General features: G+C 43.1%; 1 protein-coding gene across 8 annotated transcripts; it reads right to left on the reverse strand.

The window, feature by feature from the left end:
- Positions 1-95,635: 95,635 nt before the first annotated feature.
- LOC141173694 (ras-related and estrogen-regulated growth inhibitor-like) lies at positions 95,636-214,365 on the reverse strand. Of its 8 annotated transcripts, XM_073658038.1 has the most exons (7): positions 214,030-214,365; positions 191,458-191,583; positions 148,973-149,029; positions 139,963-140,074; positions 131,698-131,837; positions 125,791-125,864; positions 95,636-98,226 (listed from the first exon to the last, which is right to left on the reverse strand). In XM_073658038.1, the coding sequence occupies exons 4-7, from the start codon at positions 139,974-139,976 to the stop codon at positions 97,744-97,746; spliced, it is 711 nt and encodes a 236-aa protein (XP_073514139.1). In that variant the 5' UTR covers positions 139,977-140,074; positions 148,973-149,029; positions 191,458-191,583; positions 214,030-214,365; the 3' UTR covers positions 95,636-97,743. The 8 variants fall into 8 exon arrangements, with proteins under 8 accessions (XP_073514139.1, XP_073514137.1, XP_073514138.1 ...); XM_073658036.1 differs by lacking the exon at positions 191,458-191,583 and having other exon boundaries at positions 214,030-214,104; XM_073658037.1 differs by lacking the exons at positions 191,458-191,583; positions 214,030-214,365 and adding an exon at positions 149,370-149,678.
- Between the last annotated feature and the right edge of the window lie 17,021 nt (positions 214,366-231,386).

Below are 231,386 nucleotides of genomic sequence, written 5' to 3' on the forward strand. Positions count from 1 at the left end.
CATTTCTCGGGCCTACACCAGACTATTTTCAACAGATATATTTGTGTCTGAATAATCAGGGAGACACTATTTATTTTTTTTTACAGAAAAAATGCAAAAAGCAGGATAATAGAGATTTTTTACCGTGGAACAGCAAAAGCACACTTCTGTCTCTCTGGCCTACACCAGACTATTTTCAACAGATATATTTGTGTCTGAAAAATCAGGGAGACAATTATTATTTTTATACAGCAAAAAATGCCCAAAACAGGATAATAGAGATGTTTTACTGTGGAACATCAAAACCACAGTAATAATTTACTGGTGTATACCAGGCTTTTTAAAATATATATATATTTGCGGCTGAACACTGAGCGACACACTCAAACTGTTTTTTTTAGATGCAAATGGCCCAAAAGTGGATAATACAGAGGTTTGTACCGTGGAACTGCAAAACCACACTTGTATTTCTCGGGCCTACACCAGACTATTTTCAACAGATATATTTGTGTCTGAAAAATCAGGGAGACACTATTTTTTTTTTTTTTACACCAAAAAATGCAAAAAGCAGGATAATAGAATTTTTTTACCGTGGAACAGCAAAAGCACACTTCTGTCTCTCTGGCCTACACCAGACTATTTTAAACAGATATATTTGTGTCTGAAAAATCAGTGAGACACTATTTTTTGTTTTTTACAGCAAAAAATGCAAAAAGCAGGATAATAGAGATTTTTTACCGTGGAAAAGCAAAAGCACACTTCTGTCTCTCTGGCCTACACCAGACTATTTTCAACAGATATATTTGTGTCTGAAAAATCAGGGAGACACTATTATTATTTTTATACAGCAAAAAATGCCAAAAACAGGATAATAGAGATGTTTTACCGTGGAACATCAAAACCACAGTAATAATTTACTGGTGTATACCAGGCTTTTTAAAATATATATATACTTGCGGCTGAACAGTGAGCGACACACTCAAACTGTTTTTTTTTAGATACAAATGGCCCAAAAGTGGATAATACAGAGGTTTCTACCGTGGAACTGCAAAACCACACTTGTATTTCTCGGGCCTACACCAGACTATTTTCAACAGATATATTTGTGTCTGAAAAATCAGGGAGACACTATTTTTTTTTTTTTTTTACAGCAAAAAATGCAAAAAGCAGGATAATAGAGATTTTTTACCGTGAAACAGCAAAAGCACACCTCTGTCTCTCTGGCCTACACCAGTCTATTTTCAACAGATATATTTGTGTCTGAAAAATCAGGGAGACACTATTTTTTGTTTTTTACATCAAAAAATGCAAAAAGCAGGATAATAGAGATTTTTTACCGTGGAACAGCAAAAGCACACTTCTGTCTCTCTGGCCTACACCAGACTATTTTCAACAGATATATTTGTGTCTGAAAAATCAGGGAAACACTATTATTATTTTTATACAGCAAAAAATGCCAAAAACAGGATAATAGAGATGTTTTACCGTGGAACATCAAAACCACAGTAATAATTTACTGGTGTATACCAGGCTTTTTAAAATATATATATATTTGCGGCTGAACAGTGAGCGACACAATCAAACTGTTTTTTTTAGATACAAATGGCCCAAAAGTGGATAATACAGAGGTTTGTACCGTGGAACTGCAAAACCACACTTGTATTTCTCTGGCCTACACCAGACTATTTTCAACAGATATATTTGTGTCTGAAAAATCAGGGAGACACTATTTTTTTTTTTTTTACAGCAAAAAATGCAAAAAGCAGGATAATAGAGATTTTTTACCGTGGAACAGCAAAAGCACACTTCTGTCTCTCTGGCCTACACCAGACTATTTTCAACAGATATATTTGTGTCTGAAAAATCAGGGAAACACTATTATTATTTTTATACAGCAAAAAATGCCAAAAACAGGATAATAGAGATGTTTTACCGTGGAACTTCAAAACCACAGTAATAATTTACTGGTGTATACCAGGCTTTTTAAAATATATATATATTTGCGGCTGAACAGTGAGCGACACACTCAAACTGTTTTTTTTTAGATACAAATGGCCCAAAAGTGTATAATACAGAGGTTTGTACCGTGGAACTGCAAAACCACACTTGTATTTCTCGGGCCTACACCAGACTATTTTCAACAGATATATTTGTGTCTGAAAAATCAGGGAGACACTATTTTTTTTTTTTTTTTTACAGCAAAAAATGCAAAAAGCAGGATAATAGAGATTTTTTACTGTGAAACAGCAAAAGCACACCTCTGTCTCTCTGGCCTACACCAGACTATTTTCAACAGATATATTTGTGTCTGAAAAATCAGGGAGACACTATTTTTTGTTTTTTTACAGCAAAAAATGCAAAAAGCAGGATAATAGAGATTTTTTACCGTGGAACAGCAAAAGCACACTTGCATTTCTCGGGCCTACACCAGACTATTTTCAACAGATATATTTGTGTCTGAATAATCAGGGAGACACTATTTATTTTTTTTTACAGAAAAAATGCAAAAAGCAGGATAATAGAGATTTTTTTACCGTGGAACAGCAAAAGCACACTTCTGTCTCTCTGGCCTACACCAGACTATTTTCAACAGATATATTTGTGTCTGAAAAATCAGGGAGACACTATTTTTTGTTTTTTACAGCAAAAAATGCAAAAAGCAGGATAATAGAGATTTTTTACCGTGGAACAGCAAAAGCACACTTCTGTCTCTCTGGCCTACACCAGACTATTTTGAACAGATATATTTGTGTCTGAAAAATCAGGGAAACACTATTATTATTTTTATACAGCAAAAAATGCCAAAAACAGGATAATAAAGATGTTTTACCGTGGAACATCAAAACCACAGTAATAATTTACTGGTGTATACCAGGCTTTTTAAAATATATATATATTTGCGGCTGAACAGTGAGCGACACACTCAAACTGTTTTTTTTAGATACAAATGGCCCAAAAGTGGATAATACAGAGGTTTGTACCGTGGAAGTGCAAAACCACACTTGTATTTCTCGGGCCTACACCAGACTATTTTCAACAGATATATTTGTGTCTGAAAAATCAGGGAGACACTATTTTTTTTTTTTACAGCAAAAAATGCAAAAAGCAGGATAATAGAGATTTTTTACCGTGGAACAGCAAAAGCACACTTCTGTCTCTCTGGCCTACACCAGACTATTTTCAACAGATATATTTGTGTCTGAAAAATCAGGGAGACACTATTATTATTTTTATACAGCAAAAAATGCCAAAAACAGGATAATAGAGATGTTTTACCGTGGAACATCAAAACCACAGTAATAATTTACTAGTGTATACCAGGCTTTTTAAAATATATATATATTTGCGGCTGAACAGTGAGCGACACACTCAAACTGTTTTTTTTAGATACAAATGGCCCAAAAGTGGATAATACAGAGGTTTGTACCGTGGAACTGCAAAACCACACTTGTATTTCTTGGGCCTACACCAGACTATTTTCAACAGATATATTTGTGTCTGAAAAATCAGGAAGACACTATTTTTTTTTTTTACAGCAAAAAATGCAAAAAGCAGGATAATAGAAATTTTTTACCGTGGAACAGCAAAAGCACACTTCTGTCTCTCTGGCCTACACCAGACTATTTTCAACAGATATATTTGTGTCTGAAAAATCATGGAGACACTATTATTATTTTTATACAGCAAAAAATGCCAAAAACTGGATAATAGAGATGTTTTACCGTGGAACATCAAAACCACAGTAATAATTTACTGGTGTATACCAGGCTTTTTAAAATATATATATATTTGCGGCTGAACAGTGAGCGACACACTCAAACTGTTTTTTTTAGATACAAATGGCCCAAAAGTTGATAATACAGAGGTTTGTACCGTGGAAGTGCAAAACCACACTTGTATTTCTCGGGCCTACACCAGACTATTTTCAACAGATATATTTGTGTCTGAAAAATCAGGGAGACACTATTTTTTATTTTTACAGCAAAAAATGCAAAAAGCAGGATAATAGAAATTTTTTACCGTGGAACAGCAAAAGCACACTTCTGTCTCTCTGGCCTACACCAGACTATTTTCAACAGATATATTTGTGTCTGAAAAATCAGGGAGGCACTATTATTATTTTTATACAGCAAAAAATGCCAAAAACAGGATAATAGAGATGTTTTACCGTGGAACATCAAAACCACAGTAATAATTTACTGGTGTATACCAGGCTTTTTAAAATATATATATATTTGCGGCTGAACAGTGAGCGACACACTCAAACTGTTTTTTTTAGATACAAATGGCCCAAAAGTGGATAATACAGAGGTTTGTACCGTGGAACTGCAAAACCACACTTGTATTTCTCAGGCCTACACCAGACTATTTTCAACAGATATATTTGTGTCTGAAAAATCAGGGAGACACTATTTTTTTTTTTTTACTGCAAAAAATGCAAAAAGCAGGATAATAGAGATTTTTTACCGTTGAACAGTAAAAGCACACTTCTGTCTCTCTGGCCTACACCAGACTATTTTCAACAGATATATTTGTGTCTGAAAAATCAGGGAGACACTATTTTTTGTTTTTTACAGCAAAAAATGCAAAAAGCAGGATAATAGAGATTTTTTACCGTGGAACAGCAAAAGCACACTTCTGTCTCTCTGGCCTACACCAGACTATTTTCAACAGATATATTTGTGTCTGAAAAATCAGGGAGACACTATTATTATTTTTATACAGCAAAAAATGCCAAAAACTGGATAATAGAGATGTTTTACCGTGGAATATCAAAACCAGAGTAATAATTTACTGGTGTATACCAGGCTTTTTAAAATATATATATATATTTGCGGCTGCACAGTGAGCGACACACTCAAACTGTTTTTTTTAGATACAAATGGCCCAAAAGTGGATAATACAGAGGTTTGTACCGTGGAACTGCAAAACCACACTTGTATTTCTCGGGCCTACACCAGACTATTTTCAACAGATATATTTGTGTCTGAAAAATCAGGGAGACACTATTTTTTTTTTTTTTTACAGCAAAAAATGCAAAAAGCAGGATAATAGAAATTTTTTACCGTGGAACAGCAAAAGCATACTTCTGTCTCTCTGGCCTACACCAGACTATTTTCAACAGATATATTTGTGTCTGAAAAATCAGGGAGACACTATTATTATTTTTATACAGCAAAAAATGCCAAAAACAGGATAATAGAGATGTTTTACCGTGGAACATCAAAACCACAGTAATAATTTACTGGTGTATACCAGGCTTTTTAAAATATATATATATTTGCGGCTGAACAGTGAGCGACACACTCAAACTGTTTTTTTTAGATACAAATGGCCCAAAAGTGGATAATACAGAGGTTTGTACCGTGGAACTGCAAAACCACACTTGTATTTCTCGGGCCTACACCAGACTATTTTCAACAGATATATTTGTGTCTGAAAAATCAGGGAGACTTTTTTTTTTTTTTTTACAGCAAAAAATGCAAAAAGCAGGATAATAGAAATTTTTTACCGTGGAACAGCAAAAGCACACTTCTGTCTCTCTGGCCTACACCAGACTATTTTCAACAGATATATTTGTGTCTGAAAAATCATGGAGACACTATTATTATTTTTATACAGCAAAAAATGCCAAAAACTGGATAATAGAGATGTTTTACCGTGGAACATCAAAACCACAGTAATAATTTACTGGTGTATACCAGACTTTTTAAAATATATATATATTTGCGGCTGAACAGTGAGCGACACACTCAAACTGTTTTTTTTAGATACAAATGGCCCAAAAGTGGATAATACAGAGGTTTGTACCGTGGAACTGCAAAACCACACTTGTATTTCTCGGGCCTACACCAGACTATTTTCAACAGATATATTTGTGTCTGAAAAATCAGGGAGACACTATTTTTTTTTTTTTTTACAGCAAAAAATGCAAAAAGCTGGATAATAGAGATTTTTTACCGTGGAACAGCAAAAGCACACTTCTGTCTCTCTGGCCTACACCAGACTATTTTCAACAGATATATTTGTGTCTGAAAAATCAGGGAGACACTATTTTTTGTTTTTTACAGCAAAAAATGCAAAAAGCAGGATAATAGAGATTTTTTACCGTGGAACAGCAAAAGCACACTTCTGTCTCTCTGGCCTACACCAGACTATTTTCAACAGATATATTTGTGTCTGAAAAATCAGGGAAACACTATTATTATTTTTATACAGCAAAAAATGCCAAAAACAGGATAATAAAGATGTTTTACCGTGGAACATCAAAACCACAGTAATAATTTACTGGTGTATACCAGGCTTTTTAAAATATATATATATTTGCGGCTGAACAGTGAGCGACACACTCAAACTGTTTTTTTTAGATACAAATGGCCCAAAAGTGGATAATACAGAGGTTTGTACCGTGGAAGTGCAAAACCACACTTGTATTTCTCGGGCCTACACCAGACTATTTTCAACAGATATATTTGTGTCTGAAAAATCAGGGAGACACTATTTTTTTTTTTTTACAGCAAAAAATGCAAAAAGCAGGATAATAGAGATTTTTTACCGTGGAACAGCAAAAGCACACTTCTGTCTCTCTGGCCTACACCAGACTATTTTCAACAGATATATTTGTGTCTGAAAAATCAGGGAGACACTATTATTATTTTTATACAGCAAAAAATGCCAAAAACAGGATAATAGAGATGTTTTACCGTGGAACATCAAAACCACAGTAATAATTTACTAGTGTATACCAGGCTTTTTAAAATATATATATATTTGCGGCTGAACAGTGAGCGACACACTCAAACTGTTTTTTTTAGATACAAATGGCCCAAAAGTGGATAATACAGAGGTTTGTACCGTGGAACTGCAAAACCACACTTGTATTTCTCGGGCCTACACCAGACTATTTTCAACAGATATATTTGTGTCTGAAAAATCAGGGAGACACTATTTTTTTTTTTACAGCAAAAAATGCAAAAAGCAGGATAATAGAAATTTTTTACCGTGGAACAGCAAAAGCACACTTCTGTCTCTCTGGCCTACACCAGACTATTTTCAACAGATATATTTGTGTCTGAAAAATCAGGGAGACACTATTATTATTTTTATACAGCAAAAAATGCCAAAAACAGGATAATAGAGATGTTTTACCGTGGAACATCAAAACCACAGTAATAATTTACTGGTGTATACCAGGCTTTTTAAAATATATATATATTTGCGGCTGAACAGTGAGAGACACACTCAAACTGTTTTTTTTAGATACAAATGGCCCAAAAGTGGATAATACAGAGGTTTGTACCATGGAACTGCAAAACCACACTTGTATTTCTCGGGCCTACACCAGACTATTTTCAACAGATATATTTGTGTCTGAAAAATCAGGGAGACACTATTTTTTTTTTTTTTACAGCAAAAAATGCAAAAAGCAGGATAATAGAATTTTTTTACCGTAGAACAGCAAAAGCACACTTCTGTCTCTCTGGCCTACACCAGACTATTTTCAACAGATATATTTGTGTCTGAAAAATCATGGAGACACTATTATTATTTTTATACAGCAAAAAATGCCAAAAACTGGATAATAGAGATGTTTTACCGTGGAACATCAAAACCACAGTAATAATTTACTGGTGTATACCAGGCTTTTTAAAATATATATATATTTGCGGCTGAACAGTGAGCGACACACTCAAACTGTTTTCTTTAGATACAAATGGCCCAAAAGTTGATAATACAGAGGTTTGTACCGTGGAAGTGCAAAACCACACTTGTATTTCTCGGGCCTACACCAGACTATTTTCAACAGATATATTTGTGTCTGAAAAATCAGGGAGACACTATTTTTTATTTTTACAGCAAAAAATGCAAAAAGCAGGATAATAGAAATTTTTTACCGTGGAACAGCAAAAGAACACTTCTGTCTCTCTGGCCTACACCAGACTATTTTCAACAGATATATTTGTGTCTGAAAAATCAGGGAGACACTATTATTATTTTTATACAGCAAAAAATGCCAAAAACAGGATAATAGAGATGTTTAACCGTGGAACATCAAAACCACAGTAATAATTTACTGGTGTATACCAGACTTTTTAAAATATATATATATTTGCGGCTGAACAGTGAGCGACACACTCAAACTGTTTTTTTTAGATACAAATGGCCCAAAAGTGGATAATACAGAGGTTTGTACCGTGGAACTGCAAAACCACACTTGTATTTCTCGGGCCTACACCAGACTATTTTCAACAGATATATTTGTGTCTGAAAAATCAGGGAGACACTATTTTTTTTTTTTTTACAGCAAAAAATGTAAAAAGCAGGATAATAGAGATTTTTTACCGTGGAACAGCAAAAGCACACTTCTGTCTCTCTGGCCTACACCAGACTATTTTCAACAGATATATTTGTGTCTGAAAAATCAGGGAGACACTATTATTATTTTTATACAGCAAAAAATGCCAAAAACAGGATAATAGAGATGTTTTACCGTGGAACATCAAAACCACAGTAATAATTTACTGGTGTATACCAGGCTTTTTAAAATATATATATATTTGCGGCTGAACAGTGAGCGACACACTCAAACTGTTTTTTTTAGATACAAATGGCCCAAAAGTGGATAATACAGAGGTTTGTACCGTGGAACTGCAAAACCACACTTGTATTTCTCAGGCCTACACCAGACTATTTTCAACAGATATATTTGTGTCTGAAAAATCAGGGAGACACTATTTTTTTTTTTTTACTGCAAAAAATGCAAAAAGCAGGATAATAGAGATTTTTTACCGTTGAACAGTAAAAGCACACTTCTGTCTCTCTGGCCTACACCAGACTATTTTCAACAGATATATTTGTGTCTGAAAAATCAGGGAGACACTATTTTTTGTTTTTTACAGCAAAAAATGCAAAAAGCAGGATAATAGAGATTTTTTACCGTGGAACAGCAAAAGCACACTTCTGTCTCTCTGGCCTACACCAGACTATTTTCAACAGATATATTTGTGTCTGAAAAATCAGGGAGACACTATTTTTTGTTTTTTACAGCAAAAAATGCAAAAAGCAGGATAATAGAGATGTTTTACCGTGCAACAGCAAAAGCACACTTCTGTCTCTCTGGCCTACACCAGACTATTTTCAACAGATATATTTGTGTCTGAAAAATCAGGGAGACACTATTTTTTTTTTTTTTACAGCAAAAAATGCAAAAAGCAGGATAATAGAATTTTTTTACCGTAGAACAGCAAAAGCACACTTCTGTCTCTCTGGCCTACACCAGACTATTTTCAACAGATATATTTGTGTCTGAAAAATCATGGAGACACTATTATTATTTTTATACAGCAAAAAATGCCAAAAACTGGATAATAGAGATGTTTTACCGTGGAACATCAAAACCACAGTAATAATTTACTGGTGTATACCAGGCTTTTTAAAATATATATATATTTGCGGCTGAACAGTGAGCGACACACTCAAACTGTTTTCTTTAGATACAAATGGCCCAAAAGTTGATAATACAGAGGTTTGTACCGTGGAAGTGCAAAACCACACTTGTATTTCTCGGGCCTACACCAGACTATTTTCAACAGATATATTTGTGTCTGAAAAATCAGGGAGACACTATTTTTTATTTTTACAGCAAAAAATGCAAAAAGCAGGATAATAGAAATTTTTTACCGTGGAACAGCAAAAGAACACTTCTGTCTCTCTGGCCTACACCAGACTATTTTCAACAGATATATTTGTGTCTGAAAAATCAGGGAGACACTATTATTATTTTTATACAGCAAAAAATGCCAAAAACAGGATAATAGAGATGTTTAACCGTGGAACATCAAAACCACAGTAATAATTTACTGGTGTATACCAGACTTTTTAAAATATATATATATTTGCGGCTGAACAGTGAGCGACACACTCAAACTGTTTTTTTTAGATACAAATGGCCCAAAAGTGGATAATACAGAGGTTTGTACCGTGGAACTGCAAAACCACACTTGTATTTCTCGGGCCTACACCAGACTATTTTCAACAGATATATTTGTGTCTGAAAAATCAGGGAGACACTATTTTTTTTTTTTTTACAGCAAAAAATGTAAAAAGCAGGATAATAGAGATTTTTTACCGTGGAACAGCAAAAGCACACTTCTGTCTCTCTGGCCTACACCAGACTATTTTCAACAGATATATTTGTGTCTGAAAAATCAGGGAGACACTATTATTATTTTTATACAGCAAAAAATGCCAAAAACAGGATAATAGAGATGTTTTACCGTGGAACATCAAAACCACAGTAATAATTTACTGGTGTATACCAGGCTTTTTAAAATATATATATATTTGCGGCTGAACAGTGAGCGACACACTCAAACTGTTTTTTTTAGATACAAATGGCCCAAAAGTGGATAATACAGAGGTTTGTACCGTGGAACTGCAAAACCACACTTGTATTTCTCAGGCCTACACCAGACTATTTTCAACAGATATATTTGTGTCTGAAAAATCAGGGAGACACTATTTTTTTTTTTTTACTGCAAAAAATGCAAAAAGCAGGATAATAGAGATATTTTACCGTTGAACAGTAAAAGCACACTTCTGTCTCTCTGGCCTACACCAGACTATTTTCAACAGATATATTTGTGTCTGAAAAATCAGGGAGACACTATTTTTTGTTTTTTACAGCAAAAAATGCAAAAAGCAGGATAATAGAGATTTTTTACCGTGGAACAGCAAAAGCACACTTCTGTCTCTCTGGCCTACACCAGACTATTTTCAACAGATATATTTGTGTCTGAAAAATCAGGGAGACACTATTTTTTGTTTTTTACAGCAAAAAATGCAAAAAGCAGGATAATAGAGATGTTTTACCGTGCAACAGCAAAAGCACACTTCTGTCTCTCTGGCCTACACCAGACTATTTTCAACAGATATATTTGTGTCTGAAAAATCAGGGAAACACTATTATTATTTTTATACAGCAAAAAATGCCAAAAACAGGATAATAAAGATGTTTTACCGTGGAACATCAAAACCACAGTAATAATTTACTGGTGTATACCAGGCTTTTTAAAATATATATATATATTTGCGGCTGAACAGTGAGCGACACACTCAAACTGTTTTTTTTAGATACAAATGGCCCAAAAGTGGATAATACAGAGGTTTGTACCGTGGAACTGCAAAACCACACTTGTATTTCTCGGGCCTACACCAGACTATTTTCAACAGATATATTTGTGTCTGAAAAATCAGGGAAACACTATTATTATTTTTATACAGCAAAAAATGCCAAAAACAGGATAATAGAGATGTTTTACCGTGGAACATCAAAACCACAGTAATAATTTACTGGTGTATACCAGGCTTTTTAAAATATATATATATTTGCGGCTGAACAGTGAGCGACACCCTCAAACTGTTTTTTTTTAGATACAAATGGCCCAAAAGTGGATAATACAGAGGTTTGTACCGTGGAACTGCAAAACCACACTTGTATTTCTCGGGCCTACACCAGACTATTTTCAACAGATATATTTGTGTCTGAAAAATCAGGGAGACACTATTTTTTTTTTTTTTTACAGAAAAAAATGCAAAAAGCAGGATAATAGAGATTTTTTACCGTGGAACAGCAAAAGCACACCTCTGTCTCTCTGGCCTACACCAGACTATTTTCAAAACATATATTTGTGTCTGAAAAATCAGGGAGACACTATTTTTTGTTTTTTACAGCAAAAAATGCAAAAAGCAGGAAAATAGAGATTTTTTACCGTGGCACAGCAAAAGCACACTTCTGTCTCTCTGGCCTACACCAGACTATTTTCAACAGATATATTTGTGTCTGAAAAATCAGGGAAACACTATTATTATTTTTATACAGCAAAAAATGCCAAAAACAGGATAATAGAGATGTTTTACCGTGGAACATCAAAACCACAGTAATAATTTACTGGTGTATAACAGGCTTTTTAAAATATATATATATTTGCGGCTGAACAGTGAGCGACACACTTAAACTGTTTTTTTTAGATACAAATGGCCCAAAAGTGGATAATACAGAGGTTTGTACCGTGGAACTGCAAAACCACACTTGTATTTCTCGGCCTACACCAGACTATTTTCAACAGATATATTTGTGTCTGAAAAATCAGGGAGACACTATTTTTTTTTTTTTTTTACAGCAAAAAATGCAAAAAGCAGGATAATAGAGATTTTTTACCGTGGAACAGCAAAAGCACACTTCTGTCTCTCTGGCCTACACCAGACTATTTTCAACAGATATATTTGTGTCTGAAAAATCAGGTAGACACTATTTTTTGTTTTTTACAGCAAAAAATGCAAAAAGCAGGATAATAGAGATTTTTTACCGTGGAACAGCAAAAGCACACTTCTGTCTCTCTGGCCTACACCAGACTATTTTCAACATATATATTTGTGTCTGAAAAATCAGGGAAACACTATTATTATTTTTATACAGCAAAAAATGCCAAAAACTGGATAATAGAGATGTTTTACCGTGGAACATCAAAACCACAGTAATAATTTACTGGTGTATACCAGACTTTTTAAAATATATATATATTTGCGGCTGAACAGTGAGCGACACACTCAAACTGTTTTTTTTAGATACAAATGGCCCAAAAGTGGATAATACAGAGGTTTGTACCGTGGAACTGCAAAACCACACTTGTATTTCTCGGGCCTACACCAGACTATTTTCAACAGATATATTTGTGTCTGAAAAATCAGGGAGACACTATTTTTTGTTTTTTTTACAGCAAAAAATGCAAAAAGCTGGATAATAGAGATTTTTTACCGTGGAACAGCAAAAGCACACTTCTGTCTCTCTGGCCTACACCAGACTATTTTCAACAGATATATTTGTGTCTGAAAAATCAGGGAGACACTATTTTTTGTTTTTTACAGCAAAAAATGCAAAAAGCAGGATAATAGAGATTTTTTACCGTGGAACAGCAAAAGCACACTTCTGTCTCTCTGGCCTACACCAGACTATTTTCAACAGATATATTTGTGTCTGAAAAATCAGGGAGACACTATTATTATTTTTATACAGCAAAAAATGCCAAAAACAGGATAATAGAGATGTTTTACCGTGGAACATCAAAACCACAGTAATAATTTACTGGTGTATACCAGGCTTTTTAAAATATATATATATTTGCGGCTGAACAGTGAGCGACACACTCAAACTGTTTTTTTTAGATACAAATGGCCCAAAAGTGGATAATACAGAGGTTTGTACCATGGAACTGCAAAACCACACTTGTATTTCTCGGGCCTACACCAGACTATTTTCAACAGATATATTTGTGTCTGAAAAATCAGGGAGACACTATTTTTTTTTTTTTTACAGCAAAAAATGCAAAAAGCAGGATAATAGAATTTTTTTACCGTAGAACAGCAAAAGCACACTTCTGTCTCTCTGGCCTACAACAGACTATTTTCAACAGATATATTTGTGTCTGAAAAATCATGGAGACACTATTATTATTTTTATACAGCAAAAAATGCCAAAAACTGGATAATAGAGATGTTTTACCGTGGAACATCAAAACCACAGTAATAATTTACTGGTGTATACCAGGCTTTTTAAAATATATATATATTTGCGGCTGAACAGTGAGCGACACACTCAAACTGTTTTCTTTAGATACAAATGGCCCAAAAGTTGATAATACAGAGGTTTGTACCGTGGAAGTGCAAAACCACACTTGTATTTCTCGGGCCTACACCAGACTATTTTCAACAGATATATTTGTGTCTGAAAAATCAGGGAGACACTATTTTTTATTTTTACAGCAAAAAATGCAAAAAGCAGGATAATAGAAATTTTTTACCGTGGAACAGCAAAAGCACACTTCTGTCTCTCTGGCCTACACCAGACTATTTTCAACAGATATATTTGTGTCTGAAAAATCAGGGAGACACTATTATTATTTTTATACAGCAAAAAATGCCAAAAACAGGATAATAGAGATGTTTAACCGTGGAACATCAAAACCACAGTAATAATTTACTGGTGTATACCAGACTTTTTAAAATATATATATATTTGCGGCTGAACAGTGAGCGACACACTCAAACTGTTTTTTTTAGATACAAATGGCCCAAAAGTGGATAATACAGAGGTTTGTACCGTGGAACTGCAAAACCACACTTGTATTTCTCGGGCCTACACCAGACTATTTTCAACAGATATATTTGTGTCTGAAAAATCAGGGAGACACTATTTTTTTTTTTTTTACAGCAAAAAATGTAAAAAGCAGGACAAAAGAGATTTTTTACCGTGGAACAGCAAAAGCACACTTCTGTCTCTCTGGCCTACACCAGACTATTTTCAACAGATATATTTGTGTCTGAAAAATCAGGGAGACACTATTATTATTTTTATACAGCAAAAAATGCCAAAAACTGGATAATAGAGATTTTTTACCGTGGAACATCAAAACCACAGTAATAATTTACTGGTGTATACCAGACTTTTTAAAATATATATATATTTGCGGCTGAACAGTGAGCGACACACTCAAACTGTTTTTTTTAGATACAAATGGCCCAAAAGTGGATAATACAGAAGTTTGTACCGTGGAACTGCAAAACCACACTTGTATTTCTCGGGCCTACACCAGACTATTTTCAACAGATATATTTGTGTCTGAAAAATCAGGGAGACACTATTTTTTTTTTTTTTTACAGCAAAAAATGCAAAAAGCTGGATAACAGAGATTTTTTACCGTGGAACAGCAAAAGCACACTTCTGTCTCTCTGGCCTACACCAGACTATTTTCAACAGATATATTTGTGTCTGAAAAATCAGGGAGACACTATTTTTTGTTTTTTACAGCAAAAAATGCAAAAAGCAGGATAATAGAGATTTTTTACCGTGGAACAGCAAAAGCACACTTCTGTCTCTCTGGCCTACACCAGACTATTTTCAACAGATATATTTGTGTCTGAAAAATCAGGGAAACACTATTATTATTTTTATACAGCAAAAAATGCCAAAAACAGGATAATAAAGATGTTTTACCGTGGAACATCAAAACCACAGTAATAATTTACTGGTGTATACCAGGCTTTTTAAAATATATATATATTTGCGGCTGAACAGTGAGCGACACACTCAAACTGTTTTTTTTAGATACAAATGGCCCAAAAGTGGATAATACAGAGGTTTGTACCGTGGAAGTGCAAAACCACACTTGTATTTCTCGGGCCTACACCAGACTATTTTCAACAGATATATTTGTGTCTGAAAAATCAGGGAGACACTATTTTTTTTTTTTTACAGCAAAAAATGCAAAAAGCAGGATAATAGAGATTTTTTACCGTGGAACAGCAAAAGCACACTTCTGTCTCTCTGGCCTACACCAGACTATTTTCAACAGATATATTTGTGTCTGAAAAATCAGGGAGACACTATTATTATTTTTATACAGCAAAAAATGCCAAAAACAGGATAATAGAGATGTTTTACCGTGGAACATCAAAACCACAGTAATAATTTACTAGTGTATACCAGGCTTTTTAAAATATATATATATTTGCGGCTGAACAGTGAGCGACACACTCAAACTGTTTTTTTTAGATACAAATGGCCCAAAAGTGGATAATACAGAGGTTTGTACCATGGAACTGCAAAACCACACTTGTATTTCTCGGGCCTACACCAGACTATTTTCAACAGATATATTTGTGTCTGAAAAATCAGGGAGACACTATTTTTTTTTTTTTTACAGCAAAAAATGCAAAAAGCAGGATAATAGAATTTTTTTACCGTAGAACAGCAAAAGCACACTTCTGTCTCTCTGGCGTACACCAGACTATTTTCAACAGATATATTTGTGTCTGAAAAATCATGGAGACACTATTATTATTTTTATACAGCAAAAAATGCCAAAAACTGGATAATAGAGATGTTTTACCGTGGAACATCAAAACCACAGTAATAATTTACTGGTGTATACCAGGCTTTTTAAAATATATATATATTTGCGGCTGAACAGTGAGCGACACACTCAAACTGTTTTCTTTAGATACAAATGGCCCAAAAGTTGATAATACAGAGGTTTGTACCGTGGAAGTGCAAAACCACACTTGTATTTCTCGGGCCTACACCAGACTATTTTCAACAGATATATTTGTGTCTGAAAAATCAGGGAGACACTATTTTTTATTTTTACAGCAAAAAATGCAAAAAGCAGGATAATAGAAATTTTTTACCGTGGAACAGCAAAAGCACACTTCTGTCTCTCTGGCCTACACCAGACTATTTTCAACAGATATATTTGTGTCTGAAAAATCAGGGAGACACTATTATTATTTTTATACAGCAAAAAATGCCAAAAACAGGATAATAGAGATGTTTAACCGTGGAACATCAAAACCACAGTAATAATTTACTGGTGTATACCAGACTTTTTAAAATATATATATATTTGCGGCTGAACAGTGAGCGACACACTCAAACTGTTTTTTTTAGATACAAATGGCCCAAAAGTGGATAATACAGAGGTTTGTACCGTGGAACTGCAAAACCACACTTGTATTTCTCGGGCCTACACCAGACTATTTTCAACAGATATATTTGTGTCTGAAAAATCAGGGAGACACTATTTTTTTTTTTTTTACAGCAAAAAATGTAAAAAGCAGGATAATAGAGATTTTTTACCGTGGAACAGCAAAAGCACACTTCTGTCTCTCTGGCCTACACCAGACTATTTTCAACAGATATATTTGTGTCTGAAAAATCAGGGAGACACTATTATTATTTTTATACAGCAAAAAATGCCAAAAACAGGATAATAGAGATGTTTTACCGTGGAACATCAAAACCACAGTAATAATTTACTGGTGTATACCAGGCTTTTTAAAATATATATATATTTGCGGCTGAACAGTGAGCGACACACTCAAACTGTTTTTTTTAGATACAAATGGCCCAAAAGTGGATAATACAGAGGTTTGTACCGTGGAACTGCAAAACCACACTTGTATTTCTCAGGCCTACACCAGACTATTTTCAACAGATATATTTGTGTCTGAAAAATCAGGGAGACACTATTTTTTTTTTTTTACTGCAAAAAATGCAAAAAGCAGGATAATAGAGATTTTTTACCGTTGAACAGTAAAAGCACACTTCTGTCTCTCTGGCCTACACCAGACTATTTTCAACAGATATATTTGTGTCTGAAAAATCAGGGAGACACTATTTTTTGTTTTTTACAGCAAAAAATGCAAAAAGCAGGATAATAGAGATGTTTTACCGTGGAACAGCAAAAGCACACTTCTGTCTCTCTGGCCTACACCAGACTATTTTCAACAGATATATTTGTGTCTGAAAAATCAGGGAAACACTATTATTATTTTTATACAGCAAAAAATGCCAAAAACAGGATAATAAAGATGTTTTACCGTGGAACATCAAAACCACAGTAATAATTTACTGGTGTATACCAGGCTTTTTAAAATATATATATATTTGCGGCTGAACAGTGAGCGACACACTCAAACTGTTTTTTTTAGATACAAATGGCCCAAAAGTGGATAATACAGAGGTTTGTACCGTGGAACTGCAAAACCACACTTGTATTTCTCGGGCCTACACCAGACTATTTTCAACAGATATATTTGTGTCTGAAAAATCAGGGAGACACTATTTTTTTTTTTTTTACAGCAAAAAATGCAAAAAGCAGGATAATAGAGATTTTTTACGGTGGAACAGCAAAAGCACATTTCTGTCTCTCTGGCCTACACCAGACTATTTTCAACAGATATATTTGTGTCTGAAAAATCAGGGAGACACTATTTTTTGTTTTTTACAGCAAAAAATGCAAAAAGCAGGATAATAGAGATTTTTTACCGTGGAACAGCAAAAGCACACTTCTGTCTCTCTGGCCTACACCAGACTATTTTCAACAGATATATTTGTGTCTGAAAAATCAGGGAAACACTATTATTATTTTTATACAGCAAAAAATGCCAAAAACAGGATAATAGAGATGTTTTACCGTGGAACATCAAAACCACAGTAACAATTTACTGGTGTATACCAGGCTTTTTAAAATATATATATATTTGCGGCTGAACACTGAGCGACACACTCAAACTGTTTTTTTTAGATACAAATGGCCCAAAAGTGGATAATACAGAGGTTTGTACCGTGGAACTGCAAAACCACACTTGTATTTCTCGGGCCTACACCAGACTATTTTCAACAGATATATTTGTGTCTGAAAAATCAGGGAGACACTATTTTTTTTTTTTTACAGCAAAAAATGCAAAAAGCAGGATAATAGAGATTTTTTACCGTGGAAAAGCAAAAGCACACTTCTGTCTCTCTGGCCTACACCAGACTATTTTCAACAGATATATTTGTGTCTGAAAAATCAGGGAAACACTATTATTATTTTTATACAGCAAAAAATGCCAAAAACAGGATAATAGAGATGTTTTACCGTGGAACATCAAAACCACAGTAATAATTTACTGGTGTATACCAGGCTTTTTAAAATATATATATATTTGCGGCTGAACAGTGAGCGACACACTCAAACTGTTTTTTTTTAGATACAAATGGCCCAAAAGTGGATAATACAGAGGTTTGTACCGTGGAACTGCAAAACCACACTTGTATTTCTCGGGCCTACACCAGACTATTTTCAACAGATATATTTGTGTCTGAAAAATCAGGGAGACACTATTTTTTTTTTTTTTTACAGAAAAAAATGCAAAAAGCAGGATAATAGAGATTTTTTACCGTGGAACAGCAAAAGCACACCTCTGTCTCTCTGGCCTACACCAGACTATTTTCAAAACATATATTTGTGTCTGAAAAATCAGGGAGACACTATTTTTTGTTTTTTACAGCAAAAAATGCAAAAAGCAGGAAAATAGAGATTTTTTACCGTGGAACAGCAAAAGCACACTTCTGTCTCTCTGGCCTACACCAGACTATTTTCAACAGATATATTTGTGTCTGAAAAATCAGGGAAACACTATTATTATTTTTATACAGCAAAAAATGCCAAAAACAGGATAATAGAGATGTTTTACCGTGGAACATCAAAACCACAGTAATAATTTACTGGTGTATAACAGGCTTTTTAAAATATATATATATTTGCGGCTGAACAGTGAGCGACACACTTAAACTGTTTTTTTTAGATACAAATGGCCCAAAAGTGGATAATACAGAGGTTTGTACCGTGGAACTGCAAAACCACACTTGTATTTCTCGGCCTACACCAGACTATTTTCAACAGATATATTTGTGTCTGAAAAATCAGGGAGACGCTATTTTTTTTTTTTTTTTACAGCAAAAAATGCAAAAAGCAGGATAATAGAGATTTTTTACCGTGGAACAGCAAAAGCACACTTCTGTCTCTCTGGCCTACACCAGACTATTTTCAACAGATATATTTGTGTCTGAAAAATCAGGTAGACACTATTTTTTGTTTTTTACAGCAAAAAATGCAAAAAGCAGGATAATAGAGATTTTTTACCGTGGAACAGCAAAAGCACACTTCTGTCTCTCTGGCCTACACCAGACTATTTTCAACATATATATTTGTGTCTGAAAAATCAGGGAAACACTATTATTATTTTTATACAGCAAAAAATGCCAAAAACTGGATAATAGAGATGTTTTACCGTGGAACATCAAAACCACAGTAATAATTTACTGGTGTATACCAGACTTTTTAAAATATATATATATTTGCGGCTGAACAGTGAGCGACACACTCAAACTGTTTTTTTTAGATACAAATGGCCCAAAAGTGGATAATACAGAGGTTTGTACCGTGGAACTGCAAAACCACACTTGTATTTCTCGGGCCTACACCAGACTATTTTCAACAGATATATTTGTGTCTGAAAAATCAGGGAGACACTATTTTTTGTTTTTTTTACAGCAAAAAATGCAAAAAGCTGGATAATAGAGATTTTTTACCGTGGAACAGCAAAAGCACACTTCTGTCTCTCTGGCCTACACCAGACTATTTTCAACAGATATATTTGTGTCTGAAAAATCAGGGAGACACTATTTTTTGTTTTTTACAGCAAAAAATGCAAAAAGCAGGATAATAGAGATTTTTTACCGTGGAACAGCAAAAGCACACTTCTGTCTCTCTGGCCTACACCAGACTATTTTCAACAGATATATTTGTGTCTGAAAAATCAGGGAGACACTATTATTATTTTTATACAGCAAAAAATGCCAAAAACAGGATAATAGAGATGTTTTACCGTGGAACATCAAAACCACAGTAATAATTTACTGGTGTATACCAGGCTTTTTAAAATATATATATATTTGCGGCTGAACAGTGAGCGACACACTCAAACTGTTTTTTTTAGATACAAATGGCCCAAAAGTGGATAATACAGAGGTTTGTACCATGGAACTGCAAAACCACACTTGTATTTCTCGGGCCTACACCAGACTATTTTCAACAGATATATTTGTGTCTGAAAAATCAGGGAGACACTATTTTTTTTTTTTTTACAGCAAAAAATGCAAAAAGCAGGATAATAGAATTTTTTTACCGTAGAACAGCAAAAGCACACTTCTGTCTCTCTGGCCTACAACAGACTATTTTCAACAGATATATTTGTGTCTGAAAAATCATGGAGACACTATTATTATTTTTATACAGCAAAAAATGCCAAAAACTGGATAATAGAGATGTTTTACCGTGGAACATCAAAACCACAGTAATAATTTACTGGTGTATACCAGGCTTTTTAAAATATATATATATTTGCGGCTGAACAGTGAGCGACACACTCAAACTGTTTTCTTTAGATACAAATGGCCCAAAAGTTGATAATACAGAGGTTTGTACCGTGGAAGTGCAAAACCACACTTGTATTTCTCGGGCCTACACCAGACTATTTTCAACAGATATATTTGTGTCTGAAAAATCAGGGAGACACTATTTTTTATTTTTACAGCAAAAAATGCAAAAAGCAGGATAATAGAAATTTTTTACCGTGGAACAGCAAAAGCACACTTCTGTCTCTCTGGCCTACACCAGACTATTTTCAACAGATATATTTGTGTCTGAAAAATCAGGGAGACACTATTATTATTTTTATACAGCAAAAAATGCCAAAAACAGGATAATAGAGATGTTTAACCGTGGAACATCAAAACCACAGTAATAATTTACTGGTGTATACCAGACTTTTTAAAATATATATATATTTGCGGCTGAACAGTGAGCGACACACTCAAACTGTTTTTTTTAGATACAAATGGCCCAAAAGTGGATAATACAGAGGTTTGTACCGTGGAACTGCAAAACCACACTTGTATTTCTCGGGCCTACACCAGACTATTTTCAACAGATATATTTGTGTCTGAAAAATCAGGGAGACACTATTTTTTTTTTTTTTACAGCAAAAAATGTAAAAAGCAGGATAAAAGAGATTTTTTACCGTGGAACAGCAAAAGCACACTTCTGTCTCTCTGGCCTACACCAGACTATTTTCAACAGATATATTTGTGTCTGAAAAATCAGGGAGACACTATTATTATTTTTATACAGCAAAAAATGCCAAAAACTGGATAATAGAGATTTTTTACCGTGGAACATCAAAACCACAGTAATAATTTACTGGTGTATACCAGACTTTTTAAAATATATATATATTTGCGGCTGAACAGTGAGCGACACACTCAAACTGTTTTTTTTAGATACAAATGGCCCAAAAGTGGATAATACAGAAGTTTGTACCGTGGAACTGCAAAACCACACTTGTATTTCTCGGGCCTACACCAGACTATTTTCAACAGATATATTTGTGTCTGAAAAATCAGGGAGACACTATTTTTTTTTTTTTTTACAGCAAAAAATGCAAAAAGCTGGATAACAGAGATTTTTTACCGTGGAACAGCAAAAGCACACTTCTGTCTCTCTGGCCTACACCAGACTATTTTCAACAGATATATTTGTGTCTGAAAAATCAGGGAGACACTATTTTTTGTTTTTTACAGCAAAAAATGCAAAAAGCAGGATAATAGAGATTTTTTACCGTGGAACAGCAAAAGCACACTTCTGTCTCTCTGGCCTACACCAGACTATTTTCAACAGATATATTTGTGTCTGAAAAATCAGGGAAACACTATTATTATTTTTATACAGCAAAAAATGCCAAAAACAGGATAATAAAGATGTTTTACCGTGGAACATCAAAACCACAGTAATAATTTACTGGTGTATACCAGGCTTTTTAAAATATATATATATTTGCGGCTGAACAGTGAGCGACACACTCAAACTGTTTTTTTTAGATACAAATGGCCCAAAAGTGGATAATACAGAGGTTTGTACCGTGGAAGTGCAAAACCACACTTGTATTTCTCGGGCCTACACCAGACTATTTTCAACAGATATATTTGTGTCTGAAAAATCAGGGAGACACTATTTTTTTTTTTTTACAGCAAAAAATGCAAAAAGCAGGATAATGGAGATTTTTTACCGTGGAACAGCAAAAGCACACTTCTGTCTCTCTGGCCTACACCAGACTATTTTCAACAGATATATTTGTGTCTGAAAAATCAGGGAGACACTATTATTATTTTTATACAGCAAAAAATGCCAAAAACAGGATAATAGAGATGTTTTACCGTGGAACATCAAAACCACAGTAATAATTTACTAGTGTATACCAGGCTTTTTAAAATATATATATATTTGCGGCTGAACAGTGAGCGACACACTCAAACTGTTTTTTTTAGATACAAATGGCCCAAAAGTGGATAATACAGAGGTTTGTACCATGGAACTGCAAAACCACACTTGTATTTCTCGGGCCTACACCAGACTATTTTCAACAGATATATTTGTGTCTGAAAAATCAGGGAGACACTATTTTTTTTTTTTTTACAGCAAAAAATGCAAAAAGCAGGATAATAGAATTTTTTTACCGTAGAACAGCAAAAGCACACTTCTGTCTCTCTGGCGTACACCAGACTATTTTCAACAGATATATTTGTGTCTGAAAAATCATGGAGACACTATTATTATTTTTATACAGCAAAAAATGCCAAAAACTGGATAATAGAGATGTTTTACCGTGGAACATCAAAACCACAGTAATAATTTACTGGTGTATACCAGGCTTTTTAAAATATATATATATTTGCGGCTGAACAGTGAGCGACACACTCAAACTGTTTTCTTTAGATACAAATGGCCCAAAAGTTGATAATACAGAGGTTTGTACCGTGGAAGTGCAAAACCACACTTGTATTTCTCGGGCCTACACCAGACTATTTTCAACAGATATATTTGTGTCTGAAAAATCAGGGAGATACTATTTTTTATTTTTACAGCAAAAAATGCAAAAAGCAGGATAATAGAAATTTTTTACCGTGGAACAGCAAAAGCACACTTCTGTCTCTCTGGCCTACACCAGACTATTTTCAACAGATATATTTGTGTCTGAAAAATCAGGGAGACACTATTATTATTTTTATACAGCAAAAAATGCCAAAAACAGGATAATAGAGATGTTTAACCGTGGAACATCAAAACCACAGTAATAATTTACTGGTGTATACCAGACTTTTTAAAATATATATATATTTGCGGCTGAACAGTGAGCGACACACTCAAACTGTTTTTTTTAGATACAAATGGCCCAAAAGTGGATAATACAGAGGTTTGTACCGTGGAACTGCAAAACCACACTTGTATTTCTCGGGCCTACACCAGACTATTTTCAACAGATATATTTGTGTCTGAAAAATCAGGGAGACACTATTTTTTTTTTTTTTACAGCAAAAAATGTAAAAAGCAGGATAATAGAGATTTTTTACCGTGGAACAGCAAAAGCACACTTCTGTCTCTCTGGCCTACACCAGACTATTTTCAACAGATATATTTGTGTCTGAAAAATCAGGGAGACACTATTATTATTTTTATACAGCAAAAAATGCCAAAAACAGGATAATAGAGATGTTTTACCGTGGAACATCAAAACCACAGTAATAATTTACTGGTGTATACCAGGCTTTTTAAAATATATATATATTTGCGGCTGAACAGTGAGCGACACACTCAAACTGTTTTTTTTAGATACAAATGGCCCAAAAGTGGATAATACAGAGGTTTGTACCGTGGAACTGCAAAACCACACTTGTATTTCTCAGGCCTACACCAGACTATTTTCAACAGATATATTTGTGTCTGAAAAATCAGGGAGACACTATTTTTTTTTTTTTACTGCAAAAAATGCAAAAAGCAGGATAATAGAGATTTTTTACCGTTGAACAGTAAAAGCACACTTCTGTCTCTCTGGCCTACACCAGACTATTTTCAACAGATATATTTGTGTCTGAAAAATCAGGGAGACACTATTTTTTGTTTTTTACAGCAAAAAATGCAAAAAGCAGGATAATAGAGATGTTTTACCGTGGAACAGCAAAAGCACACTTCTGTCTCTCTGGCCTACACCAGACTATTTTCAACAGATATATTTGTGTCTGAAAAATCAGGGAAACACTATTATTATTTTTATACAGCAAAAAATGCCAAAAACAGGATAATAAAGATGTTTTACCGTGGAACATCAAAACCACAGTAATAATTTACTGGTGTATACCAGGCTTTTTAAAATATATATATATTTGCGGCTGAACAGTGAGCGACACACTCAAACTGTTTTTTTTAGATACAAATGGCCCAAAAGTGGATAATACAGAGGTTTGTACCGTGGAACTGCAAAACCACACTTGTATTTCTCGGGCCTACACCAGACTATTTTCAACAGATATATTTGTGTCTGAAAAATCAGGGAGACACTATTTTTTTTTTTTTTACAGCAAAAAATGCAAAAAGCAGGATAATAGAGATTTTTTACGGTGGAACAGCAAAAGCACATTTCTGTCTCTCTGGCCTACACCAGACTATTTTCAACAGATATATTTGTGTCTGAAAAATCAGGGAGACACTATTTTTTGTTTTTTACAGCAAAAAATGCAAAAAGCAGGATAATAGAGATTTTTTACCGTGGAACAGCAAAAGCACACTTCTGTCTCTCTGGCCTACACCAGACTATTTTCAACAGATATATTTGTGTCTGAAAAATCAGGGAAACACTATTATTATTTTTATACAGCAAAAAATGCCAAAAACAGGATAATAGAGATGTTTTACCGTGGAACATCAAAACCACAGTAACAATTTACTGGTGTATACCAGGCTTTTTAAAATATATATATATTTGCGGCTGAACACTGAGCGACACACTCAAACTGTTTTTTTTAGATACAAATGGCCCAAAAGTGGATAATACAGAGGTTTGTACCGTGGAACTGCAAAACCACACTTGTATTTCTCGGGCCTACACCAGACTATTTTCAACAGATATATTTGTGTCTGAAAAATCAGGGAGACACTATTTTTTTTTTTTTTACAGCAAAAAATGCAAAAAGCAGGATAATAGAGATTTTTTACGGTGGAACAGCAAAAGCACATTTCTGTCTCTCTGGCCTACACCAGACTATTTTCAACAGATATATTTGTGTCTGAAAAATCAGGGAGACACTATTTTTTGTTTTTTACAGCAAAAAATGCAAAAAGCAGGATAATAGAGATTTTTTACCGTGGAACAGCAAAAGCACACTTCTGTCTCTCTGGCCTACACCAGACTATTTTCAACAGATATATTTGTGTCTGAAAAATCAGGGAAACACTATTATTATTTTTATACAGCAAAAAATGCCAAAAACAGGATAATAGAGATGTTTTACCGTGGAACATCAAAACCACAGTAACAATTTACTGGTGTATACCAGGCTTTTTAAAATATATATATATTTGCGGCTGAACACTGAGCGACACACTCAAACTGTTTTTTTTAGATACAAATGGCCCAAAAGTGGATAATACAGAGGTTTGTACCGTGGAACTGCAAAACCACACTTGTATTTCTCGGGCCTACACCAGACTATTTTCAACAGATATATTTGTGTCTGAAAAATCAGGGAGACACTATTTTTTTTTTTTTTACAGCAAAAAATGCAAAAAGCAGGATAATAGAGATTTTTTACCGTGGAACAGCAAAAGCACACTTCTGTCTCTCTGGCCTACACCAGACTATTTTCAACAGATATATTTGTGTCTGAAAAATCAGGGAGACACTATTATTATTTTTATACAGCAAAAAATGACAAAAACAGGATAATAGAGATGTTTTACCGTGGAACATCAAAACCACAGTAATAATTTACTGGTGGATACCAGGCTTTTTAAAATATATATATATTTGCGGCTGAACAGTGAGCGACACACTCAAACTGTTTTTTTTAGATACAAATGGCCCAAAAGTGGATAATACAGAGGTTTGTACCGTGGAACTGCAAAACCACACTTGTATTTCTCGGGCCTACACCAGACTATTTTCAACAGATATATTTGTGTCTGAAAAATCAGGGAGACACTATTTTTTTTTTTTTTACAGCAAAAAATGTAAAAAGCAGGATAAAAGAGATTTTTTACCGTGGAACAGCAAAAGCACACTTCTGTCTCTCTGGCCTACACCAGACTATTTTCAACAGATATATTTGTGTCTGAAAAATCAGGGAGACACTATTATTATTTTTATACAGCAAAAAATGCCAAAAACTGGATAATAGAGATTTTTTACCGTGGAACATCAAAACCACAGTAATAATTTACTGGTGTATACCAGACTTTTTAAAATATATATATATTTGCGGCTGAACAGTGAGCGACACACTCAAACTGTTTTTTTTAGATACAAATGGCCCAAAAGTGGATAATACAGAAGTTTGTACCGTGGAACTGCAAAACCACACTTGTATTTCTCGGGCCTACACCAGACTATTTTCAACAGATATATTTGTGTCTGAAAAATCAGGGAGACACTATTTTTTTTTTTTTTTACAGCAAAAAATGCAAAAAGCTGGATAACAGAGATTTTTTACCGTGGAACAGCAAAAGCACACTTCTGTCTCTCTGGCCTACACCAGACTATTTTCAACAGATATATTTGTGTCTGAAAAATCAGGGAGACACTATTTTTTGTTTTTTACAGCAAAAAATGCAAAAAGCAGGATAATAGAGATTTTTTACCGTGGAACAGCAAAAGCACACTTCTGTCTCTCTGGCCTACACCAGACTATTTTCAACAGATATATTTGTGTCTGAAAAATCAGGGAAACACTATTATTATTTTTATACAGCAAAAAATGCCAAAAACAGGATAATAAAGATGTTTTACCGTGGAACATCAAAACCACAGTAATAATTTACTGGTGTATACCAGGCTTTTTAAAATATATATATATTTGCGGCTGAACAGTGAGCGACACACTCAAACTGTTTTTTTTAGATACAAATGGCCCAAAAGTGGATAATACAGAGGTTTGTACCGTGGAAGTGCAAAACCACACTTGTATTTCTCGGGCCTACACCAGACTATTTTCAACAGATATATTTGTGTCTGAAAAATCAGGGAGACACTATTTTTTTTTTTTTACAGCAAAAAATGCAAAAAGCAGGATAATGGAGATTTTTTACCGTGGAACAGCAAAAGCACACTTCTGTCTCTCTGGCCTACACCAGACTATTTTCAACAGATATATTTGTGTCTGAAAAATCAGGGAGACACTATTATTATTTTTATACAGCAAAAAATGCCAAAAACAGGATAATAGAGATGTTTTACCGTGGAACATCAAAACCACAGTAATAATTTACTAGTGTATACCAGGCTTTTTAAAATATATATATATTTGCGGCTGAACAGTGAGCGACACACTCAAACTGTTTTTTTTAGATACAAATGGCCCAAAAGTGGATAATACAGAGGTTTGTACCATGGAACTGCAAAACCACACTTGTATTTCTCGGGCCTACACCAGACTATTTTCAACAGATATATTTGTGTCTGAAAAATCAGGGAGACACTATTTTTTTTTTTTTTACAGCAAAAAATGCAAAAAGCAGGATAATAGAATTTTTTTACCGTAGAACAGCAAAAGCACACTTCTGTCTCTCTGGCGTACACCAGACTATTTTCAACAGATATATTTGTGTCTGAAAAATCATGGAGACACTATTATTATTTTTATACAGCAAAAAATGCCAAAAACTGGATAATAGAGATGTTTTACCGTGGAACATCAAAACCACAGTAATAATTTACTGGTGTATACCAGGCTTTTTAAAATATATATATATTTGCGGCTGAACAGTGAGCGACACACTCAAACTGTTTTCTTTAGATACAAATGGCCCAAAAGTTGATAATACAGAGGTTTGTACCGTGGAAGTGCAAAACCACACTTGTATTTCTCGGGCCTACACCAGACTATTTTCAACAGATATATTTGTGTCTGAAAAATCAGGGAGACACTATTTTTTATTTTTACAGCAAAAAATGCAAAAAGCAGGATAATAGAAATTTTTTACCGTGGAACAGCAAAAGCACACTTCTGTCTCTCTGGCCTACACCAGACTATTTTCAACAGATATATTTGTGTCTGAAAAATCAGGGAGACACTATTATTATTTTTATACAGCAAAAAATGCCAAAAACAGGATAATAGAGATGTTTAACCGTGGAACATCAAAACCACAGTAATAATTTACTGGTGTATACCAGACTTTTTAAAATATATATATATTTGCGGCTGAACAGTGAGCGACACACTCAAACTGTTTTTTTTAGATACAAATGGCCCAAAAGTGGATAATACAGAGGTTTGTACCGTGGAACTGCAAAACCACACTTGTATTTCTCGGGCCTACACCAGACTATTTTCAACAGATATATTTGTGTCTGAAAAATCAGGGAGACACTATTTTTTTTTTTTTTACAGCAAAAAATGTAAAAAGCAGGATAATAGAGATTTTTTACCGTGGAACAGCAAAAGCACACTTCTGTCTCTCTGGCCTACACCAGACTATTTTCAACAGATATATTTGTGTCTGAAAAATCAGGGAGACACTATTATTATTTTTATACAGCAAAAAATGCCAAAAACAGGATAATAGAGATGTTTTACCGTGGAACATCAAAACCACAGTAATAATTTACTGGTGTATACCAGGCTTTTTAAAATATATATATATTTGCGGCTGAACAGTGAGCGACACACTCAAACTGTTTTTTTTAGATACAAATGGCCCAAAAGTGGATAATACAGAGGTTTGTACCGTGGAACTGCAAAACCACACTTGTATTTCTCAGGCCTACACCAGACTATTTTCAACAGATATATTTGTGTCTGAAAAATCAGGGAGACACTATTTTTTTTTTTTTACTGCAAAAAATGCAAAAAGCAGGATAATAGAGATTTTTTACCGTTGAACAGTAAAAGCACACTTCTGTCTCTCTGGCCTACACCAGACTATTTTCAACAGATATATTTGTGTCTGAAAAATCAGGGAGACACTATTTTTTGTTTTTTACAGCAAAAAATGCAAAAAGCAGGATAATAGAGATGTTTTACCGTGGAACAGCAAAAGCACACTTCTGTCTCTCTGGCCTACACCAGACTATTTTCAACAGATATATTTGTGTCTGAAAAATCAGGGAAACACTATTATTATTTTTATACAGCAAAAAATGCCAAAAACAGGATAATAAAGATGTTTTACCGTGGAACATCAAAACCACAGTAATAATTTACTGGTGTATACCAGGCTTTTTAAAATATATATATATTTGCGGCTGAACAGTGAGCGACACACTCAAACTGTTTTTTTTAGATACAAATGGCCCAAAAGTGGATAATACAGAGGTTTGTACCGTGGAACTGCAAAACCACACTTGTATTTCTCGGGCCTACACCAGACTATTTTCAACAGATATATTTGTGTCTGAAAAATCAGGGAGACACTATTTTTTTTTTTTTTACAGCAAAAAATGCAAAAAGCAGGATAATAGAGATTTTTTACGGTGGAACAGCAAAAGCACATTTCTGTCTCTCTGGCCTACACCAGACTATTTTCAACAGATATATTTGTGTCTGAAAAATCAGGGAGACACTATTTTTTGTTTTTTACAGCAAAAAATGCAAAAAGCAGGATAATAGAGATTTTTTACCGTGGAACAGCAAAAGCACACTTCTGTCTCTCTGGCCTACACCAGACTATTTTCAACAGATATATTTGTGTCTGAAAAATCAGGGAAACACTATTATTATTTTTATACAGCAAAAAATGCCAAAAACAGGATAATAGAGATGTTTTACCGTGGAACATCAAAACCACAGTAACAATTTACTGGTGTATACCAGGCTTTTTAAAATATATATATATTTGCGGCTGAACACTGAGCGACACACTCAAACTGTTTTTTTTAGATACAAATGGCCCAAAAGTGGATAATACAGAGGTTTGTACCGTGGAACTGCAAAACCACACTTGTATTTCTCGGGCCTACACCAGACTATTTTCAACAGATATATTTGTGTCTGAAAAATCAGGGAGACACTATTTTTTTTTTTTTTACAGCAAAAAATGCAAAAAGCAGGATAATAGAGATTTTTTACGGTGGAACAGCAAAAGCACATTTCTGTCTCTCTGGCCTACACCAGACTATTTTCAACAGATATATTTGTGTCTGAAAAATCAGGGAGACACTATTTTTTGTTTTTTACAGCAAAAAATGCAAAAAGCAGGATAATAGAGATTTTTTACCGTGGAACAGCAAAAGCACACTTCTGTCTCTCTGGCCTACACCAGACTATTTTCAACAGATATATTTGTGTCTGAAAAATCAGGGAAACACTATTATTATTTTTATACAGCAAAAAATGCCAAAAACAGGATAATAGAGATGTTTTACCGTGGAACATCAAAACCACAGTAACAATTTACTGGTGTATACCAGGCTTTTTAAAATATATATATATTTGCGGCTGAACACTGAGCGACACACTCAAACTGTTTTTTTTAGATACAAATGGCCCAAAAGTGGATAATACAGAGGTTTGTACCGTGGAACTGCAAAACCACACTTGTATTTCTCGGGCCTACACCAGACTATTTTCAACAGATATATTTGTGTCTGAAAAATCAGGGAGACACTATTTTTTTTTTTTTTACAGCAAAAAATGCAAAAAGCAGGATAATAGAGATTTTTTACCGTGGAACAGCAAAAGCACACTTCTGTCTCTCTGGCCTACACCAGACTATTTTCAACAGATATATTTGTGTCTGAAAAATCAGGGAGACACTATTATTATTTTTATACAGCAAAAAATGACAAAAACAGGATAATAGAGATGTTTTACCGTGGAACATCAAAACCACAGTAATAATTTACTGGTGGATACCAGGCTTTTTAAAATATATATATATTTGCGGCTGAACAGTGAGCGACACACTCAAACTGTTTTTTTTTAGATACAAATGGCCCAAAAGTGGATAATACAGAGGTTTGTACCGTGGAACTGCAAAACCACACTTGTATTTCTCAGGCCTACACCAGACTATTTTCAACAGATATATTTGTGTCTGAAAAATCAGGGAGACACTATTTTTTTTTTTTTTACAGCAAAAAATGCAAAAAGCAGGATAATAGAGATTTTTTACCGTGGAACAGCAAAAGCACACTTCTGTCTCTCTGGCCTACACCAGACTATTTTCAACAGATATATTTGTGTCTGAAAAATCAGGGAGACACTATTTTTTGTTTTTTACAGCAAAAAATGCAAAAAGCAGGATAATAGAGATTTTTTACCGTGGAACAGCAAAAGCACACTTCTGTCTCTCTGGCCTACACCAGACTATTTTCAACAGATATATTTGTGTCTGAAAAATCAGGGAGACACTATTTTTTGTTTTTTACAGCAAAAAATGCAAAAAGCAGGATAATAGAGATGTTTTACCGTGCAACAGCAAAAGCACACTTCTGTCTCTCTGGCCTACACCAGACTATTTTCAACAGATATATTTGTGTCTGAAAAATCAGGGAAACACTATTATTATTTTTATACAGCAAAAAATGCCAAAAACAGGATAATAAAGATGTTTTACCGTGGAACATCAAAACCACAGTAATAATTTACTGGTGTATACCAGGCTTTTTAAAATATATATATATTTGCGGCTGAACAGTGAGCGACACACTCAAACTGTTTTTTTTAGATACAAATGGCCCAAAAGTGGATAATACAGAGGTTTGTACCGTGGAACTGCAAAACCACACTTGTATTTCTCGGGCCTACACCAGACTATTTTCAACAGATATATTTGTGTCTGAAAAATCAGGGAGACACTATTTTTTTTTTTTTACAGCAAAAAATGCAAAAAGCAGGATAATAGAGATTTTTTACCGTGGAAAAGCAAAAGCACACTTCTGTCTCTCTGGCCTACACCAGACTATTTTCAACAGATATATTTGTGTCTGAAAAATCAGGGAAACACTATTATTATTTTTATACAGCAAAAAATGCCAAAAACAGGATAATAGAGATGTTTTACCGTGGAACATCAAAACCACAGTAATAATTTACTGGTGTATACCAGGCTTTTTAAAATATATATATATTTGCGGCTGAACAGTGAGCGACACACTCAAACTGTTTTTTTTTAGATACAAATGGCCCAAAAGTGGATAATACAGAGGTTTGTACCGTGGAACTGCAAAACCACACTTGTATTTCTCGGGCCTACACCAGACTATTTTCAACAGATATATTTGTGTCTGAAAAATCAGGGAGACACTATTTTTTTTTTTTTTTACAGAAAAAAATGCAAAAAGCAGGATAATAGAGATTTTTTACCGTGGAACAGCAAAAGCACACCTCTGTCTCTCTGGCCTACACCAGACTATTTTCAACACATATATTTGTGTCTGAAAAATCAGGGAGACACTATTTTTTGTTTTTTACAGCAAAAAATGCAAAAAGCAGGAAAATAGAGATTTTTTACCGTGGAACAGCAAAAGCACACTTCTGTCTCTCTGGCCTACACCAGACTATTTTCAACAGATATATTTGTGTCTGAAAAATCAGGGAAACACTATTATTATTTTTATACAGCAAAAAATGCCAAAAACAGGATAATAGAGATGTTTTACCGTGGAACATCAAAACCACAGTAATAATTTACTGGTGTATAACAGGCTTTTTAAAATATATATATATTTGCGGCTGAACAGTGAGCGACACACTCAAACTGTTTTTTTTAGATACAAATGGCCCAAAAGTGGATAATACAGAGGTTTGTACCGTGGAACTGCAAAACCACACTTGTATTTCTCGGCCTACACCAGACTATTTTCAACAGATATATTTGTGTCTGAAAAATCAGGGAGACACTATTTTTTTTTTTTTTTTACAGCAAAAAATGCAAAAAGCAGGATAATAGAGATTTTTTACCGTGGAACAGCAAAAGCACACTTCTGTCTCTCTGGCCTACACCAGACTATTTTCAACAGATATATTTGTGTCTGAAAAATCAGGTAGACACTATTTTTTGTTTTTTACAGCAAAAAATGCAAAAAGCAGGATAATAGAGATTTTTTACCGTGGAACAGCAAAAGCACACTTCTGTCTCTCTGGCCTACACCAGACTATTTTCAACATATATATTTGTGTCTGAAAAATCAGGGAAACACTATTATTATTTTTATACAGCAAAAAATGCCAAAAACTGGATAATAGAGATGTTTTACCGTGGAACATCAAAACCACAGTAATAATTTACTGGTGTATACCAGACTTTTTAAAATATATATATATTTGCGGCTGAACAGTGAGCGACACACTCAAACTGTTTTTTTTAGATACAAATGGCCCAAAAGTGGATAATACAGAGGTTTGTACCGTGGAACTGCAAAACCACACTTGTATTTCTCGGGCCTACACCAGACTATTTTCAACAGATATATTTGTGTCTGAAAAATCAGGGAGACACTATTTTTTGTTTTTTTTACAGCAAAAAATGCAAAAAGCTGGATAATAGAGATTTTTTACCGTGGAACAGCAAAAGCACACTTCTGTCTCTCTGGCCTACACCAGACTATTTTCAACAGATATATTTGTGTCTGAAAAATCAGGGAGACACTATTTTTTGTTTTTTACAGCAAAAAATGCAAAAAGCAGGATAATAGAGATTTTTTACCGTGGAACAGCAAAAGCACACTTCTGTCTCTCTGGCCTACACCAGACTATTTTCAACAGATATATTTGTGTCTGAAAAATCAGGGAAACACTATTATTATTTTTATACAGCAAAAAATGCCAAAAACAGGATAATAAAGATGTTTTACCGTGGAACATCAAAACCACAGTAATAATTTACTGGTGTATACCAGGCTTTTTAAAATATATATATATTTGCGGCTGAACAGTGAGCGACACACTCAAACTGTTTTTTTTAGATACAAATGGCCCAAAAGTGGATAATACAGAGGTTTGTACCGTGGAAGTGCAAAACCACACTTGTATTTCTCGGGCCTACACCAGACTATTTTCAACAGATATATTTGTGTCTGAAAAATCAGGGAGACACTATTTTTTTTTTTTTACAGCAAAAAATGCAAAAAGCAGGATAATAGAGATTTTTTACCGTGGAACAGCAAAAGCACACTTCTGTCTCTCTGGCCTACACCAGACTATTTTCAACAGATATATTTGTGTCTTAAAAATCAGGGAGACACTATTATTATTTTTATACAGCAAAAAATGCCAAAAACAGGATAATAGAGATGTTTTACCGTGGAACATCAAAACCACAGTAATAATTTACTGGTGTATACCAGGCTTTTTAAAATATATATATATTTGCGGCTGAACAGTGAGCGACACACTCAAACTGTTTTTTTTAGATACAAATGGCCCAAAAGTGGATAATACAGAGGTTTGTACCATGGAACTGCAAAACCACACTTGTATTTCTCGGGCCTACACCAGACTATTTTCAACAGATATATTTGTGTCTGAAAAATCAGGGAGACACTATTTTTTTTTTTTTTACAGCAAAAAATGCAAAAAGCAGGATAATAGAATTTTTTTACCGTAGAACAGCAAAAGCACACTTCTGTCTCTCTGGCCTACAACAGACTATTTTCAACAGATATATTTGTGTCTGAAAAATCATGGAGACACTATTATTATTTTTATACAGCAAAAAATGCCAAAAACTGGATAATAGAGATGTTTTACCGTGGAACATCAAAACCACAGTAATAATTTACTGGTGTATACCAGGCTTTTTAAAATATATATATATTTGCGGCTGAACAGTGAGCGACACACTCAAACTGTTTTCTTTAGATACAAATGGCCCAAAAGTTGATAATACAGAGGTTTGTACCGTGGAAGTGCAAAACCACACTTGTATTTCTCGGGCCTACACCAGACTATTTTCAACAGATATATTTGTGTCTGAAAAATCAGGGAGACACTATTTTTTATTTTTACAGCAAAAAATGCAAAAAGCAGGATAATAGAAATTTTTTACCGTGGAACAGCAAAAGCACACTTCTGTCTCTCTGGCCTACACCAGACTATTTTCAACAGATATATTTGTGTCTGAAAAATCAGGGAGACACTATTATTATTTTTATACAGCAAAAAATGCCAAAAACAGGATAATAGAGATGTTTAACCGTGGAACATCAAAACCACAGTAATAATTTACTGGTGTATACCAGACTTTTTAAAATATATATATATTTGCGGCTGAACAGTGAGCGACACACTCAAACTGTTTTTTTTAGATACAAATGGCCCAAAAGTGGATAATACAGAGGTTTGTACCGTGGAACTGCAAAAACACACTTGTATTTCTCGGGCCTACACCAGACTATTTTCAACAGATATATTTGTGTCTGAAAAATCAGGGAGACACTATTTTTTTTTTTTTTACAGCAAAAAATGTAAAAAGCAGGATAAAAGAGATTTTTTACCGTGGAACAGCAAAAGCACACTTCTGTCTCTCTGGCCTACACCAGACTATTTTCAACAGATATATTTGTGTCTGAAAAATCAGGGAGACACTATTATTATTTTTATACAGCAAAAAATGCCAAAAACAGGATAATAGAGATGTTTTACCGTGGAACATCAAAACCACAGTAATAATTTACTGGTGTATACCAGGCTTTTTAAAATATATATATATTTGCGGCTGAACAGTGAGCGACACACTCAAACTGTTTTTTTTAGATACAAATGGCCCAAAAGTGGATAATACAGAGGTTTGTACCGTGGAACTGCAAAACCACACTTGTATTTCTCAGGCCTACACCAGACTATTTTCAACAGATATATTTGTGTCTGAAAAATCAGGGAGACACTATTTTTTTTTTTTTACTGCAAAAAATGCAAAAAGCAGGATAATAGAGATTTTTTACCGTTGAACAGTAAAAGCACACTTCTGTCTCTCTGGCCTACACCAGACTATTTTCAACAGATATATTTGTGTCTGAAAAATCAGGGAGACACTATTTTTTGTTTTTTACAGCAAAAAATGCAAAAAGCAGGATAATAGAGATGTTTTACCGTGGAACAGCAAAAGCACACTTCTGTCTCTCTGGCCTACACCAGACTATTTTCAACAGATATATTTGTGTCTGAAAAATCAGGGAAACACTATTATTATTTTTATACAGCAAAAAATGCCAAAAACAGGATAATAAAGATGTTTTACCGTGGAACATCAAAGCCACAGTAATAATTTACTGGTGTATACCAGGCTTTTTAAAATATATATATATTTGCGGCTGAACAGTGAGCGACACACTCAAACTGTTTTTTTTAGATACAAATGGCCCAAAAGTGGATAATACAGAGGTTTGTACCGTGGAACTGCAAAACCACACTTGTATTTCTCGGGCCTACACCAGACTATTTTCAACAGATATATTTGTGTCTGAAAAATCAGGGAGACACTATTTTTTTTCTTTTTACAGCAAAAAATGCAAAAAGCTGGATAATAGAGATTTTTTACGGTGGAACAGCAAAAGCACATTTCTGTCTCTCTGGCCTACACCAGACTATTTTCAACAGATATATTTGTGTCTGAAAAATCAGGGAGACACTATTTTTTGTTTTTTACAGCAAAAAATGCAAAAAGCAGGATAATAGAGATTTTTTACCGTGGAACAGCAAAAGCACACTTCTGTCTCTCTGGCCTACACCAGACTATTTTCAACAGATATATTTGTGTCTGAAAAATCAGGGAAACACTATTATTATTTTTATACAGCAAAAAATGCCAAAAACAGGATAATAGAGATGTTTTACCGTGGAACATCAAAACCACAGTAACAATTTACTGGTGTATACCAGGCTTTTTAAAATATATATATATTTGCGGCTGAACACTGAGCGACACACTCAAACTGTTTTTTTTAGATACAAATGGCCCAAAAGTGGATAATACAGAGGTTTGTACCGTGGAACTGCAAAACCACACTTGTATTTCTCGGGCCTACACCAGACTATTTTCAACAGATATATTTGTGTCTGAAAAATCAGGGAGACACTATTTTTTTTTTTTTTACAGCAAAAAATGCAAAAAGCAGGATAATAGAGATTTTTTACCGTGGAACAGCAAAAGCACACTTCTGTCTCTCTGGCCTACACCAGACTATTTTCAACAGATATATTTGTGTCTGAAAAATCAGGGAGACACTATTATTTTTATACAGCAAAAAATGACAAAAACAGGATAATAGAGATGTTTTACCGTGGAACATCAAAACCACAGTAATAATTTACTGGTGGATACCAGGCTTTTTAAAATATATATATATTTGCGGCTGAACAGTGAGCGACACACTCAAACTGTTTTTTTTTAGATACAAATGGCCCAAAAGTGGATAATACAGAGGTTTGTACCGTGGAACTGCAAAACCACACTTGTATTTCTCAGGCCTACACCAGACTATTTTCAACAGATATATTTGTGTCTGAAAAATCAGGGAGACACTATTTTTTTTTTTTTTACAGCAAAAAATGCAAAAAGCAGGATAATAGAGATTTTTTACCGTGGAACAGCAAAAGCACACTTCTGTCTCTCTGGCCTACACCAGACGATTTTCAACAGATATATTTGTGTCTGAAAAATCAGGGAGACACTATTTTTTGTTTTTTACAGCAAAAAATGCAAAAAGCAGGATAATAGAGATTTTTTACCGTGGAACAGCAAAAGCACACTTCTGTCTCTCTGGCCTACACCAGACTATTTTCAACAGATATATTTGTGTCTGAAAAATCAGGGAGACACTATTTTTTGTTTTTTACAGCAAAAAATGCAAAAAGCAGGATAATAGAGATGTTTTACCGTGCAACAGCAAAAGCACACTTCTGTCTCTCTGGCCTACACCAGACTATTTTCAACAGATATATTTGTGTCTGAAAAATCAGGGAAACACTATTATTATTTTTATACAGCAAAAAATGCCAAAAACAGGATAATAAAGATGTTTTACCGTGGAACATCAAAACCACAGTAATAATTTACTGGTGTATACCAGGCTTTTTAAAATATATATATATTTGCGGCTGAACAGTGAGCGACACACTCAAACTGTTTTTTTTAGATACAAATGGCCCAAAAGTGGATAATACAGAGGTTTGTACCGTGGAACTGCAAAACCACACTTGTATTTCTCGGGCCTACACCAGACTATTTTCAACAGATATATTTGTGTCTGAAAAATCAGGGAGACACTATTTTTTTTTTTTTACAGCAAAAAATGCAAAAAGCAGGATAATAGAGATTTTTTACCGTGGAACAGCAAAAGCACACTTCTGTCTCTCTGGCCTACACCAGACTATTTTCAACAGATATATTTGTGTCTGAAAAATCAGGGAGACACTATTTTTTGTTTTTTACAGCAAAAAATGCAAAAAACAGGATAATAGAGATTTTTTACCGTGGAACAGCAAAAGCACACTTCTGTCTCTCTGGCCTACACCAGACTATTTTCAACAGATATATTTGTGTCTGAAAAATCAGGGAGACACTATTTTTTGTTTTTTACAGCAAAAAATGCAAAAAGCAGGATAATAGAGATTTTTTACCGTGGAACAGCAAAAGCACACTTCTGTCTCTCTGGCCTACACCAGACTATTTTCAACAGATATATTTGTGTCTGAAAAATCAGGGAAACACTATTATTATTTTTATACAGCAAAAAATGCCAAAATCAGGATAATAGAGATGTTTTACCGTGGAACATCAAAACCACAGTAATAATTTACTGGTGTATACCAGGCTTTTTAAAATATATATATATTTGCGGCTGAACAGTGAGCGACACACTCAAACTGTTTTTTTTAGATACAAATGGCCCAAAAGTGGATAATACAGAGGTTTGTACCGTGGAACTGCAAAACCACACTTGTATTTCTCGGGCCTACACCAGACTATTTTCAACAGATATATTTGTGTCTGAAAAATCATGGAGACACTATTATTATTTTTATACAGCAAAAAATGCCAAAAACAGGATAATAGAGATGTTTTACCGTGGAACATCAAAACCACAGTAATAATTTACTGGTGTATACCAGGCTTTTTAAAATATATATATATTTGCGGCTGAACAGTGAGCGACACACTCAAACTGTTTTTTTTAGATACAAATGGCCCAAAAGTGGATAATACAGAGGTTTGTACCGTGGAACTGCAAAACCACACTTGTATTTCTCGGCCTACACCAGACTATTTTCAACAGATATATTTGTGTCTGAAAAATCAGGGAGACACTATTTTTTTTTTTTTTTTACAGCAAAAAATGCAAAAAGCAGGATAATAGAGATTTTTTACCGTGGAACAGCAAAAGCACACTTCTGTCTCTCTGGCCTACACCAGACTATTTTCAACAGATATATTTGTGTCTGAAAAATCAGGTAGACACTATTTTTTGTTTTTTACAACAAAAAATGCAAAAAGCAGGATAATAGAGATTTTTTACCGTGGAACAGCAAAAGCACACTTCTGTCTCTCTGGCCTACACCAGACTATTTTCAACATATATATTTGTGTCTGAAAAATCAGGGAAACACTATTATTATTTTTATACAGCAAAAAATGCCAAAAACAGGATAATAGAGATGTTTTACCGTGGAACATCAAAACCACAGTAATAATTTACTGGTGTATACCAGGCTTTTTAAAATATATATATATTTGCGGCTGAACAGTGAGCGACACACTCAAACTGTTTTTTTTAGATACAAATGGCCCAAAAGTGGATAATACAGAGGTTTGTACCGTGGAACTGCAAAACCACACTTGTATTTCTCGGGCCTACACCAGACTATTTTCAACAGATATATTTGTGTCTGAAAAATCAGGGAGACACTATTTTTTTTTTTTTTACAGCAAAAAATGCAAAAAGCAGGATAATAGAGATTTTTTACCGTGGAACAGCAAAAGCACACTTCTGTCTCTCTGGCCTACACCAGACTATTTTCAACAGATATATTTGTGTCTGAAAAATCAGGGAGACACTATTATTTTTATACAGCAAAAAATGACAAAAACAGGATAATAGAGATGTTTTACCGTGGAACATCAAAACCACAGTAATAATTTACTGGTGGATACCAGGCTTTTTAAAATATATATATATTTGCGGCTGAACAGTGAGCGACACACTCAAACTGTTTTTTTTTAGATACAAATGGCCCAAAAGTGGATAATACAGAGGTTTGTACCGTGGAACTGCAAAACCACACTTGTATTTCTCAGGCCTACACCAGACTATTTTCAACAGATATATTTGTGTCTGAAAAATCAGGGAGACACTATTTTTTTTTTTTTTACAGCAAAAAATGCAAAAAGCAGGATAATAGAGATTTTTTACCGTGGAACAGCAAAAGCACACTTCTGTCTCTCTGGCCTACACCAGACTATTTTCAACAGATATATTTGTGTCTGAAAAATCAGGGAGACACTATTTTTTATTTTTTACAGCAAAAAATGCAAAAAGCAGGATAATAGAGATTTTTTACCGTGGAACAGCAAAAGCACACTTCTGTCTCTCTGGCCTACACCAGACTATTTTCAACAGATATATTTGTGTCTGAAAAATCAGGGAGACACTATTTTTTGTTTTTTACAGCAAAAAATGCAAAAAGCAGGATAATAGAGATGTTTTACTGTGCAACAGCAAAAGCACACTTCTGTCTCTCTGGCCTACACCAGACTATTTTCAACAGATATATTTGTGTCTGAAAAATCAGGGAAACACTATTATTATTTTTATACAGCAAAAAATGCCAAAAACAGGATAATAAAGATGTTTTACCGTGGAACATCAAAACCACAGTAATAATTTACTGGTGTATACCAGGCTTTTTAAAATATATATATATTTGCGGCTGAACAGTGAGCGACACACTCAAACTGTTTTTTTTAGATACAAATGGCCCAAAAGTGGATAATACAGAGGTTTGTACCGTGGAACTGCAAAACCACACTTGTATTTCTCGGGCCTACACCAGACTATTTTCAACAGATATATTTGTGTCTGAAAAATCAGGGAGACACTATTTTTTTTTTTTTACAGCAAAAAATGCAAAAAGCAGGATAATAGAGATTTTTTACCGTGGAACAGCAAAAGCACACTTCTGTCTCTCTGGCCTACACCAGACTATTTTCAACAGATATATTTGTGTCTGAAAAATCAGGGAGACACTATTTTTTGTTTTTTACAGCAAAAAATGCAAAAAGCAGGATAATAGAGATTTTTTACCGTGGAACAGCAAAAGCACACTTCTGTCTCTCTGGCCTACACCAGACTATTTTCAACAGATATATTTGTGTCTGAAAAATCAGGGAGACACTATTTTTTGTTTTTTACAGCAAAAAATGCAAAAAGCAGGATAATAGAGATTTTTTACCGTGGAACAGCAAAAGCACACTTCTGTCTCTCTGGCCTACACCAGACTATTTTCAACAGATATATTTGTGTCTGAAAAATCAGGGAAACACTATTATTATTTTTATACAGCAAAAAATGCCAAAATCAGGATAATAGAGATGTTTTACCGTGGAACATCAAAACCACAGTAATAATTTACTGGTGTATACCAGGCTTTTTAAAATATATATATATTTGCGGCTGAACTGTGAGCGACACACTCAAACTGTTTTTTTTAGATACAAATGGCCCAAAAGTGGATAATACAGAGGTTTGTACCGTGGAACTGCAAAACCACACTTGTATTTCTCGGGCCTACACCAGACTATTTTCAACAGATATATTTGTGTCTGAAAAATCATGGAGACACTATTATTATTTTTATACAGCAAAAAATGCCAAAAACAGGATAATAGAGATGTTTTACCGTGGAACATCAAAACCACAGTAATAATTTACTGGTGTATACCAGGCTTTTTAAAATATATATATATTTGCGGCTGAACAGTGAGCGACACACTCAAACTGTTTTTTTTAGATACAAATGGCCCAAAAGTGGATAATACAGAGGTTTGTACCGTGGAACTGCAAAACCACACTTGTATTTCTCGGCCTACACCAGACTATTTTCAACAGATATATTTGTGTCTGAAAAATCAGGGAGACACTATTTTTTTTTTTTTTTTACAGCAAAAAATGCAAAAAGCAGGATAATAGAGATTTTTTACCGTGGAACAGCAAAAGCACACTTCTGTCTCTCTGGCCTACACCAGACTATTTTCAACAGATATATTTGTGTCTGAAAAATCAGGTAGACACTATTTTTTGTTTTTTACAACAAAAAATGCAAAAAGCAGGATAATAGAGATTTTTTACCGTGGAACAGCAAAAGCACACTTCTGTCTCTCTGGCCTACACCAGACTATTTTCAACATATATATTTGTGTCTGAAAAATCAGGGAAACACTATTATTATTTTTATACAGCAAAAAATGCCAAAAACAGGATAATAGAGATGTTTTACCGTGGAACATCAAAACCACAGTAATAATTTACTGGTGTATACCAGGCTTTTTAAAATATATATATATTTGCGGCTGAACAGTGAGCGACACACTCAAACTGTTTTTTTTAGATACAAATGGCCCAAAAGTGGATAATACAGAGGTTTGTACCGTGGAACTGCAAAACCACACTTGTATTTCTCGGGCCTACACCAGACTATTTTCAACAGATATATTTGTGTCTGAAAAATCAGGGAGACACTATTATTATTTTTATACAGCAAAAAATGCCAAAAACAGGATAATAGAGATGTTTTACCGTGGAACATCAAAACCACAGTAATAATTTACTGGTGTATACCAGGCTTTTTAAAATATATATATACTTGCGGCTGAACAGTGAGCGACACACTCAAACTGTTTTTTTTAGATACAAATGGCCCAAAAGTGGATAATACAGAGGTTTGTACCGTGGAACTGCAAAACCACACTTGTATTTCTCGGGCCTACACCAGACTATTTTCAACAGATATATTTGTGTCTGAAAAATCAGGGAGACACTATTTTTTTTTTTTTTACAGCAAAAAATGCAAAAAGCAGGATAATAGAGATTTTTTACTGTGGAACAGCAAAAGCACACTTCTGTCTCTCTGGCCTACACCAGACTATTTTCAACAGATATATTTGTGTCTGAAAAATCAGGTAGACACTATTTTTTGTTTTTTACAGTAAAAAATGCAAAAAGCAGGATAATAGAGATTTTTTACCGTGGAACAGCAAAAGCACACTTCTGTCTCTCTGGCCTACACCAGACTATTTTCAACAGATATATTTGTGTCTGAAAAATCATGGAGACACTGTTATTATTTTTATACAGCAAAAAATGCCAAAAACTGGATAATAGAGATGTTTTACCGTGGAACATCAAAACCACAGTAATAATTTACTGGTGTATACCAGACTTTTTAAAATATATATATATTTGCGGCTGAACAGTGAGCGACACACTCAAACTGTTTTTTTTAGATACAAATGGCCCAAAAGTGGATAATACAGAGGTTTGTACCGTGGAACTGCAAAACCACACTTGTATTTCTCGGGCCTACACCAGACTATTTTCAACAGATATATTTGTGTCTGAAAAATCAGGGAGACACTATTTTTTTTTTTTTTTTTACAGCAAAAAATGCAAAAAGCTGGATAATAGAGATTTTTTACCGTGGAACAGCAAAAGCACACTTCTGTCTCTCTGGCCTACACCAGACTATTTTCAACAGATATATTTGTGTCTGAAAAATCAGGGAGGCACTATTTTTTGTTTTTTACAGCAAAAAATGCAAAAAGCAGGATAATAGAGATTTTTTACCGTGGAACAGCAAAAGCACACTTCTGTCTCTCTGGCCTACACCAGACTATTTTCAACAGATATATTTGTGTCTGAAAAATCAGGGAAACACTATTATTATTTTTATACAGCAAAAAATGCCAAAAACAGGATAATAAAGATGTTTTACCGTGGAACATCAAAACTACAGTAATAATTTACTGGTGTATACCAGGCTTTTTAAAATATATATATATTTGCGGCTGAACAGTGAGCGACACACTCAAACTGTTTTTTTTTAGATACAATTGGCCCAAAAGTGGATAATACAGAGGTTTGTACCGTGGAAGTGCAAAACCACACTTGTATTTCTCGGGCCTACACCAGACTATTTTCAACAGATATATTTGTGTCTGAAAAATCAGGGAGACACTATTTTTTTTTTTTTTACAGCAAAAAATGCAAAAAGCAGGATAATAGAGATTTTTTACCGTGGAACAGCAAAAGCACACTTCTGTCTCTCTGGCCTACACCAGACTATTTTCAACAGATATATTTGTGTCTGAAAAATCAGGGAGACACTATTATTATTTTTATACAGCAAAAAATGCCAAAAACAGGATAATAGAGATGTTTTACCGTGGAACATCAAAACCACAGTAATAATTTACTGGTGTATACCAGGCTTTTTAAAATATATATATATTTGCGGCTGAACAGTGAGCGACACACTCAAACTGTTTTTTTTAGATACAAATGGCCCAAAAGTGGATAATACAGAGGTTTGTACCGTGGAAGTGCAAAACCACACTTGTATTTCTCGGGCCTACACCAGACTATTTTCAACAGATATATTTGTGTCTGAAAAATCAGGGAGACACTATTTTTTTTTTTTTACAGCAAAAAATGCAAAAAGCAGGATAATAGAAATTTTTTACCATGGAACAGCAAAAGCACACTTCTGTCTCTCTGGCCTACACCAGACTATTTTCAACAGATATATTTGTGTCTGAAAAATCAGGGAGACACTATTTTTTGTTTTTTACAGCAAAAAATGCAAAAAGCAGGATAATAGAGATTTTTTACTGTGGAACAGCAAAAGCACACTTCTGTCTCTCTGGCCTACACCAGACTATTTTCAACAGATATATTTGTGTCTGAAAAATCAGGGAGACACTATTTTTTGTTTTTTACAGCAAAAAATGCAAAAAGCAGGATAATAGAGATGTTTTACCGTGGAACAGCAAAAGCACACTTCTGTCTCTCTGGCCTACACCAGACTATTTTCAACAGATATATTTGTGTCTGAAAAATCAGGGAAACACTATTATTATTTTTATACAGCAAAAAATGCCAAAAACAGGATAATAGAGATGTTTTACCGTGGAACATCAAAACCACAGTAATAATTTACTGGTGTATACCAGGCTTTTTAAAATATATATATATTTGCGGCTGAACAGTGAGCGACACACTCAAACTGTTTTTTTTAGATACAAATGGCCCAAAAGTGGATAATACAGAGGTTTGTACCGTGGAACTGCAAAACCACACTTGTATTTCTCGGGCCTACACCAGACTATTTTCAACAGATATATTTGTGTCTGAAAAATCAGGGAGACACTATTTTTTTTTTTTTACAGCAAAAAATGCAAAAAGCAGGATAATAGAGATTTTTTACCGTGGAACAGCAAAAGCACACTTCTGTCTCTCTGGCCTACACCAGACTATTTTCAACAGATATATTTGTGTCTGAAAAATCAGGGAGACACTATTTTTTGTTTTTTTACAGCAAAAAATGCAAAAAGCAGGATAATAGAGATTTTTTACCGTGGAACAGCAAAAGCACACTTCTGTCTCTCTGGCCTACACCAGACTATTTTCAACAGATATATTTGTGTCTGAAAAATCAGGGAAACACTATTATTATTTTTATACAGCAAAAAATGCCAAAAACAGGATAATAGAGATGTTTTACCATGGAACATCAAAACCACAGTAATAATTTATTGGTGTATACCAGGCTTTTTAAAATATATATATATTTGCGGCTGAACAGTGAGCGACACACTCAAACTGTTTTTTTTAGATACAAATGGCCCAAAAGTGGATAATACAGACGTTTGTACCGTGGAAGTGCAAAACCACACTTGTATTTCTCGGGCCTACACCAGACTATTTTCAACAGATATATTTGTGTCTGAAAAATCAGGGAGACACTATTTTTTTTTTTTTACAGCAAAAAATGCAAAAAGCTGGATAATAGAGATTTTTTACAGTGGAACAGCAAAAGCACATTTCTGTCTCTCTGGCCTACACCAGACTATTTTCAACAGATATATTTGTGTCTGAAAAATCAGGGAGACACTATTTTTTGTTTTTTACAGCAAAAAATGCAAAAAGCAGGATAATAGAGATTTTTTACAGTGGAACAGCAAAAGCACACTTCTGTCTCTCTGGCCTACACCAGACTATTTTCAACAGATATATTTGTGTCTGAAAAATCAGGGAAACACTATTATTATTTTTATACAGCAAAAAATGCCAAAAACAGGATAATAGAGATGTTTTACCGTGGAACATCAAAACCACAGTAATAATTTACTGGTGTATACCAGGCTTTTTAAAATATATATATATTTGCGGCTGAACACTGAGCGACACACTCAAACTGTTTTTTTTAGATACAAATGGCCCAAAAGTGGATAATACAGAGGTTTGTACCGTGGAACTGCAAAACCACACTTGTATTTCTCGGGCCTACACCAGACTATTTTCAACAGATATATTTGTGTCTGAAAAATCAGGGAGACACTATTTTTTTTTTTTTTACAGCAAAAAATGCAAAAAGCAGGATAATAGAGATTTTTTACCGTGGAACAGCAAAAGCACACTTCTGTCTCTCTGGCCTACACCAGACTATTTTCAACAGATATATTTGTGTCTGAAAAATCAGGGAGACACTATTATTATTTTTATACAGCAAAAAATGCCAAAAACAGGATAATAGAGATGTTTTACCGTGGAACATCAAAACCACAGTAATAATTTACTGGTGTACACCAGGCTTTTTAAAATATATATATATTTGCGGCTGAACAGTGAGAGACACACTCAAACTGTTTTTTTAGATACAAATGGCCCAAAAGTGGATAATACAGAGGTTTGTACCGTGGAACTGCAAAACCACACTTGTATTTCTCAGGCCTACACCAGACTATTTTCAACAGATATATTTGTGTCTGAAAAATCAGGGAGACACTATTTTTTTTTTTTTTACAGCAAAAAATGCAAAAAGCAGGATAATAGAGATTTTTTACCGTGGAACAGCAAAAGCACACTTCTGTCTCTCTGGCCTACACCAGACTATTTTCAACAGATATATTTGTGTCTGAAAAATCAGGGAGACACTATTTTTTGTTTTTTACAGCAAAAAATGCAAAAAGCAGGATAATAGAGATTTTTTACAGTGGAACAGCAAAAGCACACTTCTGTCTCTCTGGCCTACACCAGACTATTTTCAACAGATATATTTGTGTCTGAAAAATCAGGGAAACACTATTATTATTTTTATACAGCAAAAAATGCCAAAAACAGGATAATAGAGATGTTTTACCGTGGAACATCAAAACCACAGTAATAATTTACTGGTGTATACCAGGCTTTTTAAAATATATATATATTTGCGGCTGAACAGTGAGCGACACACTCAAACTGTTTTTTTTAGATACAAATGGCCCAAAAGTGGATAATACAGAGGTTTGTACCGTGGAACTGCAAAACCACACTTGTATTTCTCGGGCCTACACCAGACTATTTTCAACAGATATATTTGTGTCTGAAAAATCAGGGAGACTTTTTTTTTTTTACAGCAAAAAATGCAAAAAGCAGGATAATAGAAATTTTTTACCGTGGAACAGCAAAAGCACACTTCTGTCTCTCTGGCCTACACCAGACTATTTTCAACAGATATATTTGTGTCTGAAAAATCATGGAGACACTGTTATTATTTTTATACAGCAAAAAATGCCAAAAACTGGATAATAGAGATGTTTTACCGTGGAACATCAAAACCACAGTAATAATTTACTGGTGTATACCAGACTTTTTAAAATATATATATATTTGCGGCTGAACAGTGAGCGACACACTCAAACTGTTTTTTTTAGATACAAATGGCCCAAAAGTGGATAATACAGAGGTTTGTACCGTGGAACTGCAAAACCACACTTGTATTTCTCGGGCCTACACCAGACTATTTTCAACAGATATATTTGTGTCTGAAAAATCAGGGAGACACTATTTTTTTTTTTTTTTACAGCAAAAAATGCAAAAAGCTGGATAATAGAGATTTTTTACCGTGGAACAGCAAAAGCACACTTCTGTCTCTCTGGACTACACCAGACTATTTTCAACAGATATATTTGTGTCTGAAAAATCAGGGAGGCACTATTTTTTGTTTTTTACAGCAAAAAATGCAAAAAGCAGGATAATAGAGATTTTTTACCGTGGAACAGCAAAAGCACACTTCTGTCTCTCTGGCCTACACCAGACTATTTTCAACAGATATATTTGTGTCTGAAAAATCAGGGAAACACTATTATTATTTTTATACAGCAAAAAATGCCAAAAACAGGTTAATAAAGATGTTTTACCGTGGAACATCAAAACTACAGTAATAATTTACTGGTGTATACCAGGCTTTTTAAAATATATATATATTTGCGGCTGAACAGTGAGCGACACACTCAAACTGTTTTTTTTTAGATACAATTGGCCCAAAAGTGGATAATACAGAGGTTTGTACCGTGGAAGTGCAAAACCACACTTGTATTTCTCGGGCCTACACCAGACTATTTTCAACAGATATATTTGTGTCTGAAAAATCAGGGAGACACTATTTTTTTTTTTTTTTACAGCAAAAAATGCAAAAAGCAGGATAATAGAGATTTTTTACCGTGGAACAGCAAAAGCACACTTCTGTCTCTCTGGCCTACACCAGACTATTTTCAACAGATATATTTGTGTCTGAAAAATCAGGGAGACACTATTATTATTTTTATACAGCAAAAAATGCCAAAAACAGGATAATAGAGATGTTTTACCGTGGAACATCAAAACCACAGTAATAATTTACTGGTGTATACCAGGCTTTTTAAAATATATATATATTTGCGGCTGAACAGTGAGCGACACACTCAAACTGTTTTTTTTAGATACAAATGGCCCAAAAGTGGATAATACAGAGGTTTGTACCGTGGAACTGCAAAACCACACTTGTATTTCTCGGGCCTACACCAGACTATTTTCAACAGATATATTTGTGTCTGAAAAATCAGGGAGACACTATTTTTTTTTTTTTACAGCAAAAAATGCAAAAAGCAGGATAATAGAAATTTTTTACCATGGAACAGCAAAAGCACACTTCTGTCTCTCTGGCCTACACCAGACTATTTTCAACAGATATATTTGTGTCTGAAAAATCAGGGAGACACTATTTTTTGTTTTTTACAGCAAAAAATGCAAAAAGCAGGATAATAGAGATTTTTTACTGTGGAACAGCAAAAGCACACTTCTGTCTCTCTGGCCTACACCAGACTATTTTCAACAGATATATTTGTGTCTGAAAAATCAGGGAGACACTATTTTTTGTTTTTTACAGCAAAAAATGCAAAAAGCAGGATAATAGAGATGTTTTACCGTGGAACAGCAAAAGCACACTTCTGTCTCTCTGGCCTACACCAGACTATTTTCAACAGATATATTTGTGTCTGAAAAATCAGGGAAACACTATTATTATTTTTATACAGCAAAAAATGCCAAAAACAGGATAATAGAGATGTTTTACCGTGGAACATCAAAACCACAGTAATAATTTACTGGTGTATACCAGGCTTTTTAAAATATATATATATTTGCGGCTGAACAGTGAGCGACACACTCAAACTGTTTTTTTTAGACACAAATGGCCCAAAAGTGGATAATACAGAGGTTTGTACCGTGGAACTGCAAAACCACACTTGTATTTCTCGGGCCTACACCAGACTATTTTCAACAGATATATTTGTGTCTGAAAAATCAGGGAGACACTATTTTTTTTTTTTTACAGCAAAAAATGCAAAAAGCAGGATAATAGAGATTTTTTACCGTGGAACAGCAAAAGCACACTTCTGTCTCTCTGGCCTACACCAGACTATTTTCAACAGATATATTTGTGTCTGAAAAATCAGGGAGACACTATTTTTTGTTTTTTACAGCAAAAAATGCAAAAAGCAGGATAATAGAGATTTTTTACCGTGGAGCAGCAAAAGCACACTTCTGTCTCTCTGGCCTACACCAGACTATTTTCAACAGATATATTTGTGTCTGAAAAATCAGGGAAACACTATTATTATTTTTATACAGCAAAAAATGCCAAAAACAGGATAATAGAGATGTTTTACCATGGAACATCAAAACCACAGTAATAATTTATTGGTGTATACCAGGCTTTTTAAAATATATATATATTTGCGGCTGAACAGTGAGCGACACACTCAAACTGTTTTTTTTAGATACAAATGGCCCAAAAGTGGATAATACAGACGTTTGTACCGTGGAAGTGCAAAACCACACTTGTATTTCTCGGGCCTACACCAGACTATTTTCAACAGATATATTTGTGTCTGAAAAATCAGGGAGACACTATTTTTTTTTTTTTTACAGCAAAAAATGCAAAAAGCTGGATAATAGAGATTTTTTACGGTGGAACAGCAAAAGCACATTTCTGTCTCTCTGGCCTACACCAGACTATTTTCAACAGATATATTTGTGTCTGAAAAATCATGGAGACACTATTTTTTGTTTTTTACAGCAAAAAATGCAAAAAGCAGGATAATAGAAATGTTTTACCGTGGAACAGCAAAAGCACACTTCTGTCTCTCTGGCCTACACCAGACTATTTTCAACAGATATATTTGTGTCTGAAAAATCAGGGAAACACTATTATTATTTTTATACAGCAAAAAATGCCAAAAACAGGATAATAAAGATGTTTTACCGTGGAACATCAAAACCACAGTAATAATTTACTGGTGTATACCAGGCTTTTTAAAATATATATATATTTGCGGCTGAACAGTGAGCGACACACTCAAACTGTTTTTTTTAGATACAAATGGCCCAAAAGTGGATAATACAGAGGTTTGTACCGTGGAACTGCAAAACCACACTTGTATTTCTCGGGCCTACACCAGACTATTTTCAACAGATATATTTGTGTCTGAAAAATCAGGGAGACACTATTTTTTTTTTTTACAGCAAAAAATGCAAAAAGCAGGATAATAGAGATTTTTTACCGTGGAACAGCAAAAGCACACTTCTGTCTCTCTGGCCTACACCAGACTATTTTCAACAGATATATTTGTGTCTGAAAAATCAGGGAAACACTATTATTATTTTTATACAGCAAAAAATGCCAAAAACAGGATAATAGAGATGTTTTACCATGGAACATCAAAACCACAGTAAAAATTTATTGGTGTATACCAGGCTTTTTAAAATATATATATATTTGCGGCTGAACAGTGAGCGACACACTCAAACTGTTTTTTTTAGATACAAATGGCCCAAAAGTGGATAATACAGACGTTTGTACCGTGGAAGTGCAAAACCACACTTGTATTTCTCGGGCCTACACCAGACTATTTTCAACAGATATATTTGTGTCTGAAAAATCAGGGAGACACTATTTTTTTTTTTTTACAGCAAAAAATGCAAAAAGCAGGATAATAGAGATTTTTTACCGTGGAACAGCAAAAGCACACTTCTGTCTCTCTGGCGTACACCAGACTATTTTCAACAGATATATTTGTGTCTGAAAAATCAGGGAGACAATTATTATTTTTATACAGCAAAAAATGCCAAAAACAGGATAATAGAGATGTTTTACCGTGGAACATCAAAACCACAGTAATAATTTACTGGTGTATACCAGGCTTTTTAAAATATATATATATTTGCGGCTGAACAGTGAGCGACACACTCAAACTGTTTTTTTTAGATACAAATGGCCCAAAAGTGGATAATACAGAGGTTTGTACCGTGGAACTGCAAAACCACACTTGTATTTCTCGGGCCTACACCAGACTATTTTCAACAGATATATTTGTGTCTGAAAAATCAGGGAGACAATTATTATTTTTATACAGCAAAACATGCCAAAAACAGGATAATAGAGATGTTTTACCGTGGAACATCAAAACCACAGTAATAATTTACTGGTGTATACCAGGCTTTTTAAAATATATATATATTTGCGGCTGAACAGTGAGCGACACACTCAAACTGTTTTTTTTAGATACAAATGGCCCAAAAGTGGATAATACAGAGGTTTGTACCGTGGAAGTGCAAAACCACACTTGTATTTCTCGGGCCTACACCAGACTATTTTCAACAGATATATTTGTGTCTGAAAAATCAGGGAGACACCATTTTTTTTTTTTTACAGCAAAAAATTCAAAAAGCAGGATAATAGAAATTTTTTACCGCGGAACAGCAAAAGCACACTTCTGTCTCTCTGGCCTACACCAGACTATTTTCAACAGATATATTTGTGTCTGAAAAATCATGGAGACACTATTATTATTTTTATACAGCAAAAAATGCCAAAAACTGGATAATAGAGATGTTTTACCGTGGAACATCAAAACCACAGTAATAATTTACTGGTGTATACCAGGCTTTGTAAAATATATATATATTTGCGGCTGAACACTGAGCGACACACTCAAACTGTTTTTTTTAGATACAAATGGCCCAAAAGTGGATAATACAGAGGTTTGTACCGTGGAAGTGCAAAACCACACTTGTATTTCTCGGGCCTACACCAGACTATTTTCAACAGATATATTTGTGTCTGAAAAATCAGGGAGACACTATTTTTTTTTTTTTTACAGCAAAAAATGCAAAAAGCAGGATAATAGAGATTTTTTACCGTGGAACAGCAAAAGCACACTTCTGTCTCTCTGGCCTACACCAGACTATTTTCAACAGATATATTTGTGTCTGAAAAATCAGGGAGACACTATTTTTTGTTTTTTACAGCAAAAAATGCAAAAAGCAGGATAATAGAGATTTTTTACCGTGGAACAGCAAAAGCACACTTCTGTCTCTCTGGCCTACACCAGACTATTTTCAACAGATATATTTTTGTCTGAAAAATCAGGGAAACACTATTATTATTTTTATACAGCAAAAAATGCCAAAAACAGGATAATAGAGATGTTTTACCGTGGAACATCAAAACCACAGTAATAATTTACTGGTGTATACCAGGCTTTTTAAAATATATATATATTTGCGGCTGAACAGTGAGCGACACACTCAAACTGTTTTTTTTAGATACAAATGGCCCAAAAGTGGATAATACAGAGGTTTGTACCGTGGAACTGCAAAACCACACTTGTATTTCTCGGGCCTACACCAGACTATTTTCAACAGATATATTTGTGTCTGAAAAATCAGGGAGACACTATTTTTTTTTTTTTTTACAGCAAAAAATGCAAAAAGCAGGATAATAGAGATTTTTTACCGTGGAACAGCAAAAGCACAGTAATAATTTACTGGTGTATACCAGGCTTTTTAAAATATATATATATTTGCGGCTGAACAGTGAGCGACACACTCAAACTGTTTTTTTTAGATACAAATGGCCCAAAAGTGGATAATACAGAGGTTTGTACCGTGGAACTGCAAAACCACACTTGTATTTCTCGGGCCTACACCAGACTATTTTTAACAGATATATTTGTGTCTGAAAAATCAGGGAGACACTATTTTTTTTTTTTTACAGCAAAAAATGCAAAAAGCAGGATAATAGAGATTTTTTACCGTGGAACAGCAAAAGCACACTTCTGTCTCTCTGGCGTACACCAGACTATTTTCAACAGATATATTTGTGTCTGAAAAATCAGGGAGACAATTATTATTTTTATACAGCAAAAAATGCCAAAAACAGGATAATAGAGATGTTTTACCGTGGAACATCAAAACCACAGTAATAATATACTGGTGTATACCAGGCTTTTTAAAATATATATATATTTGCGGCTGAACAGTGAGCGACACACTCAAACTGTTTTTTTTAGATACAAATGGCCCAAAAGTGGATAATACAGAGGTTTGTACCGTGGAACTGGAAAACCACACTTGTATTTCTCGGGCCTACACCAGACTATTTTCAACAGATATATTTGTGTCTGAAAAATCAGGGAGACACTATTATTATTTTTATACAGCAAAAAATGCCAAAAACTGGATAATAGAGATGTTTTACCGTGGAACATCAAAACCACAGTAATAATTTACTGGTGTATACCAGGCTTTTTAAAATATATATATATATTTGCGGCTGAACAGTGAGCGACACACTCAAACTGTTTTTTTTAGATACAAATGGCCCAAAAGTGGATAATACAGAGGTTTGTACCGTGGAAGTGCAAAACCACACTTGTATTTCTCGGGCCTACACCAGACTATTTTCAACAGATATATTTGTGTCTGAAAAATCAGGGAAACACTATTATTATTTTTATACAGCAAAAAATGCCAAAAACAGGTTAATAAAGATGTTTTACCGTGGAACATCAAAACTACAGTAATAATTTACTGGTGTATACCAGGCTTTTTAAAATATATATATATTTGCGGCTGAACAGTGAGCGACACACTCAAACTGTTTTTTTTTAGATACAATTGGCCCAAAAGTGGATAATACAGAGGTTTGTACCGTGGAAGTGCAAAACCACACTTGTATTTCTCGGGCCTACACCAGACTATTTTCAACAGATATATTTGTGTCTGAAAAATCAGGGAGACACTATTATTATTTTTATACAGCAAAAAATGCCAAAAACAGGTTAATAAAGATGTTTTACCGTGGAACATCAAAACTACAGTAATAATTTACTGGTGTATACCAGGCTTTTTAAAATATATATATATTTGCGGCTGAACAGTGAGCGACACACTCAAACTGTTTTTTTTAGATACAAATGGCCCAAAAGTGGATAATACAGAGGTTTGTACCGTGGAACTGCAAAACCACACTTGTATTTCTCGGGCCTACACCAGACTATTTTCAACAGATATATTTGTGTCTGAAAAATCAGGGAGACACTATTTTTTTTTTTTTACAGCAAAAAATGCAAAAAGCAGGATAATAGAAATTTTTTACCATGGAACAGCAAAAGCACACTTCTGTCTCTCTGGCCTACACCAGACTATTTTCAACAGATATATTTGTGTCTGAAAAATCAGGGAGACACTATTTTTTGTTTTTTACAGCAAAAAATGCAAAAAGCAGGATAATAGAGATTTTTTACTGTGGAACAGCAAAAGCACACTTCTGTCTCTCTGGCCTACACCAGACTATTTTCAACAGATATATTTGTGTCTGAAAAATCAGGGAGACACTATTTTTTGTTTTTTACAGCAAAAAATGCAAAAAGCAGGATAATAGAGATGTTTTACCGTGGAACAGCAAAAGCACACTTCTGTCTCTCTGGACTACACCAGACTATTTTCAACAGATATATTTGTGTCTGAAAAATCAGGGAAACACTATTATTATTTTTATACAGCAAAAAATGCCAAAAACAGGATAATAGAGATGTTTTACCGTGGAACATCAAAACCACAGTAATAATTTACTGGTGTATACCAGGCTTTTTAAAATATATATATATTTGCGGCTGAACAGTGAGCGACACACTCAAACTGTTTTTTTTAGATACAAATGGCCCAAAAGTGGATAATACAGAGGTTTGTACCGTGGAACTGCAAAACCACACTTGTATTTCTCGGGCCTACACCAGACTATTTTCAACAGATATATTTGTGTCTGAAAAATCAGGGAGACACTATTTTTTTTTTTTTTACAGCAAAAAATGCAAAAAGCAGGATAATAGAGATTTTTTACCGTGGAACAGCAAAAGCACACTTCTGTCTCTCTGGCCTACACCAGACTATTTTCAACAGATATATTTGTGTCTGAAAAATCAGGGAGACACTATTATTATTTTTATACAGCAAAAAATGCCAAAAACAGGTTAATAAAGATGTTTTACCGTGGAACATCAAAACTACAGTAATAATTTACTGGTGTATACCAGGCTTTTTAAAATATATATATATTTGCGGCTGAACAGTGAGCGACACACTCAAACTGTTTTTTTTAGATACAAATGGCCCAAAGTGGATAATACAGAGGTTTGTACCGTGGAACTGCAAAACCACACTTGTATTTCTCGGGCCTACACCAGACTATTTTCAACAGATATATTTGTGTCTGAAAAATCAGGGAGACACTATTTTTTTTTTTTTACAGCAAAAAATGCAAAAAGCAGGATAATAGAAATTTTTTACCATGGAACAGCAAAAGCACACTTCTGTCTCTCTGGCCTACACCAGACTATTTTCAACAGATATATTTGTGTCTGAAAAATCAGGGAGACACTATTTTTTTTTTTTTACAGCAAAAAATGCAAAAAGCAGGATAATAGAGATTTTTTACCGTGGAACAGCAAAAGCACACTTCTGTCTCTCTGGCGTACACCAGACTATTTTCAACAGATATATTTGTGTCTGAAAAATCAGGGAGACAATTATTATTTTTATACAGCAAAAAATGCCAAAAACAGGATAATAGAGATGTTTTACCGTGGAACATCAAAACCACAGTAATAATTTACTGGTGTATACCAGGCTTTTTAAAATATATATATATTTGCGGCTGAACAGTGAGCGACACACTCAAACTGTTTTTTTTAGATACAAATGGCCCAAAAGTGGATAATACAGAGGTTTGTACCGTGGAACTGCAAAACCACACTTGTATTTCTCGGGCCTACACCAGACTATTTTCAACAGATATATTTGTGTCTGAAAAATCAGGGAGACACTATTATTATTTTTATACAGCAAAAAATGCCAAAAACAGGATAATAGAGATGTTTTACCGTGGAACATCAAAACCACAGTAATAATTTACTGGTGTATACCAGGCTTTTTAAAATATATATATATTTGCGGCTGAACAGTGAGCGACACACTCAAACTGTTTTTTTTAGATACAAATGGCCCAAAAGTGGATAATACAGAGGTTTGTACCGTGGAAGTGCAAAACCACACTTGTATTTCTCGGGCCTACACCAGACTATTTTCAACAGATATATTTGTGTCTGAAAAATCAGGGAGACACCATTTTTTTTTTTTTACAGCAAAAAATTCAAAAAGCAGGATAATAGAGATGTTTTACCGTGGAACAGCAAAAGCACACTTCTGTCTCTCTGGCCTACACCAGACTATTTTCAACAGATATATTTGTGTCTGAAAAATCAGGGAAACACTATTATTATTTTTATACAGCAAAAAATGCCAAAAACAGGATAATAGAGATGTTTTACCGTGGAACATCAAAACCACAGTAATAATTTACTGGTGTATACCAGGCTTTTTAAAATATATATATATTTGCGGCTGAACAGTGAGCGACACACTCAAACTGTTTTTTTAGATACAAATGGCCCAAAAGTGGATAATACAGAGGTTTGTACCGTGGAACTGCAAAACCACACTTGTATTTCTCGGGCCTACACCAGACTATTTTCAACAGATATATTTGTGTCTGAAAAATCAGGGAGACACTATTTTTTTTTTTTTACAGCAAAAAATGCAAAAAGCAGGATAATAGAGATTTTTTACCGTGGAACAGCAAAAGCACACTTCTGTCTCTTTGGCCTACACCAGACTATTTTCAACAGATATATTTGTGTCTGAAAAATCAGGGAGACACTATTTTTTGTTTTTTACAGCAAAAAATGCAAAAAGCAGGATAATAGAGATTTTTTACCGTGGAACAGCAAAAGCACACTTCTGTCTCTCTGGCCTACACCAGACTATTTTCAACAGATATATTTGTGTCTGAAAAATCAGGGAAACACTATTATTATTTTTATACAGCAAAAAATGCCAAAAACAGGATAATAGAGATGTTTTACCATGGAACATCAAAACCACAGTAATAATTTATTGGTGTATACCAGGCTTTTTAAAATATATATATATTTGCGGCTGAACAGTGAGCGACACACTCAAACTGTTTTTTTTAGATACAAATGGCCCAAAAGTGGATAATACAGACGTTTGTACCGTGGAAGTGCAAAACCACACTTGTATTTCTCGGGCCTACACCAGACTATTTTCAACAGATATATTTGTGTCTGAAAAATCAGGGAGACACTATTTTTTGTTTTTTACAGCAAAAAATGCAAAAAGCAGGATAATAGAGATGTTTTACCGTGGAACAGCAAAAGCACACTTCTGTCTCTCTGGCCTACACCAGACTATTTTCAACAGATATATTTGTGTCTGAAAAATCAGGGAAACACTATTATTATTTTTATACAGCAAAAAATGCCAAAAACAGGATAATAAAGATGTTTTACCGTGGAACATCAAAACCACAGTAATAATTTACTGGTGTATACCAGGCTTTTTAAAATATATATATATTTGCGGCTGAACAGTGAGCGACACACTCAAACTGTTTTTTTTAGATACAAATGGCCCAAAAGTGGATAATACAGAGGTTTGTACCGTGGAACTGCAAAACCACACTTGTATTTCTCGGGCCTACACCAGACTATTTTCAACAGATATATTTGTGTCTGAAAAATCAGGGAAACACAATTTTTTTTTTTTACAGCAAAAAATGCAAAAAGCAGGATAATAGAGATTTTTTACCGTGGAACAGCAAAAGCACACTTCTGTCTCTCTGGCCTACACCAGACTATTTTCAACAGATATATTTGTGTCTGAAAAATCAGGGAGACACTATTTTTTGTTTTTTACAGCAAAAAATGCAAAAAGCAGGATAATAGAGATTTTTTACCGTGGAACAGCAAAAGCACACTTCTGTCTCTCTGGCCTACACCAGACTATTTTCAACAGATATATTTGTGTCTGAAAAATCAGGGAAACACTGTTATTATTTTTATACAGCAAAAAATGCCAAAAACAGGATAATAGAGATGTTTTACCATGGAACATCAAAACCACAGTAATAATTTATTGGTGTATACCAGGCTTTTTAAAATATATATATATTTGCGGCTGAACAGTGAGCGACACACTCAAACTGTTTTTTTTAGATACAAATGGCCCAAAAGTGGATAATACAGACGTTTGTACCGTGGAAGTGCAAAATCACACTTGTATTTCTCGGGCCTACACCAGACTATTTTCAACAGATATATTTGTGTCTGAAAAATCAGGGAGACACCATTTTTTTTTTTTTACAGCAAAAAATTCAAAAAGCAGGATAATAGAGATGTTTTACCGTGGAACAGCAAAAGCACACTTCTGTCTCTCTGGCCTACACCAGACTATTTTCAACAGATATATTTGTGTCTGAAAAATCAGGGAAACACTATTATTATTTTTATACAGCAAAAAATGCCAAAAACAGGATAATAGAGATGTTTTACCGTGGAACATCAAAACCACAGTAATAATTTACTGGTGTATACCAGGCTTTTTAAAATATATATATATTTGCGGCTGAACAGTGAGCGACACACTCAAACTGTTTTTTTTAGATACAAATGGCCCAAAAGTGGATAATACAGAGGTTTGTACCGTGGAACTGCAAAACCACACTTGTATTTCTCGGGCCTACACCAGACTATTTTCAACAGATATATTTGTGTCTGAAAAATCAGGGAGACACTATTTTTTTTTTTTTACAGCAAAAAATGCAAAAAGCAGGATAATAGAGATTTTTTACCGTGGAACAGCAAAAGCACACTTCTGTCTCTTTGGCCTACACCAGACTATTTTCAACAGATATATTTGTGTCTGAAAAATCAGGGAGACACTATTTTTTGTTTTTTACAGCAAAAAATGCAAAAAGCAGGATAATAGAGATTTTTTACCGTGGAACAGCAAAAGCACACTTCTGTCTCTCTGGCCTACACCAGACTATTTTCAACAGATATATTTGTGTCTGAAAAATCAGGGAAACACTATTATTATTTTTATACAGCAAAAAATGCCAAAAACAGGATAATAGAGATGTTTTACCATGGAACATCAAAACCACAGTAATAATTTATTGGTGTATACCAGGCTTTTTAAAATATATATATATTTGCGGCTGAACAGTGAGCGACACACTCAAACTGTTTTTTTTAGATACAAATGGCCCAAAAGTGGATAATACAGACGTTTGTACCGTGGAAGTGCAAAATCACACTTGTATTTCTCGGGCCTACACCAGACTATTTTCAACAGATATATTTGTGTCTGAAAAATCAGGGAGACACTATTTTTTTTTTTTTTTACAGCAAAAAATGCAAAAAGCTGGATAATAGAGATTTTTTACGGTGGAACAGCAAAAGCACATTTCTGTCTCTCTGGCCTACACCAGACTATTTTCAACAGATATATTTGTGTCTGAAAAATCAGGGAGACACTATTTTTTGTTTTTTACAGCAAAAAATGCAAAAAGCAGGATAATAGAGATGTTTTACCGTGGAACAGCAAAAGCACACTTCTGTCTCTCTGGCCTACACCAGACTATTTTCAACAGATATATTTGTGTCTGAAAAATCAGGGAAACACTATTATTATTTTTATACAGCAAAAAATGCCAAAAACAGGATAATAAAGATGTTTTACCGTGGAACATCAAAACCACAGTAATAATTTACTGGTGTATACCAGGCTTTTTAAAATATATATATATTTGCGGCTGAACAGTGAGCGACACACTCAAACTGTTTTTTTTAGATACAAATGGCCCAAAAGTGGATAATACAGAGGTTTGTACCGTGGAACTGCAAAACCACACTTGTATTTCTCGGGCCTACACCAGACTATTTTCAACAGATATATTTGTGTCTGAAAAATCAGGGAGACACTATTTTTTTTTTTTACAGCAAAAAATGCAAAAAGCAGGATAATAGAGATTTTTTACCGTGGAACAGCAAAAGCACACTTCTGTCTCTCTGGCCTACACCAGACTATTTTCAACAGATATATTTGTGTCTGAAAAATCAGGGAGACACTATTTTTTGTTTTTTACAGCAAAAAATGCAAAAAGCAGGATAATAGAGATTTTTTACCGTGGAACAGCAAAAGCACACTTCTGTCTCTCTGGCCTACACCAGACTATTTTCAACAGATATATTTTTGTCTGAAAAATCAGGGAAACACTATTATTATTTTTATACAGCAAAAAATGCCAAAAACAGGATAATAGAGATGTTTTACCGTGGAACATCAAAACCACAGTAATAATTTACTGGTGTATACCAGGCTTTTTAAAATATATATATATTTGCGGCTGAACAGTGAGCGACACACTCAAACTGTTTTTTTTAGATACAAATGGCCCAAAAGTGGATAATACAGAGGTTTGTACCGTGGAACTGCAAAACCACACTTGTATTTCTCGGGCCTACACCAGACTATTTTCAACAGATATATTTGTGTCTGAAAAATCAGGGAGACACTATTATTATTTTTATACAGCAAAAAATGCCAAAAACTGGATAATAGAGATGTTTTACCGTGGAACATCAAAACCACAGTAATAATTTACTGGTGTATACCAGGCTTTTTAAAATATATATATATTTGCGGCTGAACAGTGAGCGACACACTCAAACTGTTTTTTTTAGATACAAATGGCCCAAAAGTGGATAATACAGAGGTTTGTACCGTGGAAGTGCAAAACCACACTTGTATTTCTCGGGCCTACACCAGACTATTTTCAACAGATATATTTGTGTCTGAAAAATCAGGGAGACACTATTTTTTTTTTTTTTACAGCAAAAAATGCAAAAAGCAGGATAATAGAGATTTTTTACCGTGGAACAGCAAAAGCACACTTCTGTCTCTCTGGCCTACACCAGACTATTTTCAACAGATATATTTGTGTCTGAAAAATCAGGGAGACACTATTTTTTGTTTTTTACAGCAAAAAATGCAAAAAGCAGGATAATAGAGATTTTTTACCGTGGAACAGCAAAAGCACACTTCTGTCTCTCTGGCCTACACCAGACTATTTTCAACAGATATATTTTTGTCTGAAAAATCAGGGAAACACTATTATTATTTTTATACAGCAAAAAATGCCAAAAACAGGATAATAGAGATGTTTTACCGTGGAACATCAAAACCACAGTAATAATTTACTGGTGTATACCAGGCTTTTTAAAATATATATATATTTGCGGCTGAACAGTGAGCGACACACTCAAACTGTTTTTTTTAGATACAAATGGCCCAAAAGTGGATAATACAGAGGTTTGTACCGTGGAACTTGAAAACCACACTTGTATTTCTCGGGCCTACACCAGACTATTTTCAACAGATATATTTGTGTCTGAAAAATCAGGGAGACACTATTATTATTTTTATACAGCAAAAAATGCCAAAAACTGGATAATAGAGATGTTTTACCGTGGAACATCAAAACCACAGTAATAATTTGCTGGTGTATACCAGGCTTTTTAAAATATATATATATTTGCGGCTGAACAGTGAGCGACACACTCAAACTGTTTTTTTTAGATACAAATGGCCCAAAAGTGGATAATACAGAGGTTTGTACCGTGGAAGTGCAAAACCACACTTGTATTTCTCGGGCCTACACCAGACTATTTTCAACAGATATATTTGTGTCTGAAAAATCAGGGAGACACCTTTTTTTTTTTTTTACAGCAAAAAATTCAAAAAGCAGAATAATAGAAATTTTTTACCGTGGAACAGCAAAAGCACACTTCTGTCTCTCTGGCCTACACCAGACTATTTTCAACAGATATATTTGTGTCTGAAAAATCAGGGAGACACTATTATTATTTTTATACAGCAAAAAATGCCAAAAACAGGATAATAGAGATGTTTTACCTTGGAACATCAAAACCACAGTAATAATTTACTGGTGCATACCAGGCTTTTTAAAATATATATATATTTGCGGCTGAACAGTGAGCGACACACTCAAACTGTTTTTTTTAGATACAAATGGCCCAAAAGTGGATAATACAGAGGTTTGTACCGTGGAACTGCAAAACCACACTTGTATTTCTCGGGCCTACACCAGACTATTTTCAACAGATATATTTGTGTCTGAAAAATCAAGGAGACACTATTTTTTTTCTTTTACAGCAAAAAATGCAAAAAGCAGGATAATAGAGATTTTTTTACCATGAAACAGCAAAAGCACACTTCTGTCTCTCTGGCCTACACCAGACTATTTTCAACAGATATATTTGTGTCTGAAAAATCAGGGAGACACTATTATTATTTTTATACAGCAAAAAATGCCAAAAACAGGATAATAGAGATGTTTTACCGTGGAACATCAAAACCACAGTAATAATTTACTGGTGTATACCAGGCTTTTTAAAATATATATATATTTGCGGCTGAACAGTGAGCGACACACTCAAACTGTTTTTTTTAGATACAAATGGCCCAAAAGTGGATAATACAGAGGTTTGTACCGTGGAACTGCAAAACCACACTTGTATTTCTCAGGCCTACACCAAACTATTTTCAACAGATATATTTGTGTCTGAAAAATCAGGGAGACACTATTTTTTTTTTTTTTACAGCAAAAAATGCAAAAAGCAGGATAATAGAGATTTTTTACCGTGGAACAGCAAAAGCACACTTCTGTCTCTCTGGCCTACACCATACTATTTTCAACAGATATATTTGTGTCTGGAAAATCAGGGAGACACTATTATTATTTTTATACAGCAAAAAATGCCAAAAACAGGATAATAGAGATGTTTTACTGTGGAACATCAAAACCACAGTAATAATTTACTGGTGTATACCAGGCTTTTTAAAATATATATATATTTGCGGCTGAACAGTGAGCGACACACTCAAACTGTTTTTTTTTAGATACAAATGGCCCATAGAACTGCAAAACCACACTTCTATTTCTCTGGCCTACACCAGACTATTTTCAACAGATATATTTGTGTCTGAAAAATCAGAGGCACACTTTTTTTTTTTTTTGGGGGGGGGGGGCACCAAAAGGTTAATAAGATGGGTATTTGTACATTGTGAAAGAGTAAAAAAAAAAGAGGATTTAGATTAAAAAAAAAGGATTTTTCCTGGCCCCCGGGACCTGGAGCTAAGTCTAGCAATTTCAGCAACAGGAGCAGCACACAGGACTGTAATGCAGCGTTTGCTGGTATAACCACTGCGTCTCCTATAAAGCCTGCCTGCCTGCCTGCCTGATATACCTGGGATGGATATTAGTCCTGAGAAGGACTGTTTGTTTGATCTGGCAGACTTTACAGACCCTACACTAACTATTTTGCAGGATATATCTCTCCCTAAATCAGCAGCGCTTTCCCTACACTGTATGATCTGGAGCGACTGTGTCCAAGATGGCGGCGCCCGGTTTTAAATACTCGAGGTGACGCTGTGCGGTCAGCCAATCACTGTAATGCCCACAACCAACATGGCTGCGGCATTAAAGTGACTGGCTGGCAATCCCTGCATGTTCATTGGCTCTGTAAAGAGCGCCAAACATGCAGGGCGGAGACCCGAGCTCCCGCCCGAGTAACCCGGAAATGCTCCGTGCTTGCCGAACATCCCGAGTAGCGTGATGCTCGGGCGAGTACCGAGCAGTGTCGAGCATGTTCGCTCAACACTAGTTCCTTCACTTTGACCTACTGACACCATGGGACCTTATTGTGTTTTGATTTTTTTTGTTTCCTTTTGTTGAGTAATCATCATCATTATCACTTAGATTGTAAACCAGACACTGGAAAAATGTTTCCGTAGGAAACGGACTGCCCCTCATCAAGTAAGCAGTTGAAAACTGACCTCAGAAAGAAGTAGTTATGGAGATCATAAAATATGTTTAGGTACTCATACTACTTTATTTTTGTATGCCCTTAGACGCCAAATCACAGGCCAGAGACTGCATGAATACTATGGGGTAGGTGGGGATTCAAAAATGGATTAAGGTACAAAAATAATAGCAGGCCCAGGGTTATTTGAGGTTAATGGTTATTTAGGGATTAAGGGGCCTTTAAGCAATTCCCAGAGAGAACTGGGTAGGGAGTGCCAATGTAGTGTGGGCAGAGGCATAGCTAATGTTTTGGTTCGGGGGTGCGAAACTTCGGAGTGGGCCCCTAACCAGGTAATCCTGATTACAAGAATAGTGGCACACCCTAATAGTGGATGTAGGAGAACCTCAGCAGATGACCGCGCTGTTACTAAAAAAAATCTCTATACAAAGACCAGCACTGATAATACCGCCATATGGTGACATATATTGATAGATGCCAGTCCTGCAGAACATATAAGAGATCACAGCATGGTTATATATTGTAATTTACAGCTGATGTTCTTTCTGATTAAATTGTTCACTTTTCCCGTCTTTTCCATCTGGCCCAGACCGACACGACAACTCCTCCATTCAGGACTCAGAGACTCAGGTCTGCAGAGATCACAACGAAGACACATTTGATTCCTTATATTTCAGGCACCGTCCCCATCTATTCCCAACCTGCACAAACCCCTCATCCTGCTGATACCCCAATATTGAGCCTCTGTTGCTGTACATGTCCCTATTACTGCACCTACTGTGCGCCCTCTAAGGCTATGTGTCCACGTTGCGGACCTGAAGCATATTTTTTAAGCTTCTCCCTAGCGGGAAAATCGCATGCGGATATTACATGCGGTTTTCCCGCCAGGTAGAAGCGTTTGTGAGGCGTCTTTGCATGCATTTCCGCATGTGGGTTATCAAGCACTTCTCCAAGCATCACTTGGAAAAGTGCTTGACAACTTGTTCAGAATGGTAAAAAATAAAAAAAATAAACTTTATACTCACCTTCTGATGCATTCTCTGCCCCGTCCGGAGGCTTGAGCGGCTCACGCTGTTGTTTTGCAGGACCTGCGGTGACGTCATTGAGTCATGTGGTGGGTCACATGACTCAATGACGTGGCAGGTCCTTCAGACAACAGCGCGACGGAGGGAAAACATCAGAAGATAAGTATAAACTTTATTTTATTCTTTTTTTTACAGGTTCTTTGGTACCCAGGTCTGGATGAGAGTCTCCTCTCATCCAGACTTGGGTACCATCCGCACATTGATTCCGCTGCGCTTCCGCAAAAATAATGAACATGCTGCGGATTTTTGACCGCAGCATATACGCTGCGGAAAAATCCGCAGCATGGGCATTGACATTGCGGAATGCCATTGGGGACCATGGGGTGCGGATATACATGCGTTTTTCCAGCGTTTACGCTGCGGAAATTCCGCAGCATATACGCTTGAAAAACGCTACGTGGGCACACAGCCTAAATGGTAAAACAAACCTCTAGAATATAGTAATGCAGTGTGCAACTGATGTCTCGAACAATGTATGATGGCCCCCACAATATACAAAGACCCCACATAATCTCCCACACTGTATGACCCTAACTGTAATCCCTAAACTGTATAAATAGCCTCCATATAGTATAATGAACCAGATAGTCCTCAATATAGTATAATGCACTCCCCATAGGCAGAGTCTGTAGCATAATCCCCCCATAGGCAGTCTGTAGCATAATCCCCTCACCCCCCATAGGCAGTCTGTAGCATAATCCCCCCACCCCCCATAGGCAGTCTGTAGCATAATCCCCTCACCCCCCATAGACAGTCTGTTGCCTAATCCCCTCACCCCCCATAGGCAGTCTGTAGCATAATCCCCTCACCCCCCATAGGCAATCTGTAGCATAATCCCCTCACCCCCCCATAGGCAGTCTGTAGCATAATCCCCTCACCCACCATAGGCAGTCTGTAGCATAATCCCCTCACCCCCAAAGGCAGTCTGTAGCATAATCCCCTCACCCCCCAGGCAGTCTGTAGCATAATCCCCTCACCCCCATTGGCAGTCTGTAGCATAATCCCCTCACCCCCCATAGGCAGTCTGTAGCATAATCACCTCACCCCCCATAGGCAGTCTGTAGCATAATCCCCTCACCCCCCATAGGCAGTCTGTAGCATAATCCCCTCACCGCCCATAGGCAGTCTGTAGCATAATCACCTCACCCCCAATAGGCGTTTGTAGCATAATCCCCTCACCCTCCCATAGGCAGTCTGTAGCATAATCCCCTCACCCACCATAGGCAGTCTGTAGCATAATTAATCCCCTCACCCCCCAAAGGCAGTCTGTAGCATAATCCCCTCACCCACCATAGGCAGTCTGTAGCATAATCCCCTCACCCCCCCATAGGCAGTCTGTATCATAATCCCCTCACCCACCATAGGCAGTCTGTAGCATTATCCCCTCACCCCCCCAGGCAGTCTGTAGCATAATCCCCCCACCCCCCATAGGCAGTCTGTAGCATAATCCCCTCACCCCCCATAGGCAGTCTGTAGCATAATCCCCTCACCCTTCATAGGCAATCTGTAGCATAATCCCCTCACCCCCCCTATAGGCAGTCTGTAGCATAATCCCCTCACCCACCATAGGCAGTCTGTAGCATAATCCCCTCACCCCCCCAAAGGCAGTCTGTACCATAATCCCCTCAGCACCCAGGCAGTCTGTAGCATAATCCCCTCACCCCCCATAGGCAGTCTGTAGCATAATCCCCTCACCCCCCATAGGCAGTCTGTAGCATAATCTCCTCACCCCCAATAGGCGTTTGTAGCATAATCCCCTCACCCCCCATAGGCAGTCTGTAGTATAATCCCCTCACCCCCCATAGGCAGTCTGTAGCATAATCCCCTCACCCACCATAGGCAGTATGTAGTATAATTAATCCCCTCACCCCCCAAAGGCAGTCTGTAGCATAATACCCTCACCCCCCATAGGCAGTCTGTAGCATAATCCCCTCTGCCCCCATAGGCAGTCTGTAGCATAATCCCCTCACCCCCCATAGGCAGTCTGTAGCATAATCCCCTCACCCCCCCATAGGCAGTCTGTATCATAATCCCCTCACCCACCATAGGCAGTCTGTAGCATTATCCCCTCACCCCCCATAGGCAGTCTGTAGCATAATCCCCCCACCCCCCATAGGCAGTCTGTAGCATAATCCCCTCACCCCCCATAGGCAGTCTGTAGCATAATCCCCTCACCCCCCATAGACAATCGGTAGCATATTCCCCTCACCCCCCATAGGCAGTCTGTAGCATAATCCCCTCACCCACCATAGGCAGTCTGTAGCATAATCCCCTCACCCCCCCAAAGGCAGTCTGTATCATAATCCCCTCACCCCCCAGGCAGTCTGTAGCATAATCACCTCACCCCCCATAGGCAGTCTGTAGCATAATCCCCTCACCCCCCATAGGCAGTCTGTAGCATAATCCCCTCACCACCCATAGGCAGTCTGTAGCATAATCCCCTCACCCACCATAGGCAGTCTGTAGCATAATTAATCCCCTCACCCCCCAAAGGCAGTCTGTAGCATAATCCCCTCACCCACCATAGGCAGTCTGTAGCATAATCCCCTCACCCCCCCATAGGCAGTCTGTATCATAATCCCCTCACCCACCATAGGCAGTCTGTAGCATTATCCCCTCACCCCCCCAGGCAGTCTGTAGCATAATCCCCCCACCCCCCATAGGCAGTCTGTAGCATAATCCCCTCACCCCCCATAGGCAGTCTGTAGCATAATCCCCTCACCCTTCATAGGCAATCTGTAGCATATTCCCCTCACCCCCCATAGGCAGTCTGTAGCATAATCCCCTCACCCACCATAGGCAGTCTGTAGCATAATCCCCTCACCCCCCCAAAGGCAGTCTGTATCATAATCCCCTCACCCCCCAGGCAGTCTGTAGCATAATCACCTCACCCCCCATAGGCAGTCTGTAGCATAATCCCCTCACCCCCCATAGGCAGTCTGTAGCATAATCCCCTCACCACCCATAGGCAGTCTGCAGCATAATCTCCTCACCCCCAATAGGCGTTTGTAGCATAATACCCTCACCCCCCATAGGCAGTCTGTAGTATAATCCCCTCACCCCCCATAGGCAGTCTGTAGCATAATCCCCTCACCCACCATAGGCAGTCTGTAGCATAATTAATCCCCTCACCCCCCAAAGGCAGTCTGTAGCATAATCACCTCACCTCCATAGGCAGTCTGTAGTATAATCCCCTCACCCCCCCCCCCCAAAGGCAGTCTGTAGCATAATCCCCTCACCCCCCTTAGGCAGTCTGTAGCATAATCACCTCACCCCCAATAGGCGTTTGTAGCATAATCCCCTCACCCACGATTGGCAGTCTGTAGCATAATCCTCTCACCCCCCATAGGCAGTCTGTAGCATAATCCCCTCACCCCCCATAGGCAGTCTGTAGTATAATCCCCTCACCCCCCAAAGGCAGTCTGTATCATAATCCCCTCACCCCCCAGGCAGTCTGTAGCATAATCCCCTCACCCCCCATAGGCAGTCTGTAGCATAATCCCCTCACCCCCCATAGGCAGTCTGTAGCATAATCACCTCACCCCCCATAGGCAGTCTGTAGCATAATCACCTCACCCCCCATAGGCAGTCTGTAGCATAATCCCCTCAACCCCCATAGGCAGTCTGTATCATAATCCCCTCACCACCCATAGGCAGTCTGTAGCATAATCTCCTCACCCCCAATAGGCGTTTGTAGCATAATTCCCTCACCCCCCATAGGCAGTCTGTAGTATAATCCCCTCACCCACCATAGGCAGTCTGTAGCATAATTAATCCCCTCACCCCCCAAAGGCAGTCTGCAGCATAATCACCTCACCCCCATAGGCAGTCTGTAGTATAATCCCCTCACCCCCCCCCCCCAAAGGCAGTCTGTAGCATAATCCCCTCACCCCCCTTAGGCAGTCTGTAGCATAATCACCTCACCCCAATAGGCGTTTGTAGCATAATCCCCTCACCCACGATTGGCAGTCTGTAGCATAATCCTCTCACCCCCCATAGGCAGTCTGTAGCATAATTCCCTCACCCCCCATAGGCAGTCTGTAGCATAATCCCCTCACCCCCCCATAGGCAGTCTGTGTCATAATCCCCTCACCCACCATAGGCAGTCTGTAGCATAATCCCCTCACCCCCTAGGCAGTCTGTAGCATAATCCCCTCACCCCCCATAGGCAGTCTGTAGCATAATCCCCTCACCCCCCATAGGCAGTCTGTAGCATAATCCCCTCACCCCCCATAGGCAGTCTGTAGCATAATCCCCTCACCCCCCATAGGCAGTCTGTAGCATAATCCCCTCACCCCCCATAGGCAGTCTGTAGCATAATCCCCTCACCCCCCATAGGCAGTCTGTAGCATAATCCCCCCCTCCCCAATAAGAAAAAATAAATTAATAAATAAGCACAATACTCACCTGTCTCTCTCTCCTCCTCATCCCCCCGCTGCTCCGAGCGCCAAGTGATGACGTCAGTGACGTCAGACACAGAGGATGCTATGGGGACTGATGGGAGAGGTTACAATAGCTTAGGTCCGGGTGGGCCCCCTCAGAGCCACCTCTGCCCCCCCAGTAGCTACGCTACTGAGTGTGGGTCTATATAAAGCGAGTCATGGAATACTGATGTGGCCACTGGTCTAGGGTCCTGCGAATGGATTCATTCAACTCTACTTATTACCTGGATTAAAGTAATTTATATTAAGTTTTAATTTAAAATGTTAACTTGAGTTTATTAATGACGCTGGGATCGACCCCTAACTCAACCTACAATTTAAATGAAAGTTTACAATCTCTAATTGTAAAATCAGTGTTCAGGGGCTGAGTGAAGTGAAAGTCAATTACATTTGTGCAATTCTCTGTTGAAAGGGTCGCAGTCATGTGGTCCTGTTGAAATCTATGGACATCTTATTTTCCGTTAGGCTAGGTTACCATCTAGTGGTTACTCTGTGTAAAAAGAGGTTTGAAAGAAAATACTAGTTAGCAACGCTAAAGTAAACTCTTTTAAAAAGTCTGGGTCTACCACACTCTTTCATTTGGATGTGTAAAAGTAACACTGCTGGATTTATTTCATAGGTTGCTGATATAACTGGTCTTTGCCCATAATGTGTCTCATTGTTAGAACAAGCAAATAGGTTAAACAGTAGCTAAAAGTATAAAGGGAATTTAGCAACAGATTCAAACAACGGGCAGCATGAATCTGAAACTTGCTGCACGCTCGCAGACAGGTATGTTTTACTCTAAAATGCTGAAACTTTAAAAAGCTGGCAAGGAACTATCTTTCTTGGCTGACTAGTAGGAGGCAGGCCCTCGGCCGGCTTCTCCCTTTCCATATCTTTCCCTGTGTGCCCTCCACTGCAGTGGAGCCAATGGAGGGAAAGAGGACAACTTAGCTCCCAATTGTCCCGAATTCAGCGGGAATGTCCCTATTTGAGGGCTCAGTGCCGCCATGTCAGGGCTTTGCCCCAACTTCTAATACTCACCTCTTCTAATACTTACGTCTTCAGCATAGCTCCTCCTCCTTGTACAGTACATAAATTAAATTAAATCAAATTGCTCCCTTCTTCTCAGATCTTCCTGAGTCTTGAACTCATGATACCACATTTGCAGGCAGTAGCTCTAGCTGTGAACCACAGCCTACAATGATATAGATAGGAAAATTTGGTAATCTTGAGCTGTATTGCAGTCAGTAAGCCCAGAAGCAGATTATATATGTACAATGAAATACACTATTATATACAATGGATCTCTATGTCCCTTGTATACTAGAGGTGAAGAAAAGGTCAGATTCTTTTGTTCCTACAAAAATGCATTTTTTTCTTTTTTGTGAGTCTCTCCGGTATTCAAATCCCCAACCTTCAACATTACAGGAAGGAGCTAAAGGGATTGAGCGACAGGATCTGATAATGTCACTGGGAGAATTTTATGTTCTTGATCTGTATTGCAGGCTCTGATTATACTACTACAACCCCTGGCAAAAATTATGGAATCACCGAGCTCGGAGGATGTTCATTCAGTTGTTTAATGTTGTTGAAAAAAAGCAGATCACAGACATGGCACAAAACTAAAGTCATTTCAAATGGCAACTTTAGGGCTTTAAGAAACACTAAAAGAAATCAAGATTAAAAATGTGGTACTCAGTAAGGGTAATTTTTTTTAGACCAAGCAGTGGGAAAATGATGGAATCACTCAATTCTGAGGAAAAAATTATGGAATCACCCTGTAAATTTTCATTTCCAAAACTAACACCTGCATCAAATTAGATCTGCTCATTAGTCTGCATCTAAAAAGGAGTGATCACACCTTGGAGAGCTGTTGCACCAAGTGGACTGACATGAATCATGGCTCCAACACGAGAGATGTCAATTGAAACAAAGGAGAGGATTATCAAACTCTTAAAAGAAGGTAAATCATCACGCAATGTTGCAAAAGATGTTGGTTGTTCACATAGCAGTGTATTTCTATGTCTCTGGATTTTACAAGGAGAATATAAGAGATTTTTTTTCTTCCTATAAAATTCCTATAAAATTACTAAAAAATAATGAAAAACAGTTACAAAAATGTGAATTTTATTGAGCTTTTTTTAAAAATAATAAACATCGCAAATCAGCAAATATCAAACATATTTTGTGTCCCTGTAATCGTAACGATCCACACAACACAGGGATCAGATTATTTACCGGGATCAGTAAATGGCGTAACTGATATTTTTTCTCTATTAAACACATAAAAAATGTAATAAAAATGTAACAGGTATGCTGTGCTGAACATCCTCTATTGTACCTAATGGTTTTGTCTAATTATTGAAAACACAGATGCAGTAAAGATCCTGTCTGATAAAACATCTCCCAGATGTGCAGTGGCTCTGCTATGCAAGCAGGGGAGAGTGTGGTCATGCTCAGAAGGTCCCCATGAACAACTCATAAAATGTGAAGTTTGTAAATAGTATTGAATATAGTTTAACTAGTGGCTCACATTCAATACATTCAAAACTATCAATGCACCCAAGGAAATTAAATGTATCTCCTTACATTTGTTTGCAGTTGCCAAATTACTAATTGGGACCAAATGGAAAACTAGTGGTATACCTACTATAAATGATATTATAGACAAGGTTTCAACTCACAATAGTTTCGAATTAGCCATAGCTTTCAAAAATAACTCTCTATCTAAATATGAAGTCAAATGGACACCCTGGAATTCCTTCTTCTCCGGTACGTTAACACAATTTGATTGTCATATTTTCTGTGCATCAATGTTTGATCTTTCCATATTTTCCATGTTAAACTTTCTCAGTGGACTATTGTTACCCCTTCTTTTTCTTTTCCTTTTCCCTGCTTCCCAGGTTATATCTTCCCTTCCCATTCTTTTCCTGATCCTTCCCTTTTCTATTTCATTTTCTTTTCTTTTCTTTCACCCCTTCCTTTTCTCCCCTCCTTTATGTCCTCTTCAGTCCTTTTCCCTTCCTATACCTTTTATTCTTTTCCTACAATCTTCCCTACCCAACTTTCCTTGCCTCCATCTTTCCCTCCTTTGTCATCTAGGTTTTGGGGTAAACATGGTATATTGTATTATTGATGTTTTATTTTACTCTACTGCAAATATTTTCAGTTCTTATATTGTATTTCATAGTTGCATATTTTTTTGCTGTATTCCCTACCCTTACCTTCCCTTGTTTATGTAAAAATTCCCCTTTTACAAATAATTAAAAAAAAAAAACTATCAATGCACACCTCATCTATACAAATAAAAATTGCCTGTGTTTAGAACTGCCTCTCTCTATCAGAAAGCACAAAGAAAAGTAGAGGAAGCCTGCAGCACTGTGAAGTAGGTGTCACGGGTGTGTCAGATGTGACAGACAGTCGCCCTGCAGTTGGTTGCAGGAGATCTCTTCATTTGGCATTACAGACATCTTCTTAGATGTCTCACTCTAGGACTCAGCGTCTACCTTCCCCTTGCTAATTAACACCTTGGCTTGGGTGTTTAAATACCTTCACTTTGCAATAGGGAGGCGTTGGTGATATTCACATGACTCCTTGTGAAGGCTTGGAGAAAGTGCAGTTCTTACTTACCTCTTTGGTGCTAAGAGGACGTGTGTGCAATCTCTCTGAAGTCGACTCAAGCTAAGCTACTTCCCCGTGTCTGTCTCCCCTTGCTGTCTTTAGTTGTCACTGGGGATCGATTAGCGCTCATCCCCCCTTCCCTATCTAGGGCCAAGCGCTAAGGAAATACAGGAATAGGTTCCTGTGAGGTGATTGGTGAGGAACCAATATAGGTATAGTAGGGGTAGACAGGGTGATTGCAGATCAGCCTAGGAGGTCTCCACTTCCCCATTTCCCTAGCGTCTGAGCTCCCTTCCCCTCACCCCTTCGTGTCGCACTTTGTCTTTCCTACACTGTGCGTTACATTATCACTGACTGTGCACCTTTAGAGAAAAAAAAGGAAAATTGACAATTGGGTTTAATTTTCCCTTTGGTATGGGTTCAGTTGCAGAGCTCGCAGAGCGGCTGCGCAGTCTGTCTCTGGAGGTGAATGACCTCCGCTGTGAGGTTCAGCAACAGCATCAGTGGCTACAGGTCGCTAATGTGGAGGTGTCTGCAGGTAGGCCTGTCCAGCCTGAACCCAAGGTTGCCCTCACGGATAGGTTTCCAGGAGGTAGGGACAAGTTTTTTGTATTCAAGGAGGCCTGCAAACTGTATTATAAACTTCGTGCTCACTCCTCTGGAAATGAGGAGCAACGGGTTGGAATTGTGATCTCTCTACTGCAGGGAGATCCTCAATCGTGGGCGTTTTCTTTACCGCAGGATTCGGTTTGTCTCCAGTCTGTAGAGGGGTTTTTCGGGGCTCTGGCCCTCATCTATGATGACCCTGACTGAGTCACCTTGGCTGAGTCTAGGCTACGTCGCCTTTAGCAGGGGATTCGGTCATTGGAGACATATAGTTCTGAATTCCGTAGATGGGCAACGGATTCTAAACGGAATGACTCAGCCCTTAGAACTCAATTTTGTGAGGGTCTTAATGAAAGGTTGAAGATGCCTTGGCAGTATATGAAACCCCTCAGTCCTTGGAGGCTGCCATGTCGTTGGCCATACGTCTTCATATGCGCCTTTGAATAGACGGGTGAGACCCCCTTCTCCTGGGCCTTCTTGTTGGGGTTATGTACCTCTGCCGGGAGGAGCGGTCTGGCGGCGAACCAGTACTGGGGGAGGTGGAGGAACCCATGCAGTTAGGGGGTGCCTTTACATCATACATTTCCCCGGAGATTTGCAAGAAAAAAGGCGTATGTTTTTTTTGTGGGAAAAAGGGACATTTTATTGGGACCTGTCCTTCAATTCCTAAACAAAATGAGACTCAATTAACTCTTGGTAGTCTGGAGCTGGATAAGCAAGGGGTGCATTTGTTGCCAGCCTGCAGTTCCCGGTTTGTCCTGACAGCAGAGGTGGTGCTAGAGAGCAAAACCGAGAAAATTTCTGTGTTTGTTGACAGTAGAGCCGGAGTCAGCATGGTTGATGCTGAGTTTGCGAAAACTCATGGTCTTGCTTGCTGTACTTTAGCTAAATATATTTCCATCTTCGCCATTGACTTGGCGTTACTTGCACAGGAAACATTTACTCAGATTGTACATAATGTAAAACTGAGGGTGGGGTCGGTTCATTGTGAAATAATCCCTTGCTAAGTCCTGGACAGTCTTCCCACCCCAATTGTTTTGGGTCTTCCCTGGCTGGTGAAACATAATCAATTGTTGGATTGGCAAATCAAGTAGATTATTGAATGGGGAGGATACTGCCATGAGAACTGTTTAGATATTTCCCCTGCTACTGTCTCTACGGACATATTACCTGCTTTTTTGTCTGGTTTTGAGGTCGCTTCTTTCTGAGAGGGGGTGCCAGGAATTGCCTCCTCATTGTGCATATGACTGTCCTATTAATCTGACCCCCGGAGCTAAACTACCGAAGTCCAGACTGTATAATCTTTCTGGCCCTGAGAGACAAGCCATGAAGGATTTAATTGCGGAAAGTTTGAAGAAGGGACACATTAGGCCCTCACTTTTGCCTGTGGTGGCAGGGTTCTTCTTTGTGAAGAAAAAGATGGAGGTCTACGTCCCTATTTAGATTTCCAGGAATTAAATCAAATTACTATCTGAGATCCATACCCTCTTCCTCTGATTCCTGATTTTTTCAACCAGGTTGTAGGAGCTAAGGTATTTTCCAAGTTGGATTTAAGGGGAGACTACAATCTGGTTAGAATCAGAGAATGGGACGAATGGAAAACAGCGTTCAATACCCCTGAAGGGCATTTCGAGAGTCTGGTTATGCCTTCCGGTTTGACCAATGCACCTGCGGTATTCCAGCATTTCATAAATTATGTTTTCCATCATTTGGTGTGGAGGTTTGTGGTGGTCTATCTGGATGATATTTTGGTTTCCTCACCTGATTTTGAGACACATCGGGGGCATGTTAAACAGGTGCTCCAGATATTAAGGAATAACAAATTCTATGCCAAACTGGAAAAATGTGTTTTTGCCGTTCAGGAGGTGCAGTTTTTGGGGCATTTGTTGTCATCTTTAGGTTTTCGGAAAGATCCGGGGGAATATCCGTGCAGTCCTTGATTGAGACTGTCCTGAGAAGATGAAGACTCTGCAACGTTTTCTGGGCTTTACTAACTTTTACCGGAAATTCATCCAAAATTACTCAGTAATTGTGAAACCCCTTACTGACATGACTAAAAAAGTGTCTGATTTTTCTAAATGGTCAGATACCTCCCTCCAGGCTTTTTCTTCCTTAAAGAATTATTTTGGCACTTCACCTATACTCAGTCAACCCGATGTTTCCCAGCCCTTTATTGTGAAAGTTGATGCGTTGGATGTGGGGTTTGGGGCTGTGTTGTCTAAGGGTCTGTTCCCTGGTAAATGGTGTCCATGCTACTTCTTTTCTAAAAAATTGTCTTCGGCTGAGAGAAATTATGACGTGGGTAATAGGGAACTTTTGGCGATCAAATTGGCATTCAAACAATGGCAACATTGGTTGGAGGGGGCTGTCTATCCTATTACTGTTATTATTACTGACCATAAGAACCTGTCATATCTCCAGTCAGCTAAACGTCTCAACCCTAGGCAAGCCAGATGGTCCATGTTTTTTACTAGGTTCAATTTTGTTATCACTTTTCGTCCAGGGGTCAAAAATGTCAAGGCTGATGCTTTATCCCAGAGCTTCCCTGGTGGCGGTGACCATGAGAACCCTGCCCCGATACTACAGAAGGGGGTAGTCATTTCAGCATTATATCCTGAACTGGAGTGTGAGGTGTTGGAGGCTCAGGGGGACTCCCCTGCCTCCTGTCCTTCAGGAAGGCTATTTGTACCATTTAATCTGCGCTGCAAAGTAATTAAGGAATATCATAACTCGGTGCTTGCTGGGCATCCAGGTGGCAAGGCCACTGCAGACCTCCACTCTCATTGTCGTTTTTGTGACCGGGGTTACATCGGGATGTGATTGAACACGTATCTGCTTGTAGTTTTTGAGCGCATACCCATCCGTCTGGTACTCTTCTTCCGCTACCTATCCCTACTAGGCCATGGACACACTTGTCCATGGATTTTATTACTGACCTACCAATTGCTGCAGGCAAAATGGTAGTTTTGGTGATTGTAGATAGGTTCAGTAAAATGGTTCACTTTGTCGCATTACCTGCACTCCCAAATGCCAAGTCACTTGCTCAGGTGTTCATAAATGAGATCGCAAAGCTTCACAGGGTTCCCTCCGATGTGGTTTCAGATCGGGGGAGCCAGTTTGTTTCCAGGTTCTGGAAGGCATTCTGTTCTCGACTGGGGTGCTGCTGTCCTTTTCCTCTGCCTTCCACCCTCAGTCGAATGGACAGACTGAGCGTGTCAATCAGAATTTGGAGACCTACCTCAGGTGTTTCGTCTCCAAAAATCAGGAGGATTGGGCATCCTACTTACCGCTGGCAGAATTTGCCATTAATAATGATCCTCAAGAATCCAATGGCAGGTCACAATTCTTTGGTGCATACGGTTACCACCCATAATTTGGTACCATTAGTGGGGGAGGAGCTTTGAGAGTTCCTGAGGAGGAGCGTTTTGCTTTGACACTCTCCTCGGTGTGGCGGGGGGTCCTGAGTAATTTAAAGATCATGGGAGACAGGTATAAATGTATGGCTGACAGAAAACGCTTGTCAGGTCCGGACCTGAATGTGAATGACTTTGTGTGTTGTCTACCAGGAATAATAAATTGAAAGTCCCTTCCTTGAAGCTGGGACCTAGGTTTATTAGTCTCTATAAAATAACCGCCGTCATTAACCCAGCAGCGTTTCGTCTTGAGCTTCCTCAGGCCCTTATGGTCCACAATGTTTTCCACAGGTCCTTACTCAAGAAATATGTGGAACCTCTTGAACCTCACCTCTACCGCTGCCCCCAGTAATGGTTGATGTTAATCTGGAGTTTCACATTTCGAGGATTGTAGATTCTCGTCTCCAACATCGTTCTCTACAATGCTTGGTGCACTGGAAGGGTTATGGTCTAGAGGAGAGGATGTGGGTTTCAGCATCAGAGGTGAATGCTCCCAAATTGGTTCATTCATTTCACACCTCTTATCCTGAGAAACCTGGTCCTGAGTGTCCGAAGGCCACTCGTAGAGGAGGCTGTACTGTCACAGGTGTGTCAGATGTGAAGCCACCCTGCAGTTGGTTGATTGGTGAGGAACCAATATAGGGATGGTAGGGGTAGACAGGGTGATTGCAGATCAGCCTAGGAGGTCTCCACTTCCCCCTTTCCCTAGTGTTTGGGCTCCCTTCATCCCTTTGTGTCACACTTTGTCTTTCCTACACTGTGCATGACAGTAGCAGGGTGCTATTAGTTTTATAACATAAAAATAGGATTACCCATTCAGGTCTATCTGTGAAACTGGATATACAGAGGGGCAGAAGCTGATGAAAAAAGCCGCAAAGGTACAAGGAAGAAATTTTATATTGGGCTTGTGTGACACCCCAGGGGTCTGGTTGCCACAGTAATAGAGATATTACGTCAGAGAGCAGGTGGGAGGTCTCTTGGTCAGGGATCCTGTGCATGCCACACCTCCTGCCCAGTCCTGGGAGGGGAAGAACTTCCCCTATATAAAACTGGGGCTGAGGCAGGGTTAGAGAGAAAGAGTACAGAGTTGAGAAGAGGAGCAGCTATAGGAAAGAAAGATCAGGAGCTCAGTGGGAGCAGTGCTACAAGGAATCAGGGGCTGGCAGCTGAAGAGCTCGCCCTGATTGAAGAGTTACTACCGGACCGAGGCTGTGGGGACTAATCCTTACCCAGCAGCAGAAACCGACCGGCAGGGGATTTCAGGTCCTCTGGCCAAGAAACCCGAAGGCACGGTCACACGCGTGGGACCAGCACCGCCATCGTGGAGCGGAAGCCACTAGAAGGCCCCGAGTCACCGGCCATACGGGTGAGCACCACACGGTACACTCAGGGACGTGGGCTACTTTTACCCGCCTCTAGCAAGGTAGCCAGAAGAGTACAATTAGTTGGGGAGGCCTACAACTCCGCCTGGCCAGGGGAAATCCCATCTGCTCAAAGACTGACCAGGCCCCGATCGCTAGCCAGTACTCCGGGAGGGTCTATCTTTATCACCAGTAAAGACCCTGAACTACACCGCATCGTCTCTGAGTGGTTCCTGCTACCCCCATCATCGACGTCGGCTGCCCTGAGGCCATACCCCTCCCGTTGGGGGTTATACCATCTACGCTGCACAATCGTACCACCAGCCTCAGCGGTCTGCCCTGCAGCGGCAGCTCCATAGCTGCATTCAACGGGTGGCGTAGTCGTCCAACATCTACTGCTAATACTCAGCCACACAGTTTGACTCCCTGGGCACGGACCGGGTCACCGCCACGAGACTACTACCCCCAACAGGCCCGGCTCCGGGTAGTCCCCGCGTGCGCAACGCTACACCAAGCAGGCCCAGGGGCGCGTCAACTTTTGGCGTAGTCGGCAGGATTTCGTGCCCGCAACCACCGGGTACTGCGTGCCTGAAAAAGACTGTTCAAACTTACCAGTGGTGAAGATTCCCGCCATCCGCGAAGTTTTCCCGCCATCCGGCGCCATCTTCTACCTTCTTCCCGCCATCCGCGAAGTTTTCCCGCCATCCGGCGCCATCTTCTGCCTTCTTCCCGCCATCCGTGGAGTTTTCCCGCCGTTGGACGCCATCTTGAAGACGCCGCGCGGGAAGAAGAGGGGCGTGGACTCTGAAAGCGCGCGAGAACTGAAGCCCCGCTTCACGTCAGGACGTTGCGTAAGGTCCTGGAAGGAGCCCAGCAGACGCCGACGTCACAGGAGCGCGACGGAAGGTCCTCGACCCTGACGATCCACTGCAGAGCCGCGGCCTACGGAAGAGGATCATCGCAAGGTAGGCCACGGTCCACTAGGGGGGAGGAGGATGTCGGATACGGAGGAGAGCTTCACTGCCTCAACCCCCGCCAGCGCCACCGCTGCTGCAGTCATGCCTTTCACCATGCCCTATATCCCGGGAGCAGCCTGGCTACCCCAGTACTCAGGGGAGTCACATACCCTGAATGACTTTAAAGAAAAGCTGGATAGCCTCTTCCAGGTGTACCCCCTCACAGAAGAGCAAAAACTGAGCATCCTGGTGGCCCAACTAACCGGGGCAGCCCAAAGGGAGGTAAAGTCCTGGCCACCTGGGAGGAGGACTGTCGCAGGGATACTAACCCGGCTGAGGGACACCTTTGATACCCGCACCTCAGCCGAGATTAAGCTTAGATTCTATGGGTGCAAGCAGCGAGCGCATGAGAGTATAAGGGACTATGCACTAAACCTACAAGAGGCCCTGAGAGCCATTAAGCAGACCAACCCTGACGGCGTGGGAAACGAGGACAGGCTGTTGACCGAACAATTTATAGAGGGACTATATTGCAATGCCCACCGGACCCAGTTGAGGGCAATGGCCTTACAGGATCCTCATCTGGACTTTGCACAGTTCAAGGACAGAGCCACCCGGGTGCTCCGAGAACCGGCACCGGGTGGCGTTGTGACCCACAGGCGCCCAGCTATCACTTACCACCAGGAGGCGGCGCCCTTGTCGGCAGGGCCTGTGGGGGCTGATGCGCAGGTTTTGAACAATGACCCGGCTCCGGACCTGCACCATCAGGTCCAAGAGCTAGCTAAAAGCGTTGCTGCGCTAACCCGAACTGTGCAGTCTTTACAGGTTTCCACTTCAGGGAAGATCCAGCTGGCATCCGGACCGGAGGACATCCCGTGGCGTCGACCAAGGAGGACCCCACCGGCCAGAGGAAGACCCAGCGACCGGTACAACGAGGACGGACAACCCATCTGCCGCCGCTGCAATCAACCCGGACATATGGCAAGGTACTGTCCTTTAAACTGGCACAACCTGGGGTAGAGGGCCAACCCCCAGGAAAAAGATCACCAGGCCCATCGAACTGGCGCGACAAATATGTGGGAGGACGTCCAGTCTTGCCTGTGGTACTGGATGGCATCCCTATGAGTGCCCTACTGGACACCGGGTCACAGGTCACCACCATCCCGTACGTGCTCTTCAAGCAGTACTGGAATGACTCGGATATAACCCGCTATCCAGATGACGACTTGAGTATCATCGCCAGTAATGGTCAGCCCGTGCCACAGATCGGATTTAAAGAAATGACCATTAAGATCGGTAGAGTCGAACTGGCAGCACAGGGACTGATCATTGTAGACATTGACAAGCGCGAGAGTCACCCAAAGATAACTCTAGGAACTAATGTGATTGAAAATTGTCTTGCAGAGGTGATTTTCATTTTACAGCAGGTTGCCAAGAACGCCAGCGCCGGCCAGCAGCGAGTGCTCCAGAAAGAGATCCGGGCACTGATGCGACGGCAACAGGTGGAACTCTCCGGTGGTGAGATTGGTAGCGTAAGAATGTGTGACCCTTTCCCTATTGCCATGCCCCCGAAAAGTGAAATGATGATTTGGTGCCGGGCAGCTATTGGTCTGAGAGGTAGAGATTACCAGGCCATGGTAGAACCAGTCTACTCAGACAGTAGGCCCACCATTTTGACAGCACGGGGGGTAGTTGATGTACGCCATGGGAGGGTGCCCGTTCGTATAATGAATATCGGGAAAAGGGAAGTATACCTGCCCCGGTATGCTACGCTAGCCAAATTATATACTATCAACCAAAATTCTATACAGTCTGTGGAACCCTTGCCTCCATCTCACCCGGAGGAAGGTAACGGCTCTATGAAAATAATGGAGGATTGGTGTCAGCAACTACATTTGGGTACTGACTCCACTCCCTCCCACCAGAAACAGGGAGTCTACCGGGTGGTTCGAGAGTACGAGAGAGTGTTTAGTAAACACCCGTTAGACTTCGGGCGAGTCAAGGGGGTAGAACACCACATCCCCACGGGAGACCATCCTCCCATAAAAGAGAGGTATCGACCCGTACCCCCTGCACACTACCAACACGCCAAGGGGATGCTTAGAGACATGAAGGAGGCTGGGGTAATCAGGGATAGCTGTAGCCCCTGGGCAGCTCCACTAGTCTTGGTCAAAAAGAAAGACAACACCATGAGAATGTGTGTAGATTACCGGAAAATTAACCGTATCACACACAAAGATGCGTACCCCTTACCAAGAATAGAGGAGTCTTTGGCTGCTTTAAAATCTGCTAACTTCTTCTCCACCTTGGATCTCACTAGCGGGTACTGGCAGGTTCCTGTAGCAGAGGCGGACCGGGAGAAGACCGCATTCACCACCCCGATGGGACTTAGCGAGTTTACCTGCATGCCGTTCGGACTCTGCAACGCACCAGGAACCTTCCAGCGATTGATGGAATGCTGTCTGGGACACCGAAACTTTGAGACGGTCCTGTTATACCTGGACGATGTCATCGTCTATTCCAAGACCTACGAGGACCACCTGAAACACCTGGCGGAAGTGTTTGAAGTTCTGGCAAGTTACGGCCTAAAGGTGAAACCCTCCAAGTGTCACCTCCTGAAGCCAAAGGTGCAGTACCTGGGACACGTGGTGAGTGCTGACGGAGTGGCTCCCGACCCTGATAAGATCACCGCAATTAAGGAATGGCCAAGCCCCTCCAGCGTAAAGGAAGTGAGGCAGTTCCTCGGGTTGGTAGGCTACTACCGAAGGTTCATTCCCGGTTCACCGTGTACACGGATAACAAACCGTTGACACACCTGGACACTGCAAGACTCGGTGCCCTAGAGCAGAGATGGATGGCCCGCTTGTCCAACTATGAGTTTACAATCAAATACCGGGCAGGACGCTCCAATACCAACGCGGACGCCCTGTCCAGGATGCCGAACCTACCGGACGTAGGGGAAGATTCAGAGGAACTGGAAGAAGTTGAACTCCCCGCGTTCCACCGTCATGGGACTATCCAGTATTCCCACCGTGTAAGGAGTAAGCAATCCGCTACGTTCAACCCATTACCTCATTACAACTGGGCGGAAACGCAAGACAGTGACCCTGCCGTCCGACTGGTAAAGGAGATGATGACCCGGCCCGATGCACGCCTTGACCCAGACGCTCCGGAGGAAGCCAAGCAACTGTGGGCTGAGAAGAGTCGACTGTTCCTTTACAAGGGGAAGTTGTGCCGCAGAATGGTTAACTCCCGGACGCATGAACTAATCTGGCAAGTAGTGGTGCCAAGAAGAGACGCAGCTATGGTGATGGAGGCATACCACGACGGAGCTGGGCACTTCGGATGGAAGAAGCTGGAGTTTCTGCTGCGCGGGCGGTTCCATTGGGTAGGCATGAGAGGGACCATCGAGAGGTGGTGCAGAGACTGTGGCCCATGCAACCTAAGAAGGAGGGACCGTGCCAGCCAGAAGACTCCCCTGCAGTCCATCATCACCAGACAGCCGTTGGAACTGGTAGCCTTGGATCATGTAAAACTGACCCCAAGCAGAAGTGGCTACGTCTACGCATTAACCATCGTGGATCACTACTCCCGGTTCTTGGTTGTCGTCCCCGTCAAGGACTTAATGGCTCAAACAGCAGCTAGAGCCTTCCAGCAGCACTTCTGCCGTCCGCACGGATACCCGGAGCAGGTGCTGACGGACCAGGGGCCTGCCTTTGAAGCGGAAGTCTTCCAGGAGTTCTGCACCCTGTATGGCTGCCGGAAGATTAGAACAACACCCTATCACCCGCAAACTAATGGACTTTGTGAGAAAATGAACCAGGTGGTGATAGATCTTCTGAAAACATTGCCCCTGGAAGAACGTAGTCTGTGGCCTGAAAAGCTGCCCGACCTGGTGGACCTATACAACCACATCCCTGTAGGTTCCACCAACTGTACCCCGGCTTACCTAATGAGGGCAAGACCTGGTAAGCTTCCTGTTGATCTGGAGATGGGAGTCCTGACACCCGAGGACACTTCACCAGAAGCAGACTGGGACACAGAGAGGCAGCAGCAGTACCGGAAAGTACAGGAGAGCGTGGAGCGAAGTCTCTGTCAAGCTAGGGAAAGACAAGAGAAAACTTACAACCAGTATGCTCCCGCTGTTCCCCTGGTGCCCGGAGAGCAGGTCTTGAAGAGGAAAAGACGGCTCCACAAGTTGGACGACCAGTGGGAGAAGGACCCGTACACCGTACTGCCCTCAAGCCACGACAACCCGAAGATCTGTACAATCAGTAAAGACGGAGGGGAAACCACAGCCATTGTATCCCGGGATCACCTGAAGAAGTGTCCCGAACAGCTACGGAACCCTGAAGAGGAACAAGAAGACCCTCGACCCGTAGAGGAAAGGGAAGATATGGTTAGTACTGTGCTCGGAGACTTCCCTCGGTCTTGGACTCAAGTCAATGGCGCTGTTGTGGTACCCGTCCTCACCTTCCTCCAACCAGCATCCCAAGTGCCTACGGAGACACAGGTAGAGCTGGAAGAACAGCCGGTCCAGGAGGCAGAAGACCCCACACAAGCAGACCAGGAGAATCAACCCTCTGCTTATAGTGAGCCTGCCATACCCCTAGTGAGCCAAAGAGTCCGTAGACGGCTGCCCAGTTTACCCTTGACAGCTCCTATACCCTGTAGCTCAGGACCAGTCAGCCAGCTCCGTAGGTCCACTAGGGTCACTAGAGGCCAGTTGCCCCTACGGTGGAGGATCTAAATGTTCGAGCTATTTTATTAATGTTTACCTGTTTGTTGTTGCTTGTGTATAATTATGTGTTTCTAGTTATTTGTAGGAGTCTTTGGTGGATTTACCGGGAATCCTTTGTACATATGTTGGAGCGTAACCCAGGACGGACTAAAAAAAAAACTGTTAAGGACTCGGGGCAGGACAGACCCCTACCTGGTTACGGCTCCCGGTCTTTTGGTGAAATGGACACCTTTGTTTTCTTCAAAGACTGCACCCGGTTGCGGACACGCCGTGACCATCCTAATGTTTTTCTTTATTGCGTTGTTTCTGTTTGTAATTTGTTTTGTTTTACAAAAATATGTTTAGTCCCGGAGTACTAAATTTCACTAGGGGGGAATGTGACACCCCAGGGGTCTGGTTGCCACAGTAATAGAGATATTATGTCAGAGAGCAGGTGGGAGGTCTCTTGGTCAGGGATCCTGTGCATGCCACACCTCCTGCCCAGTCCTGGGAGGGGAAGAACTTCCCCTATATAAAACTGGGGCTGAGGCAGGGTTAGAGAGAAAGAGTACAGAGTTGAGAAGAGGAGCAGCTATAGGAAAGAAAGATCAGGAGCTCAGTGGGAGCAGTGCTACAAGGGGCTGGCAGCTGAAGAGCTCGCCCTGATTGAAGAGTTACTACCGGACCCGGAGTCCGAGGCTGTGGGGACTAATCCTTACCCAGCAGCAGAAACCGACCGGCAGGGGATTTCAGGTCCTCTGGCCAAGAAACCCGAAGGCACGGTCACACGCGTGGGACCAGCACCGCCATCGTGGAGCGGAAGCCACTAGAAGGCCCCGAGTCACCGGCCATACGGGTGAGCACCACACGGTACACTCAGGGACGTGGGCTACTTTTACCCGCCTCTAGCAAGGTAGCCAGAAGAGTACAATTAGTTGGGGAGGCCTACAACTCCGCCTGGCCAGGGGAAATCCCATCTGCTCAAAGACTGACCAGGCCCCGATCGCTAGCCAGTACTCTGGGAGGGTCTATCTTTATCACCAGTAAAGACCCTGAACTACACCGCATCGTCTCTGAGTGGTTCCTGCTACCCCCATCATCCACGTCGGCTGCCCTGAGGCCATACCCCTCCCGTTGGGGGTTATACCATCTACGCTGCACAATCGTACCACCAGCCTCAGCGGTCTGCCCTGCAGCGGCAGCTCCATAGCTGCATTCAACGGGTGGCGTAGTCGTCCAACATCTACTGCTAATACTCAGCCACACAGTTTGACTCCCTGGGCACGGACCGGGTCACCGCCACGAGACTACTACCCCCAACAGGCCCGGCTCCGGGTAGTCCCCGCGTGCGCAACGCTACACCAAGCAGGCCCAGGGGCGCGTCACTTGTACTGTATATTTCCAATAGTATTGTAGATACTGTACTATGTAAAAAAATATATTGCCGTTGTGGAAATAACTGTTTAATTAACTATATATGAATGTATCTACAGAGCACAGACACATATTGGGGCCCCTCCTGCAAACTCCAGTGTCAGAGGAGGAGAAACTAACCATCGCAGCAACGTCCCATGACACATGCCGTGAGAGTGGACCTCTCAATTTATTTCAGAGTAGCCAACATCCTGAAGCAGAGACTGAGTGTTGTATGATCACACAGTGTCTGCCTACACAGAAAATAATGACGCTGGCCAATGCTTCTCAGGAGCAGGACAATTGCGCTGAATATCAAGACCAAAGACATTGCGTGCTGCCACGCCCTGAGAGACTGCGACCTGAGGCAAGGTACTCATCTCACCTCATGGTAGATGCAGCTGTTTGCATTGTCACATATTGTTATTTTGCCAGTGGGGTCCTTCTTCTGAATATACTCATTCTAGTGTATGGGCTTTTTGTCTGTTTAATCACTGGTTGTCTCTTGGTGAGCTTGTGGGGTCTGGGTTCTGAGCAGTGCAGTACATTGACAGCGAAGGGTCCATGTACAGGATATGTGTGGACCCTCAATCCATTGTGCCCTGTCTATATACATGCACATTTAAATGCATTTGTAGAATATGCACATGCTAATGAATTACACATGCAATTATATAGAAAATTAGAAAATAATTAAAAAACATACATGAAAAATAACATTTTGTAAAGGGCTCTTTTTTGTTAGATGGACACAGCTGTAAGATTTTGCCTGAGTTATCCCTCGGCATATACAATACTTTCCTAAAGTTATAGGCAGGTGTGGAATAAATGCTGCAAAGTAAGAATACTTTAAAAAATGCAGGTGTTTGCTTGTTTTAATCAATTTAAAAAATGCAAACTGAATGAACAAAAGGTAAAATAAAATCAAACCAATAATGGGGTAAGCGCTCTTTACTTTCAAAACACAATTAATTCTTCCAAGGAAAACACTTGTTACTTGCCCGCTATATTTGAAGGACCTCAGCAGAGAGGTTGTTCCAAACATCTTGGAGAACTAACCACAGATCTCCTGTGGATGTCACTTGCACAAATCATTCTGCTCTTCGTGTAATCCCAGAAAGACTCGATGTTGTGATCGGGGCTCTGTGGGAAAGTATCATCACTTCCAGGACTCCTTGTCCTTCTTTACACTGAAGATAGTTCTTAATGGCATTGGCTGTATGTTTGGGGTCACTGTCCTGCTGCAGAATAAACTTGGATCCAGATGCCTCCTGATGGCTTTTCATGATCAATAAGTTTCTGCTTGCATTTCTCGCATTGAAGACACCATTAATCTTGACCAAATTCCCAATTCCATATGATGAAATGCTGCCCCAAATTTGCATGGACCCTCCACCGCTCTTCACTATTATCTGCAAATGCTCATTATTGTACTGCTCTCCTGTCTTTAGGCAAACAATCCGTCTTATATTACTGCCAAATATTTCACATTTTGAGTCACCAGTATAGAGTACATGCTGCCATTTTTCTGCACCCGAGTTCCCATGTTTTCATGCACAGTTGTGTCCCTTAGCCTTGTTTCCGTATCCATGGTATGGTTTTTTGGCCACATTTCTTCCATGAATACCACTTCTGCCCAGACATTTCTGAAAAATAGATGGAGGTAGCGTTTCACTGGATGCTGCCAGTTTTGATGCCACTGCTGGACATCTTCCGATTTTGAAGGGAACTAAGCAGGATGTGTCTTTCATCTGCTGCATTAAGTTTCTTTGGCCAATCACTGCATTACAGTCATTAACATTGTCCATTTCTGGTGTCCTCAATATTGAGAAATACAGGCAGATAATTATCCATCATGCCAAACCATCACGGAGGTGGCTGATTGGCTCCAAATTTATTCTGCAGCAACAAGACAATGACCACAAGCAATGTTTCTAAAAACTATCTCCAGTGTAAAGAAGATCAAGTAGCCCTGGAAGTGATGATATGACCGCACACAGAACCCTGACCTCAATATCATTGAGTCTGTCTGGGATTACATGAAGACACAGAAGGATTTGCATAAGCTTACATCTACAGAGGATCTGTGGTTACTTCTCCAAGATGTTTGGAACAATCTCCTTACAGAGTTCCTTCAAAAACTGTGTGTGAGTGTATGGAGATGAATTGATATTTTGACGCTGTTTTGAAAACAAAGGGCGGTCACACTGAATATTGGTTTGATTTAGATTTCTCTTTTGTTCATTCACATTGCATTGTGGTAAAAATAAACTATGAACACTTCTATTTTAAAAGCATTCTAACTATGCAGCATTTTTCCCCACCAGCCTAAAACGTTTGAACGATACTGAGTGTTGCGGGGGCAAGATGTCCGTGTGAAAATAATTTGCTATGGATAGTAATGTATTTTTTCTCTTATGTTGGTTATAGGGAAAGGACAAAATGCACATTAGAGAAATGTGTCCTTCTAATGTGAACCCTGTACTGATTGGCAAAAACACAGCTCCTCCAGCAATCCTGGGAATGACAATGGTCCAGTACTGAGAGGTGGTTGGAAACTGCCTTACTGCGAAGATTAATATTGCAGAGATGTAACACGAAGAAAGGAAATGAGGTACAGGAGAGCAAACTTTACCTTCTAGACGTCATCCTTACTGACACCTCAGTTTACATGATTAAATCAGATGTATAAAAAAGCTCATGCCTCTGCATCCTGTGCCAAGAAAATTGGGGGCAGGAGACGGGCGTAGCTAGAAGGAAGCCCCCCATGACTGGGATTGGCCGGGAGGAGCCGAGTTTGGAAGATGCGGGGGGTTAGGATTGGCTCAGGACGGTTAAGGGGGTGGGCATTAAAAGAGGTGAGGGTGGACTGTGGGAATAGTGCGGGAAGCTGCCATTCTCCAGAGTAAACTGAACAGTGAAGACCCCATATTGTAAAATCAGTTACCTGTATGGAGTCCGTGGAATCCTTAATGGCCCAGCTGCGGGACACGGCCCGTTCTGGAGATGGAGGCTGGCTGGCGTCCCAGCTGTCAGCCTTGTTGGAAGCAGCACACGGGCAGGACGAGGCACCAGGACCCAGCGGGAGAGCAAGGAGGTCGCGGCCTCCGAAGCGGCTGTCACCCGAGGTATTGGCGGGCAGGAGGCAGCGGCTGCGGAGTCCCTCACAGGACCCTGCGGGTAGCGAGCAGCACAGTGCGGTGCCACGCCGCCGTGCTCGCACCGGCAGGAATCCGCACAGCCGGCCTGCGGGCTCTGGACAGCGAGGAACGAGGGCCGGGGCGGAGGTGCAGGCTGCACAGGAATTGCGGCCTGCTGCAACAGCACAGCCCGGACCGGATGTCAGTGCAGCGCCTAGCAGGAACATCCCTGCATCAGGCAGATCTGTCTGCACCCGGCGTGACATCGGGGATCGGAGGTGTGCAGCGGTGGAGCTGGCGGGACGTGCAGCTGGAGGGCAGGTATTCCTGGTGATGCTGCTGTCAGGGTACCTGTCAGACGGAGTGGGAGATGTACGACACAGCGGCAAACTGCGGGCAGGCAGCAACAAGGAGAAGCCGCACTGCCAGGCCCTGTCCTTCAGCCTGCGGTGGACGGCAGAAGGGAGATGCCTGGCAGTGCCATTCCATCCAGCACGGGCCGGTCGGTCCGGGTCTGGGGGCGATCGGGGTCACAGACCTGCAAAGTGGAGCAGAGCGAGGTCAAGCGGGAGGCGAACCTCAGGCGTGTGAGCACCAGCGGCTGCGGCAGGCGCTCGGCTCCCCCCTGGTGACAAGGAGGCCAGGGGTGCGGGCCTGGAGCATGGCAGCCAATCGGAAGGATCAGATTTGGAGCAAGGAACCAACAACGCTCAGGATCGGCAGGACTCAGGATTGTCGGCTGGCGAGGACCCAGCACCTGCGCAGCTAAGTGAGTATGATTATATGTCTGGTTTGTTGCCCGCAGGGGCTATATCACAAGGGGTAGCAAGTAGTCAATTAGTGGGGTACGATCCGAGGAATGTGGGTGGGCCGAATGGTGTACAGGTATCGGCGATATTTTACGTACTATGTCACAATTCTTGCTGAGGTTAGACGGTGGGACAGCAGGTGAGACGGGGGTTTCCCTGAGAGCTTGGTTGCCTGGGCATGTGGCAGCGCAGCGGGCCAGGCCTGAAGCGGTTAGGTCAATAGTTGGTAGCGAGGAGGTGTCCTCCGGGGTTTCGGTATCGGTGCAAACCAAAAAAGAAAAAGGCAATACGGTAAAGCTGGATGACAGAGCAAAGGGTGAAGTGTACGTGTGTTTCGAGGGGCCTTTGGGGGCACATTTAAAAAAGAGGTAAGGGAAAACATTTGGTGGGATGAGTATGTGGAAACTTTCTCTCTCCTCCCCTTGGGAAAGTTCAATTTAGATAGGGGAAAGAAGGATGATAGCAAGAAGGAGGAGGAGGAAAAGAGGAGGTGGCGATTGATTCCCCAGACGTTTGTAAATTGGTTGCAAGCGTTTGCAATATTGGCTAGGGTTATCGGGGAGAAGTTTCCGGAAAATTGCTCCGGTTTTTCTTCTTATGTGGATTCTATGAGTGAGGCCCACAGCACATATTGGGGGCAGACATGGTTATGTTACGACGAGCAGTTCAGGCAGAGGAAGGCGGTGAGGCCAGAAATTAAGTGAGATCAGAAGGACAGTGTTGTAGCTTAAGGTAATGTGTCCATCTAGGTACGGGCAGTCCTTTCACGGGAGCGGAGGCAGCGGTAGTCAATCGTCTGGACAATGGGGGGCAGAACGCCGGGGCGCAGGGTGGAAAAGAAGAATCGGGAACGTGTTGGCAGTTTAATGACGGCCAATGTAAATACGGCAACAGCTGTAAGTTCAAACACGTGTGTTCCCATTGTAACGGGAGTTCCCACGGCACCTCTAAAAGTTTCAAGAAAGGAAAAGGGAAGCCTTCAGTGGGTCCCGGTCAAGGGGGAGACTCCAGTGAAACTTCCCGGGATGGCCCCCTTTCTAAGTAGATACCCGGATCAGGCAAAAGAGGATGTTATTATGCACGGTTTTTTAGAAGGTTTTAGGATTCCTCCACCAGCACATAGAGTTCCTTTTTCACTTAAGAATTTGAGGTCGGCCCTGTTGCATCCGGACGTGGTTAGTGAAAAGTTGTTAAAAGAGGTGGAGTTGGGTTGTATGGCAGGTCCTTTTCAGCGTTTGCCGGGTGAGGGTGTGATTATTTCTCCTTTGGGAGTTGTGCCAAAGAAGGAACCGAATAAATTTCATTTGATGCAGCACTTGTCATATCCAAAAGGGCTTTCGGTGAATGATGGTATCGATCAGGAACTATGTTCGGTGGAGTATACATCATTTGATGCGGCAGTAAAATGGATGCGCAGCTACAGGCCTGGGTTGTTGTTGGCAAAGACCGACATTGAGTTGGCGTTCAGATTGCTTCCGGTGCACCCGGATAGCATTCTGTTGTTAGGGTGTTTTTGGTGCCATGAGTACTACCTAGATAGATGTTTGCCCATGGGTTGTGCAATTTCTTGTTCGTTGTTTGAAACTTTTAGCACTTTCTTGGAATGGGCGGTACGGGACGTTGGAGGTGTACAGTCGGTCATTCATTATTTGGATGATTTTTGTTTATAGGTCCTCCGGAATCGTTAGTTTGTGGGAACTTGTTAGTGTCTATGTGTTGGGTGACTGAGCGTTTTGGCGTTCCGCTGGCAGATCAAAAAACAGAAGGGCCTTGTACTTTTTTGAGTTTTTTTAGGTATTCTGATTGATTCAGAAAAGATGGAATGTCGCTTACCGGAGGATAAATTGTTCATGCTTAGGCAAGAGGTGGACAGGGTGGGAAGCTTGCGTAAGGTAACATTGAAGGAGTTGTAGTCCCTGTTGGGGAGGTTGAATTTCACTTGCAGAATTATGCAGGTTGTTCGGGGCAACTGCAGGTGTGAGGGCACCGCACCATTTCATTCGGTTGAACAGGGACCACACAGATGACTTGGAAGTGTGGAAAAGTTTTCTGGAAAATTATAATTGGAGGTTGTTAATTCAGCAGGATTTTGTGGACAGCTTTGACTGCGAAATCTATACGGATGCAGCCGGTGGGGCGGGTTTCGGAGCGTACTGTAAGGGGAAGTGGAGTGTTGGAGAGTGGTCAAAATTGTGGAAACAGTTGGGTTACACAAAAAACTTGGCCTTGTTGGAGTTGTTCCCAATAGTGGTGGCGGTTTCAATTTGGGGGAAATTTTTCTTGAATAGGAGAATAGGCTTTCATTGCGACAATATGGCCGTAGTGGCGGTGATTAACAGTTTATCTCCTCTGGTCATTAAGCTGCTCAGGGAACTCGTGCTCAGGTGTCTTGAATTGAATGCTTGGGTTTCGGCCGTACATGTTCCAGGGGTTCAGAATTCTATAGCGGATGTATTGTCTCGATTTCAGTGGGACCGTTTCCGGGCAGTGGTGCCAGAGGCGGAGGACGTGGGAGACGAATGCCCTTCGCACTTGTGGCGACTGATTACGGAGGAGCAGGTAGGTTAATTCGGGAATCTAATGCGAGTAAAACCTGGTCCGCTTACGAGGCATCATGGCGAGTATGGCAAAGTTGGGTGGCTGAATGGGGGTCAATTGTAAGCGATGAGGATAGAAGTATGGCGGTTTTGTTTTTGATCGGGAAGGCGCTAGAGGTTGGGTGGTCCGGGTCAAGGGTTAGTAAGTTCATGGCAGGGCTGGCGTTCGGTTTTAAATTGCAGGCAGTAGAGGACGCCACAAAATCTTTTTTGGCCAGGCAGGCACTAAAGGGTTTCAGGAGGAGCAGACACATTCTGGACAAACGTAGACGAGTGTCGTTTGCTACGTTAGAGGGTTTGGGTGCAGTCTTAAGAAGGATTTGTAGTTCTAGTTTTGAGTTGGCATTGTTTAGGTTGGTGTTTTCGTTAGCTTTCTTTGGCGCATTGCGAGTTGGGGAATTGGTAGCGCTAAGTAAAGGCAGGGCGGGGGGACTGCGGGCCGAAGATGTGGGATATTGGGTTGGGGGCATTGATTTTTGGATAAGACACTGTAAGACAGATCAAGGGGGAAAAGGCAGGCATGTGGTGTTGGGTAATGTGGACGGGGCAATGATGTGCCCAAGGAAATGTTTGGAAGACTATTGGCAAGTATGGTCGGGTAGAGTTGATCTACTTCTATGCCATGAGGACAGAACGTTTTTGTCCCTTTTTCAGTTTACTGCGGTAATTAAAAAAGGGACTCACGAGTTGGGGCTTAGGCCAGAATTATATGGCTCACATTCCTTTAGGATCGGCGCAGCGTCAGAGTCAGACAGGTGCGGTTTGGGTGCTGAGGCGATGAAGCACATGGCATGTAGAATTCTGACCGCTATCTTACGTATGTGAGGTATTAATTATGATAAGGTAATGGCGAACACAGTTCGTCAAGTTGGTTAATATGTTTCTCACTAATCATTTTTTAGGTGCTGCTCCATTGTTAGCCTGGATTTTTGGTCATTCGTTCGTGCATTGGGGGGCACGGCGGGCCAACGTACGACTGGAAGGTAGGCAACTGGCTTTTGGTAGAGAGCAGATTGTCGTCCGCTGGCTGGGGTTTAGGGGGATGGTGTGGAGTCGGGTTTTTGTCAGAATTCCACAAGGCGGCCCGGTTGGATAGACCGCCTAATATTTTGGTGGTGCACATAGGTGGGAACGATTTGGGAACAAGGCCCGTTAGGGAATTAATTTGGGATTTTTTTGAGGTTATGGACAACATTTCCGGGGTTGCTGACGGTGTGGTCAGACATCGTGCCTATACAGAAGTGGAGGGCGGTGAGATCGTTAAAAGGGATTAATAGAGTGAGGGTGAAGTTGAATAGGGCCATAGCGGCCTTTCTAACCCAGAAAGGAGGCGTAAGCATCAGACATTTAGATTTAGAGTCCGGAACAGGGAATTTTTGGCTGGCGGATGGTGTTCATTTGAATGCCATCGGAATTGATCTTTGGGCTTTGGCAATGTGGCGCCCCTGAGTGAGTAAAGCCTTGGAAGTTCACCCCTATGGCCTCCGGACTGTTCATTATGCGCCATACCATGCGACGCGGTGCCCGTACTCCCCGCACTACTACCCCCCTTCATCCTGTTTGCCTGCCCTGAGGCCTTGCTCCACCTGTGGGGAGCAGTGAGAACTTTGTCCGCCACGACACCGGGCCTCAGCGGACTGTAGCGGCGCTGGTGACCCTTCACCAGGCACCACAGGTGGCGTAGTCGTTAAATAAGCCACTCAACCCGGACGAGCCCGCAACATCTTCCTTTTCATGTGACGGCCCTGAGCACGGGTCGGGTCCGGGCCACAGCTACATCCCATCTCTTCGTCACAGGGCCCGACACCGAGTCCCCCCCATCAACCAGGGTAAACTCAAAACTAAAAGGGCTCCTTCGAGGATTGAGGTTTCACAGCAATACAGGATGGGATTAAAAGGGCATTGTTGGGGTTGGGGCACTCACGAGCCTGAGGTGTCAGGGCTGTGCGTGTTTGGCGGGGGGTGGGATTCTTGGGGTTGATACTGATTTGTCGGTACAAGGAATTTGCGAGAATTCCAGGCAGTTTGAAGTTACATGGGGGTGGTCTGGAAATTTTTGGTCAGGGCTCTGGACGGGGTTTTACCCTGGGAGCCCTTAGGTGATTAATCTTTCACGTATTGTGGAAGTCTGGTGCCCTCAAGCTGGTGGTGCACGGCTGAGGGTAAGATGGCGGTTAGATTCTTTCGTATTATAAAAAGACAGACCTATTAGCTCCAAGAACCCACCCCTCTTATTTTATCTAGTATTATTGTTAATATCTTAATGTTTGTATGTTAATAAAATGGCTGCTGTGGCCAAATTTATCCAAATAATCCATTGGTGAAGTGTTTTATTCGGGGAAGTAAGGTGTAGCGTTTGGAGAAGGCAGAACAAGGTAAATACGGTAAGAAGCCGTACTGGCCGTACCCGGTCAAAGGTTGTACCCCCATAGTCACAGAGTCATCTTTGGCTTGCATGTATAAAGCATATTTATCCAGGTCACCATGAGCTCAACAACAAAATCATTTCATTAAATCTCACAAATTATTCATAATATTAAAAAAAATTCATACAAATCTTTTTTACTATATTTTATACAAATATAAACATTTCTCTCATCACTTTTTTATACTTTATATTTCATACCTGGTTTCAGTTCTCAAACAGTTATATAAATCTAGTTCTTAAAGGCAAATTACCAAAACCTCTATGATCATGGCTATAGTAAACATGTGTGTTTTTCTTTCAATGTCTCAACCTTGAATCTTTAAGGAGAACTTGTCATCAGGTCAAAAGTGGCAACTTTTGTTCTTATGTCATTCCAGCTGCTCTCGAGCAAATAGTTTTCATTTTTCTTCTAAACCTGCCATATGGTTCCAGAGATGTGGACCTTTTTATTTGTGGCTAATTTTTATGGTCCTTACTAATGGGATATGACACAAATGATCCTCTGGGGCGAGTCTTTCAGCTCCCCGGCAGTATTACCCTGCTTGGCATGCCCTCTTAGTAAAAATCATAAAATACCAGAAATAAAAACGCCCGTATCTCTGGAGCCGTATGGCGGAATTAAATGGAACAAAAACTGAATACTCAGGGGAGCAGCATGAATAAAATAAGAAGAAAAATGCCCACTTATGTCCTGGTGACAGGTCCGTTTAAGATTGCAATTCAGCACTCCCTGCCTTCTCAATGTACTAGAAGAGACCACAAACCATGTAATAAAGTCTCCTTTTCATGTACAAATGCTTTAGTTTCTAATTGGTTGATATCATGACTAGTCCACAGCTACAGAACCACATTTGCTGGGAGACTTTTCAGGTCAGGCGTACACCGAAGAGAGGTTCCAAATATCTCAGCTCCTAATATATAAAAATTACATGGTTTTTGCTGCATTGAGGCAGAGGTCACAGCCTGCTGTTTTATTGTTAAAGTGGTTGGTCGCTTTGTTAAAAATGTAGTCAAATAGGTTTATTTTCAAACATTATGGGACTTACTAATCTAGTTTATTTTTCAATCTTAAATCCCTAGGTCTAATGCACATGTGTCGTCCCACAGAAGAGCCGCAGATGCCGTCAGTTAGGGGGCAGTTCCCAGGACTCCCATAAAGCGGCCACAGATTATTAATGTGCCCACTGGACTGGTTCTACCAATCAATTTGCATTTATTTTTATTGGGAGCTCTATTATGCCTTATGGATTAGGCTTCATTAGTGGTGGATATTGGGAAACAACATGTTATCATGTAACTGTATAGATATGTGAGGAAAGTAAAGAGGATTTGGAGCTTGGCATTAGAAGAAATGTGTCTACTTAAATGCAATGAAAACCTTAGATAAACATCCTTGTCCTAAAAAACACAAACAATTGACACATCGTTCCCAGTATTATAACACAATGGGGTAAATTATCTGACTCATCTGGTGGAAGAAGGATGTTCTACGTCCCTGGACATTAACCATTACACCTAGAGACAAGGTAGCCGTCCTAAGAATCCGACACAGTCTCTCTGTTCAAGGAACATCCAAACTGGAGATTGCTGCTTTAGACCTAACTCCAAAAAGTACTTGGTTGGGGTGAAGAACAATGATAAGATATGAAAAAAAAGAAGAAAAATTATTTATTTTTCATCATCCTAAATCATCTCCATTATCCACTTCTCCATAAATGACATAAGATTGATCCATCCACAAAGGTGCACACAACTGATATGTAACCTAAATAGACCAATCAAAGAAATAAAGAAAGTAAGCACCATGCCGTTGATGCAATGCCTTCATCTTAATTAGGTTACAGTAAAATGTCATAGTCTTCTGGTGTTATCTCCTAAATATCTTGGACCACTTGCCAAACTAATAACATAAAATTAGTATTTTAGTGTGTTGTGGCAAACATCTATCGACCTGCTGACTATATCCCACTAGTGAAGACATCCGCACGTCTTTTTATTCTTGCATACTCAAGAGTTGTGCTCAACATCCATGTAGTAAATCAGAATTCTCCTTCAATGTTTTTATCAATGCAAATCATTCTGGAATATAATCCCGAAAAGAATTGAAACTTAAACTTCGACCATTCGCATTTAGAGCAGAATTTGCATAAATTTTGGGAATCTTTTCCATCAATTTGGATACATTTCTTTTTTTGAAAGTCCCAGGAGAAAGGCTTCCTTGTCTAAGTAGTTCATAGTAAAGTGTGTTGAAGACCAGGGCCGTTTCTTCATAACTGTCCCTGGTGGAAATTTCATAGCACGGATGCTTCAAGGCCTTAGAGAGTTTTTCCCCATCTTCAGTGGACACCATGCGATCATACTGGAGATCTTTCTTGTTCCCGACAATAACTATGGGGGGTTGCTCTGTTGCTCCTTTCTTATTGGCAGAGTGAATGTGATTAATTAAGAAGCATAATCTCATGACTTCATCAAAGCTGCAGCGATCTGTTACGGAGTATACCACTGCAAAACTATCGCCCCATTTAATTTTCTCTTCAATCTGAAGGGAGTCCTCCTCCTTTAAAAAAAAATATTGACATGCATTAAAACAGAGAAAAGATGTAATTTCCTTTATTAACATAAATATAACAAAAACAATATCAATTTGGTAATATCATTATCATACTGACACACACAATAAAGTTAAAGGGTCATTCCCCAAAAATCAATTTATTCCTAAATATGGAATAGCGGTTAAATTGCTGATTGCTGTGTGGTCCGACAGCTTGGACTGCCAAAGATCCCAAGATCATGGCTCTGGAACCCCCAGAAAAAGGCACTGCAGTCCCATCCTGAACAAAGCAGAGGTGTGTATGTGTTAAATATTAATTATGGATATTCATTTTATTCTTAATTCTGAGTTCTGTACATAAGATTGCATCAGCCATCGTTTCTAGCCATGCGCTATTTGTGTGTGTATTTTTAGTTCACTACCATATGAAGAATGACCGGCCTATAAAAGCCCATGTGAGAGACAGGGGGGTCTCTTGCCATTCCACAGGACACAGGATGAGGGTCTGTGTGTAAACCAGCTGCTGATGTAGACCCCAGGAAACACGTTCTTTACCTGGACACATAGTGTCATCCGGACACACGTGCTGGACGCAGACAGACGTAAACTACTATCCAGAATCCCAGGAAAAGATGGGTGAATCTCAACTATTAAGCTAATTATGGACAAATGGACAATCACTTTGTAACTAATTATTGTATGTACCTTCTGCAATAATTCTTTTTAATGGACAACCCAAGAATAAATAGATACATTTTTTTATAAGAATATCTTGATATTGATACTTTGAGATGTCCTCGATAGAGAAAAAATACAGAAAGAAGTATTTATTTCACAGTATGTGAGGCCCAGGCCCAGGACAGGTTATCTTGGTGCCTTAAGCAGATGAAGCCAATAGCAAAGGAATGGGTTAGGAACTATGGTAACAAGAACCCTAGTGCAGCACCTCCCCCCTCTGATTGGTCAGGTAACAAACTCTGATGACCATTTCCACTGCAATTGTTATTTTTTTCACCAAACTTACCAGCAAAAGTGAAAAATGATGGTGTACTTTAGGGGAGCGCAATTTCAAAGTTATAGAATCATTCATTGTTTGTGTGCACCATTTACACAATACAAGGGACAAATAGCGATATTCATTCCTGATATCCTATATGTTAAATGTCAGACCCAGACTCAGGAAGGCAAGAGGTAGTGCCCTAGATGGGTGCCTACCCTGCCTACCACTCGCCCCACCCCTAGGTAAAACCTTTGCTTTACTTCCTGGCATATATCTTTCATGTCTAGTGTAGTAGATCACTCACTTGGCTGCACACGAAGATAGATACAGGTAAGCCGTCTCTTGTAGGGGCAGGGATTTGCCTGCTGAGAGTTCAGAAACTCCACATGGTTCAGGAATAGACTCAAGCTCCCTTCTGGAGCTTATGTCTCCAAATATTGAACCCTGAATGCCTCAGCTGGCAGAGTATTTAAACTCCCCCAGACCACACCCTGAGGCGGGCAGATATGGTGAATGGTCTCCCACCCTTCACAATAGCCATTCACAAAAACCACTCCCTTTTACTATATACTTAACCCCTCTCAACAAATAACATGCTGGAGGAAATGTAATGGTTTTAGTTCACTGATGCCAACAGCCTCAGGGAAACATATCTCCCCTCCAGCACTTTACCAGTGACTTTGTCACACTAAGGTGGTTTAGAATTGATTCAGCCTTTCAGAGTTTATATATTGTGATCGTGTTCTATGCTTACATTTAGCCACATCTTTCAGCTGTCATGCACCAGCATCAGAAATGTAATCCAGTAATGGATTTATCTACATTTCTGTCATAATTTACAGTGGCATGTAAAAGTCTGGGCACCCCCAGTCAAAGTTACTGTTATTGTGAACAGTTAAGCAAGGTGAAGATGAAATGATCTCTAAAAGAGCTAAAGTTAAAGAGAACACATTTCTTTTGTATTTTAGCCCCCCCAAAAATATATTGTAATTGTTTACATTTTAAAAATTACAAAAAGAAAATGGGCCGATGCAAAAGTTTTGGCACCATGCATAGTTAGTACCTATTAGAACCCCCTTTTGCAAGTATCACAGCTTGTAAACACTTTTTGTAGCCAGAAAGAGTCTTTCAATTCTTGTTTGAGAGATTTTCATCCATTCTTCCTTGGAAAATTCTTTCAGTTCTGTGAAATTCCTGGGTCATCTTGCATGCACTGCTATTTTGAGATCTAGCCACAGATTATCCATGATGTTCAGATCAGAGGACTGTGAGGGCCATTGTAAAACGTGTGGATTGTGGATTTTGACGTGTGTTTAGGATCATTATCTATTTGTAGAAGCCATCCTCTTTTACACTTCAGCTTTTTTACAGTTTCTGTTATGTTTATGTGGCGCCCCTGAGGGTTCAGTCGCCACAGAGGCACTGCACCTCACCCAGAAGTGTGGTGTCTCCCTTCTCTCAGGTAAGGAGGGAGTGCTGCTCAGAACCCCAAACACCTGCATCCAACACTACACTGCTCCAGGCCGGCTGGTAGGGCAAGATGCAATGTGTTTTCCTGCTGAGCCCTGTCCCTGGCTGGAGTGGGGGGAAACAAAGGTAGGGGGAACCAGTAGTGGGTGTGGGTGGAGGAAGTAGTTAGAGGGAGCACCATCATAGGAGATATAAATAGGGAAGCCATCTTAGGTGGCAGGTCAGTTCAGTCCAGATGTGTTGTGAGGGAGCAGTTCAGAAGAACAGCTCGGGACAGTTCAGAAGAACAGTCCGGGAGCAGAGTCTCATAAGGAGCTCTGTTCCACAAGTAGGGCCTGGTCTGTAGGCCCAGGAGGGGAGCAGGGAGTAGGCTCCGTTCTAAGGAAGGATCCTATGGGGTACGGCGCGTGCAGGATGGCACCCGTACGCCTCGCATCTGTCAGAAGACAGAGGGATCGTAAGCCGCATTCTAATCCCTTGAGGGTCAAGCAAGTTTGTGTAACTCCGACGGACAGGAGGGACTTCAGAGCACCCGAACAGGATTCAGCGTAGGGCAGGAGGGAGAAAGACCCAGTGTGAAGACGGTCAAAATAGGAACATGAGAAAGTGGGGTTCTGCCAGGTATTCCCAAGCTGCCTGAGGAAGGATTGAACCCCTGCCCGGTGAACGCAGCGCGACGTGGGAGGCCTGCACCTGTACAATACACCTGTGCGTGATTAAGAACTGTGAGTAAAATCTCAGACGATTGCACCGCACTGCCTCCGTCCATTCTTTCATCGACGCCACTGTTCCCCCTGCACTAAAACGCCCAGCGCAACCCACGCTCTCACTTCACTGTCCTGAGGCCTACTCCACCTGTGGGGAGCCGTCCCATCACAAGCTGCCCTAACATCTGCCTCAGAGGACTGTTGCAGCGCTGGTGATCCTCACCAGGCACCACAGGTGGGGTCACAAACTTTCCAAAAATCCCCATATAAAAATAAACCCCTTTTGCACTGACCGCCCTGGGTCATGGACCGGGCCAGCCACCGTGATATCTCCTGCAAGCAGCCATAGGCCCGGCTGCCGAGTACCCCACGGCCCTGGGGGCGCGTCGGATCTTGCGTCACGAACAGGATGCGTGAGCAGCCCGTACCGGCGGGTGAAGTGTGCCTAAACAGTTGTGTTATGTTACTGAATGTGGCGCCCGCCCCAGAAGAATGGGCGCCATTATGTGCATACTAAAGGACAACAGAATGGAACCTCCCATCGTGGGCCGGGTCCCAGAATGGCGCTGACGCGCCCCCAGGGCCGTGAGGTGCTCGGCAGCCAGGCCTCTGGTTGCCGGGGGATATCATGGTGGCTGGCCCGGTCCGTGACCCAGGGCGGTCAGTGCAAAAAGAGGAATCTTTTGGGGATTTGGACAGTTCGTGACGCCACCTGTGGAATGCGGCTAAGGGGTGCCGCCGCTGCGGAGCAGTCCTCTGAGGCAGATGGTAGGGCAGCTTGTGATGGAATGGCTCCCCACAGGTGGAGCGGGCCTCAGGGCAGAGCGAGGTGGTAATGGATGGTGGTGCAGGGGAGAGATGGCCTGATGGTCCTGGAGGAAAGACGGACACTCACACGGGGGGTAAGCTTCAGTACCTTTACTGGTGATGCTGCAGGCACGGCCCAGGGTACTCCAGGTGAAGGGCGCACTTCTGGACTCTCCCCAGTGAGCGGGTATAGGGCCGCCTGATCCGTTGCTTAATTCTCTAAGCTTCTGGCCTGCCTGGAGCTAGGCCTAGCTCGGTTACTGTCTCTCCTTACACCTGCTGACCTGGTGGTAGGGCCTTCTCCTTGGAGATCACTCTCCCTGGACGCTGTGGCCTCCGTGACTCCTAGCCCTGATACTATTATCAGCATTTGGTGAACCTGGGACCTGTAGTCCTCCAGGGGTTCCGGTGGTTCCTACTGGGTATAAGGTGTCCCTGTAGGCGGGGACCCGGTGTCCGGTATATATATTGGGGTGAGCCTGGTATGCTCCTCTGTCCCCTCACTACTTCTTCCTTCTGCTCTCACCTTCGGCCCACTCAAGGCCCTCACTAGGCTTTCACATGAGCTGTAGGCCTTGGTTCGCCTAAGCACAGCAGCCAGCGTGCTGCTCTCTTCGCTGCACTCTGAGCGTCAGCATGCTCTCTGCTCAACTCTGAGCTGTGTTCCTCTCTGTCTCTGAACACTCATCTGAAACTAACTTCTCACTTAAACTGAGCTGCCTAGCTCCATCCTCCCTTTATATATCCCTAACGGGCTCCCTCTGGTAGTCTGAGGTGGTAGGGTGGAGGTGTGTGAATGTGTGAGGGCCTCTTGTGGAGAAGTCCATCCATGCACCCTTCTGGGTTCTGTGGCACCAATGCGCAGCAGGGCGCCACAGCGCCAAAAGCATACACTGCCCCTTGCAACAGTGACTGTCCGCATAGATGTGTCCGTCAAAGCAGTGAGGCCGTCACAGGGAGTGACCGACAGCAGATTGCCATGGGACCGCCCCCAAAAGAAGAGAGGAGGCGGAGAGAAAGAATGGAGACAAGGTGTGGCCTTAGTCAGTCTGGCCAAAGAGCACCCGGCAGCCAGGATGGAAGGAAGAAAAAGTACAGCCTCCGCCTCTGGCCTGCCGCAGCGTCAAGTGACCCCCCCTCACCCAGGAAGGTGAAGCTGAAAAGTTGTCCCCGTAGGACGTGGAGTTCCTCCAGAGCGAGGTCCTCGAGCTGGGCCAATAAGTGGAGCAAGCCCAGCAAGCAGCGGTCGTAAAGTGGAGAAGCGAGCTGCTGGAAAAGTTGGCGACACGGCGGAAGATGGCACCGGATGTCAGCAGCGGCACCCCACCCCCGGCGGAGCTCGCGGAGTACCAGGAGGCCGTATACGACACAGGAGCAGGTAGGAAAGAGTCCTCTGTCCCGGGCGCTGCATGCGCCGACCTGCTCCTGGGCCTCATCCACCTGCACTCCCCGTGGCTGGAACAGCTGAGCAGCCTGGAACCTCCACCCCCGGGTGCTGAACCAGAGAACATCCCCCCTGGAGCGCACATCCGGAACCTGTACTCCCGGCGCCCGAGTGGGTGTATGGAGCACCGGTCTTTGATTGGTCCGCCCGGATTGAGGACCAGCAGCCGTGCCCGCTCCTCCCAATACCAGCGCCCCCTGTTGCCTGCCCCAGCGGAGAAGAGATACGCTGGGACAACCGGGGGGGACCTGATGGGGGTTCTCACAAGAGACCGAGGCCGCAGCTCTGCAGAGGAAAGAGTTCTGCAGGCGGGAGCTTCGGCAACTGGAGAGAGAGCGGCATGCCCGGCAAGCATGCTGTGAGCGCCTGGAGGCCCGAGACAAGGCCGCAAAAGCGCAAGTCCGCCAGGCGGAGTGAGCCCACCCCAGCTCCCGCGAGGAAGGGTTCGTAGTCAAGTTCAACCTGAAGGCTGGGTGGGGCTTTATCAGAAGTCCCGATTCTGCAAGGGACATATTTGTAAACCAGCGGGATATGGAGCCAGAGCTGGAGGAAAGCCATCCTGACCGGAACCTGTATCCGGGGGACCGTGTCATGTTCACCCAGCACCATGGTGAACGTGGTTTGTACGCGTTGCATGTGTACCGTCTCGAGGACACGCCCCCACAGGACATCCCTCAAGACCCGGCTGGGTCAGGGAAAAACCAAGAGTACCCCAGGCGGGGACCACATTACCAGGAACAGTAAATGGGACTGGACTCATTGTATATAGTCACCCGTCCGGGTGCTGTGTTGCAGTAGTGAACATGTTTTCTTATAGTGTGTTTTCTTAGGTACCCGTAAGGGTATAGAGACAGTAGGGAAGAGGACAGTGATCTCCCTAAGAACTTTCCATTATAAATAGTTTAGAACTTCTTAAAGTGCACCCTATTGGTTTTATAAATACAACCATGACCTCAGAAGAAAAACCCGTTTGGAGTGGCGGAAGACGTGGTCCATCACCAGGATCGCCTATGCCCTGCAGCCACGCTCAGGGCCTACGTTGAGTGTTTGCGAACGGGTCCCTCATGCTGCTACTTGTTGCACTTACTGAAAAAGAAAAATTCTATCTGAGAAAGTTTTATAATGCCTTTGAAAAATGTAACCTGTAACGTTTAAGGAAGATGTGCCTCCCATAAAGGGAAGAAATGTTGAGTTTTATTATCTTATATGCGGATGCATCTAAAAATTTGCATGTCATGTGTACTCTGTTTTACTCTCTTCCAGCCCGCGGACGTGCTGTGTTTTACTGAGGGGGGGAGTGTGGCGCCCCTGAGGGTTCAGTCGCCACAGAGTTACTGCACCTCACCCAGAGGTGTGGTGTCTCCCTTCTCTCAGGTAAGGAGGGAGTGCTGCTCGGAACCCCAAACACCTGCATCCAACACTACACTGCTCCAGGCCGGCTGGTAGGGTAAGAAGTATTGTGTTTTCCTGCTGAGCCCTGTCCCTGGCTGGAGTGGGGGGAAACAAAGGTAGGGGGAACCAGTAGTGGGTGTGGGTGGAGGAAGTAGTTAGAGGGAGCACCATCATAGCAGATTTGAATAGGGAAGCCATCTTAGGGTGGCAGGTCAGTTCAGTCCAGATGTGTTGTGAGGGAGCAGTTCAGAAGAACAGCTCGGGACAGTTCAGAAGAACAGTCCGGGAGCAGAGTCTCATAAGGAGCTCTGTTCCACAAGTAGGGACTGGTCTGGAGGCCCAGGAGGGGAGCAGGGAGTAGGCTCCGTTCTAAGGAAGGATCCTAGGGGGCACGGCGCGTGCAGGACGGCACCCGTACGCCTCGCATCTGTCAGAAGACAGAGGGATCGTAAGCCGCATTCTAATCCCCTGAGGGTCAAGCAAGTCTGTGTAACTCCGACGGACAGGAGGGACTTCAGAGCACCCGAACAGGATTCAGAGTGGGCAGCGCAGGGCAGGAGAGAGAAAGACCCAGTGTGAAGATGGTCAAAATAGGAACATGAGAAAGTGGGGTTCTGCCAGGTATTCCCAAGCTGCCTGAGGAAGGATTGAACCCCTGCCCGGTGAACGCAGCGCGACGTGGGAGGCCTGCACCTGTACAGTGCACCTGTGCGTGATTAAGAACTGTGAGTAAAATCTCGGATGATTGCACCGCACTGCCTCCGTCCATTCTTTCATCGGAGCCATTGTTCCCCCTGCACTACAACGCCCAGCGCAACCCACGCTCTCACTTCACTGCCCTGAGGCCTGCTCCACCTGTGGGGAGCCGTCCCATCACAAGCTGCCCTAACATCTGCCTCAGAGGACTGTTGCAGCGCTGGTGATCCTCACCAGGCACCACAGGTGGCGTCACGAATTTTCCAAAAATCCCCATATAAAAATAAACCCCTTTTGCACTGACCGCCCTGGGTCACGGACCGGGCCAGCCACCGTGATATCCCCTGCAGGCAGCCATAGGCCCGGCTGCCGAGTACCCCACGGCCCTGAGGGCACGTCATTTACATCAAGAATTTATTAAAATTTCATTGAATCCATTCTTCCCTCTAAGCGTGAAATGTTCCCCATGCCATTGTCCGCAACACAACCCCAACGCATGATTGATCCACCCCCATTCTTAACGGTTGGCGAGATGTTCTTTTCCTGAAATTCTGTGCCCTTTTTTCTCCACACATACCTTTGATCATTGTGGCGAGTTCTATTTTAACCTCATCAGTCCACAGGACTTGTTTCCAGAATGCATCAGACTTGTTTAGATGTTCTTTTGCATACTTCTGATGCTCAATTTTATGGTGAGGATGCAGGAGAGGTTTTCTTCTGATGACTCTTCCATGAAGGTCATATTTGGGTAGGTGTCTCTGAACAGTAAAGCAATGTACCACAACTCCAGAGTCTACTAAATTTTTCTGAAGGTCTTTTGCAGTCAGGCGGGGGTTCTGATTTACCTCTCTAGCAATCCTACGAGCAGTTCTGACTGAAATTTTGCTTGGTCTTCCAGAACTTATCTTGACCTCTACTGTTCCTGTTAACTGCCATTTCTTAATTACATTTCGAACCGAGGAAAGGGCAACTTGAAAATGCTTTGCTATCATCTTATAGCCTTCTGATGCTTTGAGGGCCTCCACCATATTCATTTTCAGAGTGCTAGGCAGCTGCTTAGAAAAACCCATGGCTGGTGTTTTTTGGACAAGGTTAGAGGAAGCTGGGTTTTTATAAAGCTGGGAAATTTGCATTACCTGGCCTTTCCTAATAATGATAGTAAACAAACCATAACCCTAACAGGCAACTTAAGGTCTAAAATCTTGGTCAAAGTTATCTGAGCCCACAAATCTACAAGGGTGCCCAAACATTTACATCAGATCATTTTCCTTTTTCTAATTTTTAAAACGTAAAAATTGACTATATATATGTATATATATATGTATATATATATATATATTTATATATATATTTTTTTTTGCCACAATACAAATGAAATGTGTCATATTTAACTTTAGCCCTTGTAGAGATCATTTAATCTTCAACTTGCTTAACTGTTTACAATAACAGTAATTTTGACCAGAGGTGTCCAAACTTTTACATGCCATTGTACACTACTTGTTCACTAGCGCTGCAACAGTCCTCTGAGGCAGATGTCAGGGCAGCTTGTGATGGAACTGGTCTCCCACGGGTGGAGCAGGCCTCAGGGCAGTGAAGTGAGGGAGAGTGGGTTGCGCTGGGCGTTGTAGTGCAGGGGGAACAATGGCGCCGATGAAAGGATGGACGGAGGCAATACAGTGCAGTCATCCAAGATTTTACTCACAGTTCTTTAGGCAATCCACAAGTGCACTTTACAAGTGAAGGCCTCCCACGTCACGCTGCGTTCACCGGGCAGGGGTTCAATCCTTCCTCAGGCAGCTTGGGAATACCTGGCAGAACCCCACTTTCTATGTTCCTAATTAGAGCATCTTACTTTGGGTCTTTCTCCCCCCTGCTCTGCGCTGCCCACTCCCAATCCTGTTCGGGTACTCTGAAGTCCCTCCTGTCCGTCGGAGTTACACAGACTTGCTTGACCCTCAGGGGATTAGAATGCGGCACACGATCCCTTTGACACCTGGCAGATTCAGGGCGTACAGGTGCCGTCCTGCACGCGCCGTACCCCTTAGGATCCCTTCTTACTAGAACGAAGCCTACTCCCTGCTCCCCTCCGGGGCCTCTGTGACTAGGCCCTAACTTGCGGAGCAGAGCTCCTAAAGAGACTCTGCTCCCGGACTGTTCTTCTGAACTGTCCCTACTGTCCGATCTGCCACCCTAAGATAGCTTCCCTTTATATATCTCCTATGATGGTGCTTCCTCTAACTACTTCCTCCACCCACACCCACTACTGGTTCCCCCTACCTTTGGTTCTCCCCACTCCAGCCAGGGGCAGGGCTCAGCAGCTGCGCTCTGCATGTTGCCCCTCCCGCCGGCCTGGAGCAGTGTAGTGTTGGATGCAGGTGTTTGGGGTTCCGTGCAGCACTCCCCCCTTACCTGAGAGAAGGGAGACACCACACCTCTGGGTGAGGTGCAGTACCTCTGTGGCGACTGAACCCTCAGGGGCGCCACATTCCCCCCTGGTAAAACACAGCACATCTGCGGGCTGGAACAGAGCAAAATATGGCATACATGACATGCAAATTTTTAGAATGCATTATATACAAGACAATAAAACATTTCTTCCCTTTATGGGAGGCACTTCACTTAAACGTTGCAGGTTACATTTATCAAACATTATAATTTTCTGGCTGTTCACAGTCCCCAGCCTGGAGTCTATATACCCTAACGGGTAATTATGCACACAAAATGTGCAGCAGTTCAATAATGGTGCTCCCTCAGGGGAAGCACCTGTCCACAATATGCTGGCCCAGCCGGGTCATCAGCTCTAGATGGCGAGGGTTTTCTCTCCTCCACCACCCTGTGGACATTCAGGGCATACCAGCCCCTTTCACCTCTATGCCTGGTGTAGGTGACGTAGTCACCAGGGTAGAGATTCCGGTCGGGAGCGTTATCCGATGCTCCGGAGTCTTGCTGGTCGTCCCCTAGTGAACCGGAGCCTACCTTCTTCACTTTCTTTATCAGGTAGGCCGCAGCTCCGCGGGCGACGGCCTTCTTCCAGGACCTTGCGTCGCTCGCGTCCGACGTCAGAGCGTCTTCTGAGTTCCTTCCAGGACCTGACGCTTCCTGGTTCGACGTCAGGGGCGGGGCGTGTCCTGGGCTTCGCGCGCTTCAGCGGTTACGCCTCTCCGATTCCCACGGTTACGCCCCTCTTCTTCCCGCGCGGTGACAGGAAAATGGCGGTCAATGGCGGGAAATCTCGGGAATGGCGGGAAAACTTTGCCACAGTAAGTGTTACAGTCTTTTAAAGGCGCACAGTACCCGATGGCTACGGGCACGGAATCCTGTTCGTTGCAACGGGCACGAAATCCTGTTCGTGATGCCAAACTTGACGCGCCCCCAGGGCCATGGGTTACTCGACAGCCGGGCCTCTGGATGCCGGTTGGCGGGGAATATCACGGTGGCTGGCCCGGTCCGTGACCCAGGGCGGTCAGTGCAAAAAGGGGAATACAATTGATAGGGAAAGTTCGTGACGACACCTGTGGTGTCTGGTGAGGATCACCAGCGCTGCAACAGTCCTCTGAGGCAGATGTCAGGGCAGCTTGTGATGGAACGGCTCCCCACAGGTGCAGCAGGCCTCAGGGCAGTGAAGTGAGGGAGAGTGGGTTGCGCTGGGCGTTGTAGTGCAGGGGGGACAATGGCGTCGATGAAAGGATGGACGGAGGCAATACAGTGCAGTCATCCAAGATTTTACTCACAGTTCTCTAGGCAATCCACAAGTGCACTTTACAAGTGAAGGCCTCCCACGTCGCGCTGCGTTCACCGGGCAGGGGTTCAATGCTTCCTCAGGCAGCTTGGGAATACCTGGCAGAACCCCACTTTCTATGTTCCTAATTAGACCATCTTACTTTGGGTCTTTCTCCCTCCTGCTCAGAGCTGCCCACTCCCAATCCTGTTCGGGTACTCTGAAGTCCCTCCTGTCCGTTGGAGTTACACAGACTTGCTTGACCCTCAGGGGATTAGAATGCGGCACACGATCCCTTTGACACCTGGCAGATTCAGGGCGTACAGGAGCCGTCCTGCATGCGCCGTACCCCTTAGGATCCCTTCTTACTAGAACGAAGCCTACTCCCTGCTCCCCTCCGGGGCCTCTGTGACTAGGCCCTAACTTGCGGAGCAGAGCTCCTAAAGAGACTCTGCTCCCGGACTGTTCTTCTGAACTGTCCTTACTGTCTGATCTGCCACCCTAAGATGGCTTCTCTTTATATATCTCCTATGATGGTGCTTACTCTAACTATTTCCTCCACCCACACCCACTACTGGTTCCCCGTACCTTTGGTTCTCCCCACTCCAGCCAGGGGCAGGGCTCAGCAGCTGCGCTCTTCATGTTGCCCCTCCCGCCGGCCTGGAGCAGTGTAGTGTTGGATGCAGGTGTTTGGGGTTCCGTGCAGCACTCCCCCCTTACCTGAGAGAAGAGAGACACCACACCTCTGGATGAGTTGCAGTACCTCTGTGCGACTGAACCCTCAGGGGCGCCACACTATGTTGGGCTGTTATAATATTTGGTAGTTCTATGTGGGGGGCCATTAAACTGTATGCAAACAATTATAGTTTGTGAAGGTTTGTGTGGGGTCCATCATACTGTGTGGGGGTCATTATACTGTTTGGAGGGCTAGTGCGGGCCATTATAGAGTGTGGGGTCATTATACTGTATGTAGGCTCATTATACTGCATGGAGGGCTGTGTGGGGGAACATACTGTGTTGGGGTCATCATACTTTGCCTTGAGTTTTGAGGTGGGGAGTAGTAGGGTCATGTCATTATACTGTGCATGTGAAGGCTAATGAGGAGGACATCACCATGGGGGTATCATACTGTGTTTGGGGGGCACTTTTGTTTGCATCATACTTTATGGGGACAATGAAAGAGGAATCTAGGTCTTCAGCAGGGGGAAAATGACTATGTAAAGGCAGGAAAGTTGTGAGCTATGCTCTTTTGTGACCCCCGACAATTATTTAATTATTTTAGTTATTTATTTATATTTTTTTTGGGGGGGGGGGGGCAATTAGAACTTCTGCTATGGGGCCCTATGATTTCTATGTACGCCCCTGCTACTATGAGCTGGGAATAATAAAGATAAGCTAGTTGGATCTTTTCGGGTGAAAACCAAGGAAACCACGCTTTTTAAGTAGACAATGCTCCATCACATGCATCGAAGTCTCCACTGCTTGTCTGCAGTAAGAGCTTTAAAAATAAAAGAATAAGGACATGACCCCTTCCTCAATGGACCTAAACCATATTGAGAACTTGTGAGCCCTTCTTAATCAGGAGATTTATGGTGAAGAAAAACAGTCACTTTTCTGAACAATGTCACTGATAGACTCCATGGATGGGCGGCTTATGGCTGTTAGTGAACACAAGGGCGGCTATATTGGTCACTGATATTTTTTTTTTAAATGTATGAAATGTATTTTTGTACATTTTGAGTTGCTTGACTATTATTCTCACTATAGCCAAGGAAAATAAACAACTGAGATGGGGAAAATGTACGTTTTTCATTTAGTTGCATAATAATTCTGCACATTAATATTTGCCCGATAATTGTACACACATAGATATTCTCCTAAGGAAGACAAAACCTCACTTTCATTTTCTTAAATATTCATGTTTATTAACTTTTTGTATTAAATGACAGCACTGTAGTTGCTCATTAATAAGATATATTACCAAAAAAAACAAATTGTGAACACAGTGTATATACAGTGTGTACGGAAAGTATTCAGACTCCTTTACATTTTTCACTCTTTGTTTCATTGCAGCCATTTGGTAAATTCTAAAAAGTTCATTTTTTTCTCATTAAAGTACACTCTGCACCCCATCATGACTGAAAAAAAACAGAAATGTAGAAATTTTTGCAAATTTATTAAAAAAGAAAAACTGAAATATCACAAGGTCATAAGTATTCAGACCCTTTGCTCAGACACTCATATTTAATATTTAGTCCAGCTGTGTTTAATGAAACTGATAGGACTTGATTTGGAAAGGCACACACCTGACTATATAAGACCTCACAGCTCACAGTGCATGTCAGATCAAATGAGAATCATGAGCTCAAAGGAACTGCCCAAGGAGCTCGGAGACAGAATTGTGGCAAGGCACAGATCTGGCCAAAGTTGCAAAAGAATTTCTGCATTACTCAAGGTTCCTAAGAGCACAGTGGCCTCCAAAATCCTTAAATGGAAGACGTTTGAGACCACCAGAAGTCTTCCTAGACCTGGCCGTCCAGCTAAACTGAGCAATCGTGCGAGAAGAGCCTTGGTGAGAGAGGTAAAAAAGAACCCCAAGATCACTGTGACTGAGCTCCAGAGATGCAGTAGGGAGATGGGAGAAAGTTCCACAAAGTCACCTATCACTGAAGCTCTCCACCAGTCGAGCCTTTATGGCAGAGTGGCCCGACGGAAGCCTCTCCTCAGTGCAAGACATATGAAAGCCTGCCTAGGGTTTGCCCAAAAACACATGAAGGACTCCCAGACTATGAGAAATAAGATTCTCTGGTCTGATGAGACAAAGATAGAACTTTTTGGTGATAATTCTAAGTGGTATGTGCGGAGAAAACCAGGCACTGCTCATCATCTGCCCAATACAATCCCAACAGTGAAACATGGTGGTGGCAGCATCATGCTATGGGGGTGTTTTTCAGCTGCAGGGACAGGACGACTGGTTGCAATTGAAGGAAACATGAATGCGGCCAAGTACAGAGATATTCTGGATAAAAACCTCTTCCAGAGTGCTCTGGACCTCAGACTTGGCCGAAGGTTCACCTTCAAACAAGACAATGACACTAAGCACACAGCTAAAATAACAAAGGACTGGCTTCAGAACAAATCTGTGACCATTCTTGACTGGCCCAGCCAGAGCCCTGACCTAAACCCAATTGAGCATCTCTGGAGAGACCTGAAAATGGCTGTCCACCAACGTTCACCATCCAACCTGACACAACTGGAGAGGATCTGCAAGGAAGAATGGCAGAGGTCCCGAAATCCAGGTGTGAAAAGCTTGTTGCATCATTCCCAAGAAGACTCATGGCTGTACTAGCTCAAAAGGGTGCTTCTACTCAATACTGAGCAAAGGGTCTGAATACGTATGACCAAGTGATACTTCAGTTTTTCTTTTTTAATAAATTTGCAAAAATTTCTACAGTTCTGTTTTTTTCAGTCAAGATGGGGTGCAGAGTGTACTTTAATGAGGAAAAAAAAGGAACTTTTTAGAATTTACCAAATGGCTGCAATGAAACAAAGAATGAAAAATTTAAAGGGGTCTGAATACTTTCGGTATCCACTGTATATATATATATATATATATATATATATATATATATATACATCTGCAAACATTTGGTTCAGTATCCTCAGAATTTGATATCTATTTATCATTGTGAGATCAGAATAAAATTGATGTCACAAGTGATGTGATGTCATCATTCCATTCTATATCCCAGTGTTCTAGCCTAAGGGAAATCACTGCCTTACAGACTCCCAAGGGTGAGGCAGCCCCTTTTGTTTTTCGTCACGAACGAAGCAAAAATTCATTGCAAAATGGATAATTACAGAAGAACCCAAAGAGATCGGGTTCTCAGAGAGAAGAGAGGAATAAATGAAGAGCAGGTACCATTGTTCGCTTTAGGGCGAAAAGACTCTATACTACCGGACATGGACACTGACGCCTCAGAAATGGCGTCCAAACGACAAAATCTGGAAAAAATAAGAAAGAACAAAAGATATGAGATCCTTACAGAGAGAAGGAAAATGGAGACCCTCATGGAGTCTCACTCTGCAGCCTCCGCTGAGCTTCAGAGGGCCATTCTTATCTCCTTGAAAAAACTCGGAGATCTGGTCCCTGAAATAAGGAGGAGGAACAAAGATGTCATCCTCAATAAGAGGAGAAACATCAGCGCAGAGTTAGAGCTGGAAGAGGTTCTCCAAGAGACACCTAGACAAGTGACATCCTCCAGATCTGAAAGTCTGGAGGCTCCGAAACTACAAAGAGTGGCAGCCCAGAAGAGGATCAGGAACAGCAGAGACTGGGTTGTCCAATGTAGAAGACGTCTCATCTACGCTAAACCCATTATAAATGGGAATGGTGCATTACGGAGGTCGAGGTCATCAGCTGAAAACATCTCCATCCCAGAGAACAAACAGCTGAGTGTTTCTCCACCAAACACATCACTGGATACAGATGGACCAGGTAAGATGGAAACTGCTCAGTGTAATAAGACTGGGGATGACGGGGATTATACTCCTAATATTATGTACTGGCATCAATGATCAAAAGTGCAGAAAAACTGTCCTTGTTGCCCATAGCAACCAATCACAATGCAGCTTTCATTGTTCCATAGAATGTTAAGAGATGGGATCTATGCTGTGATTTGTTGCTATGGGCAACAGGGACAGTTTTGCTATTGGACAGTTTTGATAAATGAAAGCCCAAATATTAGACATTTCCTGCTCATTTACATAATGCGATTTAAAATTATAATATTTTCTTTTAGTTATATTTTGCTAACTCCTTCTTGACCGGGTAACCTTTCGTTGTTTTTTCCTTCCTCCTTCGAAAACCCATAACTATTTATTTTTTAATTTGTCTCCCAATGTAGCTGTATGCGGACTTGATTTTTTAATGGACCGAGCTGTAGTTTTGAACATTATTTATTTTACAATTCAATGTTCTGGAAAATGGGGAAAAAGATTCAAAGTGTGGTAAAATTGTGGGGAAAAAGTGATTCCGCCATTGTTTTTTTTTTACTGTGTTCATTGAGTGGTAAAAATGACCTGACAAAATGATTCTCCATGTCAGTTACAACTATGATAATGCTGAACAGGCATAGGGGTTATAATTCACTGAACTGGTAAAAGAAAATTAGGAATTTTATAAAAAAAAAATTGTTTTTTGTCCCTATATTCTGAGACATTATATCTTTTTGATTTTGATAGCTGGGTGGAGCTGTGTGAGGACTTGATTTGGTTTTAAACCATGTTGTCAATCTCTGACAGCGGCATTTAACACCCGCCGGCAGTGGGGATGCGTCATTCCACGCTGCCATTGGCGCATCCGTGACGTGATCGTGTGACTCCGATTGGGTTGCCATGACAGCCAGGGGTCTGAATACCCCTGTGCCTGTCATTACGATCCCCCTGTAAAGGTCAGCCATTCTTCTTCGACAGTGGCACAGATGAACTAATTTGCTGCCAGTTTTTTGTCTTCGTAATTTTAGCTGCACATAGCAGTGCTGATCGGACGATTGCAGCTTCAAGTCCTCGAAGGGGTCTATTAAATACAGTAAAGAGTGAGAAAAAAAGTTTTAAAAAATACAAAAAAAACCCATAAAAGTTCAAATAACCCACCTTTTGCCCCAATGAAAATAAAACAATTTAAAAAACCTAAACAATACACATATTTGGTATCGCAGCATTTGTAAAAGCATGATCTATCAAAATACAAAATAAATTAATCCGATTGGTAAACAGCGTAACAAGAAAAACAATAAAAACGCAAGAATTACTTGTTTTTGGCCGCTGCGACATTGCAATAAAATGCAATAAGAGGAGGTCAAAGCATCATATCTACCCCAAAATGGTATCAGTAAAAAACATTTGCTCAGGGCTCAAATAATAAGCCATTACGTCCCGAAAAATGAAAAGTTACAGGTCTCTGAAAATGGTGACACAAGGAAAAATTTTCTCTCTTACAAATTTCCGATTTTTTTTTCACCACTTAAATTAAAAAAATCCTGTTCGATATCTGCGTAGTCGTACTGACCTGGAGAATGAAATTGCCTGGTGAGTTTTACCATATAGTGAACATGGTAAATAAAAAAAGCAAAAAATAATTGTGGAATTGCACTTTTTTGCAATTTCAACCCACTTGGAAGATTTTTCCTGCTTTCCAGAGCATCACATGATAAAATGAATAATGTCATTCAAAAGTACAACTCGTCTCGCAAAAACCTCATATGGCTTTGTAGACAGAAAAAATAAAAAAAGTTATGGCTCTTGGAAGAAGGCGAGGAAAATATAAAAACAAAAAAGCTGAAAATCACAAGGTTGTGAAAAGATAAAATTTACTCATTCTCTTTTTCTTTTTAGTCTTCTTTGGGGACTTGAAACTGATTTTATGATCGCTTCTAATAGATACTGTGATAGAACTGTATATAGCTCAATTAATGTTCTCATATGAAATTAAGCCAGGCTGGTCTTAACAGCAGGAAGAAAAGATAGTGGCTTTCAACAGGCTCAGGTAGTTATTTCCAACAATTGACCCCCTGCAGTTGTGTCCTGGGGTTGCTAAAAGGTGCTGGGGTATGCATATTGGCAATCACTTCATTTACATACCACTGCCAACATTGAAATAATTAAACTGCAGTAATCGGAGAACACTCCGGTTGCTGTAGTTATAGGCTGGTGGCAGCTAAGTAATACAGCCACCATGTGCCTGGTATGGTGCATGCTCAGCTACTGAGCCCGCTCCATACATCTGCAGCACAACATGAAAAACATTTCCATTATGTGTTTGCAAAGGGGTTAATAAATATTGTATCATCTCAGCAGACGGAATGGATAAGACACCCTACGACACAATGGACATACCGGCACAAGGCCTTGATGATGTCAGTTTACAGATTTCTGACCCAAGAGAACTGGTCCACACAGACCAACCTATAGACTTTTCCAATCTCGATTTCTGGAAAGATCTTGGAAAAGGAAACTATGGAAAAGTAAGTGTCAATTTATATTTGTCCGTGTTCCCCAATGTATCCTGCACCAGATACACAGGAGGGATGTACATATTCATTACAGGATGCTCACATGTAATGATAATTGGGATAAGCTAGTGAACTACTACACAGTAATAGATGAGAGTTTGGTCTGATCTGTTGTGATTTTTCTCCAGGTCGTCTTGGCATTAGATCCAGTCAGTGAAGGACTGCTGGCCATCAAAATCATGGACAAAAGTTCTTGTGAGGACCTAATCTCTACAGAGCTAGAAGTCCTGAGAATGGCCGCCGGATGCCCCTACCTAATGACTATGCGGGCGTTTAGGGAAACACCTATGGAGTATGAAATAGCCATGGACTATATGGCCGGAGGAGACCTGTTTGGCCACATGAAAGATTCAATGATATTTAACACAAAGACAACAAGGTAAATGTCTTGTACTGAATGTTAATAATCCGCTGCCGGCTGTCTTAGTCTTAGATCAATGGACAACGACAACAGGAGAAAATAATGATGTGAAAAGGACTCGTGTGTGATCTCCTCATGTTCTCTGTATGATTGTGCATGTAACCACTGATCCATCCTTTCTACTCCACAGACTCTTTGCGGCAGAGATGGTGTGCGGACTCCAGTTCCTGCATGAACGCGGCGTCATACATAGGTAATCATTTCACCTTCATAAATCTGTCACCTGTGACTCTCTGTTGTCTCCTTACATATCTGTTATAGAAAGTTCTTTCCGTGAATTGTCTTCACAATCAGTATCTGATCCTTCTCCCTACAGTGACCTGAAGCCAGAGAACATCCTCCTCCAAGACACCGGACACATCAAAATCTCCGACTTTGGCGTAGCAGCCACGAATGTGTTTGAGGGTGACATAGTGGAATATACTACTGGCACTAAGGGTTACATAGCGCCTGAGGTAAGGAACATCTCTGTGTGATTGATGCCGATAGTAGGATTGAGGGATAATCTGATCCCAATGTATTCTGCTGATATCAAATCACAGACCGGTCCTCATAGTCTCTGTGTGTAAATCCCCTTCCCGGTATATTCAGATTCTCTCCAATCTCATGTTCTCATAGGTAATGGACGGTGAAGGATACAACCATCTGGCAGACTCCTTTTTCTTTGGCGTCATCTTATATATGATGACTGTAGGTGACTGGCCATTCTATACCAGAGGCACAATGGATGAATACCACCAGTCTCTGTATGACGACATCCCTTATTTTCCACCTGGAATCTGCTGTCATACCATTGATATCATAAAACGGGTGAGTAAGATCAGATGGTCAATGATAATGGGGGATTACAAGAAGATATAGAAGAGAAGATGTGGACAGTCCATAGACATTGTGTAATAACATATCAGTAATTATTCATAATATAATGACTAATGGTCTCTTTCATTTTCTAGCTCCTCTGCAAAACTCCATCTACCCGACTTCCCATTACATCGTCCATCAGATCGCATCCGTTCTTCTATTCTATAGACTGGAGCGATGAGGAATCCGGCAGAGCCGACCCACCATTCCCATATTACTATGTAAGTACAACACATACAGACATCCATAGTGTTATCACTACCCAGTAACACACTTACCCACTATACACCGTATTGTTAGATCCCCCCAGTACACTGTATATACTGTATGTGAGGAGCTGATTCTCAGACGTGTATATTTCTCTTCTTCCAGCAGGAGTATTAGGCTGATAAAAATCAGCCCCATTCCAGTAACATCAAGGAATGAAGATTTACATTAATCGGATGAGACAATTACACTGGACTTTCTTATTTACCGGACTGTGACAAACCTACCGAGCTTCCACCACGTAACATCCAAGTAGATTTGAGCACCAAACATCCAGGGATTTATACCGATCGCCATATTTGGGGTCAGGAAGGAATTTTTTTCCCTTGATATGAGGATGATCTAACAACGAGTCCTCAGGGTTATTTTTCGCCTTCCTCTGCATCAACATAGCAAGTAATTAAAGGCTGAAATTGAAGGACTTCTTTCAGCCATACTTGTTATGTCACCATCTGGACGACTCATCTACAATGTGGTGGTAAGGAGAAGACTACAAGATATGGACAGAAAGAAGGAAGCGGCTGCTCCTTCTCCTACTTGGTCATGTACAGACAGAAGGAAGCGGATGCTCCTTCTACTACTTGGCCATGTACAGACAGAAGGAAGCTGCTGCTCCTTCTCCTACTTGGTCTTAACAGAAAGAAGGAAGTGGCTGCTCCTTCATCTACCAGGCCATGGTCAGACAGAAGGAAGCGGCTGCTCCTTCACCTTCCTGACCATGGTCAGACAAAAGGCCATTTGGCTGATCGCGATGCTGTAGGAATCCAGGAAAACACCAACTACACAGATCACAAGTCAAACATTCCTGCTCTTCTCCTCTCTCATGTGTGATCCAGACCTGGATGCCAAAAACGGCAAAAGTGTAAGCCGAGGCCTGAGGAGCAGAATCATCATCATCAGCTCCTTTCTACAGAAAGTGACCGTATCTATACACTTTATTTTTTCATATTTGCATGTTATTAACAACTCTCATGCACAAATAAATATATAAAACATCTATGTTGCTTTTGGTTAGATTCTTCTCATATACAGACTTGCTTTTCGGTATTTTTATTAATATCATGATCAGGACCGGGACAAGGTATTTTGGTGCCTTAGGCAGATGAAGCCAATTGTGCCCTCCCACCTCCTCACCCAAGGGAAAGGTTCAGAAACTAAGGTAACAGGACCCCTAACAGAGCACCTCCCCCCTCCGATTGGTCACGTAACAAGCTTTGATGGTCACTTCCACTAAAATTGTTACCTTTTTCACCAAAAATACCAGCAAAAGTGAAAAAATGTGGTGTACTTTAGATGTGAGATTTAACAGAGCGCATTTTCAAAGTTATATATAGAATCAGTCATTGTTTATGGACCATTTACTCAATATAAAGGATAAATAGAGGTATTCTTCCCTGACATCCTATATGTTAAATGTCAGACGAAGGATAGCGATGGAAACTAATATAGCTGTTAGTATAATGCTGCTTGAAAAAAAACTGATGGTTGTTCTACTGCCGTATTCCTGTGTGGCGCCATCCTCTAACAGAGTCAGGCTGACTATCGCCTGCGTCTTGTAGGAGTTACCGGCAGAGCAGCGAGCTGATTACAGCTCCTCTGCTCTTGTCCTGGGCTGCACTCACATTGTCTTAAGCACGTGAGTATAATTGAGTGCAGGAAGGTAGCAACGGCCGGGGGGCAGGCAATGAGCAGTGTTGGTGACTCACTGACACTGCTCACCTTTGTACCTGTGCACAGGCAGTCAGTATGCTGAATGCCTGCGGCAGGAGGAAGGTGTTGGGTGGCCGCAGACATTCAGCAATATCAGGCTTTGTTTTTTTTTTAAATTGCGCCCCCCTCATTTTATAATGGAGTCCCACTCAATACATCACATCCAACCCAACCTTCACCTTTACTACTCCCTTTACTCTCACTTTTTTTGCATTTGGGCCAAATTTCATGGCTTTATCTCATCTGCTCCTCCTGCTGCCTGTAGGTTAGGAAAAAAGAGGAAGAATGGAGAATCATAGTACACACATTGTAGCTCATAACCATAGATCTCAATAAGACCTGTATACACAAAATGGTACTATATTTAATCAAGACTACTAGCAAAGTTGTTTCAACTTTTAATGCACTTTTGGTTAAAAGATTTACAGTGGGTACGGAAAGTATTCAGACCCCTTTAAATTTTTCACTCTTTGTTTCATTGCAGCCATTTGGTAAATTCTAAAAGGTTCATCTTTTTTCTCATTAAAGTACACTCTGCAGCCCAGACTGAAAAAAAACAGAGATGTAGAAATTTTTGCAAATTTATTAAAAAAGAAAAACTGAAGTATCACATGGTCATAAGTAGTGTTGAGCATTCCGATACTATAATATCGGGTATCGGCCGATATTCGCGGTATCGAAGTTCCGATACTGAGTTCCGATATTTTTACAATATCGGATACCGTAATCGGAAGTTCCCATAAAGCCTGCGCTCTGCAGTGTCTCTGAAGGATGACAAGCTGGATGGCAGCGCTCAGCTGCGATCCAGCCTGTCATCAGAATGCCATCCCAGCGTGGGAGAATTCTCCTGATTGTTTTTTACCGCCCGCCGGCTTTTAAACAATCACTCAGCCCCATACTCGCTTCCCCGCAGCCTCCCACCCCGATCCTCCGCTCCCCTCGCCACCTCCCATCCCGATCGTAAGTTAGGACCGGGCGGGGAGCACAGCACAAAGGAGCGGGGAGCGAAGGACCCGGGCGGGGAAGCCAGCAATGAAAAGACTTCACCGCCGGCTTTCCCGTTCTGTGCTGCGCTTTCCCGCCGGTTATTTCAAATGAACAGCTGAGGTATCAGGTGATGCTGATCAGCTATTCATTTGAAGTCGCCGCGGTGCCCTCAGAGGGTTCATGTGAGTTCATGCTTGACTGCATTGCATGAACTCACATGAACTTTCCCACGGCTGCACAGGTCAGCCACACCTCCCAGACCATCAGACCCGTCATGATTAGTGTGTGCGTGCAGGCAGACATAGGCCGATGTGACACTACTACTCCCATCGGCCTATGTCTGTCCCCCGTCCACTCGTGCCAGCAGGATCAGCTCGATGGGAGCAGTAGTTCCCATCAGCCTGATCCTGCTATTTAAATTGCCCTACTGTGTCCCCAATACATTTTAAATACATTTCATTGGTGGCCAGTGGTTACCTAAAATAAATTAGTTTATACATTACCTGTCCCCGCCGATGGCCACCTAAAATAAAGTAAAAATAAAAAAATACACCTATACTCACCTAGACACCTAATTCCCCGAAGCCATCGATCTCCTGTAATAAAATCTAAAATAATAAACCACAACCTTATCCTTACCCCTCCGTAGTAGTCCACGAGTGTCCCACGATGATCTCCAGTTTAGAGCAGCCACATAGAATGTGACCGCTCTGAACCGCTGCCGCCGCTAGAATGACGGGGCCGTAAAGCAGCCCCGTCATTGCAAAAGCGGGTTCGCCGGAGTTCAGGCAGCGCTGCTCCGGTCAGCTCCTTTACGGCCCTGCTGTACCGTGAGAAATTCCCACGGTACAGCAGTGCCGTAAAGGAGGTCTCCAGAGCTGCGCTGCCTGAATGCACTCCGGTGACCTCAGACGGGGGCTCACGCTGCCGGGAGCGGACGTGTTCCCGGCAGCGTGAGCTTACAGCAGCCATGACAGCTGTCACCATCTCCAGATGTGACGGCTGTGCATGGGAGATCAGCGCAGGAACGTGGACAGGTAACTATTTTTTTTTAGTAAACTAAGAATTAAATAAAATGGTGTTTTACTTCAAATAAAAAAAAAATTTCTGGGTGTAGTGTGTGCTTTTTCTTTTTAACACTTTGTAGGTTAGTAATGGGGGTGTCTTATAGACGCCCATCATTACTAACCTGGGCTTCATGGCAGCTGGCGCTGACATGAACCCCAACCCTATTACCCCCTGCCACCGCACCAGGGCAGCGTGGAAGAGCGAGGCTAAGTGCCAGAATTGGCGCATCCTATGGATGCGCCATTTCTGGGGCGGCTGACGGCTGGTGTTTCTAGCCTGGGAGGGGGCCAATATTCATGGCACCCTTCCTCGGCTATTAATATCAGCCCCCAGCTGTCTGCCTAGCCTTTGCTAGCTATTAAAATAGGGGGGACCCCATGTCATTTTTTTTGGGGGGGGTCTCCCATTTCAATAGCTAGTAAAGGCTAGGTATTCAGCTGGGGGCTGATATTAGTAGCCTGGGAAGCTCCGTGGGTATTACCCCCTTCCCAGGCTTCAAACATCTGCCCCAGCTGTCTGCTTAACCTCCGCTAGAGACTAAAATTATGGGGGATCCCACGCCAATTTTTTTTTTAAGAAATCCTTTATTTTAACACTAAATGACACTTGAGGGGTTAATAAAGATGCAGTCCCTAAATTAATATTTATTTTTTAATTAATTTTTCCCAAAAATTTTGACGTGGGCTTTGCCATATTTTTGTATGCCAGCCAGGTACAGAATCCAGGAACGAGCTGCCCCCAACTCCCAGCTGCGTATTTGTACCTGGCCGGACACAACAATATAGGGAAGCCCTTTTTTTATTATTTCATGAATTTCATGAAATAAGTTTAAAAAAAAAAAATACGTGGGGCTTCGCCCTATTTTTGTGTCCAGCCAGGTACAACTAAGCAGCTGGGGGCTGGAATCCACAGCGCAGGGTGGCCCAAGCTTTGTGGGCCCCCCTGCTGCGAACTGCAGTCCGCAGCCACCCCAGAAAATGTTGCGTTCATAGAAGCGCCATCTTCTGGCGCTGTATCCAGCTCATCCAGGGCCCTGGTGCGGTGGCTCACTGGGTAATAAAGGGGTTAGGGCCAACTTTGTATTATCCGCTGGCCCTAAGCCCGAAATTCATGGGGTCACGCCAATATTAGACATGACCGCCATGAATTTCTAGTAAAGTATTTAAAAAAAACACAACACCCAGAATAAAGTCCTTTAATTGAAATAAACACACATTCCTTTAATGTTCTAAATTAAACTATACTTACCGTCACGCCCATTACAGCTGAAGCCAACGATCTCCTGCAATAAAAGTAAAATAATAAAGCAACATCATCCTTACCTTTTCATTGTTCCCAGGACAGCTTCAGCTCTGCTACATTCACATGACAGGCTGGATCGCAGCAGAAAGCTGCCATCCAGCCTGTCATCCCGCAGACACTGAGAAGCGCAGGCATGCTTGCGCTCCTCAGTGTCTGGCTGTGACGGCATCCCGATGAGCCGACAATGAACTCAGCTCACCTCATGCACGTCACTGACAGCGTGGGAGAATTCTCCTGCGCATGCGGTGAGCGTGAGAGACTTGGCTCATCTGGATGCCATCACAGCCTGACACTGAGGAGCGCAAGCATGCCTGCGCTTCTCAGTGTCTGCGGGATGACAGGCTGGATGGCAGCTTTCTGCTGCGATCCTGCCTGTCATCTCTATGTAGCAGAGCTGGAGCTGTCCTGGGAACCATCGAAAGATAAGGAAGCTCCGTGGGTATTACCCTCTTCCCAGGCTTCAAACATCTGCCCCAGCTGTCTGCTTAACCTCCGCTAGAGACTAAAATTACGGGGAACCCCACGCCAATTTTTTGTTTAATAAATCCTTTATTTTAACACTAAATGACAAGTACAGTAACCAACACTATCACTGTACTTATTATATATGTGACTGACATGTTTCTATCTATCTAATCTATGTGTGATGCTCTATTATTTCTGTTGTAAATTGTCAGGTACCGCTGCTGAATTGCCGGCCGGCTTTTTTAAAGAGACGGTGCATGAAAACACTAATATTTTTTTAAATAACTCCTTTACACTAAATGACAAGTACAGTAAGTAACACTGTCACTGTACTTCATATATATGTGACTGACATGTTTCTATCTATCTAATCTATGTGTGAAGCTCTATTCTTTCTGTTCTAAATTGTCGGGTACCGGTGTATGCCGCTGCTGAATTGCCGGCTTTTCATGTTTCACTGTGAGCACTGTTCCCATCGATTTGGGCAACCACCTCCCCCAATACATTCTACATTATTGTTAGTTGTTTTCCTTCATGTAGAATTAACCTACAAGGAAAGAAAGGGTTTATTTTCATTCCGATATTTGTGTCCCATTGACTTGCATTGGTTTCCGGTATCGGAATCGGCGATATCCGATACTTTTTGGGTATCGGCCCGATCCAATCCGATCCGATATTACCTGATATCGGAAGGTTTCGCTCAACACTAGTCATAAGTATTCAGACCCTTTGCTCAGTATTGAGTAGAAGCACCCTTTTGAGCTAGTACAGCCATGAGTCTTCTTGGGAATGACGCAACAAGTTTCTCACACCTGGATTTGGGGATCCCCTGCCATTCTTCCTTGCAGATCCTCTCCAGTTCCATCAGGTTGGATGGTGAAGGTTGGTGGACAGCCATTTTCAGGTCTCTCCAGAGATGCTCAATTGGGTTTAGGTCAGGGCTCTGGCTGGGCCAGTCAAGAATGGTCACAGAGTTGTTCTGAAGCCACTCCTTTGTTATTTTAGTTGTGTGCTTATGATCATTGTCTTGTTGGAAGGTGAACCTTCGGCCAAGTCTGAGGTCCAGAGCACTCTGGAAGAGGTTTTCATCCAGGATATCTCTGTACTTGGCCGCATTCATGGTTCCTTCAATTGCAACCAGTCGTCCTGTCCCTGCAGCTGAAAAACACCCCCGTAGCATGATGCTGCCACCACGTTTCACTGTTGGGATTGTATTGGGCAGGTGATGAGCAGTGCCTGGTTTTCTCCACACATACTGCTTAGAATTATCACCATAAAAAGTTCTATCTTCGTCTCATCAGACCAGAGAATCTTATTTCTCATAGTCTGGGAGTCCTTTATGTGTTTTTGGGCAAACTCTATGCGGGCTTTCATATGTCTTGCACTGAGGAGAGGCTTCCGTCGGGCCACTCTGCCATAAAGGCCCGACGGGTGGAGGGCTGCAGTGATAGTTGACTTTGTGGAACTTTCTCCCTTCTCCCTACTGCATCTCTGGAGCTCAGCCACAGTGATCTTGGGATTCTTCTTTACCTCTCTCACCAAAGCTCTTCTCCCATGATTGCTCAGTTTAGCTAGACGGCCAGGTCTAGGAAGACTTCTGGTGGTCCCAAACTTCTTCCATTTACGGATTATGGAGGCCACTGTGCTCTTAGGAACCTTAAGTAATGCAGAAATGCTTTTGTAACCTTGGCCAGATCTGTGCCTTGCCACAATTCTGTCTCTGAGCTCCTTGGGCAGTTCCTTTGAGCTCATGATTCTCATTTGGTCTGACATGCACTGTGAGCTGTGAGGTCTTATATAGACAGGTGTGTGCCTTTCCAAATCAAGTCCAATCAGTTTAATTAAACACAGCTGGACTCCAATGAAGGAGCAGAACCATCTCAAGGAGGATCACAAGGAAATCGACAGTATGTGACTTAAATATGAGTGTCTGAGCAAAGGGTCTGAATACCTATGACCATGTGATATTTCAGTTTTTCTTTTTTAATAAATTTGCAAAAATTTCTACATTTCTGTTATTTTCAGTCAAGATGGGGTGCAGAGTGTACATTAATGAGAAAAAAAATGAACTTTTTAGAATTTACCAAATAGCTGCAATGAAACAAAGAGTGAAAAATTTAAAGGGGTCTGAATACTTTTCGTACCCACTGTATATTAAGCAGGTCTGGAAAATAGATCATACCTGACCAGCGGTGTCCAGGATTTCAAAATGGACAAATTCTCCATCTATTGCAGCTGTGTGTCTATAAATCATTTCTGTGAAGAGAGGAAATATTCTTTACATGAGAACAATAAAATCACATCCATTAAAGCAGGGTTCCCCAACTCCAGTTCTCAAGACCCACCAACAGGTCATGTTTTCAGGATTTCCTTAGTATTGCACAGGTGATGGAATTATTGCCTGTGCAGGTGATGGAATTATCACCTGTGTAATACTAAGGAAATCCTGAAAACATGACCTGTTGGTGGGCCTTGAGGACTGGAGTTGGGGAATCCTGCATTAAACTGTATTCATACTGTATATATTAGCATAATGGTCCTCAAAATGAACGCTATAGACTAGTCGATTGCAACCTGTCACTCTCAAGTTGCTGCAAAACTACAACTCTCAACAAGCCCTGCAGATATCCATCAATCTCAAGATCTGTTGTGGATGCAGGCAGATGTACCGTGGGTGTACATGTGTGAGTCCACACAGTCTCTCTGAAGGTCTGATCTATGTAATGTGATCCCTCAGTGAGAACCTTTGACAATTTTCATGCCTCATAGTTTGCATTGTTTTTCAGTGAGTGCAGAGATTCTGTGTAGGAAGGAAAGAAGGAAGGAAGGAAGAAAAGAAGGGAGGAAGAAAAGAAGGAAGGAAGAAAAGAAGGAAGGAAGGAAAGAAGGAAGGAAGGAAAGAAGGAAGAAAAGAAGGAAGGAAAGAAGGAAGAAAAGAAGGAAGAAAAGAAGGAAGAAAAGAAGGAAGGAAGGAATGAAGGAAGGAATGAAGGAAAGAAGGAAGGAAGGAATGAAGGAAAGAAGGAAGGAAAGAAGGAAGGAAAGAAGGAAGGAAAGAAGGAAGGAAGAAAAGAAGGAAGGAAGAAAAGAAAGAAGGAAGGAAGAAAAGAAAGAAAGAAGGAAGGAAGAAAAGAAGGAAGGAAGTCATTAGGAGCATCTGATATGTGGAAAACAAGGGCAATTCCCTTTAATAAAATATATTACATCTTGTATATACTATTAATTTATGGTAAGTTATCACATTCAGGGCTGCCATCAAACATGATCAAACATGATGCCAGCATTTTACAATGGAGGGAGCCCCACGTCAGTTGTGATCGTCTGTCCCTGTGACATACGGTAATCGTCGAGGCTTAGGTCAACATAGTTTTGAACAAAAGTCCTCAGGGCTGTATCATGTGTTTGCGTACTAGGGCATACTGCGAGTATGCCCTAATAGACACATGTGTATTCCTATATGCTGGCAATGAAGAAAAACACTTGACACTGGTATTGTCGATAGTCCGTTTAACGAAACCATCCAATATTAATACCCATCTTCCCGTGAAATTCCTTTACTTAACTAAAATAAGACCAAAACACCATATACTTTGGGAAAAAGCAGCCTTTATTTAACAAAATTACATAGATAAGTAATTAATTAACACACAATGGTAGGAGGGTCCTTGAAGCACCAAAGATCTGGTGATTAACATAAACCAACAATTAACACCAACTTGCCCCCAGCCGATACCCACTGGCTCGAGAGCACCACAACCCAACATGGGTTCCAATAATTACTTCCACATCCCGGGCTCTGACATTGCCTGCCGTGAGACCCCCAAAACCAGATCAGCAATCAACATTTTCCAATTAAGGAATCCATACCCAAATGGACCCCTTATACCAATTTAAAACCAACTTCAAGGACCCCCAACCACCACAACGAGGGCACTTTGAATATCTCAAATGCCCGAGACCCCCCCGAACGAAAAGCTATGGTCCTCTCAATGCCCTCTTGTAACCCCAAAGCCCACATATCAATACCTACTGCATTCAAATGCACCCCATCCGCCAACCAAAATTCACCCTCCCCTCTCTCTAACTCAAAGTGCCGTACAGCAATCCCCCCATTCCTAGTAACAAAACTAGAGACTGCCCTATTAACTTTAATCCTGGCTTTATTGATCTTCTTCACTGACCTAGCCTCCCGCCAACAACTTCGAGGAACAATCTCCGACCAAACAATAAACAAGCCTGGAAATGAAACCCACAGACGCAACAAATCATGTTTAACATCCCTTATCAACTCTCTAAAAGGGCGTGAACCTAGGTCGTTCCCCCCCACGTGCAACACCAAAATGTCAGGTGACCTATCCAAACGCGCACTGTGATGTACCTCCTGCAGCACTCTGCACCAACTCATGCCTCTAAAGCCCAACCACCTAATCACAGCTGTTTCTCTGTCAAAACCGAGCTGCCTTCCTGCAGGCCTTACATCCGCCCTCAGTGCTCCCCAGTGTACGTAGGAGTGTCCCAGAATCTACACCAACGCAGAACTGGAACCTGCAGAAAATACAAACAAACTTGAACAACTCTCGCAATAACAACACCTGCCAAAAATCAAGCATTAAAGTTGTATTTTACCCTGAGCTTGAGGTCTGATATAACTCCGATAACGCCTCGATTCCCAACGCCCAATGCGCTGTATAGTCTCCCCACTAAGACCACCCGCAGCCGCTTCCGTTGCTGCTCCAATACAAAACGAGTGCGACCCAAAGCGGGATGCATCTAACCCTAATGAATTTAAACACTTCCTAAATAACACTATGAACTGATATCTGGACAAGAAGGACCCATCCTCGTGACACAATAATGGACCACCCTGCTTTGGTTCGGACTCCCTAAACAGTTGCAAGCATCTTAACGGACACATAATGGAATTCCCAATTGCTCTCAAAACTACGCGCCTCCCTTTTCCCAACTGGTCCGTTTTAGATTTCCTGATCCAAAATTCCACACCTCCTGAGGTATCAATCACATCTGCTGACAAAAGCCCCCCGCCCACTGACCTGCTGGGTGACACGATCTCACCCAACCTCAACGCTCCAAAGAAGGCAAGGGAGAAGGCCAATCTAAAAAGACAGATTTCAAACCCGGAGCAACACAAAGAAGGTAACACCCCCCCAATCTTTTCCAAAATGCAAATGAAACCGGCCTCCTGGAGTCCTCCTGACCTTTCCCCTTCCGAAACCCCTTCAATGCCTGTTTGATCAAAAAACTTTTTGTCAAATCTCTCTGACCATGAAACTTAAAACCAAAAGCCAAAGCTGCCATAGTCCGAGAGATTTTTGCTACAGACCAACCCTCCTCAGCCCATTGACTAATCCATGACAATAAAACACCCAACTGGTCGTCATCCTGAGCCGTAAGCCCGACTGAATTAAACAACCGATCTTCCCATAACTGCCAAATGGATTGATACTCTTCCCAAGTTCCCACCGCCAACGATGACCTAATCAGCGACTCAGCGGCCCGCATACCACCTTCCAAAGCTCCGGAGGGCACTCCAGCCCCTTGTCTGCCGCCTCTGGTGCCAACTGCCGGAAGCGCTCCCACTGAAAACGAGAAAGTGAGTCAGCAATGGAATTTTGGACTCCCGGCACATGAGACGCTGTCACATAAGCATTCATGGAAAGGCAAGTCAGCACTAACTGTCGTAGAACCCTAATCACTGGAGGTGAGGATGCTGTAACTTTATTAATTGCACACAGAACCCCCATGTTGTCGCAGCTAAACCTCACCCTCTTATTTTGCAGTTCCCCCTTCCACAAATATATTGCCACCAAAATGGGAAAAATCTTTAATAGGGCTATGTTCTTTACCAATCCTGATGTTACCCACTCCTTAGGCCAACTGGATGCGCACCATCGGCCTCTAAAGTACGCCCCAAAACCTGAACTTCCCGCTGCATCCGTGTACAAATCCAAAGCACAATTGTCCTGTACTTCCTCCATGAGCAATGAATGTCCGTTATATTGCTCCAAAAACTTCTCCCACAATACCAAATCATCCCTGTGTTCAGCCGACAAAAGCACGTTATGATGCGGCACTTTTACACCCGCCGTAGCGCTGGCTAACCGGCGAGAAAAAATTCTCCCCATAGGAATAATGCGACATGCAAAATTAAGTTTCCCAAGAAGAGACTGTATTTCTCTCAAAGTCATTTTTTTTTAACTTCCTAGCCCGTGCGACCTCTTCCTTCAAAGCTTTCACTTTCTCCTCAGGCAACCTAAATTCCCAATTCACTGAATTGATTACGATTCCTAAAAAACAAATGGTGGTAGTTGGACCTTCGGTCTTTTCTGGAGCCAAAGGCACTCCGAAACGCTCCGCTACCCACTGAGTCGCTCTCAGCAAAATTTCACAACATGAAGAGTCGCCCGAACCGATGCACAGAAAATCATCCAGGTAATGTATAATGGATTCAAGCCCTGTCACATCCTGTACAACCCATTCAAAAAATGGGCAAACATCTATCTACGAAAAACTCGCCCTCCCAGTAACAACCCAACAACCTAACACTTTCAGGATGAATGGGCAACAACCGAAAAACTGACTCCACATCCTTCTTCGCCAGCAATGCCCATTTACCACACTGTCTGACCTACCGAGCCACTTCATCAAATGATGTATTAACCAAGGAACATAGTTCCGGATCAATCCCATCATTCACTGACTTTCCGCGCGGATAGGAAAGATGGTGAATGAGCCTAAACTTATTAGGCTCCTTTTTGGGCACAACTCCCAATGGCGATACTACTAAATTCGAAAAAGGAGGATTGGCAAACGGACCGGCCATACGCCCCAAAGCTACCTCCTTATGTTAGTTAGCAGAAACCACCTCTGCATATTGATCTGCTGATCTAAGATTTTTCAACACCCGTGGAATCTCGAATGGAGGTGGAGGAATTTTAAAACCGTCAGCAAAACCTGATACTAACACTGCAGCTTTTTCCCTATCAGGAAACCTATTTAGATAAGGGAGCATCGCGGTTAGTTTCACCGGAGTCTCCCCCTTGAGAATTGTTGGCCCCTGCCTTAGCCTACTTTTTGAAACATCTGACAGCACCGTGTGATGATTCACTGCAGTGCGAGCAAAGATGCTTGAACCTGCAGCTGGCCCCAAATTTACACTGGCCGTCGTTGAACTGCCAGCATAATCCCGGTTTCTGTGTTCCCGCTTGCCCTGACGTGCCTCCGCTCCTCTGCGTACTTGATTGACCCCTGGAATGGCCGGCAAAACTGGCCCCTCCATGAAAGGAATGCCCTAATCTAGAAGGAGCCATCACCCGTAACCAAAGGCCAATGTCCTTCTGGTCCCATCTTATGGCCGGACGAATAGCTTTCCTCTGACGAAACTGCTCGTCATAACGAAGCCATGCTTGTCCCCCATAAGTTCTGTGGGCCTCCCCAATAGCACCCATATAGCAAAACAAGGGAGAGCAATTCTCCGGTGCTTTTTCACCTATTACGCACGCCAAAATGGCGAATGTCTGCAGCCAATTAGTAAAAGTCTGCGGGATTAAGTGCCACCTTTTCTTTTCCTCCTCCTCCTTCTTACTATCATCCTTCTTACTTTTTTCCAGGTTAAATTTCACCAGAGGCAAAAGAGAAAAAATGTCGACGTACTCATCTTTCCAAATTTTTTCCCTCACCTCTTTCTTGAGGTGTGCACCTAACAGACCCTTAAAGCACACGTAAACCTCACCGTGAGACCTATCATCCAAATGAATTCTACACTCTTTTTCTTTTTCTGTCTGCACTGACACCGAAACGGGCTCGGGCAATTGGCTCGCACCCCCAAGTCTATTACCTAAACTGTTCAGCCCGCCCCATTGTGGGCTCACCCATGCGGCTAAATGGCCCGAAACAGCACTACTACCCCTTTCCAAACGCAACAATAACTCCCTCACATTTGCTAAAACCTCACTCACAGTCTCCCCAACATGTTCCTGACTTGTACCCCCAGCCACTGACCCCCGATTAACACTTAAACCTGGGGATAAAAAATTCTGGGATAACGAACAAGACATAGAACCCAACTCACCGGGCTGCGGAGGAGCTGTGGTCCCCCCAGCCGATATTCCCGACTCCAGCCGTCCATCCCGACTTCCGACTCCTCCCGCTGGACCCTCTATCTCTTGAGGCCCGAGCACCGCCGAAGCACTGGATCCCGCCGACGCTGCCCTGTAAGGCCGAAAGTTACTGACATGCACTGGAGTTGAAGAAGGACCAAGGGGTTGTGTATGTGGGGACATATTAATATCACCCGACCCCCTGCCCGCCCTGCCCCCTGCCCGCAAGGTCTGTGTATTGGCATCCAATCCTGAATTTAACGCTGCCCAGAGACCATCTGTAAGGGCCGGTAACAACACTTGCCTGTTATCACCGCCCAATTGCTGCCCATCATAGATAATCCTGCCGTCTACTGTGTCTGAGGAGGCGGGCCGCCCGACCAGAGCATCGCCGAGGCGACCCCCCGTGACGTCACAGGTATTGAAAGGACTGGCTCGTGTAGGCACCTGCCCGAACGAAGGCTGTGGCCTACTAACCGCCGCGTGACACGCGCTGGCGGGTGGATTCCTCCCAGACCGGGGCCCGCTGCTGCGCTTCCTGACCGGCACCCGGCCTGGAGGGTCCCCGGAGGGGCTCCTGCGCCTGCGCTGTGTCTGGGGAGCTAAATCAGGCGACAGCCTGGCAGGAGGCCGCGCCCGACGGGAACGCCGCTCAGGCTGTGCTGACACAGCCACTGTCCCCGCTCCCCTTCCGACGATCGTCGCTACCTGCTCTTCCAGCCAGCCAGCCGGGTGTGACTCTGCAGCCGCCCTCAGGGATTCAAACAGCTGCGCCGTGGATGCCATGAGGTACGCAGCACAATGTGGGGGAGACAACTCACCACCCTTGTGAGCGGGGAAATGTGACGCCCCTCCCCTCCCAGGCCCTTAAACCCCCCCCCGTTAACCCCTCCCAATGTTAATAGTCTTAGCCACTCCCTCCAACCCATCGTCATGCAGGCCTGCGTCCAAGCCTGCAGGGGAAGGGGCGGCTGTACTCCGGCCTGTCCTGTAAAAGAAAAAAATAGACTTCCAGTCCCCCTTTGGGCCAAAAAAGTAATAAATTAACCGAAATAAAAAAACAGAAAAATTTGAAGATTTTCTTCAAAAGTTATACATAATTCCACATGTAACATGAAGAAACGCCCACATATTTGTCATCCCCATGCCTGTCATTTTTTACATGTATTTTTTATTTTGCTTGCATTGCATCATTAAATTAATAAAAATGAAATACTACTCTATGTATACCCCCAAAAATGGTAAAAATAGAAAGTACATGTTCCACAAGTACAAGGTCTCATTCACTAAGGTTGATGCAAAAATAAAAGGAAAAAATATAAAAAAGTTTTATGATGCTGAACACCAAGATGAAAGAAATAATAAAAAAATGACCTGGTACCGAAATTCAAAAATGTCCAGTCCTTCAGAAGCTAAAGGATTATTTATTCCTACGATTTATTCTACAGATCATTTCATTTCTCTAGGATTCCTTACTGTAAAGTAATTCATTTGAGGATTGCTCCCACAGACAAACGCTTCATTCAATAAATGGGAGGAGGGGGTTGACTTGAATGTGTCATTGTATCACTCCAAAAACAACAACAACAATAAAACATCATTAAGTCAAAGTGTCTATGTAAAAAAAAAAACATGTAGAAAACATTCTGAACATTTGGAAATAAATCAAACAAATCAATGTTTCTTCTCTGGGATATACAGTGACTCACTTCGGAGACTACTCACCATCTGCCTTCACTTGTGGGTGCTGTTAGTTGTACATTATATCTCATATCCTTTGATTGTGCAATAACAAATGGAGAAAGACAAACATTTTCCACAGCACCCTGTATCTACAATACTCCCCAACAGTTTAAGAGGTTGTACAGGATAAGACATGGCTGCTAACTTCTAGGAACAGTGATATGCTGTATACCCATCCACCAGTTGTAGCTGACTTTGCAGCTCAGCTCCATTGTAATGAATTGGGCGAAGCATCAAACTGCGGACAGTTGGGGGCGTCGTTTTGGAAACAACCATATTCTTGGTCTCTCCGCCAGCCTCATCTTTGCAGCAGCATCCTCACTCTGACTTGCATAGTGTTGTGATGAAATGCTCAAATAGTACCACGTCTGTAAGGATGGCACCTGCTATATTTATACTCAATACAATTATTCAAAATCTGACATTTAGGTTAAATAGTATCCGTCAGCAGGTTTTTGCTATGTAATTGGTCAGCAGATAGATTTAGGGACAGAGACCCTGATTCCAGTGATGTATCACTTAATTGACTGGGAGCAGCAGTTGTGATAGAATCCCTGTTTTATCTGCTGCAGATCTCAGAATGCTGAGCCCTGTATATCCTGCCCACATCACTTACTGGCAGCTTACTGTGTACATTGTATATTGGCAGAAAGCTACTAATCAGCGCTGGGGGAGTGGTTGAACCAGGAGGCACAAGACACCTAGTCCTGTAGTGATAATCTCCTGCTGATAAAACACTGACTGTATTGAAACAGCAAAACACATCCCAGTAAGTGATAAACTGGAATCAGGGTATAAGCCCCTACACATGAGCAGGGGATGAAGCCTGTGCTTCATCCTCTGCCCAGGAGATGTGGTATGATCAGACCGTGTCCCTGTACGGTCAGACACGGCCATTACACAGTACACAGCAGGGGCACATTTATAAGATTATCTCAGCACAGGAACATTTTATATAAACACATCCAATTGTGGAACTTATTATTATTCCAAGATCTATTGATTAAAATGTACTTTGTTCATGGGAAAACCGATTTAATAGATGCAGAAAAGGTGCCGAAAATCTGCAACATCAAAAACTCTCCAAATACTCATCGTGGGAGCTTAGCCTTACAAAGGTTCTGTAACTAGGTCAAAAGTGGCCAGGTTTTGCTCTTCTTTTATTCTCACTGCTCCCGAGTATTCCATTCTTTGATTTTTGCAGATCTGCCATACGGTTCCAGAGATATGGGCCTTTTTACATAGCGCTAATTTTCCTGGTCTCTACAAAGGGGGCGTGTCTCACCGGATTCCTCAGGGGCGTGACTTTATGCTGCTTTGCATTATTACCCTGACAAGCCACGCCCTCTTCATAGAGACCAGAAAAATTTGCAATAAATAAAAAGGCCCATATCTCTGGCAGTGTATGGCCGATTTACAAAAAACAAAATATGGATTACTCAGGAGGAGCAGAGGGAATAAAATAAGAGCAAAACTTTGCTACTTTTGACCTGGTTACAACTCTTCTTTATTGTGTCTTTTTTCCGTGTGTCCACTACATAACCTTGACAGATGAGTATCCACAGAAAGTAAAAAATAAAATGTACCTATTAAACCACAGTAAGCAGAGATCTGAAAAACATTGATACAGAAAACATATTAAGAAACTGTAAAACTTTTCAATATACAAAAAATGTTACTTTTGTAACATTTCGTGCCAAGAATTGATGGACCAGAGTTACTGTTTTAACTTAAATTGCTTGTTTTCTCAGAACTTCTTATGTCCCCAAATAAACAGATTAAGTGGAACTAACTCCCAAAACTGTTTTACCATAAAAGGCTCACACAATGAACGATGGAGTGGATTTTAAGACCAGAAAAAGATAAATGCCCTGGATTTATATGAAGACCTAGTAACAAAGGAAATTAAAAGACCAGATCAGATGCAGAACAAAATGTCTTTGTGTAATAGAGAAACATAATGCAAAACTGAATGAAGTGTACAATAATTCATAAACAATATATTGGTCATCTCAACTTCTTTTTTTTATTACAAGATTCATGCTAAAGAGGTTTTCCAGTTTCAACAAATAGGTATATTTATTTGTATAATACAAAGATTCTAATTTCTGTACAACATTTTCTCTTATCGATTTCTGACGGCTTACAAGATCTCTGCTTGCTGTCAATCAATAAAAACATTTAATAATTACTTGGATAATAATCTGCCCTGATTGTATGACACATAGGTGATGATTTACTAGGGAGTAGTGATGAGCGAGTATGTTCGGTTAACCCTTTCGCCGAGTATTTACAGCGTGCTTTAAGTTTTCGGCGCTCCGTGAACATGATTTGCGACTGACAGATTTAATACATGTGATGAATGCCTGTTTTTCCAGCATTCCTCCGATGTATTAAATCTGTCAAACAGTTGCAAATCATGTTCACGGAGCGACGAAAACTTAAAGCCCGAGCACGCTGTAAATACTCGGTGCTCGCCCGAGTATACTCAGCGAAAGGGTTAACAAAACATACTCGCTCATCACTACTAGGGAGTCATTCACACGTCAGATTTTCACGTACCCATTTTTTTTTTTCACGGATAGCACTCGTACTTAAGACAGTCTATGTCGCTAGTCACATGTCCGTGATTTTTGGCAGACTGAGTGGTCCATGCAAAATAGAAGAGACATGTCTGATACTGATCCGATTGTGTAAGTCTATGAGTCACTCTGATGCCATCCGTGTTCGTTTCTCAAAAAAACTTTATTTTTATTTCTCATTAGTGAAAAAACACTGCTGAAAATCTGATGAAAATCACTGATGAAAGTCGGTTCATTTTTCTCTTCTGCCAAAAATACTGATGTCTCAATGAGGCCTAAGATGGATATACTATATGCCAGTATCAAACAGAAAGTTTCCTGCTTTTTCGGTTGTCTGTGTACCGGAAACAGGCTCGGACTGGCCCACAGGAGAGCAGGAGAATCCTCTGGTGGGCCCCTGTGCAGGAGTGGGTCACCACCCACTTATATGAGCAGTACTTGGCACAATACAGGTGAATCACTATGTATAGACAAAGGCAGCATCTAATTCATTTAACAATCATCCCAGTTTATTGCTATAGAAATTTGTGAATGAGGATAAAGTCATATTGGCATGAAGCTAAAAATGGGGTCCTGTAGTTGATGTTACTTGTGGGCCCTTGGCACTCCAGCCCGACATTGACCGCAAATGAAATTGCCAATTTCTGGTGTAAATTATAATTAATCTGTTGGGGCATTGTTGTCGCTGCCACTTGTTATAAACCTTCCCATTTTCAGAAAAATCAAGAGAGCAATGGAAAATGTAAAAAAGAGTCACAATTTTTTTTTTGCAGAAAGGCAGCGTTCCTCAAAATTTACAGCATTCTATTGCCAGAAAACTGGTGCAATGGGTCCCCTAAGACTTGACAAAATTTGCTAACATTCCACAATGCATGTAAATGAGAGATTATATACCAATCCAAATACTATATGAAAATGTACAGTACATAGCATGTTAAAGGGAACCTGTCATGTCCTGTGTACTATTTAAACTGCCTCCATTGTGTTGTTAGTGATGCAATGTGCAACGCTGACACTCTTTTTTCATTAAAATCGGCACTAATATCATGTGTAAAAACCACTTTATATGTTTATATCATACCTGCTCATTTAGTCATAGGGGTGTGATTCCCCGCATTTAGTCAGGATTGGCGCCGTCTACGCCATTTGAATTCTCAGTGCTCCCGGCTTGCGCTGACATCACTATGCCGCGCTTGCGTAGTATGTCATGGCCAGACACACTTGTGAAGTGTGTATATTGGCCAGCCGCACTTGTATCAATACACACACAGCGCAAGTGCGGCAGGCCAATATACACACTGCGCAAGTGCGGCTGGCCAATATACACACTGCGCAAGTGCGGCTGGCCAATATACACACTGCGCAAGTGCGACTGGCCAATATACACACTGCACAAGCGCGGCTGGCCAATATACACACTGCACAAGCGCGGCTGGCCAATATACACACTGCGCAAGTGCGACTGGCCAATACACACACTGCGCAAGTGCGACTGGCCAATATACACACTGTGCAAGTGCGGCTGGCCAATATATATACTGCGCAAGTGCAGCTGGCCAATATACACACTGCGCAAGTGCGGCTGGCCAATATACACACTGCGCAAGTGCGGCTGGCCAATATACACACTGCGCAAGTGCGACTGGCCAATATACACACTGCACAAGCGCGGCTGGCCAATATACACACTGCGCAAGTGCGACTGGCCAATATACACACTGCACAAGCGCGGCTGGCCAATATACACACTGCACAAGCTCGGCTGGCCAATATACACACTGCGCAAGTGCGACTGGCCAATACACACACTGCGCAAGTGCGACTGGCCAATATACACACTGTGCAAGTGCGGCTGGCCAATATATATACTGCGCAAGTGCAGCTGGCCAATATACACACTGCGCAAGTGCGGCTGGCCAATATACACACTGCGCAAATGCGGTTGGCCAATATACACACTGCACAAGCGCGACTGGCCAATATACACACTGCACAAGCGCGGCTGGCCAATATACACACTGCACAAGCTCGGCTGGCCATGACATACTGCGCAAGCGCGGCCGGCCAATATACACACTGCGCAAGCGCGGCTGGCCAATATACACACTGCACAAGTGCGACTGGCCAATACACACACTGCGCAAGTGCGACTGGCCAATATACACACTGTGCAAGTGCGGCTGTCCAATATATATACTGCGCAAGTGCAGCTGGCCAATATACACACTGCGCAAGTGCGGCTGGCCAATATACACACTGCGCAAATGCGGTTGGCCAATATACACACTGCACAAGCGCGACTGGCCAATATACACACTGCACAAGCGCGGCTGGCCAATATACACACTGCACAAGCTCGGCTGGCCATGACATACTGCGCAAGCGCGGCCGGCCAATATACACACTGCGCAAGCGCGGCTGGCCAATATACACACTGCACAAGCTCGGCTGGCCAATATACACACTGCGCAAGCGCGGCATAGTGACATCAGCGCAAGCCAGGAACAGAATGCAAATGCCGAGAGCAGCGCCAACCCTGACTAAATGCGAGGAATCACACCCCTATGACTAAACGAGCAGGTATGATATAAACATATAAAGTGTTTTTTACACATGATATTAGCCCCGATTTTCATGAAAAAAGCTTGCTAGTGATGCACATTGCATCTCTAACAACACAATGGGGGCAGTGTAGATAATACACAGGTCATGACAGGTTCCCTTCAAATATTGCCACGGATTCTGCACTGAAAAGCCAAGGACTATCTGTACAAAGGAGATAATCAATGTGCAAATCTCATGAATCAGTGTCAGAAATCCAAGTTTCAGCTTCAAATTCCAGCCTTGGATTTTCTTTGACAAATCTGAGTTTAAGGCTACGTTCACACAATGAGTATTTTGTGAGTTTTTGATGTTGCAGATTTTCTGCAGCATTTCTGCACCTATTATGTACATTCGATTACTTGTGGGGTTTTTTCCATTGTGATTGGAGTGACAGTGTAGTCTGCCTAGTCACTGCGTATAGTGTCTGTCGTTTCCATGGAAATATTACTTGTGCTTATGCTTGACCGCTGCTCAATTTATAAAGTGCACTGCAGAGTGCGTTTAGGACTTAGGGCAGGGGCGTACATAGGAATCATGGGGCCCCATAGCAGAAGCTCTAATTGAGCCCCCCCCCCAAAAAAAAATGTAAATAATTGTCGGGGTCACCAAAGATCAGATCTCACAACTTTCCATCCTTTACATAGTAATTTTCCTCCTGCTGACATCCTAGATCTCTCTTTCATTGCCCCATAAAGTGTGATGCCAATAAAAGGGCCCCCCAAAAACAGTATGAAACCCCCATGGTGAATTCCTCCACATGCACAGTATAATGACCCTACTGTACCCCACCACAACTCCCAGGGTAAAGTATGCTGACCCCAACACAGTATGATCCCCCAACTGTGAGCCGCTAGAGAGGATGGTACATAATAAGAGACGGCGCTATACATAATAAAAGAGGAAACTATATAACTAAGGATGGCGCTATACATAATAAGTGAGTACACTATATACTAAGGGTCTGTGCTATATATAATAAGGCTACATTCCTGCATCTGTGTGCAGTGTCTGTGTGCTGCCCTGTTTTACTGACGCATTGAGCATGTCCTATTCTAATCCTCAAAATCGGATCAGAACAGGACATTCTCTGACCCTCTTAGATCTCATTCTCAGATCCGTGATTTTCATGGATGTGTGAATGGATCTATAAAACTGTACGAGTCCGTGGACCATCTGATAAAAAGATCTGGCAGAACACGGATATTTCACACAAATGTGAGAATGTGGCCTAAGGGATTTTACAGATAACATTATCACTTCAAGTCACACAGTGCAGATATAGAATAATATTTACATCCAGGCACTTACCGCTGACGTCTCATCTGATCAGAGTCTGTTTCTGCTGCTTCTTCTCCATCTGGTCAGACCTTCATGTCCACATCTCCCAGCCACGACTCGTCTTGTCACGATGATCTCCAACCTAGAAAATAACAAGGTCACATATTGTATGCATACATGCATCTCCCCCGCACTGCATCCCTGACTACAGATATGTACCCCCCCATTAATATACTATTAGCCACTTAGTAATCAAAATATAAAGTGATAAGCAGCACTGTGCCCCCATTAATTATAATCTGCACTGGCCAATAATATAAATTATTCAGTCTCTGTGACTCTCCCCAATTAACTGTAAGGCTATGTGCACACGGAAAACATACAAGGCTTCACAGTACGAGCAAAGTGAAACCCCCATAATTGCTCTCTCCCAGCGCCCTCGTCATTGCTCTGTCCCAGCACCCCCGTCATTGCTCTCTCCCAGCACCCTCGTCATTGCTCTCTCCCAGCACCCCCGTCATTGCTCTCTCCCACCACCTCCATCATTGCTCTCTCTCAGCACCCCCATCATTACTCTCTCCCAGCACCCCCGTCATTGCTCTGTCCCAGCACCTCCATCATTGCTCTCTCCCAGCCCCCCATCATTGCTCTGTCCCTGCAACCCCATCATTGCTCTGTCCCAGCACCCCCATCATTGCTCTCTCCCAGCACCCTCGTCATTGCTCTCTCCCAGCACCCCCGTCATTGCTCTCTCACACCACCTCCATCATTGCTCTCTCTCAGCACCCCCATCATTACTCTCTCCCAGCACCCCCGTCATTGCTCTGTCCCAGCACCTCCATCATTGCTCTCTCCCAGCCCCCCATCATTGCTCTGTCCCTGCAACCCCATCATTGCTCTGTCCCAGCACCCCCATCATTGCTCTCTCTCAGCACCCGCATCATTGCTCTGTCCCACCACCCCCATCATTGCTCTCTCCCAGCCCCCATCATTGCTCTGTCCCAGCACCCCCATCATTGCTCTGTCCCAGCACCTCCATCAATGCTCTCTCCCAGCCCTCTCACCAATGCTCTCTCCCAGCCCTCCCATCAATGCTCTCTCACAGCACCCCCATCATTGCGCTCTCCCAGCACCCCCATCATTTCCTCTCAGCACCCCTTATCATTACTCTGTCCCAGCACCCCCATCATTGCTCTGTCCCAGCACCCCCATCATTGCTCTCTCTCAGCACTCGCATCATTGCTCTGTCCCACCACCCCCATCATTGCTCTCTCCCAGCCCCCATCATTGCTCTGTCCCAGCACCCCCATCATTGCTCTGTCCCAGCACCTCCATCAATGCTCTCTCCCAGCCCTCCCATCAATGCTCTCTCCCAGCACCCCCATCATTGCACTCTCCCAGGACCCCCATCTTTTCCTCTCAGCACCCCCATCATTACTCTGTCCCAGCACCCCCGTCATTGCTCTGTCCCAGCACCCTCATTGTTGCTCTCTCCCAGCACCCCCATCATTGCTCTCTCTCAGCACTCGCATCATTGCTCTGTCCCACCACCCCCATCATTGCTCTCTCCCAGCCCCCATCATTGCTCTGTCCCAGCACCCCCATCATTGCTCTGTCCCAGCACCTCCATCAATGCTCTCTCCCAGCCCTCCCATCAATGCTCTCTCCCAGTACCCCCATCATTGCACTCTCCCAGGACCCCCATCTTTTCCTCTCAGCACCCCCATCATTACTCTGTCCCAGCACCCCCGTCATTGCTCTGTCCCAGCACCCTCATTGTTGCTCTCTCCCAGCACCCCCATCATTGCTCTCTCTCAGCACCCCCATCATTTCCTCTCAGCACCCCCATCATTACTCTGTCCCAGCACCTCCATCATTGCTCTCTCCCAGCCCCACATAATTGCTCTCTCCCAGCCCCTCACCATTGCTTTGTCCTAGCACCCCCATCATTGCTCTCTCCCAGCAACACGTCATTGCTCTCCCCTTCCCACCATTGCTCTCCCCAGCCCTATCAGCCCCATTATTGCTCTTCCCAGCCCCATCATTCCTCTCCCCAGTCCCATTATTGCTCTTCCCAGCCCCATCAGCCCCATTATTGCTCTTCCCAGCCCCATCATTCCTCTCCCCAGCCCCATCAGCCCCATTATTGCTCTCCCCAGCCCCATCATCCCATCATTCCTCTCCCCAGCCCCATCAACTCCATTATTCCTCTCCCCAGCCCCATCAGCCCCATTATTGCTCACCCCAGCCCCACCATCCCATCATTGCTCTCCCCAGCCCCATCATTCCTCTCCCCAGCCCCATCATTCCTCTCCCCAGCCCCACCATCCCATTATTGCTCTCCCCAGCCCCATCAACCCCATCATTCCTCTCCCCAGCCCCATTATTGCTCTTCCCAGCCCCATTAGTCCCATTATTCCTATCCCAAGCCCCATCAGCCCCATTATTGCTCTCCCCAGCCCCATCAACCCCATTATTCCTCTCCTCATCCCCATCAACCCCATTATTCCTCTCCCCAGCCCCATCAACCCCATTATTCCTCTCCCCAACCCCATCAGCCCTCTCCCCAGCCCCAATATTTCTCTCCCCGGTCCCATCAGCCCCATTATTGCTCTTCCCAGCCCCATCATTGCTCTTCCCAGCCCCATCATTGCTCTCCCCCCACCTCCCCTCCCCAGCATTTCAGTAAAAAAAATACAAAAAAAAAACAACAACTTACCTCAGCTCGCTCCCCTGCAGCAGCATCCTCGTGGTTGCCGGCAGCTTTCTTCCTGACCCAGGCGCGCGCTGCATGATGACGTCATCAAGCTGCACGCGCATGGGTCAGGGAGGAAGCAGAGGACGAACCCTCCAGCTCCGCTGCTATTCTCCTCCTGACAGCAGCGGAGCTGCAGGGATCGCTCCCTGACCGCCGCATGCAGGGAGCAGCTGCACCTTGCGGGCCTCTTGGTGCAGCTGCATGGTGGGGACCCGGCGCAGCTGCACTGGCGGCGGTATGTCCACCCCTGGACTGCTATGGGCCCCCCCGGCTCACGGGCCCCATAGCAGTCGCGTGGTCTGCCGCCATTGGCGGAACGCCACTGACTTAGGGCTCATGTAGGCATCCGTGCAAATCGCTCTGATCTCGGACCACAATGCACAGACTCAGGGCTACCACTAGGAATTTCAGGGGCCCCATACTGGTAAAATTTTGGGGCATCCTTGAGACTCCGCCCAGGCTCCACCCTCAACTCTGCAGTCAGAAACTGCCCCCTCACAGGGCCAGAAACCCCCCAGCAGCCTCCCCTAGTCCTCATACGTACACTGCCCGCTGCTGCCGCTGTGGCCTCCTAACTTACACACACAGACAGACACTGACACACACTGACATTGACATTGACACACAGTCTGCCTACCTCCTTCTGCTGCTGAAGTCTGCCTGCCTGTCCCGGGTCCCAATGCACATGTGGTACTTGCTGCTCTGCTCCAAAATGAAAATGAACGCGCAGCGTGTCACATGGCCAGCGTCAGGACCATGATGTACCCGGTGGCGGTTTAAAGGTATAGCGCTCATTTTTGGCCGCCGGGTACATTACGGTCTGAACTGTTGCCCCTGAATCCCTGAGGCCCAGTGAGTAGAGGCAAAGAGAGGAGGGGCCTGGGCTGGCCAGGGGCATGGGGCAAGCGAGTCCAGGTTGGCCGGGCCCCCCCTTTTTGTTTCTGTTCATCGGGCCCCATACAGTAGTAAGGGCAGTAATGCCCTGATGGCGGCCCTGTTGCGGCTCTCACAACTCTAGCCTAATAGTTTCATAGAAAAACATGAAGCTGCCAGGGTCTGGTCAGGAGATCCACTGCCAGTCCGTGTGTTAGCAGTCTGTGCTTGGATCAATGCGCACGGACGTCTGAATGAGCCCTTAGACCACGGCTCCACTATCAGTATTCGGTCAGTATTTTTTCTCAGGAGTGGGAGACAAAACCAGGTGTGGAACAATCAGAGAAAATGTATAATAGAAACAAGTGCAGCAATTCTGCATTTATCACCCACTCCTGGTTTTGGCTCCCACTCCTGAGAAAAAATACTGACCAAATACTGATAGTGGGGCCAAGGGCTTAGGGTGTAAGAAATGCATTCCCCCATGAATGCCTAAGGGTTCATTCATGATCCAATTTTTACCACAGACAAGTCTGTGATTTTTCGCAGATCAATAGGTCCGCAGAAAATCGAGAAGACATCTCCGATTTTGATTTGAGGGTCGGATCAATACCGGCAATGCAAGTCAATGGGTCTGTGAAAAATCAGTCTGATTTTCACTGACTGTCAGAATGTAAACTTTCTTTTTTATTTCTCAACGTATTTGAAAAATGGACGACACTCAAACCACACTCAAATCGAACTGTGATCAAAGACTGATCAGAATAATTGGTCCATTTTTTCTCATATGTGGAAAAATCAAACTTCTGAATGAGCCCTAATTTGCAGTATCCATTAAAAACAGGCAGGGGTGTAAGGATCGTGGACGCAGATGGTCTGACTACGACCGGGCCCGTGCTGGAGGGGGGCACACAAACACCGGCACCTATTTCAGCTGGATGTTTGTTCGAGGATGCACATTTGGCTGAGATGTATTGCGGCTCAGAGACCCGCCGGTTCCCTACACTATAATACATGCTGCCACCAATCAGAGGCCGGCAGCTGACATCGGCGTGCCTGTCACAGGCGACGCATAGCAGTGACATCATGGGTCGCCATAGCAGGTACGCCGAAGTCAGCGGCTGGCTTCAGAAGAGGATGCCGTGCGTCGTGGGAGCGGAGGAAGGTGAGAAAAATGTTTGGGTATTTTTAATGTATTAGAGATAAGCGAAGCATTATTACAGGATGGGCCCATGATGGAAGACATATAATACTGGATGGGGAATGGGGACATTGCACCAGGATGGGGAACATTATACCATGAAGGGGACAAGGATTGGTGACATACATTACCGAAAGGGCCAGGATGAGGACATTACACCAGGATGGGGGACATATATTACTGGATGGGGAATGGGGACATTGTACCAGGATGGGGGACATTATACCATGAAGGGGCCAAGGATTGGTGACATATATTACCGAAAGGGCCAGGATGAGGACATTACATCAGGATGGGGAACATTTATTAGATGGCGCTCAGGATGGGTAACACTATTACATTATTGGGGGGGAACATGGTATGTCTTTATAGGATTAAGAACATACATCTGACCAACACCCAGGTGGGGGACCCACGTTAAAAATTTGTACTGGGGCCCATTGGACTCTAGTTACACCACTGAAAACAGGTAGACACCACTAGTAATGTGCAACGAGGATGGGGTTAGGTGGCGCTGCTGTCTCTAGTCCATGGGTCTTATAGCAGACACTGCTGCTTACTATGTAATGTGTTCACTTTGGTAGGAGGATATGATAAATGCCATAGAAGGTGACTTTATGGCGGAACAGTTGTTCCCCTCACCAATCACAAGGCTGAGATGTGTCTGTTTTAATGGGGAGGTGAACTGCTCATCATCAGACTGCCATTCTCTGGATCAGAATCCTCCTGTTAAACATGTGATTTTCTCTTCATGAATCTGTTCCCAAAGCAAAGCCTGATTTCTTCTACCATGGTGCACTCAGGAATAAGCAGCTGATATAAGGATTTAGGTAAAATGGGATAAAGTATCTCACAGAAGCTTTGCTCTACAGACAAGGACTGATTGTATGATAATGTAATCAGCCCAGCAGAATCTGGCAAGGAGTAACTAGTATTATTCAAGTGGAAAATCACCGTACACACAGCAGCCGCGTTCATGGGCAGCTGGCTAAGAAATTAATTCTGTTCTGGCATATGTGGGAGGTAAAGGAATTCATTTATGGATTTACAGGATTTATTATCATTGTTATTTATTATGAAATTAAGCATCTTAAATAGAAGTAAAAAGTGACTAATATCTAGTAAAGAGAAACAAAATATGTGATCTGTAATAATGTTTGGTCAGTGGAATGTAAAGGCTTGACCTTGCAGTCCATTTGGTTACTCCTTAAAAAATATTTCTGCATAGTCAATACTTAGAGGGAAGATATCATCAGAAAATGACCTATTGTTTAAATTGAGATATCATGTTAAAGGTTCTTCAATTGCTTTAATTAGACAGCGTGAAAATAAGCAAGTTGACTATTGAAACTCCTGCTCTGTTGCCCCCCCTCTAACACTCTCGCACCCCTCCAATCTATCCTAAACTCTGCTGTACGACTAATCCCCCTGTCCCCCCGCTATTCCCCGGCCTCTCCTCTCTGTCAATCCCGTCACTGGCTCCCTGTTGCCCAGAGACTCCAGTTCAAAACCCTAACCATGGCACACAAAGCCATCCACAACCTGTCTCCTCCATACATCTGTGATCTAGTCTCCCGGTACATACCTGCACGCAGCCTCCGATCCTCACAAGATCTCCTTCTCTAATCCCCTCTTATCTCCTCCTCCCACAATCGCATACAAGATTTCTCCAGTGCATCTCCCCTACTCTGGAATTCTCTACCCCAACATATCAGGCTCGCGCCTACCATGAAAACCTTAAAAAGGCACCTGAAGACCCACCTCTTCCGACAAGCCTACAACCTGCAGTAACCCTCGCTCCACCTGTACTGTATCCTCACCCATCCCTTGTAGATTGTGAGTCCTCGTGGGCAGGGTCCTCGCTCCTCCTGTACCAGTCGCAGGCTCCTTCTTGTTTAAATTATTGTACTTGTTGTTTCCTATGTATACCCCTTTTCACATGTAAAGCGCCATGGAATAAATTACGCTATAATAATAAATAATAATAATTGAATTGCTTTTTCTATCTGCTATCATTTTTCTGTAATGAGAGATTTTATCTTCTATGGAGCTGGACCTCTAGTACCTGGCTAAGGATATGTTCATACGTGGCGTGTTTGCAGCTTTCTTAAGCTGCTTCCAAAAAGCAGGTTTTGCTTAGTTTCTGCTGCATTTTTGCTTAGTTTTTGGTGCGTTTTTTACTGTGTTTTTGTCAAGGTACATTTGTCTCTTGTGCATGCTGATAAAGTTTAGTGCATAAAAAAAAAATCTGATTTAACTTCTTCAGGTTTTGGCACCAAAACGCAGCAAAACCTGATACCTGTGTTTTTTGCAGCGTTTTTGCACTACCCATTGCTTTCAATGGGTGAAAAACAGGTGACATGCTGCATTTTGCAAAAACACAGCTCTTTGACAAAACAATAAAAAAATAAAACAAGCTGTGTGCATGAGATTTCTGAAATCTCATAGACTTTGCTGGTACTGTAAAATGCAGCTGAAAATTTGCATAAAAAAACACTGCAAAAACTCCACGAGTGAACATAGCCTACGAGTACACAGTAATTACATTCCAGGAGAGGAAATAACTTTTAACATACCAGTCACCTCTCTCTAGTCCATGCATTTCTATACAGCAGTTAGCTGCTCCAATTCCTCCCCTTCCTCCCATCTTCTGAAGAGATGCCATTATAAATCACCAGTTCAGGAGCTTTCATAGCAGGTCTCATAATCATGACTCTATTTTCAGTGTCTGGAGCTGTGTACTTGTTCAAATGTCCTGTTATCTCTATATGTAAATAAAGTGAGAGCTGTGTACGTTCCAGAAAAAAAACACTGATGGCTGAATGTGTTACAGCAGAACTTGTGCTAGGCTTCATAGTTCTACTAACCCTATGTCATGAGTCCTCCACTCAGTGAGTGACTGTTTTGCAGCGCTATGGAATCTGGGTCAAGCTGAGTTGTCGGTGCTTTGATTGACAGCTCGGCTGTCCAATCTTGTGATGGGCGTGTTGATCTGTCGGTACTTTGATTGTCAGCTCGGCCATTCAATCTGTGGTTGGGACGTGCTGCGCTTTCTCCATATGTTCAGGGTTCTGGGGATTGCCCAGCTACGTAACTGAGCTGTCTGTCTCTGATCCCTGGCAGATGTAGTTTTTGCTTCCTGGTTAGTGTTTGCCTTATTCTGTTGTGCTGAGTTCTGATCTTCCTGCCTTACCCTTTGGGCTGTGTTGCGACTATCCCTTCGTTTTGTCCTTTTGCTTTGATCCGCTATCTCCAGGTATTTTGACCCCGGACTGTGACCTGACTTACACCTTTGTCTTTCACCTTGGTTTTCTAGCTGCTCTCTTGGTATCCGACCCAGGAACGACTGACTTTTCTGCCTCACGTTCTGTCCATGAGTAGTGACTAGCATCACACCCTACAGTTTTATTCACCAGAATTGTCACTCAAGGAGTAGGAGAGCCTGCCCTGCTAGAAACAAGGAAGTATTGAAACTTTAAGGAGATTGCATTGCTCTGAGCTGCTCAAGAGACAATTTGAGAATACCTTTTTAAAAGTATTTCTTCTCCTTTTTTTATTTTTGCGTAATACAATCTGTATTACAAATCAAAAATAGAAATATTGCAGTTCACACACCGGCCACAGGGGCATTTTTAGAATCTAACTTCCTGTTATTTCAGGAAACAACACATGTACATTAGGTACAATGAATAGACTTTGACCTTATCTATTATACTGAAGCATCTAATAAGCATGTGCAAAAGTCATTATGAAGGGAGGAGAAGCAGGGTTAGTTGTGTCATCACCTATTGTGATTGGTGGATCCTGTGTTATCAGTCATTGCAATCCTGTCTCTGATATTATGATGCTTAATGAAACCTCTCCCTGAAAAGACATAACATAAGAGTTTTAAAAAGCCCCAGCGGCCAATGTGAAAATTGCAATATTATAATTTTTTTTAATAAAGATCATGATATGAAAAACAAAGCCACATTTAAAAAAAAATAAAAAATACATAAAAGGAAACACAAAAAAATTATTTAAACAATAGGTCATTTATAACCGACTGATAATCTTTTGCATGTGCCCAATATATTCAATATTGTATACTGTATTTTACTAATACTGGGTGAATAAAGAGGGAGAAGATAGATAGATAGATAGATAGATAGATAGATAGATAGATAGATAGATAGATAGATAGATAGATAGATAGATTAGAGACTTACCAAGGGTTGGATCGTAATCTCCAATAAATCGTTTAGTGATGAATCTGACAGTAAGTGCTGATAAGAAAAAAAAAAGTCTGATTATAAAAGGTGCATTAGTGAAATCAATGATTGCCAATATCAGCTCCACACATAATACACATCATACTTTCATTAGTGCTACAATCTGTGATTACTGCTGGGAAATCAGCATATACCTCCTCCCCCAGTAATGGCAGCAGACATTTGTGACTGTCACAGGGAACTGCGATATGAAAGCTGCTCGCTGGAACCCGACCACCCCTCTGACATATGCTCTTTAATTTATACCGGCAGCAGACATATTAGAGCCATCCATAAATATGGAAACAACACACATGAGCCTTTGGAAGAATCTGCTAAGACTCGCATTTCATACCTCATTCTCAAACAGAAGCCCCCTGAAACAATGTGGTGGGTCCTGGGCTGTCTACGAGACGAGATATGGTCCGCTATTTGTCATTTGTCAGTGTGGTCTTCACTGTGAAGAGAACTTCTTACAAAAGCATAAAGAAACAAGACTGGAAAGTGGAGTCGCTGATCCAACCTCTTTATTATGCCGACTGCATTATGCCACGTCTAACCCCAGAGGGTTTGTGCTGTTCGCCAGGTGTGCCCTCACTATGGCTCAATATGATTAAATGCACATGGCAGCTCCCGGTCATGGGTCACGTTTCTGAAACCAAGTGCTGAAGATCAGAGAATGATGCAGTGTAAGAATGAGCAAGGCAAAGAAAATGTGAATATAGTCAAAATAGGTCAATGCATTTCTAAGCTGATATTTCTAATTTCAGTTACCTAAATCTGATCAAAAGCTGGAAGAATAAGCCCTGACAAGTAAATCTGAGATGTGGCTCATTAGAAAGAAATCTCTAAAACTGCTAAAAGTACAACTCTGTCTTTTGAGATCAGTAGCTTTGGCAGCAAACTAACCATACCTCCCAAGTCCATGTCTTCAGGAGGGTGGTAAAGGGTATAAGCAGGGCCGGCGTCAGCACCCGGCGCACCCGGGCAAATGCCGGGGCCCTGAGCAGGCAGAGGGGCCCACTGGCGGTCGCGCACCCCGCTGGGCTATGGGCGGAGGAGAGCGGTGTCAGCGCCCGCCCTTCTCCGCCGCTTGCTCAGGGCCCCGGCAGCTGGATACTTACCTCTCCCCGTGCCTCCGCAGATCAGCTGTCTTCCTGCTCTGCGCTCCCTGTGACGTCTCAGGTCAGAGGGCGCGGTGACGTCTTTACACCGCGCCCTCCCCTGAGCCGTCACAGGGAGCGCTGAGCTGAAAGACGCTGACAACGCTGGAGTTCGGACCCGAGCAGCGGGCAGCGGGCAGCAGGTAGCAGGTGAGGAGAAGGGAGGTGAGTATTTGATTCTTTTTTTTTTTAATGTATGGAGGCATGGGGCATTATAAAGAGGGGGGGTGACATCTTGCATGGGGCATTATAAAGAGTGGGGGGGCATCCTGCATGGGGCATTATAAAGAGAGGGGGGGACATCCTGCATGGGGCATTATAAGGTGGGGAACAGCCTGCATGGGGCATTATAAAGAGGGGGGGGGGTGACATCCTGCATGGGGCATTATAAAGAGGGGGGGGCAGCCTGTATGGGGCATTATAAGGTGGGGAACAGCCTGCATAGTGCATTATAAGGGGGGGAGGCAGCCTGTATGGGGCACTATGTGGGGGGTAACAGCCTGCATGGAGCATTATAAGGGGGGGACAGCCTGTATGGGGCATTATGTGGGGGGTAACAGCCTGCATGCAGCATTATATGGGGGCCAGTATCCTGTATGGAGCGTTAAAAGGGGACCGGTATCCTGTATGGAGCGTTATAAGGGGACCGGTATCCTGTATGGAGCGTTATATGGGGGCCAGTATCCTGTATGGAGTTTTATAAGGGGACCAGTATCCTGTATGGAGCGTTATATGGGGGCCAGTATCCTGTATGGAGCTTTATAAGGGGACCAGTATCCTGTATGGAGCGTTATATGGGGGCCAGTATTCTGTACGGAGCCTTATATGGGGGCCAGTATTCCGTATGGAGCCTTATATGGGGGCCAGTATTCCGTATGGAGCATTATATGGGGGCCAGTATTCCGTATGGAGCCTTATATGGGGGCCAGTATTCCGCATGGAGCCTTATATGGGGGCCAGTATTCTGCATGGAGCCTTATATGGGGGCCAGTATTCCGCATGGAGCCTTATATGGGGGTCAGTATTCCACATGGAGCCTTATATGGGGGCCAGTATTCCGTATGGGGCCTTATATGGGGGCCAGTATTCCTTATGGGGCCTTATATGGGGGCCAGTATTCCGTATGGTGCCTTATATGGGGGCCAGTATTCCGTATGGGGCCTTATATGGGGGCCAGTATTCCGTATGGGGCCTTATATGGGGGCCAGTATTCTGTATGGAGCGTTATATGGGGGCCAGTATTCTGTATGGAGCGTTATATGGGGGACAGTATTCTGTGTGGAGCGATTCACCAGTTTCTGAGCTATTGTGGAATTTACAATAGATATTACTCATATATATTTCTCCGCCGTATCTCTGCATCATGAATCATGGTATGTGTTAAAGGGGCCCACTGAGACTCTTTCGCCCGGGGCCCAGAAAAACCTGGAGCCGGCCCTGGGTATAAGGTATTTATATGCAAGTAATTAAAGAAACAACAGGCGTTGTATAATGAATAAATCCTATTGTACTATTGTGTCAGCCCAACCCATTTTATTGACTTCTAAACATAGTTTACAATGCATAGTGAATCTCAGATTAAAGAGAATCGTTAGTAAAATCAACCCTTGCAAGCCGCCTATATGGGCATGTACAGTACAGACCAAAAGTTTGGACACACCTTCTCATTTAAAGATTTTTCTGTATTTTCATGACTATGAAAATTGTACATTCACACTGAAGGCATCAAAACTATGAATTAACACATGTGGAATGATATACTTAACAAAAAAGTGTGAAACAACTGAAAATATGTCTTATATTCTAGGTTCTTCAAAGTAGCCACCTTTTGCTTTGATGACTGCTTTGCACACTCTTGGCATTCTCTTGATGAGCTTCAAGAGGTAGTCACCTGAAATGGTTTTCACTTCACAGGTGTGCCCTGTCAGGTTTAATAAGTGGGATTTCTTGCCTTATAAATGGGGTTGGGACCATCAGTTGTACTGTGCAGAAGTCTGGTGGATACACAGCTGATAGTCCTACTGAATAGACTGTTAGAATTTGTATTATGGCAAGAAAAAAGCAGCTAAGTAAATAAAAACGAGTGGCCATCATTACTTTAAGGAATGAAAGTCAGTTAGTCCGAAAAATTGAGCAAACTGTGAAAGTGTCCCCAAGTGCAGTTGCAAAAACCATCAAGCGCTACAAAGAAACTGGCTCACATGAGGACCGCCCCAGGAAAGGAAGACCAAGAGTCACCTCTGCTTCTGAGGAATAAGTTTATCTGAGTCACCAGCCTCAGAAATCGCAGGTTAACAGCAGCTCAGATTAGAGACCAGGTCAATGCCACACAGAGTTCTAGCAGCAGACACATCTCTACAACAACTGTTAAGAGGAGACATTGCGCAGCAGGCCTTCATGGTAAAATAGCTGCTAGGAAACCACTGCTAAGGACAGGCAACAAGCAGAAGAGACTTGTTTGGGCTAAAGAACACAAGGAATGGACAATAGACCAGTGGAAATCTGCTTTGGTCTGATGAGTCCAAATTTGAGATCTTTGGTTCCAACCACCGTGTCTTTGTGTGACGCAGAAAAGGTGAACGGATGGACTCTACATGCCTGGTTCCCACTGTGAAGCATGGAGGAGAAGGTGTGATGGTGTGGGGGTGCTTTGCTGGTGACACTGTTGGGGATTTATTCAAAATTGAAGGAATACTGAACCAGCATGGCTACCACAGCATCTTGCAGTGGCATTCTATTCCATCCGGTTTGCGTTTAGTTGGACCATCATTTATTTTTCAACAGGACAATGACCTCAAACACACCTCCAGGCTGTGTAAGGGCTATTTGACCAAGAAGGAGAGTGATGGGGTGCTACGCCAGATGACCTGGCCTCCACAGTCACCAGACCTGAACCCAATCGAGATGGTTTGGGGTGAGCTGGACCGCAGAGTGAAGGCAAAAGGGCCAACAAGTGCTAAGCATCTCTGGGAACTCCTTCAAGATTGTTGGAAGACCATTTCCGGTGACTACCTCTTGAAGCTCATCAAGAGAATGCCAAGAGTGTGCAAAGCAGTCATTAAAGCAAAAGGTGGCTACTTTGAAAAACCTAGAATATAAGACATATTTTCAGTTGTTTCACACTTTTTTGTTAAGTATATAATTCCACATGTGTTAATTCATAGTTTTGATGCCTTCAGTGTGAATGTACAATTTTCATAGTCATGAAAATACAGAAAAATCTTTAAATGAGAAGGCGTGTCCAAACTTTTGGTCTCTACTGTAGGTCATAGGAAGCTGAATAAAACGATACCTTCATATCCGTTATCAGATGACTTATTCCAGAGAAATCCACCTTTTTCTTACGTGTAAATGAGCTGTTAAGATCAATGGTCCGGACACAGATCTCTCTGAGACTCCGCCTCCAGAGCTTATTTTAAATGAAAGGGGACATTACCAGTGTGAGACATGTAGATCAGGAGAGCAGACTGTCAGTCATTACATGTCTCACTCTAGTAACGCCCCTTTCATTTAAAATAAGCTCTGGAGGCAGATTCTCGGGGAGATCTATGTCCGCTCCGTAGATCTTAACAGCTCATTTACATATTAAGAAAAACATGGATTTCATTGGAATAAGGTATCGGAACGTAGATATCAAGGTATCATGTTATTCAGCTTCCTGTGACCTACATGTGTGTGACACCTCTGTCGCCCTCCCTGGGTTTTTGGGGTACTCAGAGCCGGGTCTGTGTAGGGGTAGCGGGGAATGCAGTCGTGGCCCCGACCCGTTCCGTGCCCAGGGCTGTCACATTAAAAATAATGGGCTTTCAAGTAAGAGTGGTATTTCGACTACGCCACCTGCGGTTTCCGGTGATGGACACCAGCGCTGCTACAGTCCACTGAGGCTGGTGTTACGGGCAGCTAAGATGGGACGGCTCCCCGCAGGCAGAGCAGGCCTCAGGGCAGTGTGAGGAGGAATGGTGGGTGCAGTGCCGCGCAGGAAATAACAGGCTGAGGCGGTGTGTGAAGTCATCCGGGGCTTTACTCACTTTAGAAGAACTTTCAGCCGCAAAGCTTCTCTCTGCTACACACGGCGTACTGCGGCCACCGGGAAGGGGGTCCAGCACTTCCCAGGTTGATCAGGAGCACCTGTCGAGACCCCTCTGGTGTGTGTTCCTCTCCTTTGTAAGTTCTCCCACTAAGTCTCCTCCTGTGTGTGGTACGAACGTGGTGTAAGGCCGGGTCCCACTGGATAAACGCAGAGTGAGAGATACAGGTGGCGACTCCGCTCCGTCCGTATCCCTTTGGGATCCACTAAGTCTCCGGGCTTTTCTGACTGAGACGTGAAGTAACAAAGTCAGATATCGGGGGCCGGTTACGCCTCTTGCAGCAGGAATTCCTCTGACTAGGCCAGAATAAAGAACACAGGTGGCGACTCCGCTCCGTCCATATCCCCCTGGGATCCTTTTGCCTGTGGAGCCTATCTCCTCTGCTCCCTCCAAGGCCTTCTTAGGTCAGGACCTTGACCGGGTAGAGACAGTGGTTAACTCTGACCTTCTCCTCGTCTCAAGGCCAGAGTACGAGGACCGCGAACCTTCCGCCAGCTACAGCTTCTTTCTGGACCCTGACAGAGGACCCTCAATCAAAGACCTTGAAATTAAGATGGCCGTAGATTAAATATGAATCAATAAGTGTTTCCTAAAAGTGTGTCCTCCACCCTCACCCACTACATGGTTCCCCCTATCTTTGTACCCCATCTCCTCTATCCCGGGCCGGGGCAGCACCCTGGTGCATTTAGGCCCCCTTCAGGACAGGAGTGGTGTAGTGTTGAGTGGTGAAGTGGGGTCCTGAGAGATGCTCCATCCTTACCTGGAAGAGGAGATACCACACCTCGATCTGAGGTGCAGTACCCCTGTGGCGACTGAACCCTCAGGGGCGCCACACATGCCCATATAAACGGCCTAGGAGGGTTGATTGTACTGACAGATTCACTTTAATATAAAAAGGCCAAGAAACCCTGTCTATTAGAGAGCTGTAAAAAAGGGCTGCATCAGCTTTGGAGGACTCCCTACAACCAAGGATTGCACAGTATTTCTATGAGGCTGTCACGCTTGGGTCAGGAGAGCCGCACCCAGTCCGTGCATTGATCTCAGACTGATTTGCACTGACGTGTGCATGAGCCCTTACACTGCAAAATAGATATTATCTATTCTTTTTAATTTGGAGGTCAATGTAATATAGTGTAGCGCCCCGTGGGTTCGGCCGCTACAGGGGTATTGCACCTCTGCCAGAGGTGTGATATTCCACTCCCGGGTAAGGATGGAGTATGGACCAGGGCTCAGTTAGCTGCATACAGCACACACACCCCATTTCCGAGGGACAGCTCAACGGTGCTCCCACTAGACAGAAGTGCAGGCACAACCGACTATGTCCCTGTCTGGAGTGGGGAGGGGGGTGGAACACCCAGTGCTGTAGGGGCGGATAGGGGTTGGTTCCTGAGCGTAGGTAGGAGCCCATTGGTTGCTGGTCACCTGGGCTCATGGTCAGAGGGAGGTATAAAAGGTGGGCACCATCTTAGCTCTAGGAGAGAGAGAGAGAGAGAAGTTCTTTCTGTCCAGAGAGGAGAAGACAGGGAGTAGAGGCTCTGTAGGAGCTCTACTCCAGAAGGGCCTAGTGAGAGGCCGAGGAGGAGGTGAAAGGGAGCTGAGATTGTGGCTCATCCCAGCTCCAAGAGAAAGGAACAGAAAGGAACAGGAAGGAACAGAAAAGGAGAAGAAGAGACAGAGAAGCAGAAGGGCTCAGGAACAAGAAGGTGGAAGGGACCCTAAGAACCCACGAGAATCCAGGGTGAAGGGTCAGGCAGATTAAGGGTACCGGATCCCAAGTTGGTGGAGGAGAAACTACCCTCAGCCAAAGACCGGTCGTCGTGATCATTTATTGGTGCGACACCTCATCAAACCTGCTAGGAAGGCACCATATAGGACAGCGGAGGACGGGGCCCACGTTTACCCGCACAAGTTCGCGGCAGCTGGACAAAAGTGGGTCACTGGTGAGGCAGGCCAGAGAAAGGACAAAAGGGGGTCCTGAGCCATACTTCTGAACTGCCTGGGAGTTGACCGAGCCCCACACCTGGTGGACGCAGCACGGCTCGGGCGGTCACTACCGGTGCCGAAGTGACCCGGAGCACATGAACTGTGAGTAAAGACCCTGGACTGTAACTTGTTGTCTGTGTGTGTGGCACCCCAGGGGTCTGGTTCCCACAGTAATGTAATGTTATGTCTGAGAGCAGGTGGGAGGTCCTTTGGTCAGGGATCCTGTGCATGCCACACCTCCTGCCCAGTCTTGGGAGGGGAAGACCTTCCCCTATATAAACCCGGGGCTGAAGCAGGGTTAGTCAGTCAAGGAGAGTAGAGACAGAGAAGCAGCATAGGAAGAAACAGCAGAAGCTCAGTGGGAGCAATATTACTACGAGTCAGGGGCTGGCAGCTGCAGAGCTCGCCCTGACTGAGAAGATTTCTTACCGGACCCGGAGTCCGAGGCTGTGGGGACTAACTCCTACTCAGCAGCAGAATCCGTCAGACAGGGGATTTCAGGTCCTCTGGCCAAGAAGCCCGAAGGCACGGTCACACGCGTGGGACCAGCACCGCCATCGTGGAGCGGAAGCCATTAGAAGGCCCTGAGTCACCGGCCATACGGGTGAGCACCACACGGTACACTCAGGGACGTGGGCTACTTATACCCGCTTCTAGCAAGGTAGCCAGAAGAGTACAGTCAGTTTGGGAGGCCTACAACTCCGCCTGGCCAGGGGAGATCCCATCTGCTCAAGGACTGACCAGGCCCCAATCACTAGCCAGTACTCCGGGAGGGTCTACCGTTGTCACCAGTAAAGACCCTGAACTACACCGTACCGTCTCCGAGTGGTTCCTGCTACCCCCATCATCCACATCTGCTGCCCTGAGGCCATACCCCTCCCGTTGGGGGTTATACCATCTACGCTGCACCATCCATCCACGGGCCTCAGCGGACTGTCCTGCAGCGGCAGCTCCATAGCTGCATTCAACGGGTGGCGTAGTCGTACAACATCTACCGCTGATACATCGCCGCTCAGTTTGACTCCCTGGGCACGGACCGGGTCACCGCCACGAGACTACAACCCTCAAGAGATCCGGCTCCGGGTAAGCTCCCGCGTGCGCAACGCAGCGCGACACAGGCCCAGGGGCGCGTCAACTTTGGCGTAGTCGGCAGGATTTCGTGCCCGCAACCACCGGGTACTGCGTGCCTGAAAAAGAGACTTTTCAAACTTACCTGTGGTGAAGATTCCCGCCATCCGGCGCCATCCTCAGCCTTCTTCCCGCCATCGGTGAAGTTTCCCGCCATCCGGCGCCATCTTCTGCCTTCTTCCCGCCATCCGTGGAGTTTTCCCGCCATTGGACGCCATCTTGAGGACGCCGCGCGGGAAGAAGAGGGGCGTGGACTCCGAAAGCGCGCGAGAACTGAAGCCCCGCCTCACGTCCGGACGTTGCGTAAGGTCCTGGAAGGAGCCCAGCAGACGCCGACGTCACAGGAGCGCGACGGAAGGTCCTCAACCCTGACGATCCACTGCGGAGCCGCGGCCTACGGAAGAGGATCATCGCAAGGTAGGCCACGGTCCACTAGGGGGGAGGAAGATGTCGGATACGGAGGAGAGCTTCACTGCCTCAACCCCCGCCAGCACTACCGCTGCTGCAGTTATGCCCTTCACCATGCCCTATATCCCGGGAGCAGCTTGGCTACCCCAGTACTCAGGGGAGTCACATACCCTGCATGACTTTAGAGAAAAGCTGGATAGCCTCTTCCAGGTGTACCCCCTCACAGAAGAGCAAAAAGTGAGCATCCTGGTGGCCCAACTAACCGGGGCAGCCAAAAGGGAAGTAAAATCCTGGCCACCTGGGAGGAAGACTGTCGCAGGGATACTAACCCGGCTGAAGGACACCTTTGATACCCGCACCTCAGCCGAGATTAAGCTTAGATTCTACGGGTGCAAGCAGCGAGCGCATGAGAGTATAAGGGACTATGCACTAAACCTACAAGAGGCCCTGAGGGCCATTAAGCAGACCGACCCTGATGGAGTGGGAAACGAGGACAGGCTGTTGACCGAACAGTTTATAGAGGGACTGTATTGTAATACCCACCGAACCCAGTTGCGGGCAATGGCCTTACAGGATCCCCATCTGGGCTTTGCACAGTTCAAGGACAGAGCCATCCGGGTGCTCCGAGAACCGGCACCGGGTGGCGTTGTGACCCACAAGCGCCCTGCTATCACTTACCACCAGGAGGCGGCGCCCTTGTCGGCAGGGCCTGTGGGAGCTGATGCGCAGGCTTTGGACAATGACCCGGCTCCAGACCTACACCATCAGGTCCAAGAGCTAGCTAAGAGCGTTGCTGCGCTAACCCGAACTGTGCAGTCTTTACAGGCTTCCACCCCAGGGAAGATCCAGCTGGCATCCGGACCGGAGGACATCCCGTGGCGTCGACCAAGGAGGACCCCACCGGCCAGAGGAAGACCCAGTGACCGATACAGCGAGGACGGACGACGCATCTGCCGCCGCTGCAATCAACCTGGACATATGGCAAGGTACTGTTCTTTAAACGGGCACAACCTGGGGTAGAGGGCCAACCCCCAGGAAAAAGATCACCAGGCCCATCGAACTGGCGCGACAGATATGTGGGAGGACGTCCAGTCTTGCCTGTGGTACTGGATGGCATTCCCATGAGTGCCCTACTGGACACCGGGTCACAGGTCACCACCATCCCGTACGTGCTCTTTAAGCAGTACTGGAATGACTCGGATATTACCCGCTACCCTGACGACGACTTGAGTATCATCGCCAGCAATGGCCAGCCCGTGCCACAGATCGGATTTAAAGAGGTGACCATCAAAATCGGTAGAGTCGAACTGGCAGCACAGGGACTGATCATTGTAGATATTGACAAACATGAGAGTCACCCAAAAATAACTCTAGGAACTAATGTAATTGAAAATTGTCTTGCAGAGGTGATTTTCCTTTTACAGCAGGTTGCCAAGAACGCCAGCTCCGGCGAGCAGCGGGTGCTCCAGAAAGAGATCCGGGCACTGATGCGACGGCAACAGGTGGAACTCTCCGGCGGTGAGATTGGTAGCGTAAGAATGTGTGACCCTTTTCCTATTGCCATGCCCCCAAAAAGTGAAATGATGATTTGGTGCCGGGCAGCTATTGGTCTGAGAGGTAGAGATTACCAGGCAATGGTAGAACCAGTTTACTCGGACAGTAGGCCCACCATTTTGACAGCACGGGGGGTGGTTGATGTACGCCATGGGAGGGTGCCCGTTCGCATAATAAATATCGGGGAGAGGGAAGTGTACCTGCCCCGGTATGCCACGCTAGCCAAATTATATACCATTAACCAAAATTCTATACAATCTGTGGAACCCTTGCCTCCATCTCACCCGGAGGAAGGTAACGGCTCTAAGAAAAACATGGAGGACTGGTGTCAGCAACTACATCTGGGTACTGACTCCACTCCCGCACACCAGAAACAAGGAGTCTATCGGGTGGTTCAGGAGTACGAGAGAGTGTTCAGTAAACACCCGTTAGACTTCGGGCGAGTCAAGGGGGTAGAACACCACATCCCCACGGGAGACCATCCTCCTATAAAAGAGAGGTATCGACCCGTACCCCCTGCCCACTACCAACACGCCAAGGGGATGCTTAGAGACATGAAGGAGGCTGGGGTGATCAGGGATAGCTGTAGCCCCTGGGCAGCTCCACTAGTCTTAGTCCGAAAGAAAGGCAACACCATGAGGATGTGTGTAGATTACCGGAAAATCAATCGTATCACACACAAGGATGCGTACCCCTTACCAAGGATAGAGGAGTCATTGGCTGCTTTAAGATCTGCTAACTTCTTCTCTACCTTGGATCTCACTAGCAGGTACTGGCAGGTTCCTGTAGCAGAGGCGGACCGGGAGAAGACCGCATTCACCACCCCGATGGGACTTAGCGAGTTCACCTGCATGCCGTTCGGACTCTGCAACGCACCGGGAACCTTCCAACGACTAATGGAGTGTTGTCTGGGCCACAGAAACTTCGAGACGGTCCTGTTGTACCTGGACGATGTCATCGTATATTCCAAGACGTATGAGGACCACCTGAAACACCTGGCGGAAGTGTTCGAAGCTCTGGCAAGTTACGGCCTAAAGGTGAAACCCTCCAAGAGTCACCTCCTGAAACCAAAGGTGCAGTACCTGGGACACGTGGTGAGCGCTGACGGAGTGGCTCCCGACCCTGATAAGATCACCGCAATTAAGGAATGGCCAAGCCCCTCCAGCGTAAAAGAAGTGCGGCAGTTCCTCGGGTTGGTAGGCTACTACCGAAGGTTTATTCCCGGTTTCACCAAAAAGGCAGCACCTATGCAGGACCTCCTGATAGGCCAGTCCCGGAAGGCCAAGAACCAGAAGCCGCCCTTCAAATGGGAGGAGCTGGAAGAAGAGTCCTTCCGCCAGCTGAAGATGGCCCTCACGGGGGACGAAATCCTGGCGTACCCGGATTATAGCCAGCCCTTTATCCTCTACACCGACGCCAGTAACATCGGGCTAGGAGCCGTACTGTCCCAGATCCAGCAGGGGAAGGAACGAGTAATCGCCTACGCCAGCCGAAAACTGCAACCCACCAAAAGGAACCCCGAGAATTACAGCTCATTTAAGCTAGAGTTCCTGGCCGTAGTATGGGCAGTCACCGAGCGCTTTAAGCATTACCTCGCTTCTTCCCGGTTCACCGTGTACACGGATAACAACCCGTTGACACACCTGGACACGGCAAGACTCGGTGCCCTGGAGCAGAGGTGGATGGCCCGTCTGTCCAACTACGAGTTCACAATCAAATACCGGGCAGGACGCTCCAATACCAACGCGGACGCCCTGTCCAGGATGCCCAACCTGCCGGACGGAGGAGAAGATCCGGAGGGACTGGAAGAAGTTGAACTCCCTGCGTTCCACCGTCATGGGACTATCCAGTATTCCCACCGGGTAAGGAGTAAGCAGGCTGCTACGTTGAACCCCTTACCCCACTACAACTGGGCGGAAACGCAAGACAGCGACCCTGCCGTCCGACTGGTGAAGGAGATGCTGACTCGGCCGGAGGCTCGCCTTGAACCAGACGCTCCGGAGGAAGCCAAACGACTATGGGCAGAGAAGAGTCGACTGTTCCTTTACAAAGGGAAGTTGTGCCGCAGAATGGTTAACTCCCGGACGCATGAATTACTCTGGCAAGTAGTGGTGCCACGAAGAGACGCAGCCATGGTGATGGAGGCATACCACGACGGAGCTGGACACTTCGGGTGGAAGAAGTTGGAGTTCCTGCTGCGCGAGCGGTTCCACTGGGTAGGCATGAGGGGAACCATCGAGAAGTGGTGCAGAGACTGTGGCCCGTGCAACCTGAGAAGGAAGGACCGTGCCAGCCAGAAGACTCCCCTGCAGTCCATCGTCACCCGGCAACCGTTGGAACTGGTAGCCTTGGATCATGTAAAACTGACCCCAAGCAGAAGTGGCTACGTCTACGCGTTAACCATCGTGGATCATTACTCCCGGTTTCTGGTTGTCGTCCCCGTCAAGGACTTAACGGCTCAAACAGCAGCTAGAGCCTTCCAGCAGCACTTTTGCCGTTCACACGGGTACCCGGACCAAGTGCTGACGGACCAGGGACCTGCCTTTGAAGCGGAGGTCTTCCAGGAATTCTGCAATCTGTATGGCTGCCGGAAGATAAGGACGACACCCTACCATCCGCAAACTAATGGACTTTGTGAGAAAATGAACCAGGTGGTAATGGATCTTCTAAAAACGTTGCCCCTGGAAGAACGCAGTCTGTGGCCTGAGAAGTTGCCCGATCTGGTGGACCTATACAACCACATCCCGGTAGGTTCCACCAACTGTACCCCGGCTTACCTAATGAGGGCAAGACCTGGTAAGTTACCTGTTGACCTGGAAATGGGAGTCCTGACACCCGAGGACACTTCACCAGAAACAGACTGGGACACAGAGAGGCAGCAGCAGTACCGGAGAGTACAGGAGAGCGTGGAGCGAAGTCTCTGTCAGGCTAGGGAAAGACAAGAGAAAACTTACAACCAGTATGCTCCCGCTGTTCCCCTGGTACCCGGAGAGCAGGTCTTGAAGAGGAAGAGACGGCTCCACAAGTTGGACGACCAGTGGGAGAAGGACCCGTACACCGTACTGCCCTCAAGCCACGAGAACCCGAAGGTTTGTACCATCAGTAAAGACGGAGGGGAAACCACAGCCATTGTATCCCGGGACCACCTGAAGAAGTGTCCCGAACAACTGAGGAACCCTGAAGAGGAACAAGAAGACCATCGACCCGTAGAGGAAAGGGAAGATATGGTTAGTACTGTGCTCGGGGACTTCCCTCGGTCTTGGACTCAAGTCAATGGTGCAGTTGTGGTACCCGTACTCACCTTCCTCCAACCAGCATCCCAAGCACCTACGGAGCAACAGGTAGAGCTGGAAGAACAGCCGGTCCAGGAGGCAGAAGACTCCACACAAGCAGAACAGGAGGATCAACCCTCTGCTTATAGTGAGCCTGCCGTACCCCTAGTGAGACAAAGAGCCGGTAGACAGCTGCCCAGTTTACCCTTGACAGCTCCTACACCCTGTAGTTCAGGGCCAGACAGTCAGCTCCGTAGGTCCACTAGGGCCACTAGAGGCCAGTTACCCGCACGCTGGAGGATTTGAAGTGTATAAATTGTTTTATTTATGTTTATCTGTGTATTGTTGCTTGTGTATAATTTTGTGTTTCCAGTTATTTTTAGGAATCCTTGGTGGATCTACCGGGAATCCTTGTACAATTAGTTGGAGCGTAACCCAGGATGGACTAGAGACTGTTAAGGACTCGGGGTAGGACAGACCCCTACTTGGTTACGTCTCCCTGTTTTGGTGAAATGGACACCTTGCTTTCTTCAAAGACTGCACCCGGTTACGGACATGCCGTGACCACCTTTATGTGTTTCTTATTGTATTGTTATTGTTATATCTTGTTATGTTTTTCTAAAATGTGTTTAGTCCCGGAGTACTAAATTTTACTAGGGGGGAATGTGGCACCCCAGGGGTCTGGTTCCCACAGTAATGTAATGTTATGTCTGAGAGCAGGTGGGAGGTCCTTTGGTCAGGGATCCTGTGCATGCCACACCTCCTGCCCAGTCTTGGGAGGGGAAGACCTTCCCCTATATAAACCCGGGGCTGAAGCAGGGTTAGTCAGTCAAGGAGAGTAGAGACAGAGAAGCAGCATAGGAAGAAACAGCAGAAGCTCAGTGGGAGCAATATTACTACGAGTCAGGGGCTGGCAGCTGCAGAGCTCGCCCTGACTGAGAAGATTTCTTAAAGATTTCTTACCGGACCCGGAGTCCGAGGCTGTGGGGACTAACTCCTACTCAGCAGCAGAATCCGTCAGACAGGGGATTTCAGGTCCTCTGGCCAAGAAGCCCGAAGGCACGGTCACACGCGTGGGACCAGCACCGCCATCGTGGAGCGGAAGCCATTAGAAGGCCCCGAGTCACCGGCCATACGGGTGAGCACCACACGGTACACTCAGGGACGTGGGCTACTTATACCCGCTTCTAGCAAGGTAGCCAGAAGAGTACAGTCAGTTTGGGAGGCCTACAACTCCGCCTGGCCAGGGGAGATCCCATCTGCTCAAGGACTGACCAGGCCCCAATCACTAGCCAGTACTCCGGGAGGGTCTATCGTTGTCACCAGTAAAGACCCTGAACTACACCGTACCGTCTCCGAGTGGTTCCTGCTACCCCCATCATCCACATCTGCTGCCCTGAGGCCATACCCCTCCCGTTGGGGGTTATACCATCTACGCTGCACCATCCATCCACCGGCCTCAGCGGACTGTCCTGCAGCGGCAGCTCCATAGCTGCATTCAACGGGTGGCGTAGTCGTACAACATCTACCGCTGATACATCGCCGCTCAGTTTGACTCCCTGGGCACGGACCGGGTCACCGCCACGAGACTACAACCCTCAAGAGATCCGGCTCCGGGTAAGCTCCCGCGTGCGCAACGCAGCGCGACACAGGCCCAGGGGCGCGTCATGTGCTCCTTTGCGCCTCGAGCACTACCGGTATTGGGACTCTCACCACCATCACTCCCACCATCCACTACACTGCCCTGGGGCCGCACTCTTCCCGTGGGGAGTCACACCACCTCAGCTGCACCCACCATCAGCCCCAGCGGTCTGCCCTGCAGCGGCGGTTCCTAATAACCGCAATCCACGGGTGGCGTAGTCGGACATTATCTAAAGCACGTAGCAGACTACCATTGGTCTGACCACCCTGAGCCGTGGGATCAGGCCGCCACTACTACTCCCAGCGTCTCCCTACTGCCCGGTTCCGCGTGCCCCACGGCCCAGGGGGCGAGTCAATAGCACTTACTGATACTGTAGCTTCTTGGGATAGATGGGATTATCCTGCACAAGGACATTCATTTTTTTAAGGTTTAATACAATGTATATGAAAAACTTTGATTCTGAGTCATAATATCAGGATTAGTGATGAGCAAGCATGCTCGTTACTCGAGATTTACGAGCATGCTCAGGTGTTTCCCGAGTATCTTCAGCATGCTCGGGTGTTATGTTTGAATCGGGCTGTGTGCATGATTTGCGACTGTTTGACAGCTTTAATACATGTGAGGAATGCCTGTTTCTTAGGCATTCCTCACATGTATTAAAGCTGTCAAACAGTCACAAATCATGCACACAGCACGACTAAAACATAACACCCGAGCACGCTGAAGATACTCGGCGAGCACCAGAGCATGCTTGCCAAAAGGGTTAACTGAACATACTCGCTCATCACTAATCAGGATCTAAAGTTTTTGTTTGTGTTTTTATCCAGGAATGAACCTCTTCTATTCTGTCGGTGATGATTATGATTATTTGTTACCATAATGTATATACAGTACATCCCAGCTCACACATTCTCCATTCCTTGAAATAATCCCTTAAAAGCCATCTGCAGAATTTTGAAGTTTGCGAATACATCCTCTTGATCCCTTCATCAAATGTGCACAGACTGGGAAACAAATGATGCAAAATTACTTTCCTGGATTGAATGTTCCTGCCAATCAGTTAATGCAGCAAATGTTATAGAAAAGTTGACGGCTTGCACATTCCTTCCTGTGGCTGGATACATGGAGCCTGTACATCTCACAGCGTGCCAGCACAATCTGCTATTTATCAAGCCGGGAATCATCTGCCTTGTAGAGTACTACAAGGTCACTAAACAAAACATTTGTTGCAATGTTTACAATGTTTTTTGGGTCTTGGTCATGTTATTTATCTTACAAATGTGCTCCGCTTTGTCCTACTATTGTCATTTCATCTCCATCAGAACATTTCAGGCTCCGTTCACACCTATGTTATCAATTCTGGAATAAGAGTTAAAAATTGAATGAATGCTGCATCCATAACACGATGGGCACTAGCGGCTGCTGATGCACCCCATTAACTTAATGCACTAACGAATATGGCTAATAATTCTTGCCAGAGACAGATTAAAGGGACTGTCAGCACAGAATGACTGTTCAAACCAAGTGCAGGCGCTCAGGGCTTCACGGCGACCAATCATTTATATTCACCTTCCCACCTGCTTGTTTTCCCACTATCTCCTCCCTCCTCTTCTTTGAGTGACAGCTCTGGCTTCATAGAGCAATAGAAGGGAGGAGATAGATTTAAAAAAATAGGTGGGAAGGTGTATATAAATGATTGACTCCGCCATGATGCACCGAGCGGTTGGACTTAGTTTGCAGAGTCATTCTGTGCTGACAGTCCCTTTAAGCCAATAATGACCTACGTTTGAGTAGTACTACTGCCGGACAGCTCATGTCAGTGGTGATGGTAGTGATATTGCTGCTTGTGGCTCCATCATTCTCATTGCCAAATGCCATGGTATTGGTTCTTGTTTTTTTTTCATTGACCTTGGCATTTTTTCTTTTACCATAGATTTTCACTACACTGTAACTAAGTTTTGGCACTGTTTTCAACCACAATTTCCCCCTTTCCAAAAAAGAATTGAAAAAAAAATTACTAGGTACACTTCTTAAAAAAAAAAACATCTGCAACAGGCCACTATGTGGAGTGTAATGATGTCAACTTTGACGAATAAAAAAGGTGTGCAAAACAACAGTAATTTGTGACATGCACACTTTGTGAGGTAAACGGTTACAGTTAAATTTCGGGATATTTTAATTGCAATAGCTATGAGATTTTAAAAATCTCATGCGCACACATTGGGTTTTTTTCCTGACTGAATTGGAAAACTGCTGCCTTTTTGAAAACTGCAGCATGTCACTTCTTTCAGCATTTTTTCACCCATAGAAAGCAATGAGTAAGTACAAAAACGTAGCAAAAACACGGCAAAAAACGCATGTATCAGGTTTTTCCTAGGTTTTTAGTGAAAAAAAGCAGATACATCAGTATGTGAAACCCATTTATTTTTGTTATTTCCCAAGTTTAAACCATAATGTCTTGGTCTGGTCTCCTCAACTGGGAATGGTGGTTAGGATTAGTACTGTTTTATTAAATTAGTGAACATTGGCTGACCTAGGTGTGAAATTGAACAATACCTGACCAACTCAAGGGCTGACCAAAATGTGAAAGTAAACAGTGTCCTACAAACTCAATGTGCTGCCAATCTCTTAGGTAAACTATGCCCAACCAATTCACCTTCCCCCGCTGTTACATTTGTATTTGTGCATTTTTTCATGAACTCATGTAAACTTTTTTGTTCAAAATAGTCACTATTTTTTCAGACATAAAAATCTTTTTCCACTACATAATTTGATCAAATTGCCCTTTTTTCCTAAAATGGTTTTATGGTTTCACATATGTCTTGCATTAGTAATCAGCGTTCATGCTTCTGTGGTGGAAGCAAAGCTGAACTTTGGAATTCTGAAAAATGCAAAAAAAACCGCTGCAAAATCTGCTTTTTGTAAGCAGCTTCTTTAATGCCAAGAGAGCAGGTTTTGCCTGCAGAAAAAACGCAGCAAAAACGCAACGTGTGAACATGGCGTAATAGTTGCAATCCAAATGATTTAATGGTTAGATAGCAAAAAATATCATTTGTAAGCGATGGAAATCTGATCCACTGGGTAATTTTGCCAATGATCCACATAAGCTAATGGTCTAATTTAATCAAATAATGCATTTTTTGCTATACAACCTGTAGTTGAATAATAATTTCTTAAACCCATGTTATTTTCAACAATATTTTCCACATTCAAGTGCAAACGTATTATTTGTTCTTTAGTTCCAGTATTTTTGCATTGTTCACACCACAAGGTGTTCTAGTTGTGACGAGCCCATTGCTACATACTGTAAGTACTTTACAAAGTTGATAGAAAAATACTGATGGAAACAGTCAGGAAGTGATATAGCCCTGCTGATAGTGAATAGTAGAGCAATCTCCGTCTTCTCACATTCCTCTCCATGTACTAATTACTGAACTACAGGGTCTCTCTATTTCACAATTTTCAATCCAGATTTTGTGGGGCCAGAAAAAAATCATAAGGCACCAAAGCAAAACTCAGGATGGGCCATAGTTCCTACTGAGAGCTCCAGCAAATTCTGAATTATATCATTCTGGCCGCATGCTTCCAAAACCAGCAGGGGAGCGCAATGGGCACGGTTTCTACCTCTATTACTGAACTCAGTGGGAGCTGGATAAATCTACAAGTCATTTTACTTAGTCGTAACTGCTACTGTATTAATAGAGAAAATAATCCAGGACCAAGCCCATCACGTATCCTGATAGCAGTTGATTGCCTTGCCTCTATCATAGTTTTGTCACTCACTTTGTGTAGGAAAGGGTTAATTTTCATCTCAGTAAGCAATGTCAGTCCCACCTCTGAGACCCTCACAAATTGTCAGAATTAAAAGGCTGCAGTTCTGCTTCAATGTGAATATGGAGGACTACATGGCATCACCTTTACTAATGCTCTAGTGATAATCTCCTGCTGATAAAACTGTGATTTTACCAAAACTACAGCAAGCAGCCCAATAAGTGACACATCGCTGGAGTCAGAGTCTCCGTCTCTACATTATACTGCTTTCAGATTACGTGTCAAAACCTGGTGATAGATTCCCTTTAACATTTTTTCCTATACAAAGGAGCATTCCCACCCACCACGTAAAGTGCAGCTCAGCTCCACACAAATATATAGGGCCACGCTGCAGTTCCTTCAATAGTTTGGTCTGTAACCTTAGGAAAACCTGCATGCTTGATGAGGTCAGGAAGAGTCTATGTTCCTGGACTCCAGCTCTAATATTTTCTCTTCCAGTACTCATCTTCTGATTGCCTTTTATTATGGCTCTTGAATCTCTGTTATCTTGACTTTGATAATTTCCCAACAAGAACATTATTGATTTCAAAGATGATTGCTTCTTTTCTCTGTTTGTATAAGGTTCTTATACTTACACGACCCTCTTTAAAAAGGACTAAAAATGGGTTCACCAACCACCTTACAAATAACATGAATTGTTGCCTCCTCAGCCACACTTTTACGTGCTGACCTGGCCATGACTGTATTCACCTTTTCTGGTTGTTATGGGTTAACACTGACACTGTTGCATTGGAGGTACCAGTTTGTTACCAAAGTTGCAGTATTACTATCAATATATCATATTAAAGGTGTTGTCCAGCCTTAGGGTATGTGCACACGATCCTTTCTGGCAGCTCTTTGAACACAGCATACTTTATGCTGCATCCAAGGCTGGACTGGCCATCTGGCAGTTCTGGCAAGTGCCAGATGGGCCAGTCCGGCCATGGGCCGCATTACATGCTATTAGCAATTGTGACAGAGCACAGAGCCGAAGGCTCCGTCACTTACTCAGGCAGGCCGCGGGCATCCCTTCACACGCAGAGCAGGTCACTTGCGCAGGCGGGCCGCGGGCATCCCTTCACACGCAGCGCAGGTCACTTGCGCAGGCGAGCCGCGAGCATCCCTTCAGCCAGGGGCTTGCTGGAGGTCATCGCATGCAGGTGACGTCGGCAGTCAATGATGTCACTGCATCGCACCGCCAGCATACACTGAGAGACGGGACAGAAGAGGTGATGGACGCTGAGGAGGATGAGGAGACAGGATTAGGTGAGTATAAAGATTTTTTTTATTTTTGTGTGCTGTGAGCAACCATAATACTATATAGGGGCTGTTTGTGGGGGATTATCCTGCTATATGGGGGCTGTTCGTGGGGGATGATTCTGCCATATGGGGGCTGTTTGTGGGAGATCATCATACTACATGGGAGCTGTTTGTGTGGAACCCATCACACTATATGGGGGATGTTTGTGGGGGAACATCATACTACATAGGGACTGTTTGTGGGGGATCATCTTGCTATATGGAGGCTGTTTGTGGGGGATTATCCTGCTATAGGAGGCTGTTTGTGGGGGACAATTTTACTACATGGGGACTGTTTGTGGGTCATCATCCTGCTATATGGGGGCTCTTTGTGGGGAATCATCCAGCTATATGGGGCTGTTTGTGGGCGACCATCATACTACATGGGGGCTGTTTACGGGGAACCATCATACTATATGGGGGCTGTTTGTGGGGGAACATCATACTACATAGGGACTGTTTGTGGGGGATCATCTTGCTATATGGAGGCTGTTTGTGGGGATTATCCTGCTATAGGGGGCTGTTTGTGGGGGACCATCTTACTACATGGGGACTGTTTGTGGGTGATCATCCTGCTATATGGGGGCTCTTTGTGGGGGACCATCATTCTATATAGAGGCCTGTTTGTGGGGGATCATCATACTATATGGAGGCTGTTTGTGGAGGACCATCATACTATATGGAGGCTGTTTGTGGGGGACCATCATACTACATGGGGGCTGTTTGTGGGGGACCATCCTGCTATATGGGGGCTGTTTGTGGGGGACCATCATACTACATGGGGGCTGTTTGTGGGGGACCATCCTGCTATATGGGGGCTGTTTGTGGGGGACCATCATTCTATATAGAGGACTGTTTGTGGGGGACCATCATACTATATGGAGGCTGTTTGTGGGGGACCAAAATACTATATGGAGGCTGTTTGTGGGGGACCATCATTCTATATAGAGGACTGTTTGTGGGGGACCATCATACTATATGGAGGCTGTTTGTAGGGGACCATCATACTATATGGAGGCTGTTTGTGGGGGACCATCATACTATATGGGGGTTGTTTGTGGGCAATCATCATACCATAGGGGAACTGTTTGTAAAGGACCATCATTCTATATAGAGGACTGTTTGTGGGGGACCATCACACTATATGGAGGCTGTTTGTGGGGGACCATAATACTATATGGAGGCTGTTTGTGGGGGACCATCATTCTATATAGAGGACAGTTTGTGGGGGACCATCATACTATATGGAGGATGTTTGTATGGGACCATCATACTATATGGAGGCTGTTTGTGGGGGACCCTCATACTATATGAGGGCTGTTTGTGGGGAACCATCATAGTATATGGGAGGCTGTTTGGAGCAACCATCATACTATATAGGGGTCTGTGGGGGATCTTCATCCTGTGTGGGGGCTGTGATGGACATTATATTGTCTGGAGGTCTATGGGGCACATTATACTATGTGGTGGGCTGTGGTGACCTTCATACTGTATGGGGTGATTAAGGGGGACATCAAATTTAATGGGGTGGTTATATAAAGCATGATGGCCCTCATGCTTTATATAGGGGTCTGTTGTGCACCTCATACTGTATATTAGGGGCTGTGCTGAATTCCATAATGTATGGGGGGCTGTGGTGACCATCTTAATATGTGGGTGCTGTGCTGCATCATACTTTGTATAGGGTTTGTGAGGTCATCATACCATGTGGGGCATAATACTCTATGAGGGTCACGAAAGGGGAGTCATAGTGGGTGAGACCACTTAGGGGCTTTAGTAGAGGGAAAATAAATGTAAGTGCTGCAATACATATCCTCCGTTTCTTGGAAAGTTGGGAGATATGCCATTCTTTGATGTGATACGACTTTTTCTATGGGACCTGTTATTTCTATGTACTCGTCTGGGAGGCCCAATGGGGGATCGTTGTCATGAGGAAGCAAGGAGGCATTATTATTATTATTATTATTATTATAAGAAAGCACAGGGGCTGTTTGTATTATTATAACTAGGTGCATGGTCACTATTATAAGGGGTCACAGGGGAATTAATATAAGGTAGCACAAGTTGGGGTTCGTGTAGAGGTGGTAGAATGAGAGGAGGGTCTTGGAAAAGCAGTAAAGTAAAGATGCCCTAGTTATAGTTTACAAGGGTGAATTATGGTTGGAAGAAGAGGTCATGGCGGTCTGGGCCGAATTAAAAAGAAGAGGGAAAACGAATGACAACAACCAGCGAGAACAGCACAGTGCGTGCTGTGATGATTCAAAAGTCTGAAGTCATATAGACTTTAACACCAAGCCTGGACAACCCCTTTAACAATCAGTATGGTGGTAGTATCAGTACTGTATATACGGGTAATATTTGGTTATGGTTTGTTGGTATTTGTCTGTTATATTGCAATATTGTGATTATTATTCAATTTTATATAGCGGTATTACTAGACATATTGAAAATCTAGATTTCCTTCAGGGAGGGTAATATAAGTAATAGATATCTCCATCTGAGGCTCAGGGGCTGGGACAGCATGGGCGTGTGTGCTTTTATATGCCAGGGCTGAATTTCAATCCCAGTCCGTCCCTGCTGCATCCAAAGAGCTGCACGCAGGTGAATCCGCATGTGTTCATTGAACCATGCGGATTCACCGCATCCTATACATTGCACTGATAGAATTTCTCTTACGAAGACTAGCGTCTCCGCAAGAGAAATTGACATGCTGTGGTCTGTGAAGATGCGCCACATATCAGTGTCCGCAGGTGATCCGCAGGAGCACGGAGATGCATAGCAGGCATGGGAATCCTCACAGCGCGCAGTGTGACCAATGTGAGGATTCACAAGTCTGCAGATGCAAAAAGTGACTGCAGACTTGTAGCTTAAGAACGAACAATCTCTTTATTGCTAAAGTAATGTGACACATGTGAATGTGCGACAAATCTAGTGAAGTGCCACATGTGTGATCCAGGTGATTCATAATGTGAGTCAGTATGTTTTATGGGAGCAGAACCCTATATTTAACATGGTCAGAGAGGGTGCTGCTTTGCAGCAGTAGTGAGGTATAGTCCTGCTCATCATTATTTGCACCCATGAAGTTTAAGTACATAATGTGGAATATCTCGTGAAAAAAATTAATCAAGTGAAACAGTTTTTTGTATCGAGCACTCGTGTTAAATACAAAAGAGCAAATGATAAAACATAATTTAAAACAAAAAACAATTGGAGGGAAAAATAGAAAAACCTAAAGCTTGATATGAAACTGGTATTGGCACCCTTTACGTTAATTTAGTATGGAAAAACATTTTGACTCGCCTGTGGTAAATCACAAAAGAGATTCACATGTGATCAATTGTTAGTGCTCATGTGACATGAATTAGCCAATGAATGATGACTTCAGTGTTTTAAAAAGCCACATGGTAGGCCCTGTTCCTTTGTCACAATGGTGAAGACAAAGGAGCTGTCTGAGGACATCAGCACTGCTATTATTAGCAAACACAAGACTTCCAAAGGGTATAAGGCCATCTCCAAAGACCTAGGTATCTCAGTTTCAACAGTGCGCAATGTTATTAAGAAGTTTGCCAAGCATGGAACCATCAAGAATCTCCCTGGACAGATGAAACAAAAATAAAGCTTTTTGGCAATGCAATCACCAGTTTGCTTACAGATGGTGCAATGAAGTTTATAAGGAAAAGAACACCTTGGGGTTGCTTTGCTGGGTCTGGCGCCGGAATCCTTGACTGTATCACAGGAATCATAAAATCAGAGAATTATCAAGAGATTTTAGAGCGAAATGTCCTACCCAGTGTAAGAAAACTTGGTTTGAGTCGAAAATCATGGGTCCTCCAGCAAGACAATGACCCAAAGCACACATCCAAAAGTACACAGAAATGGTTGAAAAAGAAAAAAAAGGACTGTTTTAAAATGGCCAGCAATGAGTCTGGATCTCAATCCCATTGAAAATATTTGTGGTCAGCTGAAATATGCCTTTGAGAATAAGAACCCTGCAAATAATCAAGAGCTTGAACAAACAGCAAAGGAAGAGTGAGAGAAAATTCCACCTGAGAAGTGCAAGAAGCTTATAGATGGCTACAAGAAATGTTTGGAGGCAGTCATCAATGCCAAAGGGTGTGCAACCAAGGATTAATTAGCGGTGCCTTTATTGCTGCACATGCTGTTTATTCTGTTTCTTCTTTGAAATTGCAACATGGAAGTTGAAAAACAATGTTTTATTGTTGTATTACTTAGGACAACTAATTAAAAAATCCTGAGGTTATAACTTTGGTACATTTCCATTTATTTCTGAGGATATTGTACACTCTATGAAAAAATGAAAGGGTGCAAATAATGGTGAACAGCACTGTATGAAGTGCTGAATGTAGAGCATGATAAGCTATAATACCAAACTTGCTTTGTGAAATGTTGGGTCTTGGGGTAAAGCATTAGCATACATGCCTAGGTGCCCTAAGTGTGTACAATGAGCTAAGATGCTCCTGTGTTCCTTCCTGTAAAGTGCAGACACATGCAGACTAGCAGCCTTGCAAATACTGGGAAGCAGCACCTCCCAATTGTTGTGCTTCCCTTGGCAACAATGACCAAAGGGTAGCATGTTACAAACTCCAGCCTGAGCCTCTTGTTGTGTCATTTGTCGTAGGTGAAGAAGTCCAGACAAGCTACATGAGAGTACAGACATTTTTGAGGATTGACACCCCAGAGGAGAACATAGAGACTCAGTACTGTGAGTGAAGAAAAATTGTGTAGAGATTAGTTACCATAAGAGTGACGATGTTCCTCAGTAGTGCTGATACCTGAATTTCAGGATTGCCAAATCAGAGATGGTCAGAGACTAGTTTCAGTGTGTGATTAATTTTGACACAAAAGTGCACAAATTGCCTACAAAAGCAATGTGTAATGAGTCAACTAAAGCAAGGCTACTAAGCCTTTTTCTTCTAGGGCTTCATTAGATAGACACACCAAAGTGATGCCGGGTGGGACCTCATTATTAGTAGTGCTAGCTTTTACGTGTCAAGGCAGCTCTGTGCATAGAAACCTGGTAGCTCTTAATAGAGCTTCCACAGACAGGCTTTGCATTAGCCATTCTTTCTATAAAGTCCTAGGGGGTACCCAGGCCTTCAAATTTTAACCCCTATTCAGATATCTGGATTTACACAGGGGCCTCTGGGCTGGGTCCATGGAGTTGCTGCAGACCGATGAAGCGGACTGGCATGGGATATTCAGAAAGCTGTATCAATACCAGAAGGGCAGGAACAAGAACAGAATTGACAGGAAGAAGGATGGGCCAAAATCAGAAACCGAAGTCAACAAGCAGGGCAGTGGCAGAGAAACGTGTGGTTACACGAGTAAGGTAGCTGGCAACTAGAGACAATAAGCCAGGATCCTAATGGTGTGATCCCAACCCAAGGGTCACAGAAGGGAGGTAATTAGAAGACCAAGTTCAGGAATTAACCCTCAAGCTCTCTGCCTGAACAGCACCGCTAGTCCCAGATTATCAACCTAAACTGCTGCATTGTTGGCCAGCATCACCAGTAACAGAAGTACAGCATTTTTTACTTAACACTGTATAATATTACAATAACTCCAGAATTAGTCAATTAGGATATTAAACCAGAGATTTCTGCTGCCATAAAAAATGATGTAATCACTTCTGTGAATACTGTTTCCCCAGCTGAGTCTTCAGAAATAAGGGAGGACCTCACTGGGCAGCCTAACAGATTGGGAAGCACTGACCTAGAGTATAGAGGGGAACACATAGGCGAGGGGTACCATTATGAGGTTCCCTACTAACCCCTAGAGATTGTCACTAAGTAACAGATAGTAAATTCTTGACGAACATTTACAAGCCTACTTAGATAAATTCACAAGAGAAAGATGGACATCGATTTCTCTCCAGGCTAAATGCGCTCCCAATAATCGATAATACAGGTAAATATAGGCAAATATTTTTCCTGTACAATCTTTATTTCACCATACAACGCGTTTCGACATAAAATGGTCTTCATCAGGTATATTTATCTAAATGAACAAAAGCCATGACTGCTTTATATAGAAAGCAGAAACACATCAGTTAGGGCGGAGGCCATGTTTAGCAAAGCAAGGCCATTTAAAATCCCTCTTACATAGGTAGTCTAGTCCTAAAAATTTCCATATCTTTATATAAACAAACAGCAAAAAAAACAACTATTTTTAAAAAATATATATATGTACGTATAGCTGCCTATGTTAATATTCATATGAAAACGCCAACATCAACATGCAGATAAAAAATATTTTTATTAAGTATGAATTTTAAACCCGCTAATAAAAAATTACTGCCTGTAGCCCAAGGTCATGTTTTATGTTTGAATACAGAGCATTGACATCCATCGTTATGAATAGGAAATCCTCTTGACCTTGGGCTACAGGCAGTAGCGCACTATTTAGATAAAATAACAAATATGCCTGAAAATCAAAAAAAATAAATTTATTAGCGGGTTTAAAATTCATACTTGAACATAATCTGTTTATATTCCAGGACCAACTTTACCTCCAGCAGCTTGGTACCACGATGGGGACTCGTGTAGCCCCAAGTTTTGCAAATCTTTTTATGGGGCTATTCGAGTCCTCATCGCCTGTACATCAACAGCCTTACAGTGAACATATAGTGCGGTATCGTCGGTTCATAGACAGTTTAGTGTTTATATGGAGGGGCAGTGAGGAAGAAGCATTTATAAACATTATGAATAATAATGAGTGGGGTATCACATTTACTGCCAATGTGAGCAAAGAAAAAATAGATTTTTTGGACCTTGAATTATATCATGTTGATAAAAAATTATTACTAAAACTTATTTCAAAAGAACAGATACAAATGGATTTCTAGACTACTCAGACAGATTCAACGATAGAAAATATCCTAAAAAATTAATTATGGGTGCATATAAAGTGAAGTTGAAAAAAACGCAGGATGAGTGCCTCATTAAAAATAAAAATAAAAACAATAACAAAAATGTCAGCAAAGAGAAAATTAAGAATATGGAGAACAACAACAGATGGCGGTATAATTTCATAACAGCCTATAACCACAGTAATAACGATATTAGAAAAATCATGAATAAATACTGGTATTTACTTAAAAAAGATGTGTATGTGAAAAAAGTAATACCAGAAAAACCGAATATCACCTTCCAAGAGGACAAACTATAAAGGGCATCATTGCCCCTAGCAATTTACAGCTAATCCCAAAGGACAGTAAAAAAAATGATCAAAGGGATAAAAAACAGGTGTTTTAAAATGTTAGTCTAGATCCGATACGCCTTGGTTAGGCAGGATTGTTCTTTTTAAGATGATGATGATCCTTCCTAAACTTCAATATATGAAGTGGAAGAAATGGAAGCCTGTGCTAGCATTTCTTCTGCGGTGTTGCTATCAGTGTGTCAAGAGTGGGAGAAGAGGGTTGCATTGACAATACAACACAATGGGCAGCACTTTGAACACATTTTATAAGTGGTCATAAACTTGTAAAAAACTCATGAAAGAATAAAGTTACATTAAAACCAAGCACACCATTGTTTTTCTTATGAAATTCTCAATAAGTTTGATGTTTCACATGACCCTCTTCCTATTGAAAAAAAATAAAGTTGGATCCAAAATGGCCGACTTCAAAATGGCCGCCATGGTCACCACCCAACTGGAAAAGTTTTCCCTCTCCCATATACTAATGTGCCACAAACAGGAAGTTGATCTCACCAACCATTCCCATTTAATTTAGGTGTATCCATATAAATGGCCCACCCTGTATATTAGAAATAAATTCTCTTTACCTTTTACCCTTTCAAGAGAACTTGTTACTCTTTTAGAGAATCCTATGAATAACTCAATTTGGAATATGAAGAATATCTACTCAATTTTTAATTCTGATATCTCATTTGAAAAACTGAATTATATGTGGAGATGGGAAAAAGATCTAAATAATCATTTCCTCCTAGATATATGAAAAAATAACGGTGGAACTAGCGTACAAATCTTAAATTATTTAAAAATTTTATCTAGGTGGTTCTACACCCCCGCTAGACTTAAAAATGTATTTCCTGATCAATTTGATTTGTGCTGGAGGAACTGTGGTCAAAGAGGCAATCTTCTTCACATATTCTGGGAATGTCCAAAACTTTCGATACTTAGGAGAGATGTCTCTTTGCTATTGAATAAAATCAATGAGTCTCCTGTAAAAATTTCTCCCCAATTGGTTTTCCTTTTTCTGGAAGCAGATGACCTCCCTCAAAAAAAATAGACAATTTCTTTACATATTTGTTCTGTTATAAAAACTTTCTGCTTTCTATATGAAGCAGTCATGGCTTTTGTTCATTTAGATAAATATACCTGATGAAGACTATTTTATGTCGAAACGTGTTGTATGGTGAAATAAAGATTGTACGGGAAATAATATTTGCCTATATTTACCTGGATTATGGATTATTGGTAGCGCATTTGGCTTGTAGAGAAATCGATGTCCATTACATTCCTATGACAACTCTGAAGGGGTTCTCAATAGCTACCAGGAAGATGCAGCAGACCAGCAGTGAAGGAAAACTCACTATTGTGATCCTTAAGGATCGATATGCAAGACTGCAAGATCCATAAATAGGTGAGCACAATATTGATTTGTATTCACCCATCTTAGCGAAGCAGCTACATTTAGATCTGTGCGCTCTCTGTTTCTTTCTCCTTCTTTTTCTACGGTGGACAAGAGAAAGGTGAGGTGACAGTACTCACTGAAGATGCCCTCTGAGGTAGCAGCGCACTCTTTTGTTCAGGATCTTTATAATAATTTAGGAGAAAATGTGATTTTTCAGTAGCAAAAAAAAATCTGATGTAATCTTTAATATGTTGTTATCATCCCACTTGTCCCAAAAATGATGGAACCTAGGTCAAGTTGACTTTTTTCTCCCACACTAAAGCTTTTTCATGTGGTTTTTCATCTTCTGAATCGATATAAGATAAATAAGAAAAATGAATGAGTATTTAAGTGCAAAGCAAAATGAAACAATGATTTATGGAAAATCTGTTCAGGTTAAATAATGACCACTTAATATCATGATAGAACATTGCACAGCTAGGAGTCACATTAATGTGGTCTTCAGATCTGAATTCTTCAAGTATTCCCTGCTGGTTCAGTGTCTGAAGAGGATGTACTCTGGTGATTTGTACTTTGAGATGTACAGTCCTTATAACAGACACTTTATAAATATTCTCATATAGGGAATACTGATGTTCATAACTTATCCTATGAGCTTAACTATGCTGTTAGGGGTGAGTCTTACGACAGTCTTGTTGAAAGTGTTTTTCACCAGCAGCAGAATTATGAATCCAGCTGTGGGTTGTGTTCTAGCCAGGAGCGAAGGGTCTGTACAGATTCATTAATACTATGTATTATATTTATGTACCGTATATACAGTAAAATGGTTATCAAAACTGAGCACAAACTTTATAGGGCTTGTCCCCTTTCAGAAAACTTTTTTTTTTTTTTTTATAACCTACTGTATTCATTAAAAAAACAGTATTACTTACTTTCTCCGATACCAGCACATTTTCTCCACTGCTGCCCCAGTCTCGTTTGTTTGTATGCAACACTAATTTCATGATCCAGGTATGGTGTGTCTATGTCGGCGCTGCTGATGGAAATCCCAGGACACCGGAAGATTTCTTAATAGAATACGTTTATTTGTACAAGTTTTACAGTCAACGCGTTTCGAAGTCGCTCAGGACCTCTTCCTCAGGACAAAAACCAATGGAAGAACGGACTTCTTCCTCAAGCATTGTTTTTTGTCTTGAGAAAGAAGTCCGACTGCTGAGCAACTTCGAAACGCGTTGACTGTAAAACCTGTACAAATAAAAGTATTCTATTAAGAAATCTTCCGGTGTCCTGGGATTTCCATCAGCAGAACAGACAGAGACACACCATACCTGGATCAACAAACTCTTTGGTCTCTTCAACCCGTGTCCTGCAGTAGCTGTTTCATGCGAAAATAATGTTCCCTTTTTGCAACTACATCAGGTGAGCGAAATACTCCCCTTTTCTTATTCTATTGTGTTACCGGTTAAGACCCTATTTTCCGCTCTTTTGCTTCCCAGTATTTTACACTAATTTCATGTAATAAGAAAAAAGATGTGACCAGCTCAACCATCCACGAGTGCACAGGATCCCAAATCCAAGGAAATACAGTCCACAAAAAGAAGGGAGTTGAACCAGCACTTCTGGAAAATTAAAACTTTATTCCGTTAGTATTCCATCAGTAAAAACTTAATTCAAAGGAAAATCCACATCATTAAAATGGATGAATGTATCATCCGAGGAAAAAGTCTCAAAGAAAATATTTCAAAGTCCTGGTTGACGCGTTTCGAAGTGATATTTCTTATTCATTACCTAATGTGGGAATGGAGCTCAGACAGAATATACAATTCCCCCAGGTAACCACACCTGTACACACATGGTGCATAATCTAAATTAACAAGTGCAGCACCTGTGCAGTAAAAGAACAAACAACATGCTATGATAAAACTATTTAACTAGTTTCGTGTAGATTAGCGCTGCAGCCAATCAATTAGGTCAGGGGCTCTGCCCATCTAAATGATAAGCTGCTGTTGCACTGTTGATGTGATGTCAGTACTGCAGACAAACAACAGAAATTGGAGTGGAATCAGAGAGAAGATGCTGGACCCGAAGAAGGACAGTAATGATTTTTTTTTATTACTGTCGCAGTTTATAGAAGAAAGTATGTGATACCTCTGAAAGCGGGGAGAGTCAAGTCAGTGCTGATTGGCCACAGGGAAAATAATAACACCTATACTCAGCTCCGGTGTCTGTGCTGTTCCAGCAGTGTCAGCACTGGCTCTCCCGGGGATTGCGTGACATTGCTATGCAGCTGGAACGGCACATGAGGCGACTATAAGTGTTATTATTTTATAAGGGGGAAACATTGGGATTCAGAACGGATTGTCCGAGTAGTGACAAGCCCTTTAATAAAGTCATAAAAGACTTTTGAGGAAAGAAAAAAGAAGGCAAGTGCTATTGTACCGGTATTTAGGGGTGGGAGGTGAGATCTTTCTCACCTGATGGAGTTATGATTGTCACAACTCCAATAAAAGCCTATGTTAGTGTCAGGTGCTGCAGCCCACCAGCAGATAGAAGATTCCCTTCTTCTGCACACAATAGATAATGGAATCGAGAATAGAAGTTTGAAGATCACCGCACTGCTGCAGAAGATGAGAGGTTCCACACTCCAATGTTGTTGCAAGTAGTTTTATTATCCGTAAGAGGGCTCGAATAGAGGGCTTCTTCAAACACAAACTACAGATACAAACTAAAGACAGTTTTCATTTGAAAAAGGGCTTAGTTCAAGCCAAAAACACAAACTTACATCAACCTTGGAGTGAGGAACCTCTCATCTTCAGCAGCAGCGCAGTGATCTACAAATTCCAGTCCTTCATTCCATCATCTATAAAAGACCTTTGGTCGCATTTCAACATTTAAATACATTTTTATTAATGAGTACCCCTGTAACAGGGGCTGGTATATTAGCTCCAGTTACAGGGTAAATTCTGCCTCCTGTCTGGACTGCAGAGCAGACCTCTGTCTCCTAAGACCCAGCTGCCCCTGCTCCCTCCTTCCATGATGCATGATCACTAGTTTAATTATAAAGGAAAGTGTAAAGAGGATGACTTCTATGTGTATGGCAGCTTTACAGAGGAACTACACAATGCAGAATTGTGAATTTTCATGTGGAAGTATTTGCTAATGCTGACAAGTTATGGATCCTGAAGGATGTATCATCTAAAAGGATGATGTTTTATATGATACATCGTACTATGAAAGAGATTCCTACCCACCCAAGAAGAAACCATACAACTGTTGACACTGTGCAGTGCAGGTAATAGTCATTTTTTAATTACTGGTAAATACATTTGGGTTGTCGTTTATATTCCATCATATAAATTACAATTATTTTAATCCAATTAGTCCTAGATGTTTGATGTTAAAAGAACCAGGAAGAAATTAAACTAATTTACATTCAGCAGAACACTACATTCCTAGAGAACAAGCACTATTACTTCACTATAACCTAAAAACTATTACATTATTATCTCTCCGGGTGGGGGTGCGCTGTCATGTTGACACATTAGATTCAATTTGGTCAAACCTGCCTATATCAATGGGTTTGGATGATAGTCTGTTGTGTATGGGGGAGCCAGACTTTCCCCCGATAGATGATGTTGGAGGACAGAAGGATCCAGGATGGGAAGTCCAATTTCAGATTGCCAATGCTTTTGTTCTCTAAAAGATAAGCAGCTACCAGAGATGTCTAGAAGCAGCTCTCTCATAGAGAACACAAGTGCGCTAGGCCAAGTGAGCCCTCCTATGTATCGGAGAGTCAGGCAATTTAGCTGCTGGCCAAATGACCAGCTGAACCACCATTCATCGGACAGCCATCTTATGTGTATGGGGGCTTAAGAATACCCTTTTTGTGTTCTTGAGAAAGCAGGGACAGGAATAAAAACTAAGCAATCCATGGAGATACATGAGACCTTTACTGTACCTACATCAAGTTTTGATGTTATTTTGTGAGATCCCAGATATTCCTCCCCGGCTACCTTGGAATCTATGTGCTGCTGGAAAGCCTCCTGCACATGGCTTTACACTGTGCCAGAGGTCTAATACAGTCATGGCCAAAAGTGTTGGCACCCTTGAAATTGTTCCAGAAAATGAAGGGTTTCTCCCAAAAGATAATTGCAATTAGGCTATGTGCCCACGATGCAGATTTGAAGCAGAAATTTCCTGAGCATTTCTGCATCTCCTTGGCAGAAAAAACGCATGCGGATTTTACATACGTTTTTTCAGTGTTTTTACATGCGTTTATGCATGCGTTTTTTTTAAGCGTTTTTCCAAGCGATATTGAGCATCACCTGGAAAAGGGTTTGAGAAGTTGGTCACACAATATAAATCCATGCAACTGGCATGGATTTATATTGTGTGACCAACTTATGAGGAAATTGCTGCTTCAAATACTGCATCTAAAGTTAAAAAAAGAATTTAAAAAGTAAAAAGAAATAAAAACCCTTATAGGCTGAGTTCACACGATGCGTATTTCATGCGTTTCCGCGGCGTTTTTGCAGTTGCGTAAACGCCGCGGAAATGCATGAAAAACGCATGGTAGAAGGGAAGCAATGTTCCCCAATTGAAATCCGCATGTGCTGTGCCCATGATGCGGATTTTTCCGCAGCGTAAACGCTGCGCTCAAAAATCCGCAGCATGTCATTTAATTTTGCGGAAACGCGGCGTTTTCGCCGCCATTGACTTGCATTAGAACGCGCCAATTCCGCAAGACTGCATCTGTACTTGCGTAATTGGTGCGTTCTAATGTGCGGATGGTACCCGAGTGTGGAGGAGAGGAGAGTCTCATCCACACCCAGGTACCATTAAAAAAGCTGTAAAAACAAGAATAAAATAAAAAATATATATATACTTACCATCTGTCGGCCCGCGCACCGCTCCTGCTTGCTTCCCGGCACTTGCAGTGAGTTGTAGGACCTGCTTTGACGTCAGAGTCATGTGACGGGTCACGTGACGCTGACGTCGGCAGGTCTTTCAATTCAAAGTTGCCGGCAGCCGGGAGAACGGAGTGAGCAGGACAGCGCGGGCCATCGGAGGTAAGTATATACACTCTCTCGGGTCACACTATATAAATCCATGCTGTTTGCATGGATTTATATAGTGTGACCTAGTTGTCAAGCACTTTCCAGGTGATGCTAAAATCGCCTGGAAAGCTCTTGTCAATCTGCATGCGTTTTTTCTGCCAGGGAGATGCAGAAATGATGCAGAAATTTTCTGCTTCATTTCTGCATCGTGTGCACATAGCCTATTCACCTCTCCGGCGGCCCCCGGTCTCCTCCCGGCGGTGATCCTCTCTCCTCGGCGTCCCGCAGTGTACTGGCAGGAACTGTGGTGACGTCATTTAGTCAGCTGATGGTCATGTGACCAACACCTGACCGCTGATATCAGCGGTCGCGTGACCATCAGCTGAATAAATGACGTCACCGCAGGTCTTGCCAGTACACCGCGGGATGCCGAGGAGAGAGGACGCAGCCGGGAGGAGACCAGGGGCCGCCGGAGACTGAATATTTTTTTTATTTTTTACTTTATAATTCTCTTATATAATTCCTCTTCTCCAGACCCGGGTACCATCCGCGCATTGAACCCCATAATATCCGCATGTATACATGTATACTTGCGGATATTATGCGGTTCAATGCAAGTCAATGGGCGCGATTTCGCGGCGAAATCGTGCCCAAATTGGTTGTGCTGCGGATTTTTCCGCAATGATAATCCGCAGCGGAAATTTCCGCAGCATGTGCACAGCACATGTGGATTATCATTGGGATACATCCCAGACCTCTTAACAAGCGATTTTAATGCGTTTCTGTGACGGAAATGCCGCCGCGGAAACTCATTAAATCCGCATCGTGGGCACATGTTTTGTTATACACATGTTTATTTCCTGCGTGTGTATTGGAACAACACAAAAAAAAAGAGAGAAAAAAAGACAAACTCGACATAATTTCACGCAAAAATGGGCTGAACAAAATTGTTGGCACTTTTCCAAAATTATGGGTAATCAACTTTTTGGAGAAATTGGCTCAATCTTTGCATTGTGTGTGGCACACCAAGGATGGAGAAGAGAAAGAGAAGAGAACTGTCTGAGGGCTTGAGAACCAAAATTGTTTAAAAATATTGTGACGACACCACGTTTATGTCTTAATTATGGAAGACATATTATTCAGCAGGCCCAGGGACATGACCTATTGTTTATATGAGACTGAATCTTGACTCTTGTTGAATGGTTGCTGACTACCTATTGTATCAGTCCTTGCAGCTTATTGTTCTGCTATCCTTGGAGGACAAAAATGCAGGTTAATATTGGTGAATGCCTGTTGATTACCCATTGTATCAGCCCTACAATTTATTCTTCTAAATAACCTTGGATTACAAAGACGCAGGTTAATTGAACAATCAATGTTTGTTAATATGTAACATGGTAACATAGTAAAATACTAACGTAGGTTGAATAAATACCTAGATCCATGAAGTTCAACCTCCCTTGATTACTCATTGTATCATTCCATGCCGCTTGTTGTTCTGCAAACATTACAGGACAAAATATGCAGGTTAAATGAAGACTCCAACAATGAGAGATGACCTCCTACCACTTTCCCCCAATCTTGTGGAAAAATGCCTGAATAAGAGTTGTGAATTATAAAAGGAAGATTTGTCTCTGTTCCCAGACAAACTCTAGAGGACAGCAACTCTAAAGGACAGCAGCCAAGGCACCATGGCCCCAACTGGAGGAATACAGATTTGATCCACTGCCCATCACTGAACACATGAAGATGTTTGGCAGAATTCAGATTGGGACAATCAGGTCTCCTGGCCACGTACCTCAAAGGACTCTGTCAGCTTCTTCGCTTGCCGCTACCTCTTCTCTGTGGGTGCCCACCAAAAGCGAGGTGTTACTGGTTGGTGTAGTTGGCCCTGGAAGCCCCAAAGTCACAGATGTTCTAATTCCCAGTGAGCCAGCCGAAAGGGGAGACTCTGTCATTTGAATCATCTTATGTTCTTGCTGGGTGTGTACTATGTGTTATTAACTGTTGGTGATCCAATAAAGTATCATCCCATTGTGTTACCCTCACCCTATGTTGTCTGAGTAGTATTCTGCTCACGGGGAAGGAGTATGAGCGTTCAGTGGGATGAGCCCTGGTGCATGCGGTCTGTCTAAAGACAGCTAGGTAAGCGGACTGGTGCTCCCACTGACCCTCGTGTCTCCTTAAATATCAACAATCTCAAGGTTACAAGTCCATCTCCAGAGATCTTGATGTTCCTTTGTCCACAACATAATCAAGAAGTTTACAACCAATGGCACTGTAGCTAATCTCCCTGGACGTGGACGGCAGAGAAAAATCGATAAAAGGTTACAACGCAGGATAGTCCGGATGGTGGATAAGCAGCCCCAATCAAGTTCCAAATAAATTCAAGCTGTCCTGCAGGCTCAGACAGCATCAGTGTTAGCATTTACTAATAAGTAACCAAATATTAAGTTGAGGGAGCCAACAATTTTGTCCAGCCCATTTTTGGGGTTTTGTGTGAAATTATGTCCCATTTGTTTTTTTTTTCTCTGTATTTTTGTGTTGTTCCAACACACCTAAAGGAAATAAACATGTGTATAACAAAACATGCAATTGCAAAAATTTTCTGGGAGAAATACTTCATTTTCTAGAACAATTTCAAGGTTGCCAACACTTTCGGCAATGACTATATGTACCAAACCAATACCTGAAAAAATTGTATAAGGTTGTATAAGGTTTGAAAATGGGACACCAACTAAACTGCTACATGCCGAGCTACCTAGCACTGTGTTAACCATGACTGGTTTTTATGAGCTAGATTTAAAGGGAACCTGTCACCAGGTTTTCCCAATACACTGTGTGCAGAATTATTAGGCAAATGAGTATTTTGATCACATGATACTTTTTCTACATGCTGTCCTACTCCAAGCTGCATAGGCTTGAGAGCCAACTACCAATTAAGTAAATCTGGTGATGTGCATCTCTGTAATGGGGAGGGGTGTTGACTAATGACATCAACACCCTATATAAGGTGTGCTTAATTATTAGGCAACTTCCTTTCCTTTGGCAAAATGGGTCAGAAGAGAGATTTGACGGGCTCTGAAAAGTCCAAAATTGTGAGATGTCTTGCAGAGGGATGCAGCAGTCTTGAAATTTCCAAACTTTTGAAGCGTGATCACCAAACAATCAAGCGTTTCATGGCAAATAGCCAACAGGGCCGCAAGAAGCGTGTTGGCCAAAAAAGGCGCAAAATAACTGCCCACGAATTGAGGAAAATCAAGCGTGAAGCTGCCAAGATGCCATTCGCCACCAGTTTTGCCATACTTCAGAGCTGCAACATTACTGGAGTATCAAAAAGCACAAGGTGTGCAATACTCAGGGACATGGCCAAGGTAAGGAAGGCTGAAAAACGACCACCTTTGAACAAGAAACATAAGATAAAATGTCAAGAATGGGCCAAGAAATATCTTAAGACTGATTTTTCAAAGGTTTTATGGACTGATGAAATGAGAGTAACTCTTGATGGGCCAGATGGATGGGCCAGAGGCTGGATCAGTAAAGGGCAGAGAGCTCCATTCCGATTCAGACCCCAGCAAGGTGGAGGTGGGGTACTGGTATGGGCTGGTATCATCAAAGATTAACTTGTGGGACCTTTTAGGGTTGATAATGGAGTGAAGCTCAACTCCCAGACCTACTGCCAGTTTCTGGAAGACAACTTCTTCAAGCAGTGGTACAGGAAGAAGTCGGTATCGTTCAAGAAAAACATGATTTTCATGCAGGACAATGCTCCATCACATGCATCCAACTACTCCACAGCGTGGCTGGCCAGTAAAGGTCTAAAAGAAGAAAAAATAATGACATGGCCCCCTTGTTCACCTGATCTGAACCCCATAGAGAACCTGTGGTCCATCATAAAATGTGAGATCTACAGGGAGGGAAAACAGTACACCTCTTGGAACAATGTCTGGGAGGCTGTGGTGGCTCCTGCACGCAATGTTGATCGAAAACAGATCAAGCAACTGACAAAATCTATGGATGGAAGGCTGTTGAGTGTCATCATAAAGAAAGGTGGCTATATTGATCACTAATTTTTTTGGTTTTTGTTTTTGCATGTCAGAAATGTTTATTTCTAAATTTTGTGCACTGATATTGGTTTACCTGGTGAAAATAAACAAGTGAGATGGGATTATATTTGGTTTTTATTAAGTTGCCTAATAATTCTGCACAGTAATAGTTACCTGCACAAACAGATATTCTCCTAAGATAGCCAAATCTAAAAAAAAACCACTCCAACTTCCAAAAATATCAAGCTTGGATATTTATGAGTCCTTTGGGTTGATTGAGAACATAGTTGTTGATGAATAATAAAAATAATCCTCTATAATACAACTTGCCTAATAATTCTGCACACAGTGTATAAAGTACAGCCACCACTTTTATTGCCTCTTTTACAGTGTCCTAGTAACCTGTATATAAGTCCCCATTCCCCTCTGCATAGCACAAAAAAATAACTTTTATTATACCCCCCATACGATGCGATCCAGGGAAGGAGGACAGAGAAAGAGACAAGAGAAGAGTTGTCAAAGGAAGAACAAGGACGACCATTGGACTGGACAGCACCATATGGGGGTATAATAAAAGCTATTTTTTGGACTATGTAGTGGAGATTGGGTTACATATGTACAGGTTAATAGAATACTGTAAATGAGGTCTTTAACGTGGTGACCATACTTTATTTTGGGAAAACCTGGTGACAGGTTCTCTTTGACCCCCGATGCAGTAATCCCTTTCTAACACCTACCTAAACTGCTGTTTCACTGTACTAATGCTATAGTAATATTAATATATGCTGCTATATGTATGCAACATGCTACCTGGATGGTCCAGGTCTGACATGCCCAGCCCAGACAGTAGCACTGAATAGCAGTAGTGAAGTCTGGAGTGATGAATGCAGAGCATAAAGAGTTAATACACTGAGCATATGTTGTGTGAAATACTGAGTCATAGGAGTGTGATGTTAGCATTAGCATGTTTGTCCAAGAATACTAATGCTAGAACTTACTGTGCTACTTTCTGGAGAAGGTAGACACATGCAGAAGAGAAGTCAGGTAGAATCAGGATATGAGAGAGGTCCAGCAGAAAATGTTTGAAGAACAGAGAGCTAGCAAGTAATGGGTTAACCCTTGTCAATTGGTGCGCCATCCCAGGAGTGGGCATATTGCCAAACAACAGTCACTGCATGGCATTGCAGTATAGAGAGGTGACTGTGAGAATGGGCCGTGACCAGCACTATGGATCTGTACTGTGCTATATTGAGAAAGAGGCAAAGAAACTGTGTCTGTGTAAAGGCCATTACCAGCAGCCCTTCGGAAGTACAAGCAAAGTGCCGCCAGAGCTAGCTTGTTGTATACTATCAAGTTTTGTTCAAGCCTGCTGCCTCTTAAAGAATCTCTTGTTCCTTTCGAGTGAATAAAATCTGCTTCAGTTTTGCTGGTTTCTGTTGCCCTCTATAAGTGGGGATACCACATTGTCCACGAAGCACCAGTGTATCCACAAAATTTAAAGGGGCACCCCACACCACTCAACAATAACCACAACATCCTATCCCTGGTAACATAAAAGAAAGCAGCCCTGGATTTAAAGTACATCAGTTCATTAATTATGTCACAATTACATTTCTGATAGTCTCTTGTTCTAGAAGAAAACAGCCAGTTGGAACGTCTAAAATTGTCACACTGAAGTATAAATTAGGATGTCTTCTTCTTAAAGTCAATAATAACATTTTTATTTTTTGATTGGAGGTATCTAAAGAATGACCATATTGCACCATCTCAAGTATAAACGTTTTTAACCATCAAGGTAGATAGCTCACTATGGCCACGGCTCATCAAAGCAATTTTGCCAGAATTCTGGCATAAATTGCTTTGAAAAGACACAAAATTTTGGCACAACTCGGATTTGTGCAAAAATTTTTCAGCTTTTGGCATTTTCATGCCAGTTTCTCCCAGCTCTGGACAGAGCTGGAGAGGGACGAGGGCTCGAAGAGGGCGTGATACCACAGCTTGTCTGATTCATGACGAGTCATAGCGTTCCCTTCCCCACACCAGAAATCTTATTCCAGTCGGAGACTGGAGTAACATTTCTGTCATGCGAAAGGAGGCGCACGCTTCTCGTCAGACACTACTGATCCATGAAGAGGAATTCATGAATCAGGAGTATCTGCCTCCACCATGCCTCCTCATCAGGTATGGTGAGAAAATCACTGGTCTTGATGAATCGGAGTCTATGTTTCTAGTCTTTTTGCTCCGGGTAAGTGTTATCATGTCTGCCTTACATTTTCCTTTAGTCTGTACCTTTGTGTTTTATTAAACAGTACTTCATAATTGAAATAAACTGCAGTGTATTTCTTACTATTAATTCCAAGTGTTCATAGTAGGGAGTCTGGACAGAGAGCCATTATGCAGGGCATATTTCCAGGCCGTCATGTGCTAGAAAGCAATTTGCTTCACCAATAACTTCAGTGAACAATCACTGTCTGATGACATTAATTGTGTGAATGTGTTTAGTATAGAGCATAGTGCCCCAGAAGACACAGAACATGGACCACCAACCCTGCAGATCCAGCGTCATCTTACAATGGGAAATGAGCTACAATTTAACCCAATGAATCAACTTTTCTGATTATTTTTCTGGCTAGTTATACCTCTTACAACAGTTTTAGTTTTCAAGGAGATATACAAAGGAGTAGTTGCTTAAAGAAAACCTTTCACTAATTTTAGCATTATAAAATGTGTGTTCCTGCTCATAGCAGCAGCAATGTAGACTAAATCTTTTTTTTTCTTTTTTTTTCTTCATTGCGTTGCAGAGATACAGGGCTCCAAAATTACTGTTGGGAATTTTCTTATCGTTCACCTGGGAGTTTTATTCCTTTCGGGCTTTTTTTTTTTTAACCCTCTATGACGATGTCCAATCATAAAGAGGCAGCATCATAGGGATGAAAAAGTAGACACCCACAGTTCTGAATAGAATACCCATAGAGAAGACCAGAACTGTGTGAGCATGGTCCTGTAAGACTTTATCTCTCACATGATCTAGTATGACCACATCTCCTTCCTGGCACTTCCTGTTATTAAAGTGCCGGGAAAAGAAGCGGACAGCAGAATCAAGGAGCATTGCGGGAGCAGCTGAGGACAACAGACCTACCGCGCTAATTTTGTTGGAAGTATTATGGACCAACGTGGCCCACTGCTGGACCTGCCCATCTCGCATTTGCTAAAATTGCCAGGTGGTACGTCTGGCCATACTTGGGGACCATAGGCAAACAAAGTAGTCAAACAATCTGGATGATAAAGTAAAAATAAACAGATATTAACAGGATACAGGGTATTAAACACTATAAGGTCATTAAACACTACCACGTGAGGTGGATCCTTCAAACCCTAGGTCCAGGTGGGCACACGGGACACAGGTGTCTGTGAAGTAGATAGGTGGGGCATGCGGAACAACCGAGGGTCAGGAGAGGGCAGGTAGGTAGGCAGTATATAAGAAATTGCAGGCAGGCAGAAGATGTCCAGGAAACCGCAGGCAGGTGGGATGACAGGCCACAGGCAAGCAGGCGGGATGCTGTAAAATGTTAGCAGTTGGGAGGTGTCCAGGGTAGCACAGGCAAGCGGGTGGTATTGCTGGAAAACATTGGTAGATTGGAGGCGTCCAGGATAGCACAGGCAAGCAGGTGGGATGCTGGAAACAGTTGGCAGGTGGGAGACATCTAGGAAACCACAGCAAGCAGGCAAGAGAAGTTCAGGAGACCCCAGGCAAGAAAATGAGACGAGACCATGAGACCACAGGCAAGCCAGTGAGAGACATCCGGGAAACTGCAGGCAAGAAAGCGGGAGACTCCAGGAGATCGCAGACAAGCATGGGGGGAATGTCCAGGAGAACCAAGGAAAATATATGTAAAAGGGAACCACTCAAATGGACATTTGGTTTCAACCTGTCGCATACCAATAAGTAATAAGTGTAAGAGAAAAGAAGTCTGCGAATTCAGAGATGCACCAGATATAAATATACTGTATACTACTTTATTAAAGAAACAGACAAGCCAAAAACATAGAAAGAATAAAACCAATTAAAAACACAACTGACTGTAGGATATGGACAGGATCAGGTTAAAATACAACAAGATCTCCACTGTCTAAATATTCAACACTATACAGTGAGGTACCCACACAAATAATGCTAATCTGATAAGGACTAAGATAAGCCCAAAAGGAATCCTCAATACCAGCAAATAATTAGTAATCAGTTCATGTAGACATCAAATTGCACAGCAAAAGAGTGGTTACTTGAATACATGTAAAGATGGGCTAGCTAACTGTCATGCAATGGAAAATATCATGCATAACAGAACAACCTATAGGCTATAGGCAAAGATAATCACCTGAATGTAGGCACCTAGATAGACAGTGGGGAGGGAAGACCCCAGACGTATCGCCAATACAGTTGTGGCTTCATCAGGGGTGTGGATAAACGTTCAGGAGACCGCAGGCAAGCAAGCTGGAAACGTCTAGGAGAACGCAAGCAAGCAGATATTTTTCAATGACCAAATCTCTGCATGACAAAAATCACAGCATGCACTAGCTTCTTCCATGTCTTGCATGATACTTGTCCATCCCAGTCTATAGGTGAGCAAAAAATCTTGGATCCCACATGGAGCCACGGTATAGTATCGGATTTTTATGGCTACATTGCATTTCTTCAACATGGGAACTGTAAATTGTCTTGTAAATTTTTAGTAACTGCTGGTATGTAAAAACAGTTTGCACACGGATAACAAATGAGAAAAAAAATCATCAGAGTTTTCTGGATGAAATCAGACCCTTTTTTATATAGGCTCATGTGAACTTAGCCTTATCAATAACAAAAGCAGATGAAATCGAGTAATAAGGCCGTCCCATCCCTGATTTGTTCACTACCCGTGCACAGCTCACAGTCTGTGCTGGCTCCTCCAGAAGCGCAGAGCTAAAGGTTATTAGAGTGATATTCCTCACTTGAGGAGCAATGCCTCAGAACGTTTTCTTTATACCATATAATATGTTAATGGAACATGCAGAGTCACGGCTTCTTCTCTACCTCATCAGATAGGATTCATCTGGTCTCTTTTTGGCCTTATGAATTCAGACCATACAGTCTATTTTAGATATTTCTGTCTGAGAGACATAGATGAGTGAACGGAGAGATTTGCAGTTTGTATATCTGTAATATCTTCCATACTTTACACACATTTCGCATCGTTTCTCTCTAGTAACCAAACTTTTTTAGTAAAAGAAAACCCGGCCTTAGGTGGGGAGGTAAGAACAATGAAAGGTCTATAGTACTGCTTCACCAAGATAAGCAGCTTTCACACTCAAGTTGCGAAAAGACAAGTGTAGATAATTGACACATAGTGGACAGACCTGGCAGTGTTATCAGGGGGAGACTGGCGATGGTTATGTAGTCTCCTTCACTTAAGCTCAGAATCTTAGGGTCGGTTTACACCTGCCGATGGCAGTGGTTAAACGGTTATATACTAGACAGGCAAATCTCATTTTCCCCTTCTCCCATGACAGCACCACCTGAGAGAGGGTATCCGCCCACCAAGGACAGGAACCTACTGAATAAAAAGGCAGTACCTCTCTTCCGCATCTGTTTTGGTTCCTGTCCTTGATGGGAGCCTCTCTAGGTGGTGCCTCGCCTACCTGTTCGTGGGGTCTGGAGTTGGATCCCGGGATCGATGTGGCCTGGAGGCTGTGAAGAAGCAGCAGATGGGTCCTCTGTTCCCAGCCCCATCTTGCTGGTACCTGGGTCTGCGCGGGGGGGGGGGGGCGCCTTCCAGGGTCCTCTCCCGCGTGCGCTCGGTCTTGCGGCCGGGTCTGCGCACGCACGGTGGCCGTGACTGGGCGCGCAGGCAGGCCTTCCGGGCTGCGCACGTGCAGGATCGCGTCGTGCCCAGTGATGTAGCGCGCCGGAAGTCCGGGCTGCGCACGCGCGGGGTCATGTCGAGCCCTAGCACGAGTGCGCCGGAAGCCCGGGTCTGAACTTGCGCGGGGTGCGATTTCCAGTGACATCCCCATTTGCAAGCGCGCTGGGAGCCGCTGGGTCTGGCATGTGTACAAAAAAAAAAAAAAAAGGAATGTATATTTTAGTGAAAAGTATAACATATTTTTATATATATATATATATATATATATATATATATATATATATATATAATAAAAAAAAGGAAGATAAAATTAAATGACAGAAAGAGGGAGCACACTGCTGCCGGAAGGGGAGGGGCCCAAAGGAGGTGGAGCCCCCTTATGCTTTAAAAGGATGGGAAGCAGTCAAGATGGCCGTGTCTGCATCCCCGTCATCATGAGTGAGGAGCCGCAGTCACCTGGGCAGTAGCTGTCACCACCGCAGGAGGAACAGCAGCAACCACAGGCACCTAAGCAGCATAAACAGCTTAAGCAAAATGTGAGACAACCGGAGCAACGGGAGTCTTCGCATCATCAGAGCCACAGCAGTGGGGGGCATACGAGTGCCGGCAGAACCGGTCAGAAGAAATCTCACAAATCCACCTCCGCCAGATGGGAGCATTCATGTGAACGGCAACCACCGCCTCCGGTACCCTAGTCTGAACGGCAGTGTGGTGAGTGATCTTCGTGAAAGTTCACCTTAGTAATGTGCTCTTCTCTGTTTTTTCTCTTTTCTCTCTTTTCATTTCTTTCTGGTTGTTAGGAACCAAAAAAGAGTAGTTCCAAGAATAAGAATAAAGAGTGTGCATTATGTAAAGTTAGCCTTCCCAGCTCTTACGCTAAGAACCTTTGCTCTGATTGTATCCAGAAAACTATAGCTGAGGAGTCCCCTAGTTTTTCTATGGATTTAAAAACCTTAATCCAGACAGAGGTCGGGGATTCCTTAAAGAACTTGACCTCTCGTAAGAGGAGGAAGCAGAAACGGGTTTCCTCGGACTCAGAAGAATCAGTAGAGTCCCGTTTCACGAGGGAATATCCTTCCCCCTCTGACCTCTCTTCATTGTCTTCATCAGAGTCTTCGGATGATGATGGAGGGGGTAGGCCATGTTTTTCGGTGGACAATACTGAAAGATTGGTCAAGGCTATTAGAGTGACTATGGGTATTGCCGATGCCAAAGCTCCCAGAACAGTTCAGGACGTCATGTTCGGGGGGCTTAGCTCAGAAGAGGAGACGCACATTCCCAGTTAACGAGAGGATCCAGACTCTTATAGATAGGGAGTGGAAAAAAAACAGAGAGGAAAGGCCAGCTGCCTTCTTCTTCTAAGCGGAGATACTCTTTTGAAGAGGAGGATGCAGCTAGGTGGGACAAAACCCCTAAAATTGATGTGGCCATCGCGAAGTCCTCAAAAAGATCCACACTGCCCTTTGAGGATTTGGGGACCCTAAAAGATCCGCTTGATAAAAAGGCGGAGTCTTTTCTAAAACAGGCCTGGGAGTCCTCAGCAGGGGCTCTGAAACCGGCAGTGGCAGCCACCTGCACCGCCAGGTCTATGATGATATGGCTTCAGCAGTTAGAGGACCAGAACAAAGGGAATGTATCTAGGGAGAAAATTCTGTCGGGTCTTCCTCTTTTGCAGGGGGCGGCTGCATTCCTTGCAGATGCATCGGCAGATTCAGTCAGGCTGGCTGCCAGGTCAGCAAATCTTTCTAATGCAGCCTGTAGGGCATTATGGCTCAAGAGCTGGCCAGGGGATGTGCAGTCAAAATCTAAACTCTGCTCAATCCCTTGCAAAGGGGACTTTCTTTTTGGGAAGGCCTTAAATGATATCCTGGATAAGGCCACGGACAAGAAACATGGGTTTCCTACTGTATCTGTTCCCGGATATAAGAGCCCCTTTCGGAAGAGGAAATATAATCGGAGCAAGTTTCCCAGAGACCAGTTGGAGAGACAGGAAGCCGAATAACAGAGGCTTCATGTTCGGGGGTCCATCCTCCGAGAATAAGAAAGACCCTAAGTGACGGACCTCCCCAGGTAGGAGGAAGGTTGTCCCACTTCCTTCCCGCCTGGGAAAAAATCTCGTCCAGTGCTTGGATTTTAGGGATAATCAGGAGGGGGCTGAAGTTGGAGTTCAAAAACATTCCCAGAGACACCGTCAGGATTTCAGCCCCCAGAGGCCTAAGGGAGCAAATGGCCCTGCAGCAGGAAGTACTCGCTCTGGTTGTAAAGGGGGTTCTAGTAGAAACACCAGTACCCGAGCAAGGGAGAGGGTTTTACTCAACTCTCTTCCTAATAAAGAAGCTCCTTCAGAACCATTGTCAACTTGAAGAAGCTGAACGACCATTTGATTTACAGGCCATTAAAGATGGAATCAATAAAATTAGCCATAAAAATGTTGTTTCCAGAATGTTATATGTGCGTCCTCGATTTGAAGGACGCTTACTACCACGTTCCAATCTTTCCTGCACACCAACAGTTTCTGAGGGTAGCTGTACGGTTGGGCAAGCACATAAGGCATTTTCAGGTTGCAGCTGTTCCCTTTGGCATCTCCATGGCTCCAAGGGTTTTCACAAAGATTATCCTGGAAGTCACAGCGCATCTAAGGGAGAAAGATATCCTAGTCATCCCTTCCCTGGACGATTTTTTAGTGGTGGGCAGATCAAAACAACTCTGCGCACTGGCTCTGGCGGAAGTCATGGCCAGTCTAAATGGCCTGGGTTGGATGTTAAATTTATAAAAATCGAGACTAGAACCAAAAAAGGTTCAATCATTCCTGGGTCTCATTTTGGACTCGGAAAACCAGACTTGTCTTCTGCCAGAGGACATGAAACTGAAGATCAGTTCCCTCATATCACACGTAATCAGCAATCCATCCATGACCTTGAGAAATGCAATGTCTCTATTGGGTACGATGACATCTTGTATCCCAGCAGTTCAGTGGGCCTAGTTCCATTCCAGAAGTCTTCAGCAGGAGATCCTGACAGCAGACAAACGGCTCAGAGGTCGCCTGGATGGAAGAATATCCCTTTCAAGTTTAGTAATCAACTCGCTGGACTGGTGGATTCCTTGGTCTTTCCAGGTGTCAGATACGATTATGACAGACGCAAGCGCAGAAGGCTGGGGAGCTCACCTGAGAGATCATTCAATACAAGGCCTCTGGTCGGACAGCGAGATGGGTCTCTCCTCCAACATGAGGGAGCTGTTGGCAGTCAGAAATGGGCTAGTAGAGTTCAGTTCTCTTCTTCAGGGTCAACACATCCGGATAATGTCGGACAACCGAACGACAGTCGCCTACATCAATCGTCAGGGGGGTACAAGATCCCTTCCTCTGATGTTAGTAGCAGATCAGATCCTTCATTTTGCAGAGTCATCTATTCACGCTCTCGGTGCTGCATATAAGAGGAGAGGAGAACGTAAAAGACCATTTTTTAAGTTGACACATCTTGAAACAAGGAGATTGGGAATTGAATCCAGGTGGTATTCCAGCAGATTGTCGGCCAATGGGGACAACCTCAGATAGATCTGTTTGCAAACAAACACAATCAGAAAGCCAAAATCTTTTGCTCCCTGAATCCAAAGGAAAAGCCGTTTGCGGTGGACGCGCTGCAAATTCTTTGGGACTTTACCCTGGCCTATGCCTTTCCCCCTCTAATGCTGATCCCTACTATCCTAAGGAAGATCCAAGAAGAACAGGCGAGGATTATATTGATCGCCCCGTTTTGGCCAAGAGACCATGGTTCACTTGGATGAAGAGAATGTCCCAAGCGGATCCATGGGTCCTTCCGGACACCCCAGATCTCCTCAGGCAGGGCCCAGTCTTCCATCCCCAAAGATCGGGCCTGCATTTGACGGCCTGGATTTTGAAAGGTCACTACTAACGCAGGAGGGGTTTTCTCCAGGTCTAGTTACTACTCTACTGGCGAGTAGGAAGCCGGTGACGACTAGGATCTATGGCAGAAAGTGGGCTAAATTTCTGTCTACCTCGGGTCAGTCCGCCAAAGGGAGGGTTCCTATTGGGGCCATCCTGGAATTCCTTCAGAAAGGCTTAAGCATGGGGTTAGCCACCAGTACCCTCAAGGTACAAGTATCAGCTCTGGGGGCAGTATATAATTGTGACTTGGCAGCGAATAGGTGGATCATCAGATTCATTAAAGCTTGCAGTAGATCTAGACCCATTCCTACTCCAAGGATGCCTCCTTGGGACCTTAATCTGGTTCTAGAAGCGCTAACCAAGCCTCCCTTTGAGCCCTTAGAGGAAGTTTCGTAGAAAATTCTCACCTTAAAAACAGCCATGCTGGTAGCTCTAACGTCAGCTCGTAGGGTTAGTGATCTGCACGCGCTGTCAGTTAACCATTCGTTCACTCAGGTGTGTATGGATAGAGTAATCTTAAGACCAGACCCGGCCTATCTTCCAAAAGTAGCCTCCAAATTCTATAGGACACAAGTAATTACTCTCCCTTCCTTCTATCCTGACCCTAGAGATTCTGAGGAACAAAAGCTTCACACTTTAGATGTTAGTATTTGGAGGTGACAAAGGCCTGGAGAAAAAGTGACGCCTTTTTCATCTCATTTCAGGGGGCTAGGAAAGGGCTTAAGGTTACAAGGGGGACCATAGCTAGGTGGGTCAGGGACACCATTGGCTTAGCGTACTCTTCTAGCAATCTGCCAGTTCCAGAGAACCTGAAGGCCCACTCCACCAGAGCTGTAGCTGCTTCCTGGGCTGAGAAGGCGGATGTGCCCATCGACATCATATGTAAGGCGGCAACTTGGTCATCCCCCATTACATTTTACAAGCATTACCGTCTTGACCTTTCATCTTCTACTGATCTGTCCTTTGGGAGGAAGGTGTTGCAAGCGGTGATCCCTCCCTCTGGTGTCTGATCTCTCTAAATCTCTCAGGTGGTGCTGTCATGGGAGAAGGGGAAAGGATCCTAGTTACTTACCGGTAACGGGATTTTACAGAGCCCATGACAGCACCCTATTAATTCCCTCCCCTTTATCACTTATGGTGTGCACTTCTTAGAGTGTTTTATTAAGAAATGTTTAGGTGGTAGTTATGTACTAACCTATTTTTTGGAGGCCCTCTCATGCTCTGAAACAAAAACTGATGCTGAAGAGAGGAACCGCCTTTTTATTCAGTAAGTTCCTGTCCTTAGTGGGCAGATACCCTCTCTCAGGTGGTGCTGTCATGGGCTCTGTAAAATCCCGTTACTGGTAAGTAACTAGGATCTTTCCCAAGCACACAAAACAATCAGTAATAGACAGTTGTGTGTGACTCGCCCCCTGGGCCGTGGGGCACGCGGAACCGGGCAATAGGGAGACGCTGGGAGTAGTAGTGGCGGCCCGGTCCCGCGGCTCAGGGTGGTCAGGCCAATGGTAGTCTGCTACGTGCTTCAGATTATGTCCGACTACGCCACCCGTGGATTGCAGTTATTAGGAACCGCCGCTGCAGTGTAGTGGATGGTGGGAGTGATGGTGGTGAGAGTCCCAGTACCGGTAGTGTTGGAGGCGCGAAGGAGCACACAGACAACAAGTTACAGTCCAGGGTCTTTACTCACAGTTCATTTGTTCCGGGTCACTTCTGTACAGGTAGTGACCGCCCGAGCCGTGCTGCGTCCACCAGGTGTGGGGCTCGGTCAACTCCCAAGCAGTCAAGAGCATGGCACAGGACCCCCTTTAATCCTTTCTCTGGCCTGCCTCACCAGTGACCCACTTTTGTCCAGCTGCCGCGGACTTGTGCGGTTAAACGTGGGCCCCGTCCTCCGCTGTCCTATTTGGTGCCTTCCTAGCAGGTTTGATGAGGTGTCGCACCAATAGATGATCACGACGACCGGTCTTTGGCTGAGGGTTGTTTCTCCTCCACCAACTTGGGATCCGGTACCCTTAATCTGCCTGACCCTGCACCCTGGATTCTCGTGGGTTCTTAGGGTCCCTTCCACCTTCTTGTTCCTGAGCCCTTCTGTTTCTCTGTCTCTCCTTCTCTTTCTCTGTTCCTTTCTGTTCCTTACTATTGGAGCTGAGATGAGCCAAAATCCCAGCTCCCCTTCTCCTCCTCCTCGGCCTCTCACTAGGCCCTCCTGGAGTAGAGCTCCTACAGAGCCTCTACTCCCTGTCTTCTCCTCTGGCTGAACTGACCCAGAACTAAGATGGTGCCCACCTTTTATACCTCCCTCTAGCCATGAGCCCAGGTGACCAGCAACCAATGGGCTCCTATCTACGCTCAGGAACCAACCCCTATCTGCCCCTACAGCACTGGGTGTTCCACCCCCCTCCCCACTCCAGGCAGGGACATAGTCGGTCGTGCCTGCACTTCTGTCTAGTGGGAGCACCGTTGAGCTGTCCCTCGGAAATGGGGTGTGTGTGCTGTATGCAGCTAACTGAGCCCTGGTTGATACTCCATCCTTACCTGGGAGTGGAATATCACACCTCTGGCAGAGGTGCAATACCCCTGTAGCGGCCGAGCCCTCGGGGCGCTACATTCCCCCCTGGTAAAGCACAGCACGTCCTCGGGCTGGAAAAGAGCAAAAACAGTTAATTACAGGACATGCAAACTTTTTCAATAACTTTTTACATCAGAAAACAGGCAACATGGTTCAATTCCCTTTATGGGAAACGCTTTTCTTTCACTAGGCATTATAAAATATTTTCAACACTACTGGAACTCTTTTGTATAAAACCTTTTATAAAACTCTTGCATTATCACCTAGCAGCATATTAAACTCTTCACATAAAACATTTTTAAGCAAAACACATTCTTGCATTCTTGGATCACGGCCGCGGTGCAACTTGCGACCAGGTGTGCACTCTTCTTGTAAGTGCAGGAACTTTGGCAAATTTGTAAACACGAGGGACTTGCTATCCCGAGGTAGACGTGGTAGTCTTTTTATAAAACCAGTAGGGGGCGCTTTAGGAAGCGCAACTATATACAAAGGATTGACCGCTCTCAGTCCTCGGCCAGTTTTGGGAAGGTAATGGCTGCTCACAGTCCTCAGCCTGGTAGGGGATGAGGGGCACACAGGTAACAGTTCAATATTTGTCCCAACGGGGACCACACTTTCAAGACGGGAACAGTCCCAAAAACAGTTCTGATACCCTGACGGGTAACTATGTACACAGGTACTTTGCTACTTACTAGTAGCGGTGTCCTCCATATGCTCCTTCTTCCTCCTCATATGGTTCTTCAGACCCGTCCAGGTCCTCTTGGCTCTCCTCATAGCCACGGTATTGTAGTTCCTCCTCGGTGAGCCGATGAACATGTAGGGCGTATGGTCCTTTTGCACCTACGTGGCGGGTAAAGGCGACCACATCACCAGGGTATAGGTCACGGCCACGATGTCCCTCAGGTAGATGACTCTCCACGTCCCTGCGGGTCACAAAGACGTCGCCTACGGTTTCTGGGCCCCTGATGAAGCCCCAGCCGTTCTCCATGTGGAATTTGACTATGGTCCCGGTGATTCGGGGACCACGGGCTGCTTGGGGGTCTTGGCGGGCCTTGCGCTTTTGCTCAGCACTCTGGGCTTGGAGCCGCTCCTCTCTGACGCGCCTCTCTCGTCGCTCCCGCTCAAAGGTCGCCAGTTGCTGATGACAGGCCTCCAGACGACGGACCGCGTCTGCCCGGGTCTCTTGAGAGAACCCCATCAAGTTCTCGCAAGTGGGGTCCCACGCAAATTGGACGTCCTCCAGTGGGGGCAGGGTGACCTCGACGGATTCAGGAGCCGGTATCAGAGGCTCGCGCGGGGGCTGGGCCTTCCATGGCTGATTGCCGGTCACTTCAGCCGGCCACTCCAGCGGCAGTCCATCCGGACCGGTGTGATGGGCAATCAGGTCCACACCGAGCCGTGGTATAGTGGAGGGACCTGATCTGGGAGCAGCGCCCGGGAGCACTCGGCCTTGCGACCAGGCCGGGGGTCTCTCGGCTGCACTAGGTGGCAGTCCCGTCCGGGACAGGGGCGCAGGCTTAGCAATGGCGCCAGGGTCATCCAGGCCTTGCGACCGGGCCGATGACGCTTCTTGCTTTACGGCGCCCGGGGTCAAAGGGCGTGGCACCGGGCGGGGCGTGGCCGCGGCGCTCGCCGCTTGAGGCCTAGCTGGGAGCAGTGGCGGCACGGCAACAGGTGCAGTGAGTGGGGCTTCTGGTGCTGCGACGGGAAGCTGGGGCAGGCTTGCGGGTGCTGGGCTTGGGGTGGTGACGTCCCCTTCACTTGCCTCCGTCCTCGTGGCTCCCTCCGCGGCGTCGCCTCCGGTCCTCTCTCCTCCTGTGCCATCCTCAGAGGCAGGCAAACCCCGGGGTGCGGCTGAGGCCTGTCGCGGTGGGTCTCGGCCTGCCGGGCCAGTTCCTCTCTCCACTCGGTGAGTGCACCTCGCTGCGCCCGGACCATCCTCCGCTCCAGGTCCTCCAGTGCAGCTTGCGCACGCTCCGGGTCTCTGGGGAGCTGCGCTAGGACTTCTGCTAGGCTGCAGAGCGGTTCGGCCTGCAGCAGGCTTCGGGCCAGGAGGCTGGTGCTGCTGAGGGCGTCCATCCCCGGGTGCGGTCTGTCTGGACTGATCCAGACCACCCCCTGCCCCGCAGTTTTCTTTCCTATCCGCCCCCATGGGGGCTGGTCTTGGGGGCATCTGCTGACAATCACCTTTAGGGGCAGCACCCCCACGTTGACGGACATTTCCACAGCAGTGCTCATGGTTGTCGGGGGCGGGCTTCCTCTTTGGCGCCATTCTGGGACCCGGCCCACGATGGGAGGCGGCCTCCTGTGGTCTTTTGGCGCGCACATTATGGCGCTTGTTCTTCTGGGACGGGCGCCATCTTTAATACAGTGAAACAGTCTCTTTTCAGGCGCGCAGTACCCGTGGTTAGCGGGCACGAAATCCTGCCGACTACGCCAAAGCTGACTCGCCCCCTGGGCCGTGGGGCACGCGGAACCGGGCAATAGGGAGACGCTGGGAGTAGTAGTGGCGGCCCGATCCCGCGGCTCAGGGTGGTCAGGCCAATGGTAGTCTGCTACGTGCTTCAGATTATGTCCGACTACGCCACCCGTGGATTGCGGTTATTAGGAACCGCCGCTGCAAGGCAGTCCGCTGGGGCTGATGATGTGTGCAGCTGGGATGATGTGACTCCCCACGGGAAGAGTGCGGCCCCAGGGCAGTGTAGTGGATGGTGGGAGTGATGGTGGTGAGAGTCCCAGTACCGGTAGTGCTGGAGGCGCGAAGGAGCACACAGACAACAAGTTACAGTCCAGGGTCTTTACTCACAGTTCATTTGTTCCGGGTCACTTCTGTACAGGTAGTGACCGCCCGAGCCGTGCTGCGTCCACCAGGTGTGGGGCTCGGTCAACTCCCAAGCAGTCAAGAGCATGGCACAGGACCCCCTTTAATCCTTTCTCTGGCCTGCCTCACCAGTGACCCACTTTTGTCCAGCTGCCGCGGACTTGTGCGGTTAAACGTGGGCCCCGTCCTCCGCTGTCCTATTTGGTGCCTTCCTAGCAGGTTTGATGAGGTGTCGCACCAATAGATGATCACGACGACCGGTCTTTGGCTGAGGGTTGTTTCTCCTCCACCAACTTGGGATCCGGTACCCTTAATCTGCCTGACCCTGCACCCTGAATTCTCGTGGGTTCTTAGGGTCCCTTCCACCTTCTTGTTCCTGAGCCCTTCTGTTTCTCTGTCTCTCCTTCTCTTTCTCTGTTCCTTTCTGTTCCTTTCTCTTGGAGCTGAGATAAGCCAAAATCCCAGCTCCCCTTCTCCTCCTCCTCGGCCTCTCACTAGGCCCTCCTGGAGTAGAGCTCCTACAGAGCCTCTACTCCCTGTCTTCTCCTCTGGCTGAACTGACCCAGAACTAAGATGGTGCCCACCTTTTATACCTCCCTCTAGCCATGAGCCCAGGTGACCAGCAACCAATGGGCTCCTATCTACGCTCAGGAACCAACCCCTATCTGCCCCTACAGCACTGGGTGTTCCACCCCCCTCCCCACTCCAGGCAGGGACATAGTCGGTCGTGCCTGCACTTCTGTCTAGTGGGAGCACCGTTGAGCTGTCCCTCGGAAATGGGGTGTGTGTGCTGTATGCAGCTAACTGAGCCCTGGTCCATACTCCATCCTTACCTGGGAGTGGAATATCACACCTCTGGCAGAGGTGCAATACCCCTGTAGCGGCCGAGCCCTCGGGGTGCTACATGTGCACATACAGTATGTCTTGCCATTCTCCTTGCAGGTTATCAAACTGACATCTGGCAAGGAGAGTATGTTAAATGCTGGCTCCCAGCATTCAATTGCATTCACATTTTTCTGTACTGTTGGTGGTTCTGGTGATGTATTCTTGTGCTGTTATTGGTTCTGATCCTGTACACATGTAGCAATCTATAATTTGTCAGATAACGTGATACCCAGCTATGTTAATAAGGTATTGTGCCGTATGTCTAGTTAAGGATTACTACATTTGTATTTATGTTAGGAGTATTAATTATAAAATTAAGCACTGTAGTATGCCATATCCTAACAGTGTGTAATATACTCACTGTCAGGATTTGGCACTGCTTGCCGGATCCTTCAGTCACCACATGATCATGTGGCGCCCCTGCGGGTTCAGTCTCCACAAAGGTACTGCATCTCATCCAGACGTGTGGTATCCCACTCTAAGGATGGAGTACTGCCCGGGACCCACGCACTTGCATCCATTACACTCCACTTCAGAGGGAAGGGCGAGATTGCTCCTAAGGGAGAGCACAGTCCCTGGTCCCTAGGTGGAGGGTGGAACCATGTATTGGGTGTGGGTGGAGGAAGAAGACACGAGAGCACTTCAGTAGGAGTAAAAAAGGGGAACCATCTTGAATCTTGAGACAGTCCGTTCATTCAGAGTAGAGAGAGTTGGGAGCAGGAGCTCTGTAGGAGCTCTGCTCAGAGGAGAGGGCCTAGATTGAGAGGTCCAGGAGGACTGGCTGGACGAGGAAGGGAGCAGAGGGAAGGCTCCAGAAGAGAGGGAATCCCAAGGGCACAGCGAGTGCGGAAGCCACCCGTGCGCCCGAATCTACCAGAGCGTGGAGGGATCAGGCCGCAAAGGGGACCAGTCCCTAACTAGTGGAGAACTACAAGGCTCAGCTACAAACCAGAGACTTCTGTACTTTCAGGTTGCAGTTGCTCACAACCGCAACTAAATCGCTAAAAAGGTAGCCGCATAGGATTCATGGGACTACACGTTGCCCGCCAAGATCTGAGGCTACTGGCTTGGGACACTGGTTGCGAGGCGCAGGGCAGGAGGGTGAGAGCCAGCGCAGGAAGACGACTGAGGAAGGCACACAGAATGGGGTCCCGTTATGTACTCCTGAAACACCTGGGAGTTTGCTGAACCCCTGCTTTGGTAAACACAGGACGGCGTGGGAGGTTACCCTGGCGCTGGGAACCTGGAGTCTGACAACTGTGAGTAAACCTTGAAGACTGCACCCCACTGTGTCCTAGAATTATTATCTGCGCCGTCACCTGCACCACATCGCACAGCAACATCTACCTCATCAAATCATCCCTGCATTGCCCTGGAGCTTAGCTCTGCCTGTGGAGAGCTGTCCCAACTCTGCTGCGTCAACATCAGCTCCAGTGGGTCTGCACCGCAGCGGCGGCTCCATATAGCCGCATACCACAGGTAGCGTCACGAACATTAAACTATAAAAACTATAATCCCCTTTTATTGACCGCCCTGGGTCATGGACCGGGTCACTGCCACCGTGACATCCCCCAGCACCGACCGGCCCGGCTACTGAGTACCCCACGGCCCAGGGGGCGAGTCAATGACTCTTATGCAATTTTCATAGTTACAGCCACATACTGACTAGCCTTTCTTCCTGCTTCTCCCAAAGAAGCAGGAGCTGTAGTTTTTCACTGAATATTGAGGGAATTAGGAAGAAAAACCTGTCGGCATGTAACAGTAAGTATGCAGTATTAGCAGTCTCATAACGACTACTCAAATCACTTAAGGTGTGTATAAGAGGGGGCAACAAACTCAATTTTTGCCCCGTGTGCAGGAAAAACTAGTTTTGTTTCTGGCCACATTTGGCTCTGAGTCCTGACCAGCAGTATGGCCACATTGGTTGTAGACAACCATTATTTGATCTCCACTCCTAGTTCACAATGTGAATTGTATATGACATTGGATTATTAGACACCTTGTACACCACACTGTGAAATCTCACTGGGCACATAGTGCATGTATATATTGTGTCAGGGACAGAAGATTTCAGATGGAATACTCACTGGGGTTATTGTATAGAAAATTAATAAGAATATAATAACTTGTTTGAACATTTTGCACAGTTTTCATCCAGCTTTTCATGTCAAAACAGTTTTAAGAACAACATCTGCAAGGAGTTTGTATATTCTCCCTGTGTTTGCGTGAGTTTCCTCCGGGTTCTCCTGTTTCCTCCCACACTCCAAAGACATACTGATGGGACATTTACATGCAAATTTAGTGTAAAATATACCTTTAAAATTGAGTGATTCATGTTTTTTTCCCTACATCTCCAACAGTTACAGTTGTAAAAAGGATCACTTTAACCCCTTAAGGACGGAGTCAATTATGTACTTAATAACCAAACCAATTTTTACAATTCTGACCACTGTCACTTTATGAGGTAATAACTCTGGAACGGATCACACCGAGTCTGAGAATTTTTTTTCGTGACATATTGTACTTTATGATAGTGGTAAAATTTCTTCGATAAGACTTGCGTTTATTTGTGAAAAAAATGGAAATTTGAAGAAAATTTTAAAAATTTCGCAATTTTCCAACTTAAAATTTTCATGCCCTTAAATCAGAGAGATATGTCACACAAAATAGTTAATAAATAACATTTCCCATATGTCTACTTTACGTAAGAGCAATTTTGGAACCAAATTTTTTTTTTGTTGGAAGTTATAAGGGTTAAAAGCGATTTCGAATTTTTCCAACAAAATTTATAAACCATTTTTTTAGGGACCACATCACTTTTGAAGTCACTTTGAGGGAAGAAAATACCCCAAAGTGACACCATTCTAAAAACTGCAGCGCTCGAGGTGCTCAAAACGAATTCAAGAAGTCTATTAACCCTTCACGTGCTTCACAGGAACTGAAACAGTGGAAACCCCACACAAGTGACCCCATTTTGGAAACTAGACCCCTCAGGGAACATATCTAGATGTGTGGTGAGCACCTTGAACCACCATGTGCTTCACAGAAGTTTATAACGTAGAGCCGTGAAATTAAGAGATCAAATTGTTTTCCACAAAAAATGTACTTTTAGCCCCAATTTTTTTATTTTCACAAGGGTAACAGGAGAAAATGGACCCCAAAATTTGTTGTGCAATTGCTCCTGAGTACAGCCATACCCTATATATAGGGGAAAACTATGGCTTGGGCGCACGGCAGGGCTTGGAATGGAAGGAGTGACATTTGGAACACAGACTTTGATGGAATGGTCTGCAGGTGTCATGTCGCGTTTGGAGAGTCCCCGATGTGCCTAAACAGTGGAAAACCCCGACAAGTTGCCCCATTTTTGAAAACTACACCCCTCAAGGATTTTATCCAGGGGTATAGTGAGCATTTTGAACCCACAGGTACTACAAAGAATTTGATAACATTAGGTGGTCATGCTGAAAAATGTTAACTTTAACCCCAAATTTGTAATTTTTGCAATGGATAAAAGAAGAAAACGGACCCCATAATTTGTTAAGCTATTTCTCCCGAACGCGATGATGCCCCATTTGTCATCTGAAATGACTGTTAGGCCACACGTCAGGGCTGAGAAGGAAGGAGCACTGGTTGGCTTTTGGAGAATAGATTTTGGTAAAATAGTTTGTGGCACATTTGCGGAGCCCCGAAGGTGCCAGAATAGCAGAAAAACCCCAAAAGTGACCTCATTGTTGAAATTGCACATCTCAATGAATTAATCTACTGCTGCAGTGACTATTATGTAACATCCACGCCAGGCTTTATTCTTAGGCCAGTTTAGGGGCTGGTTTTGTGAGGGATAAATTAGGGGTTTTATTGGTAACATTTTGGCGTACATAAATTTTCGATCACTTCTAGAATAAGGCTGGATCACATTCTTGTGTTCTACGCTGAGCACTTAAGACGGGGTTTCAGTGTAAATCCCACAGAAATGCGATTCAGATGACACCCCCAACAGAACCACCCACCACAAAGAGGCAGATGGAGACACTTTGGAGCCAGTTTGACGTCTGCTCCGGTGGTCTCCATCTTTTTAGGCGCACACAGATCTGTGGTCGTCCACACTTGTGCGCTAAAAAAAAACCTAAAATGATGGTACGCTGCCGGAACAGAGACCAGTCCAAAGGGACTCCATCGGCCTCATAAGTGAGTGGCTTCATCTGGGTTTTTTGTCTGAATTGCAGTTTTAGTGAATTTACACGGAAATCCCGATGTAAGTGACGCACCCCCTGGGCCAGTGCTGTAGTGCGGCGCACGTGTGCGCGGGGGAATACCCGGAGCCGGATCCGATGGGGGTAGTAGTCTCCGAGTGGCGGGGACCCGGTCCGTGCCCAGGGTGGTCAAACTAAGTGTGTGGCAGTCTTTGTAGATGTTGTTTAAGTGTCGACTACGCCACCCGTTGATTTGCGGTCGCAAGGCCGCCGCTGCAGAACAGTCCGCTGAGGCCGGTGGTATGTGTGCAGCAATGGTGGTATAACCCCCAACGGGAGAGGTATGACCTCAGGGCAGCTGGTGCGGGTGAAGGGAGTGATAGAAAGGGCGTCCCGGTACCTTTAGTGCTGGTAGTGCGATGGAACACAGAGACTGATTGCAGTTTTCAATGCTTTACTCACAGATGTTATCAGTGTCAGTCCTGCAGGTGATGACGACCCGAGCCGTGCTGCGTCCACCAGGTACGGGGCTCGACCAACCCCCAGGCAGTTCCAGAGTGTGACCTTGAACTCCTTTCTCCGTTCCTTTCTCTGGCCGTCCCCACTAGGGACCCACCCATGTCCAGCTTCCTCGGGCCTTCTGGTGGCGAAACCTATCTCCGGTTTCCCTGACCCTATGTGGCGTGCCTTCGTGGTGAGTGTAGTGAGTGGTCGCGCCAAGACGTGGCCACGACCTCCGGTTCCTGGCTGAGGATAAGTGGCCTCCACCAGTTCGGGATCCGGTACCCTGATCTGCCAACCCTTCACCCGCTGACTCCTAGCGTGCTCGGGTTCCCTCTTCCTTCATGTCTCTGGGCCTTTCTCCAAGTTCCATTCCTTCCTTGTTCCTTGTTCCTTTCCTCTTGTCTTTCTCTCTCTTGCTCCCTTCAGGAGCAGCACCCAGACAGGGCTGCTGCTCCCTGTCACTACTCTTCTCCTCTTCTTCTGTCTGACTGAACTCCTAAGATGGTGCCCACCTTTTATACTCCCTCTGACACCCGAGCCCAGGTGACTAGCCACCAATGGGCTCCTTCCTATGCCCAGAGTCCCTCCCCTCTCTGCTCCTGCACCACTGGGATATTCCTCCCCCCCTCCCACTCCAGCCAGGGACAGACGCTGTCGTACCTGCACATCTATCTGGTGGGAGTACCGTTGATCTGTCCCCCGGAAATGGGATGTATGTGGTGCATGCAGCTAACTGAGTTCTAGTCCACACTCCATCCTTACCCGGGAGTGGAATACCACACCTCTGGTTCGAGGTGCAATACCCCTGTAGCAGCCGAGCCCTCGGGGTGCTACATAAGCGCTCAGCGGAGAGCGCAGGATAAACATGAGCCGAGCCTTATTCCGATATTTTTTGAAGGCAGAAAGAAGAAATAGACAGCAGTACCAGAATAGTTTTTATTATTATTTATTCACGGTTCACCGAGCAATATAAGTGATAAGGCGGATTTATTCTTCGAGTCGGTGCAATTACAGCGATATCAGATTTATATAGGTAGTTTTAGGTTTTGCTGCTATCACACAGTAAAAATGCTGTTTTTCATAAAAAGTAGTTATTTTCGTCGCCATATTCTGAGAGCTGTAACTTTTTTATTTTTTGGTGAACAGCACTGTATGATGGCTTATTTTTTGCGAGACGAGTTGCAGATTTTTTGGTACTATTTTGGGGCACATTTTTGATCGCTTTTTATTAAGATTTTTCAGACACAGAATGAACAAAAACCAGCAGTTCAGTTATTGTTTTTATTTTTTTTGCGCCGTTCACCGTGCGGTAAAAGTGATAAGACCAGTTTGTTTGTCGGGTTGGTACGATTACAGCGATATCAGATTTACATATATTTTTTATGCTTTGCTATTTTTACAGACTAAAAACAGTATTTTACAAAAAATAACTTGATTTTGCATCATCACATTCTAAGAGCTGTAACTTTTTTATTATTTTGCCGAATGAGCCATATTAGGGCTTGTTTTTTGCGGGACGGTTTGGCGTTTTTTATTTCTATACTTTTTTTATGTGTGATTTTTTGATCGCTTTTTATTCACTTTTTTGGGAGGCAGTATGATGAAAAAGCATCATTTTTTACTTTTTTTTAAATTTTTTATTTTTATGGCATTCGCTAAACGGACTAAATACCTTGACAGTTTGATAGAGCTAGTCGTTCAGGAAGCGGCAATACCAATTATGTGTACTTTTTTTGTTTATTTTTGTTTTATCACAAACGCTGCGGTTTGAGCGGCAAAACGGATTTTAGTGATTTGTGTGCACTTTTTGTGTGTTTTTTTTTTACTTTTTTACATATTTTATTTAACTTTCTCTTTTCTTTTTCACTAAGTCCCACTGTGGGACATGTGTAATTCTCACTTTGATTACTGGTCTCATACACTGCAGTACCTCTGTACTGCAGTGCATGAGATCTGTCAGGTGAGTCATGTCTGACTCACTGACTCTAGCTTATTCGTTGGCTCTCACAGGTCACCATACCCTGGGATCATCACATGATGTCAGGGTACCATGGTAACCATCGGGACCCGCGATTCTCATCGTGGGGGTCCAATGGTTACTAAGGGGGTCGCAAGACCCCCTGGTAACCACTTAAATAAAGCTGTCATGATTGACAGCGGTATTTAAGGGGTTAATCGGCCCCGATCAGCATCGAGACTGGCTGGGGCCGATACTGCAGGGTGTCAGCTGACACCCGCAAGAATTGCCACCGGGCGGCGCTATTTACTTATTCTTCAGCGTCGCATTTTCACGGTGCTGAGGAATAAGTACCCTTAACGACCACCATGAAAATGCGTTACGGCGGTCGTTAAGGGGTTAAGCCCCTCCTTTCATATTAGCCCTTGCCTATGGAGACAGAGGGTTTATGCCGGAATTAAAAAGGCTTCTGCCAAGGCATAAATAACGTTTTTGGATTTTTTTGCACAATGACAACAGCAGTAGACCTGGTTCGGAATTTGCACTGGTTTTCTGGAAACAAAATTTATTGGACCCTAGAATATATAAGTATTCAGTGACTATATGCAGTGGCACTTTTGCTAGGAGAAAATCTGCAAAGTATAATAGTAACATTAAAGTTGATGAGATTATAGCAAATCTCATCAACTTACTGTGTAAAAGTTCCATGTGGAATCTGCTCGAAATTTGACCTGTAGAGCAGATTTTCAATTCACAGCTTGTCAATTTATGCTGCAAATATCCACCGTGGATTTCACACTTTCATGGTAAAATTTATGATGGATTTTGTTTCCTTAAATTTACAGCCTGTTCGGAAGTACCCTATGAAACCCAGAAGGTAAGAAGATATTGAACTTCACTTCTCCATAGAACAAAGGTTTGTCAGCAGTCCATAAATTCCAGGACAGTCCGTAAAAATAGGGCACTTTTTTGCCCTATCTGTAAAAAATATTTGAGGTGTCTGTGATTTTTTTGAGGCTTCAACAGATTAGTATGACAGCAATTAGAATAATTGTACAGTTTACAGTGAATGAAGGTGATGTCATCATGTCAAAATAATGGATTGTAGACAAATATCACTTATAATATGGTGCAGCACGGTGGCTCAGTGGTTAGCATTGTTACTTTGCAGCACCAAGGTCCTGGGTTCAAATCCCACCAAGGACAACATCTGCAAGGAGTTTGTATGTTCTCCCCGTGTTTGTATGGGTTTCCTCCGGGTTCTCCGGTTTCCTCCCACACTCCAAAGACTGATAGGGAATGTAGATTGTAAGCCCAATGGGGACAGCGATGATAATGTCTGTTAAGCTCGCTTGAATTAATGATGCTATGTAAGTGAGTACAATAAGTAATCTTAATTATGCATTATGGTTTTCCAATGTGTCAGTAAAAAATATTGTCTGTCCGTGATTTTTTGATAAGCTGTCCAGAAGTAATAAAAGGTCAAGCTGGCAACTTTGATAGCACAGATTGTGAAATCTAAGTTAAACCACACAATCCCCAGAATGGGCTTATTTTATAGAAGATGGTCGGTGATGTATGGTGCTTCAAGTAGGATTGATACAACATCATTTGCCTGTAGTTTAGGAATTCTGTAGCTAGCATTTAAGAGTATGGACCAGGGCAAGAGAACCATATTGATCTTGCTGTAGTGGCCTCCATCCATGGTACAGTATATGCCCGACTGTGTATGTGGCGCCCCTGAGGGTTCAGTCGCCACAGAGGTACTGCACCTCATGCTGCTCAAATTGCGCCTTTACCAGTGAAATGGACACCTGGTATTGGGACTCACCGTAACTTTAAGAAAATGTTTTATAAGTGTAAGGAAAAATGTTATTTAAAAAGTTTTATAATGTTTCTGAAGAATGTAACCAGTAACGTTCAAGAGAAAGTGCCTCCCATAAAGGGAAGAAATGTTTTGTTTATAATCTTATATGCGAATGCATTCTAAAAATTTGCAAGTCTGTGATGTACCGTGTTTTACTCTGTTCCAGCCCGCGGACGTGCTGTGTTTTGCCGGGGGGGAATGTGGCACCCCTGAGGGTTCAGTCGCCACAGAGGTACTGCACCTCACCCAGAGGTGTGACATCTCCTTCTCTCAGGTAAGGAGGAAGTACTGCCCGGGACCCCAACACCTGCACTCAACACTACACTACTCCAGGCCGGCTGGAAAGGCATTATGCACTTCTTTTGCTGCCCTGTCCCTGGCTGGAGTGGAGGGAACCAAAGAGAGGGGGAACCAGTAGTGGGTGTGGGTGGAGGACGTAGAATAGAGGAGCACTAGAGAATAGATATAAAAAGGGAAGTCATCTTAGTTAGTTGAGTGCAGTGGGTGCAGTTTAGCCAGTGAGTAGTAAGGAGAGGAGGGGAGCAGAGTCTCTTCAGGAGCTCTGCTCCACAGCGGGGCCTAGTGAGAGAGGCCCAGGAGAGGAGTGGGAGTAAGGGAGGAATGCTCCGGGAATGGAAGGGATCCCAGGGGGTACGGTGAGTGCAGGACGGCACCCGTACGCCCGAATCTGCCAAGAGTCAGAGGGAATCAGGCCGCAGGAAGGGAACCGGTCCCTGAACCAGCCGTGTTACTCCAGGTCTCGGCTGGAAAAACCAGAGGCTTCTGCACTTCCATGGTGCAGTTGCCACAGCCTCACCCTAGTCGCCGTGAAGGGCATCAAGTAGGTCCGGGAACTCCAGGTTGCCCAGAAGGGATCTCAGAGTACCCGATCGGGACTGTGTGTGGGGAGCGCAGGGCAGGAGGGAGAAGTCCCAGCGCGGGAAGTCGGCCAAGGAAGGAACATAAGGAAGGGGGTCCCGTTAAGTGCTTCTAATCTACCTGAAGGAGTGCTGAACCCCTGCCTGGCAAATGCAGTGCGACGCGGGAGTCTGTCACCTGGACAGTGTACCCGAGGAACCTAAAAAGAACTGTGAGTAAACTCGGATGACTGCACTCCACTGTCTCTGTCAGTTATTTCCATCACGGTACCGCGCCTGCACTACAACGCCCAGCATTACCATCAATCCTGCCCCGGGGGCCCACTCCGCCTGTGGGGAGCAGAAACATCCCAGCTGCCATCCCATCACCCCCGGAGGTCTGCAGCAGCGCTGGTCACCATTACCAGACACCACAGGTGGCGTCACGAGACAAACGGTTAACAAAAACAAACCCCTTTTAAAGAGTGACCCAGAGGACGGGCCCGGGAGCCGACTGCCGTGACATCCTACAAAGAAGGTAAAGGCCCGGGTACCGATTCTCCCCCCCATATCCTCCTGGGCGAGACATGTACATAAAAACAGATTTATATATTCCATATAATAAATGCTCATATTTTACTACTAAACTTCCAAAATTACCAGTAATAAACATTCTTTTTTTTTTCTACAAAATTAAAATTTACGTTAAAGCCAGCAACTTTGTTATAGTCATTCATGTTAGGCACAAAAATGAACAATTTACATATAATATGCAAGCATCTAAATGCTTCTAATAACTCTGGGGAGGTTAAATGGCTTTTTATTGTCACCTTTGACTTTGCAATATTTCCAACACTTCATCCCTAAATTCTTACCTAAATATGTCCATACCTATGAGATACATTAGTAATGTCTTACAAATCTATGAACTATGGTACGTACACATAAAACTATACACACCTAATCTATGGTATACACACTTAATCTATGGTATACACACACCTAATCTATGGTATACACACCTAATCTGATATATACACCTAATCTAGGGTACGTACACATAAAACTATACACACCTAATCTATGGTATACGCACACCTAATCTATGGTATACGCACACCTAATCTATGGTATACGCACACCTAATCTATGGTATACGCACCTAGTCTATGGAATACACACCTAATCTATGGTATACGCACCTAATCAATGGTATACACACCTAGTCTATGGAATACCACCTAGTCTATGGTATACACACCTAATCTGATATATACACCTAATCTAGAGTACGTACACATAAAACTATACACACTTAATATATGGTATACGCACCTAATTCCCCTAGGAGACACAATACCAAAGTTATCTCACCAAAAACACATTTTAGCACATGCTCTGTAATTTACGGAAATACATCTGTTCCCATTGAAACACTTTACTTTATGGCACACCCAATAAAACAGTATAAAGTTGTTAACCACATCCTCTTACCTGTTTTCCCCACTGCGCTTTGCCCAAGAACCACAATTCGCATAGTCCTGGCAGGAGATAAACTCCAGGATCTTCTCAGAGGTTTAGGAAGTGGAAAGTTAGAGGTCATGGTATAATGTGTTTTGGATGATCGTTAATGTGGCCAATTGAATTCAGCAAGCAGCAGATTCGGAGTCTCGGAGGAATGCTGGACTAGGCTGATGTGCCATGTAATACAGGCTCTGGTGCTGTGCTTTTTGGTTTGGCAAGAAATAAATACATTTCTGTTCTCCAGCCAACCTCTCCACTCTAAAAGGAATATTTCCAGCCTACTTCTCAGTGTATTCCCGCCTCCTATTCTTCTGGCTGTTCAAGCAGAAAATTGCATGCAATGTACTTGAGGACTTTCTAGCATAGATTGAGATTGTTTGGGAGCACAAATCAGTAAAGAGTGTCAAAAGGTTAAGTTGAGTAAATTATGCAACTTTAACTCTTTATTTCCTAGGGGTTTGCATTCAAGATGTTTGGTTCAATGTCTAAAGTTTATTTATAGAGCATTAACAAACTCCACTGCTCCCAGCAAAAGTGACTGATGATGAAAACCAAGAGAGACCAGAGGTGATGAGTGTTCTGCTGATTACCGGTCACTAAGTATTTAACCCAGTACATTCTGCAAGAGCGGACAGAAGAAACTGGCAGGTCTTACAAAGGTAATGGCAGCTGACACTACCTGGAATTGAATAGTTTGGATGGTGAGGACACCGCTTTATCTTGTTGTGAATTAAAATAAAACAATATACACAAATTTAAAAGGTCTCACCTTAAAATAAAGAATTACAGAGCTAATGTTATAAAATTTAGTTCAATATAGCTCCTAAACCTCTTACCTTTGGTTGACGACTACTATAGGTCGTAGACCGCAGGGTCCATATTACTAATAACACTGAACTGAAAGAGAATATAAAAGTGAAGGTTTTTTGTTTGTTTGTTTGTTGTTTTAAACTGAATGATGGTTTAGGTGATGCGCCCCCTGGGCCGTGGGGTACTCGGTGCCGGGCCGGTCGTTGCTAGAGGAGAAGTCACAGTGGCGGTGACCTGGTCCGTGACCCAGGGCGGTCAATAAAAGGGGGATATTTACAGGGGATTTATAATTTTTATATACAGTTCGTGATACCACCTGTAGTATGCGGCTATGTGGAGCCGCCGCTGCGGAGCAGGTCCTCTGGAGCTGGTGTGAATGCAGCAGAGTTGGTTTAGCTCTCCACAGGTAGAGCTTAGCTCCAGGGCAGTGTAGCTGTTGCTGCTATGGTGTAGTGCAGAGGATGGCGCAGATAATGATCACAGAGACAGTAAGGTGCAGTCCGCAGGGTTTACTCACGGTTTCTTAGACTTCCAGTTACCAGTACTAGAGTAATTTCCCACGGCGTCCTGTGCTTACTCAGGGAGGGGTTCAGCAAACTCCCAGGTCTCTCCGGAGTACGTAACGGGACCCCCTTCTGTGTGTTCCTTCTGGCCGTCTCCCTGCACCTCACACCTAGTGTCCCAATCCAGTGACCGCGGACCTTGCCGGGCGACGTCTTCTCTGTCCCCTGGGTCCTCTATGGCCACCTTCTTGGTGAGATAGATGTGGTTTGTGGCTGCAGTACCTGAAATACTGCAGCCTCCGGTTTCCTAGTTGAGGCTTAAAGAACTCTGCTAGTTTAGGGACCGGTCCCCTCTGTGCAACCTGACCCCTCCACCTCCTGGTAGATTCGGGCATACGGGTGGCCTCCAGCACTAACCGTACCCCTGCAGTCCCTTCTACGTTCCTGGAGCCTTTTCTGCTCCTCTCTCTCTCTTCAGTCTTGGGCCTCTCTGGCTAGGCCCTCCTACAGAGCTCCTTCTACTCTCACTGTCCTCCTCTGACTGACTACACTCCCAAGATGGCTTCTCCCTATATACTATCCCTAACAAGTGCTCCCCTGCTCTTCCTCCACCCACACCCAATACATGGTTCCCCCTCACTTTGGTTCCCCCCACTCCAGCCAGGGACAGGGCTCAGCAGGGAAGCGACGCATCTTGCCCCTCCTGCTGGTCTGGAGTAATGTAGTGTTGGATGCAGGTGTTAGGGTTCCGGGCAGTACTCCTTCCTTACCTGCGCGTGAGATACCACACCTCTGGGTGAGATGCAGTACCTCTGTGGCGACTGAACCCACAGGGGCGCCACATAGGCACTTTAAACTCTGCCACCCTTTATTGTCCCGCGAATAGGACCAGTGTGATGTTTCCTTGTGAAGGCCTCTTCATGGCGTTTCCTACATAGTTTCCAAGACAAAAGAGGGACTTATCGCTAAGGAAGATAGACCTCCATTCCAGCATTCATTGCTATCTTGTTCAGCACCATGATAGCCATTAAGAGCAGTGGCATAAGGTCAACGAATCACCTGTAGCTGGACGCCTGGCTTGTAGCCTTCTGATGATTTGTGTAGACACTATTTGACACCTTAGGGTTGATATACGACTCTAATTTCCCTTTCAGTACAGAATGGGTCAGTCATAATTGGAACAAGGTTTTTTTAACACGACTGCTATGACTGCCTAAGCACATTCATACAGGTAACGTACAAACCAGGGAGACAAAGACCTGAATCTGACAGTACCTCACCTTCAAGGAGGGGCCACTGGACCCACCGAGATCCTCAACTGCTGACAGCGCAGAGAGAGCTCCCTCACTAGACGATCAGCATGTAGGTCTTTAGCATCCACCCAAGAGTTATCCTCAAGACCGAAACCCTTCCACTTAAGGAGAAACTGAAGTTGCTGTCTGACACGTCTGAATTTCAAGACTCGTTACACCTGATACTTCTTGTCCTCCTCCATGTCTACCTCAATACTCTCCTCTGGGCCGGTTTTAGACAAAGTGGGGCCCTGGGCAAAAGTTTAAAGTGGGGCCCCAAAAGTGTGTATTGCACCACACACAAACATTTCGGTTGTACTTACATGCGCTGAGTTCAGGCCGTTAAATGAGCGCGATCGACAATATTGAAGTTGTTCTACGCTTGTTTCCCGGAACAATCACTAATAGATCAATATGTCCCCATACACATCATGTTATCAGCAGCATATATGCAGATTACACCAGGTGATGTGCTGCTGAGAACAATGATTTGTGTTCTGGCATAAACAAACAATCTAATCACTCGACGAATAGGCATCATGGCATAATTTTGCTTGTTAGTATAATACACCCCATAGTCCTCCACATAGTATAATGCACCCGATAGTCATTGATATTGTATAGTGCACACCATATAGTCCTCCATATAGTATAATGCACACCCCATAGTCCTCCATATAGTATAATGCACATCCCATAGTCCTTCATATAGTATAATACACTCCCCATAGTCCTCCATATTGTATAACACACTCCCTATAACCCTCCATATACAACCCCTGGCAAAAATTATGGAATCACCGGGCTCAGAGGATGTTCATTCAGCTGTTTAATGTTGTTGAAAAAAAGCAGATCACAGACATGGCACAAAACTAAAGTCATTTTAAATGGCAACTTTAGGGCTTTAAGAAACACTAAAAGAAATCAAGGTTAAAAATGTGGTACTCAGTAAGGGTAATTTTTTTCAGACCAAGCAGAGGGAAAAAATTATGGAATCACTCAATTCTGAGGAAAAAATTATGGAATCACCCTGTAAATTTTCATTTCCAAAACTAACACCTGCATCAAATTAGATCTGCTCGTTAGTCTGCATCTAAAAAGGAGTGATCACACCTTGGAGAGCTGTTGCACCAAGTGGACTGACATGAATCATGGCTCCAACACGAGAGATGTCAATTGAAACAAAGGAGAGGATTATCAAACTCTTAAAAGAAGGTAAATCATCACGCAATGTTGCAAAAGATGTTGGTTGTTCACAGTCAGCTGTGTCTAAAATCTGGACCAAATACAAGCAACATGTGAAGGTTGTTAAAGGCAAACATACTGGTAGACCAAGGAAAACATCAAAGCGTCAAGACCGGAAACTTAAAGTAATATGTATCCAAAACAGGAAATGCACAACAAAACAAGTGAGGAACGAATGGGAGGAAACTGGAGTCAATGTCTGTGACCGAACTGTAAGAAACTGTCTAAAGGAAATGGGATTTACATGCAGAAAAGCTAAGCATAAGCCATCATTAACACCTAAACAGAAAAAAACAAGGTTACAATTGGCTAAGGAAAAGCAATCGTGAACTGTGGATGACTGGATGAAAGTCATATTCAGTGATAAATCGCAAATCTGCATTGAGCACGGTGATGATGCTGGAACTTTTGTTTGGTGCCGTTCCTATGAGATTTATAAGGATGACTGCATGAAGTGAACATGCAAATTTCCACAGTCATTGATGATATGGCGCTGCATGTCAGGTAAAGGCACTGGGGAGATGGCGGTCATTATATCTTCAATAAATGCCCAAGTTTACATTGATATTTTGGACAGTTTTCTTATCCCATCAATTGAAAGGATGTTTGGGGATGATGACATCATTTTTCAAGATGATACTGCATCCAGCCATAGAGCAAAAACTGTGAAAACATTCCTTGAAAGAAGACACATAAGATCAATGTCATGACCTGCAAATAGTCCGGATCTCAATCCAATTGAAAATCTTTGGTGGAAGTTGAAGAAAATGGTCCATGACAAGGCTCCAACCTGCAAAGCTGATCTGGCAACAGCAATCAGAGAAAATTGGAGCCAGATTGATGAAGAGTACTGTTTGTCACTCATTAAGTCCATGCCTCAGAGACTGCAAGCTGTTATTAAAGCCAAAGGTGGTGCAACAAAATACTAGTGATGTATTGGAGTGTTCTTTTGTTTGTTTTTCATGATTCCATAATTTTTTCCTCAGAATTGAGGTGATTCCTTAATTTTTTCCCTCTGCTTGGTCTGAAAAAAATTACCCTTACTAAGTACCACATTTTTAATCTTGATTTCTTTTAGAGTTTCTTAAAGCCCTAAAGTTGCAATTTGAAATGCTTTATTTTGTGCCATGTCTGTGATCTGCTTTTTTTTCAACAACATTAAACAACTGAATGAACATCCTCTGAGCCCGGGGATTCCATAATTTTTGCCGGGGTTGTAGTACACTGCTCAAAATAATACAGGGAACACTCAAATAACACATCCTAGATCTGAATGAGTGAAATATTCTCATTGAATACTTTGTTCTGTATAAAGTTGAATGTGCTGACAACAAAATCACAAAAAAATCATCAATGGAAATCAAATTTATTAACCAATGGAGGCCTGGATTTGGAGTCACCCCCAAAATTAAAGTGGAAAAACACACTACAGGCTGATCCAACTTTGATGTAATGTCCTTAAAACAAGTCAAAATGAGGCTCAGTATTATGTGTGGCCTCCACGTGCCTGTATGACCTCCCTACAATGCCTGGGCATGCTCCTGATGAGGTTGCGGATGGTCTCCTGTGGGATCTCCTCCCAGACCTGGACTAAAGCATCCGCCAACTCCTGGACAGTCTGTGGTGCAACGTGACGTTGGTGGATGGAGCGAGACATGATGTCCCAGATGTGCTCAATCGGATTCAGGTCTGGGGACCGGGCGGGCCAGTCCATAGCTTCAATGCCTTAATCTTGCAGGAACTGCTGACACACTCCAGCCACATGAGGTCTGGCATTGTCCTGCATTAGGAGGAACCCAGGGCCAACCGCACCAGCATATGGTCTCACAAGGGGTCTGAGGATCTCATCTCGGTACCTAATGGCAGTCAGGCTACCTCCGGCGAGCACATGGAGGGCATCCCCCAATCCTTATACACTTATACTCACTCTCCTTCCTCACTTCTGCTCCAGCGCTGCTGTGTCCTGTCTGCCAGGCAGCTCATGTCGGCATCTGAGCAGCGCGAGCTCTTAGATGCCGAGGTGAGCTGCTGCTGCCCGCATATTTACTCCTCTTCACGCCAGGATTATGGGCGTGGAGAAGAGTGAATATACTTTCTCTTTAGTAGCGGGCACTGTCAGTAGGAGCCGCGGCTCAGCGCTCCTCCGTGTCCGCTACTAAAGAGAATGAATATTCCCTCTTCTCCACGCCCTTGTGAGTGGATAAGAGGGAATATTCATGTATTCATGTCACTTTAGCAGTGGGCACACTTGGTAGCTGCATGTGCACTGCTCCTCCACCGCTGCAACCTCCCTCCCCTCCCAATACTCACTTATCCTCCTCGTTCCCCTGCTGCTTCAGGGCCGCCAGGCTCATGGGCCTCATAGCAGTGGCGTGGCCTACCGCCACTGGCGGTACACCACTGTCTACGTCTCTTGCAAGAGCACTGGCGTGCCTCCAAATTTTTGTCAGCCGTTGCATTCACTTGCATAGTCAAACAGTATGGGAGAACCACTTCCTAATAATGCGAACATTGTTTTCAGGAGGCCCTCCGACCTCTACATCTCTTGCAAGGGACATTGGAGTTCCTCCAAATTTTTGGCAGCCGCTGTACTCTCTGCATACCCTATAACTGTATAGCAGACCTTCTCCTTTCTAATGGGAACATGTCGTACTCGTTACTGTTGCCCAGCTCTATGTGTCTTTAAATTGTTAGTAGGGTTTTTCATAAATTTTGGCAGCCATAGGACTCACTGCATACCCTATAACTAGTGTTGAGCGAGTATGTTCTATTAACCCTTTCGACGAGTATGCTCGGGCCGAGCTCCGAGTATTTACAGCTGCTATGTGATATGCTTGAATCGCTCCCATGTGCATGATTTGCGACTGTTTGACAGCTTTATTACATGTGAGGAATGTCTATTTCTTACATTCCTCACATGTAATAAAGCTGTCAAACAGTTGCAAATCATACACACGGGAGCGTTTAAACCAAATAATCGAGCAGCTGTAAATACTCGGAGCTCGGCCCGAGCATACTTGGACAGAACATACTCGCTCAGCCCTACCTATAACTGAATAGCAGACCCTCTCCTTTCTAATAGGAACATGTCTTACTGAGGCCCTCCTCTATGTCTCTTCAAAGGGATATTGGGGTGCGTTCAAATTTTTGGCAGCCGTTGCAGTCAAAAGCATTACCGGCTGATGGCCCTCTAACAATAGTAAGGGCCGACTGCTGGCCCTATAAAAATAGGCTTTGTGACTTTCAGAGTCCATCCTTCATAAATGAAACAGGATGTGTCTGACGATGTGTCACACACTACATGGCCAGATAAGGTTGTAAAATGTTAAAATGACATCTCCCGGTGAATGCATTTGTCACGGTTGGAAGCAATGCAAAAGTGCAAAAACGCATCAAAAATGCTACGTGTGAACATAGCCCAAGGTGTGGAGGAGTATTTTTGGTTTTGGCTATTTATTTTGCTTTATATACAAGTCATTACCCTGGAAAGGATGTCCCTTAACATATTTCCCAGGAAAATCCATTTTGGATTCGTTTTTGTGTTTTATTGTGATTCCGTAGAAGCGGCTTAATACTCGGACAACGTTGTTGACAGCAGTGACCTGGGAGTCAGAAATGCTTCCAGGGGTCTGCCCCATGCTGTTCCCATCGATTTGGGCAATTTTTAGGCCCTCTGTAGACCACCGGGGGGAAGGGGGGGGGCGCCGGAAAAATGCTCGAGTTTCCCATAGAGTTACGTTGGGCTCGTTACTCGAACCGAGCACTCGAGCATTCCAATTTTCTCGACCCGAACATTTTAGTGCTCGCTCATCACTAGTCAACAGGTTTCGCCCTTTCAAAGAGTTTCACCGAGCTTTCTGGCTTGAAAATTCAGTTTTCAAATGTATTTGTCATAGGTATCAGTGGCCCTACACCTGTACAGTGTGTGTGTGCGTGTGTTTGTAATTGGTGTGTGCAGGTGTGCAATGTGTGTCGGTGTGCAGATTGAATGTAGATGTATCATTGTATGCGTAGTGTATGTACAGTAGGTGGAGTGTGTTTGTTAAAAAATTATTTATATATATATATATATATATATATATATATATATATATATATATATATACACATATATATATATATATATATATATATATATACACACACACAGTGCCTACAAGTAGTACTCAACCCTCTGCAGATTTAGCTGGTTTGATAAGATGCAAATAAGTTAGAGCCTTCAAACTGCAAACGAGAGTAGGTTTTATGAACAGAAGCATAAATCTTACAAACCAAAAAGTTATGTTGCTCAGTTGAATTTTATTACATTTTAAACATAAAAGTGTGGGTCAATTATTATACAACCCCTATGTTTAATATTTTGTGGAATAACCCTTGTTTGCAATTACAGCTAATAATCGTCTTTTATAAGACCTGATCAGGCCGGCACAGGTCTGTGGAGTTATCTTGGCCCACTCCTCCATGCAGATCTTCTCCAAGTTATCTAGGTTCTTTGGGTGTCTCATGTGGACTTTATTCTTGAGCTCCTTCCACAAGTTTTCAGTTGGATTAAGGTCAGGAGACTGACTAGGCCACTCCAACACCTTGACTTTTTCCCTATTGAACCAGGCCTTGGTTTTCTTGGCTGTGTGCTTTGGGTCGTTGTCTTGTTGGAAGATGAAATTACGACCCATCTTAAGATCCTTGAAGGAGGAGTGGAGGTTCTTGGCCAAAATCTCCAGGTAGGCCGTGCTATCCATCTTCCCATGGATGCGGACCAGATGGCCAGGCCCCTTGGCAGAGAAACAGCCCCACAGCATGATGCTGCCACCACCATGCTTGACTGTAGGGATGGTATTCTTGGGGTCGTATGCAGTGCCATCCAGTCTCCAAACGTCACGTGTGTGGTTGGCACCAAAGATCTCGATCTTGGTCTCATCAGACCATAGAACCTTGAACCAGTCTGTCTCAGAGTCCTCCAAGTGATCATGAGCAAACTGTAGACGAGCCTTGACATGACGCTTTGAAAGTAAAGGTACCTTACGGGCTCGTCTGGAACGGAGACCATTGCGGTGGAGTACGTTACTTATGGTATTGACTGAAACCAATGTCCCCCCTGCCATGAGATCTTCCCGGAGCTCCTTCCTTGTTGTCCATGGGTTAGCCTTGACTCTTCGGACAAGCTTGGCCTCGGCACGGGAGGACACTTTCAAAGGCTGTCCTGGCCGTGGAAGGCTAACAGTAGTTCCATAAGCATTCCACTTACGGATGATGCTCCCAACAGTGGAGACAGGTAGGCCCAACTCCTTGGAAAGGGTTTTGTACCCCTTGCCAGCCTTGTGACCCTCCACGATCTTGTCTCTGATGGCCTTGGAATGCTCCTTTGTCTTTCCCATGTTGACCATGTCTGAGTGCTGTTCACAAGTTTGGGGAGGGTCTTAAATAGTCAGAAAAGGCTGGCAAAAGAGATCTTTAATCCACACATGTGAAGCTCATTATTCTTGGTGCCTGAACTACTTCTTAATACTTTAGGGGGACCAAACAGAATTCTTGTGGTTTGAGGGGTTGAATAATAAATGACACTCTGAATTAACTTTTTACGTTTTAAAAAAAAAAATAAAAATTTGCTGCAGTGCATTTCCCACTTCCAGGCTGATCTACAGTACAAATGTCACAATGCCAAGTTAATTCCGCATGTGTCAACCAGCTAAATCTGCAGGGGGTTGAATACTACTTGTAGGCACTGTATATATATAGTAAGGTGGCGCTATTCATCACGCTGGGGTACTCGCTTCACTGGGTCAATTAAAGCTCACATGCAACGTTTTTCCGGTAATATGTAGTCCAGCAGTTTATTACACCTCATAAACCGCACATAACATAGTCCATCTCAGTGGCTCGCCAACATGTTACACATATAACATCCAAGAGCCTTTCCAGTGACAGATATGCCCACTTGGCTCCAGACACAGCCTTCAGCAAGGTAACAATATCAATGTCCACATCAAGCAGCGTTTTTTCCTTTGCCGGGTCGTAGCTGCTTCAGTCAGCTCGGTTCTGCCACAGCTGTGGCTTTAAGGCTTCCCAGATGGGGCCTCCGGGCCACGTACCTTCAAAGGCTACTAGTATCTCAAACACAGGGGGATCCAGCCTCTTCCTTCCAGGCTAGTGGAGTCCCACACAGGGACCAGGCCTCTCGCCCTCCAAGGCTACTGGTATCTCCAACACCGGGGATCCAGCCTTTGCCTTCCAGGCTTCACCAGGCCTCTCTGTCTAGGCCTCACCAGGCCACTCTTTCTCTACCTGTTTCAAAACTACCAGGGTTTGTATATCCTTTTGTGCACACAGGACCTGTGATGATGTCACAGTCACGTGATCAGTCACCTGAGGGGGAGGTAAATGGTCAGCTAGAGCACACCCACTGGACATTCTAGCAATTCAGCAAGCCGCTGCATTACAATATAAATTAATTATATATTAAATATATATATACACACACATACATATTAGATGTACAGTATTTTTTTGCAGGTACAATCACAATATTTGTCTTGTTATACAAATTTGTTGTCCTGAGTGTAACAAACTAATTTACATATGACAGCTATTACATAAAACTTAAGGGGCTGGGTGAGCGCAATATGAAGACTTTGCATTGGGCACCAAAAGTGCATTTCCCACCATTGCCTACACACCTTAGAAAAACTACTCTAAAGCTACACAACCGTCAGCTAGAAGTGTCAGACCATACAAACCACTTGTTGAAATCGTGGCATGATGCCATCACCTCGCTGCTCGAAATCTGTACTTGAGATCACAGCACAGCCCCGGCGCCTGAGTTGTTTGTTATGTTCTTTTCTGGGCAAAAGGAATCAACTTTCTCTAGTGTCAAGTTAAGGTCACTGAAAACATCACTAGATGCTGCGGTGGTGATTCCGTAAGTGACATATGGACATGTGCAAAAGAAAGTTGACAAAGTAGAGAAGGCTCTGAGGAGTGGATGGCAGGCAGCAAGCAGCAGAGGGGCCAGACGTGTTAGCGGTGAGGTGGCTACGTTTTAAAAGTCCGCTTGTATGGTCTGGACACACCCAACGGACTTTGGACTATTTAGCAAATGGCACGGGAGTTTATAAAAGGCAGTTTTTCAAAGGTGTGAAAAAAGTGAAAAAGTTTTTTCAATCCAGAAAACGTAGTGGGGACAAGTTAGAATATTACATTTTTAGGGCCGATGTAGATACATACTATATATTTGTTTAATGCTAAATACCAAGTCCAACAGAACCAACAGCATTTTCTATAGGAGCTTTTATAACTGCCAGGGATTACTCATTAAAATTACCTGCTGTTTCTTGGTCTTGTTTCCCACGGATGTTTTTAAGTCTGTCATCCAGTCTTAATCACAGATTTACTCATGTCTGCTAATGAGGCAGCAAGCTTAAAATACGTCATAGCTGTCATTTGATTATATCAAAGCACATAAATGTAACTATTTCTTCTCTGTAGAACTTCACATCAACCAAATAAGAATTGGCGGGACAGAAGTTCAGTACAACCTCTTTGTGATGATCACCTGAAATTACACTTAAAAATACAAAAGGTGTGGTGTTACTATACTGCCCACATGGTTAAAGGGGTTTTCTGGGACAATGTTATTGTTTTCCTAATGGGCTAAGATCTTACAAGAAGGTAGATGCTAACTACCTGTCTGTTCTGCCCAGCTCTAGGTCAGAGCGATCACTGACCGTGATTCTGCTGACTCACATCAGCAAAGCAGCTCTTCCTCTTCTGGGCTGTTCTGTTGATAGGGCGTGACGGCCAACGTCATGATGACTGACAGCCGGCTCTGCAGTTATACAGTGGGGAGCCGGCTGTCAATCAGCATGACATCAGCAGTCACGCCCTATCAACAGAACAGAGTGGAAGAAAAGACGCTGCTTTGTCGATGTGACATCACTGGAAGCCACAGAATGGGTGGCAGGAGCGGTCAGTGACCGATTTGTGCTGGCACAGATCAGAACCAGGCACAACAGGCAGGTAATTAGCAACAGCCTACCTGTAAGATCTTAGGCTTCTAAGAAAAAAAATTAAATAAAAGCTAACCCCTTTAAGCGTAGTTCCTGTAATTATGTCATTGTTCTATGATTGGAAGTATGTTGAGAAACAGATCATGCTATTGGATAGAAACCTCGGCCTAACCCCAGGGTGATGTAGGGTTTTTCTAGGACATTTAATAACCAAAACCAGAGATTGGTGGCAACCAAGACCAAGGATTGGCCGGAAGCAGCAAAGGGGTGGTGGTAGAACAACAGGTGCTTCAAAGGATAAATACTACTTATATTATAACGTTACCTAAATGTTCCCCAATTTTACTTCAAAGTGTACAGCCCCTCCAAGTGCAACAGCACTTGTACTCCAGTGCCAGAAAAAGAGCAAGATGGTCACCGGTGTTCAGTGATGGAACATGGATAAACAGTATAAACAGTAGGTTTAGGCTAATTTGACACATTCTAGATGGTTTGATGTGTTTTTCTTTAACTTCAGCTGTTTCCTATGATCATGCAGGCATCTAAACACAGGATGACTTGATCTTACCATTTCAAGTGATTTTTTCTGTGTCATTTCACCATTTTTAGGCAATAATTTGAAAGATCCAAACTACTGTTCTTCCTCAACGTACCGGCTGTTAAAGATGATGCTGCAAAATCACTACAAAACTTTGGACGTCCATGATGGCTGAATAGAATACAGAAAGACTTAAAGGAGTTGTTTCATGGAGGCACCGATTTTCTATACAGTGATTAATTACAACATTGTGTAGGTCCCTTTTGTGCTACAAAAAATGCTCTATTAGACTGTGTGACAACACAGCTTTTAATCTTTAATTATCCAGACATCTAAAATTCAGTAGGCCAGGAGAAATACACTTATCTTTATGTTGACTCTTGAATTTATGTGTAAGGGCAGCACGGTGGCTCAGTGGGTAGCACTGTTGCCTTGCAGCGCTGGGGTCCTGGGTTCAAATCCCACCAAAGACAACATCTGCAAGGAGTTTGTATGTTCTCCCGATGTTTGCGTGAGTGTCCTCCGGGTTCTCCTGTTTCCTCCCACACTCCTAAGACATACTGATAGGGAATCTAGATTGGGAGCCCCAATGGGGACAGTGCCAATAATGTCTGTAAATTGTCTGAATTGTAAAGCGCTGCGGAATGTTGGCACTATACAAATAATAATAAAAAAATTATGTGTTTTTCTTTGGTGGGTCAAGAAGGACAGACTATTATTTACATAAACCTGAATGTTGACACTTGAGTTAATATTTACTACAACTTATTGTCTAGAAGACAGCGACTGAGGGTCAGGGAACAATGATGTTTGTTAATATGCTAATAACATTGTACTAGGCCAGCTAGTTTGTTGATCTGCAGAGCAGTGAGATGCAAACTATGGGATACAAACTGATTAAATGCGCAAACATTGAGACATGAGCCCCTGCCACCTTCCCCCCTGTCCCGTGAATGATAACCTGAGCCACAGATGTAAATATAAAAAGGGATTTCTATCGTGCTGCAAGTAGAATCAGAGAGACTATTCAGGACAGCACCCAGGACACATGGCTCCATCAAGAGGGATACAGATGTGACTCTACAGGATGTCCGTTTAGGGGACCCTGGTCCCACCTGAAGCGATACAGATCTGCTCCATTGGCTATCACAGAACCCAGATTCATTTGGGGAACCTGGTTGGGACGATGAGGTCACCTGGTCCCATGGATATGTTGTTTGGGGTTGCCAGGTGGGACCCTCTGGTTATCTGGAACCCATGGATACGCTCTGAGAAAGCCAGAAAGCCAGGTTGGGACCATCTGTTCATCTGGTGGGACTCTCGCTTGAGCCCGAGACCGGACAAGCCCTTTAAGGCCATTCATCAAGTACTCAGGCCTTGAGCAGAACCATTATACAGTCCACTATAGAGTAATACATTGACAAAGGAGAGAGAATTTATAAAAAAAAATATTAAAAATTCATCCAATGCAAATATATGAATTTGAGAGTCGACACTTATAGTGCAGCTCACCGTTATTGGCATCACTTCACTTTTTCATAGACTGTACAATATGTTCAGAAATAAATGGAAATGTACCAAATTATATCTTTAGGATTTTTTAATTAGTTGTCCAAAGTAATACAACATGGAAATTGAAAAACAATGTTTTAATTCCAAAAATTAACAGAATAATGAGCATGTGCAGCAATAAAGGCAATTAATTAATACTTGGTTGCACACCCTTTGGCATTGATGACTGCCTCCAAACATTTCTTGTAGCCATCTATAAGCTTCTTGCACTTCTCAGCTGGAATTTTCTCGCACTCTTCCTTTGCAGTTTCTTCAAGCTCTTGAAACTTTGCAGGGTTCTTTTTCCCAATGGCAGATTTCAGCTCACCCCAAAGATTTTCAATGGCATTGAGGTCAGGACTCATTGCTGGCCATTTTAAAACAGTCCATTTTTTCTATTTCAACCATTCCTGTGTACTTTTGGATGTGTGCTTTGGGTCATTGTCTTGCTGGAGGACCCATGATCTTTGACTCAAACCAAGTTTTTTTTTTTTACACTGAGTAGGACATTTTGCTCTAAAATCTCTTGATAATTTGCTGATTTCATGATTCCTGTGATATAGTAAGGCTTTAAGTACCAGAACCAGCAAAACAACCCCACAGCATTATGGATTCTCCACCATGCTTAACTGTTGGTAAGGTGTTCTTTTCTTTATAAGCTTCATTGTGTCATCTGTAAATAAACTGTTAATTTGCATTGCCAAAAAGCTCTATTTTTGTTTCCTCTGTCCACAGAAGGATTGTGGTTTGTCAAGGTACTCTTTGGCAAAGATCAGTCGTTCCTTGTAATGTCTTTTCTTCAGCAATGGTTTCTTGCTTGGCCTTCGCCCATAAAGCTCTGCTTGGTTTAGTGTGCGGTGTATGGTACTTGTTGAAACCAGGACCCCAGACTGTTCCAGGTTGGCTTTCAGGTCTTTGGATGTTTGATGTGGTGTTTTTTCCCACCAACCTTCGAAGACATCTCGTCAATTTTCCTCTTTCCCCCCAGGTCCAGGGAGGTTCTTGTCGGTTCCATGCTTGGCAAACTTCTTAATAACATTGCGCTCTGTTGAACCTGGGATACCAAGGTCTTTGGAGATGGCCTTATACTCTTTGGATGTCTTGTGTTCACTAATAATAGCAGTTCTGATGTCCTCAGACAGTTCCTTTGTCTTCACCATTGTGACAATGGAACAGGGCATACTATGTGGCTTTTTAAAACACTGAAGGCATCATGCATTGGCTAATTCATGTCACATGGGCACCGACAATCACAGGTGTATCTCTTTTGGGATTTACCACAGGCGAGTCAAAATGTGTTTCCATACTAAACTAATGTAAAGGGTGCCAATACCAATGTCACAGCAAGCTTTAGGTTTTTCTATTTTTTTTTCCCATTGTTGTCTTAAACTATTGTTTATCATTTTCACTTTTGTATTTAACACGAGTGCTCTATACCAAAAAACTTTCACTTGATTCATTTTTTTCAGGAGATATTCCACATTATGTACTTAAACTTTAAGTATGCCAACAATAATGAGCAGGACTGGAAGTACATCTCATCTGTAAACTCTCTCACATTGCCTCTCTTAGTACTTAAAATTCCTTTCTGTATTTTCTGCATGATAAGCAACGCCATTGTCTACTTGTGCCCACAATGTGCTTCTTGGAAATTCCTAAACAATCAGATTTATTTTTTTTATTGATATTCTATGAATATGAATTCCATTGCAAGATTTCCAATCATAACCTATTGTAACTGCTAGTAGATCATCCACAGAGGGCACTTTATACCGATACTTTATAACAATCCAAATTTCTTTTAAACAGCAGCTTTCCCTCTCTGATCATAACATGTATTTGTGCCGCAGATGTAGGATGCCATCTGCTTGTTTTATCCGAGAAGAAACGTTTTAGAATGTCTTGTCCAGTTTTCAGATTAATTGCAAGAATTTTGGCAAACAGTCTCTATTCAAAGTAAAAAGTAGAAACCATGATATTGTTGGTTTTCCTTTCTATTGAGCAAGTTTATCTGTTTAGGAAAGGAGTCATCTATAAGATTAAGGCTATGTGCACACTGAGCATTGCAACAGAAATTTCTGCACCAAAAAAGATCACTTGGAAGGAAAAACAGTGTGTAGAACTCACATTTTTCATTCGTTTTTTTACCCCGATAATTTGAATGGGTGAAAAATGCTGCAAAGTCACTTAAAGAATTGATACGCAACAGATTTAAAACCGATTCAAATCTGCAAGGAAAAATAAACTGCATGTGCATGGGATTCATGAGATGTGGGCAAGGAAAGCAGTGCGCATGCGCGAGTTTTGCAGAGAGCAGGCGATGACGCTGGCTCTTACAAATCATGTTATCACGCCCACAGGGGCATGATAACATGCCGTGAAGGCCGACTGGGTCTGGCAAAAACAACGCCCCATTGACTAGTCAAAGACCTAATTAGCATAGGAAATGCAGTTTATAAAGCTTTTTTTTTTTTTTTTTTTTAAGCATGTGTCTGGGTGTTAAATACTATACAGGGCTGGTTATGCAGGGCATTTAGCACAGTCTAATGCTGGTGGGTTGGAGGGCATGGGGGACCTGTCAGGTTACCTTTAACTCCTAACATCCCAGCCACTACTCTCCTGCCCATCAATTTCTATACAGAAGTTAGCTGCTCACTCCTCCCCCTCAACTCCTGACTGATCTGCTCTCATCAATCCTGCTTTATCACAATCTCCAGCCCACACAGCAGTTGACCTAAACAAGGCTTTCGATTTAGAAACAGTCCTAATTCTTAAGCTCAGTAACTTCAACCCACTCCTCAGTGGGCATTTCCTCTTCATCTTTATTCGGCCAGCACTATAAGTGCTGGAACTTTCTTTCCCAATATTTATTGCACTCTCCATTGCCCAATGGTTCTTTTGCCCAATAATGAAATCTCACCTTCCTGTTAGGTCTGTATAAAGTTTTAAAAGACAGGAAAGGTGTGGCATAAAACAAAGACCCCAATTTCTGTAATCTGTCTCTACTATTAGATGGATTTAATTTGACAACAGGCAAAAAGGAAAGGAGATGCCTGGTGGCTGGCACTTTGGAGTGATTTTTCAAGGGTAAAAACAACAATTTCTAAATACAATCATATGCAGATTGCCTATTTAGCACATTATCTATAAAAAAAACATCAAGTTGTGAGAAAGTTCAGTGACCAATTAAATAAAGGCTGATACTACACTGTTGGGGAAAATTGTCAAATGTCCTAACAATCAGATAAACTGCAATGTAACAGCTGCTTGATCCTACTAAGGAAACTGACCTCATGTATTATTACTGATCGGCTTTTTGCAATGTTACAATCCATTTTTATTTTTTATGTTTCAGTTTTAATTGCTTTACAACAAGGTCTACACT

This window comes from Phyllobates terribilis, unplaced genomic scaffold (assembly GCF_046119375.1).
Source record: "Phyllobates terribilis strain yellow unplaced genomic scaffold, ASM4611937v1 Scaffold_13__5_contigs__length_258822181, whole genome shotgun sequence".
Lineage (NCBI taxonomy): Eukaryota > Metazoa > Chordata > Amphibia > Anura > Dendrobatidae > Phyllobates > Phyllobates terribilis.

Bases quoted from the DNA above. Each gene is read 5' to 3' on its own strand.
- LOC141173694 (XM_073658034.1), bottom strand. From the start codon at position 214,138: ATGACCTCTAACTTTCCACTTCCTAAACCTCTGAGAAGATCCTGGAGT. The intron at 149,030-214,029 runs GTAAGAGGATGT...TTTTCTTATCAG, and splicing joins AAGCGCAGTGGGGAAAACAG to CACTTACTGTCAGATTCATC. The intron at 98,227-125,790 runs GTATGATCTATT...TTTTTTTTAAAG, and splicing joins TCCTGGACACCGCTGGTCAG to GAGGAGGACTCCCTTCAGAT.